This window comes from Meriones unguiculatus, chromosome 14 (assembly GCF_030254825.1).
Source record: "Meriones unguiculatus strain TT.TT164.6M chromosome 14, Bangor_MerUng_6.1, whole genome shotgun sequence".
In the NCBI taxonomy this organism is placed as follows: domain Eukaryota; kingdom Metazoa; phylum Chordata; class Mammalia; order Rodentia; family Muridae; genus Meriones; species Meriones unguiculatus.
The window spans coordinates 76,064,930-76,353,287 of NC_083361.1; the positions used below are offsets into that span (position 1 = coordinate 76,064,930).

Sequence of the window (288,358 nt, forward strand, 5' to 3'; positions counted from 1 at the left end):
CGATTTCTCTCTCTCTCTCAGTCACACAATGCTTTAGGCAAGGACACAACTATCCTTGGTTGCATGTGGCCCCTCGGCCCCTCAGGGCTCTGGGCAGGACCCCCTTCTGTGGTAAGCAGAACCCTGGGGAGATCCCTAAGGAACCATGGAGGACGGATACAGACGGCAGCTAGGCTGCCTTGTCCTTCTTCCCCTAACACTCCACACAGGGCCACTCCACACAGGGCCTGCTTACAAGGAACCGGGGAGCTCACCTCCCATCCTGTCGTTCATTGTTATGAATTCTCCAGAGGGCAAGAATAAGGCCGAATATCTGATGCTTTATCATAACCAGAAAAAAACTAGAAGTAGTTAAAATGCACCATAGACCGTTCTCCCCAACCGCGGCCTTGCTGGGGTTGTTACTCAGCAGAAACCTCTGCGACCAGAGGCTACTAACTGTACATCAGGAAAGTTCTGTATCCATTCTCCAGTCAGGGGGATACTTTTCCAGTGTCGTCATCTCTCAAAAATGGTCAGAAACCAGACTGCAGGCAGTTTGTAGACCTACGTGACTTTCAGTGACACCTGCTCCTTTTAATGTATCCTTCTCCTCCCTTCCCCCTTCCTCTCCTCCCTTCCTGTTGTCTCACATGCCCAATCTATAGTGTTATCTGTCCAGCAGCAGCTCCAGTTCGAGATAAAAGCAGACCCTCAACCTGAGCGCCATTCTGATCCCATTCATACCATGTCCTCCCGCGTTAGTGAAGTCCCAGAATGCCGTGTTCAGAGGCCACTGGAGCAATGACACTGTTACTTTTTTGTAGCTATATTGTGAGCAGCATGGACGTTAGCTCTCCAGTCACTGAGACTGTTTGCACGCATCCTCTCTTAGACAAACTGTAAATATGCTCTCAGCAGCACGATAGCACGTGGTTTCCTTTAGCTCAAAGTCAGAGCCCCCCTCAGGGTGTCCCGTCGTCCCTTTGCAAGTCCCAGAATCATTTGTTCACTCTGAATGATGCCAACGAATCTTCAATCTGACCAACCACGGCATCCACCAGCCAACAGGTAGGTCGGTTAGGGAGCATGCAGAGCTTATACACTCTGAAAACTTTGAGTGTTACTTGAGTCAGTGCCCTAAGACACAAGCAGAGTAAAATCCTCGATGTTTTGCATCAGTGTTTTCTTCTGGGGACTTCAAAGTCTAAGCTAGAAAACCCTGTCACTTTAACCTAAGAGACAACCCCACAAATGTCAGCAACTTACAGATTTTTTTTTTTTTTGTTGTTGTTGTTGCAAATTGTTTTTACCCCAGGGACAAACCAGAAAAGTAGGAAAACTAACACAAGAGCAACAATAATAATAAAAAAAAAAATTTAAAGAAGTAAAATAGAGGGGAAAAAGTAAGTATAATCTGTAGTTTTAAAGACCAAAGTGTTCTTTCATCCTGTCTCAAGTCTATACTATGTCTTAGCCAGGGAATTTCAGATTTTCCTAACGCAGAAGTTCTTAGAAGACCCGAGCTGACTTCCGCAACTTGACCTCTATTTTATGGTTGAATATCATCGTGTAACATGTTTGAAGCCCCGCTAGGACTCAACATACTTCCCAGACTTTAAAGTTACCACACTTCCCATTCATTAATTATTCATCCATTCTACTAATTTAATTGCTCGCCCACTCAACTAATAACATATACTTAGTATATAATGCATAATTACGTGTAGTATATCATTAGTAGAATAAGCGCACGTCAGAAATTTTTGTGGATGGCAAGGCCTTCAAACTATGACGCGGACAAGCCTTTCACCTCCATTCTAGTTTTAATGTTTGCAAACTGAGTGAGTAGTGTCCCAGGGGGTGGCAGCTGGGGTGGGTCAGGTGGCTGTAAGAGCAACTAGATTCCAAAATGAAGCCACAAGGAGGCCAGGCCTGTTCAGCAGTCTTGCCTAGCCTCTCTGCACTCTCAGGTCCTGCAACCTGGCACAATCTCCACATCAGGAAATCATTGCCGCCTCTACTTCCATCTCCTCTTGGCATTCTCTTGCTTCTTAATGTTTTCTCCCTTGCGGTGAGTTCCTCTTTCTGCCAGTTGGTTTGGGCCATCTTTGGCAGTCTTCATTCCTTCATCCCCAGACATTCTTCTTTGGGTCCCTCCCCCACTATTGGGTAGTTCTCTCTCAACTAAAACACATCCAGTGTCTGGATTGGTGCTTTGCTGTGGAAATCAAATGTGAGGGAAGCTGCAGCAGTTTCCAGACACTCAGATCCAGAGAGGCGAAAGGCCGATATTTATCTAGTTTGAATCAGGACCACAGTGAAGAGGGTGGCAAGACGAGGTCAAAGGTTCAGGGTTTCAGCTGAGGCCCTTTGTACTGAGTAACTAAAGTGTTGTTGGTTATTAATATTTATTACTGATTTATCTTTTAGTTAAATAGTAGTTATTCTGAAACCAGCTGTATACCCAAATCACTACACAGAGACTAGGATTTATCTAATTAACCTAGAGCACAATTCTGGGCAATAGTTACTCCATCCTAAATCTCCAAGCTGGCATGGTTTACTACCATTCATATTTCCCACATTATACTTGCTTTTAATCATATCTTAGGTCCGGTTCATCTCTTCTCATGGTTCCACGTCCTCTCCTGCCCATCTCTCCTCTCCGACTCCTCCCACTCACTTCTTTCTCCTCCCCTCCAGACCAGGATGTCCCACCCTATTCTCTCCATTGCTGAGCATTGGCTGGTTGTTTTATTGACAATACAGAGCACAAATGGTGGCATGTTTACACAAACTTGAGACAGGTGATGCTTAGAATAAGTATCACAATGCAATGTCCGGATTGAAACTAGATAGTGAGGTAGATAAATCTGCATTTGAATAAACAAGGGTAAATTATATACATTCCACAAGAACATTATACCAACACTAAAGGGAGAAAAAAGTTAGGAAAGACTCAGTATTATAGAAATGCAAGCCAGCCTAGTGGGGGTTGGCGAAAGGTGGACACATATCTAGACTCCAGACTACTCACACCACTCCTAATTGGTCTGGCTGTTGCTTAGCTCTAAGACTCACAGACACAGACACTTGAAAGTTGAGATTGTGGCTATGGAAGTAGGCCAGTGGCAGAACACTTAGCATGTGTAAGAGCTTGTGTTTGGGCTCTGGCATTGTAAGAAAAAGTACTGTCTTCCCCAAAGGTCAAAGTGCTGCTCCCAATTCTGCTACTTGCTAGTTCTGTGACCTCTTTGATTCATGTCTCTCATCTATAAATGGGTTAATGAATTTGCTATAACTGTGAGACCTCTTCGAACATGGCAGATAAATCCCTGAACATCTAGGACTCTTGTGAGCTCCAGCTGACGTGTGGTGAGTAAGCTAGCTCAACACTGATTACTAAACCTGGTGCCAACTGTAGTGTCTGGAGCAGTCGTTTGGGTACTCTAACCAGTGTTGAGGAAACAGAAAACTCCTGTCAAAATATATCCACACTTAGCAATAATTAAGCAGTCTTTAGCTTCCCCTGTATTCCTGTGTCAGCTGTGTTTCCTCGCTCAATGGCTCTCAAGTTCCAGTGTGCCTCAGAATCACCTGGAAGGCTGCAGAAACCCAGACTGCATGTCTTCATCTTAGACCTGGGCTCTGGAATGCCGGTGGCAGAGCCTGGACTTGCCTTTTTTAACAAGTTCCCACTGCTGCTCCAGTGTGGTCAGGAACAGTGAATAATGCTTAGCGGGTTTTGAAAAAACACAAAGACAGGTCTGACTGTACACATTTCAGTGCCTTGGTTGATTTTTCCCCAACACTCTTGGGGACACCCCAAATCTAGAACATCCAATGCAACAGGGACACAACCTGGGGAGACTCTGGAGGGAGGAGAACCTGCCCCGCTCAGAGCCTGCAAAGCTCAGGAAGCAAGTGAAGGCATTTACATGATGAAGGGAGCCATGGTGGACAGCAGGCACCTGTCCAGAACAGGCACAGGACCAGCACCCATAGAAAGCAAAACAAGCCTTAACTTCACCTGACCCCACCCCAATACCTGGCAGGCTTTTGTTTTCTTTTCATTTTAGCTTATTGGTTTTTTATTAATTAGTTTAATTTACATCGTGGTCATAGGCCTCTCTCTCTACCCTCCCAGTCTCACCTCCCTCCTGCATCCCCTCTTCCCTATTCCTCAGAATAGGGGACTCCCCCAGTTAGACAACCTATCATTTATTCACATGAGAACTGAGTTCATCTTCCTCCCCTGTGGCCTTGTAGGGAAAGTCCCATCAGTGGAAAGTGACCAGAAAGCAGGCAACACAGTCCATGTCAGATTCATCCCTCACTCTCCTAACTAGTGCGCCAACATGAAGCCTAAGATGCCCACCAGACTTATCTTCTTGCGGTCTGTGCATTGTAGTATGTTTATCCTATACTATATGACTAAAATATGCTTATAAGTGAGTATATACCATGTGTGTCTTTCTGGGTCTGGGTTAACTCACTTAGGACGATCTTTTCAAGTTCCATTTCTTTAGCTGCCAATTTCATGATTTCTTTGTTTTTAGTAGCCAAGTAGTATTCCATTGTGTAAATGTACCACAGTTTCTGTATACATTCTTTGGTTGAGGGACATGTAGGTTGTTTCCAGTTTCTGGCTATTATGAATAAAGCTGCTATGAACATTGTTGAGCAAATGTCCTTGTTGTATGGTGGAGCATCTTTTGGGTTATAGCTGTGTCTTGAGGTAGCACTATTTCCAGTTTTCTGAGAAAGCGCCAGATTGATTTCCAAAGTGGTTATATAAGTTTGCACTCCCACCAACAATGGAGTAGTGTTCCCTTTTCTCCATATCCTCTCCGGCATGTGCTGTTACTTAAGTTTTTGATCTTGGCCATTTTGACAGGTATAAGATGAAATCTCAGAGTAATTTTGCTTACTTCTCCACCATTCGAGATTTCTCTGTTGAGAATTCCCTAATTCTCTGTTTAGCTCTGTGTCCCATTTTTAAAATTGTATTATTTGGTTTGTTGGTGTTTAATTTCTTGAGTTCTTTATATATTCTGGATATTAGCTCTCTGTCAGATATAGGATTGGTGAAGATCTTTTCCCACTCAGTAGACTGCTGTTTCATTCTATTGATAGTGACCTTTGCTTTACAGAAGCTTTTCAGCTTCAAGAGGTCCCATTTATTAATTGTAGATCTTAGAGCCTGAGCTGTTGGTGTTCTGTTCAGGAAGTTGTCTCCTGTGCCAGTGTGTTCAAGGCCCTTACTCACTTTCTCCTCTAGCAGATTTAGTATATCTGGTTTTATGTTGAGGGCTTTGACCTACTTGGACTTGAGTTTTGTGCAAGGTGATAAATATGGATCTACTTGCATTTTTCTACATGTATACATCTAGTTAGACCAGCACCATTTGTTGAAGATGCTGTCCTTTTTTCCAATGTATGATTTTGGCTTCTTTGCAAAAGATCAGGTGTGCATAGTTGTGTGGGTTTATTTCTGGGTCTTTGATTTGATTCCATTGATCAAGCAGCCTATTTTCTATGCCAGTACCATGCAGTTTTATTACAATTGCTCTGTAGTATAGCTTGAGGTCAGGTATGGTAATACCTCCAGAAGTTCTATTATTGTATAGGATTGTGTTCACTACCTTGGGCTTTTTGCATTTTTTATATGAGGTTGAGAATTGTTCTTTCAAGGTCTGTGAAAAATTGTGTTGGTATTTTGATAGGGATTGCATTGAATCTGTAGACTGCCTTTGATAAGATGGTCATTTTTACTATATTAATCCTACCAATCCATGAGCATGGGCGATCTTTCCATCTTGTGGTATCTTTTTAAATTTCTGTCTTCAGAGACTTGAAGTTCTTGTTGTACAGTTTTTTGACTTCCTTGGTTAGAGTTACCCCTAGATACTTTATACTATTTGTGGCTATCGTGAAGATGTGGTTTCCCTAATTTCTTTCTTAGCCCAGTTGTCATGTGTATACAGGAGTTCTACTTATTTTTTAAATTAATCTTGTATCCATCCACTTTGCTGATTTGAAGGAGTTTATCTTCAGAATAAACTGCAGGAGTTCTCTAGTGAAATTTTTGGGGTCATTTATATATATACTATCATATCATCTGTTAATAGTGATACTTTAACTTCTTCCTTTCTGATTTGAATCCCTTTGATCTCCTTTAGTTGTTTTGTTGCTCTAGCTAGAACTTCTGGTACTATAATGAGAAGATACGGAGAGAGTAGGCTTTCATTTTCAAAGGCCCACAAAGAAGTTGATTCAATGTTTCACCTCTTTTTTTTTCTTCTTCTTTGCTCATTGGTTTCTTTGTATTGTGCTTAAATAGTACTTTTTACTTTATTAAATATTAAAAAATTCAAAAAATTCTGCATATTTATCAAATTTTATTTTTGTTTTTTTCATCATTAGGCATTTATTTTTGTTCCCCCCCTTTTTCTATACTTTTAGTAGTATTTTGACTTGATGTTATTAGTTTTTAAAAGCTTTTATATTTAATTTATTTCCTTTCTTAAGTTTCTACTTGGTTATGAAATATCTTATTGGGAAATTTTTTCACCTTTTCTTTATTTTTTCTAATCTGTTCCTTTCATTTCCCTTTTATAATGTTTTTATATACATCCCTTCTTTTCTCCTTTATTGACTTTATCATGTTTCTGTCCTATTTCTGCCTCTCCCCACCTTCTTTTTACCTTATCTACTTACTAGCTCCATTTAGAGCATTCTGCACTGTTTTTCCATTTTCTGTTTTATGTTGTTTGTGATGTTAGTGTGCATTAGTTGATTTAAATATATTTTTATATATTGTATGTTTTAAATATATATATATACAAAATAAATAAAACCACATCACCATATTGTATGGTTTGGTAATGTTAATCATAAATAAACGGTCATGATTAACAATCATCAGGATAAATTAATAATCATAATGAACAGTCATCAAGACAAAAAGTACTAAAGATTCTCCCCACAGAAAAACCTCATGACCGGAAATACTTGTTGCAAGTGTGAGCAGAAACATCAGTGCCAGAAGCATCCAATACCTGACCTCAAATTAAACCGCAGAGCTGTAGTAACAAAGGCAGCGTGTTACTGGCAGGAGAACAGACAGGTGTGCCGATTGAATAGTGAACTCAGTGATGTACACACACAGCTACAGTCCCCCAATCTTTGGCAAAGGAGTCAAAAACATATATCAGAAAAAAAGAGACACTCTCTTCATCAAGTAATGCTGGGAAAACTAAATTTCAAGTTCCATTTCTTTGACTGCAAATTTCATGATTTCCTTGTTTCTAGTAGCCGAGTAGTATTCCATTGTACAAATGTACCACAGTTTCTGTAACACTCCTGGGCACATACCTGCAGGACTGTAAGTCAGCACATCAGAGAGCTACTTGTGTGTCCATGTTTACAGCTGAAGTGTTCAAGGCAGATGGGTCCGGTGAGGAACCTATACCCAATGGAATCTTCTCCAGCTGTAAAGAAAAACGAAATCGGGACGTTTGCGGGAAAACAGATGGAGCTCAAGATCATCACGTTAAATGAAAGAAGCCACGCCCCGGGGGACAGGTATGGCCTGTTGGGATTGTGTTCATTCGTATGCACGGTGCAGTATGCGCATACGCGTGTCCTGACCTTTACGTGGTATCTCCCAAGGCCTACTCTGGACATGGCACAGTGGCGGGAAGGAGGCAAGCCGAGGATTTGCCAGTGAGATAATGGGAAGTAAAAGTTAATGACCCTTCTCCAAAACTAGAAAATGTAGGGGAGGAACTTGGCCCAGCCATCCTTGAGTGGGCTTATCCAACAGAAATATAACATAAGCCACATATTTAACCTACAGCATTTGAATAGATGTGCTAAGAAGTAAACAGAGAGAGATGAAATTCATCTTGAGAGCATATTTAATTTATTATGTTCCAAATGTAATGTCTACATGGATGGATCCAATGGAAATATCATCAACTTGCTATTGTATATTTATATGTACATCTTAACCTAGGCTAATTATATTTTTTATGCATAGCGGCCACCCATTTTTGGACAGCGTAGGTTGTGTAGCATTGGCAAGTAACTCCTCGGATCTTGCTAGTCTAAGCCCCAGTTTGTTTTACTTGATGAAGGTTGGGCCAGCTCCATGAAGCTCACTCTCTTCCAGCCTAGAGGACCACGTAAGTGAAATGAGCTTCAAAAATTAATAAAAATGCTGTGAATTATGATATAATTAATATACTAGAAGAACGTTAAAGCAAGATGGCCTTCCATTTTTTTTTTGTTATTAGAGTGAAATATATAAAACATAAACTTTCCCAGTTAAACCACTTTTTTGTGTACCATTCTGTGGCACCAGCATTTATCTTGTTCTACAACTGTTGCCACCAGCCATTTCCAGAGACTTTTCATTGTTCCACTCTGAGGCTCTGAGCCTATTCACAGCCCCTTTCCATGCCCCACCCCCACTATAACCATAAGTCATTTTCTATCCAGATCTGGCCATTTTAGCTGACTCACAAGTACAGAGGTCTTCTGATTTTTTTTTCCCTGAGTAACATTTTTTTTTTCTTTACCCACAAAAACAAGAAAAATGTTGTTTTAAAACACTCACAGAGGAGCTTGAGTAATGGCCGTTCAGGTAAAAGCATTTGCTGCTCTTGCAGAGGAGGCCAGTGTGATTCCCAGCACCCACAGGCTCACACCTGCCTGTAAGTCCAGCTCCAGGGGACCCGACATTCTCTTCTGGCCTCCACGAACACCATGTATGTTTATGTGTAACACACACCATTAATAAAACCACAGATACAGTAAATCTAGAGACTTAACAATATGTAATTAATGTCCAAAGAATGTTGACACACGCAGATGAAGATCACTGGGGTCAGAGATAATGGTTGTTGTATCTTGGAGAGACAATAATTATGAAGGTATGAATAAATATATATATGTGAATATAAACTGATGCACATCTGCATGTGCTCATCGCTCACAAAGATGATGAAGAATGATGCCACAATCTTCATGGATGTCAGAAGCATCTGTTGGATAGTAAGTCCCTGGGAGTCGGTGCCTTCTTTGCGTTTGTCTCAGGACAAAAGGCCTGGTCCTTCCAAGTCCCTCCTATCTTCATCTGCAGAATGCAGAGTAATATCTGACCTTAGCACATTTCAGGGTTGATGTGAAGACCAAACAGCATAATGAAAGTGAAAGGCCTTTGAAAAATAGAAAGGCCCGTGGCGACGGATGCCAGACATTATTAGAAGCCGTGGAGAGATTTCTAACGCAATGAGATTCGAGGACAAAATTTTGTATTTCGAAAAGTTTAAAAAAAAAGTGCAGCGTTTACAAATAACTTAGAAAACCAAATTCTTGCTTTGGTGACCCGGAACCATGACTAAACTGTCTTCTAAATGCTGTACATTCGATATCCCCTGCTACGAGCAATCATGCCACATTCCACACCAGACATAATTATGCAGCATTCCGGCAGCATCGATAGCTTTCAGTGTTACTGAGAAAGTTATAAATCTACGTAGCGCCAAGCACGTCTCTCCTAGGATGGCTCTTTTACTTTTCCATTGTAGCAAAACTGCTGCCCTCTGTAACACACCGTCTACGAGGGAGTCCTGTCTGCTAGTGCAATTTAACAAGCGTTTATTGGGTGCTTATGCTGTACCAGTTAGTTTTGGTAGAGATGGGATAACAGAAAGGATAGTAGTAGTGGGAGAAAAGGTAAGAGAAAATGGTCCCTAAGGTGGACGACGGCCTTTAAAGGAAGTATTTTTGTGTGTTTGTGTACAATGTGTGTGTGTGCACACATGTGCAAGTGCTCATGTGTGTAGGCACAAGGGTGCCACAGCATGTGTGTGAAGCCAGAGGCCGGTTCCGGAGCTCGGTCTTCATCTTCCACCTTGTTTGAGGCAGGGTCTTTTGTTGTTTTCTTCCGCTGCATAGGGTAGATTAGCTGGCCTTGAGGTTCTAGGGAGTCTCTGCGTCTCTGACCGTCACCTCACTAGAGTACTGGGACTACAGACATGTGCTCTGCTGTGCCTGCCTTCACCAGGGTCTTGGGGATTTGAACTCGGGTACTCACTCTTGTATAGCAAGTGTTTTACCCACTGAGCCACCTACCTTCAGAGCCCGGAAGTGAGTAAGCTTTAAAACTGAAGAGAAGTGGCAGAGCCTAGGACAAATGTTCAAAACAAAAGGAAACCAATAAGGAAATGATTGGGGACTATGCCCTGGAGTTGGAGATGTTGGAAGAACTCATTTTATGTAGGAGAGAAACATCTGGCAGTATTTTCCCAGACTCTGGTGGTTCCCTGTGCTAGAATCAGAGGGAAGGCTGTTTCCCTAGTCCGTCCCACCAATAAGTATTTACCTACTGTAGCTAATAAAACTCAGCGGTTCAGCAGTGTGCCCACAGATCCACAAACTCACAGCTGAGTGACCTTACAGGTAGGCTAAATTTCAGATTCTCACTGCAAGCGGCACCCTCCGAGGAAGGCAGCTGCTGAGACCCTGTAATCACTGCTTCGTTCTGCCTCAGCCCCACAGAGACGCCCCATTTCACCGTTGTTCAGGTAACCCACACTGCAGTGGAGAAATCCTCCGGACTCAGGCTCTGCCCGCAGTTTCTAAGTTCGCTTGTGCTAAGCTCCTCCCACTTTCGCAGAACACCACCAACCTCTACACTTAGTTTTGGTTAGTTTTTGTTTCTTTCTGGGATCACTTTCTTCTCCCTATGTATTGCTGTTAAATTAGACTTCAGGTTCCAGGAAGCGCAGGAGCTCCCTCCTGGTCACTACCATGCTGTTGACCAGTGTCGGCCGAGAGTGCTAAGAGGGTTAGAGCACTCTCTTTTGCACAGTGAAGGGAATATAATTTTCATTAACTAGAAGGGAAGATCAACAGAGGTTTAATGACTGGTCCAAAGTCATCTAACCAGTTCAGTTGAGGAACCTGGACCAAAGTCTGGACATTTATTCCTACTTTATGCTATGATTGCAGGCCTGTTTTTTTTTTTTTGAGACAGTTTCTTGGTGTAGCCTTGGCTGTCCTAGACTTGCTTTGTACACCAGGCTGGCTTCAAACTCACGGAGATCCACCTGCCTCTCCCTGCCTGAGTGCTGGGATTAAAGGCGTGGGCCACCACACCTAGTTGCAGGCCCATTTTATTATTATATTAACAAGTGAACAAACTATGGCACAGAGGGCTGAAGGATTGGTTTCAGGTTTTATTAGAAACCGATAAAATGAGTATTTGGACTTCAGCCATTTGGCACCGGATCTCTGGCTTTTATTTTCTGAACCATATACAATTTGGGTAAGTTGGGAACACCGAGAAGATGCTACGTCGATATTTCTCCTGTATCTCCCTGCCCCCGCTCCTGAAACGGGGATCCCGATCCTTCTCTAGCTGCTAGGCATCCCTTGTGTTTCCAGGGTAGACAGGACACTAGACAGGACACTGGGAATAGTAGGGGCTGAGCTTCCGCAAGATGCTGCAAGGTTTCTGCACATGCCATCCACCCTAAGCCTGCCCTCCAGGGATGGAGACTGGAAGGACATCGCTAATCGACCTCGGAAGAAAGATCCTGAAAACATCCTGCCACACCCTCCATCAGATCATTCAGAGCAGCTATCACCAACAGGACACAGCCTGCTTCCCTCAAAGGGGCAGGCACGGAGACTCTTTCAGTCTCCTCAGTTTCATGTCGGCCTTGCTGTCCCTGTCCCGGTGGTAATAGAACAAGCATCACCACATTTTCATCCAGTTGACCTAACTGTGGGCCAATTTTTAAAAACAACGGCCTTGGTCGCCTTTGTTTTTAAGCATTTATTATCACAATCCTCCAAGCGTGGGTGGTACTTTTGCACCCTCAGTATACCACTTATCCAAAATTAAAATTATTTATGAAGTAGCCTCTTTAAAGGCAAAGTGAGTAGTTTAGCCAGTCCTCTTTTGCAACCCAAATGCCCTCTCACAGGACCCATGAAACTCTTAAAAAAAAAAAAAAAAAGCCAGAATATGCTCTTTAAAAACCTACAGTTCAAGGATTCCCAGGCCTGTTCGTGGCCCACAGTGGAACCGAAGCATGATAGAAATACAGCAAAAATTATGGGAACCCTAGGTTGTGGTTGAGGATTCTTTCCAGCTGAGACTCAAGGATCGCTCCAGGCCATTCTTCTTTCCCAACGGTGAACCTGCAATTTTCTAGGCCTCTTTCCGGAAACCTCTTGCAAAACCCTAGTGGCTCCTGGTTTTATCAGATAGCAATGCCGTCCGTGGCACTTCCAGAGTCACGCTGTAATCTCACATATGGAAGGAGAATAGAGATAGAGCAGGGCAGGGTCCCTTGGAAACCTGTTAGACAGTGAAATTCCAAAGGCTTCCATGATCCTATATAGTTGTCAAGACTTAACCAGGACTGTCCTCTGAGAAGCCCCGAGGTCAGGTGTGATTTCTTCTCTCCTTTTGTATGTTTCTATTTTTAATATACTCCTACTAGGCTTCATCCGGGCTCATCCTGAAACTCTTTTCTGCACCTAAGCCAGGGATCAGTTTTATCTGAGCTCAGGTCTCTAGATGGTCAAGGGAACTTCACAGTTCCCTTGGTGCTGTGCCTTGCTGGCACAATGAGGCCGTTGGCTGCCAACATTTTTTTAAGTTTGGGAGAAGAATTTTAGAAGAAGCAGAGGCAGACCTGATTCAACCTCAGCTGGATGGACAACACCAATCCTGGACATGAAGAGGGAGGAGAAGGCATTAAAATACAGAAGTCTGCTTGGGCTGGCCCTATTCTCCCACACTTAAAAACGAAACCTGATACACTTTTGCCCTTAAAGGTGTACCTGCTTTGGCCAGAGCCTTCAGGAGCTCTGACCCTTCAGAGGTTCAAGACCCGTGTCCTCTTTTCACTTGGGTGGCCTGGGAACTATTCATCACAATCACTCTTTATCCAGGTGTGACACTATTAGATTATATATATAGTCAGAAAGAGAGAGAGAGAGAGAGAGAGACAGACAGACAGACAGACAGACAGAGACTATCAGTTTTCTCCTTCCATGGTGGAACGAGGAATCACACTCAGGTTTTTCAGATTGTGCGGAAAATGTTTTACCCCTGAACCATTTCACTGGCCATGTTTTAGTAGAGACTTTTCATTAGTAGATGCTTTTTTCCCCCTTTTCTTTCCCTCTCCCTTCCCCCCTCTTGCTCTTTCTCTGTTTCATTCTCTAGTAGAGGCTAGCTTCAAACTCAAGGTAATTCCCCTGCTCCACCCCTCAACTCCGGTCCCCTAACTGCTACTTTTAAAGTATAACGTTATTTAATCCTAACTATCCACATCAAGAAACGGATGTTCGGGGTTAGAACTTTTTGCCCGATTGTGAGGCACCTCTTCTCCCCGCACGGTGGTGACTGTCCCTAGGTTTCAGATGGAAGGTCTCCGCGCCCCTCATGCATTGGGATCATCATCATCATTATTTTTAAAGTACTGCTTCCTTTATTTGGATTTAAAAAAAAAAAAAAAAAAAAAAGCTCGGTCGCTTCACGGACTAGTAGAGAAGGAGGCGGGGAAGGGAGCGCGAGGGAAGCGCCGGGACCCGCGCGCCGGAGGCGGTGCGCCAGGCGAGGGCGGGCGGGGCGAGCCCTGCGCTCCGAGGAGGGTCCCGCGCTGCCCTCCCCTCGGCCCTCCCCGGACAGCGGCGGGCGACACCTGGGCGGCGCAATCCGCTGCCAGCGCCTGACCACCGGGAGGCTCGCCGCGGAGGTACGGCCAGCCGGGGCGCGGGCTCCAAGCGGCGGCCAGGGAGGCTGGGGTGGAGGCGCGGCGCGCGCTCTGGGTGGGACTTTTCTGCCTGCCCGCCGTGTCACCTGGAGAGCCGTGTCGCTGCTCTCCGGTCCCGCTCTGCCTCTCGGTGTAGCTGGAGGGAGTTGGTGTCGAGGGGGATATTTGGCTGTCCTTGCTGGCGGTCGACGAGCCTCGTTTCTCAGTTTCCCCTCGAGGCTCACCGCTGGTGCCCTGGCCGCCGTGCGTCCGCGAAGCTGGGGACCCCAGGTAGGCGGGGCTATGCTGGGCGGTCGCGGTGGGAGGTGCTCTGAAGGACAGACCCCAGACCTGGGGCTGGAGGCCAGCAGGACCTGGCTGCGGAGCAATCGCCGGCAGGGCGCTCAGGTGAAGACCGGCAGAGGCTGGGTCTTTTCCGCAGGTGCTTCGCAGGGAGGGGCAGCCAGGGGACCCGCGAACTCTATTTCGAAAATCATCAGGTTCGTTGCGGGATAGTTTTCTCTCCACCCAAGCAGACCGCCCGCTTCTCGGAGCGGGCTAAGCCACAGGGGTGGGATTTGCCAGCTTCACACTGCAAAGACGGCTGTTTTCTGGGTGTGAGGACTCCAGCTGCCAGTAGGAAGTGGGGTAGGAAGTGGGTCTCTCTGCCCTCATCACGCCTCCTCCCTTTTCCCTTTCCTCCCTCTAGAAGTGATCTTTGGCTGCGAGGGGCTCCGTTTCCTGCATCATTGAAAAGTTCTTGTTTTCAGCAAGGGCTAGCATGTGACTCTAGGCTGTGGGCTCCGGGTTCAGAGGGAAGCCCAGACACAGCCTTTGAACCATAGTTTTCTGACCCCACAGCCTAGTAACGGCGCGCAGAGGAAGCCCGGCGGGATTCTGACAGACACTGGGGGGGAGGGGGGGATGGGAAGATGGGGGGCAGGATGGGTCCAAACTGCGGTCCAGCTCTCTCTCCTTTTGACGGGTCCTTCCGGGCTAGAATGCTAGTCCCTGCAGGCTGCAGGATGGAGCGGCCAGGCAGAGCGAGCTAGCCGAAAGCAGCTGCGGTCTTGAATGAGTTTCGGTAGCTCTCTAGCACCCGCCTCCCCCACCCCAACTACTTCCTGCGCCTGTGCCGCCCTGCCGCTCATCATTCCTGGAGTGGCACCCTTTTGAAATCGGATGCTGGGACCCACTACGTGTCCGGGAAGGAGAAGAGAGGGTCAGGAGAGGAGGGAGGAGCGACGCTGACTGCTCTTTACTGGACATTTGTGATGGGCCAGACACTGTTCTCTGTGTAATGCGCCCCCAGCTTCTCCCCAAGCCTCATAAGGTTGGTACACAGTACCTCGTTTTACAACAGAGATGCCGAGGCTCAGAAAGATTGGTTTTTCTCATAGCTAACCATTGGCGCAGCTGGGATTCAAATCTACTTTTTAATTCTAAAACTGCTTCGTGCTTTTCTGTAAAGACAAACTGGGTCAGGTAAAAACCGAGCGAGCGAGCGAGCACGCATTACTGAACTCTCAGTAAGTGCCAGGCACCCTCACAGCATCTCAGAGGGCCTGTTGGCATCTCTGGGCAGCAATGTCCATCCTTCTGGGGGAACCGAGGACTGACAGTGCCGCTCTCCCAGCGGCCCTGCTGCAGAAGGCCTGCCTGAACCGCTCAGCTGCTACTGCTTGGGCAGGGCAGGAGCTCTGTTTGCCTTACGCTAGAAATGGTTCGGGGTCTAATGAAAGATTGATTGTCCGCATCTGATCCGTTAGCCCTGACGGTTGGCTTGTGAATGATCCCTCTGTCCCCTAAGAGGCTCATTCCAGGCTTTACTCAGTAAACACTTGTGGAATGAATGAATGAATTAGCACCTTGTAACAGAGTGATCTGCTGCCCAGAGGTCAGCAAGGCAGTAGTGGGCGGGGCAGCCTGAGCCCTCACCCCCAGTCCCGCGATGCCAGTCTCAGGGTGCTCTTTCTTGGGCAAGGGAGGTCCTGTGGCTTGTGCCCTGTGCCCTGTGACTTCCAAAGTTCCTTAGCCAGAATTTACACCTGTTTTACAGAGTTTTAAAAGAAACAGGACACAAAGAAAATTTTGACTTAAAAAAAAAAACTTACCTGAAAAGTGATTTAATATTAATAAGGTTGACCATGCTCTCAGAAGAGGAGGGGGCCTATAAGATGGTGCTGTTTGCTTTAGAGCGCCCCAAATTTCCTTATCGAAGAATCCCTAATGGGAAAGGAGACCAAGTGCTCCTGGGAGATGGGCACAGGTCAGCCCCAGCAAGTCTGATCATTGCTTTCACGACGCAGGAGGTTTTCATCCTAACCTAACTGTCCGTTAAAAGTGTTGCTGAGCCAGTGAGATGACACAGGGGTATGCGTGCTCGCCAACATGTCCCGCTACCTGAGTGCAAGTCCCGGGACCCACACGGTGGCAAGGGAGAACTGACTCCTGCCAGCTCTCTTCTGATCTTCACATGCATGCCATAGCGTGCGCATGCGCCTTTGTGCGAGTGCGCGCACACACATGCACACACAATTACACAAGGGCAATAAGACAAATGAATTTCAAAAGTTTCCCCCAAAGGATATTTGGGTTAAATTAAGATTTAGGCAGAATAGTGGTTAGGGGAGCCCAGATGGAGAAGCAGGGCGAAGCCGCTGGTCGGGAGGCTTAGAGAACAATGTATGTTTTCCAGTCTCTACTTCACAGTCATCCAGCTTCTTAAATCCCTGGGAGAGGCAAGCCCTTAACCCGCTTTGCATAATGAAAAATATGTTTTAAAAATAAAAATGTTGTTTTTTTAATTTTTTTGTTTCTTTTTTATTACCTAAACTGTACATACTGATTGTAGAAAAAGATAAACACAGAATACTACTAGAAATGTTAAAGAAAATTAATACATCTATGCTTAGAAATAGCAAATACAAAACTTGGAATATAGTTTTCCAAGTCTTTTCTCTACACACACACACACACACGCACACACAGAGAGATTAGTTTGGGCTGAATTCCCAGCAGAGTTAAGAGCCATCTGACTGATTTTGTTTGTTTGCTTTTATTTTTTTTTCCAGACAGTTTCTCCAAGTAGTCCTCCATGTTCTGGAATTTGCTCTGTAGACCAGGCTGGCCTTGAACTCACAGAGACACAGAGATCCACCTGCCTTTGCCTCTTGAGTTCTGTGAATGTGACACTACTGCCCAGCCGCCATCTGGCTGTTTTTAAGGAATAGAGAGAATGAATGATAAATTCTTAAAGAATTATAAAGGTTAATGGCACCATGGGCCCCAGTGCATCTCATTGCCCTCTAATTCCCCTTAATCACTCAGTTTCTAGCAGAGAGAAGTTTCAGGCTGTGGGGCTGCTGCTGAGGTTACAGGGCCCAGCTGTGCTCCTCCTTGCTAAAAGTCTCAAGTGCAACGGGAAAGCTTGCTCTTGCCTCTGTTGAGGTTCTTACCATGTGACCTCAGACAAAATGGGAAGCTTCCCTGAGCCAGTTTCCCCTGTTGTAAATTGGAGAGGACGAACCACCCTATGTTAGCCAGTTTCCATCACAGTGACAAAACACCCAGGACCGTCAGCTAGTGAAGGGGACAAGGTTTGCTTGGCTTGTGGTTTCTGCTTATGCTCAGTGGGCTCTGTTGCTTCCAAGTCCGTGGTAAGGTCGAGCAGGATGGTGGGAATGTGTGGCAGAGGAGAGGGATCTCGGGCCTCAGTTTCCTCTGCAGGTGAATAATGCCTTCAGGGTCTTAAGGTCCATCTACCATTGTCTACTTTTTCAAATGAAAATTATGTGTGGGTGTTTTGGCTGTGTGGATGTCTGCGCACCACATTCAGGCAGTGCTTATGGAAGCTAGAAGAGGGGGTTGGGGCCACTGCAACTGGAGTTACAGAAGGCTGTGAGCCACCGTGTGGTGCTGGGAGCCAAACCCGGTGCCCTTGGAGTTCAGAGTAGGATGTTGCATCCCCTGGAGCTGGAGTTAGAGATGGTTGTGAACTGTCTGACGAGTTCTGGGAATCAAACCTGGATCCTGCAGGAGAGCAGCTGGTGCTCTTGACCACGGAGCCATCTCTCCAGCCCCTCTTAGTGCTCTCATCCACAGATCCATCTTTTTAGTCCTTATCCCTCTTTTTTAAAGTTCTAGTATGTTTCAGGGGTGTCAACAAACACGCAGTACCTTCAGGGGACATTTCAGAACCAAACTATATCACTACTTTGTCACTCATCATGAGAACCAAGTGTTAGATGTTAGTTATTATTTATTCCTTGAGTTACACACAAGTGTGCATACTAGTAACATGTCTAAATATAGAAAGTTCAAGAGCTTTGTCAGATTGAGTTGGTGGGATCCAACTTTTGACTCAATAGGACTTAATTATAATATAAATGTTTTATGGAATTTAAGCTTAAATTTCTTTCCTTTTCTCCTTCCTTCCTTTCTTCCTTCCTTCCTTCCTTCCTTCCTTCCTTCCTTCCTTCCTTCCTTCCTTCCTTCCTTCCCTTTTTGTTTTAAAATTAAGAATCCAGGAGTGTTTTGGTGGCTAACGGTTCTTAATCTTAATCACAGTCCTGAACAGAGAGGTGAGAAGACACTTCGTCTTATGGAGTGAAGGCAGACTTGGCCTTCAAGGGAGCTATGCATTTGTGCAGGGGTTTTTGAGAGCTCTCTAAGCCAGGCAAAGGCATGCTAGGCAGTTAACAGTAAGAGCGGCTTGGAAGGCAGCGGCACATTGGTGAGGACTGGGAGCTATGAGTGTGACCTCAGGGGGGGCTGTCTCAGGCATGCGCTATACTCTTTGCAGGACTGGGGAACAGACAAATGGGACCTACTGTGAGAAGCATGTGGCCTGGCTATCCTTCTCCTTCTTCCTGAACCTGTTTCTTTAGTTAAACAGTTCGGGAGTTGGATTGAATGAGAGTCCTTGCAGTCTTAAAAATTTGATTCTGGGTTATTTTCTATGTGTGTCTCAAATGACTCAGTTATTCGGAAAATACTCCCACTCTCTGTTGCCTGGAGCTTTCGGTGAGTCTTTGGTGATAGTCTTCACCTGGCCCCTCCTCACACGTTGTTTAGAGGGCCGTTGTTTTTAGTTATTTAATCTTTAGCTGTTTAGCCTAGAATGTCTCAGAATGTTGGCAGGAAAAAACATTTCGGGGCATAATTTTTGGAATGGTAGGTCTATAGAAATATAACAAAAGCAGGGTTTAAAAAAATCATAATGAAGTCATGCGGTTCGGTAAGCACTGGCTGCTTAAGTCACTAAGCATGGAGTTTTCCCTGTAGTGCCCCGGGCACTTGGCCATGTGCAAGAACTTCTGCAGAACATGGAAGAGGCACATGACCCCTCTTGACCAGGCCAGCACTGGAGGAGTGAAAAGAGGCTACAGAAGACAGCTGAGAAGCGCAGCTGTGGTCAGAACAGGAATGCAGGGATGTAGGAAAAGTCCGAGGCTCTGAGGGTTCAGGCTGGGCTCTTCAGTGCTGCACCCTGAGGCTGGCACTCCATAGAAACTCAGTGGAGGATTTTAAATTAAACTGTAAGTGAACAAGTGAAAGAATGAATGAATCACTCTGCTGAAACATGGTGCTGTGCCTCTCACGTGACTCCTTTATGAATGCAAACCTCCAAATCTACAGTAGGCATCATCCCTCATCAATGATTGAGAGAAAATATGGCTAAAATGAAAGCATTTTCTTACTACCCCCATTTTGTGTGTGTGTGTGTGTGATACACATATATGAGGGTGTACATGCATGTGTATGCCTGAGGTTGGTGTCAGAAAACATGCTCAATCACTCTTTCACTGTATTGAAAGAGGCAGGCTCTCTAAATCAAACTTAGAGCTTGCAGACATGACTAGTCTCACTAACCAACTGGAGATCCCCTCTCTCCTGCTTCTGGGGCTGGTGTCTGCCCAGCATTTATGTGGGTTCTGAGCCTTCTAACTCCTCATGCCTGTTAGATGAGCTTGTAACCACTGACCATCTCTCTGGCCTCTAACACCACACTTTATACTTGGTAACTACTGAGTGATTCGGTTTCCTATTCCTGAGTTGTCTTTCTATAGATTCACTAAGAAGTAGTTGCAGGAATGGGGACCGATCTCGGAGGCGAAGTGCTTGGGTGGTGTGCACAAGGACCTGGGGTGGATACCCAGCATGTATGGAAGCACAGGAATGTGGGCCCACATGCATGCATAGAAGGACCTTGTAAGCAATTCCATACACTTCTGAGCTAGAGAAGATAGAAAAGCATCAATTTGGTTTCTGGGCAAACAGGCTCTTCTTTTTTTTTCCCCCCTTATGGAAGCATTGTTTTACTGTGAGGTTTGCACAGCACTGAACTGACACCATCAGCCCCAGATCAGACAGATGTGTTTTATGCTGCCATTACTCATGGCCACAGGCGCCTGGGTTTTCCTGCCACTGGCTGAGTCACTTGGTTAAAACACAGGCCTGTGAGGCTGAGGGCATGAGCTGGAGCCCGGACCAGAAGAAGCTGTTCAGTCAGATCTGTGCTCTGACCACTCCAGCCCCCTCTGCCAGTGAACTAACTGCGTGGGGAAGAAGGTAGATGTGGCAGGCCGGATTCTTTAAGGCACATTCATTACCGCTGTCGGTTTTACACTGGTTATTTGAATTTTATAAGTACAGTTTGATGCTTTCCAAATGTATGCTAAGCTTGGTTCAGTTTTGTCATTGTGGGGATTTTCAGGGAATGCATCCCCAAATCCTAACTTGTTACCATATCCTATAATCTTCGTGTGTCCCTGGAGTGACTATGGCACTATCTGCCTCACTAGGTTGCAGAGAGACTTGGATAAGTTTGTGTATGTAATGGAAACCAACCAAAACAGATGCTGTTGCCGAGTGGTTGGCCAAGAGTCATCCCTTAAACCCTCTTTGCTTCAGACTGATCTGGGGCCATTTCTGATTTAACTAGTTTCAGTATGATGTGTTCAAGGTAACTCATGAGCAATTAAAACCACAGACATTCAATCAGCAAATGCGATAAGTCTTTGCGTCGATGTTTTCAAGGTGTTGTCATTGGTTATGTAGAATTCATCTTCCTCAGTTTCTGTGAAAGCATTTCAGCTGAGCTGGGGTGTGTTGGGTTGCTAATGCAGCAAGGCACATTATCTCCTTGAGGCCCAGTAAGTTGTACAGGGTCACATAGCTAACACGTGAAGGAAAAGAGATTTGAACGCAGGCCTTCTGACCCCAGAATCCGTGGTTTGGACCATCAGAAGAAAATTTAAAGTACCTGGTACCTATCTGCATCCTACCGGCATCCTGTCCTCTCACTTGTGGATGAAGGAGGTCACAGGCTGAGCTCTAGATGCAGAAGGAGAACTCATAGCTTGTATAGTGCTGAGGCTACATAAGGGAATACTTGAAAATGGGCGTGTTGCAAAAATTTGGGAAAACTTTCTATAGAGAGATGATAATAATTGGGATTAAAACGTTCAGGGAATATCTAGGGTGACAATAAACTACAAAGCGATGAGTCAGCAACTTGGCAGCCTACTTGAGAATCTATACTGGGCCCACTGAGATGACTCAGCAGGTGAAGTTTGCTACCACGCCTCACAGGGTGGAAGGAGGGACCTGACTGCTGATAGTTGTCTCCTGACTTCCACGTGTGTGCACATGCCCCCGCCTCATATTAAAAAAGGATCAATACTGCTCCAGAATAAGGTAATTAATACGATGTGCTTAGAGGTTAAGAATAGCACTGTTTACATTAAGTGGATTGTGTCATCTATGGTTTTTAGAAGAGAAAACATTGTTTCTTTTTCCTCCCCATTCATTTTGGTGATGCTACAGATAATAACCAGAACATGGTGATAAGCAGAATATCAATTTAAGATTTATTAATTTTTATTTATGTGTATAAGTGTCTTGTCGGCATGCATGTATGACTGTACCATGTGTGTGCCTGGTATCCATGGTGTCAGAAGATGGCCTCAGATCCCCTGGAACTGGAGTTACAGATGGCTGTAAGCCACCATATGGGTGCTCGGAATAAAACCCAGATCCTTTGCAAGAGCACAGGTACTCTTAACTGCTTAGTCATACTCTAGTCCCCAGAATAGCTATCGTTTGCCAAGTACACACTCTGTGTCAGTCTCTTGCTTATCTTGGAAGGAGAGTTCTCAGAAATAACACACATCACATTCATAACCATTGTGGTCTTACTAGAATCCTGGGACACTTTGCCAGCAGACATTTTTGAGGTATACCCATAGATAGAGAGAAGCTGGGATTCTGATGCGTGATATATATAGCAACATGATAGGAGAAGAGGCTATAGTAAAGAAAGTTTCTCTGCTTGGTGTTCATGGTCAAATATGAGTCTGGAAGCCCATGTATCCCACAAAACCAATTGGCAGGAGAACAGAACTTGGCTTTGGAGTCAGGTATCCTTTTGGATCCATTTACTAGTTGCTCAGTTGAGCAGTGACTATCTCTCCAAGTTTGTTTCCTTTCCTGAAAAACTGCTTTATACTTTCTTAGTGTAAGATAAAAATATATTAAGGTAATGCTGTACCTTGCACATATCAGACCATGAGTAGTACTTTCCCGTCGTCATTCCCAACAGCCAAAGGAAGCCAAGAGAAAGGGAGGAAGATAGGACAGAGAAAAGGAAGGATCAGGAGATGGGTAGGGAGGTAGCAGTGTCAACCAGTGTCGGTTTCCTTCTGTTTTCTTGTGTGTGTGGATGTTTGCATGTGTCTGTGCACATGGGTGCGCACGCAGATGTGAAGCCGGAGGTCGACATCTGGTGCCTTCCTCTATCACTTTCCACCTTGTTTTTTGAGGCAGGCTGTCTCCCAGAACCTGCAGCTCATGGATTGGTGAGGCCGGCTGTTTAGCAAGCACTGGGGTTCTTCTGTCTTTACATCCTGGAGGCTGGGATTAGGGCTGCGTGCAGCTACACTGAGCTTTTTCCTGAGGGTGCCTGGAATCTGAATTCAGGCGGGCTGTGCTTTACTGACTGCTATTCCCTTGTCCTCCTTCCTCTCCTTTATTCTCTGTTGTCCTCTTTCATTTCTCTTGTTCTTTTTGGATGACAGCAGGAAAGGGATAGTCATGGTACAAGGTGGTGAGTGCTTTGGGAAAAAAAATAAATATAGTTTATGGCGAGATTGCAGAGGAAGCAACTACCTAGAAAAGCTGGGATGTACAGGTGAGCTAGGTCTGGCTGAGTGGCATTTTGCTAGGCTGGGAAGGGGACAAAGTAGAGAAAACAGATACCCAGACATGCAACCTTCAAAAGCACGGAGACAAGGAAGCATCTGAGATGGGAACATGGAGAGACCTCCGAGTTGACACAGAAGGCAGTTATGGCTGGAGGTGCTTCTAATGTGGTAAAATGACAGCCAAAAGTAAAACTCAGGCTGAAAACCCCTTTATCACCAAGGCTGCAAGGCCTTAACGAAAGTTTCACTATATCGTGAATGAAATGACTAAGTGTCTCTTTGGGACAGTTCACACCCCAAAGGATGGAGGACGCCCTTGAGGTTGACCAGTGTACTTGTTTGAACTTGTAGGTACAGATGAGGCATCATGTTTTAAAGATTTTTTTTTTTGATGTTAATATTATGTGTAGACATGATAGTGCTATTTAATTCAAGATTGCCCCTAAAAGGTGCATGGCATATTGAAAACTGATGGTCCCTATATTTCAATTTATATGAATCATATTCAAGCATTTTATTTGAAAAAAGGTAGATATATGCTAAGTTTATTTTTTATTTCATTTAGTCATCAATTGATGTGCATGGTGTGTATGCATGTATGTGAAAATAACTTTTTTATTTTTATTTTTTGAATGGACGTTGAACTCAGGGCCACTCACATGCTAAATCATCAGGCTATCATTGAACTGCATCTCCAACCCTTACTTGCTATTTTTTTAATTTTTAAAATTTTTATATTAATTTCAGTTTATTTATGCAGCATCTGCTTTGATACACTGCTGGATAGAGTCTTTCAGAGGCCCTCTGTGGTAGGCTCCTGTCCTGTTTCCTGTTTTCTTCTTCTTCTTCCAATGTCCATCCCATTTGTCTTTCTGAGTGAGGATTGATCATCTTACCCAGGGTCCTCCTTCTTGCTTAGCTTCATTAGGTGAACAAATATTAGTATGTTTATCCTATATTGTATGTCTAAAACCTGCTTATAAGTGAGTATATACCATGTGTGTCTTTCTGCTTCTGGGATACTTCACTCAGGATGATCTTTTCTAGTTCCCACCATTAGCCTGCAAATTTCATGATTTCCTTGTTTTTAATTGCTGAGTAGGATTCCATTGTGTAAATGTACCACAATTTACTATTTTAAATAAGGAGCACAGGTGTTCTTTTGGCAATATGATCGAGGCTTAAGCTCAGAAAGAGTCTCTAAAGCCCCTCTTCATATCTCTAGAATTAAGTTGAAGATTCTATGATTAGACCCCCAATGCGTGCTGAGTTTGGTCAGTGCCCTGGACAGTTTCTTACGCTTAGTGGGCATTGTTGTGGCTGGCTGCTTCTGGGTTCCTTGGCAGGAGGAACAGGGAGACTCAGGTGGTCAGACCCTCACTAGTGGGCATCTGCATGAACCTGTGTGGCTTTTCTCCACAGGCAGTAACGAGAAGACACAAGCATATTACGAGTGTGTGTTTGTGTGTTTCTAGGACCATGTTTATGTTTTCCCGAGTGTTGCTTGCTTTACTCAGGCCACAGGGAGAACCTGACCTATACCTGGAGTTCCTTAGGGAAAGCCACTGGGGAGTTAGCCTTGGTTACTTGAGCCTCCCTGAAGGAACCAAAGTGTGGGCAGGAGCCAAGGGTGTGGAGGAAATGTGCACTCCACCTGTCACATCCTGCCAGGGACAGATGCCCCGCCGTGGAACTGAGCGCAGCTGTTTGCTTGTGGTGTGAGGAAGTAAGGAGTGTGGGTGGATCTGTTTGTTTGTACCTTTCCTTTTCAGACTTTCCCCACGATCACTCCCTGAGAAGCCAGAGACTGAAAGCAAGCTTTGGGCTGATGTTCGGGGCACAGGGTACAAGGCAGGCACTTTAAGCTTCTAGAGGCGCCCATGTGGAACCGCTGGACTACTAAACCGCTGGGCCTGACCTCTTAATTGGGCCAAAGCCCATGTCCTAAGGGTGTTAATCAAGCATAGACCTGGTCCTGTGATAGATTCTGCATTGGTCTCTTTCCTTAGGGACCAAGGCATTAATGACTGATAAAATGTGAGTGGGAATGCTCAGGTCCTTGAATCATGCATACAATTCTAGATTAACACACAACTGCAGTATGACTGGTTGTTCTTCATTGATAATAAAACGGCAGTTCATTGAAACTGTTATTAAACTCTGACTATTTGTTGATAAAATGGACAACAGCCCTAGTGGGGTAAATATCAGATGAAGGGTTGCATTAACTCATTCAACAAATACTGTTTTCTGCATACCAGAAATTGTTTGCGGCTCAGAGCTCAGTGGGAGAAGGCAGATGTCTGTCATTGTGCAGTATGATGTTAGCAGCCAGGATGGAGCGGAGGTCGGGCAGCCAGGTGGGAGAGAGAACCACTTCCTGGAAAGGAAGACGCTTGAGGAAAAGCCTTGGATGGATAGCACTTGGAGTGTTCAAAGCAGTAAGGAAATAACAGGGTGGCCAGTGGAGTACAGTCAAAGCAAGGCTGTCGGGAGCTGAGGCCAGGGAGGTTGGAAAAGACCATGGAGAGGTTTACACCATTGAGATGGCATTTTTTTTTTCCCAGTGGATTTTTACCTCCTTGTGCCAAGCTCTTTCTGGCCAGTCTCTCTCTTACTCTGTTGTCTTAAAATCCCCAGGGCCTGGTGATTCTTCCCAGGCCTTCCTGGCCCCTGCCTTGGGTGGTCTTGTCCTCTGGCTGGCTCACGCTTCAGCCTCATACCTCTTTTCTGGCGTCATCACCCAGCGCTGTGTCATCATTTTATGCACTTCCTTTATCTTCCTTCTTGGTCTGATTGCTTCTAGAGGCAAGGCCTCAGGGAGCTTATTAGTTCCTCAATTTCCAGCACTGAAGACCAGCAGTGGGAAAGTACACAGCATAGAGATATTTGGAAGCACTGAGTTATGCTTCTTATAAGACTTTCTATGTTTTAAAACAGTTTATTTTGTTTTCATTTTGTGTGTGTATGGGAGACATTGTGCCTACAGAGGATAGAGGTATTAGGTCCCCCGAAGCTGAAGTTACAGGTGGTTCTGAGCCACCTGATAACGGATACGGGGAACAGAAGTTGGGTCCAGTACTGCATTTTCTGTAAGAGCAGTATGCTTTACTCAGGCCACAGGGAGAACCTGGGCCATCTCTCCAGCCCACCAACAAACAGTTCCTAACTGCAAATGTAAGGTTTTGGTCCCATAGAAGTTGAAAAGAATTGATCTAGCAGTCCCGAGATTGCTCATCCATATAGGGGCCTTACTTGTAATGTTGGCCCTGGGCTGGCATCTGGATGCCAGGAGGATTCCCTTTACCCTAAATGACAAGCACAGCTCACTGAATCTAGACCAGAGGTTCTTAACCTGTGGTTCTCAACCCCCACGTGGGTCACATATCAGATTTCCTGCATATCAGATATTTATAATTCCTAACAGTAGCAAAATCAGTTATGAAGTAGCAACAAAATAATTTTATGGTTGGGGGGGGGGTTACCGCAACGTGAGGAACTGTGTTAAAAGGTCATGGTGTTAGGAAGGTTGAGAAACCCTGATCTACTCTGTACAAATAGTTCATGCTTGGAAACCCGACTTTCCTTCTGGAAATTCTGAAAGCAGGCACATCCCTATGTGACCATCTCCCCAAATACTCCTGCTCCAAATCTCTAAAGAACTCTCAGTTGGCAACATTTCACATATGTTGTTACCATTTGTTTGGCCTCCTGTGTGACTCCCCTGGTGAGGACCTTGGAAGCTCAGACCCACTTATCCCCTTAACTTTACCGAATGTGTTTCATCCTTTGCTCACTCGGCTCTGCATGTGTTCACTGTGATAGACTATCAGCAGTGAGTTGACTTGATGTTGAAACCTGAGACCGCGTGTGCCCGTTCCTTCAACATAACATGAATTGCCACAAAGCGCAGAGCCAAACTATTTGTTTTCTCCTCCTCCTCCTCTTCATCTTAATTTTCCAGCTAGGCTTTGTGTATGCAAAGATTCAGAGAGACTTCTGGTCCTTCCATGGTGACGTGCTGTTTTTTGACCAGCATGTATATGGGCACAGGAAACATTACCTTCAAAGCTTCATTGGGTTTTGTCATTTCATAAGCCAAATCAGGTTTCATCCTGTGAAAATAAACATTAGGCTTTAAAATCCCAAATTTTGAGAAAGTTGGAGTCTTTGATTCTTCCTTCCTTCCTTCCTTCCTTCCTTCCTTCCTTCCTTCCTTCCTTCCTTCCTCTCTCTCTTTCTTTATTTATTTTGGAAGCAAAGTGAAAATGGGAGGGTTCACAAACATGACACCCACCACCAAATCTATTGAGTTGCGAAGATTATACCCAACAAAGGGGGAAACAATGAAAAGACTAACACAGTGTTTGCATGGAGATGTACAGCTTTCACAAAAATCTATCATTTGATGCAAAATATCTTTATAGGGTAGGTGGCATTATCAGTTCAAAGATGAGAAAACTATGATTCAGAAAAAAAAATGAGTGTCTTGTCTAGACGGACTTGGTTAATTTCAGCTACTACCACCCAACTTTTACAAAGTAAGTCCAAGATGGTCAAGGCTACACAGAGAAACCCTGTCTTGAAAAACCAAAACAAACAAAAAAATTAGATCCAGAGAAGCTTAAGCTCCACAAAGTTTAATAGAATGCTATTGGATTCCAGCTTTAATGTGGGTATCCATCACGCTTCAGAAATTAAGGGTATCACAGAATACCACGTGAAAGCTTTAAGGCTAGTTTTTTTTTCTCTTGCTGGGTGCCATCTTGGATACAATTTACTTATAGGGAGAAAATGTAAGTGGCCTTTCTGTTTTAGTACCTGGGCTGGGAATTGGACAGAAAGAGAAAGGAGCAGAGGATCTGTGAGGATGTGACATACAGTTCTGTGTTCGTGATAATTTGCTGGACAAGGTGAAAGCCTTACCCCTGGCCCTTTACAGGATCCAGGTGAAAAGGAAGTGGGAGAAGGTGCCCATCTCATAGCATCTTAGATACTATCAGAGTTTAAAAAAAAAATAGCAGAATTAAATTACCAGACAAACTGGGGTCAGTAATTGCTTTCACCTTCTTCTTATCATTTTTATATACCCACAGTGAACCCCTTGGGGGCAGTTATCAATCATATTGAGTTTCTACTATGTGTCACGTGTCTAACATAAAACATTTCTTTAATTCTCGCAAAGATTCTCTCCCTCTCTCCCTTCCTCCTTTCCCCCTTCTCTCCCTCCCTTCCTGGGTATGCATGTATGTGTCTGTGCAGCTGCGCTCATCTGTGTGTGAAAGTCCAGGAGTCAATGTGGGCTGTCTCTGTTGTTCTCCACCTCTGTTGTTCTCTGACTGAATTTGACCTCACTGTTTTGGCTAGGTGGGCTGGCCAGTGAGCTCTGGGGAATCCTCTGCCTCTGCCTCACTCCCAACCTTCTTGTAGTTACATGCAGGTACCACCACGTCTAGGTTTTTGTGCGTTCTGGAGACCCAGACTCAGGTTCCCATGCTTCTACAATATACATTCTACCCACCGAGCCATCTCTCCAACTTCCTGAGTACTGGGATTACAGGCTCAGGCCACCGTGCTTAGCTCCAGAAGTGGTTGAATCTTTCCTGGGCATCAGCAAGTGGTGTCGTTTTTCTATTGAGAAGGTTAAACCTAACTGAACTTACAGAGGAGGCCACTCTTCCTGAAGACAGCACATGCTTTGTACTTGTACATGTTTCCATTCCTGGGTCCCATGGGACTCAAGAGTGGCAAGCTTTCTTATTCTTCTTGGATAGGAGGGGCAGTAGTGGTCTCTTCTGTCTGTTGGCTTCAGAACCAGCCGTATCTAAAGTCACCCCTTCTTGGTAAAAGTTCATCACCTGGAAAAAACCTGCCTCCTTAGTTACTGACCTACAAGAAAGAAGAAAGCAGATCATTTGAAACAATCAGCACATTGCGCTTAGGAGACATTGCAACTTAGGGTGCAGTGGAAGAGCTGAGCACGGGCCTATAAATTCTAGGCTGATGCACTGCTGTGCACAGACTAGGGACACAATATTAAATGCCTGCGACCAAGACTCCTGGGCATGAGCTGTGCTCCAAGAGCAGGGAGGCTCTCCCTGCTAGTGTGCTCCGGCTGCAGGTGGCAAGGTTCAGCTTTTCTAGATTAGATGGTGAAGCAGGGACCAGGTCTCCGCCACTGCAGGGAAGAGAAATGCAAACATTCTTCCGGAGGGTGGGGCTTGATTTTATTTGGGCTACTGAGAACATAGCAGTGTGAGCAGTCATATCAGCTAATAATTACTCAGTGAACCTGTGTCTGACTAAGCTCTTTGTACATATAAGCTCATCTAATTTTCACATCGTGATTTAGGTAGCTATTTTACCAAGGAAGATGCTATCTTAGGGTTTCTGTGGGTGTGATTAAAAAAAAAATGACCAAAACCAGCTTGGAGATGAAAACGTTTATTGTAACTTACAGTTCCACATCAGGATCTATTACTGAGGGAGGTGAGGGCAGGAACTCAAACATGGCAGGAACCTGGTGGCAGGAGCTGATGCAAATGCCAGAAAGGAGTGAGCTTATTGGCTTGCTCCTCATGGCTGGTTCAACCTGTTTTCTTATAGAACTCGGCAGCATTCCTGGGCTGCTCCCCTCCTGCACAAAATGGCCTAGACCCTCCCACATCAATTATCAACCAAGAAAACGCACTGTAGCCTTGCTCACAGGCCAGCCTGAGGTGGGGCATTCCCTCAAGTGATTTTCCCGTTTCCGAAATGAGTCTAGCTGGTGCCGAGCTGAAATAAAGCGAATCGTCACAGATGCTAAGCAATTCCCTGAGAGTCACCCAGAAAACGGCAGTTCCGAGATGTAGCTGTCAAGCCCTCGGGGCAGCCTGTCAATATTTTAGTGACCCTGCTAAGAATCAGGACCTAGGCGTTCAACAAGCACGGCCATTTCTTGTGTCATTACTGTTGGAAGAAGCAGTGTGAAATGGCTCCACAGACATAGATGAGGAGGCCAGAGGACAGCATCAAGTTTTAGTCCTGGCCTCCTACTTTGTTTGAGACAGGGCTCTTCAGTTGTTTTATGGCTTCCTACACCAGGTAACTAGCCGCTGAACTTCTCGGGATTCTCTTAGCTCTGCCTCTTGTCTCCTCCTGAATTGCTGAAATTACAGGTGCTTGCTTTGTGTGTCTGGCTTTTGTATGGGTTCTGAGGATTCAGACCCAGGTCTTCAGGCTTTTACAGGATACACTTTTACCCAGTGAGCCATCTCCAGAGTCCTCTTTGGTCCTTTAGAATTTGCATTTGCTCTTTTGACTCTTTGGGAGATGGGGATGAAAAAATTGATTGTTTTTTTTTCCTCTAATGAATTGCAAAATTAACTAATGATAGAAAGCATTAGCTTCTGGTTTTGACAGATGTGCAGTTACGTTGGACTTCTTTCTCAAATCACAGTTATTTCAAACAAAATGGTTTTGCATGGAAGGAGGATACTGAGGCTAACAGCATAGCAATACATGCATGCCAGATCCTGGTCACGGATGTGCTAACCTTCCATTCAGTAATAGTGGTTTTCACTTGTGCAGAACTAAGTTATGTGGCATCTGGGAGACCTTCGTGGTGGAAATGCCAATTTCTTTGCCTGTTGGAGCAGTTTCCATGACAGGAAGTGTTGGGACCATGGCCTTGATTTCTAAAGACAGATGTATAAAAAAATTGGTATGAGATGTATCAGCTTAAATTTCATGGATGTGATGAAAGTCCGAGATGGCTGAAATTTTTCTCTATGCATGTCTCTGAGAAATTTTGTGACTCAAAGTCCCCAAGGAAGAAAAAGAAAATTCCCTGACTTTAGAATGCAAAAATTGGCAGGAAGAGCACCCAGTTCTTTTCCTTGTGGGTGTTTGTGTTTTGTAATGAAGGAGCCAAAATAAAATACAAAACTAGGATTCTTGGGTCAGAGAAATCATTAGTAGGTAATTTGCTTCTGTGATTTCTCATATGAAATTATTTTTAGCTTTTGGTTTATTGTTTCTAGAACACTGAAGAAGACAAAAATAATCTTTCTTAGACTGCAAGGCCCTTAACACGACACATTCCACAGGGGCCCCATTCAGAGATATTTTGCATTAAACAGGCTAAAAAGGCCACAGAGAGACAAACGATTGGCCCTGACATGAAATAAAGCACAGAAGGGTGCGGGGCATTTGGCTGTCATTGCCTCCACCTTGCTGTCAGGTGGTCTGCATTGGACTGCTCCTAACAGCTAGGTTTGAGGACGCTGTATTGTTTGAGCCCAGGTTAACCCCTAACTTGAAGATTGATTACTCCTGACTAGAGGCTACACCAGTGTCCTGGCTTCCCTGGTAAGTTGCGCTATGTTGAATAATTGAGTCTGACCTTCCAGAGAACAGCAGGGTTCCCTGGACCAGACTACTCCTTATCTAACCTTTCCATCTGATTTCCTGTGACTCATGCTGGGCACACACTATAAATTTAACTCACAGCAGTAATATGTCCTACAGAATTCAACTATATACTGTGTTTAGGTTTAATTTTTTTCACTGTATTGTCCATGTATCAAGGTTATTGATTCTCCTGTCTCGCAGCTTTTGTATCCTCAGAACAGCGTGTTGAATTTCCAGAGAATGGGGCCAGGGGCCATGGGTATTTTGTAGTTACAAGGAGTTGAGAGGTTTGATGCTGGCTTAGTGACAAAATACTTTCCTTGTTTGTGGCCCGTTGTTGGATCCCCAGTCCTTCTCCCACCCCATTTTTATTTTCTCAAATAAAAGAATTTGAGAAAGCTTCTTGCTACGTGCATTCACTTACTCGTGAGCTCCAAGTTTAGACACGAGTCCACATGAATTAGTTTTGGCATCTCGCTAAACACGGCACTCCATTCAAGGTGTAGATTAAGGCCGGAGCAGAGACAGTGAGGTGGGCATGTGGAAGGCCCTCCCAGTGTATATCTGAAGAGCTGTTGTTGATATGTTGAAAAGCAGCTGTTAGCTGCGTCCACAGTGCAGCAGGGAACCACAGTAGAAGTGTAGACATCAGAGGACTGGTCTCCCTTTTGATCAGGAAAGGCACTTAGAGATCATCGTTCCCAGCAGGGTAAGTCCAGGCTCATAAAGCTAGCGTTTGCATGCCTGCATGTTGACCTGGTGTCTTGGGGCTTGAACTTTGGTGTTTTCTGGTATTCCTTGGCCTCAAGCCCCAGTCATCAGCCCCAGTAAATGGGAAAGTGCTCCATCAAGGAAAGTTTGAGGGCTCTTCCTTTCTGGAATTTGTTTTTCAAGTCTAGGTAATTTTCCTACTGTGGAAGTATAAGTAAAGAAGATTATTTTGGAACTCACCACAAGAATAATATTTACAGAGTTGTCTTTTGTTGGGAGACACACGTTTGTTCCCTTGAGCGTTTCCTCTGCCCAATGTTGTCATCTCATACTGAAGTGATTTCTATGTCCTTGGTCCTTTCCAGATGTAGGATTATGATCTGGTAAGAACTGCCAGCACCCTAGAGTGCGTCTCAGATTCCCTAAACATGAGGAGACTCTTTAAAACTTGTTCTTTGTCTCAGCATATGAGCATGCAGAGAACACAGGAGGCTCCTGGAAGCAGAGGGAGATGAATGCAGATGAACTTAGCGTGGCAGAGATGGCCCAGGTTTTGGCCATCTTCAAATGGTTGAAGAAACAAGTGTTGCACAGTTATAGAGCTGGAAGGGAGCCTAAAGACAAATTCCACTCAACTTTTTCACTTGATGGAGTGAAGTAAGCGAGAGAGAAATGCCAAGTGACCTGCTGGAGTGATACAGTTCTTCAGAAGTGCTGGTGGGGCCAGGGTCGTGCTAGTTTGTCCTGTGACATAGAAGACCAAACCAAGGAGAATAGAAAATTTAGTGGATCAAAACCATTTATACCAACAGCTTCTACAATGGGCCAGCCTAAATCAACATAGCATGCTTTTTTTTTTTTAATCTAAACTATATGTATTTTATTTCTAGGAGTGTCAATAGTAACAGTCTTTCTTCCATAACCAAGTAAGTGGATAGTAATGTTGGAATGATTTTGGAACACTAATTCTGATTCAGTAGCTCTTACATCCTTGGTTTTTCTAAGCTGACATAGTACTGAGTGTAAAATAGAATCAGTAATATGTGCGCCACTCTTAATTTTTCCAATTTCATTACTACGCATATACGCATGTATGTATGACATGTGCGTACATATGTGTTGGTCTGCAAATACATGAGACACATGAGAATGTCAGAGGACAACCTTGTGGACTCAGTTCTCTCCCTCCACCTTCATGTGGGTCCCTGGTATTGAACTTAGGTTGTCAGGCCTGAAGAGCAAGTCCTGTTTCCTGCTGAGACAACTTGTTGGCCCTATAAATCTCTTCAAGAGTTCTTTTTTTTTTCTTTTAATGAAGTGATTCTTTGAAGGGCTTAATATATAAAATATATTTAATCATATATATATATAGTACCTGGCATATAGTAAGTGTTAAAAAGATTATTCAATTCCAAGATGTACTAATGAGAAAGAGATCAAACTCATCAGGCACTACAAATTTATGATGCTTCTGAAGCCATATTTTATTGTTCCTGATATTTGGGGATATATCACACCTGTATGGATAGCATGGACACATCCTTATGTTCTGTTTCCTTGTGTTCTAATCCTACATGTAGGGGATATGCTTGTAATGATATTCTGAAATTTGAGTCTTCTGCTTTTATGCACATCTGCGTGCCACACAAGAGCATGAGGCAGAGGCAGAGCAAACAAATGTGAACGTGAAGAAAAAAGCCACAAGCCCTTCAAGGGAGGGGCCCATGTGTGTCACAGTCATGGATGGTTCCGTTTCTATTCTGAGCAAAGGCCAGGTGCATAATCAAGGCCCAAATGTCATTGCTTGGCCACATGATTTAATATAGTTCTTAAAAACTGGATCCGGGACCATGCCTCATGTTTTTCTATTCCTGCCTTGTGGATCAGGCAGTATCTCCACTGCTTGGGCTCAGAGATAGCCATGTGTAAAGTGTTTGTGAGAGAATTCCTCATGATCCATGACACATCAAGAGCAAATATATTGTCAGACAGCTGTACACTTTGGGGGAGGGTTACCACCCTGGGGTAAGGATAGGTTAAGACACTCCCAGTCCTGAGAGCAAACACCTCCGAGCAGGGACCATAAACAGCTTCCCTCTCCTCCCTTTCAGTACCACCATCCAGTCCACCATCCTTTCAATCTAGTAGGTGTTTTTAATTTTTTCATTCTTTGCTGCCCATGGCCACTGCAAGGAACCATGGAAGAGATGAGTAAGCCCCAGACAAGGCCTCTTGTGACATGGCTTGTGGAGAGAAGGGCTTTCATAGTAGTGTCCTTATTATCTTTGTGTTGAGCCAGCCCCTCCCATTTATTTCATCATCTTTCTTGCTGTTTTAGTTGTGAGCCTAGACTTCAATGGCCGAGCCACCTCTCTAGTCCTTTTTCATTTCTATACCTTTAATTCATCCACATGACTTTGGATGTGATGGCAGGAGAGGTTTTGTGTGTGCTAAATGCTGCTTCCTCCCCGCCCCCTGGTGACACAGAATTGCTTGAGGAGGTTTTAACGATGATCTCTCTAGTTTGGGTTAACTATAGATTTGCATGAGGTTAAAGAAAGCAGTGCAGAGAAATCTGTGTACTCTTTGCTTAGCTGTCCTCTAAGCAGCTGGGGATTCCCAGGGCTAATTGAAACTAGTCTATAAACCTGGATAATGGGGATATGTTTTCTTTACCAGCTCTGTAGATCTGTGGAATTATGGAAAGTAAAATAAAATTCAAGATGATATATAAATGTTACTGCTTCTCCTCCTCCTCTTCCTCAGGTCTCCCTCTTCTCCCTCCATTTTTCTGTCTCTCATGACTTTCTGAGCCAGTTAGCAATTATTCAACCTAATCTATCTTTCTTCTGTCTTTTTGCTCATTTTTAAAGTGAGCAAAGTGATAGGTTTCACCATGGTATTTCTACAAATGTGTGTCACACTTTGTTCTAACTCATCCCTCTTTCTTTCATTGTCCTTTCCTGCTAACCTCCTTTTCCTGGTCCTTCCACCTCCCCAAATTTCTACTTCTGGCTTTCATGTCACATGTATTCTATTGTCCTCTCTTTTCCCTCTCCTGTAAGGTATCTTCCTTCCTCTCCTGGACCTCTTTCCATGTTAGAATAGTACACACATACACATACACACATACACAGACACAGGAGGAGGTTATCACAGAATCAAATAACTCTATTTTCAGTTTGTTGAGAAATCTCCATACTGGTTTCCATAGCTTACAGTCCTGCCAGCAGTGGATAAAAATTCCTCTTTCCTTATAACCTTTTGATCATTTTGTCTTCCCAGAAACTTTTCCATAAAATCATTTCCAAGGTTGGTGTTCGTTCTCTCTCTTTCTCTAATATACACATATATACATATATATGTATATATATATATTAGTTTTTACAATTTATTCACTTTATGTCCTGATTGTGGCCTCCTCCTCCATCTCCTCCTTGTCCCACCCTCCTTCCCTCTTTTCCCCTATCCATCTTCCATAGTCCACGGAAAGGGAGAGTCCTCTTCCCCTACTATCTGACTCTGGTCTATCAAGTCCCATCAGAACTGCCTGTATCCTCTTCCTCTGTGGCCTGGGAAGGTTGCCCTACCACAGGGAAGTGATCAAAGAGCTGGCAACTGAGATCATGTCAGAGAGAGCACCTTACTAGGAAGGGAATCCATTTGAATACTGAGCTGCCCATGGTCTACATCTGGGGTCTAGGTCCTCTCCGTGCATGGTCCTTGGCTCAACTATGTTCGTAGCAGCTTTATTTGTAATAGCCAGAATCTGGAAACAACCTAGATGTCCATCAACGGAGGAATGGGTACCGAAATTTACACAATGGAATACCACTCAGCAATTAAAAATAAGGAAATCATGAAATTTGCAGGCAAATGGTGGGAACTAGAAAAGATCATCCTAAGGGAGATATTCCAGAAGCAGAAAGACACACACGGTATATACTCGCTTATGAGTGGATATTAAACATATAATATAGGATAAACATACTGAAATCTGTACACCTAAACAAGCTAAACAGCAAGGAGGACCCTAGGGAGGATGCTTCATTCTTATTCAGAAGGTAAACAGGATATACGTTGGAAGAGGAAGAAAACAGTTAACAGGACAGGAGCCTACCACAGGGGGCCTCTGAAAGACTCCACCCAGCAGTGGATCAAAGCAGATGATGAGACTCATAGCTAAACTTTGGGCAGAGCCCAGGGAGTCTTATGGAAGAAGCGAGGAGGTTTAGAAGGACCTGGAGGGAACAGGAGCTCCACAAAGAGACCAACAAAACCAACAAATCTGGGCCCAGGGGGTCCTGCAGAGACTAAAGCAGCCGCATTTTATGGAGGCATTTTCTCAACTGACATTCCCTGCTTTAGATAACTCTAGTTTGTGTCAAGGTGCCATAAAACTAGCCAGTACAATCACTGTGTAGCTCTGGAAAATAGTTTGAGACCAGGCATTGTGATTGCCCCAGCACTGCCTTTTCTGCTTGGTGTTGCTTTGGCTATTTGTGGTTTTTGTGTGTGTCTTTTCCACGTGAACTTTAGAATTTTTTTTTCTAGTTCTGCAAATAATGTTATTGGAATTTAGATGGAGATTGCATTAAATTGGAAGATTGATTTTAGCAATACAGCACTTTTACAGTATTAATTTTGGCAATCTATGATCATGGGGATTCTTTCCATTTCCTAGTCTATGTTCCAGTTTCTTTTCTCAGTGTGTTAAAGTTTTGATCATAGAGGTCTCTTGTCTCAGATATTTTGACTTATTTTTTCTATGTTTATATACCTTTAATCTCCCTTCCTGTTTTATTGCTTTAAGACTTGGAGTGCCATATTGACATATATAATAAGATTTCAAAGGAAACATATAGGTGTGTCATGTTAAGGTATGTCCCTTTTGTCCCTATTTTTTTCATGTTTTTTTTTTTTTTTTTAATCATGAAGGTATTTGTGATCTTTGTCAAAGGTCTTTTCTGCATTATCGAGATGACTACATGTGACTTCTCTCCTTAGGCCATTTTCGTGCTGAATTAGATTTATTGAGGTATATTTCTATGCTTCTAATGTGTATGCATTTAAAAATAACATGCAATAAAACTTATCCTATGATGATATATTTCCCTCGTATTAATAGTCAGCTAATATTTAAAGATGGTTATAATTCTGGTTTCTAAATTGAGGTGAAAAAGCATTATTGTCTCAATAATTCTTGATTTCTCTTGGTCATCTACTATATATATTTATATCTCTATATATCATGTGTATGTATCTGATAACAGTCAGTGGAACAGAGAGAATTTATGTCTTTAGACAAGATTTCCCCCCTCACGTGTCTTTTCCTTTCTTATTTTTTTGTGCAACATGGTCCTAAGGCTTTCTTTCCTCTTGGGGACTCTGGCTCCCTCACGGGAGAATCAGGCAGGAGGAATCTCAGGCATTCCGTGGTTCAGCAGCCCTGAACACTCGAGCTTTATTTTCATACCGCTGTGTTGCACCATCTCCACTATTAAACTTTTGCAAACTGCAGTCTCAATTTATGAGTTCATCAGGAACTTTTACTGGGGAAATGTCTCTTTTCCCCTGCAGAGCTGGTCTCTGGATAAAGGCAGGAATTCTCCTTGGGTTTATGAGGGGAAATTTCCAAGCTGGAGTTGTGCTGTGCCCCTAGAATCCCAGCACTGTCCTAGAGTCCGGAAGGTTTTGAATTCAGTTAGCCTTGGCTACATAGTAACACTCTGTCTCAAAAACAAACAAACAAACAAACAAATGTTCTGTTGTTGTGTGAAGGTATCTGCTGTGTAACACCTAGATTTTGTGGCTAAGCAGTGTCTGTCTTGTTGTTTAGGGAAGGCTCTTAGTCACGCCTTTCCTTGGGATTTTTGACAATTTCAGTCAAACTTAGGAGAAGATTCTGTGCTAGGCATTGGAAAAAGAACCATGGTAGGGAGTCGTAAAGGTCAATAGTAAAAGGTGAAGAGCCAAGGGCTAACAAAAGGTCCAGGCAGCCTGCCTGCACGTGGGGACACTTCTCCTAAAGAAGGCAGTGTGGTTTGGAAGTCAAGAGTGTGCACACCGCAGCTGGACTGACAATCAACACGAAGCACTTGAAACAATGTCTGGCATATTCTAAGTGCTATAAAAGCCTTTGATAGGCTTATTGTTATTAATTAATGTTAATAACTATGCCCAGTTTCCTGTTTATCATCAAGAACAGTGTTGTAAGGATATGGGGGAAAAAAAACAATGTGTTTTCCTAATCCTTTCTCACCACAACACGGAACACTTTTGTGACCCCAGATTGTGTGTTTCCCACAGCGAATCTGAGCAATCAGTTCCCGCAGACTGATTGTTGAGTGCGCTCATTTCATGCTTTGTCTACATGCAGACAATGTCAGACCCCACAGCTGGAGGGGCTCAGTTCCACAAGACTGCCCTCGCTTTAGATGACGCTTGTGAATAATACTTCTGTTTGAGTATGAAATGGGGTTCCTGCTGCTTTTTGCTTGGTCTCGACTGAGTGTTAGAGAACTTTACAGAACTCCAAAAGGCCCATGTGTTAAGGGAAGCGTGATCCCATTGGGTCATTTATTTTAGCCATTTAATTTTGGACGACTCTAAGCACTATCGAAAGAATGACTGTTAAACTCACACTTTCGGGTGACTTTCTTCTGGCATTGGAGATGAAATGAGTGTTAAGCTTATGAGTTGTTACTGCATGATTGGTTGTAGCCCGTTCTGCCGTGACTTGAATTGTGTTCTTTCTCCAGTCCGAGTCAGAGTGCCTATTGCTGGAAGGTTGCTATGAGACACACCATCTTTTCCAATGGCTTCATTTGTGAATGAGGAGATAGGAACTTCAGAAGGTTAAGATTGGCTTTGGCTTTGTATTACACGCCCGTGTTCTGCAATCGTACCCCTCTACGGCAAAATGCACCCAGTGAGTCTCGCACGTCCTTAGGGTAGACTTGTCCATTGTCCCCATTGATAGGAAAACAGCAAAATGAGTGCTTGCTAGCTTTTCTGAAATGAGAATTTCAGATGACATGGTTTTATCAGAAGATTTTGTTTGGTGTTAATGCTTGGACTTTCTCTACTGGGGTAAAAATACAGACTTTCTAAGTATTACTTGAGTCACATGTTTGAAATTTTTCAAATGAAAACTTGAAATTGTATTGTGGAGCTTTGTGAATAGCATATAAATATAATATACATACATACATGCATGCATCCATCCATACGTGTATACACACACATACACATATATGCCTACACATACTGGAATGGCCATAAGCGTTATCCTCTTTAGTAAAGGAGTAGGCAGTGACACCCTCCTTATGGTATTGAGCGTGGCCTGGATGAACTATCTGGAAAAGTATGGCAGATCTTCATCAAAACAATAGTGACCTCACATATAGTTTTGCTACCACCCTCCCAATATTCATCTTCATCTGAATATAAACAAGCCTTGTTTAGAACATCCTTTCGTCGGGGAGGGTACCACTTAGCAACCACCCTGACCAGCTTACTTTGTATTGCAGGATGAGTTTTTAAAATTATATGTAAATGACTGGGGACTAAGCAGAGACCAGGGGTTGGGGTTGCGGTGGGGACAGAGGACAGGACAAGGACTGGGAGGGGGAAGAGAGATAGGCAGGAAAGAATTACCACGTTCTTTAGAGGAGCCTAAGCACTAATGAAATAACACACATACACACTACACACACATACCACACACACTATGCACATATCACACACACACTACATACAAACTACACACACACACACACTCACACACACACACACACTACAGAGTATAGTTAATACAGTATAGTAGCATGCGTACATCTTTCTTCTTACTGTGTGGTGGTTTGAATGTAATGTTCCCCATCGACTCACAGGGAGTGGTATTATTGGAAGTGTGGTCTTGTTGGGATAGGTGTGGACTTGTTGGAGAAAGTGTGTCATTGTGGGTGGGCTTTGAAGTTTCAGAAACTCAAGCCAGACCCAGTGTCACTCTCTTTTCCTGCTGCCTGAGAGATGTAGAACTCTCAGCTCCTTCTCCAGCACCATGTCTGCCTGTGTGCTGCCATGCTTCCTGATAGACAATAAGGGAATAAACTTCTGAACCTGTAAGCCATCCCCAATTAAATGTTTTTCTTTATAAGAGTTGCCATGGTCATGGCGTCACTTCACAGTAATAGTTAAGACACTGAGTAACATTGTTAGGTTTTGGCCAAGACAACTCTTAATGTCTCCATTGACGAGTGTCTATACAAAATTTGATACCTTCAAATGAATGAGTTCAAGATGCCAAAAAACAAAACAAAACAAAACAAAACAAAAAACAAACCCTGAAAAATGTGTAGAAGTGGCTCTGCTTTCTAGCTCTGGAGCTCCAATTCCCTTTGTATTTGCTTCACTCTTAGCTTTAAAGCTGATGTGGTGGAGGAAACATTTTCTTTGTTAAAGTTGCTTTCCAAGATTATTTTTTGAATAACATGCTCACAGATCCTGTCCTCACATTAGCTACATTGCTTGCTAACTGCTTAGAAATGGGAATGGAGCAGGTTTTTTGTTTTATTTTTAATTTCATCATGCCTTCCCTACATTATATGAGTTACACCTGTGGATTTTGACTAATGATCCCTGACGAATTAGATATTATTTGAAGGTTTCCATATGAAATAAATTCTGATAATTCCGGAGGGTTGACTCAACACTTACTAGAAAGAAGTAAGGCCTGTAATTCTTCTAAGTGTAACTATTAGAATTGTTATCTAAGTTCCTTCCAAACACAGGCTGCAGTTAGCTTAGGTCTTGCTCTCCTTTGTGTATGAGGCCTTTTCCCTAAGCATCCCGGGCTATTTTGTAGCCTCCCTACTGGCGTTTCAGCTGATATGCAGAACACTGGCTGCAAATAGGGAAACAGGCCTGCTTGATTAAGCCACTCTGTGACTTTGAGGCCCAATCACCATCTTGAAACCTTTCCAGCCATTCTCCTCCCCTTCCAGCCTCAGGAACAGGTCCAGGTTGCTCATTAATTACATTCTTGAAGCTTGGTACACCGCAGCAAATGCGGTCTGGGGAGGCAGGCACATGACTAGCCACATCCACAGACGGGAACACCTTGATGGCAGGGTCAGCTGCCTCACGGCCAACAATGCCAAGGTCAGGTGATCTCACTCCCTTCGCCCTGTGTGCGTGCTCTCACAGTACCCACTGTGAGTTCCATGGGAAAATCGAGGCTCAAGGTCGCCCACTTCTAATCCTGGGAATAATACACATGCTAATTACTCATGGTGGCCAAGGAAGGCTCACTTCTTATGTGGAGACACAGACAGCTTTTTTTTTTCTCTACTCTGCCCTCTCCAATAGTTCCAGGGTCTTGTCGTCTGCATTAAATCTCATGAGTTGAGTCGTGCTTTGTCTAAAGCCTATTCCTGCTCAAAGCTCACGTCAACCCTCACCTCTTTCTAGTTTTTGTCCTCACCCCCCATCCTCCTCAGATCACACAACTGACACTTAAACACACCCTGGTGTCTTCAGTTATTTCGCTCCTTTCCAAACGCATTGCCTTCTCCCTCTCGTCAAGTTAACACCTGCATAACCCCGGATGAGCCATCTGACCTCCGGTAAGCCCAGATTTCACGTCATGACCTTTACTCTTCCACACGCTCCCTCCGCACGCTGCTCTCAGCGCAGCGCCTCAGCGTTGTGCCTGTGGGAGTGGTTGGTACTGCTCAGGGTCAGTCTTCTTGACGACAGGAACGGGGTCTTCCTGTTTAGTACTTGTATCAGCTGTGCTTCGCCTAACCACAAAGAGAAGACCAACAGGGGCTCTAGGTCCTCTCCATGCATGGTCCTTGGTTGGTGCATCAGTCTCTGCAGCCCCCTTGGGCCCAGATTTATTGTCTCTGTTGGTCTTCTTCTGTAAGAAAGGGAGGAGATAAGGGAGGCATAGGAAAAAGAAAAGGGGTCTGGGGCTCTAGTTCAGTGAAAAACACTTTTGCAGTATGCTTGAGGTCCTGGCTTCAAACACCCACACTCCTAATACACCCACACTCACACACACACACACCCACACTCACACATACACACCCTACCCCTCCACATCCACACAGAAATACACTGAAAATTTTTTGTTCAGTTTTATATCCTGTTTTCCTAATTATTCTTCTCTCTGTCACTATCACTGTATCATGTGAAAGGTGCTTAGACTTTTGCACAATACAGCAGGGTGACACTTTTCCTTGAATAGTTTAAATAGCCAGGCACAGTGTCACACACCAATAATCCCAGCACTCAGGGAGGCAGAGGCAGGCAGATCTCTGTGAGTTTGAGGCCAACCTGGACTACAAAGTGAATCCGAGACAGCCAAGGCTACACGGAGAAACCCTGTCTCAAAAAAACCAAAGGAAAAGGGGGGGGGGGGGTTAAATAGTCTGTCTCTGAATTTCTTTGTCTGGTGGGGTTGTTGGCATTTACTTTGTCATTTTGATTTTATGCCCATGAGGAATAAAAAAAAAAATTAGGGTAGGTATACCTCATTTCACAAGAGTGATCAGCCAGCCAGGTGAGTAAAAGCAGGGTCATTGGTAGCAAGGTTGAGATCCCAGGCCTTTCTTCCTTTAGATACAGCATGGCTGACCTGAAGACAGTGTAAACATCACTTACTTGTACCTGCCTTTGGAGAGGTTTTAAGGTTTGACTAATACCATCAAATTCTTTCCTAGATCAGTGCAAAGGGATTTTTTCTCTCTTTTTATTTTTTTCATTATTTATTTGCTTTACATCCTGATTATAGCCCCCTCCCTCATCTTCTTCCAGTCCCACCCTCCTCCCCTCTTCCCCCCATCCCCCTCCTCTAGTCCTCATAAATGAGGAGCCCTCCTCCCCTACCATCTGACCCTACCTATCAGGTCTTATCAGGATTGGCTGCATCCTCTTCCTTTGTGGCCTGGCAAGGCCTCCCCCTACCCCCTCACCAGGGGTTGGTGATCAAAGAGCTGGCAACAGAGTCCATGTCAGAGAAAGCACCTGCTCCTCTTAGTAGGGAACCCACATGGAGACTGAGCTGCCTATGGTCTGCATCTAAGCAGGGAGGGGTTCTAGGTCCTCTACATGCATGGTCCTTGGTTGGTGCATTAGTCTCTGAAGCCCCCTTGGGCCCAGATTTATTGACTCTGTTGGTCTTCTTATATGGCTAATATCTACTTATAGGTGAGTATATACCATGCGTGTCTTTCTGGTTCTGGGTTACCTCACTCAGGATGATCTTTTCTTGTTCCATCTAATTTCCTGCAAATTTCATGATTTCCTTGTTTTTCATAGCTGAGTAGTATTCCGTTGTGTAAATGGACCACAATTTCTGTATTCATTCTTTGGTTGAGGGATATCTAGGCTGTTTCCAAATTCTGGATGTTATGAATAAAGCTGCTATGAGTGTAGTTGAGCAAATGTCCTTATTGAATGGTGGGGCATCTTTTGGGGATATGCCCAGGAGTGGTATAGCTGAGTCTTGAGATAGCACTATTCCCAATTTTCTGAGAAAGCACTAGATTGATTTCCAATGGGATTTTTGTTTTTTATAAAGATTCAGGAAAAATAAATTTGTTGACATGGCAACACTGTCCTTCCTACTTAGACCCAGACTTGGACTTTCTTTACAGACATTGCTAAATCGGAGCCATGTGCAGAATGAAATTGTGTGCATCATGTGACTAGTTTAACAAACGGGTATTTTAGGCATTCAGAGGGGCTAGGTATGAAAGTCCAGTCTAATCTGCACCCTGCAGGGGTCTGCGGGAGTTCCCGTGTAGAGCACTGCACACCTGGCTCTTTCTTCTGTCTTATCTCTTCTCTCCCTGATGAGTCATATGGAAATGTGGAGCTCCACTCAGCAAGTTCTGACTCTATTGCTTAGAAGTGTATGGATGTAAGTTAAGTTCCTTAGTCTCCATGAACGTGAGTGATTTCTCCAGAATGTAGGTGATGGCAACTCTGGTTTTTTATTTTTGTTTTTATTTTTCTTACAATATATAACTCATATATAGCAATATTATGAAAAGGGATTGGAAGGAGATAAAACGTCTGTTTCTTTTCTAACTCTTCCACCAAATGCGCATCCAACTAATGGACTGTGTTAATTAACAGTTTCTTTTTATCTTCTATAGCAATACACATGCCTTAGTGGTATTAGTGGTTAATAAGGCACTTTGATTTTCCTGTAGAAGATTGCATTCTTCTTGCTACTTGTCATTTGAGTTTCCAGTATTTGGTTGAGGATCTTTAGAAAAAAGAAGTATATAATTATTCCTTTGGGCTCAGCAAAAGAAAAAGAAACCCACCAAGCTGGGCATCATTTTTAGCTTTGAGTTGCTTTTTTTAAAGAACTGTGGCTCAGTTGGTTTGAAACCAATGGAAGCTTCTTGGGGATAGATGTAATATATATTTCCAACCTCAGCAAAGATTATGTCACAGTTCTGAGCAGCTATATATGTTTTTTCCTAATATGGCAAAAGCTTAGAGAAAAGCCACTTTCTTGCTGTTTGAGTACAGAAAACATTTCTTGAAAAACTAAAAAAAGGAAAGTTCTAGCCTTTTGGAACTACATGAAATGCACATGGTTCTTTGGTGCAATTTGATACAAGGTCATAGAGTGGCAGACACAGGTCCAGCACTGGGGAATTCTGGGGAGTCAGACAGGATACCTCTTGCGTTCAGGAGAGGTTAGGAGTGTGGAGACTAAGTGAACAGACAGCTGCTCTGTAACACAAAGCCCAGGGAACCATCATGGAAGCAATGCTAAGGTGATTTGTGAGATGGTCTAGTCTCATCTTCCCAAGGAAGGCAGATGTGTGGAAAGGTGGGTAAGCCTTTCAGAAGTTCTGCGTGGACTTGCAGTAGAGGGAGCTGAATATCGGAAAGGAACAGAGGTGTGAGAGGTAGGTGAAAGCCATTGCGTAAGAAAAATGAAGAGGAAGGCTCAGGGGCAGACATGGGGTCCCAGTGTAACACTGGAGGTTTGACTGCTATTTAATGTACATCAGAGGCAGGAGCCTTAAACTGAGAGAGGACCTTAGGTCAGAGAACACCGCTTTACTAGATAAATGTAGAAACTCTGCCAGTGGAAGAGAGGTTTCTCATGGTCACATGGGTCATGAGGGGGTTGATGGTATCCACATGCCTTTATATAATTGAGTGTCATGGCTGGGGAGGGTGGCCGTCACAATGAAATGCAGCATTGATCTTTTGGAGGCAGATTCTCATAGGAACATTTGGTTTGAGATTTATCTCGGGGACTGTACTGTTTGGGCTAATGACCCCAGCATGCCTTTTTGCATACTATTGCCTTTAAAGGAAAGGCCATCTCTCCCTAGAATGCTCTTTGGTTATTTTTAAACTGTGTGGTAGGGGGAATTGGTGGAATTCCTAAGGTCATCTCCAGCTGTTTTTCTCAAAAAGACCAGCTGAATATTTCATGAGATTTGCTCATTAGGACTTTTATTTATCCTTCTGTGAGGCATTGTACTGGTCTGAGTCAGGGAGATCTGGGGAATAAGCGGAGGGATGGAGTTTGAGGGAAACTGGGCCTGCTCCGAGAGAGCTGCCCCTGCTCCCTTTGACATTTAATATCAGCCTTCAGTGCAGTTCCGCATAAAGGTGGCCATTTCCCCTACCTTCTCATACACACAAGGAGGGTGTCTTTATGGCAAAGGCCCACTCCCTCAGAGGATGGCTGGAATCTGAAGTTTTAGGGAATCAGTTTAGTACGATGTCTGAGCACAAGAATTCCTGACCCACTTACCTGCTGGTTAACATCCTGTAACAGCTACCATAATGCAATAGCACTTCTGACTCAAGAATGTTACTCAAAGAACTTTATAGCTATCAACCCAGATATTTCTCAGGACTTCAAGGAGGGGTTCAAACGGTATTTGATGTCTATAGCCACAACACTACCCCTTTTGTATCTTAGGGGCTAATTGAAGGCAGATGAAGAAGGCGTCCTTCATTTCCTCCTCAGGGCTCTTTAACCCTTCTGTTAGCCAAAGTCAAGGGTGTCTGCTTAAAGCTCGTGCTGCGCTAGAAAGCGAATAGGGACACATAATTGTGCAGCATTTTATTTACAGAATGCCTTTGGCTATGTGGTCTTATTGGCTCCCTGTGCTGTTTCACCAAGGGAGGTTGGCAATGGTGTGTCTCAACTTTAGAACAGAACAAATGGAACCCCTGAGTAAGCGGTCGGTAAGCTAGTAACGGGGTGACCACATTTCAAACAATGTTTGGGGATTTGAACCTCATGATTTTCTCTTGTGACACTGCCAAGCAGACTGAGAAAAGAGGGACAGTTTTATTTCCCTCTCACCATAGAAGTGGTTTAAGGGATACATTTATTTATTTATTTATTTATTTATTGTTTTATTAATTACAATTTATTCACTTTATATCCCAGCTGTAGCTCCCTCCCTCATCTCCTCCCAATCCTACCTTTCCTCCCTCTTCTCTTCCCATGCCCCTCCCCCAGTCCACTGATAGGGGAGGTCCTCCTCCACTTCTATCTGAGCCTAGTCTATCAGGTCTCATCAGGACTAGCTGCATTGTCTTCCTCTGTGACCTGGTAAGCTGTACTCCCCCACCCCTCAGGAGAAGGTACTGAAAGAACAGGCCACTGAGTTCATGTCAGAGACATTACTAGGGAACCCACTTGGACACTGAGCTGCCATGGGCTATATCTGTGCAGAGGTTCTAGGTTATTTCCATGCATGGTGCTTGGTTGGGGAATCAGTCTCAGAAAAGACCCCTGTGTCCAGATGTTTTTCTCCACAAGCTTCTGTCCCTTCCAGGTCTTTCTATCGTTCCCTTCTTTCATATGATTCCCTACACTCTGCCCAGAGTTTGGCTCTGAGTCTCAGCTTCTGCTTTGATACCCTTCAGGGTAGAGTCTTTCAGAGGCCCTCTGCAGGAGCCTACCACAGAAATTTGTTGATAAGCTAGGGTCAGATGGAAGGGGAGGAGGTCCTCCCTTATCAGTGGACTTGGAAAGGGGCAGGGAGGAGATGAAGGACGGAGGGTGGGATTGGGACGGAATGAGGGAGGGGGCTACAGCTGGGATACAAAGTAAGTAACCTGTGATTAATATTAAAAAAATAAAAATTAATTAAAAAAACTAATTAGGGGTACCTTTTAAAGGAAGGAAATTCTGCTACACATACAGCTAAGCATTGAATCTATGGAATGGCTTTTAAAAGGTGACAGGTCAAAACAATTTTGTCTCACCAGCTCTGGAACAGTGGCTGTTGTTCTATGACGTCACAATAACATTGTACAATTATGCTACTCATAATAAGCAATACTCATTACCCAGCTGGAATAAATAGTGGGCTAGTAGCATTAACCAAGGATGGATTCTGAAAATTTCTTTTGGAGGGGCATAGGGTGAGAAGAGGGAGGGAGGTTGGGATTGGGAGGAGACAAGGGAGGGGCCCACAGCTGGGACACAAAGTGAATGAATTGTAATAAATAATAATAATTGATATAAAAATGCTGCACACAGAAATTTCTATTGGGAAATGGCTCAGTGGTAGTGTGCCTGCCACCCAAAGGTGAGGATACGAGTGTGAATCCTTAGCACTACATTAAAACAAAACAAAACACCAGGTGCACCTGCCCACACCTGAAGTTCCAGGTTGGGGAGCAGGAGACAGGCAGATACCTGGAGCTCACTGGCCAGCCGGTCCAGCTGGAGCAGTAATGTCAGGATCAGTGAGCAACCCTGTCTCAAAAAAGTAAAGAGAACAACTGAGGAAGATATTTGATACTGATGTCTGGCTCTTACACACCCCACTACACATATGTGTATGCCATACATGCATGAGTGTGCACAGCCACACGGATGCAAAAGAATTCTAACACTGAGGTTGAAAATAGATCCAGTGTTCTTCTCCTCTGCTCTGAAACATCTGGAGTCACGTCATTCTTGTCTAGGTGGGCAGAAAACTTAGAGGAATGCTTCCAACTTTTTAGTACCTTATTTATTACTTAAAAGATTTTTTTTCACTGTTATGGGCAAGAAGTCATTAAAAAAAAAAAAAAACGAAGTGGAGAAAAGCCTTCCTTTGAAGAGCGTGTAAGCCAGAATTGCATTTAAAAGTTACAATAATGCTGGTACATTCACTAATGAATAAGTTGTTTTGTTTTTGAGACAGGGTTTCTTCTCGTAGCCTTGGCTGTCCTGGACTGACTTTGTAGACCAGGCTGGCCTCGAAATCACAGAGATCCTCCTGCCTCTGCCTACTAGAGTGATGGGATTACAGGTGTGCACCACCATGCCCGGCAAAGACTAGTCTTTCGGACCCTGTATTTGCTTTATTCTTCTCAGCAACTAAGTAAGATCAGTATGATGCCTATTTTACAGACAAGTCTGAAGCTCAGGGAAATGAGTGCTGTGGGAGTCTATTCAACTCCAAATACTACCTTCTTTCTTACTCCCTAGGAGAAAGGCAGAAACATTGCAAGGGCTCAGTGAGAGTGACTATAGCCAGACTGTGGTAGGAGCATTTGTGAAAGGACATGGGCTGTAGGAACAGTTTCATGGGGGAGGCATCATCAAGCTGGAACTTGAGAGAGTAGAATGTTTGACTGTGTAACACACGGGAAAGGTGTTCTAGATGATGAAAGTGGTATGATCAACCACTAGGCAATGATGTGGAGGGAATGAATGAGGAGTGGGTTGGCTGGGATTCAAGGGATAGGAAGAGGTCTGGGGAAAGAAGAGGAAAGGTGTTATCTCCAGGATAAAGAGTCTTGCATCTGGGAAGCTCCAGGAGAAGTAATTTCAGTGGTGGGATAGCTCACTCAGAGTGAGGGCTTCTGGGTCTGGATTTATTGGCTTATTTAATAATCCATGACTGATGGAGAAGGAGGCTGGAAGTAGGAGCAGAAGGAGACTGCAGAGGTTCAGTCCACTGCACCAGGACAAGGAGAAGAAAAGTGCCCAGGTTGGTTCTCACAGTTGCTTTGGAGGATGTATTTCGTTAGCAAGGGGTCTGGGGAGGTGGAAGATTGCTTGCCTACAGTATGTGAGGTGCTGCAAAACAAAACAGAGCAACAACAGAACTCTAAACACTAAACCAAACCGCAGAGGCCTATCCAGGAAACCTGGGATTTAGAGGCGCTCACATATAGCTGCTCTGCTAAATTTAGTCACACATACCTGCTCTGCTAAATTTAGTGGCACGAAACACTGCCAGACTGTGAATGAAGTGAGTCGTAAGATCTAAACTCAAAGGGTCAACAGGGTTGAGTTTCTCCTGGGGGTTTTCCTAGTTTTTCCAGCTTCCAGAAACCTCAAAACACACCGTTACCACTGGGTTCTTTGGGGCATCGCGCCCGCACCCCAGCTTCTCTGGTTGTCCTCCCCACTTCACATAATGACCCCACGGTTGTGTTGGCTCTACCTAGATAATCTAGCATAGATAATCTCCCTTTCGCAAGATAATCAAATTTAGAAGATTAAAAAAAAGTCTCCTCAAAGACTTTTTGGTGGGGTCTACATGAGTATGCCCATAGAAACCTGTAATTTACTCCCTAAAATGGGGTGGAAGGGTTGGGGAGGAGAGAGTCTCTTGGGTAAGAGGAAAACCAGTGGCAGTCATGCTTCAATCAATATGGAAAGGGGGTGGGGAGCTAGTGAAATGTCAGGCCTTCTTGTGGAGGGGTATTCACAGGCCACTCACTATGCCCATACTGTTTTACTTAGAGCCAGACGCTCTCCTCATAACCCTGTCTAGTAGGTTTTGCCATCGACATAATGGAGACCAGGACGCTAAACCAGAGTCCTTAGGAGTGTCCCCAAAGACTCACAAAAGACCAATCTTCTCTCAAGAGTCTTTTGACTCAAAAGCCAGTATGTTCACCAGCAGCCCACATCGAGGGCAAAGGGAATGATCCTGGCAGACACTGGATTCCAAAAGCATCTGTTTAGAGGATAAATAGAAGGAAGGAAGACCTTGTCCATGGTAGCAACTGACAGAGCTCTGAAGGGATGATCCATGGACAGAGCAGAGAGATGAGTGGGGACAGAACAAGGGTGAGGAGCCTGAGGTGCCCTGGGGCAGTGTAGCTTTTGAGACAAGGATGCTAGTTGTCGCTGTTGGCCTGGCAATATCTTTAGTATCTCCTTAAAATTTGTGTTCCGGATACATCACACTTGGGGAGACATTGCTTCTCAGGGTGCACTGAACTCGGTGGCACTGCTCCGTGTTCTGTGCCTGGGTAGCCTGCTTACTCCATTCTGATATACTAGATTGGAGCAGGGTTTAGATAGAGAAGACAACCAATTAGTTCAGTGGTCTCCTCTCTCGCCCTACATCATAGTCCCCTGGAACCTTCGACAAAAATCTCCCAGATAGGGGTCCTACTTTGGCCTGTTCCATTAAATTCACTCGGGGTGGGTAGGGGCAGGGAAAGAGAATGTTAGTATACAGAGCGAAGATGGGTCTGTTAATGTTTTATGTGTCTTACTGTACTTTATTCTGACTTATCCCGCTCTCTATTGCCTCCTCCCATTTCCTCTGAGCATTCTGATAGAGCCCTGCCTTCCCCCCAAATGGGAGAGCTAGAATTTCTGAAGTTTCTCAGGTGATGCAGTAGCTAGCTTTTGGGAACTCCACGTTAATTCCTCCGGAGAGAGTTCCTCACCCCCAGCCTGGCTGGGAATGTACATAACTCTACCCAAATGAGGCTTTTTAAGTCTGAGCGAATGGCAGCTCCAGTTGAGTTAACTTCGTGTTTCTGGGTTTAATTCCAGCCTAGTTAATGAATCAGCTGGCTCCTCCGCTCCCTTCCTTTAACCATGAAGCCTGAAAAATAATTGAATCTAGTTTGTCTGTAATTCCCCGCTTGCTATCAGTGTGCGGGGGTTCAGGAATGCTGTGAACTCCTGCCCATCTCATTGACTAATCTGTTTTTCCACTGAAATGGGATATGCCCTGTAAGAAAAAGAAGTTTTTTTCTGAGTGTCCTGGCTCTAATGTTAGGCAGCTGTGCGACCTGATACACTCTCTAACTCGTTTTCTTGTCTCAGTTTTCTTGTCTGCACAGAGAACCAGTCAGGGTTCTACCATGCAGCTGTTACTGGGTGTGGGTGTGGGGTTGTGAGCTCACTCTTGCCACAGCTGAAAAACAATTGGTAGGTAAAGGAATGTGTTCAACTTTTAATCATTGCCGAACTCTTTAGCCAGCTGTCAGCCATTTCTGACCTACTGCGAATCTTTCATAGTGGTCCCAGAGCTGGTCAGACAGACACAGTATTGTGGAGACATTTTAGAAAATGCACATTTCTGGGCATTAGCACCTGCTGTCAAGCTTGATGATCTGAGTTTGATCCCTAGGATGCACGTGGTGGAAGGAGAAAAATGACTCCCACAGGTTGTCTTTTGACTTCCACATTTGTGCTTTGGCATGCTCATATCATCTACACACACACACACACACACACACACACACACACACACACACAGAGAGAGAGAGAGAGAGAGAGAGAGAGAGAGATATTAAAATATAGACTCTGCCAATTGCACAACTGAGCCAGAAGAGCTGGAGGTGTAGCAGAGCCTAATCCAAAGGCAGTGCTGAGGCTTGGGCTCCCCAGTATAAACTGCTCTCTGAAAAGATCTCCAAGTATTAACCCAAACAAGTGCCCAAACTAACTGATGCACAAGTCTCAACATAGAAACAGAAGCAGCATGACGAGACAAGCCGTGTGGCTGCTCTAAAAGATAAGCACTCCTTCACCAGGGCTTTAAAAATACAAAAGTGGGTAAAATGCCAGATAAAGAATCTAGAAGTGCACATATAAAAACAGCCCAGAGGTTACAAAATGGGCAGATAAATGAGCTTAAGGAAATCAGTCCAGGACCCTCAGAAGGGACAGAGAGGTAAGCGCGGTCCCGGAGGGCAGGGTAAAATGGAGCCACCGTGAGGAGCTGGCTCCTTCCACCCTAGTGAAATAGTGTTAGTCTTCACAACGTGGATATTCAGCAGAGGCCTTTCTGCTTCGAGGGAGACAGCAGAGTTTTGATTTGCTCATCCGGCCTCCGCTTTTCTTGCACACCTGTGGGTTAATCACTCACCCTTCAATGCCACTGTGCGTTAGGAAGCAGCAGCTTTAGGCACGATAGGGCACGAAAGTGTTACTACTGGGGATGAGAGATCACTGACCAGAACTTGTTTTTATTTTTATTGTATTTCTAGAAAAGCACCATTCCCGCCAACTCAGACATATTTGATTTTGTTCTTCTTCTATTGCCCAGTGGGCTTCCCCCTCCTTCTTTATAGCTTTCATCCTTGATGTCATGGGACTGTCAGAACAATTTGCTTTTCTTCTGAAAACCTCATCATGTGAGAGTCACTGCTAACATGAGTTTCCCTCCCCTTTCTTGGGGCTCAAGGCCTTATCTGATACACCAACAGCTTTGCAGGAAAACAGAAGGTGGGGTCTGGCTCTCTTTGTGTGACACAGCACGATGGGAAAGAGAGTCTATAATTACCCGGGTTTTAACTTGAGTTTTTGTCAGCAAGGTGACTGAGGTCGGGGCTGCAAATCCAGCCTTCCTCTTTGCAGTTAGCAAAAGCAAGTGCTGTAATGGTTTCTCTCCCCAACTTAATTTTTGGACAACTGATAGGAGGAGCACTCACTTTCATGTATGAGCTATGGCAGGGATGACACATAGGAAATGTCAATCAAACAGTCTGCATTCAAAGATCTCCAGTTTCCCTTCTGTGTTGCTGTTCCTAGGACTTTGCATGTGCCCTAATTTGGTTTCTGCTGTGTGAACAAAAGCAACTCTGGGAAGAAAAGATTTATTTGGTTTACATCATGATCACAATTCATCATTGAGGGGAGTCAGAACAGGAGCATGGAGGCAGGAGCTGATGCAGAGAGCCTGGGGGAGTGCTACTTATTGGCCTGCAGTTCTTGCTCATCCTGCTTTCTTATAGAACCCAGGGCCACCTGTGTGTATGTGTGTGGGCGGTTCTGTGGCATGGTTCACAGTGGGATGGACCTTCCTTTATAAATAATTAATTAAGAAAATGCTCCCATAGCCATGTCCACAGGCCAATGGAAGCAAGTTCTCAATTAAAGCTCCTGCCTCCCGGGGGACTCTAGTTTGTATCAAGTTTGCAAAACAAACCATCATATTATGTATCATGTGTCATGACCTACATCCTTACCAGAGATTTTTAATAATCTCCCCCAAAGAAAGGAGTTGTGGGACTCGCTTGCCCTACACGAGATTCTTAGACAGGAGTCTTAGACAAGTCACGTGACGTTCGAACCACAGTATAACCCCAGAGCTAGAATCCAGGACAACACTGACTTCAGTTCTCACTCCTGGCTCCTAAAGCTACGTTCGCGTGAAGCAGAAGCTCCACCCCCTCCACCTGGATTTCTTTAATTTCTACAAATAGTTTCATCCCTATTGGAGTGCACAAATCTCTTAGAAACCCAGCCTTTACCTCATGGTAGCTGGGTGGCAAATGAGTAGAGCTGAGTTTGCGATGGACTGATGTTTGGTGTGAGAGTCTTGAGTCAGGTGCTAATAGGACATGCCAGAGAATGCCAACCTGCCTTAGAGCAGTTAGAGAAGGTATCTGGTACAGTAAGTAGCAGTTAAGTCAGGACCCAGAAGGACAGAATAGCTTATGCAAAGACCCAATGACAAGAGGAACTACAGGTGTTCAGCAAGGCTGTTATGAAGGGAAAGAGCTTGAGGAAGAAACAAGTGTGGGTTCCCAGGCCATGATAAGGACTTTTCACTTCAGCTATTGGGCCATGAAAAGAAGGCAAAGGGTTTTCAGCTTAGCATACATTTTGGTTGGGTCTGAGAATGGAACAATCACTTAGCATCATGCAAAACGTGGATGGGAGGCTGAACACAGGGCTATTTCTGCTCACCGCTGGGATACTTCTGTGAATCAGTGACCCCCCACGAATAGAGAAATATTCTTTTTTTACTTCCCCTCCCTACAGAGATCATTACCCTTCTCCTTACAGGGAGGGTGTGGGAAGAGTGCCAGGCACTTTAGAGGGCATAACGCCTTACAGCTGCGGGCTGCTGGTTCCTTTATGCTTCACAAGAGAATAACGGGGGCTGGAGAGATGGCTCCACAGTTGAGAGCACTGACAGCTCAGAGGACCCAGGTTCAAATCCTAGCATCCACATGGCAGATCACAACTGCCTGTAACGCCAAGATCCAAAACCCACACAGACATACATGCAGGCAAGACACCAACGCGTATGAAGTAAAATTTAAAAAGAGAGAAGAGAATGTGGTCCACTTCATCTTGCCACCTCATTTTGAGGAGTCTGTGCAGGAGTAGGCACTGAATGAGAGGCCAACAGCAGGGCGATCTATTCTGTCAAAGCAATTGGCAAATGCCAGTCTCCCTTGATGGCAAAAGCCTTCTTTCGGCTTGCTCACTTTGTTTGTAAAGGCAGAGGACCTACCTCAGCATCATTCTGTGTGGAAGCAGAATGATCAGCAGGCATGTTGGAGGCGCCAGGAAGCAACGATTCCCTTCTCCCTCTTCCTGCCCCTCTTAGCACTGTTCCATCTCGGACTGAGAACCAGACCTGCGACAGTCCTTACAACAACCAATGCAGTCTGGCCCACTTCCTCTTTGACTTGCTCTTCCTGTTATCCTGGTGGTGCCCTGGCCTTAGCCAGTGTGTGGTTGTCACTCCCACCTCAGGGTGCTCTGATATCTTTATGGTGTATCTCTTCATCTTTCTCAAATTTTTTTTTTTTCAAATGTCATGTCAGTGAGGCCTACCCTGAGCAATTCCCCTTTCTCTCACATGATAATTCGGCTTCCTTTTCATCTTTTTCTTCCACAGCACTTGTCACCTTCCTACATGATACGTAGTTTAATTATTTAGGCCTTAAATTATTTTTTTAAGAATGACTTGTATTATTTAATTTGATCAGAGTCTTGTCAGGAAGCGTTTTCTGCCTTGCTCTTTGCCGCCTTTGTAGTGTGCAGAAGAGTGCCAGGCTCCCAGTTGGCTGAGTGAAAGAATGAATGAAGCAGTCACCTAGATCCTAGGTAAATGCCACTTGAAATGGTGGGAGCAGGCAAGGGTGTGGTACTGAGGAGTCTCAATGGCCCTCTGGGCAGCCTCTTCCAATTGGACTGGATGGAGACTTCTTACTACCCATCTAGGTTCCAGCCCCATGCTGCATCAGAAGAATCAGAAAATTGCTCTGTCTTGCTTCCATAAGAGGTGCTTTTGTTTTAACCCTTAAATATCCTTACACACAAGCACTGGTTAGCTTGCACACCCATCTCCCCCCTACCCCCACCCCAGCTTGGATCTGGGGAAACATTTCTGCCTGCGGCAGCCCTTCCCATTCCTGCTGTGAGACCACTGAAACTGTTTTTCTCATCCTGTCCCAACTCCTTGAACTTGGAAGCAACTTCTTCCTGAACCAGATGTCAGCACAAGGAAGGCTTCTCCGCGGACACAGTTCGAAGTCTGTGGCCTAAGTCTCCATTTCCTTGCCAACCTTTGGGATGCAAGGAAGTTGCTGTGTGGGAAGAAAGGGAAGAACTGAGGTGGCCGTATCTTTGTGACAGTATGTGTAGAAACTGACTGACTGACTGCCTGATTCAAGCACCATAGTTATTCACATTTGGAGACCCACAGTGAAACAGGGGCCTGCGAGCAATTAAGCACATGGCCTTGAGTATCTGTTCCACACATGCAGCTCCAGACTTGTTTAAAGACCCATCTATCTCTAAAGTCTTGCCTTGTGACTTCAGGTTTCACCCATCTTTGGGATACTTACCTCTCTTGTGACTCAGAAGTGCTGACTTGGGATGATGAGATGTTTTGAAACTTGCTTTCTTCCTTTCCCCGGTTTATATGTACATATCGGTAAGTGTTCAGAAATGAAGAAAGACAAGCTTCACTCCAGGCCCGGTGAAGGTCAGAGGGGCAGCTGAGCCATTTTAGTTCTGCCCACGGTGAGTTCTGCTGCATTGCAGAAGTCAGATCCACACCGGGGGAATGCTCCTCCCTGCACAGTGGCAAGCACTTAGGATCTCTATTTCCCAAATTTCCTTGACCCCCTCAGTTGCCTCACCCTGATCCTGCTGAATTCTAGCATCACTTTTTAGCCCGGAATTTCTCCACTGCTTAGGGTGGATTGTTAAGCAGTGACAGGCCTCTTTGTGTGACCCTCTGTCCGTGGTGTAGAATTGGGTAGAAGCATGTCTCTGACACTTTGACCGTGAGCTCAGGAAGCCAGCAGAACTGGTTTGATCAGCTCAAAAACCAACACCTATGGTCATTTTGTGATGCACCATTGAGCAGTGCTGACAGGAATTGCTTCTCATTGACTGGTGTTTGTTGTCTCATGGTCTTCCAGGTTAGGGATGCACCAACAGGGCTGTCTCTAAAGATGGTGATGAGCATGGCGAGACTGTGTCAAAGGCTGGTCCAGAGAGTATGCACCCAAGAAACGCTGCTGAAGACACAAGCAAGGAATGTGACTTCTTCCTGAGACCTGCTCATCATCCCATAGACCACGACTACCTCGAGGGACCTTCCTCTTAGGATTTTGATGTCATCTGCCTAAAACTTTTGCAGAGCCCAGGCAAAGACTTTTTCCACTAAATAAGATAATATTTCATTTTGGCATCCTATAATCATCCTGGTTGCAGTCTTTGCTGTTTTCCCCTGGGGATCCCAAGCTACATTTGTTACCATTGTTATTTTTGTGTACTCCTCACTCCAAAATGATTGACTTAAGCTTCTTGACAGAGGAGGAACAAGATGCCATTTTAAAGGTTCTGCAGCGGGATGCTGCCCTGAAGAGGGCTGAAGAGGAGAGGGTCAGGTAAGAGGCCAGAAGAGTGCTTGGGTGCGAGGGAAAGAGGTGATCCACAGAAAATAAGGCTCTTTTCTTTTTGGGCATAACTGGGGGTTTGTCTTGCAGCCTAAACTTATCCATTCCAATTTTAGGTTAACTTCCTGGACAGGACCTTTCCTCCTGATGTTTCTTAATTTATCTCTTATATGCCGGCCAGAAATAGGGTCTCAGTTAGAAACTTTAGACGGGCATGTTGCATGAACCTGTAGTTCGAGCTACTCAGGAGTTAGCTCACAGTTTGAGATCAGTGTGGGTAATACAGTAAGATCCTGCCCCTCAAAATGGAAACGCACCTCCATATGCCTTTGATTCAGTTTTTAAATGAGGCATAGAACTAGGCATGATGGCTCATGTCCGTCTGTAGTGCCAGAGTTTGAGAGGTTGTGTCAGGAGGATTGTCTGGCATCCAAGGCCAGCCTGGATGATCATAGAAAACCCCATCTCTTAAACAAACAAACAAAAACAGCAAACGGACTAACAGAAAAGGTACTGGAGAGGTAGTTCAGTCAGTCAAGTGCTTGCCACCTAAGCACAATGACCTGCCAGGCATGGCCACATGTGCCTCGAATCCCCTTGCTGGGAAGGCTGACACTGAGCATCTCTGAGGCTTCCTGGCTAGCCAGCCCAGCTGAATAGGTGGGTGCCAGGTTCAGTGAGAAAACAAGATGGAGAGCAATTGAGGATGAATACCTGCTGTCAACCTTTGTTCTTCACATGTCCCTGCACGTACATGCCCTGGCCACTCCCGCCCCCAATGCCACATATAAAATTTAAAAACAAAAAAAGAAGAACTGTAACTGGTAGTTGAGTGGTGTGTGTGTGTGTGTGTGTGTGTGTGTGTGTATGTGCGCGCACACATAGGAAAGGGTGAGGGAGGAGGAGAAGAAAGATTGAGATTAAGACAGTGTTGCTGTAAATTCTAGTCTGGCCTCAGGCTCAGGATCTTCCTGTTTCAGACTCATGAATAGGGAGGGGGTCTTACAGGCATGCATTACTATGACTATCTAACTCTGTATGTATTTTTATATTCGCTTCGCTCTCTTGTGTTTTATTTTTTTTTTGTAAAGAATCATGACCTAAGTTAAATTTTAATTCCTGACGTTTAAAAAATAAGAGAAGTAGTTCACAGTGGTGAATACTTTCAGAGCTTCTAGCGTTAGTTATAAGAGAAAATTAAAAGAGCCCTCCAAACAGGTCAAGTTTGCATTTGACTTGGGTCCTTGAAAGAAAAGTGTCAACTTGACCTACTGTCCTTTTTGAATGGAAGCCAAATATTCCCTGTCCACATTCCTACCACTTTCACCCATCTCCATGGGAGAAAGTACATTTAGAGCATGATGCTGGATGACAGGACTTAATTAGTCACTGTCCCTTCTAGGCCTGGGCCCTGCCACCTACTGTCTCTGTGATCATGGGTTTTGAAAGCAGTGAAAGAGTTCCTGAATGTAAGTTAGCAGTATTAGCTTACTGGTTTCCATTCCAGTTTTCCGGAAGGAATAATACTTCCTGGAACACCAGGACTACAAATAATAGATTTATTCGACTAAACATGAATGCTTTCTAAAACAACTCAATTCAATGTTATAGCATGCCTGGTTATTGCTACTGAGGACAGTAAATAAACAGTGTTCATCAAGGTAAAGGGGCTTAATATGCTCATTATTTCTCACGAATGTCCACTCCTTCATGCAGCCCAGCAATGGCATGTGAGTGATGACCCCAGTTCACTGCATGTGGGAATTTACTTTGTGAGAGGTGGGTGACTCTGCAGTAGTGCCCTGGGTCCTTTGGCAGACTCTCCTTGGGTCTACTGTTCCGGAGGGACCTCGTGTGTTTCTCAGGGTTCCTGGCACTGCTGTTTTATTGCTGTTGTAAACACACGATAGGAAGAAGCCTGGAGGTGGCAAAAGATGAAAAAAAATCTTGTGTCATCCCTAGATACTAACACTTCCTGGACATTGTTCTAAGTAGGCACCAAAAATTTCTCATGGACTTGACCACAGAGGGGGCCAGGACCTTAGGACTAGTGACAAGTGAGCACTAGAAAGGGCAGATGGTCACAGGAGTGTGGGCACTACTGAAAAAGCCTCATTCGATGTGCTCCACACAAGAAGATTCTTGCTCTGCAAGGCATTTGCTCCAAGGCAACGGGATTTGTAGGGATGACTGTGACTCTGTCCTGTTTCTGGCCCAGGTTCGTTCTCTAGCTTCTAAAAATGATCCCTTCTGGGCTTTGGCTTAACAGCTCCTTCGTAATCCTTCACAGTTTACCTTTCCTCTTCAGTCAGTCATGGCTTGATAGCTCTGGCAAGACTTGTTGATCTGCCTCAGTCATTTTACAGACAGGTAGGATGGCAAAGAAGGGAGAGAGAAAATGAGTTACCCAGTATCACACACCTGGTCAGTAAGAAAGCCATAATCTCAATCTACCTCTGTAGGTCTGTCGTACGCTGCTCTTTGAAAACGTCCCTCCGGAACTGAGCAATGTCAGTTTAGAAATGACACGTGGACCTTGGAGTCAAATCCCATCACCAGTAGTTAATCATCTGTGGTTCATGAGGGCAAGTCACTTAACTTTCTTTCTGAGGCTCAACACGGAGACCTAGAATGACAAGGTCCTGAGGAGGCCAGGGTTGAAAAAGTGCTTCTGAATCTTCCTGGCATGAAAAGGTGATGGGTACATCTGAATCCTTTTTCCCACCACGCAGAGTGGGAAAAAGAGTACAGAGGATGTTGGTTAATAGCTTGATTCCTTCCCCAAGCCTCAACTATTTTTAATACAGCAAAATTTAATTGCATATTTTATAAATGAAGAAACTACCCTGGAGAGTGATGTGAATGGTATCCGAAGGATGTTGAAAACATGGTCCTCGCCCTTCAGGAATTTACCATCCTATGGCTGCCTATGTCAATTTAAAGAATTATCAATTGGAAATTTGAAAAAAGTTTAAATTTTGTTCACTGTGTTTTTTTTTTCTTCATCATGTTCAAAACATGGTTTTACGGCTTCATTTGTCTTTCAGTGATGTATTAATTATAGTTAGCATCATTAGAAAAGTAATCTTGCCACTACTATCTATTCTGTAGGTATGTGGTGTGTGTGTGTGTGTGTGTGTGTGTGTGTGTGTTTGTGTGTTTGTGTGAATGAAGGCATGTGTATGTCATGGTATACAGACATAGGTCAGAGGAAAACCTTGAGTATTGCCTCTCCATTTCCGTTTGTTTTGAGACACAGTCTCTTTTGTGGTTCACCACTGCAGCTATCGGGCTAGGTGTCCTATGAGTGATTCTCCTGTCTTTGCCTCCCATCTTGCAGTAGAAATACAGAGCATGTAGATACATGCTTCTGTACCCAGTTTTGTGTTGGTTCTGAGGGTTGAAGTCAGATCCCCATGCTTGTATGGAAAGTGCTTTTCTCACCGAGCCATCTCTCCAGCCCTTTCCCATTCCTCTTTTGTAGCCCTGGCTAGCTTCAAATGGTGGTGATCCTTCTGCCTCAGCTTCTCCTGAGCTGGGATTCCAGTTGTGAATGACTTTCATATGTTAACCCTTTATGGCATTGGACATGCAACCCATCCCATCCCACAGCCATGGGTACGTCAGTGTAGAACTTTCACATTGTCACCTACAAGGCCAGGCACTGATTCAGAATCCTGGCCGGTGGGGCTATGTAGACAGGTTTACATTCTTACTGAAACAGGTTTGTCACTTTTCATGCATCTAATGCTTTGAGTTGCTCATGTCCAAATTTGTGCAAGACACTTTGGAAATGATGCAGGTGGCATGCCGCCTCCACACTGACTTAATGGGTAATAACAATGAGCATCATGCAGGAGACCCACCCAGGTCCTGAACTGCCCAAGCTATTAGTGTTAGAAAATGGACTTGGACCCAAGGCAATATCCTCGCAGGGTTGCATGTGGGAAGGTAGCCGCTCCAGGCTATTCTTCATGCCACATCTGTCTTCTGTGCTATTTCTACCCCAGTCATAAGCATTGGGCTCAAGTTACTGCCATCTTGTGTTCCTAACTCCCGAGTGGAGATAGTTGATAGGTTGGCAGAGAGGCAGACATCAAGATGGATGTTTTTCTCTTTCACCCGGCCCTCTGTCTGACTCTTCCGCTCTTGAGGGGAGCATTACTATACATACACATGTGTAATTTTAGACTTTGATGGTTTGAAAATGACACACTGCTGAAGTGGCGTTTCCTGTGCTTTGCGTCACCCTGCCAGCAGGAAATTGCTGCATATGTCTGTCTGTACACCACGCCAGCACCATGTCCCGACCCCCACAGGCACACAACCACATCTACAGCGATGGGCGTTTTTTTGCAGTAGATACCATCTCAACCGCCACCACATCTTAGGAGTCTCAGCTGCCTCTTTAGGATCCCGCTTTGTTTTAAATGAAGGCAGTTCTCATCGAAAAACAGGCTTCTGGGACTTCTGGTGGCGTTTTCCATGAAAGCAAAGCGGAGGGGAACCCGTGTTTGTCCTGGCCTGCGGCATCCAGGAGCGCTTCTCACGTGTTTTCTTTTGTTCTCAGAACAGTGTAGTCTAAGCCACTTCACCAGATGGGGAGACAGAGTGGAAGAGAGCAAGCAGCCTGCAAGATGACAGTTTTGCTGATCCAACAGCAAAGCTCATGTGCTTTTCCACTCTGTGCTGAATCTCAGCAGATTGTGGGGCTCTGTGATGTGCCTGCATCCACTCAAAATGAATTTCTTTTTTAAGGGCCATTTCAATTCACTTTTCTTTTTAGGTCTGTTGGTTTCCAAATTCTTCATCAATGCTTGAGTCCCTTGCTAGAAAGAATGAACCTTAGAATCCAAAGTCTTGCTAGGCTTTCTCGGACAGGAAGGGAGAGCTGAGAGTCAAGCTAACTTTTGGACCTGGCTCTGTGTTACCCTGGCCAACTCTCTTCACTTCTCTGGGCCTGAATTATCTTATTTAGAAAATCTTATTTAAGCCACACAATCTTGTTATCATCTTTCTCAGAATATATTGTGAAGTAGGAAAGGGAGAGGGAGGGAGAGAGGGAAGGAAAAAGGAGGGAGAGGGGGAGGGAAGAGACAGACAGACAGACAGACATGGAGAATGAATCCGAGCATCTCAGCTTCTGACCAGTCTACGGAGCTTTCCCACTCACATCTGAGTAGGTAGTGTTGATCACATCCGTGATGTCAGGCCTTTGTGGATCATGTTGAGGAGCTGGAAGTTGTAGGGCAGGTATGCACACAGTGAAAAGGAGGTGGGCTGAGGACAACTTTGAATCCAGTTTGCAAAACACCACTGTTCTTGTTTTTCTCTGTAAGTCTGTATACTCCCCATGTACTGAAAAAAAAAAAAAAAAAGAACACGGGCTATCAGGCCCAATCACTGTAGACTGGGTTCTATGTGTAACTCCAAGAATATTCCTGGTATATATGTTAGGAAATTACTGGACGACTAAGTAAACAAATGATCAGAAAAGGCTTAGACATGGCATTTAGCATACAGAGCAGGCACAATGGCCAACTTTTGCTGTTGATTAAGTTTTTTTTTTTGTGGTAGCAAAATCACAAGGATGAAATGACGTGCTGAGGTTAAAAGCCAAGCATGCCCTCGCCCGAGCAGAGACTGTGCAGAAGTCAGTGGGTAGAGGGGAGGACTGCTCGTGAGCACGACTCTCGTAGCCTGTGCTGTTTGTACACTCATCAGGCCTTGCAGCCCGTTATTAAGCTGAGAGGAGACCAGGGTCACAGAGACCTCCAAAGGCTCTGCTGCAAAGAACTTTGCAGTTAACTAAACAACTGGATGCTGGGTCTGAAGGGCAGACAGCACAGTGGCCTTTCTGGGCTGAGTGGTGTTCTCCTGCCCACCCGTCCACTGGCATTTACCTAGGCATCTCCTTTCTGCTAGTGTGCATGTGCAGAGAGTGTGGTGAAATGCTAACAGTGTCAGTGCCAAGAAAATTACTCTTTCCCCCTGTAAGTAGATGTCAGAAGAAAGGAAAAATAATAGAGCTATATAAATAGAAGAGAATATTTTAGCACCATCTCAGTGAGGTTTTTCAAATGATTGACATCTTTATGATCTTGATCTTTGATGTCACGCATATGGAGTCATCTACAGAATATTATAAGTGACCAAGATAGAAAAACAAAAAACAGTGGTTATCAAAGCCAGCAGCAATAATCATGTTAGGAAATACGAAAGTGGCCCTCACTAAATGTGAAATATTTCTTATCCTTTTTTCACTTTCAAACAAAAGAGCCAGAAATCCTGTCCTTACCATAATGCTTACCCAACTCTTATGGGACCCTGTGTCTTTGTGGGCATGACTCAGCCTCTGGGCTATTTGTGCACTCATCAGGGCCTTGCAGGCAGTTATGAAGTTGAGAGAAGACCAAGGTTGCAAAGACCTTCAGAGCCTCCACTGTAAGGTACTTTTCAGTTAACAAACAACAATCTCATGAAGAGAAACCCGAGCCCCTATGCTGGGAGGGTTTGTGGTGTGCTGACAGGTGACCGAATTTCATGTGTTTTTTCCTGTTCTGATGAGAGATGAACAGTCCTACCTCATCAGAAAACCCGGCCACTGTGGTGGGATCTGGTCCACTGAAACTTGGCAGCGATGGGATCTTCATTATCTCTTCTCTTACTCAGACTGTAGTGGCTGTTGGGAACTTTCAGTTGCTCAGTGGCATACTCACTCAACCAACAGTTGCTGGGTATCAATCCCGAGCCAGTCCCCGTGATTCATAGTGGGGCTATCAATGTGATAATGATGTAATCCTTGTCTTGAAGGGGTTTGTAGCCTCCACAGATGACTGAGTGAAACAAATGTGTAAACAGAGCCTTGGGATACTGTGTGAATGCTGGAGGTATTGTGGGAATAAGAAAAAGTGTGTCTTTGTGATGCTCAGACTGCAGAAGCAGCAGGAGGAGGAATACCCTGGACAGAGAAAGACATCCAGAGGTCACTGTCAAATTTACAAAAGCTGGGCTGAGTACTTCCAGGCAAGCATGTCAATGAATTATCTCAGAAGTCTTCAAGAGTAGGGCTTATTCCCCCAATCCATGCAGAGCGGTGTCCACCTGTCCACTGTCCTGTTTAGGCAGAGTTCAGGCTAAGCTCTGGTTCTATTTGGGAGAGCCTCAGCCCATCGTCTTTCAGTCATCCCTTTCTGCCCCTAACACCTACAGGTCACAGGAGAGTAGCGTCGAGAACAACAAGAAGTTGAGTGTGGTTTTGGGAGTGTCTTCTGGGAAATGAACCCAAAACGTCATTCTGAAGCCAGGTGGTCATATGGCATTCCTTTCCTCTGCCAGCACACTGTTTCAAAGTCACTAAGCAAATATATGTGGAATGAAGGCCCTCCTTACAGGAGCCCAGTCTGACCATGGAGAGGTGGAATTTTTTTTTTTTTTCCCCTTCTGGAATTGGACAGAAGGCCTTGTTCCTATTGGAAGGACAAAAATTAAGAACAAGAGCTAGCAGCTCAGCAGGGACTTCCTGCTTGGTCAAAAGCCTCTGGCAACGAGCGGCTATCAGAAGCATTTAATAAGGACCATAATCCTTGGGTGACTCAGGGCTGTGAACCGATGATGCTGTGCCTGTCAGGATTTGTAGATAGGCTGTCATGAAAATGTGTGGCTAAGGACTGTGATAAGCACTGCAGGGCAGAATCGCCTTTTTGCGGGTGATCGGGAGAGGGGAGGGGATTCTGGTGGAGTTTCTACGTGACAGACAAAGACCCACTTTTCTCAAGCATACTTAGGAAAGAAGGGTTATCCTTGCTAGTCCCCCCAGCTCCATCCCCATTTCCCAATGTAGCTGCACTGTCCTCATCCCAGCCCAGCCACCACGATGGCCCGTTCACGTTCTCTGACTAATGCAGACTTGCACGTAGATAAGGGGCATCTAAGCTTGAAGGAAAACCGTAAACCCGCTTGAATTTGTGCAACACATTATCTTTCGGAGTTCGAAGTTTCTCAAGGACTTTTATTGAATTTTACTCCGAGTGTATCTCTATGAGGAAGAAAAGCTTGGTTTGGAAACCTCATTTGATTGACTGGAAGGACATAGAGGTTAAAAGGGTCGTTGATTAGAACATTTTTCCAACCAGTATAAAAATAGGGATGTTTTAGGAGGGCCTCAGTTAGTTTGCTCTTTAGGTTTTAGTTATCCGGTGAGTATGAATGATTACAGAAGCTTTAAGCAATCTCTGAACCTTCTCATTTTAGCCTGTCTCAGCCCATGGAATTTCATGGCCCCTCTATTCCCAGCCTTCCTGGAAAATCTCCGAAAAGCTTGTTTCACTGAAAGGGAAGAACAAAGAGACTGCCTGTCACACACGAGCTGTCTAGTGAACGCTTAGACACCATCCAGCGGGTGCAAGCATGGTTTATTCGGTTTAATTTAATTCTCAGAGAAACCCTGTGAGGTGGGGTAGCTACCCCATTTTGTAGATAAGGAAAATAGCCAGGGATGCTTTCTCCATTTTTTTTCTCTCTGGTATGCCTGTTTGAAGAAGTGAATCTGCTCTTGAGAGGTGTCAGGCAGAGTGGTTAAAAGCTCCTGATGCTCTTGCAGAGGACCTGGGTTCAAATCCCAGCACCTATAACTCACAAGTGTCTGTAAGTCCAGTTCTAGAGAGATCTGATATTCTCTTCTAGCATCTGTGGACAACGCACGCCTATTGCACATTTACCTTACACTCAAAACATTCACACATATAAAATAAAAATAAATAAAATCTTAAAGAAACATGGTTGGCCTATCTGATTAGGTTTTTTTTTTTTTTTTTTTTTTTTAAGCCAAAGCAGAACGTTTGTAAGTCATCTGGGAGGAATGTAGCACATAAATTAGTAAGAGTTTCATTTTGCCTGGGTATTTACAAATTTCTTCACAGTGCCACACAGTGATTCCCATCAAAGTCAAGTTCTTTTTCTTTTGTAGACACTTGCCTGAAAAAATTAAGGATGACAAACAACTAAAGAATATGAGTGGCCAGTGGTTTTATGAAGCCAAGGCGAAAAGACACCGGGACCAGATCCATGGCGCTGACATCATCAGAGCCTCCATGCGAAGGAAGAGGCTCCCCGTGGCAGGTGAGGTCACAGCCAACGTTTGTTTGGGAAGGGGGGAGGGGAAGCGGGTGACCCCTCACTGAAATCTGCTGAAGGGAGTCAGCCACGGGAAGGCTTCGTTGCTGTACTGCCTTCTCCCTCAACGTCCTCTCCTCTTGAATTCAGATGGATGATGATGGGACTAAGATGGCTGGCTATAGAGGAAGACAATTCTTTGGGCATCACATTTAAATGTGATGATGAGGACTGTGCACGCCTTTCTTTGGCTTTGTGTGTGTGTGTGTCTGTGTGTGTGTGTGAGTGAGTGCACGTGCACACGTGCACATGGGTTTGCATAGATACACCTGCGGGTATACACATGTGTGCCAAGGCCAGAAGTCATCCCCTGGTAGCTCTTTAAACGTTGGTGCTGGGCATCAGACCCAGGTCCTGATGTCTGCATGGAAAACACTTTAGCAGCTGAATCACCTCCCCAGCTCCTTCTTTGGCTTTGAATTCCAGAAATTCAAAATTCTCTGAGTAGCACAAAAGATTCGGACAGAAATCAGGTTTCATATTCAACAGTCTTGACATGTGGTTCTTTAATCTGCCAAACACATTACTTAAAGGACTATAAGAGTTCACTTAGAATTCTTTTTATTTCACCACTTCATTTTGCCTGCATGTTTATAAATTTCTATCCAACTAATATCTATTCAACTCAAGATCAGCCATTGTAAACATCTAGGTATAGCTGATACACACACAAAAACATTATCTTTAAAGCGTTTAATGTATAACAAATGTTAATGATTTGTTTTTTAACTCTAGCAGCAATTTTATAAGGTCTACTTTTCCTGTAAACTTTATCGGGCACCTTGGGTTGACTTTCCCAAGGTTATGATGACATATAATTGCTAAATGGAGGAGCTGGGATTTCAGATTTTTTGACTGTGTCACACTGCAGTTAAGGGCTGACCTCTAAGTGTGGAAAGTGAACTGTCTGCCTGCAGTTCTCTTGGTTTTCAAGCATACTCAGGCTGTAAGACATCTTGTGTGGTGCTGGTTATTACTGTGGGCTCCATTTGCAATCAGAGATGCTAGACGGACATATGGTAAGACCAGCAGCATATAAATTCCACCATGGAAAGCATTTAGAAGTTGGAGCCCCGGTGTGGCTCCATCTTAACACTGATGGAAGTATCCTAGACATACAATGCGGCCGGAGGTAATATTCTTGAGTTTTTTGATTTTCAGTTTACAAATTTACAGACTTGGAAAATACCTCTCGCCATAAAGCATAATGTTCACAAAGAACTCAGTGTAGTTCTTGGTCATTAATCACCAGTCAGTTGATGCTAGTTGTTACAGAGGTTCAGAGAATGCTGAGTGTCAAGAGGGAGAAAAGGTTCCTGAAGACACAGCATAGAGGTTTTATGGGGACCATGACACCTGGGTTGTGTGTTGTGGAGAATTTAAAATTTGGATTTATAGAGAGACTATGGGGTAGGAAGGGCACCAGAGTGGAGTGGGATATCCTGAATTAGGATCATTCATCTATCTTTGTACTCAGAGTCATGTGTTATGTTTGTCCCATTATAGGCATTTAGTAAATAGGGATCTCAATGATTACTTTCACTCTGATGTCACTTGGCTAAGTATATCCAGTCCTGGCTCTAATTCAGGTCAGTTAGAACTTGGCTTCAGTGGTCTCTAATGTACCTGTACATTTAAAGGCATTCCTATCCTTTCACAGTAGACTGGGAAGAAGGCACCTGAAGTCAGGGACCATACTGACTTCTTTCATAGCTATATTTTTGGTTCTGAGACCCAGTGGGTCATCTTGGTACTTGGAAGGCCGAGGTTCGGGTTTGAGCCCTTACTGATAGGAGCCAATAAGAAGGGTGGAGAATGTAGAAGTGAGAGATAACTTTTCTGTCTTTATTGTTTCCTGTTTCAGCTGAGCAGAATAAGGACACAGCAATGAGGGCAAAGGAGAGCTGGGTAAATAATGTCAACAAAGATGCTTTCCTTCCCCCAGATCTAGCTGTTTTGGAAGACCCAGAAGACGACACAGCTCCAGCAGGACTAAGGTGAGACACAACTTGTGAGTTTTGTGGTTTGCTGTGCTATGCAGGCAAACGTGGGCTTGGGGTTCAAATGCAGGAGCAGAGTCACGGGTGTGAGGATGGGTAACATTTTGGGGGGGGGAATTCTTGGCTCCAATGGGAATGGAATCTGTACAAGAATCTTTCCTACCTGCCAGGATTTCCACTAAATCTCAACCCTGGAGTCAAAATATTAACTGGTTGTTTCTTCCAGGTTCAGGAGTGGAAGGTTTCTATTTGTACTGAAGATTGTCTTAGGGTAGGGTAAAGAGGTCCGGGGGTGCTACAGTTTATTTCAGGGGACAGATAGATCGTAATCAGGATGTTATATCTGGTGCATCCAGAGAGACAGGAAGGATAAAGACTGGCCAGAAGTGGTTCTAATGTCTGCAGGACAGTGGGCATGTAGCAGACAGCAAGTATTTCTTTAAAATGCAGCCTCCTCTGTATTCCGGTTTTGACATTTGGATGTTTTTACCTGGCATTTGTATGCCTTTTCCAGGAAGCCAACTGTGGGGCTGTGTTGCTCTCAGACTTTTGGGGCTTTATCAGTTGATTTAGGTACTGGAAGATAACTCTCGTTAGCATCTTTCTCTTGGGGTTACAGTCACTGCCTTTTGGTGGCCTCGGTGGAGACAGCTCACTTCAGAACCTCATACTGGAATGAAGTCAATGTTTTTGATGCTGGGACACATGGAAGTCCAAGACCGAGGCCCTGTGGAAACAGAGATATTTCCAGCAGTTTAAAGGCAAAGAAGGATGTGTGTATAATACAGCTAGCAATAGGCATTTCAGAATCAACTATGAGTAGCTATGCCACATGAGAAATGGAATACTGACTCTAATAAGGAGTCTACTAATTACCTACTTCCCATGAGTGGTGGGCCTCACTGTTGTTCTCTGGAACCATTGTTAATATTCTGTTTCATCTATGTTGGTCTGCCATGTTGGCTCAAGGTTAAGGTGCTTCGATAATAGCTGATGATTGATATGTGACCTTAAAGTAATACTGACTTAATTTCTTAAGCTTTTACTTCTACAGATAAATACCGAGACTAATAATCTTCTAGTAGGGTTTTTAGGAAACCAAATATATAGTAACTATAAAATTCCTTTTTAAAATTAATTAATTAATTATTTTAACATTTGACCACAGTTTCCTCTCCCTCCTCTCCTCCCATCTCCTCCACATACTTCTGCTCCCCACTCATCCACTCCTCTTTTGTTTCTCTTCAGAAAAGGGCAGGCCTCACATGGATAGCAACCAAACGTGGCATACCAGGTTGTAGTAAGACTAGGAACAGTCTCTCCTATTAAGGTTATTAAGGGAACCCGGTAGGAGAAAAGGGACCCAAAAGCAGGCAACAGAGTCAGAGATAGCTTCTGCTACCACTGTTAGGGGTCCCACCGAGCTACACAATGGTAACAAATATGCAGAAAGGTCTAGGTCAGTTCTGTGTAGACTCCCTGGTTGATGGTTCAGTCACTGTGAGGCCCTATGGACCCAGGTTCGTTGATTCTCTGGATTTTCTTGTGGTTGTCCTTGACCCCTCTGGCTCCCACAATTCTTCTTCCTCCTCTTCTGCAGCATTCCCTGAGCTCCGCCTAATGTTTGACTGTGTTTCCATCAGTGCCTGGATGAAGCCCTTCTGAGGACAGTAAATGTAGACTTCTTAACAAGCTCATAGCATGTAATAGGTGCCAGGAAAGTAGGGATGTAGGCTCTTGAATGTAGCATTTTGTGAAACCCAGGAACTTGGGAAAGACTCTACGCAGACTCCTTGCTGTCCCTCCCCCACCCTCACTGCCTGCTCATGTCCCTGATGAAAGCAAGTCCTTGCTTTCTTTTTTAATTTATTCTTCTTTTGTGTATTACATCCTGACTGCAGTTTCCCAGTCCTTCTTCTCTCTCCCCTTCCCCCCAGATCCACTCCTCCCCAGCCTCCCTTCGGAAAAGAGCAGGCCTCCCAGGAGTATCAACCAAACATAGCATATCAAGTTATAATAAGACTTCTATAAAACAGCAACAACAACAACGAAAGATGAGGCCAAACTATTAGAAACCCTGGTAGAAAAGACAGTCATTTAGGCACATGACCAAGGATCTGGGAGCAGACATGTTCACTGTCAGCAGAGAGAACAAACACCGCTACAGAAGAGGCAAGAAGACAACCTGGGGCACCAGAGGCAAACGGCTCATCCCGCTGTTTGGTCAAGCCCCATCTTCCCACCCTTCCTCCAGACTCTCATTCCATCTCAAAGGACTTAAGAGGCAAATATGCTCACCTCAGTTTTCTCATGCCCCCCTCAGGATGGTGGGCATTCCTCAGTCTTCCTTACTCCCAGGCTATTATAAGGCATGTGATTTGAATATGCATTGCCTTCTGTGGCCTCAGACAGGTGTTTTAGATCTTACTTGTAAACAGATTGCCTTATGAGGACGTTGTCAGACCAACTGAAGTTAAAGTATGGGAACGAGGCAGCATTTCTTAGGAAGAAGAGAAATTGGCAACTTCCAGGTGGCGTTACAGTTATACTATCATATAATGTGGATTGTGTGTGGTTGAGAAGGGTAGTGCGCAGAGGCCAGGAACATCAAGGCTGCTTTGCTCAGTAAAGGCCAGTTCTGTGAGACTTGGCATGGGCAGTAATCAGTCAACCGTACACAGAGCTACCTTTGACTTCCTCCTTTCCATGTCAGAGGCCACCGTTTTCCTTGCTATCAAGCTTCTGCAATGCTTCTCACTCGTGCTTTTTTAACCTTTGTGAGCTGGGAGATGGGTATGTTCAGTGTGCTTTGAGCCCTGTATTTCTAGACTAAGTGATTTCCAGTAGAATGACTCAATGCCTGTCAATATTTTCTTAGCTAGGAGTGAAGAGTTGGGGCATGTAAGACTGGATAGCACAGTTTCTTTATTAGGCATGGTGGCAAGATCCTTTGTTGCACTGTAGCCATGAGACTGCGGGGGCCACTCATCAAGTTAAAGTGCTGTGGGTGGTCAGCAAGCAATAAGGCATGGGCAGCCACCCTCGTTTTTTATGGACTCACCGCTGTGCACGGCTATAGCATGAGGAAGCTCGGAGAGGTTTATAAACAGAGCACTGTCCCCTGCAGGGAAGCAGATGGAAGTCTGGAACCCAGGAGCTATAGTCCTGGTCACTAACTTAGCTGGATGGTGTTTTCTGAACTTCATAAGCTATGGTGGAGGACCTGCTTCATTTTGTTTTTTAAACGTTGATTTATAAATGTCACAGGCTGATGCTTTCTGTAAAACACAGAAATGAGATACAGAAGAAAAAAAGCATCCAGTAGACCGTCTACTGGGCCTTTTGACAAATTGCTATAAATGGTCCCTAGCACGTACTCTCAGTGCCTTTACTTACGCCACCATGAATCAATGCTAAGCAGCTTATGGATTGCCAGTTGCCCATGGACTCCATATTGAAAGCATATCATATTCCTTCCTAAAATTATCACTGAGCATGTGCACAACAGGCCACAGGATACAGCTTAGTCAACATGAGGCCTACAGAATGAAGACAAGAGAGGCTCTTTCCTCTGTGGGTCAGAACCTGGCCTGTAAATGAAGTGTAACGTATTCAGTTATCTGAGATAATGATGTATTCCATGAAACAAGTATGGGGCCCCAGGTCTGAGAGTCTAATAGGTGTCTGCTGATCAGGGCCTTTAATGTCTTTGCTGCAGGGACTTCTTTGGGTTGAATTACAAAGAATACTTGACCTTGGAAGCTCCAATCTTCTTTTCTTTACTAAGCAATCACCTTCCTGAAATGTGAATCCGAATGTATTTGTGCCATCCAGGCAGAGAGGCCAGGTGGTCCTCAGCTGCTGTGTAGCACAAAGAAAGTCTAGCCAGGCAGTAATCAGATGTCTGAGAGGTCCCTGCCCTGGTACTGTGAAAGCTTTATTAGAAAAATTATCAGGACTGATGGTTTCTAAGAGTTAAGAGTTGTTTTGTTACAAGCATCTTCATAAATCTCAGAGTCCCAGACAAGGCAAATCCCTAGGAGGGCCATTGAGGGTAGTGGTTACCCCAGTGTTTTCATATTATGTAAGAAAAAAGCCCAACAATTAAATCTCATTAACAGAGGTCAGTGATGACGTTCATTATAGCCAGGGAAACACTTTGACAAATATGAGCCACAGGGAAAAAAGTTAGGAGATATAAGTGTGTATGTTAAAAAAATAAAATAAAATAAAAAGAGCAAAGAGAATGTAAATGGTATGTGTGGTAAAGTATAATCACTAATTCTTTTTTTATGATTTAAATATTTTTAAATTTTATTTTATTTTATTATACTTTTTTATTTTATTACACTTTATTCACTTTGTATCCCCCCATAAGCTCCTCCCTCCTCCCCTCCCGATCCCACCCTCCCTTCCCCCTTCTTCACGCATGCCCCTCCCCAAGTCCACTGATAGGGGAGGTCCCCCTCTCCTTCCTTCTGATCTTAGCCTATCAGATCACATCAAGAGTGGCTGCATTGTCATCTTCTGTGGCCTGATGAGGCTGCTCCCCCCTCAAGGGGAGGTGATGAAAGAGCAGGCCAATCAGATTATGTCAGAGGCAGTCCCTCTTCCCATTACTATGTAACCCACTTGGACACTAAACTGCCATGGGCTACATCAGTGCAGGGGTTCTAGGTTATCTCCATGCATGGTACTTGGTTGGAATATGAGTCTCTGGGAAGACCCCTGTGTTACAATCACTAATTCTTAAGTTGCCTACATCTACTTTTAGGATGTGTTTGGAAATGGCATAGTTAAATGTCCATCTTTGTGAGTAATTCAGAGCACCTGTTTAACATCTTGCTAATCCCTGATAGAGTCAGTAGTTCTCTAGAGGCACGAGTTCATTCTTCATTCAGTAGTTACTCATTCAGCCAGCACTTTCAGTATTTGTCACATGGTAGCAAGGAGTTCAAAGATGAATAAGGTCCCCACTCTCCCCTTTTAGGAAGCTACTCTCTGCATAAGGGGCTGGTAGCAGTATTTACTTTTTACATTCATTAATTCCACGCTGGATATTGAACGCAGGCATCATTCATGTTAAGCAAGCTCCTTTATCACTGAACTACAGTCCCCGTGAAGTTTTATTTCATTTTATGTTATTTTTATTTGAAACAAAGTCTTGCCAAATTGCCCAAGTTAGCCCTGAACACACTCTGTGGCTTAGACAGATCTCAAATCAGTGATTCCCCTGCCTCAATTGTTTGAGTAGTTGGAGTTGCAGCCCTCAGTTTCCAGGCCCAGCTGGAAGCAGTATTGAAAAGGCTGAGGACATAGCTGGCATCACCAATTCTGTTCACCTTGGGGCTGGAGTGGAGGGACCGCAGGGGCTTTCTGGACATGGTCTCATCTAGGGTGATTCTTGAAGGATGGTGAGACTACATTAGACGTAACAGTTGGATAAGATAGGGGATTCTGATAGGTCCTGGCTTGTTGGAGAGTGGAAGTGGTCTCATGGTCAGATGTGAATGGTGGACAAATGTATGGGTGAAAGAAGCTAGAAGAACGAGAATGCATCCAAGAAGCTAGACTTTTTTTTTCTTTTTCTTTTTTCTGTCAAGCCACAAGGAAATACCAAATGATTTTCTTTTCTTTATTTCTTAGAGCAATCCTATGGCAACTGTGTACAGAACTGGGATAGATAATTCGATGGAGTTGTTGTAGCTGTTTGGGTGAGAGATGTGGAGAAACGAATGAGGCAAAAGATAAAGGACAGAGCATGACAGATCTGTAGATCATTAGAAAGACACTGTAGTATTGATTAGGGACACAGAAATCCCCAATGATGCATACAGAGCATATGGGTGACCTGATTAAAGATTCTCAGTGTGGTCCTCATGTGTATGCTTATTGTCTTTTCCTTCCAGGATCCTCAGGAAAAGGGACTTTTAGTACACTAAATTACTCTTAGTTCTCACATAGTGCCTAGCAAACAACCTCTAAAATGAACAAATAAAGAAAAGTGAGTGAATGAGTTAACAAAATATGAATTGTTAAATAAAGACTAAATAATGAGGGAGGAGTGGATGAAAAAAAAAACAAATCAGTAAATAAATTAATGAATAAGTGAAGTGGTTAGAACTCCAGGTGCTAAGCAGAAAGAAAGAGAGTAAAAGGAAGGAAGGAACGAAGGAAGGAAGGAACGAAGGAAGAAAGGAAAGAAAGAAGGAAGAGTAAGAAAAACCTAAAACTATGGGTAATAATGAAACCAACAGCCTCCAGCCTGCATCGCTTTGTTTTTAAGACTTTCTTACTTGGAAAGTAGAATAGAGAGAGGATCAAACGTGAGCCCACTGTAGGTCAACTTAGACACTGTGCTGTTTGTGAGGACGTGGATGTATCCAGTAACACCAAGTGTGTGTGTTGGGAGCACTGATGATCAGAGAAAGATGGAAGAAGGAGGTTTGCCCTCTTAAATCTACGTAATCCCGAGACTGGAACACTGAAGATGGAAAACTGGAAGGCATGGAATCAGGAGGGAAGTTGGCTGTGGTCAAGATGTACTTGTCCATTAGCTGAAATTTCTCTGGAAAATGTTTCCAAAATGAGTTGAGGTTGACTAGGGTTCACTATGGTATTTCATTCCCCTACACTGAAACATTTTCATCTGAGGTGGTGAGGAAATGACGTGGTTAACTTCCCAGCATTCCATTCACCTTTGGTTTGGGAAGAATTAGATGTTCTTTTGTGTATCAGCATAGAGAACCAAAGTGTCAGCCTCAGTGTTTGTGTTTCACTAATGCTCACTCTGTCACCAACCTCCCCTTTACCCTCTGTGGAAAAAGAGCCAATAAATCCCAACTTCATCTTCAGCTCTGAAATACTATTGTCTTTTTACATGAATCATTTCTTTCCAGGAAGGCTTTTGTATATATCTCCTTCTACCAGAAGAATTAGATATTTGCTAAAACCCCCAGTAATAGGATCAGTGTAAGATAGAAACTTGTTCTTGAATTAAAAAGGGATGAGCCAATCAATGAGACAGTGCATTTGAGAATTCCCTCAGCCCCTCATAGGATATCTGGTTATAATAAATTTCATTTCTAAGATGCCTGGCCCACAAAACTGTTTATATTGAGCTCTCAAGAGAATACTTAATCTTATCAGATCTTAGATTTACTCCACTCAGTTATGGTTGTAAAAGTTCTATAAGCACATCAAACTGACTCAGGCTTAGATGGGAATATTTGTGCTCAGCAAGACTATCATGTGTGGAAAGCAGTGTGTGTGCTCACAGAAACACTGCTGACTTGAAAGGCTTGAAGTATAATTTCTAATCCACTCCCTTTGTTTGCCTCTGGGTTATTGCTCCATGTTTGTTTGTTTGTTGAAGCTTCACTGAGTATCACTGAGTACCTCCACATGCCAACCCAAGTACTAGATTATGGGGGAGACACACAACAGTAGCCTCCAAGAAACTTAACACCCCAAATGACATTGAAATAACTTTTAAAATAAAAAATAATCATTTGTAGTTCTTTTTGGTTCTAGAACTAAGATTGACATTTAGTAGTTGGGTTTTTTTTTTTTTTTTGGTTTTTTTTTTTTTTTTTTTTTTTTTTGTTGTTGTTTGGTTGGTTGGTTGGTTTTGGTTTTTTGAGACAGGGTTTCTCTGTGGAGCCCTGCCTGTCTTGAAACTTGCTCTGTAGACCAGGCTGGCCTCAGACTCACAGAGATCTGCTTGCCTCTGCCTCCAGAATACTGGGATTAAAGGTGTCTGCCACCATGCCCAGCAACATCTAATATTTTAATCATCTTAATAAGCCAGTTTTGTCTAAGTGTGATTTCAGATATCACAGGCCCTTTTTTATGTGGAAAAAGAAAGCTGCAGAGCACAGGCTGTGGAACTTGGCTTTCTTTCCAGTTTAAAAATCTCATCATGCTGCTGGACATGGTGGCTGGCATCTTTAATTCCAGCACTGAGGAGGGAGAGGCAGGTGTACCTCTGTGAGTACAAGGCCAGCTGGTCTACATTGAGAGTTCCAGGACAGCCAGAGATACACAGTGATACCCTGTCTCAAAAAAATAAAAATCTCATCTGGAATATAGTGACTATATTCATAACACAGTTTGCCTTTCTCTAGGAGGAGTGGAGTTCTAAGGGAAAATACACAGTATCTGGCCATAAAGAGGTTATAACCTTAGGAAAGATATTGTTTCTGTATAAAGATCTGATCTCATGATAGCAAGCAGTACCAAGCAGGGAGCAACTTCTTAATCCAAAGTCCCAATAAAATGTGTCATAATGAGACAAATTATGCTACAGGAGGTGAGGTTTGGATTTTGCTTGAAAATGATAGGGCTGATTTTGGCAGATGATGAGGTGGGGAGTTGAATGGAAAGAGCCAAGAGTCACGTGACTAGGACAACTGCTTTGTTTGACAAGAGAACTCCAGAACAGACTTCAGTGAGGGAGAGACTGGCTTTATCTCTAGTGAGGAGAGTCATCTGGATGTACAACCTAGGCCTCCAGAGCCTGGGGACACAGGAGCTGAATTCCCAGGATGCAGGGAAAATAGTAGAGAGGTCCTAATTATCCTTTTGGGGAATGGGAAGGACCCAACCTCTGTTTGGCTCAGGCCCTCTGATTATCCAGCTGCTTTACTCTCTGAGGAGATCATTTATACTGAACCAGGCATCTACTGTACATTGTTCATCATATTTTGTACTGGTACTTTTTATAAGTAATTTATTACATTTACTTCCCCTTTCCTCCCTTAAACCCCTCCAATGTATTCTCCTGTTCTCCTTCAAATTGGTGAGGCATTTTAAATGTGTGTGTGTGTGTTCCTAAATACATAAATGTAACCTGTTTACTGTTGTTTGTATGTATATGTTTTCAGGGTCAACCATTCAGTATTGGATAACTAATTGGTATACTCTTCCCTGGGGCAAGATTCTCTCTTGCTCTCAGCATTCCTTAGTTGCTTTGTGTAGGGTGGCATTGTGTAGATGGGCATTGTGTAGGGTGGGCACTGTGTGGGGTGGGCACTGTGTGGGGTGGGCTTTGTATGGATGGGCTTTCTCTTGTCTGTGTTAATATGTCTACTGGTGATGTTCTTGTTCAGCTCACGGTTAGTCAGACACATGGGTAAAACTTTATTGGTATAGCCTCTGGCATTTCTAAGAGACAATCTTATAGCAAACTTCCTTTCTGTCTCTTACAGTCTTTCTCTCTTCCACAATGATCCTTGAGTCTATGGTGCAGGAGTTGTGTTGTGTATATATCATTTGGGACTCGGCTCCACAATTCTGTTATGTTATGATTTTCTTTAATGGTCGCAGTCTGTTGCAAAGGACCTCACTTGAAGATGAATGAAGAATAAATACACTTATCTATGGGTATAAGGACAAATATTTAGAATGTAGTCAGGAATTATGCTAGTTTTATATAGTGACAGTTGTAGGTTTTCCTCTGAGATCCATGACTTCACAAGCACTGGGAAGTTGGCTGGGTTTCCACTACTTGCCTCCTCTTAAAATGGCACTGGAGAGAAACTGCTTCCTAATTCTAAGCTGTTGGCCTTTCATTGTGTGAATACCAAGTTCCATTGGTGGCCATGCTTCTTGTTTGACACGTTGCAGTTACACAACTTAATTTGACTTTGTGTCCACCTCGTGAAGGAATAGATTTCCTGTAAGGTCTCTTTCTGTCCAAATTCTTGTTCCATTTTAAGTTCTTCCTGTGATTTTGATCTTATACATCCCACCTTTGCATTGCTTTCCTTTGTGTGATGGGGCTGTAAATGACACCTCATGTGCTATACTTTACTTTTTGGATCAATAAGGAATGCTATGGAAGGAAGAGTGGCTTTTTGAAGAGCTTAATGGGCTCCGGGGACTTAATGGGCTGTGGAAAAGAATAGCAGTTCGAGTACAGAAATAGGGAAAGGAAACCATGAAATAGCCAGCTCTGGGGCTTAGTGGCAGTGGCTACATTCCATGGCCCTAGGGTGAATTGTTTCCTTGCCTGTGCTTTCTGCTCCTCTGCCATGTGGGGAAAAGCCATCACCTTCAGAGGATTTTTCCAAGCTCTTGACTCTGATGTCACTACAAGTTGGTGGAGATTAATAGGGAACACTGGCTCCAGCCAATAATGACTTCATTTTTTTTTTTTTAATGTCTAAGGCAAGGCTAGTGGAGCGGGCTTTCTCAGCAAGCTGGTTTTCCTCCTCCCCTGGGACTCTGTGACCCACTTTCCTTTTTACTCATAGTCAAGGGAGTGACCTGCTCAACCATTCTCTGTGAACACTTGTCTTACTTTCACCCTGGGGCTGCCCTGCCTCTCATGGATTAGAGTCCTCTGCACGTCTTTAAACCAGCTACAGGCATCTACCCCCTACCTTCTCAGTGCCCTTTGGTCCTTGGCTCTTTGGGTTTGAGTAAGAACTCGTCTATTAACTTACTGAGTTGAAAGGTCGTAGGAAATTGCCCCAACCCATTAGCGTTGGTGTCCAGCTACCTGACTTAGTCATTCTATCTCTTTGCCAGGTCGCATACTTTACTGCGTCTCTGCTCAGTTATGCCCTATCTGCACTAGGGGAAACACTGCCAAGGAATTGAGATTTTGTGACTTAATTTCAGCCATAAAACCTGTTGCTCGCTCTCTGATCATCGGTTATTTTTTATGTGATCTTAGATTTCAGTTTGAAGTGAGTTAATTTCTGCAAGTTTAGGTTGTGAACCTCTTGTGTGCCTGTGCCCTGGATAACTTTAAGAGTCTTCGTAGGTGCTTGTGTCCTTCCTCATGCTGCCCTTACATTCTTCACTTCACCATTACCTTTGTTTTGGTACCTAATCCTGGCTGAACCTCAGTGTCCTCTCTCTTCCTTCCAGGTTGATCTTATAAACTTCCTTTCCTCTCCTGTCTTAAAAACTCTTGGCTGTGGAGCCGTGATTTATGGTTCTTACAGGGTAAGGTTTTAGTTTCCGAATGATTGTTTCTTTTGCAGTTCCAGTGTGGCAGATCCAGCTTCCAGCATGATTGATATGTCCCAGGAAAATACAAGGAATCCAGCTGTCTCTCTGCCCAAGGTAGATTGAGCCCATAATTTAAAATCTTGTTTTTGGCAGGAATGCCATTTTTCTCACCATATCCCAGCAAAATGAAATACAGAGAATTTTGTAATTGATTGTGTGTACCATATGTAGCTAAACTGGGTATTTACTTAAGAAGTCACTCCTGTGGTGGATAAAGTTGAAAATTATTATTAATGTTTGCATTGCTAACCACCCAGATTTCTTTTTGTCCTCAAGGGTTAAAAAGTCTAAGGACTGGAGGGGTGGCCTCAGCGCTGAAGGGCATTCACTGTTCTAATAGAGGGCATAAGTTTCTTCACTGCCTGAACTCCAGCTCCAGAGATCCAATGCCTCTGCCTCTGTGGGGACCTACTGGCTCACATACCCACCCCCAGCAATATATATAATTAAACCTTAATTTTTTTTTTAAAGAGCCAAGGGGTGGCCCATCATGTAATTCCAGGCTTTGGGTTGGGTGAAGGGCAGAGACAGTAGGATCTCTGTGAGTTCCAGACCAGCTTTATCTAGATATATAGTTCCCGGATAGCTGGGGCTGCATAATGAGACCCTGTCTCAAAAAGCTAAAGACTCTTTGCAGTGCTGCTGCGCTTAGGCTATTGGATGTGGCTTGTTAGTCCTACCACAGTCCTTATTTTTAGGCATAGCTTCTCGAATCTCTATCACAGGGCTGTTTCCAGGAGAACTGGCAATTTATAAAACTACAAGCGGTAGTCATTTGTAGTCAGTATTGTATTAATATGAACAATCAGAGGCAGGAATATTGTGAACCCTAAGCCGTTCTACAGACTGTACGGGAAGGCCCTGTCTCAAAACAACAACAAAGCCTGTCTGTATGTACTTGCACCTTTGCTGTCATTAGAGTTGGCCATAGCAATGACTGTGAGGCACTTCGAGATGACGGAGGTCGTCTTGCAAGAAAACTTCGAAGAGCTGTAGTCTAGTGTAGTAACTAATATGGTAGGAAGAGCTTTGATGGGAATCTGACCTGATTAGAAACCTAGGATTGCTTTGCCCTTGACAAGGCATTTGCTAGCATTCAGGGTTATTCTTACCAATAAAATGTATTCCTGATCTAATTTTAAAGGACTTCTGCAATTGTATCTATGTTTTTATGTATGATCTATACTGATTTCATGATAGCCAAATTAAACAGTTTCCCTAGCCCCAAACATGGCAGATAATAGATTGGACTGGTTAAAGCTATCAAATATGTGAGATCATAAGCATTTGCTAATGCTGGGTTGCTGTTATGACATTTAAACCAAGTTTAATAAATATTTTTCCCCCAGCAGAGGAAGAATCCATTTAACAGCTCCACACTGCCAGAAGATCACTCATCGCAACAGACCAAAAACGAGCAGTCAAAAACTGGAAAAGCTGGTTTATTTCAGATTTCAAAAGAGGGTAAATATTATTTTCTTGGACTAGCTATTTTTATCTTTGTTATCTGTGGACTGGGGGAAATGCTCAGAGTTCCTTTCACTAAAATAACTCCCTGGAGAAAGTGAGAAGCCCTGACGGCTTTCTCCTGTCGCTGTGTCCATTGTCTAGATGCTAGGAACTGAACCGTCTTGCACATTCCAGCCCCAGAGCTGCCACTTGCTCTGTGACCTCCACGCTTTGAGCTCTCTCATCAGTGACATGGGAAATTTTTGTATTTCTTGCGTGTCTATCATGCGCTGACACAGTTGTTTAAAAGAGGGTAAAAAAAAAAAAAAAAAACAAATTTAAAGTTGCCCCAGGAAGAGGTGATAAGGCTTCCTGCTCAGGAGCACTTGATCAAGTGTGAGGTTTGATGGAGTTTGTCACTCTCAGAATTTTACATGCCAGGAAGGGGAAATGCTAGGTAATTCTGTCCCTTCAAAAGCAACTGTAAGAAGATGTCCCTCACTGAAAATGAGTCAAGGATGAGAAACAGCTTCAGTTAGCCTGTCTCAATATGTTTCCTATTGGGTATACTTGATAATACACAAATATCATGCAGGGAAAAAGTCGTTGGGACATGTCAGCTGTTTACTTTCTAAACTTTTTTGACAAGACATTTGATCTAGGTATTGAAATTTTTATTTGTTTGGTTGTTTGTTATTTTGGTTTCTCAAGACAGGATTTCTCTGTGTAGCCTTGGCTGTCCTGGCCTCACTTTGTAGCCCAGGCTGGCCTCAAGCTCACAGAGACCTGCCTGCTTGGGAAACACTGCACCCGGCTGTGAAATTTATTTTGAACATTGATTTATGATTTTAATATATGATTTTTTGAAAGGATCTACATTTTATTACTGGAAAAACTCCATCCCCAATTTAGACAGGACCAAGTCTCCAGGTTAAAAATGTAAAAACTCCCTCTGGTAGGATGTATCCACGGTCATGATTTGGCATTTCTGTGAAGTCCGTCTCGCCATTGTGTGATTCCTCACAGACACAGCTTCGTTCTCCTGCAGTGTCTTCTCATGAACTCATACCCGATTTTGTTACCAGTTTTCATCCAAATCCATTGAGGAAGAGGACGATTTTGCTTTTGTTTCTTGGCCGGGAATTGCCTGATTCCTTGATTCGGAAAGTCTTGTGAGAAGACATGGCGAGAAGCTGAGTTAAGCATAAGGCGCACAGTGGCGGAGGAAAGGAGAAGAGCTTAACATACGATTTTTAAAGATGGCATTTGTGTTTTCTTTCAGACTTCATTCGAGAAAATTTTTAAAAAGTTTTAAAAAGAGTATTTTATGCATGCTTGGTGCCCTCAGAGTTGAGAAGAAGGTATCAGATTCCCTGGGACCTCACATTACAGATGGTTGTGAGCCATGTGGGTTCTAGGGATTGAACCAAGGTCCTCTGCAAGAGCAACAGCTCTCTTAGTCACAGAGACATCTTTCTAGTCCCTAAAAACTCTATCTAAAAAGTTATAAAATATCACAAAGCAAATAAAGCATAGCAATATATTCAACAATTTCTTTACATACAAAACAACACAAAACAAATAATCTTGTTGTGCCATTTTACACATATATTTCATTGTATCTTGCTTATGTTCATCCCCACTCCTTCCCCCATCAACCCCACTCCTGTTAGTCCTCCCACTTCCCTGAAATAAACTCTCTTCAGCTTTTATGTCACTTACACACACACACACACACACACACACACACACACACACACACGGGTCAGATGACATCTTTGTGGACTTGTTCTCCGTCTACCTTTCCATGGATTCCATGCAATTGAACTCAGTTGCCGAACTTGAGTGGAAAATGCTTTCACCCTCCGAACTTTCCATGCATCAATTTGAAAAGAAAAGTTTGTTTATCACACTACTGAACAGAAGGCATAGACAATACCTATACATGCCCTCCTCCCTCACAGGCTGTTCCTCCTTCATGGTTAGGATCTACCACCAGGGCGGTATGGTTTTTATAACTACGAAAGCATGGTTATTTTTTCTATTGCTGTGAAGAGATGGCATGACTGGGGTAACATAAAAGAAACCGTTTAATTTGGGGGCTTGCTTACAGTTTCAAAGGCTGAGATCATGATCATCATGGAGAGAGAATACCAGCAGGCACGGTGCTGGGACAGAAGCAGGAGCTTGTATCTTACTGGAATTATAGAGCAGGGAGAGAGAAAGCTGGGAATGGGTGGGCTTTTGAAACCTCAAAGCCTGCTTCCAGTGACATCTCCTCCAGCAAGGCCACACCTCCTACCCCTTCCCAAACAGTTCCACCAATTGGGGACCAAACATTGAAATAAATGAGCATGTACGGGCCACTCTCTTTCCAACCACCGCACCACACAGATGGGCTAATTTGAAACATCTTTGTCATTCACAATCAATAGTTTATAACAAGGGTTTACCCTTGGAATTCTCCATTCCATGACTTTGGACAAATATATAATACCGTGTCTTACCATTATAGTATCACAGAATAACTCATCGGTGTTTTACATGCATCTGTAAGCTCTTTCCCCACTATCTTTAATATTGCTTAATAAATGCAGACTTAAACTTAGAGCTGTTTAAAACTGTAGAGTCGCTCTCCACTTACTATACCGCTTAATATGTTTTCATCTTCAGGTGGACTGTCAGAATCAAAAGAAAAGCCATCTACCCCGTATATCTCAAGTCAAAAGGTAGAGAAACTAAAGCAACCTGCATCCCTAGAGCCTGAAAATGGGTCTCAAGTCAAAGCTCCAATCCCTAAGGCCAGAAGACTGATCTGCAAATCAAATGACTTAAAGAAAGAAGATAACCAGTCTTTCCCTAGACAGAGCAGGGACTCCCTGAATGCCAAAGCAGCTCCAAGAGGGATCCTGAAGCGCAACTCCAGTTCCAGCAGTACCGACTTGGAAACTCTCCGTCTAAATCACAGCTTTGATCCGAAAAACAAAATCATATCACCTGGCCTAACCATCCATGAAAGAATTTCTGAGAAGGACCATTCTTTAGAAGATGACTCTTCCCCAAGCTCGCTGGAGCCATTGAAGCATGTGAGATTCTCTGCTGTGAAGGACGAACTCCCACAGAGCCCTAGACCTGCCCTTGGCCAGGAAGTCGGAGAATTTACTGTTTTAGAATCTGGCAGGCTGCAGAATGGAACAGAAGATGTGGGGGATACAGATGAGTGTCAGGATCACCCAAAGCCCCCCCACAGAATACCTATATCTCTTTGTCAGTCAGTGTCAAGCCCAAGTGTTCCAGAAAGGGAAATATGCCAGCCGGTGCCTCCTGGGTCTGTTCCGAGTGATGGGATCCCTTGCCAGTCAGACACTGGACCCACAAGACCACAGTCTGTTGAGAGTTCATCCATCATCAATGAATACCAAGATAAATCATCACGTTTAACAAAGCCTGAATCAGAATTGTCCAAGAGCCCTGCGGGTAAGAGTTACCATTGCAGGTTACAAAGCTGACCTCACTGGCTTGAGATGACCAGGCCAGTCATCCCTGCAGAAGAACAAGGTTCCCTTTATGCCCGCTGGCTAGAAGTCAAACAGCTGCCATTGGTGACTTTCCTAAACTGTCTTCATTGCCAAAAGAACCAGGATAGCACAGTGTCTAGCTTATGCTTAAGAGGAGTTCCCTTACATTTGATCCTAAAGATAAAAATTAAAAACAAATGAGCTCAGCCAGAAGTGGTGATGTAGGCACTTAGTCCCAGTACTTCCGAGGCTGAGGCAGGAGGATCTCTGTGAGTCCAAGGCCAGCCTGGTCTACAGAGAGTTCCAAGATATCCAGACCTATATAGTAGAGAGATTATGTTTCAAAAAGACAAAAAATAGGAAAAGAAATAAATCACTAGTACAAATGACAATGCAGTGTTTTGAGTTCAATAAAAATTGTATAGAGAGTAAGAATTAAGTAAACCCTAATGTGTTTGTATAGAGTAAATACATCATTATCTACCTAACATCAGACTGAGAAACCAGACTTAGGAGGGTGTAACCCTGAAACCACCTTTCCACATCCCTTCTAGGTGATCATTCTTGGACCTTGAAAAACACAAATTGGAAATATAATGTTTTGTACTTTCTCCCATCTTAAATAGTCTTTATCTAATCTTATGATTTCTTTAAAGCCATAGGATTTTAAAATGGCCATAATCAAGTTTCTGATTTTGTTACCTCTTCTCCTGTTCATGTTAGGTTGGCTCTGAAGGACTGCAGCTTAACCCTGCAGTTCCATACATGATTGAGTCAATCCCCTTGTTAGGAGACTAGGTCCCTTTGCTCTTAGCACATTTAAATGATTTGGCTATATTGAAACTTCTTTTTAAAAATAACAAGTGCTTCTTCAAGTGATGAGAGAATTCATATGAAAAGAAATGGCTAATGGTTGACCAAACGTTAGCAAATAAACATGCGGCATTTACTTAAATCAGTGGTTCTGAACCTTACCAATGCTGTGACCTTGTATACAGTTCCTCCTGCTGTGGTGACTCCCCCCAGCCATAAAATTATTTCATTGTAACTAATTTTGCTACTGTTATGAACTGTAATGCAAACATCTGATATTCAGGGTATGGGTCATGACCCCCCAGTGGAGAACCACTGTCTTAAATGTTTATCTTTAGGATGAAAAAAAATCAGGGATAGTATTTCCCTTTGTTTTTAATTTATAAAGAGAAAGCAATAAGGCTCTGCTTGTTGTGAAACTACATCTGCTTCCTTACAGACTCTCTTTGTGATTTTTGTATTTAGGTATTTGCCCTGTCAGATTTTAAAATCGTGACTGACTGTTTTCACTTTTGGAAGAAAATTCTGTCAACAAAATCTTAGTCTCAGAGATTGCCTACATATAAAGAAAAGCCTGCCCATTCACTAAGACCTTTTTCATTGTTTGGTTCTTTAAATAATCAAATGTCCCAAGCTACAAGGGACATTCAGAGAGCCACCTCTACACATGTGGCTCCCAAGGCTTGGCCTTAGTTATGAGCTTCAGTGCAGTCAACATTCAGCTCATTTTCACAATAGAAAACAACACAAAGGAATTCTTCAGAGGGAAGAAAGTATTACTGTAGATTTTTTAAAGAACTATTTTTATTCTTAATGTAACAACTTCAGGTATAAAATACTTAGGAAAAATCATGCAGACAATTTAAAAAAAAATCTCACCTGTGATATTGCTGGTCAACATTAATTTTTGCTAACCTGTAGTTTTAAAGCCTGCCAAAAGTTTTAGGCACACAGACACACACACACACACACACACACACATATATAATTCATAAATTATATTTACAGTACCCTGACCTTTTAAAGAATTTACTTTTAATTATGTATATGAGTGTTTTGCCTGTTTATATGCCTGTTCACCATGCTTTACAGGCCAGAAGAGGGTATCAAATCCCTGAATTGGAGTTACAGATGGTTTTTGAGGCAGCATGTGGATGCTGGGAATTGAACCCAGGTTCTCTGGAAGAGCAGCCAGTGCTCTTAATCACGGAGGCATCTCTAACCCCTATCCCCCAAGACCTTTTTTTTTTTATTTTTAACTAAGATTTATCACAAACATTTTCCACATTATTTAATGGTCTGTAAACAGACACATAATTCTTTAAGACTTTCACAATTATTGACCAATATTTAATGATACAATGCGTACTTAGGTAAGGAAGATTATATCTGCTGTGTATCGGTATTACGCAGATCACTTATGTTTTCACATTTAGTCAGAGCTGATTAAAATTAAAGGTTGAATTTTATGAACATGACATGTTTTTGTTGGGCCTGGAAATGTGGCTGACTTCATAATAATTCAGCTCATCTTATCTTAGGAACATACCTCCCCAAATACTGTGTAGCTTAGCTTTTCAACCAAAAGTACTAAAGCCTCCAAGATAGCTTAAGTAAATGCCTTCTGAATTCTCATGAAATGCCATGAACGTACTGTGTATGTTGTGTTTAAGGCTCACAGAGCACGTAAACACTCTCCTTTAGACTCCTGGCCATTGCTTAGCTGACAGCCAACAGCCAGTGACTTGGCTTACAGAAGTAACTTCTGACTCACCAACAGCAGAAAGAAAATGGGAAATCTGGGAGGAGGCTGTTCTGATTAGAGTTCTGAGACTCTAGCGTACAAGTCAATCACCAGGACAGTTGTTAGTCAAGATTCTTGGGCCCTGGCTTCAGACTCTGATTTAATACGTCGGGATTCAGACCCAGGAATGCAAATATTCTCATTTTCTTATCCAAATGTTCTGGAAAGAATTCGTTGTTTAGTCTTACTTGAAAGTTGTTTTTTCTAACCCCTGAAATTGCTTCAATTTGTGCTTCTCAAAGCTTCCTCTATGGTTTATGACAATCTCCCACTGGATGAATAAAGCCATAAAACCAGTGGGACATACCTTTCTGGATTTTCAGTTCCTTCCAAATATTTGGAAGTTGGAGAAGATTAATGCTTAAAATAGAATGGGGAGCAGAATGTAAAACTCATGTGATTTTTCAAACTTATCCAAAAAAATTTTCTCCAGTGCCTCTCCATGCTACTTTAAAGGGGTCTGCATTTGCACCCTCACTTGTTACAAGGCACTTTTGACAGAATGGTTAATTAGGATATCTTATTCTAATTAAATAGAATATTTCTAATCAAATACCTCATTCTACTAAACTCCCTGAAAGATGTGAGTACGAGCAGCTGATATGGTCGAAAGTGGCCTTTTTAGAAGATAGTATGAACGGTTGGATAACGGTCCCGTAAACATTTTCTTATTTAGAAAAGCATTTCTGTGTTGCAGATGAACTGACTCCGTGTGTTGAGCCTGAGCTGTCTCAGATGTCAGATCACAGTTTTAGAGACCATCAGCAAGGTAAGCCCTTTCTCGTGGCTCTCGGTGCTCAGACATCCTCACACATGGGCCCATGTGCTGCTGAGATAAGAAAGACAACTGACGATTCCATATCTAAAGTCCTAGACTGGTTTAACCGAAGTTCTCAGACAGAGGACAATGTATCAGCTCTCCAACACCTCCAAGAAATAGATCTCGGGCAGCAAACAGACTCAAAATCACAGATGACTGTTGCCTTGATGACAGACAACGCCTGCCTAAAAGAAAACGACTCAGATGTCCCACTGTCCACTAAAATTAAGTGGAGGCCTGTGAGGGCTGATTCTACAGTCCAAGAAGAGGGAGATATGCTGGTTTCTGAAACTTGCCACGACAGTGATACACTTCTCAAATCTAACTTAGGGGAAGAGGAACCCAAAGTTCATGTGCTTCAGAAAAGTCAGGGGAACACACATCTGAATGTCGACTCCTCAGCGACTGCTCTAGGATCTGATTTGAAAGACGATATGGAGAGTAAGAGCAAAACCAGAAATACTTCCCTTGCAAAACCTCACCTAGCAACAGAGAATAGTCAGTTCCCACTTGGGGCTGCGGACAGTGGATCATTTTGGAAGAAGCCCAAGGGCCCAGAAGAAGCCACTGAGGATCCCCAACACCAAGTGCTGAGGGAGAAATACAAGCCAGTGAGTGACAGAATATCCTTTTGGGAAGGAGGAGAAGCTGGCACTAAGTTAAAGGTGCGTGAACTCACATCTTCTCGTAGCCAGGAGCCATCTTCTGCTACAGCACAGCAGCCCATGGAGTCTCAGGTCATGTCTCCAGGTGGTTTGTCTTCAGGCCAGAGTGACTACAGTCGAGTCACTGCTAAACTAGTGGTCCTTGATGAGGATGACCAAATGCCCCATCTCTTCAGTCTCTATTCCTCAAATAAACCCGCAACAACCAAACATTCAGCATCAGGTCCATCCAAAAACCATCCTTCAGCTAACCAATCGGATAAAGTGTCTCTGCTCCTTCAAACTACTGGGAATGAAGCACCCCCTCCTTTGGAGAAAGATAGATCTGTAATTGATAAATCAAATGTCAACTTTAAAGTTCTGTCCCTAAGAGAAAGGATGGATGGACCCAGTACAGAGCAAGTCTATAATCACTCTCAGTTTGAGAATTTGAGAAAGTTTTGGGGCCTGGGAGCTAATGTAAACAGAAAAGATAATGATGACAATATCACTGCAGCAAACAAACAAAACTCTGTGCTATATAATAGCCAGAAACCCAAGGAGTTTAACAGCATGAAATCATCAAGAGAAAGTACCCACAAAGTAGAGGAAGGAAGACATTTAAGACAGGGAAATGTTACGGCAGTGGAAGAGATGGAGAAATTAAACTCAAAGTGCGCACCCCAAGTGCCGCCAGATGAAACCACATCTCCACGAAAACCACCCAGGAAGTTCACTTATCAGCTGGGAGGAAATGAGCCTTCAAAGGAAAATGTAGGAAAAAATACGGAATGTTTTGTTACTCCAGTGATTAAAAAGCCTTGTTCAGATCAAGAGATTCAAGAATCCATAGTGAAAACAAGCATTTTGCCCGTAGTCTCCAAAGACACCTTCAATGACAGGTTACAGAGGTTGCTGGCAGAAGCTGTGTCACCAGCAAGCCAGACTTCTGGCAAGAAAGCTCATGGACAGCAAGCACTCAGGGGAGGTGTTTCTGAAAACAGGACGTGGTCTCAAAAGAAAAGCTTTGCTGAGGAAGAGGAAGGTGTTACAGGGCCCAAGAAGAGCCCCAGTGAACCCCGAAGAAGAGTTCAACAGGACTCTAGTGTGGACAGATTCCTGCAGGAAGCGGCTAGAACTCCATTGCAGTCCACTCTGGAACCTGTTAATACTAGACCCACCTCCCCGTTTAAAGATGACAGATTGTTTGAAAAGTGGGTAAAAGAGAATCACCATCCTTCAGCAGACCAGAGAGTGACAACAGCTTCTTTTCCCCAGGGTGCTGAAACTTGTACAGCCCTCACCCACAAGGATGAACACGGGAACACAGAAGGTACGCCTCAGTCGGCTGCAGAAGGGTCTCCTTCCCTGGCTCAGCCTTGCCATTCTTTGGAGGGAGTTTCCAGTTCTCCAGTAGATGTGTCTTTATCTTGGGATGCTCCTCTTGGATCCCAGGATGCCTCATTGCCTTCTCAGCGTGAAATTTCAGAGGCTGTAGAGAAAGTTGTTCTTGCCTCCAAACCGGCAATGATGGATGTAAATGCTGTGTTACAGAGGCTACTTAGAGAAGCCGGAGACACGAAAGCCCAACTTCCTGAAAGAGTGCAAACACCATATGGACCTTCGTGTCCTCAGGGAATGAGCCGCATGTGGGCTGCTGCAGATGCTGTTGTTCCTAATACGGACTTCCATTCCTTTTGCACAGTTCCTGATACAACTCATGAAGACAGATCTTGCGTGTCCTCTGGAATGTCACCATCAGCACACGTCATTAGTTCACCTGCTTCTACTGTCACTCCTTGTGCCCAAGAGCTACTTCAGGAAGTGGCAGAGAGTGTGAGGGAAACGGTTATTCAGCCCAAGTTAGAGTGCCCTGAATTTAGGGCTGGCTTAGAAAAACTATTGAAGGAAACACTAGAAACTTCCCTGTCAAAAGATGAAAAGGATACAGTGAGTATTTCTCCATCAGCTATAACAGGTAGTGGTGAGATGTCCCAGCAACTTGCTTCTGAATTCCATCCCACAGAAATACAAGAAACCGTAGAGCGGGCCAAGGCTCCATTAGCAACGGAGAGTACTTTTGATGTTGGCTTTGAGAGACTTCTTAAAGAGATATCTGAAGGGCTTTGTCAGCTGCCGCTCTCAGTGGAAGGAGACACTTTGGAGAAATGGCCTTCACAGTCAGAGCAAGCCGAGCGCCTGGGAGAAATACCCCATCTTTCTTGCGATGCCTCAGGAGCCTCTAGAATGAAGGTTAAGTGTGCTGGCTTGAAATCTCAAGTCAACGAGTGTGATCAACTATTAGGAGGTCATGAAGCTGTGGCTGGTCCATCAGTAGATGCTCAGGGTCACACAAGTGGCTTTGGGGTCCCTGAACATTCCCAACTTTATGAAGACCGGGAAATAGAGACCATTGAAACTGCATTTGTAGAGGGCAGGGATGGAGAAGGAGTTATTGTAGAGGGAACACGGGCCCCCCAGGAACCGGGTTTTGAAGAAGCTTCAAAAGAAATGAGTGTGTCCAGAAATAAACAATCCACTGTGCTCCTGGGAACAAAAGGAAACCATACAAAAATGAGTAAAGTTAAACTGATGCTATCATTACCGCATAAGAGACAAGAGGAAGAGCAAGGACTAGAGGCATGCCCTGAATCTGAGTTTTCAGATGGGAACACCAGTTCTAACGGGGAGAGCTGGAGAAATACCTCCAGTGAGTGGCCTGGAATTTTTACTCCATAATGAGTCTGCTTTATGGGATACGTGTGTGAAGGATTACTTTTTTAAAGATTGGGATCAATTTGATATTCCCCCATGATGATTCCCCCATCTTTCTGTCTGTTTGAATTTTTTAGTTTTCCTAAACCTTTCTTAATCAGAAAAGGTCACTTCATCAATATTCTTTTTTATTAGGATCATTTGTACAAAACCAGCTTCCTCACAAGGCTGTGTTTCAGAATCATCTCATCAAATCTATAATTTTTTTTTTCCAGAATCCAACAGTATTTTAAAATAACTTGTTTGGGGGGCGGGGGGGAAGGAATAGCAAGAGTCTTTCAGATATGTAAACGAGTTGTTTTCTTGGCAATTGATTAGGAATTCTCCACTGGCAGTCCTCACAGATGTCTCTAGTAAGAGTCATGCTGAGAAACTGCCACAAATGGACACAAAACTCAGCCCTTAGGATCAGAGCTTCAGCACAGTTGCAGCTAACATCGATGGCCAAATACAAGGCTGCAACCTCTCTTCCCTCTTGGTGCTGTGGGTCACCCCACCCTATACGTCTCCCTCTCTCTTCCCATTTACCTGCAGAACCACTGTCTCAATTATGCTTTCAGGCAGACGAGGTCACCTGATCCCACTTGATGGCATTGCCTGGCCTTGCCGCCTTGGCTAAATTTTGAAGGCTTTTCCTCGATGGCCACATTTATCAGAGTGCACTGAGGGGTCTGCTTTCAACCAAACATACTTGGTTTGATGTTCATCAGCTCTTGGGCATTTTGGCAGAAAGACCCCAGAGCAAATTGGGGTCTGATTAGAGCAATGAGGCAGCAGAGGGTGCTCTCAGACTGGAGCATTTGAACCAAAGCTGCTTCACTGCAGTTGACCGTCTTCCTTGTGGTTTGGCAGTGTCAACGGAACGAGATGAGCTTTACTAGGTGGCTGGCTTGTGAGCTGTGAGTTCTTTAGCAAGCAGCTATAGCATCCTTTCTTGGCCACTGACCAAAGGTTCTACATGGGATCACAATCAATCAAGGTTAAGCTCTTTTTACAAATGTTGCTTATTTAAAAAAAAATAAGCAGAAACACGAACCATTTTCTAAAACCGAATGTACACATAAATAAAACAATCGCACTAACTCTGTTGAGGTATATTCTTACTAAAATGCCCTTTGAGTTGGGAGGAAAAACTGGCCGTAGGGGATTTGTGAATCTGCATTTAATATAGAAACTTTAATGTAATGTGTGTAGTCATCCTTGTAGCATACCAGTATCTTACTGTTGGACAATGACCACCTGTCTAAGTAAGGAACAGTATTAGTCAAAGACAGAACTCAAAAGGATATTTTAAAATGATGAGTCTCTCCTGCTTTTTATAGCCTTTAACACCAATGGACAGGAAGTGGTGGGCTGCACTGGGGAAGAAACTTATTACAGGGTACCTGCTTTGATGAGCAGTGCCATGCTGGACTTGTGACTAAGTTCTTAAACAACTACTGCTTTAATATCTTCCTAGGGGTGGCAGGGACAGTATTCCATGGCCAAATGCTTCTGGAAGTCCTCTGAACAAAAGGCACCCTGAATTTAATTTTTCTTAGAACCCATTTGCTGTAGGGTGCGTATTGGGCACACTGAGCAGATCTGGAATGCATTCCAGGAAATTAGTTCCTGGAAAAGTGGTTCTCAAGTAAACTGATTGATCGATTGTAGATTGATCAACTGAATCATTTGATGATTCAGCTCATATTTTTGAAGTCTGTACACTGGTGACTCTTCTAGTCATAAATGTTAATACTCAGGACTTATCCATGATGAACTTTTCAGTGTTTGAATGAAAGCATTAGGGACAGTTTAAACATTTTGTGAAGTCAGATGCATTTGAGGACTGCTCTTATTACATGATGCCCCTTTTTTATTTTAGTTATAAGTGTATGTAATAGTACATAAATATAATATATAATGCATTATATATACATATTATATAAAACATCTTTCTATATAATGAAAATATAATATTTACATATCTAAAGGCATCCTTAAATAATGAAGTCCTCTCTCCCCTTTAAAATACTTTAGTTAGATAAAAAGTTGGTTCCTTTTTTTATTTAAAAATTAGAAAGCCTACATCTATTGATCTGGAGAACTTACCCATCAGAGTGCCCAGCTGTTCCCAGATGTTAAACATCTGAATCCTGACTTCTGTGGTTTTCTGCTAACTTTTTTTTTTTCATGGCTGTCTTCAAAAACTGGCATGTTAAGTGGGAAGATTCAGAGTGTAGCTCAATAAACCATGTGCCTAAAATAGAAGTGTGAATAACTCAGAGAGGACTTTTGTATTAATTTGGCCACCTCAGTTCTATTGGTTTGTGCTTGTAAATAACCCAGAGAAGTATTTTTGAAGGGCCTGTTGGTAGAAGAGATATTTTCACTTCTTTCGTGAAGTGCTTAGAGGGAAGCGGGGTGGGGGGCTTGGTGTGAAATTTCTCTTTTCAACCAGCAGTCCAGGGCCCTCTGCTCACTGAGGAGCTTTGGCTTTGGTGGTGTGCAGCCCTCATCGGTTCTGTCTTGTGACAGGTTCAGAAGAAGAACACAGTCCAGTTCTGAAAACTCTGGAAAGGAGTGCTGCTAGGAAAATGCCTTGCAAAAGTCTACAAGACATTTCATCAGACCCGTCAAGTGAGATTTCAGTTTGCCCCGCCGCCGTGCCTCCCCCTAAGCTTACACACGCTTGTGTTCTCTGTGGCCCCACTGCATGCTGGCACTCACGGAAGCCTCCAGTGCGGCTGCTACCAGAGGCGACTGTTCTTTCCCACGTGTGCTCAAGTGGCTTGCCCTTCACTGTCTGGAACGTTGCTTTTAAGATGACTCGTGATGTCTAATTATGAGAAAGCTAGATTTCCTTGACCTGTTATATCCCAGCTTTAGTGTTTAAAAATACACCAGGTAGGGAGATGGCCCAGTGGATAAAGTACTTCAGGTGCGAGCATGGGGACTATAGTTTGTATCCCCAGGACCTACGTGAAAGCAGGGGGAGTGGCAACACGTCTGTAATCCCAGCAGTGGACAGGCAGAGACCGGGGAGCCGCAGGGCAGGCTCACTAGCCAGACTAGCTGAGTCAGTGAGCTCCAGGTTTGGTGAAAGGCCATGCCTCAATAAACAAAGGAGAGGGTGACCAAAGAAAACAACCCACATCAACCTTAGACCTCCACAAGCAAATGTACACCCTATGTATGCACACCTACATGTATGTGAATATTCATACACACACACACACACACACAAAATCCAATAAGAAATACACATAGAGTGAGTTTGAAAGAATCGTACTAGCTAGTGGATAGTAATGCTAGTGGAATCTGTACTAATAGTGCCTATTAAATATTACGTTCAACAAATCGTCTAAGGATTTTCTACAAGCTCCTGTCCATGAGAGAGGAATTGTTATCTTCATTTCATAACAGGAAAATGGAATTTAAGAGGCCAAATGCCTTGTTTCATATTAGATAGCAGACTTGAAGCTCAAAATAGACTACTATCAATAGTATTCACAAAGTGACCATATCACATATGACAGTGTTGGGTGCCTAATAAATTCCTCATGATAGGAATTTAGTTAGTCCCTTTACTACAAGAACTTTTATTTCTCTTTGATCACTTCTTTTCTACTCACATGGTTGTTTTCTTTGATCACTGTCCCCTTTTTTATTGGGGCATGATCTTTCACCAAACCTGGAGTTCACTTCTTTTGATACTGGCCCAAGACTAACATGAAGTGATGTTTCAGGTCCTGTTTCACCCAGGCTGCTGATTTAACTGGTGAAGGAGGGAGGTCCTTAGAAGTGGAAGAATGTACATTGGGACTCATGTGCCAGACCAGCAGACTTAGAAGGCATGGCCGCTGGAGTTTTCTTCCTACTATTTTGAAGTGATGATCTGTCCTGGGGTCACAGACGGCCATGAAAAAAATTTGTTAAATAAAAATTAACCACTGCCAGACTCAAATGATTGCTGACATTGTCGGGCTTAGAGTAAGTTTTAAGTATTTGCAATTTGAGATTTTAAACAAAAGTCAGGCTTTAAATAGAAAGAAGAAAATAATCCCCCCGCCAAAAAAAAATTCATAAAATTCAGAGATTTCCAGGGTGTGGAAGACAGTATTCCCAATTCAGAATGGAGCTCTCAAGTATCTTGGAATTTGAGGTTAGAAGGGACCCTGAAGGTCACTCATTTAGACCTCTCAGCATCAGAATTCCCCTTAAAGCCTCCTCAGCAGGTGGCCAACCCCCATATCTGCCTGAATGCTTCCAGAACAGGCTAGTCCAATCCTTTGTTGGACAGCTCTGATGGTCCTTCCTTAGGTCAGTGATGGGCACCGAAGGAAGAAGAAGAAGAAAAAAGACAACAATTGTCCTATTTAGTAAAACAAAACAAAGAGAAAAGAAAACAAAACCCTTTTGTCTGAGAGGTATAGGGATATTTCCATGGTGCAGCTTTAAAGTACTCAGGAATGTGTAGGGTTAAAGGAAAAAAAAAAAATCAAAACAAAACAGCCACAGTCAGCTGACGGGTATTCCTGAACTCTCTCTTCCAAATACCGATACCCACTCTCACACTAGCCTGCCAAGATTCCACTCGGCAGCTGGTCCCCAGTCGCATCTCTTCAGCTGGCTTCCCAAGCCAGCCTCCCAGGGGCATCTGCTAACGATGATGCACGTACACAAATATTTGTTAACGACCATAGGTTTGGGAAGGTGTTAGTCACGGGCAGAGTCTTACCCTCCGCGGGAGAATAGAGAGGCCGCTTCAGCCCTGTGCTTTCCCCTGCTGTCAGCGGATTGCTTGCTCTGAGTCTAACCCTCTAACCCTTGGGAGTCAGTGCAGAGCCTTGGCTGATGTGAGCTGCGCATCATGCCGAAATGGAAGCGCCTGCTAAGGCACTGGCTCAAGTGGCTAATCTAAAGAGAAAGTATTTGGGGGGAAGACATCTTGGTTGCACCCCTTACCGCACCTTGATTAATTGCTTCCAACTCCGGGTTGCTTCCAGGGACCGGCACATTGTTCTCTTCTCATTTGTTAAATTTTTTCCTGCACAGATCAAGCAAAAGTAGATAATCTGCCTGAAGACTTAGTACGTAGTGCTGAAGATGGTAAATATCTTTATGTGTCTGCATGTCTGTTTGTGTACTAAGTTTCTGGGATGGTTCGGGCAGTCACTGGGATGCAGCTGTTGGATAAATAGAAGAACGTCATTTGCCAGTACGCAGCCGATAGCGCCTAAGTTATGAAAGCATTCTGACTTGCTGCATTTAATACTGCCTACGTTCTTAGAGCTCCTGCTGGTGTGGCGTGAGGATCTCGGGAGAGACAATCGGCAAGCTAGGGTTTCTATAAATAGGAAATCATATTTCTGTGGGTACGAGCTAATCTTTGTTACTTTGACTTGCAGAACTCTCTGAAGGTGGAAGAAGTTGAGTGGGATCCTGGGTTAAATTATTCTTGTATTTGATTCTGTCATCGCAGCATTTAGATTGCTCTGGGCACAACTGATAGTTCTTAACTTCAAAGGAAAGGGCCCCAGGATGAGGGTAGGGAAACCTGCCTCTGATTATCAATGAGTATGGAATGAGGGTGAGATTAATTGGTTTCAAATATTAAGGGGCCGGAAGCTCTTGGAGCATGTCATCAGGTCATGTATTACTTTTGTTATAAATTAACTGTATAATGGAGGCCTGGTGGGGGAAGGGTAGAAGTGAGTCTCATTCTTACAGTTCAGGACTTAAGCAAATGCATGATTTTTATTTGCCAACAGTTGTTAATTTCTGTAAGCTGCTCTTGGTATAATCATTAAAATATGTACTTACTATGCAAAATACAGAACAAGAGCTTGGAGGTAATTTTTTTTCTCTTAACTTTTGTGTTAGGTTTCCTCGTTTTATATTTACAACCACCTTGTTGAAACAAACGAGAAAATAATTTTAGTTTTTATTCTGAAGGTCAGAGAAATAAGCTGACCTTTTCACGATTGTGCAGCTTTTCAGTCAGTGAAGGAGCAGGGCATGGCAAGTTGCGTGCTCCTGGCCCCGGTGTTGCTTCTGTGTCCAGGCTGTGCTTGAGCAGCTGACAGGAAAGCAAGCTCGGGTCTTCTGGGCTGCGTCTTAGATTTTTTTTAATCGAACAGAAGATTGTAAAGAAGCTAACGAAGGGTTGAACTGAGACTCGACCAGGTGAAAACCTGTCAGATAATTCTGCAGCTTCAGTTGTGAAACGAGAGCATTTGAGTTTTGCTTTCATGTCTGTTTAACCCTTAATTGAAATGGTATTTCTTCTCAATGTTACTCTTCTGGGTAGATCAGAAAGCGGACCAGGAGCCAGATACAAATGAGTGTGTACCAGGAAGTGAGTAGCAGGACATTTCTCATAAATGACTAAATGTTTCATTCTGCATAACATTAAATATACTAATGAGCTAATCTATTAACACCACAGCACCTATTATCACTATATTTCTGAAGCTTGCCAAAAAAACTATTTCATTCTGATAAGGGCATATTAAAAACTGTTTACTGCTGCCTATGCCAAAGGAATGTGCTTTCACTAAAGGAGAGTTGTATATCTTAAGTTTACGTATATTGTTATTGATTTTATTAACTTCTCCTACTCTGTTCTTTGAATCTTTGCTCAAAATCGAATGGGTACATTTTTAGAGTTCCCTTTTATGTTGCATTATAGTTGTGCATTTCAGGCCTCTTTAACTTTTACACAGCAGGAGTCATAAAGCAATTTATTGCTTATCTGGATCCCCTAAACGAAACATGCTTTGACAGTTCATGACCAGTATGGTTGGCTACATCTCCCTGAATGTCTATAAAAGTAAATTTTGTTGTGTTAAGGGTTTAAATTCTGAGGTTCTAAAGTGGTTCTGAACAGTAAATTCTCAATCTTTTTTTTAAAAAAGTGAACATTTGAATCTAAACAAAATAAATATATACCTTTACTGCTAATGTCCATCAACTAATTTATATCCACCAGAGGACAGTTTTTCAGTATTAAGATTATTCTGCATAGGTATGACCACTGCCTTAAGGGCAAATTATATCTTTAAAGTGGTTCTCTGGGGGCTGACACAGCATACAGACAGGCTTGCATGACTGTTACCTCCCCTCTTTCATAAATGTAGACACTGGACAATGTCTACATTCGTCTACAATGTAGACAATGAAGCAAATGCTACCCAGGCCTGCCCCTGGGCCCACAGTATTTTGTATAATAGCCCCCGCCCCCAACAGCCTTTGGAGAAGCTAATGGGCCTCCAGAGGAGAGCCTCTCAGCGGAGGAGCCAGCTGATGGAGCAACAAAGTGCTGATACTGGGAATCACTAAGGCTAGCTTGAAATCTGAGATGTGAGGTCTTCCTGAAGGCCCTGAGCTCTGGCACATGACTTGACAAATTCTCAGGAGCTGCCTAGGAAGGAAGGCAATACAGGCCTGGCTCTGAGCTGCGGCTCTGTCTGGCGGCTGCAGACAAGGCGAGTTTCTGCCTGAAGATGTTCATGGAGAAAGAGACCTTTCCTGTTTCCTTTGAACTGGGATGCGCCTAGGTTTGGGCATCTGATTTTAGGTTGCTGTTTGTTTAATGTTTTGTCTGAGGCATGGATATATGCATCTATATCTCTTGTCTTCATTCATGGCTTAATAGATCAATTGTGTGCTGTAATGTAGGTAAATTCATTTCTTATCCATTTTAAAAAATTAATTATTAGTGACTTTTCATTAGTAAATAACATATTTTTACCATAAGACAAAATGAATGTATGATTAAAAATAAATAACTGAAGCTCATAAATATGAATTTTTTTTTTATATTTGAGTAGTGGGTGTAACCGAATCTGACCTATTTATATTATCCAGCAACAAAATGATGCAACAAAATGGCTTTTATAATCTTATTGTACCATACACAGGACATGACCTAATCTTGAGTTGTTTCCACTGTAACTTACTTAAAAGTACACACATACACACACATGTACACACACACACACTGACGTGTACACAGATACACAAATGCAAATGCGCCCACACATACATGTACATGTACACACACATTAACTTCACGTGAAATGGCACAGTGAATATTCTAACGAGACACTGTGAATGGATTTGGTGTATGTATTTACCTTTGTGAGCCTCAACCCAGGAGAGAACTGATGGGAATAAGCATAAATTCAACATATGTAGCTCAGTTTTGTTTTTCCTTCATTATATTTCTTTCAACAAAGATGAGATTAGCTCATGTTTAAGGTTAAACTTGTACCTTTTGAGTTGTGAAGAGAAATGCGATTTGATTCATATCTATTTCCTGATGGCAATTTAAAGGATAAAGCCAAATTAACATATTTGTATTTGTGTTCAAGACATAATTTGAAGATGAGGTATCAGAAATATTAGTATTTTAAAAATACTTATACAGCATACTAGCATACACCAGGTACTGTAGAATTCCTTGAAATAGAAACTCTTTCATTGTAAGAGCTATTACCAACCATAACAAAAGCTTATATATTGTGCTTCATGTACAAAAGAAGATAATAGCTTTCTGGAGATATGCAAATTAGGATTCAAGCTCACCCTTTAATTAGGCCTTCTTTTCATATACCATTGTATATAAAAGAAGTCATGGGCTATCTTTTCTTAGTCAATTAGCAGAGTATATTAACTTGGACTGTTTAAACCTGGCCCTGTTATACTGGAAACTCTTTGCTATCTAAATATATTTTTAAATGAGTGTGTGTGTGTGTGTGTGTATGTGTGTGTATGTGTGTGTATGTGTGTGTGTGATACAGGGTCTCTCTGTGAAGCCCTAGCTGACCTGGAAGCTAACATGTAGACCAGACTGTCCTCAGCTCACAAAAATTCTCCAGAGCCTGGGTCTCAAGAGTAGGGATTAAGGGCATGCACCACCACACTTGACTAAAACAATTTATTTTAACATTATAGTCTTTCACAGTTCTGGCTCAGTACCACCATCAGATCCAGGTGTGATGTGGGTGTCACACATAGACACATAAACACACACACAGAGAATAGGAATTTTCATAATCACTAAGTGAACAAACCCAGTCTTAGGCATTCCATAGCCAAGGATCCTTACAGTTAAGTTGTGAACAATTTTTTTTTTTTTTTTACTGTGCAAATGAAATAGTTTTTCAGCTTGCAGCATGTTAGAAATGTAATGGATCTTGGTGGGGCAGGGAGATGAACCAGTACGTGACAGCACTTGAGGTTCAAAGCTATGATTTGGAAAAAAAAATGAGTAAAATCAGTTTATATTGACAGGCAGGGGTCCCTTTGACACTGTGGTCAGTCTCATTTTGAATCCCAGACTGGCCCAGGATGGCTTCAAACCTACAGTGATTCTCTTGCCTCAGCCACTCCCGTTTCAGGGATTATAGGCCCGAGCCATCATGCTTGGTAAATAATAGAATTCAAGACCAACATGAGTTGAAAGGAACTAGTAGTTTTGTTGTTTGTTTGTTTGTTTGTTTGTTTTCATTTGGTATTTGGTTCAACTCCCTTTGAATTCTCTCTGTGTGTATAACTTACACAAATTGCATGTCTCTTACCTTATGATCCTTTGCATGCAAACTACTACATGTTTAATCTTCATGTCAAACACCATTCATACATGAAAGCTAAGTGTGTTTTCAGCTCGTGCCTACGGTCTGGTGGTTGTGAGTAATTCTGAAATCGAAATGCTACTCTCTAGTTTCCACAGTGCCTTCACTGCCTGATAATCAGTTTTCCCACCCTGAAAAACTCAAAAGGATGAGCAAGTCCGTTCCAGCATTTCTTCAAGATGAGGCAAGTTCATGTTTTGAACCTTTGGGGAAATGGAGCCTGATGCATGTTTTTTTTTATCTCCCACCATTGGGCTGTCTGTACTTGACTGTGGCTTAGACCAGAGAGGTCTGTGGGGCTGGCTCTTGCCTCCCAAGTCAATGGAAGCAGTGTTGCTGATCCAGGGACAGGGCAAGGCATGTCTCATTTCACTCAAACAGTAGCTATCTGGCCAATGAAGTCAGACTTCATAGATTTGGAAATGTGAAACTTTTGTTTCAAAGTAGATACAAAATAGAACATCTGGGGAGAAATACGCTGCATAAATTAACTGTGGATCTGGTTTGTAAAAGCTTGGTCTAGGAGGTGTGGCTACTCCCAAAGCACTTGTTAAAATAACAAAGTAATTACGATACAAACTTCCAAGAGAATCTACCAGGTTCCATGGACTTTACATTTATTATTTCATCTAGTTCTCCAGTGAGCATGGGCCATTATCCCCAAATATTACAGGTGAGAAAACAAAATCTTTTTTGTTTTTGTGGAGTTAAGGTAGCCTGGCACAGTCAGACTGGAGACTGGAGACCAGATCTGACTGCCAGGCTGCTGAGCGCTATGCCCGTACCCTGTAAGAACGCAGCTAGGCTCTACAGTTCATCACATACAGAACATGTACTGGGACTCAATGCTTGTTAATTTCCAAACACCCAGCAACTAAAACAAGTAGATCTAAGACTTTGCCCTGAGATCTTTTGACTTAGAAAGATCCCAGTTTGTTGCTGTCACACAGTTAGAAGCCTGTGGTCTGTGCTCAGACATCTCCAGTTCTGGCTATAAAGCTAAATTGCTGTATTACCAGGAACAGAGAAATTCTTTAGTTTCAGTGTGTCTGGTTTTGAGTATCTGTTCTATGAGGTTGTTGGGACTGAGTGAGCTAATGCAGAGAAGACACACAAAATGGAACGTAGTGAACACTCAGTAAAGGTTAGCGTCTGTGATTCTAGGTTTTGCCCTGGTTTCTGAAGGGGAAATGAAAGGCTTTATACTCAAGCCAATTTTCTTAGAAGACAGGATATGAGCAACGTTCTAAGTAAGATCTAAGTAACACCCCACTCCCACCGTGTGTACCCTTCTGTCCACTAGGAACTTTGGGTGAATTGCACCTGCAAATATTTAGTCCTTATAGATGTTTAAGAGACCCTTACCACAGTTTGGGGAAAAAGATCACTCATTTTTGTGGGGAGAACCAACTCTTTAGCTGGATGCCAGCCAGTATAAACTCCACACAATTTCTGTGTGTGGTTTTCGACCTTCGGAGATCTGCTCTGGCTTGGGTGGTCATAGGAGTGAAACATATGATTTAAGAGGTGAATTATACCAGTAATTTTTTTTGAAGTTTCTCCTTCAGTTTAACCTGCTGCCTCAGCCCCTAGCCGGACATTTGGTTTTGTATATCAGAGACACTGGAATGAAACTGTATCACTTTACCTTTCAAAGGATGTAGCTTGAACTGGATATTAAAGGGTTCAGTGATGAAATCAGTTCTTGCTCCTTTGTCAGCTGTCCCTTTGAAACGTAGTCACATTTGTTGAGTGCTAGCTATGTGAAAAATGCTGTTCCAAGTCATCAAGACAGGACTCCGTCCTCCCAATAACTTATTAATGATCTGCTATGCTAGGTAGAAGATAGAATGTGTTTCTGATAGAGGGGGATGTATTGTTTAGTATGTGGAAAGAAAATATAACATCAGAGATATTTAAAAGGTATGGATTTAAAAAAAATCTTCGAGACAAGATTACTTTCTTTCCCATGTAAGTCATTAATTTATTTTCCTTTAACTCCTTCTTCATTAATCTGCATTATAATCGGTATCCAGATATTGATGTGTAATTGCATGGTCCTGGAATACGCTGGCATGAACTAACTATTCTTCCATAACCTAGGAGCCACTGCACTGCTCCATATGTCCTGTAATCCCCAAAAGAAATTCGTGCTGAATAATAAACTTTATAAGAAAACATTCAACAAACTTTTAGGATGAATCCAATTGAATTTGTCATTGCTGTTTTTCTTTCTGGTTCCAGGGAGATGTTCTTTGGGACATATTTAAAATAAGTATTCTCTCTCTTTTTAATTTTCAAAGAAATATGCTGAAATCTAGTGAATGGATAATTTAATATACTTTTCTAAAGCAACAAAAGGATAGGTACAACAGCACTGTAGGGTTACATAAGGGATGCTTTACATTACAAAACACAAACTTTAGTTAAAACAGGTCAGACCAGTTTTTGTTATTCCTAGTTCAATAGTATCTTAAGTAAAAATTCTGATTTTTAAGAAAGCCAAAGCTAAAATAAGAATGGAAATAACTAAACAGAGTAGTTTATGATTTGATAGTATTTCATGGTGTTTTATTTTATGATATATATTTATTATATGTGATATATATATATTCGCTAGGAATCACGGCTATATTAAAAACGTGACAAGAAAGCTCATAGCAGTGCTGTCTTCCACAGCATCTGCAGGCCACACCGTGGTGAAAAGATCACTACGTTCTTCTCTCAAGACACTCACCCCTTAGGTGAGGCCCACTGCAGACCAGGACCACTCTGTCCCGAATGCCCAGCAATTAGCACCAGCAGCCATTGCCCTCGGGGAACGTCACAGATCAGTGTGTAACAAGATATCATCCTCTCCTGAACATAGACTCTAGCTCATTCCAAACTTAAAATATATTCTGACCTTGCCTCGTTCCAAATTTAAACATTGTGGATGTGATGTGATGTTTTGTAGAGTGATGACAGAGAAACAGATACAGCATCAGAGAGCAGCTACCAGCTCAGGCGATACAAGAAGAGCCCCAGCTCGTTAACCAATCTTAGCAGCTCCTCTGGCATGACGTCCTTGTCCTCTGTATGTAAACAAAAGCTCCATGTTAATCTCTCTCTGCTGCTCTAAACCCTGCCGTTCTGTGCCACTGCTCACTGTAAAGTGCCCTTTTGTCTTAGCTCTAAAACTCAGTCATTTTCTTTAATTTGCAATTAGCTTCTGGCTAGCTATATCTTCCAGTTCTCATAGAAAGTGGGGATTCGTGTACATTATAAATTATATATTAAAAAAAAAACCTTTTGGATGTGCTTTAAAGTTTTAAATTGGCAACAAGATGACCCACTCAGTTTTTCTGTGCACAAACAGGGTAGCTATTACAGAGCCTGCTTATCTCAGCCTTGCCTTTACATACCACTTGCAGGCACAGAGATGAACCTATCTTTTAAACGAGCCTCTTGGAACTTGGGTTGAGGATGGGACAGTAATTCCTTGCCTTCTGGAAGGACCCAGAGAGGTCTTTTAAATGGAAAGCTCCTGAAGTACAGCTGTTCAGATTTGATGAAAGTGAACATGGTTATATGGAATTTCTCTCACAACTCAACGTAGCTCTGTGTGCATGTAGTGTTAGTATTGAAATATACATATGGAATCTCATTGTCATAGATTTATTTAAACATTTTTCAACCATCCATACACATTCATAGAGCTCACCAGCTATGCTAGACAAATGACACCATGCTTCAATTCTTACTAGCCTTGTATTTCTGAAGCCCTTTAAAAAATCTATTTAGATTGATTTCTACCCCTCCCCCGATAATCTATGCTTTGGGAAGACTTTAAGTTCCCTTCATCAATCATCTATAGTCTACCCTTCCTGAACTCTGAAAGTGCATGGCTCAGCAAGCATTCTCCCAGATTCGGAGGATGAGAAACAAGGTAAAATGCCTTTTCAGTGTCATGGAATTTTAAGCCATGAGTCACTATTGTGTGCCTGGAGTCTCTCACAGTCTTTTTTTTTTTTTTTTTTAACTTTTTAAACACTAAGCATGGCTAACAATGAATGCCACCGAGCATAAAAGCACCCTGTTTTGAAAAACACTAGCATCTAAGTAACTTTTAATTGCACCACTGCCTGTCATTTAGGAACAGCTTAGAATAAATCTTAGTCATACGCATCATGCCAAATGGCCTGGGTTGGTCTTACCTTCTGTCGTATTAAATTAGCTGCTTCTGTACCCGTGCTGGGAAAGTCATGCCAAGCAGGGACTACGGCCGAGATGCTTGCCCTGGGGTGTCAGAAATGAGACGCAGACAAAACCCTGCCTGTTTCTGATGCCTCCAGGTGAGTGGCAGTGTGATGAGCGTTTACAGTGGAGACTTTGGCAACCTAGAGGTAAAAGGAAGCGTTCAGTTTGCACTCGACTACATGGAGTCCCTGCAGGAGCTGCACGTTTTCGTGGCCCAGTGTAAGGACTTAGCAGCCGCGGATGTGAAAAAGCAGCGCTCAGACCCGTGAGTACAGACCTGGGGGGGTGGGGGGGCTCACCTGTTTTTTTTTTTCCACCCTTAGTTTTCAGATAATCTGGTCGGAATCAAAGTGCTCTAAGAGAGGGTTTATGCATGATTGTGTTTAAAGGGGTCTTTGAAAAGTTGGTTACTTTATAAATCCATACGCCACACAGTCAGTTATAAAAAAATACAAAGAAGAACCAAATATTTCAGTTTAGGGGGCTTTGGAGGGCCATCTTGTCCTGGTTTGTTTGTTTGTTTGTTTGTTTTGTTTTGTTTTGTTTTTTCATTTTCCAGATGAGAGACAAGGATTAGAGACAAGCAGGCCATAAGCGTGCAGTCAGAGAGCAGCAAAATCCAGAATAAAGCCAAAACTCTGCTCCTTCTGGAAGCCTTTCAACACTTCTAAAGTTAGAGGCACAAAGAACAGACTTCCTAATGCTCATTGTTGTGAAAATATTCACTTCTTAATAATAGGGTAGTTGCCTTATCGAAATTATGTCCTACAAAGCCAGGTGCAGTGGTGCACATCTGTAACCCCAGCCTTCAGGAGGCTGAGGCTGGAGGATGGTGAGTTGGAAGCCAGCTTCCGCTCTACAGGGAGACCCCTGTCTCAAAGCAAATGAACAATCAATGAGGTTAAGTCTTCCCTCGCATGCATGATTGCATGTAAGTTCATTTGAAGGTTGTTATATTTTTCACTTGACCTTTGAAGAAGTCTGATTTGTGACCATTTTTTTTTTTCTGGATCAGTTCCAGTTCTTTTTTCTTTATTCTTATTTTTTTTTATTTTACTTTTTTTTTTTTTTTTTAAAGCAACGTATGGTTTTATTACAGAGTAGCGTGGATAATCGCATTCATTCCGAATATAACTCACTAAAAGTTAGGAGGTATGCATATCTCTCAGATGGTGAAAAGTTCCCCTTTTCTTTCTTTTTGAACATTTATTTTTACTTTTACATTCATTTTACTTTTTGGGTGTTTTGCTTGCATGCGTGTGAATGAGCCAAGTGGGAGCCTGGTGCCTGCAGAGGCCAGAAGAGGGAATCCGATCCCTTAGAACTAATCTGAAAAATGGTTGTGAGCTGCCACATGGGTGCGGGGAGCCAAGCCAAATCCTCTGTGAGAGCCAAAGTGCTCCTAACCACTGAGCCATTTCCCTAGCCCTGTTTCTTATTTTTAAAAATAGTTTTTATTTATTCTTTGACAATTTCATATATGCATACAGTGTATTTTCAGCTTATTCTGTCCTCCCCATCCCCTTCTCTTGTCTCTTTCCCACTGCCGCTAGGATCTTTCCTTCTTTATCCCAACATGTCACCTTCCTACTTTCATGTGTTTCTTAAAAACAAAACAAAATGTGAGCTTAATTGGGGTTGTTTGCACGTTTATGAGCTTTTACCATATTTCATCGTGGGTTATTTACCAGTGGCTACGCCCCTGAAGAAAAATAACTTTTCCTTCCCCAACGTTATCAGCTGCCAATAGCTCCTCAGTTAGGGGTGAGGCCTCATATAGCCCTTTCTCATGCCTATTCTGGGATGTCAATGTTCTCCACAGCTGCTGTGAGTTCATGAGTGTAATTCCATGTCACATACAGGAAAGTGTTTCACAGCACTCTTCTTCATCCTCCAGCTCTTATATTCTTTCTACCCTTCTTCCCTCAATGTTCCCTGAGCTTGGGGTGGGGGTGGGGGCGAGGTGATTAATATAAATGACCTGTTTAGGCAGGCAGGAAACCTCAGAAGTCACTTGTTCCCAGCATCTTGATCACAAATAAGTCTCTGCAATAATTCCCACTGCGAAAAGAAGCTTCTCTGAACAAGACTAAGGGCAGCACTGGTCCGTGGACATAAACACAAGTATTTAGAAGGCAGTTTGATAACATGCTCATTTAGGGAAATGACTATAGTAAGTTCCCCTGTGACTGCCCCCACATGGGCTTTTGAACAAGTCTACAGCACCCGGTTCTGAATTACGTGCTGTGGAACAGACCTCCACTCCCATCAGAAAGTGGTTGGTTTTACCATTATAAAACTGATGGCACTATTGCATCAGTGGGCCAGTTTTGCCTGGTAGGTCAGTATTGTACCATGCAGGGTATGCTACTGGTAAGATAACTGATGACTTTTTCTCCTGGTGGCTTACATGGCACCTTCCGCCCCTGGGAAAGCTAGCCAGCAGAGTAAACTTCCAGGTCTCCTTCATGCCCTGCCACCAAAGTGTGGGGTGACTTTAGGCGGTTAGGTCTTCGTCTGTGGTTCTAGTGGCTATCCAAAAACAGTGGCAGGAGCCTGTATCATTCAGAGGTGTGGCTCTGGAACCTCTCTGTCCGATTTATATCATTCACATCTGGCAGAGGGATTTTTCACTTAATAACTTGTGGCTTCTAGGGGTTGGGGTATCGTTAACCCTTGTGGCATCGTCGAACTCCCTTTAAGTTTTCCTTTAAAATAATTTTACAAAGCAGTGGATATTCATAAGGCTTTCCATATCCACGAGACTTTTCATACACCCCTAATTTTGGTTAGCCCTCTCCCCACTCTGTCCTCTCTCTTTCTTTCTTTGTACATGCGTGTATTGTATATAGATGTGTGTGAGTGGCGTGTATGTGCACTAATGCCAGAGCATACATGTGGTGGTCGGAGGGTAAACCTGATGATTTTGAGGAATCTGTTTTCTCCTTCCACCTTGTTTTGAGGCAGGGTTTTTCTTGTTGATTCTGCTGCTTCACACATACTCCAGGGAAAGTGGCCTGTGAGTTCCTAGGGGATTCTCCTGTCTCTCCCTCCCAAATAATTTCGGAAGTGCTGGGATTATAGGCGGATGCTCACTGTCCAGTTCAGCTTTTATGTAACTTCTGGGGAGCCAAATTCAGGTCATCAGGTTCACAACGGAACAACTTCCTTGGACCTCCCTTTTCTGACTCCCTGACCCCTGCTCCCACACACACACAACAGAGCTTCATTGACCTCCTCTGTTGGTTTTATAACAAATCACAATCACCAAAGCTTTTTCTAAACAGAAAACAAAAGAATTAAGCATTATACTAGAAGTCAGTTGCCTACTTCCCCTCACACACCACACTAGGAAAGCCAATGGAAAATAATAAATTCTGGGCCGGAAAGATGGCTCAGAGATTAAGAGCACTGGCTGTTCTGCCAGAGGTCCTGAGTTCAATTCCCAGTGACCACATGGTGGCTCATAACCATCTAGAATGAGAACTGGTACCCTCTGCTGACATGCAGGCATACATGTAAGCAAAACATTGTATTCATAATAAAATAAATAAATAAATAAATTTTATTTTCTGGGTCGTGGTGGCACAGACCAGTATTCCCAGCACTCAGGGAGGCAGAGGCAGGTGAATCTCTGTGAATCTGAGACCAGCCTGGTCTACAAAGCAAGTCTAGGACACTCAAGGCTACATAGAGAAATCCTGTCTCAAAATCCAAACCAAACAAACAAAAGGGGAAAAAAAACCCAACTAAACAAAATTAATTGAAGACTGGGGTGGTGGCTCACACCTATAATCCAAGCACTTAAGAAATAGATACAAGAGTCTGAAGCCTCTTCAGTTTGAGGCCTGTTTGAGCTCTATTAAGCAGCCTAAATTTAAAGTTAAAAAATAAATTTCCACTGAAAAGTTTTAAAACAACGTTAAATGATCTATTCTACTAAAAATCTCTTAATCCGGTTGAACATTTAAAAATATAACTGTGTAGACAGGAACGTTTCTTTCTTACTGCTTTATCAGCACTACAAAATAGTTTTTGCTCCAGTTTTCGATGTATTTTAAAAGGTAGATATGAAAAACATCACGTTTATATTCTCTGATTTTCATGTCTACCTGCATTTCCTTTTTAGATATGTAAAGACCTATCTGTTACCAGACAAAGGCAAAATGGGCAAGAAGAAAACACTCGTGGTGAAGAAGACCCTGAATCCTGTGTACAACGAGATATTGCGGGTATTTCTAAATTCTGTCCGGGGATAAAGCTTTGGTGGCGACCTGAGCATTGAAATAGCCATGCCTGCTTGGATGGGGTCTGTTCTGAAAATATGAGCACCCACAGGCTCAACTCTCATCATCTTTGTTCCAGTCCCAGCGTGTTCCTTTCAGCAACTCAGCACAAGTTCATCTTCTCGTACTCCCACATTTCCTGTTCCTTCGGGCTGGAAGGGATTTCCTCCCGAGTCTTCCTTTACTGTGTCTAAAGCTTCTCTTAAATCCTTCTCCCTTGGCAAGTGGAATTTCTCTGGTGTCAGCTGCCTCCATAAGCTTGCTTATTGTCGTAGGCTAGACCAACACTCGGTCCTTGAGCCTCGACACGAAGTGTCAAGTTCCCCGAGAGCAAGGGCTAATCCTTGCTCTCGGGGAACTGTGAATCTTTGGGCAAATAACTGTAGCGCACCTTGGATCTGAGAAATGAGGATAATGGTAATTTTTTGAGTCTGTAGAGGGGAAATAATGATACTCACCTACCCCCTGTCACGAATCACAGACTAGACATTAAATGAGTTAATGCCTCCACACACTGATATGCAGCACTGCGTTTAGGGTAGGGGATGCTACAAAAAATTTGGAAAGATGGATGGCGCATGGGCTGAACATGGACAAGTTGGCTAGGTCACGTAACCTACATTCTTTTTCTGCCTGCACGCGAGGTCATGTGACAGCCGTCATGATTAACAAATCACATGAAGGTGAAAATAAAAGGTGTTTGCTCATCATCTGTTTCTGAAAACTATTTGACAATCCTCCAGGAAAAGTGGAAGAAGCAGTGAAGTAACCCGGTCAGGCAGCCATGGCTGAATTAGCCATTGTGGATTCATGACATGTCCCAGGACCCTAGCTATTTCTGGATCAGCTGCCTCAACACTGTACTCAGGAAAAGCCAGCTAATTTAAATTCAGGGAGTGGTAGGTCTGACATAACCAAATGGACCTTGAAGTAATAAGTCACAAAGCCAAATGGAGAGTATTTTTAGATTGGAAGTACTATTATTCCTTCCATGATTATATATAATCAAGGATTGACTTAATTTGAGATGAAAAACTGTTAGGGCACCAAGTCATTTCTACCTAACTGCATGAGGCTGGCAAAACAAATTTTCTTTTTTAAGAAAAAAAAATTTTTTTTTAACCTGATAATTCAGGTCTGTTTGCTGGGCCATTTAGTGTATGGAGACTGTACCTTGTGCTTGATTTTTCTGTGAACCTGAAACTGTTTTAAATAATGAAGTCTAGCTGGATATGGAGGTGCCCACCTATAATCTGAGTATGTGGAGAGGAGGTAAGAGGTATGCAATGCTATTTTCGCCTGCGTAGAAAGTTGTGTAAGCAAGGTCTTGAATGATATCTTAAAAAAAAAAAAAGGAAAAAATAAAGACCTTGAATTAGGTAGAAAAACAAGATTCGAGTTGTGTTTTTAGACTGAACCTGACTGTATGCTCTATCTAGTGTAAAAGCCTCCAGCACAGGTTGAATAATGGACTTTGGTTTTTAGAATGTTATTTCCAGCTGTGGTATCTGAGCCAAGGTTTGCCTTTTCCAGCAGAGGGGAAGGCATCGGCTTTCGTAAAAGATGAAGTTTTTAGCTCTTTGAAATCAGACACGTACAGTAATATGCCTTTGCAAGCCGTTTGAGACCCGAAACCAACCAGATGAGAAATTCGGATCCACACAGCTGACTTTTCATCTCTGTCAGAACGTTGGCATCAGGTAATGGTAGTCATCGTTTTAATTTTCTTTTCTTCTCCTCAGTATAAAATCGAAAGGCAGCTCTTAAGGACACAGAAGTTGAACCTGTCCGTTTGGCACCGAGATACGTTCAAGCGCAACAGCTTTCTGGGAGAGGTGGAACTTGACTTGGAATCATGGGATTGGGAGAGCAAACAGAACAAAGAGCTGAAATGGTACCCGCTGAAGAGGAAGGTGGGTTCAGATTTTTTCTTTGTGTGGTGGCTTGGTGCGGGATCTAGCACACAGGGAAGAGCCTGGCTGTGTTTATGACACGGTGCCAGTGTGGAACTTGGGATCATTTGAAGCTGCGATTGAATTTACGTTATACATTTGGTAAAAGAGAGTTTTTAAAAAATGTACAGAGAACTCAAATAATTCAATGCGAATAAACGCTTGACTTCAGTCTCAAGAAGGTCGTTCAAGTGTTGCAGTCCTTTGAAATCGGAGATAGACTTTTAGCCTACTTTATGGTCAGATTGTCCCTTAAGGAGCATGTGTCTTGTTCTGCTTAGAGACAGCATCTTATTACTTATCCAAGGCTTGCCTGGAACTTGCCCGTTAGCCTAAGAGAGCCTCAAATTCATGATCCTCCCAGCTTAGTCCCACTTGATACCATTATGAGCCTGCTCCGCCGTGTTCAACTTCCAATATTCGTTCTGACTGAATTAATCTATTTGTACTTAATATAATTATTGACATGTTTGGATAAAAATCTAATGTCTTGATATATGTATTATTTTTATTTCTATAATTGCTTCTTTGATACTTAAGCAATTATCTTATAAACCTCTTTTCTATTAACACAGAAGCCATAGTTTCTATTTATTTATTTATTTATTTATTTTCATTAGCAATATTTATCCTTGAATTAGAAGTGCCTACCGGGGTTGGAGCCCCGGCTCAGTGGTACAGCTCTTGCCTAGCATGCACAAGGCCCTGGTTTGATCCCCAGCACAGGAATGCAAATGTGTCTAATCCAGATTAGGGCTTCTCACATCCAGACCACAGGAAGAATCAAAAGCATTTTACTCCACTTAACTCACATCCTCATCTTTTCTGGTATCTACAGTCACATTGTAATCACCTGTGTATTTAAACTCCCACGTGGTAACACTTTAGCTCAGAAGCTTTCATTTGGGTTTGACCATGTTCACTTCCTGTTTCTCCTTACTGCTTCATCATGTCTTCCACCCAAGTCCTCACAAAGCCCAGTTCTAACTGGCTTCCAAGATCTGATGAGATTGGACACACTCCGGGTGGAATGGCCGTAGACCCCTTCCTGTATCTTTCCGGGGATACTTTTTGTTCCAGAGGCTTCCCTTGACTTTTGCTTCCCGTGGTTATCGACTGGCAAGCCAATAAGCCTTTCTGGCTTTCCTTGCTTCATGATATCCTTTTCACATTTATCTCTGGAGGATATTTTTGTTCAGTTGTGAGGTTGAAAATGATCCTGTAAACACTTTTAAAATGTCGTTCTGTTGTAGCTTGGCTTCTGTAATTTATATTGGAAAGCTGCCTATTCTTTTTTTTTTTAACCTTTAGAAAGTTTTGTCTTTGTTTTTTTCTTTCAGATTTGAGGCCGTTATGTCTCTTGACTTTTGGCAACTTTATTATAGTGAGCGTTAGTGTCGTTTTCAATCTTTTCTCCGTCTGGGGTTCACTGAGCTTCCTGAGGGAACTTGAACAGAACCAGACTTGAAGCAGAAACCAGGAAGAAATGCTGCTTAAGCCCTGGCTCACTCCTCCAGGGCCTTTACTAGCACACCTAGGCCCACCTGCCTGCAGATGGTACTCCCCACAAGAGCTGGGCCCTCCTATAACAATCATCGATCAAAAATAAACAGATAAACAATCCTCACAGATGTGGGCACAGGACAGTCCATTCAAGGCAATTCTTAGCTTGAGCCGCCCCTTTCCCAAGTGATTCTAGGTCTGTGTCCATCTGACAATAAAGGGCAAGCAGCATCCATCCTTGGCTTCTACTTCAAGTTCCCACTCTGCTGAAATCCCTGCCCTGCCTTGACTTTCCTCAGTGATGGATCACACCTGTAAAAGGAAATAAAACCTCTCACCACCAAGCTGCTTTTCAGAGAGTAGGAAAAAAACAAACAAACACACACACACACACATACACACATGAGCAGCGTCCACAGAATATTTTCTGAGTATGTTGCGAGGTCGTCAGAGGCAGGTAACCTTTTTTCTTAGTTATAAAAAATAATTGGGAAGCTTGGATGCAGAGGAATAGCTGAATTTGGAGCATATAAGTGATCCGTGTTCCCAGACATGGGACAGACATGTGCTGTGGCAGAGTATTCACTAACAGAACAGAGAAACATCTGTTTCTTACAGCTGGTAACATTCCTTTATTTTTCAGACAGCACCAGTTGCGCTTGAGACAGAAAACAGAGGTGAAATGAAGCTAGCCCTCCAGTACGTGCCAGAGCCAAGCCCTGGTATGAAATGACTGTGTCTTTAGATCCAAACCCTCTACTCATCTCTTCGCCTTCCAGAGATAACTGCGTTCTGTTACATTTTCAAAGACAAATAATTATATAGACCAAAGGAATCAATTCAGTTATAAACTAAAAAAAAAAAAAATCATTATTTTTCTTATGGTAGGAAATACACAATCCCTATGTCTCGATCATTTAGTTATATTTACACTGTGATAGAGCAGATTCCCAGAGCTTTGCTCATCTTGCCCCATTAAACAGCACTGTACCCGTTAAACAGCAGCTCCGGTTTCCCAACCCCAGAGCTTAAAAAATACCAATACTTCCCATTTCTATGAGGAAACTTTTTGTTTTTGTTTTTCGCAGCCCTTATATTGTCCTTTGTTTTGCCTTCCACTTGGTCCCTAAAAATGTTCGTGTTTGTACCGTGTAAATAGGCTTTGCTGTAGTGAGAATCTGGGCCTATTGACAATACTGTGATAAGGAAGAAACTTGAGTGTTTCTTTTCCAGGTGGGAATTAAAAGGATTCATAGAAAGTCCCCAAGACATAGGAGCTCCTTGATCCTCCCTTCTTAGTCTCATTAGGAGATAAAGCTTTCTTTCTGTTTTGATTCCTGATCACAGCCTGGACACTGGAGCCTTAGGTCTCCAGCCAGTTCAACAAGCCCGAAAAACTGGCAGGAAATGCTTGTCAGACCCTGCCAACATCTCATTTCCCAGGCAGATTGCCCTTGAGAAATATTGTACTTGAAGTCAGTAGCTGCAAAACTCACATGTTCAGTAACCAAGCTGTAAAGCTACCGAGGAAAAGAATGATGGCTGGGGAAGGCACAGGTTGAATGAGTAAAAGACATTCTACCCTAAAGAGGAGGAGGAGGAGAAGGAGGAGGAGGAGGAGGAGGAAGAGGAAGAGGAAGAAGAGGAAGAAGAGGAAGAGGAAGAGGAGGAACAGACAAACTATATCTTTAAGCCAAATTGCAGCCCAAGCCTTGTCCTATAACTTGTAGATCTTTTTGCATATAACTTTGTGTCCTGTCACTTGAGGTCAATATGCACAGAAGTGTCATTTCTGCTTTTCCCCCACTGTGACTCGGTGGTGAGGGCTGAGGGAATTATCTGTTGCTATGTTCCTTCCTCTTCTGAGTTTTTACTCCCATAGATACTTCTCCCTATATTTTTCTTCTCTTCTTCAACCTAAGTCTTAGATGGGAGACTCAGCTCCACAAAGCTTTTCCTGACTAAGTTAGCACTCACTGAGCACATCATTTTCTAGAGCACTGTGGTAATAGCTTGACATTTACACTATGTTTCATTTTTTGTGCTTTTATTTGAATTAATTATAGTTAATTCATTTCTCCTGTATAACCATATAAATTCCCAAGCATCATTGTTGTATTCCTTGTATGTGTACGTGTGTATCTACACACACACACACACACACTCTCCTAAGTATGAGGATTTTATAGATACAGCTATAGATCAGTGAGTGTGGTTTAGATGACTGGACTGAGCCACCCAGAAGACTCTGATAGTGTTCCTCTGCTTATGTGCAAGCAACTTCAGATTAAGCCAACTTCCTGGAAATTATCTATGGTACTAACGATCATGCATGTGTATCCAACAACCCTGTTACACGGGTAAGGAGATTGAACATGGGGGAGGGGGCTATAAAAAGAAGCCAGTATCTTAGTTTAGTTACTTTACATTCAAAGCTGCCTTTAAAATTTCTTACAGCTCACCAGTTCTCGCTGGCAATTGTATTTGAAGGGGTTATTCATTGTCTTGAGAAGTTTCGAATATAACTGTAAACAGATGAACCATCTCCTCCATGTCTGACCAAGTGAAATCACCAAAGAAGCGCAAACCCTCTGTACCTGGAAGCAGTATGAATGCTCCCACTCTCCAGAATTCTTTTTTTTTTTTTTTTTTTTTTTTTGGTTTTTAATTAGTTCTTTGAGAATTTTATGAAGTGTGACTGGATCACATTCACCTTTCCCCCAGCTCTCCCCAGAGCCATCCTCCACTTTCCTACCAAACTTCTTTGTGTCCTTACTTTTCTTTTTTCCCCCTCATGTACAATGTGTGCTGTCCACATACTCTTCCTGACTGCGTGGCCTTCTAACCTCCACAGTGTGGTCAATCCAGCAGAGCCCACATCCTTAAGAGTGACTCTCTCTCCATGAGCACCTTTCTGTTGCCACTAGCTCCTATATTTATAGAGCTAGCCAACTTTGGGACATTCGAGTAAGAAGCATACAGCTGGCCGTCCATAAGCTTAGTCAACTTAATGCCATCACACATTAGCTTGCTTCCTTGTGCTACTCTGTATGCAAGGTGTCGTTTTTTTCCAACACATTGATTTTCCTTGTTCAATTCCAGGCAAAAAGCTTCCTACAACCGGAGAAGTCCACATCTGGGTGAAGGAATGCCTTGACCTCCCACTGCTGAGGGGGAGCCACCTAAATTCTTTCGTTAAATGGTAACGTTCATGACTTGACTTTGTGTAGCTCTCCTGTGGCCTTGTCTTTGCTGGCTGGTGCCAATTCTCTGTATCAGTGATGCTGACACTCATCGGTTATAGAGTATTAGAGACATCAAACTGTAAGAGTCTATGGCATCAACTCCCAAAGCTTTATTTGGTTTTAAAATCAAACATAAAGAAATCATGTCTAATGAAGCTAGATATTTCAAACTTATATGTAGAATGTCTTATGGGGTACCTCTGTTGCTAAGGGAATTTCTAGTACAAAACAGCTGTTTTGGTTAGGGTTTCTATTGCTGAGACAAAACACTGTGACCAAAAAGCAAGTTGGGGACCAAAGGGGGTTTATTTGGCTTACATTTTCCTGTTCCTGTTCATCATCGAAGGAAGTGAGGACAGGAACAGAGGCAGGGCGGAAACCTGGAGGCATGAGCTGATGCTGAGGCCATGGTGGGGTGCTGCTTAATGCCTCGCTCCCCATGGCTTACTCAGCTTGCTTTCTGACAGAGCCCAGTGCCACAAACCCAGGGATGGCGCTATCTACAATGGGCAGGGCCTTCTCTCATCAGTCACTAACAAAGACAGTGCCTTACAGCTGGATCTCCTGGAGGCATTTTCTCAGCTGAGGTCCCCTCCTTTCAGATGACCCTAGCTTGTGTCAAGCTGACATAAGATTAGCCAACACCAAAATGTTAATGCTGGATGTCACACTATGTGGCTCCTTATTGAACCAGGGAGGGTTTCTGTTTGCCAAGTTTGTTTGTGGGTTATGTTTTTTGCCTATTTGCATCAGATTGCACTTAAATTTGAGAGTGATTTGGCAAAGAAAGTCCCAACCAGGAGTTAGCGCCTAAGACACTTTGAGCTTCCAGACAGCAAGCTTTCCTATCCGTTGTACATATATAAATGACTGACATCTAGTAAACAATGGCTAAGTGGATACTGGTGCAGCCTCCTAGCTCCAATTCTACCCATAGAGCTGCTACTAGAAGATAAGTCATACTATGTAGGACAATGTGACACAGATTTGAGTGTCTATCACATGGCATTGTTTCTTACATACACACACACGGAGTAGCTGTTATCTGATAAGGTGATTCAGTTCAGGCCAGCCTCTTACATTTTCAGACTTTCTTGTCACGCTAAGTTAGGGTTCACTTAATTGTTACCACGAATGAGACACCTGTGGTTGCAAAATTGTCAAATTATTTATTTTCAAAGTCAAATCTAGCCCAATGGAGGGATTTCTCTTTTTTCAATTTTGTCTGACAATAATTCCTTAGATTGACAATCAGGAATACACTGAAGTTCTGAATTTTTAAATCATTGGTTTCAGGAAACATTAACCAACAAGGCTCAAATCACAACAAAACTTCTAACATATAAAAATAATTTTGGGGGGCATATGAATTTTACCATTATGATCACGTGGCATATTTTCTATATTTTATCTATTTTCCTTACTGATATTTATTATACCTATGGGTTAATCTGCACAAGTTATCTTTTATATTTATAGGGTACACCGTTTTTTCTTTTTTTACGTTTCAGTTATCCCCTAACTGACACATATTCATTGCACACAGTGCTAGATTATATAAGGACATTTTCATACAAGTATACAGCGTACTTCCAGCTTTCCCTCCCTCTCAACTCTCCCTTTTTCTGTTTATTCCCTTTATTTTGTAGACATTTATGCTTTTATTTTTACCTCTCCCCCCACCACTGTATGTGATAGTTTGTGTTTTTCTGAGTCTGACAATTCATCATTCGGCATGACTATCTCCAGTTCATCTGTGCTAAATTCCAAGAGAGTTTGTTAAAGTTAATTTTATAAAACTGGGTTTCTCTCGTAATCCTGCTATCACACCAATAATTGAGACTCTCCTATATTAGTTTAATAAGTTTCACAACACAACAACTGAGCAGTTATTAATCTATTCTTAAACTTCTAAGCTAATTTGGCTTCCTCCCAGCCTACGTCCTCGAGATACTTGCACTTTGTAGCTCTCCCGCCCCAGCTCCCCTCTCTGACATCTCCTGGACCTCTCTCACAGCTGAATCCCCTACTTCCTCCTCTAACTCCTCCTCCCCTGGCTGGCAGGAAGTCCAGCCCTATTCTCTCCCCTGCTCTGTGACTGGCTGTAAACTGCATTTTTGGCATATCGGGGGACAGTTGGGGAGCAGTGTTTATACAACATTGAGACAGGAGAGTCTCAGAACAAGCATTGCACACAGATGTGGGGGTATAAAAATGAGCATTTGAATTTCACAGTAACCTATGTCTACAACAATCCCCTAGAAATTCCACCACATTAGTACTTACTATCAACTGAATCATGTGTGTTGCATGCTACTAAATTCTAATGCGAATCTTACACAGTCACCATCACCATTCCTGGAGCTGAGTGACTTTCCTGGAATTCGTAGTCAGTAAGTCTCAGAGTCGGGCTGCAAATCCAGTTTGGCTGTTTCTGTGCCCACTCTTTCCAGCACCACCACGCGTCTTTCCCTGACTTTTACTAAACTACCAGCTGGGTGTCTCCAACATGCTCTGTGGTGTGCACGTGTGTGTGTGTGAGTATATGTGTCTGTCTGTCTGTGTTACGTGATGCATGTCAAAGCCAGAGGACTGCAGTCCATTTCCCCTGAGACACGGTCTCTCACTGGCCTGGCGCTCAGCAATTAGGCTATTTTGTGTGGCTACGGAGACTCAGGAATTCTTCTGTTTCTCTCTAATCCCCAGTACTTGGATTAGATGAGCACACCACCCTGTTCAGCTTTTTGGTGTGGAGTCTGGTGCTAGAACTCAGGTCCTCATGCTTGCCAAAGCACTTCTCTGACAGAGCTGTCTTCCTAGAAGGGCTTTATTTGTTTTGTTTTTTTGTTTTTCTTTTAAAGACTCAATTCAACCTTCCTACCTCAGCCTGATAGGTGCTTGGATGATGGGTGTGAGACACCACACTCGGCTTCCATACTTTCCCCCTCCATTGCCTATCTGATAGCTGTGCTGAGGTGTGTCGACAGCGTAAATGTTCACTTTCTTAACTAAAACCCCCTCACATTACTTTCTCTTTTTATAGTACCATCCTTCCAGATACCAGTAGGAAAAGTCGCCAGAAGACTAGAGCTGTAGGGAAAACCACCAACCCCGTCTTCAACCATACCATGGTGTACGACGGGTTCAGGCCTGAAGATCTGACAGAAGCCTGTGTAGAACTCACAGTCTGGGACCATTACAAACTAACCAACCAGTTTCTGGGAGGGCTCCGGATCGGCTTTGGAACAGGTGACATTTTTACAAGTTTAATTCTCTATGAGCCAAACTCCCCAGGAGATGCTGAAGTCCCTGGGGGTAATGCAACCATTGAGAGAAAGGCCATTAGCGTTCCAAGGGTTCTGGGTTAGAAGGACCAGCACAGCTCAGGGTCTGTCCTTGCAGAACTTAAGCTTCCGCTGGAAGGTTCCAAAATCCAGACCTTGAAAGTTCTGACTTCATGGACCAATACTCTTACCTGGTGCCGCTAATGAGCTCTGTGCAGCAGGTCCAAGTCAGCCTGCGTGTGTCTCTTTGAGTGCCCGGCTCAAGAGAGTTAAACAGTGACAAGACGTGTGGTGCCAACCTTTCGAAGATGGTTGAGCAAGCTAGGAAGGTTCGTGTCTTCCCACATGTAACACTTATGGCCACGGGTCTCCCTTGAACAATTGTAGTGACTACCTTTTCATTACTGTGTTACATGCTTTATTTACATTAATACATTTAATTTTTAATAACAGTTCCATGAGGCAATTAGTAATAGTCCCAAGGGAACCAACACTGCATAATAATAACACCATAATAAATAAATAATGGTTAATGACAGAAGCAAACTCTAAAATTGACCCTTCCAGGCAAAAAAGCTTTAGTCGGTATTCCTAAGGGTTCCTCTAGTGTCATCTCTAACTCAATACATAATTCACCAAATTCCTCCATGCCCCTAAGAAATTATCGTCCAGCTTTCACATTCGTGTGAAGATCAGTCATGTGGGAGTCATGACGATTAAGAAAATGAAGCCACTTGGGTAGCAAACAGTTCTTCCTTAAGCCCTGGATGTGCTTTCCAGCCGTATGCGAACTCTCCCTTGTCTTCCATGCTGGTTATAATTAGGGGATGACTAACCCCCCTTTCCTCGCCTGCCTAGTGGAAACGTGAATGAAAATGTGAACCTTTCTTTCAGGCAAGAGCTATGGGACGGAAGTAGAGTGGATGGATTCTACCTCTGAGGAAGTTGCTCTCTGGGAGAAGATGGTCAATTCTCCCAACACTTGGGTTGAAGCAACACTGCCCCTCAGGATGCTTCTGATCGCCAAGATTTCCAAGTGAGCCTCGTCGGCCCGTTCCACCACCGGTCACTCCCGAGGTGGATCTGAGCTTGAGAGTCCTGACTGCGTGGACAAATGTCCTCCCCCACTGTCACTAGTGACTACTCAGCAAGCATGCCCAAGTTAATCTGCATGCATTTCTTCGACTGCACGGCTCAAGATAGTTAAACAGGGACAGGAGGTATGTGCGATGTAAGGCCCAGTAAGATGTGCGATGCCACCGTTCAAGAAGATTGTTGAACAAGCTAGGAAAACGGAGCCGTCGCTTCCACACCAAAGAAACATGTTTCACCCCACAGACTTGTGTTGCTGTTCAGGCCTGCCATTCAGTTGTTAAAATGCTCGCTGGGCCTCTAAATAGGAAGGTTGCCGGCCAAGTGACAACGGGATGGGTTGGAGAGAGAACAGCAGCAGTGATGACGGAGAACTACATAATAGGACAACTATTTACTTGGTAACCTTTAATAAAACATCGAATTCCATCCTAGGGCAGTAAGACTGACTTCACTGCCCATAAATCTGCCTTGGGAACACCCCGCCCCCTCGCCAGCACACCATCTCAGTCTCAAATGGACTTTGGTGCCACCTACTGGCTGCATGTGGAATTCAGCTCTTGGCTTATTTTTGCTTAATTTGTGCTAAAACGGATGATGGCAAGTCTGTATTTTATAAGAGTTTGCTAAAACATTGCACATAATTGATGTTTTTCTTATAATTTTAGTGTGTGGAAACAGCATAAAATTAGTCACCGATATGCTTTGCTGCAAAGATTTAATTAGCATATAAATTGTTCAATTTAATTGTATGTATGATTTTCATAAGGTATTTTGTAAAAACACTTCAAGATTTAATTAGCATATAAATTGTTCAATTTAATTGTATGTATGATTTTCATAAGGTATTTTGTAAAAACACTTATAATAAATTATCATGATTTAAATTGTACCGTGGGCTAGCCTGACTTCTTAGATTAAAAAATACATTGCATTAGGAATCCTAATATGTAAATTCTCTAATATTGCTGATTTCTTTAGGGTCTTCAGTGCAACTCTCAGCATTATTTCATCAAACTGAACATCTTTGCTTATTATAAAAAGCAAGACTTTTATTTTAAAAATACTTGTTGAGAAGCTTGAAAAATAAGTCAGCATTAGTTGTCGAAGGTAAAGTAATGTTTCTTCTTAACAATTTCCACGGAGACTTCTTTCAGTCAGTTTTGATACAGGAAACATTACTCTACCTTAAGACCCCAAACACCATTTTGATTTCTCAAAACAAGCTCTGATTTAATGTAGATTTCAGGAGGTCTGGATAATGGATGAACAGAAATCTTATAAAGTTGCATCATATGCGTCATCAAAACCAAGAAGGAAAACATGTGGTTCTTACCTATAACCCTTGATTTAGGAGACTGAGGCAGGAGAAATGTTGTAAGTTTGAGGCCAGCCGGTGCTACGTGGTGAGACTGGTGCAAAACAAAACACAAACAAATTAAATAAATAAAAATAAAAGCCTACCAGGTTTTTCACCTCTTTTCCCAAACAAATACTGTAGCCCTGAGTCCGCTAGTTAGTGAGCTAACAGAGCCACCGGTCGGATGGTGTGCTAGAATACAGTGTTACTGCAAGCCCTGCTCTGATTGGGCCACAGTCACAGTGTGGTCACTTCCCAGCATCCCTTCATCTCTGAAGCACTAAAGAAATCAGCTGTGCTCACCCAGCCCCAGCCAGGACTGCCTGCCTCCTCCTATCCCCACAACCCTTACCTTCAAGGTAGGAGTATGGGCAATAAAATCTCCCAGCCTCCACAAGGAGATGCAGAGTGATGGGATTTTGTTTTGTTTTACTGTTTGTGCCTATGCGAGTTTTACACAAAGACCTTCCTGAAGTTCAAAGCATATTTTTAATCTAGAGACATGCTGCAAAGGCTTTCTGAATATGTCAAGGATTTTTTTTTCTTTTGCAGTTTTCTCAAGTGTTGCACTAGCATTTTAAATATGTATCCTCACTGCTTATTTAGTCATGTGTCCAGTTAATTCATTTGTCATATTTCTTACAAAGCAAACACTAGTTATGCACAGAGTAGAAGTGATAGAGTTGATCACTGGTGTTTCCTGATTCAGTACCTACCTGAATCACAGTGTAGGTAGGTAAGCAAGTCTTCACCTGTGGTTAAAAAAAAAAAAAAAGAATCTCAGGCGAAAAGTTTGACTAGTGTCCTAGGTACTCCATTTATATCTTCACCTATTTTCTTTTGTGTTAGATTCGTTCTTTTTAATTGTATTTTATTTTTTATGAGGTCATTTCAATAAAATTCACCCTCTTCTATCCCTCCAGCTCTTTCCAGACATCCATGACTCACTCCATCTCCATTTGACCTTCTTGTTCTATTTAATTAATCACTTGGTCTAGTTAGTACTGCCAGTTTGTGAACAGAAGTAGGGCCATCAGCTGGAGAATGGGCAACCTAACCAAGGGTGGCATCTCTAAGTGAAACTGTTGCTCCCTCCCCGCCCCCAGTGGCCATCAGCTGCCAGTAACTCTTCATCTATGGGTGGAACTCCACTCCCACTCTTTTGTGTGATAAAACTAGCCCTGAGGAGATTCAACGCACACGCACACATACCTTCAAACCCCAGAAAGGGATCCCATGATAAACCAAAGTATGGATACCACCAAAGTCTAGTGTGGTGAACCAATGAGTTTTATTGGGGTTACTTACCAGAGTATGGATGAGGGGTTGCTTAACAGGAGCAGAAATGACTCAAAGATGGCTGCATCATCAAGGCCCACTCAAGCATGGGTGACAGAGCCCAAAAGCATGGATCCTGGAGCACACTGCACAGCCATGCAGGCAGCTCAGCAGGTTGGAGAGTACACTTTTCAGCTATCTCAGTTGGTCTAAATGTCTTCCAGGCAGCTGGAGTGGTTTCTGCTTCTTTAAGGTAGCTTGTTTGGTCTTGGTCTCCTTTGCAGCTCGACTGAGCTGAAAATCTTCTGTACAGTTTAGCTCTGTTAGTGTGAGAGTTGACTTTCAGCTTTTATCATTTACTCTGGTAGAGAGGGGCCTAGTAGGTCTGATCAGTTTCAGGGACTTCCTGAAGCTGTTCTGAGTTGTTTCCTTTCCTGGTTAAAACTTCCTTGTAGAATGGAATGTTTCAATCTCAGAGTAAACTGTTATACAACACATCCATGTGAAATTTTTGATGAACTTGATCTGCAGGAGTTTTGTCCATGACTGTGTAACATCATTTTCAGAAGGGGGCCCCTTAGTGTCCAGGAAATACTTTTGTAAACCTCTAGCTCTTATGCTCTTATTATCCTTCCACCCCTTCTTCTACAAATGGACCCTGAGCTCTGTGTGGAGAGGGGAACGGGGAACTGGTAATACAGATGCTCCATTTAAAGCCAAGAACCCTAGTCTTTTATTCTTTGCACTATGACCAGTTGTGACTCTCTGTTTTAAATCATCGTCTGTTGCTAAAATCAGCTTCTCTGCTGAGGGTTGAGAGCTGCACTAATGTATACGTAAAAAGGTAAGTGTTTAGATGAAGTTAGATCTATGTTCATTTAACGAGACAATGGTAATAGGTTCTTTCCTTGGGCCTGTTACCTACCAAGGTAAGAGTACCAGATATGAGTTCCACTTTGGGAAACATGTCTTAAATTGAATGAAAAACAAAACAAAACAAAACAAAAAAAAAGGTTGGTTACCTCTATAGCATTCACCTGTGAGTATATCTTGCTGAGCTGATTGTTATTGTAGCTTTCAGGATTCACAGCTGGGTAAGACTGTCGATAACTTTTTCTCCCAGTGAGCCTAGAGCACACCTTCCAGAGCTTCGAAAGCTAGCCAGTGAAAAGGCAATCTTCCAAGTCAATATCAGCTTGATTTTTCACATTCTGTGACAAAAGCATGTGGTGCCTTCAGCAATAGGGCTTTATTATCAAGTTCTGGTGGGCAACCAAGAAAAATGGAGATGTCCTGTTACTGTTTTAGGGGTGTTGGAATCCTTGCGGTCAACAACTTGAAGGCAAGCATCTTATTCCTGGCACTTGGCTTTTTGTTTGGTGATCTGTGGCTTCTGAGTTAATATTATCCCCTGTGCAGGGTTATCTACAATTAAACGCTCTAACACAGGAAGGTTATAAAACAGGTCTCCCCACACTTTCCCAAACACCCTACATGTCCGTTAGTCTTCCTCCCACTCCATCAATAAATCTTTTTAAGTTCTTAGCTTTGATTTAAAAAGATTTGTTGTTATAGAAGCTAATTTGTACTTAAAGGAATACATTTTTAAATGTGGAAAAACTTTTCACCAGACAAATAACGCTGAATATTCATTATGTGTGTGGACATTAGGAAGGTGGTGAGAGAGAGACCATCGCCCTACCTGGAGAAACAATTGCTGTTAATATTTTGAGAGTTTTTCTTGTTCTTGAGAAATGTATGTTGTGAGTTCAGTTTGTTGTGTCAAGATAATCAATAGCCGTAATGTTCACTGTATATAAAATTAAGAAGAGAGACATTCTAATTTTCTGGTTACTTGTCCTGACTGTAGAAGTTCTCGTTCATGCAATGTAGCTTGATATTTAAGGAAGTGGTAGTAAAAATGAGACAAAATGTTACAATAAATTCATTTACAGTTTTGGTATTTTCTTTTTCTTGGTTTCTTTTTTGATAAAATTTCTCTGACAAGTTCAGACAACTATATAATCCATTTTAATAACTCTCAACACCCCGCCTTTTCTTACTACCTTCCCATTAATGATTTCCCTTATAAGTCTTTTCCTCAGATTCCTCCCCTTCTGTTTTGCTTTCTTTTGTTTTGCTTTATGACCCCCTGATTTTTAGCAAGGGCAGTCTATGTGACCGCAGTTGGAATTATCCACAGTAGCCTGGTTAATTTACATTTTAAAGTCTTTGATAACCATTTTACAAATCTTCAATATTTGTTAAAATTTCAGTTTTGAAGACCAAACCAATACAGAGTTTAAGAATGTTAACTGAGTTGTGGCTGTTACATAACGAAGATCTGCAGCCAGTTAACTAAAGAAACTGTAACCACAGACATTAGCAGTGGCACACAGCTGTGGTCCCAGAACTCTGGGACACAGAGGCAGAGGCAGGCAGATTTCTGTGAGTTTGAGACCAGCCTGGTCTACAAATTGAGTTCAGGACAGCCAATACTGCACAGAGAAAACCTATCTCAAAAAAATAAATAAATAAAATAAAATAAAGAAGGAGGAGGAGAGAAGAAAGGAAGAAAGAAAGAGAGAGAGAGAGAGAGAGAGAGAAGGAAAGTGTAATCTGTAACCAGTTGACTGGTTTACTGGCAAGGCCAATGAAGTTGTTTTTTTGTTTCTTGCCAATGTTTATTATGTAAAATACAACAATAGTCTAGCCACCACGTTGCTGCTGGCTAGAGTTCCCAGAACCTGCTGTGGTGGGAAGGAAAAGAGAGAAGGTGATTGATAGGTTAGTTTCGGTCAGCTTAACACAAACTAGAGCCATCTTGGAAGGGAGAACCTTAGCTGAGGAATTGCCTCTATTAGATTGGCCTGTGGGCATGTCTGTGGCACATTTTCTTGGTGAATGCTTGATATGGGTGGGCCCTGCTCTCTGTGGAAGGTGCCACTTCTGGGCAGATGGGCCTGGGTGATATAAGAGAGCAGGCTGAGCAAGCCAGTAAGCAGGAGGCTTCCATTGTTTCTGCTTTGGTTCCTGTCTTGAGCTGTTGTCCTGGATTCCCCGGATGAGGAACTGTAACCTGAAACAAATCCTTCTCTCCACAAGCCTGGTATTGATGACAACAGCAAAGAAGTGAACTAGCAGAGGCACTAAGTTGCAGTGAGATGTGGATTACAGCAGGGGATTCTGCTATGCCATCAAACAGAGTGAATGCAGGTAATGCCAAGGTATGTATATTTCAAAAAGGTAGAAGAAAGGAATTGTAAATCTTTTCACCATTAAAAAAGCTTATAAATAGGCAGAGCGTGATGGCTCATGGCTATAACCCAACATTCCAGGGGCCTCTGGAGATAGGGGTAAGAATTTCAGAGTCATGCCTGTCTACATGGTAGGTCTGAGGCCAGCCTGGGCTAAATGAGACTTTTTCTCACAGAAAGAGGAAGGAAGGAAGGAAAGAAGGAAGGAAGGAAGGAAGGAAGGAAGGAAGGGAGGGAGGGAGGGAGGGAGGAAGGAAGGAAGGCAGGAAATGAAGAAAGGAAGGAAGGAAGTGATAAAGCAAAGGTTTGAGGAGACAGATATCTTAAATCTGATTGAAAAAAATATAAAATATTATATAGTGCCCTGTTAATATGTGTAATATTTATGCTTTTATCAATTAAATTTTTTAATTTTGTTTTTGAAAGACAGGGCTTCTCTGTGTAGCCTTGGCTATCCTGGACTCACTTTGTAGACTAGGCTGGCTTCAAACTCACAGAGATCCACCTGCCTCGGCCTCCCATAGTTCTGGGATTACAGGCATGTGCCACTGTGCCCAGCTCAATTAAAAAAATTTAGAAGTTTAAAACATCCAGTTTAGGAAAGTTCCTAGCCCTCAGCCTTGCCATCCATGTATAGACAAGAAATTCGTGATCTGGGGGAAAAAATATACTGAATATTTGAGACCAAAGGGAATATCTCAACCCCTTTGTCTTATTTTTTCCCCCAGTGAGAGTATTTAAACACCACTACAATGGAATGACACACAGACTTCTTTGTCACCATATGGATATATATGAAGTTTTGCTCCTCAACACAGTCATTACACAAAGAAACAACTACGTATCTGTCCCTAAGCTTCACAGCACTAAGTTTATTTTGAACATTGAGCTCCTTTTCTTCAGTCATCTTTCTAACATAAGTATCTCCTGTGCTATGAAATTTTTTTTCTTTAAACATGATAACGTTCAACAGCTGCTTCTTTTGGATATTTAGATTTCAAGCTTACTAATAATTACTATGAAGCAGCTGACAAAAACTTTGCACAAAATATCTTCTTTCAGATTATTTTCCAAATAACCAGCTCCCCACAAGAGCAATTACTAAAGCTCTTTAGCCTACTTTCACCCATAATATAAAGGACATCTTTCACCATCTCCACACAAATCCTGGGAGCCATAAATGATAAGGAGAATTTTTTTTTTTTACTAATTTTGGTGGATGAAATACTATCTATTTTTTTACTTGCATCTGTTGGAAAATTCTTGAGGCTCAGTGCTCAGCGGTTTCTGTCCCCTTATTTTTGAATATAGTTATTCATTTTTCTTTTAACATGATGTTCTATGCCTCTAAGCTTTATATTAAGATGTCAGTCCTATTTGACATGCTAATTAAACATATTTGATTTTTTACCTTTGGCGTCTGTTGTTGAACATACATTTAATTCTGTTTCTCCAGCGTGCTAGGCACAAGTGTAAGTAGTCATTATGGGTTTTTTGCTGATTCGATCACATCTGTGTAGTGTTTCCTTCTGTAAATTTATTTTCTCAGCAGATGAAAACGGAGTGCGGAGTGTCTAACTAAAGGCTTTCTTTTCCAGAGGTAAGGTGAATGCTGAGGGAAACGGAAAGAAATTTCGTTTCCAACAGCTGAGCTAGGAGTTGGGTCCAGACTTTACTTTGTAAGCACACGAGACAACTGCATTTCTATGGACGGTAGTTTCTTTTCAGGACACGAAGAGGAGAATAAGTCTCTGTAAACTTGCTTTGTCGACTGTTACCAAAAATCAGGATTTGGACGCCGCTGTGATTAGGAAGCTGACTTTGGCTTCTCGGTCCTGAGCGTGCTGGACAGTGGCGGTGAACTGAGAGCCGTGATTGGTTAAGAAGGCAGGAGAGGCCTGACCAGATTGGCTCTGGACTCCCCCTATTACCTCACTGCATTCTGAAGGTCTGTCTACCAATGACGGGGCCCCTTACTGGAAAAACCAACTGCTGGAGAGTGCCAAGAGTCCATAACAACGCCCTTTTGAAGTCAGACGGGGTGAGACAAAAGGCAGCTCTCTGGCGGAGCGTCTATGCCGCAGGACGAGAAGAAGATTAGGATGGATACCCCACCCCCCGACCGGGCCCTAGGAAAGCAAAACAAAACCCTGCAACACCAGGTGGACGATGACGAACTGGGGTTTAAGGAAATGGACGGTCTGAAAGAAGCTTTGGCCAACCTCAGGGGACTGTCCGAAGAGGAGAAGAGCGAGAAGGCAATGCTCCGCTCCCGCATCCAAGAGCAATCCCAACTCATCTGCATCCTGAAACGCAGATCGGATGAGGCACTCGAACGCTGCCAAATCCTCGAGATGCTCAATGCGGAGCTGGAGGAAAAGAGGATGGAAGAGATGGAGAAGTTGAAGATCCAGAGTGAGCACACCCAGAAGCTGGAAGACCGCTTTATGACTCTGGCAGCCAACCACGAGCTGATGATCCGCTTCAAGGACGAACACAAGAATGAAAACGTGAAGCTAAAGGAGGAGAACGAGAAGCTGAGGCGGGAGAATAGCAGCCTCTTCAGCCAGGCTCTGAAAGACCAGGAGGCTAGGGTGCTGCAGCTCACAGCACATAACAAGGCCCTGGCAGAGGAATTGGAAGTCTTGAAACAGAGATGTGATCATGATGCCAGCGAGGCAGAGGCCCGAGAGAAAAAGCTGCTGGGTCTGCAGAACCAGCAGGCTTGTGCCCATGCCAAGGAGACAGAGCAGCTGCGCAGCCAGCTGCAGAGCCTCAAGCAGAGACACCAGCAGACCGTGGAACAGATGGCGAAGGAACAGGAGGCGCATAGCAGCCTGAGCGAGGAGCTGCAGGCCAGGCTGCAGACTGTCTCGAGGGAGAAAGAAGAGCTGCTGCAGCTGTCCATGGAGAGGGGCAAGGTACTCCAAAACAAACAGGCTGAGATCCGCCAGCTTGAGGAGAAGTTGGAGACAGCAGCCATGGCCAAGAAGCATGCGCTAGAACGCTTTGAGCAGGAGGCAGTGGCCGTCGATAGCAACTTGAGAGTTCGCGAGCTTCAGCGCAAGGTCGATGGGATCCAAAAAGCTTATGATGAGCTGCGTCTCCAGTCAGAAGCCTTCAAAAAGCACAGCCTGGATCTTTTAAGCAAGGAGAGGGAACTTAATGCCAAACTCCGCCATCTCTTTCCATAAGGAAACTCTGCTTCCCGTTGTCTCCAGTTACTAACTTCAAATATTTGTGCCTTACCATTATGGCAAAAGCAAAGATAATTCACTTACTATACTTTTAAGTACAAAAATCACTTTACTATGAGTTGTTGTTACTGTTGTTGTAAATGTTAATGTTAAGTTCTACCACCTAGAATACATTTAAGATTAACCAGAGTCCCCTCTGTGCCTTTGAAGTTTTCTTAAGGTTATCCGTAACTTCTACCTCATAACGTACTCATTCTCAACCCCAGACACCTTCCTATAGTGTGAAGATTTATGATTTAAAGGATCCTAAAATGAAAGTGCTATCATGAAAAACAGGAAAACGTAGCCCATTAGCCACTGCAGAATGATAGGTTTGTCGGAGCTCTGTAGTTGAGATTAACAAAATAAAATAAAAACAAAAACAAAACAAACAAACAAACAGCTATCAGCATGGTAGAACAAATACTCTGCAGCAAAAAAGTCTGATTGAATCTAATGTCGTATTAGCTTGGTTAAATCATACACTTGTTTACCAAAGCATGAAAGCCAGCTCTGTTACACTCATTGTGTTGAGCCTAAAGATTCAAGTTGGTTAAGTCAACCAATTTTAATATTTTCTGCAAGTTTAGCTGAGTTCCACTTTCCTGGTTTTCTCCTTAATAACCGATAGGATTTAGAGGTGCTCTATTGAGACCCAGTGGCTTCATTTTCCATTTTGCAATATTCTAGTAGGTAAAAAAAAAACTCAGTTTGGGGTAACTGGTCATAGTAGATTGAGTTTGATTTTTATGGTAGCTTATATATTGCCTTCTGTTTCTGTCAATACATTTTCTTGCAATTAACTTGTGTGTGTTTAAAGTCTAAGCTGAATGTGTATATGTTTACTTATGGCATTTTTGTGGGAATAATTAAGTTCTGTAGAAATAGTGTTTTAATACAGTTAAATGTAGATGAATATAAAGTTTTTAAGGAAGTAAAGTCTTCAAGTTAATTTCCAGAATATAAATTATTTTCTTTCCCTCATATTTAGTCATTACGTACACAATTATGAATATCTATAAGATGGATTATAGTATAGTCATTTTCCTCATTCATTTGGTGCAAGTACACCAAAAATTACATAGCAAGTTTGATTTACTGAAAAACTTTTACTTGTGGGTTTTTGTTTGTTTTTTTTTTTTTTTGCCTGTTGTTGTTAGTTTGTTTTTTTTTTTCTTGAGAGAGAGAGAGAGGCAGGCTTATATAGCCCAGGTTACCCTTGAACTCATTATGTAGACATCACAATATAGATGAAGAAAGAAGAATGGTTATATGTGATTGTTGTATATCAAATATTTAAAAAAAATTAAGACTTTTGATGTGTGAGTGCTTTGTCTGAATGTATGTATGACCATGTATATTCCTGTGTCCAAGGAGGTTAGAAGGCCTCATCAGATTCTCTGGAATTGGTGTCATGGATGGTTATAAGCTACCATGTGTGTACTGGGAACTGAACTAGGGTCCTTAGCAAGAGCAACAAATGTCCTTAACCACTGAGTCCTTTCTCCATCCCTCACTGTGTAAACACTTTTCGTTTCACCCTCAGACAACTCAAGAGAGGATGTGTTGTCACTATTTTATAGATGAAACAGTGAGACTCTAAGAGGGTGGCTTATCTAAAGCTGCAAAGCTTTAGGCAGACAGAAGTGAGATTGAAACTGAAGGCTATTAGGCAGGGTGCCATGAGACTCCCTGACTTATTTTAAATCTTTATTGTCACTGTCATGAAATTACTGTTTTAACACAGGGCCTCATAATTTTATTATTGTGCATGGCATTGCCAGTTGAGTAAGCAAGTCTGCTCTCTGCCTCTAAAATCCATGTTTTCTCCCAGTATATGTTACCTTCAAAACACACACACACACACACACACACAGAGACAGACAGACACACATACATACATATGATACAGGGAAGGAGAGGGAAGGGGGAGGGAGGAGATGAAGAGAGAGAGGGGGAGAGGGAGAGAGAAAGACAGAGAGGAGGTTTTATTCCTTGTGTCCACATCACTTTGTATTTAATCTATGACCATTCAAGAATGGGCAATCAGGGTAACTGCTAGGGTACTTTCCCTCAAACAAAAGACAGCAGAATAGACTCTAAACTCAAGCGCTGTATCTGCTGTACAGCAGAACTAAGCATCATTTCTTGGCAGAGTACAAAACTGTAAATCATTGATGTGCCCTGAAGAAATGAGTCTAGTTCTAAAGATGTGTGAGAACTTGCAAATAGAAGCACTGATGGACAGGTAAACTACTTTTTTTTTTTTTTTTTTGAGCACTGTTCCTGTTTCAGAGAGTGAAAATGAATGCAGGCTAGTTCTAGTACAGGAAGGATGGAAAATCTAGGTCTCCACAGTTCCCTTCTATTAAAGTTTTTAAAACATTATTTAAAGTCTCCGAAGGAGCCCTTGGCACTAGTGCCTGTTATCCTACCAAGCCTTTTTACCAAGATACCTATGGAGTAGCTGTGGCCGGGTCAGATGAATCTACCTTCCCCTACTATGAGACTGAGCACAGCTTTGAGATCTTACCTATTAGGCTACAAGGAAAAAAAGATTGTAACTCAGACTTCTCTCCCTAAAACTTATCCTACCCAATCAGATGTGTCTTCCAGCATCCATTTTCCCAAACTAGGCCACCTGGAAATACTTCAGCCACTCATTTTTAGAGGACATGTCGCCATGATTAATTCAGATGAATCGGGTTCCACTACTGTGATGGGAGCGAGGCTAAGCTATAATGGAGCTAGAATGGAGAGGGATGAATGTTTGATGGACCACTCACAGTGCCTGCTGTACTATAGCCACTTAAGTCCCCATGTCATGTCAGGCAGAGGGTGCCTCATAAGACGTTCAATGGTGAGTCTTGAAAACATTAATCAGAATGTGGAACACTGGCTAAAAGTAGACTTTCGCAATTATTTTTCCGTCTTCCTAAGAACAAACTGGTATCTTGTAAATGCTAAAAACTTCTTACCCCTAATAGCCTTGGCTATGCAGTTGAACCTCAGTATTTGATGACCATCTCACTCAGAAAAAAAAAAAATCAAGAACAAAGAGTTTTCCACGTGAAAAATCTGCCTGACCCTTCACTGCAAATCTAAGTGACTGCAGGAATCCACCAGCCACAAGGCCCCAGGCCCACAGGGGGACTCTGGCCTTTGCTAGTTGCCAGATTGTTCTCATCCACACTCTGAGCCACTCTTGTGCGAGCCCATCTAAAATAATTTTCTCTTTCGTATTGAAGGCTTGATAAAGTTTGGATCTTAAATATCAACATGCCCATGCGCTGAAGACTAAGCCCCCAGCAGGGTTACCAATGGGAAGTGGTAAGACTTTAAGAGTTGGAGATTCATGGAAAGTCTTTAGGTCACTTGCTGCTAGAGGGGGTCGGTGAGACCCTGATCCTTTCCTTTCTGTTTGCGCACTGACCATGAGGTGGGTCATCTTGTCCTGCTGTGTGCTCCAGACATGATACCCTGTCAATACCCCCAAACAAGGGGCTAATTAATTCTGGACTAAAACTATAAAACTATAAGGAAAAATGCCCCACCTTATTGGTTAACTATCTCAGAACCTGTTATAGTAATAGAAAGCTAGTACAAGGTTATATATCTATTACATCATAGCAAAAGATTAGAAATAGCTTATACAGCCTTAAAGATCAATCAATTAACTCTACTCTTTGTAAGTCAACACAACTGTGGAAAAATAAAGAAAAAGCTCTTTTTCTATTATATAGATATCTTCAGGATATATTTAAACAAGTGAAGTAATTTAATATACACTCTCTTATGTCCTGGGGAGAAGATAGGAGCCAATGAATATAATTTATTTCTACATATACAAATAAATGTTGATGATATACCAGTGAAAGTGGTTTTTAGTGGTGTAGTAGACCATAGGGAATGCAGTTGTCAGAAATAAGATTTGGAAAGAAACGTCTCAAGATGGACAATTTTTATGTCATCCAGTTTTGGGACCATACACCACCTTACCTAGTCAAAAGATGGTAACATTTAAAATGGATGAATTTAAATTGAATTTAAAATTAATGTTTCACGCGTCTGCTTAATTTCCAGTGGACTTTATTTCTATGTAAATTATTGAAAGCCTGTAGAATTTCTTTCCCCAACTAGGCAGGCAAGATCTATTTTGGAGCAAGCCACGCAATTGCCTGACAGATCTAGGTCAGGTCATTCAGCTGGAAGCTGTAGCTCTCACAAATGCTCAGTAGCGTATGGAAAGCCACAATATCTTTTTCGTACATCAAAGAGTGCCTTCTACCATGTAGCATTTCACTCTCAGATTTGGAGACTTGAGTGTTACTACCTTTTCTCATGATTTCCACATTTTGTTAAATCTTAGATTTTATATATTTATTTCCATTGGTGTAGATCCATTATACATGATAATGTGTTAGACTTTCATACAGGTATATTGTGTTCTTTGAACATATTTCCCATCTCCCCACTCCTACTCCTGATGGTCCCCTTTGTTCTCTTAGACAGTTTCACTTCTACTTTTATGTCACATGTATGTATGTCATGTATGTATGTATATGATTTTATGTATGTATACATTCTATAAATGAAAAGTGAGAGAAATATGCAACATTTGTCTTTCTGTGACTAACATACTTGGTTTACTATGATTATCCTCAGTCATTTCTATGTTCCTGTATGACATAACTCTGTTGTCCTTTATGGCTAAAAAAATTTCATTCTGTCTATATGCATTACTTTTTATCCATTCCTATACTGATGGGTACCCAGACTGGATCTATAACTAATCTATTGTGAATTGTGCTTCAAAAAGAGTAGTTATGAAAACATTTCTGTGATACGCTGACTTGGATTCCTTTGGTAAAGACACAGGAACAGCTGGATTATAGAGTAGATCTACTTTAAGTTTTGGGAAGAACTCCTTATGGGTGTCCATCATGGATGGACCAGGGTACACCCTCACCAGCAGCGCATGCAGGTTCTCCTTTGCCCATGTTCTTACCAGCATTTGATGTTATTTTATTGCCTTCCTTGCTGACTAGAATGAGATGAAATTTCAGTGTTTAATTTGAATTTTTCTGATGGCTACTGAGACTGAATATAGTTGCATATGTTTATTGGCCATTTTACTTCGCCTTTTGAGAACCCACCGTCTATTTCATTAGCCCATTTATTGATTGAGTTTGGTTTCTTACTTAGTTTTATGAGTTCTTCATATAGTCTATAGTTAATCCTGTGTCAGATGGACAACTAACAAAGATTTCCTGCCAATTCTGTACTGTCTCTTCACGTGATTGTTTCCTTTGTTGAGAAGAAAAAAATTTAACTTCATGTGACTCCATTTATCAGTTGTTAGCATCATTTCCTTGACAACTGGAGTCCTATTGAGAAAGGCCTTGCCTATATCTTGGAATGTTCCTCCTGCTTTTCTTTCTAATGGTTTCAGAGTTTGAGGTTTTACTTTAAGACTTTTGGTCTATTTCAAGTTGATTTTTTTTTGTATACAGTGAGATATAAAGATTTAGTTTCATTCTTTTGCATATAGCTATCCAGTTTTCTCAGCACCATTTTTTCCCCAGAAGGAGTTGCCTGTTTTCTAATATATATTTTTGATATCTTTGTCAAAATTCAGGTTGCTACAGCTGCATGGGTTGTATGTACGTCTTCTATCCTGTTATAAGCTTAGATTTTAGGTATGCACTTTCTTATATGCTCAGTCTGTTGGAGTTTGCATAGTTGTTTCTGCTTTTGCACTAGTAGGGGGATGATAGTGAAGGCAGGGCAAGCCAAAACCATTATATTTACTATTATATTTACTTATTTACTATATTTAATATATTGCATTCATTTAATAGATTGTTTTTTGTGATCTATTATAGGCCAGACACTATGTTAAATACTAAGATACAATGCAAATAAGGCCTTATTGTCACTGAATTTGTTTCCAGTGGATGAGAAAAGAATGTCTCAAGAATGGGATGAATAGGAACACACACACAGTCTCCAAACCTAGTCTAGGAGAAATTAGAAAGAGCTTTTCCTGAAAGTGGATTGTGTGATAACATCCAAGAAGTAGAATGTACAGTAATTGCCTAAGACAAAGGTTGAGTAGTTCTCAATCTTCCTGATGCTGTGGCCCTTAAATACAGTTCCTCATGTCGTGAGGACCCCAACCATAAAGTTATTTTGGCTGCTACTTCATAACTGTAATTTTGCTACTGTTACTAATAATGATGTAAATATCTGATATGCAGGATATCTGATACGGGACCCCTGTGAAAGTGTCATTTGGCACGCCACCCCACCCCCCGCAAAGGCTCATGACCCACAGGTTGAGAACTGCTAGTCTAAGAGAAGAATAAAACATGCAAGTGTTAGAAGCCTTCCCAGGACCTTCTGTTCCTGGCTAAGAAAACCATCTACATTCAACCCTGTTTTTTGTTTTGTTTTGTTTTGTTTTCCAAATGATCTTAAAGAAAATATATATGGGTAGAGAGAAAATAAGAAAACTAAAATCTTGAGTAATAGAGATACTGAAAGGGTTGAACTAACTTTGTAACCTGTATGTCTTCTAAAGCCTATAGTTTTGAGTTTTAGGTTCAGGTTAAGCTAAAGCCTCTTAGTACCTTTCCAGAAAATGGAGAAATGTGACCCTATCTGTGAGGACAGATTAAAAAAAAAAAAAAAAAAAGCAAGCAAGCAATGACCTTCACTCAGCAAAAAGAATGACCAGACCCTTGCCTTCAAGATAGTGTTTCTTAGCAACAAACCCAGAGTTCTTCTGAATAGCTTTTGACCTCCAGCCAAAAGTCCACAGCCTCTAATCTCCAAGGATGAGCTAACCACCCCCACCTTAAATTGCAACTGCATCCACACTTGGCAGGACTGGCCAAGCTTGAGCACCTAAGACTAACCAATTACCTTACTTTATAGCTTCCTCATCCAATCCTAAATTGCCAAGACTGCAACTTCAAATCTCCCACAATTTTTCTTTTAAAAACCTAAAGGCCTTTGTCTCCTGGTGTCTCCAGGTGCCACTCTTCGCTGACCGGCAGGGGTGACCCCATTGCGCAATGGTTAATAAACCTCTTGCTTTTGCAAGGAGTCGTGGTCTGGGGGAGTTTGTGGGAAGGGCGCGATCTTGAACTCCTGAGCTGTGAGACCCCAGGTCTTACAATACAAACAGTATCTGGCATGAATTTTACATAAGTGTAACTATATAAACAGATGAAGTCTAATAACTTTAGAAATACCATTTTAAATGGATGTTCTTAATGCATATTCTAATAGAATTAGAACTGCAAAGAAATATTTGTAAATTGTGTTCATTAATACTAATTGTTAATTGTAATGTCATTATACTAAACCATATATATTTCAGTTAAAGCAAATACTATGTTAATGTTGCTAAGGAACAAATTTTTAGTGTTTGAAGGCATATGTTTAAGAAGTTAAAAATCTTTTAGTCTTAAATTCAAATAGGTGAATATTCTAAATTTACAATATCTTTCTCTTTTTGTTGGTTTTTGTTTGTTTGTTTGTTTGTTTGTTTTGTCTTGTCTTTTCTAGACAGGACTTCTCTGTGTGGCCCTGGTTGTCCTGGACTCACTTTGTAGACAAGGCTGACCATCAATCCACCTGCCTCTGCCTCCTTAGTACTGGAATTAAAGGCATGCACCACCACAACTGGCCAAAGATCTCTTTCTTTTACCAAAACTTATTTGTAGAGCTATTTTAATACAGCAACATGGCTACTCTGATTGAAATACAGACATTCCCTTAGCACATACCTTTAATCCCTCTGGCAGAATACAGACACACCTTTAATCACAAACAATGAAGGCAGAATTAGTTTGAAGAAGGAAGAACCCATGTTTGAAAGTGATGTCTTTCCAGGTCAACCTGGTCTACAAAGTGAGTCCATGGCAGCCAAGGCTACACAGAGAAACCCTGTCTTCAAAAAAATAAAAAAATAAATGTAAAAATAAAAACATAAGTAAAAAAGAAAGTGATGTCTATTTGATAATTGAGAGGCAGACAAAGTGACAAATCACAGAAAGATTTGACAGAATAGGATATGCTGAAATATGAGTAGAGACAGGAAGAAGGAGGCATCTTGGGGCAGGGAGAAGAAGGAGAGATAAAGGAGGAGAGGGAGGGGGAGAGAAACAGAGACAGAGAGGGGGGAGAGAGAGAGAGAGAGAGAGAGGAGGAGGAGGAGGAGGAGGAGGCATCTTTACTGGGAGAGTTTTACAGAAATAGGTTGAAGTGAAAACTAACTAGACACAAGTGAAGACAAAGTGAGCCAGAGAATGAGGAAAAAAAGCCGGAAGATTAAAACTGATCGCTAGAGTTAGTTTGAGGCAAAGCAGAGAAATTTGGTCAGAAGCTGAGAGAGAAGCCAGATTGAATCAGACATCTTGGAGAGGAGTTTGAGCCAGAATAGCTGAGTTGAACCAGTCAGCCAGAGTTCAGAAAGATCTAAAAAGGGTGAGCTTATTTAGTGAGTAAGTCTTAAAGACTGAAAATATTCTAGGCCTAGATTAGATTGTGTGGAAGCTAGAAGCTTCCAGGACTAGGCCTAGGTGAGCAGATGGAGGCAGTGAGCCTCCAAGATGACAGCCGCAGCAGGCAAATAAAAGTTCCTCTTATTTCTTAGCTTTGTCAATTGAATGACTGAATGCAAAGGCTACCCAGTGCTATGAACACCCTGAAGGCCATGTTCATGACCCCTAAAAACTATTTCTACTTAATACCTTATTTTGGAAGAGAGGCTGATACTGCAGGTAGACAAGGAAATGAATAGGATGACCCTAACCCATCTAGTTATAGTAAAAACAAACTACTAAAGAGTGTTTTCTGTGAAAAAGTGAAGACCTAAGTTGGAGGCCAAAGAGTAAGTTGAGCCTCAAAATAAGTACTGAGTTAATATACAGAATATTTAAAAGTATTAATTCATTACTGTAGACCAAAAAAAAGGAGAAAAAAAAACAGTCAAACAATAACAAAAGCAAAATAAATGAAACACTCATTGATATATTGACTCATTACTCTGAAAATTAGCTGTTAAAAGTAATTTGAGTGGACATTTAGACTATTTTTTTCTGGTTCCTGTGATGAGACAAAGCAGTGTTCAATAGAATTCCACATAGGGAATGTAAGGACAGATTAACCAAAACATTACCTTACAGTTTCTAGTGAAGAAATCTAGCACTGGATAGGATTAATAAACCAGACATGATGACAGGTGCTTATGCTCAGCCCCAAGACTCGGATTTGGGATGTGAAGGCAAGAGGATCACAAGTTTGAGTTCATTCTGGGCTGTGTCTTGAATTTCAAACCAGCTTGGGCTACCTAGCAAAATCCAATGAGGAGAAATGAGAAGAGGGAGAGGATGAGGAAAAGGGAGAGAAAAGAGTTAGGTTCGTGGAGAATTTTATAACACAGCCATTCACTATCATCATCAGAAAATATCGACCAATGGAAGCATGGTGTTACGAAATCCCAAAGTCTGCAGCCCACATAGCAAAGCAACACTTCCTAAGAAAATGTTCCAAGGATGCTGAATCTTCAGAATGTCATTCCCGCCCAGGCAACTAACTTCTTGTTTCCTGAAAAGAAGGAAGAAGAGGGGAATGGATAGTGGTAAAATTGTGATTCCACAAGCAAATAGACACATCTAAATTATGTATTATTGAACAGAACAATGGACCTTGTTCTAAAAAGCTAACATTGGGAAAAATGATAAGTACTGCTATGGGTTAGAAGAAACATAAGACATATAACCAAAAGGAACGTGTGGAATTGTTTGGGTCTTGATTCAGGCAAGTTATCTGCAACACGGTTGAAGAGAACGGAGTTTAAATAGCAAGCAAGCAAACAGGTCAGGGTATAGCTCAGTGGTGGAGCATTTGCTTAGTCTGCTTTCCCTAAGCAGCAGACTAAGGTCCATAATGATTTTATTTGTTGTGATCATTGTGCTGTGGTTACAAAACTAAAATAATAAAATGTACACTTTATCATAAAAATGTACACTGACACATGTAGGGGTGAAATAGTTTGATGCCTATTGCTTATTCTAAAATATCTCAACAAAATGAGCAAGGGAGTGAAGCAAGTGAGGCCATATATTGTTAAATATGGATGATGGGTTCATAGAAACCCACTATGTCATTCTTTTCACTGTGTGTCTAAGTCAAAATTTTCAGCATACAAAAAGGTGCAAAGTTCTGGAGATCTTTTTTCTTCCTTCCTTCTTTCTTTCTTTCCTTCCTTCCTTCCTTCCTTCCTTCCTTCCTTCCTTCCTTCCTTCCTTTTTTCTTTTTTCTTTTTTCTTCCTTCCTTCCTTTTATTTTTCTTGGGTTTTGTTGTTTTGTTTTGTTTTGAGACAGGCTCTCATTATGTAGCTCAGGCTATTCCAGAGCTCACTATGTAGATGACGGTGAACTCAGAGTTCTGCCTGCCTCTGCCTCCCAGACACTGGGACTAAAGACATGTGCCATCACGTCTAGGTTGGAGTTTCTGAAGAAAACATGATTTAGAATGGATGAAAAAGGAGGACTACCACCGAAGTGTGGTCTGAGGAGTCTGTGAGGGGACTGTGAGTTAGCTATGAAGGAACTAGCTTCCTTGCTATGAGGCCTAGAAGAGCACTGTTTCTACCTTCCGACCATCTGTGCTGAACTTCTGCACTGTTTATCCTCTTGCCATAAGCAGCAACAGTGGGTTTTCATTAAAAGACAACACAAAAAGGGTTCATGAGTGGAAAAGATTTCAGAAACCCTGCTCTCTAGGTATTGTTACCAACCTGGTTCTTCATTGAGAACCAGTCATGGCCCCTTCTAGTCTTTTTGCTACTTACAAATTATGGTCCATGGGCAAGTGGGCAAACAAAACTGAAATGAGCACTTTGGTCTTTGTATTATACTTACATTTTTTTCTGTGTCTAGTCAAAACTCTTAGTAACCATGACTCGGCTGCATTCTCCGCTATCTATGATCTGATTGTCCACCTTAGAAAAGCCAACAAATGGATCAATGCTGCCACCATGGTCATTAGGAAAGCTCTAGCATACTGGCACTCATCTTTGTCAATCCCCTTTTAATGTGATGTCCTTCATTGTAAATGTGAACAGGAAAACAAACAAAAAAACCCCACAGAAGCAAAGTACATTTGTCAGTCCTCTCTAGGTAAAGAAATTTGGAGGGCTCAGTGACGTAAGGGCCTTAATAGAACACTTTTCAAGGGTCTTACTGTTGGTCTACAAAATGGCTTTGCTGTGTCTTTTATGTCTCTTGGAGCTTTTGCTCTGGGCAGTGAAAGACCCCGGCAGTGCAGATACTTTTGCAGTTCTTCGGACAATTCCACAACAAGGAAGAAAAAGTCTCTTCTGATGCCCAGCTTATGAGCCCACCTGCAGGTGGATCGTCAAGCCCTGGTCAAGGCTTTTGACCTTTGCCCAGATCTGACTAAATCCCATGAGAATACTTGAGTCACATTGCCACCACTCCCCACACACACTGAGAGAAACAGCAAATGTTTTGAACTACATATATATATATATATATATATATATATATGAGGTTTATTAGGTGGATATGGAGAGAGAGAGAAGGGAGAGCAGGACATGATGGGGAAAGAAAGAGAGAGGGAGGAAAGAGAGAGAAAGGAAAAGAGAGAAAAGGAGAGAGAGGGGGCACCCCGATAGAGAGTAAGGACCAAGAGAGAGAGGACCAAGAGTGCAAGAGCTGTTGCTGTTTTGAACTCTTATAATGCACAAAGTAAACAAATGTGGGTTTGTTTTTTTTTTTTTTTTTTTTTGTCAATTTTGATCACAGAGTTTGGGCGGCGGCATGATTTTTTTTTTTTTTTTTTCCCTGATTCCTGGGTCACAGCATAAGACAGGGTTTTTCTGTGTAACCCTGGCTGTAGACCAGGTTGGTAGCAAACTAAGAGAGATCTGCCTGTATCCTCTCCCACTGAGGCCTGATAAGGCAGTTGAGTTAGGGGAAAGTGATCCAGAGGCAGGCAACAGGGTCAGAGACAGCCACTACTCCCATTGTTAGGGGACCACGTGATGACCAAGTTGCAAATTTGCTACATATGTGTAGGGGGCCTAGCTCCAGCCCATACATGCTCTTTAGTTGCTGGGTCAGTCTCTGTGAGGCACCATGGGCCCAGGTTCGTTGACTCTGCAGGTCTCCTCGTGGTGTTGATCTCTCCCTCTATCCTTCCTCCTACTCTTCCTCAAAACTCTCCAGCTCTGACTATTGCTTGGCTGGGTCACAGCATTTCTTTTTCGTTTTTTGGAGACAGGGTTTCTCTGAGTAGCCCTGGCTGTCCTAGACTGGCTTTGTAGACCAGGTTGGCCTCAGACTCACAGAGATCCACCTGCTCTGCCTCCTCAGTGCTGGGATTAAAGGCGTGTGCCACTGGGTTCTTAAGCAGTGTTGAATCCAACATTCCAGCTTTCTGTTTTATGGCTTCTCTAGTTGGGACAGAAAGACCAACTCCCTCCATGTTGTGTTTCTCTGGCCTTGTGTTTATTCTCCCAACCCTACAGTGAATGAGGTCAAAACCAGGACCTCCTGCTTGGTAGTAAGCATTCTACCACTGACCTATATCCCCAGAACTCTGACAGGCAACGCTGGCCACCACTCTGAGGTTCACGCCTACAGTTTTTCCAGTGACTTTTTAAGCATACAGTTTAGGCATTACATTTCATTTTACTTAGAACAGCTGGATTCGATTCTGTTTCAACTGACTGACATAGATCCACAGCATATTTGGGCTGCTTCTCATATCCCACAATTGTCCCCCATGGCTACTATAGCCAATACAAAAACATGGTGTAAAGCAACAAATTAACTGCTTCAGGCTTGTAAGGTAAAATCAGAAATCAAGTTGTTGGCAAGGGTGTGCTTTCTTTCTCTCTCATGGCTGCAGGGTGGACTCCTCTCTTTGCTTCTGTCAGTCTCTGGTGTTTGCTGGCAACTTTCAGCACTTTTGACTTACTGAAACAGGGGCCTTGTTGTCTAGTCAGCTTCTTGTCATTGTATTTACACAGTGTCTCCCATGTATGATCCTTTTCAGTGTGTCTCTGTCTCTTTCTCTTCTTCCTCCTCCTCCTCCTTTCCTGTCTCCTCCTTTTCTTCCTTGTTTCCTTTCTTCCTTCCTCCTCTTCCCCCTCTCCTTTTCTCCTTCTCTCCTCTTCCCTTTCTCCCCTCTTATTCTTCCTCTTGTTCTTCCTCCTCCTTTCCTTCTTTCTCTTCTTCATCTCCTCCTCTTCTTGTCTTCCTCTTTATTCTCCTCCTCCTGTTCCTTCTTTCCTTTCTTCTTTTTCCTGCCCCTCCTTCTCTTTCTCTTCTCTACTCACCCTCCTCTCTTCTTTGACAGTCTCATGTAACCTCGGCCTGCTTCAAATTTGCTCTATAGCCAAGTATGGCCTTGAACTTTTGGTCCTTCTGCCTATGCTCCTTCCATGCAGGATTTCAGGCGTGCACTACCCTGTCCCATTTATATGGTTCTAAAGAGCAAACAAAAAAAAGGCTTTGCAGATGCTAGACAAGACTTTACCAAAATGAGCTACATACCCAGATCTCAAAATAGTTTTCATTTTTATTTATTAAAATTATAGATTGTTTATTTGCATGTACATGTGTGCATTATATGAGGGGTAAGTTGGGTGTGCAGGTGGCGGTCAAAGAATAACTTTAGACAGTTGGTTCTCTACTTTTACCTTTATGTGGTTTCTGGGGATTGGACACAGTCACCAGAACTGTACAGCAAGAATCTTTACCTGCTGAGCGATGTTTCCAGCCTCACTTCTGCAACTTTTTAAATTTTATAAGGACTCTAGTCACACTAGTTCACCATAGCAACCATATCTCAAATGTATTAGTTTTGTAAAACTGTTGCTTTTTCATGTAGGACGGGTTGCCCTCCTTATAATCAGCTCTTAGAGTCCATCAAGGTTTGATACCATCAGGCATCATCTTTTAGTTTCCCAAATGAAAAATTTACATATAAATGTCTCAGGGATGCGTTTACAGTCCTCTCCTACCTGCAAAGCCTACTGTCGAAGAACTAAAGATCTCATGGTGGGGAAAAATGATTGCGTTATAGAAAAACAAAGAATGCTAATAAATATCGATCTTGTTCCTGCCACCCATTTGTTCTTATATTGCCTGCTTTCTGCAAAATTACAAGGCTTTCTTTTTTCAGGGTGCCAATGACAGTCTTGGGTATTTGTAATCATGTTCTTAGTTCATTTGCTGATATCATGGATGCTGAGATGGTGCACACGATTTCTCTTCTTGCTGCTCCTTTGCCTTCCTTTCACAGTGTACACTTTGGGTTTCGGCTTAAACATCTTCCTAGGAAACATTTCCTTGACCATCCAAAACTAAAACAACCATGGGTTCATTTTCAATCTCATGACTTAGATGACTCAGCTTGCCTTTCTGCTAATACTTTATCTGTGAATCGTCTCCTTGTAGTCTAGCATTTGCTTGTGGAAACCTCACCAACGTGCTAATCATTATCCTTGACACATGTACGATGTCTATGTGGAGGTTTCAATGAGAGTGGCCCTCACAGGCTCTCATGTTTGAATGCTTGGATCCCAGCTGGTGAACTGTTTAGGAAGAATTATGTGGCCTTATTGGAGGAGGCGTATAACGGGGGGGTGGGCTTTGGGTTTCAAAAGCAATGCCAGGGTCAGTCTCTCCTTCTGTCTGCCTCCAACATGCAGATCATTATATAAGCTCTTAGCTACTGCCCTGGCACAATGCCTGCTTTTCTGTGGCTATGGTTTTTGTCATGATGGTCATGAACTCACCCTCAAATCAGTAAACAAGCTCTCCACTAAATGCTTTCCTCTATAAGTTGCTTTGGTCATACTGTCTCTTTACAGCAAGAGAACAGTAACTAACGTCCTTGGAGGAGATCTTCCTGTTCTCCCTGCCCATTAGGGAACCCTAGATTATTGACTTTTTCCTGGGTACATCCCTAAAGGATGGGGTTCTAGAGATCTGCCAGTGTAGAAGCAGACACCAGCTGGGAAGTTCAAGGCCGTCGCTATTTGGGACTACAGTGGTTATGTTGGCCTGGGTGTAAAGCATTCCAAGGAAGTAGCCACTGACATCCTAGGGGTCCTAATCTTGGCCAAGCTTTCTATCGTCCTTGTACAGAGGCTACGTGGGGAACAGGATTGGCAAGCCCAACACGGTTCTGTGCAAGGTGACAGGCCGCTGTGGTTCTGTTTTGGTATGTCTCATTCCTGCCCCCAGAGGCACTGGCATCCTTTCTGCTCCTGTGCCCAAGAAGCTGCTGCTGATGGCCAGTACTGATGATTGTTCCATATCAGTGGGGTCTGACTGCCAGCCTGGGCAACTTTGCCAACACCACCTTTGATGCCATCTCCAAGACCTGCTGCTACCTGACCCCTGACCTCTGGAGAGAGACTGTGTTCACCAAGTCTCCTTATCAAGAATTCACTGATCATCTTGTGAAAACCCACACCAGCGTCTCTGTTCAGAGGACCGAGGCTCCAGCTGCAGCTACCACATAAGGGTGTTTTTACACAAGAAAAACAAACTGAATTAAGTTCGTTCAAACAAAAGAATTTAAAAGTTGTTGATGTTCAATTAGTACAGCCCTTGCCTAACACACAAGAAGTCGTGGGTCCGTTCCTGAGCAAGACATTGATCCTTTCTTTAAGAAAGCAACAAGAAATTGTTCTCTCAAATTTCATGCTTACCTTAGAAGAGATAGAGTAAAAGTAATTAAGATGTGTAGGAGGAACGGAAGTCCTTGTGATCACAGTTAAGTACTCAGAGAACCATAAATATTAAACATAAACAGTTGTCTCTTCAAAGAGACATAGCCCGTTTTCCATCCAGAAAGCTAGGAGCAGATGTGGTTAATAGCCTGGCGACCTTTACTATCTGTGTGGCAGAGACCACTTATCTTGTACTTGTTTTTTTTGTTGTTGTTGTTTTTCCTGTAGTTGTTTTTTTCAGTCAATCATAGAACCTGTATTTATGAGAGATGTCACTTGTACTTTAGAGTTTCAAGATCATCATGTCTTATTGTTTTGCACATTCAATTGAGTTAGTTATCACCAGAAATTTTTTTCACCAAATTCAGTTGTGCTTAAATATGCCTAAAATAAACCACTCAAGGATTTCACTCTTGGAAGTTTGAATCAACATAGACTGCTGAGTCATGTTAAACTGAATTACCCCCCCCCCTTTTTTTTTAAAATCTTTTCAAAATTATCTATTTTTATTTTATGTACACTGGTGTTTTGCCTGCATCTATGTCTGTGTGATGGTGTCAGATCCTGGATTTACAGATAGTTGTGAGCTGCCGTGTGGGTGCTGGGAGTCGAACTCCAGGTCCTCTGGAAGAGCAGTCAGTGCTCTTAACTGCTATCTCTCCAGGCCCCTGAACTCCCATTGGTAATTACTCTGCTTCCTGTAGTGGATGCAGAAACTCCCACCACACCCCCACTCTAGCAATATTGGACCAAAATATAGTGAGGTTTACAATAAGCAGAATTCATTACAGTATCAGTGCTATGAGCAAAGAACTCATTGAATAAAATGATATGGAAAGTCTAGGAAATGAAATTTTATTCACCTGTGAGTCCACATTAATGTGAATGAAAGTTGTCCATAGATGTTCAGATCAAAAGGGAAGAGAGGCTATGTGCTGCCTGTCTGAGCATAGAAAAATCTAATTGTACAGACTCAATTTTTAATGACAGTTATTTTGGTATCGATTGTATATCTCTGATTATTAACTCATTTCTACATTAGCTAACTATTTTGCAACAATCACTATGGCCAGAAAAGCAAGACAGCTGTGAGGAAGGTGAGCATGACAAGGAGGAGGAGAAAATCAGAGGAGAGGTGAGGGAGACGGAGAAGCACGTGTGAGGAGGCTTTTCTTGCATCAAGAGCTTTCTCTCTAAGGAGGTTATTTAAGAAACTTCCTTGTGCTTTAATTTTTCTGCTTTTCCTCAATCTATTGTGGAAGCTTTTAAATCATATATACCAAATTTCATAATACAGTAAAAAGATAATAAATCAATCAATGACGTTGAGTTTTGAGTCAGGCAGAAGTATACAGTTAGATGAGGATGGCCCTTCCATTCGGTCCCTGGTTCCTTCCATTCATGACACCTGTGATGAAGGCAAGCCAGAGCGTATGCCACCTTGGTCTGTGTGTGATGCTTTAGCAAACCAAGACTGCTCACATCTGTGCTAGGTTGGAGTTCAGTTCCTAAGGCCTGGGTTCTGGCCTTTACTTGTAAAGTTTTCAGGGCAGGAGACTAACTCTGTCTTTTTAAGGTCAGGCTCAAAGCATGCCTGGAGTGTTGCTCATCTCTATTGTCTTTCCTTAAATTGATCAATCTGAAGTAGGAGGAGGGGTACAGATCCCAGGCCACCAAGAATACAGCCTCCCATCCCTGTGTGTGTGTTTCTTAAAATTAAAAATTGCTGTTGCTATCCTTTTTTCCCTGCTTTTAATTCTTTATTTAGCAGAGATGAGCCTGACCAAAACATCTAGAAGGTAAATTTTTTTTGGGGGGGGTTGTGTGTGTGTGTGTGTGTGTGTGTGTATCTACTGCCTAGAAGCCTAATTTACTTTGAGCTTAATTAGAATAATAAACGATTCCGTGCAGTTAGCAACTAACCTTCCCCTTCTCTCTCTAGTTAATCTGTGCATTCATTGGCCTTTCTTGGGAAAACATGAGCTACAGTATGATGTTTCATTGTATTGTAGGACATCTGTAAACGTTTCAAATCTCAGCTCCCTAGAGATGTTCAGCACGAGCGATTCAGAACCACAGATAACAGAATTTGACACTGTCTTCAGAATTGGTCTTTTCAAAAGCTGATATTAAAAAAAAAACACAAAAAACCAAAAACAAGCACTGAAAAAGCATAAGAAATTGCTATGGCTTGACAAATGAAAAATGAAAGAACAATACAAACGGCAAAACAAGAGACCGATAAACAAACAAACCGCCCCATGCTGTCAAATCAGCAAAAGCTGTAAGCAACCTGTGTTGCAAAGACCAATTATGTTGAGAATGGTAACAGCGGTGGTAGTCGTATGAGAGATTATTTTCCGAGACTGAGGACCTCTGAATGTCGCCCGGGTAGTTAGATAACGTTAGTACGCGACTACGTTTCTCAGAAGCTGTTAACGCTGTTTGGATGATGAAGGGTGGTCTTTTGTTTAAGCGGCGACTACTCCCTCGTGTGTGTTGCTTCACTTGCAATTTAGGGAGAAACAGCAAAGCTGTTCACACAGAGTAGGTAAAACATGTCTAGACGTCACGTATCGGACCGTCGAGTTTAGTCCTGGGTGGCATCGATGAATTAAGGGGTGCCAACCGCGGTTGCATTGTTTTTGCCCCGGTTCCTATGACATCACCACAAAACCAGACTCAACCGCGCCTTGGAGGCAGCCGAAGTCTCGCGATACTGCGGCTGGAGGAGCGCGTTGTTGTGGGCGGGGCGAAGAGGGCGAGCAACTTCCGGCCGGGCTGCTGTCCGGGTGGCGCGGCCGAGTCCTCACGGGCCCCGCCGCTTCGCGCTCGCCCTGCCTTTCCTTCCCCCCCGCCTCGTGCGGGGGGCTGGGCGGCCGCGGGAGGCCACTCGGACCCTCCCCGCGCCCGCGGCCGGGCCCGCGCCGTGGCTGTGCGCGCGGGGGCCCGGGGCCTGCGGGGCCGCGGCCTACCCGGGCCCGCCGCTCGGCCCTATGCGGCACAGCCTGACCAAGCTGCTGGCAGCCTCGGGCCGCGACCTCCCGAGCCACCGCGACAGCCGGGGGCCGCCCGCCGCGTGCGCGACGCCCCGGGACCCGAGCCGGGCGGCCGCGGGGGCCGAGACGCCGGGGCCCGGGTCGCCTGACCGCGAGCGGCCTCCCGCCGGCGGGGTCGAGCCCGAGGCCCGGAGGGGGAGCTGCGGCGGCGTGGCCGTGCGCGCGCCCGCGCCCTCGCCCGCGAAGATGGAGGAGGAGGAGGAGGACGCCACCGGCACGGTCCCCAAAGAGGAGCCGGAGGACATGGACTTCCTGTCTGGGCTGGAGCTGGCCGACCTGCTGGACCCTCGGCAGCCGGACTGGCACCTGGAGCCCGGGCTCAGCTCGCCGGGGCCGCTGTCCTCGTCCGGCGGAGGCTCGGAGAGCGGCGGCCTGTTGCGGGGGGACGAGGACGACGACGAGAGCGCGGCCGCCGAGATGCAGCGCTTCTCCGACCTGCTGCAGAGGCTGCTGAACGGCATCGGAGGCTGCAGCGGCGGCGGTGACCGCGGCGGCGGGGAAAAGAGGCGGAGAAAGTCGCCGGGAGGAGGAGGAGGAGGAGGCCCAGGAGGCCCTGGAGGAGGCGGCGGTGGCGGCGGCGGCGCCAACGACACCAACCAGACGGCGACCAAGAGTCCCCGGAAGGCGGCGGCGGCCGCTGCCCGTCTTAATCGGCTCAAGAAGAAGGAGTACGTGATGGGGCTGGAGAGTCGAGTCCGGGGACTGGCAGCCGAGAACCAGGAGCTGCGGGCCGAGAATCGGGAGCTGGGCAAGCGCGTGCAAGCACTGCAGGAGGAGAGTCGCTACCTACGGGCCGTCCTAGCCAACGAGACCGGACTGGCTCGCCTGCTGAGCCGGCTGAGCGGCGTGGGACTGCGGCTGACCACCTCGCTCTTCAGAGACTCGCCCGCCGGCGACCACGACTACGCCCTGCCGGTGGGGAAGCAGCCGCAGGAGCTGCTGGAAGAGGACGACGCGGCGGGAGGAGTGTGTCTCCATGTGGACAAGGATAAGGTGTCGGTGGAGTTCTGCTCGGCGTGCGCTCGGAAGGCGTCGTCTTCTCTTAAAATGTAGGGTCAAGTAATCTGCTCTTTATCCGCGTTTACCCCTTTCTGCACCCTTACACCATGTAAAACACCTTAGTGGGACATCTTCACCGGACACATTTCAGAGGCGGAAAAAAAAGTAATATTAAGTCTTTTAACTGTTTAAAAGCATGAATGTGACACTGTAACCAACTCCTAATGATAACTTGTGACTATTAAATCTCTCTGACAGTTTCTTTTTTAGGTGATTTCCTTCCTGCCAGGCTCCCGTTGTAGGGGTTACAGAACAGTCGTTCCCGCCTCACAACCTGGTAAGGACCCATCTCTTCACGTAACGCTCATGCTCTGCTGCTTAGGCTAATGGGCAACATCTCAATTTGTGTGTGTGGTTTTTTTGTTTGTTTGTTTCTTTTTTTATTGTTGTTTGGAAGGCGGGAGGGGAATCTTGATTTGGGCCCTGTCCACCCTGGAAACAGACTTGTGCTGGTCATTAATGTACTTAAGTTGCTTCTGGTTGAAATAGCTGTTAAATGTGTCCCCTTGTTCAGAGTTGCGTGTACCTAGCTCTTCTGTCCCCAGTGTGGACATGGCCTTGGATGACATCGGTTCCAACTGTACACTGAAACCTGCTAATAGAGATACAGTTTGGAGACAGTGAAACAGGTGAAGTTGAATGGAAGTTCCGAGTTGTACAAGGTGCAAATTGGAATTCCAATTGTAGAGCAACTTTTCAGAGGTTGACAATAAGTATTTGAGGCATGCACAAATGTATTTTTTTTTCTGGAGATGGCAAATCTCTTAAAATACTTAAGAATGCCTTACAGTTTTCAGTAGAAAATACAGAAATACGTTCTATTTAAGATCTTAATATTTCACCACTTGAGAAGGTGGAAGTTAACATGCCCATCAGATTTCTGTGTTTTAATTAAAGGATGATAAACGAAATGTTTCTTTGAGGACCAGCACAGTAATTACCTATCAACGAGTATGAAGAAATTGTTGAATTTATTTTTGTTGTATTAAAATTTAGGCTAAAGTTTTGTATGATTATTAGATATTGAAGGTTGTGAAATGTGAATGAAAACATGTAAAGTGAGGCTTCACAAAGAATATTTTCTCCATTTCTAAAACCTTTGTCTTATTTAAAAACACTTTTTAAAATTAAATGGTTCTGGCCACTTAATGATAGATTGCTGCTGTTTTTCCAAAGATGGGAAATATTTCTTCTTTTGAAATCCCTTCTATTGTCCACTTGTCTAAATCTGTGTTGTGATGCTCTGAAATAAAGAGACATTAAATTCTTTGTGAAACATCACTGTTTGATAAAGGATATACGTATTTAGCATCCTTGTTTTTCTTTGTGCTAAAGTGGATACAGCTGTTGGGGCAGAAGAGACGGGACCAGCTGCTGGCCACATTTCCTGCTTTATTTTAAAAGGTAGTATAAGAAATAAGGAAACAGAGGTAATATCAGGGCTTCTGCTGTCTTTTATTTTTAAAATGTTCGTAACTAAGTATTTTCCAGCAGTCCAAAGATGTAAGTTATCTTACACGTAAGATGTTTTATTTTGTTATTTGGTTATGGAAATGGAATCTTGTTCTTGCACAACTAACTGTAAATGTTTTGTTGCTAGATAATATGATTTGAGACCTAAGTTCGTCTCTGGTTTTCAGTATATCACATTTTGTAGAATTACCTACTGCACTTGAGCATGACTGGGTCGTAGCCAACCTCACAAAACGGAGTGATGGACCTGCTTCTACAAGGGCAGGAACAAGCCCCACAGTGCAGCTGCATGGATTTTAGTGCCTACTGAATTATATATATATACATATATATATAAACCAAAAGTAGTTGGGAAATTTGAAATGACTAATTTGTGCTCTTTCTGAAGTATGTTAAATGTAGCTTTTGAAACAGAAGCCTTGAATTGAAATTTAATACTTGAACATTTTTGTATATATTTCTTTGTATATAATTTTGTGCAGTACTGATGACAAAAATATGGTGTCATAATAAAATCAGGTTTGTTGATCTTTCAGTTATGGGCTCAAAGAATTTATTCATTACTAACATGATATTGGAAATAATGGATGAAAATAGGAAAAATGATTGTTGTTAATTCAGGTCTTATTCAAAAGGTTCTGGAAGCAGTAAGTTCTTTTCCTAAAAATTATACCATTTCTGTGGAATGTTTCTTAACATTAGTGCTTTTCCTGCATTCGAAGTACGGGCTTGGGGAGAATCACTTTCTGCATTGGGATGTTTTGAAATTCCAAGTACAGATTTTTAGAATGTCATTTTATAAATGGCAGTTTGGACAATTAAGAGCTCTTGACAGTGGCAAGATTAGAGTGTCCTGTTTTTAAAGCTGCTTTCTTAGGTTCCTTATGTTTTATTAACTGTCATTTATGTTTCCATTTCATTGTTTCTTTTCTAGTTTTGGTGACAGTGATTTTTTTGTCTTTTTTTTTTGGCATCAACTCATGGTCTTGTTTTTACATGGTAACTGCATGTATTTAGACCTATCAGGGGGTTTAAATAATTTGATCATATTTATGTGTAAGCACATTTTACTGTAAAAGTTTGGGTTTCTCAATTTACAACAGTTGTTTATTTAAGTATGTAGTAAACAGTATCTTATAGTGTCCTGTTCACTACTTGTTAATTAAAAAAGTTATGATTAATATAAAACTGTTGTCTTACTATTTTTAGAAAATTGTGTTGTTAATAATTAGCCCTTTGATAGAGTTCTGGAATATAAAATAGATTGCTTTGAAATTTTCAGGTTTGGCAGTATTTACTGTGATGGTTGAGAACAATTTAGTATTTGGGGAACTATTTCAGGTTTTATTTCTGACTTGTACCTGAGGTAAAAGTGATAGTAAACCTAAAAATGAAGCTTTTAAATACCTGTCTTCCTATGTAATTCATACATTAATTGACTAACACATATTGGCATAGTATTTCTATCATAGTGACTTAAGTTTTTGACCTTTTTTTTTTTTACCAGACTTAACTAAAAAGTACAATTGTTAAAAATGTAGTCACACCTCTGATATATTCCAACAAAGTATTCAGAATATTTTAAATATCTGTTCATTTTATACTCGCTAAATTAATCTCTTTCTCTTCTCTTTAAACAGCTTAGCAGTATCTGCAAAAACGAATCTTTTCCTACAACCTGTTAACTGACTGGACTGATGGTAACAGTAATTGTGGGAGCCATGTCGGTCAAAAATTGGCATCTGCTGAAAAACGTGAATGCCATTTCCAAGGTCCCAAATTACTTCTATACTGATTACACTTTCCAGAAATGGAGATATGAAAAGATTCTCTGGAATGCTTGAAAGACTTAATAGAAATCCATGAGACTAAGATAATTTTGGAACAAAATTACACTTATTTACTTTTTTTCTTTCATGGCAGTAATATTAAATTTATTTCATTTTTTAAAAAAATGTAACCATTGGAGAAGAGAATTATAGTGTTTCATCAAGAAACATTAGATTTTTTACACAATCAAGGACATTCTTTGGAATTAGAATGACATAAATAGGCTAGCAGTGATCACAAAACTTACGAGTTTGTATTTCTGGAATGTAAAGAGCCACTTTGGAAGACAGACACTTTGCTGAGTAGAATAAAGTCCTTAACTTAAAGAGCAGTACTTTTAAATAGATGCATTGATTGTATATTTTGAAAAAGTTATTCTGACAATATGTCTGGGTCATATTGCAATTTAGGGTAACATGAGCATGTGTGCAATCCCAGGGTTTGTTATCTTGGTCATTCTGAGTACTTGATGCTGTTGAATGTGTTGGGGTTTCTGATGCGTGATACAGTTTCTAGCATTCTCTGTTAACATTTCTGTAGTGTTCTGTAAGGACCTTCATATTCTGGATGATAATGACTTATTTCATCAAGTAAAGCACTCAGAGCCCAATCATTTATTATTGTTGGAATATGCTAATACATTTTTCATCCGGCCTAGACTGAGTCATTTTATTTTTGGTTCATTTGGGAAATAGGCAGATAGAAGAGGGAGATGGTAGGAAGTAGTGTTATTATACTCTTAACAGTATGATACTCAAAATTCATTCAGGTTGCTCTGTTTGTTGTGTTCATCTGTATGTTCAGTGCTCATAAAGCCAAAAAGTAAAGGGAATTCCCACAGGCTGTCATTTAAAGTGGCCAGTGCACCTATAGTACAGCTGATCATAGCCAAAGGTGTCCATTTGTTGACCTTGAATATGACTGATAGAACACAGCATAGATGATTCACTAAGAATGTATATCTTAATGTGCAGTTATCTGGTTGAGGTATTTTGAAGGTAGAGATTAAGAGCTCACAGATGCAGTCAGATTTTAAACTAAATGGTTCTTGAAAGTTGAATAGGTAATACTCACTTGTGTTCTCCCCTTTTTATGTTGATTCTAAGTTTTGAGCCCCATGTTTATATTTTTATTGTGTTCCTGCGTTAGTTCTTCCACACTTCCTCTATTAGGAATTAAACACTACACTATAGAATTTTTATCTAATCACTATGTTTAGAACCCTGTAATACTGTCAGTGTAACAATTTGAATTTTACTGTAGTCCAAGTGTTTCCAAATTTTGTATCATCCTACACCTTTCTGACTTACTGTCTAGAATTTGCATTTTATTATGTGCACACACATACACGTATCACAGATATAATGAATATGAATACTTTTTAAAGCCATGTACCTGGTCAGAGCAGGTGGTAAACTTCTGAATAGTTTGTCTACTTTAGACAGTAACTATTTTCCTCAGTGAGGCATTCTTAGATCTGAGCTATAAAGGGCTGAGTTTCCTCAGGTTTTGATGTTATTCACAGTTGATGTCATGTACCTGCCTTTTGAAAAGTTTGGTAGGCTTGTAGCAGTAGACTAAGCATTTACTGCTTAGTTGCCCATTTCTGCTGGTTAAAAAAAAAAAAAAAAGGATTTGACTATGTGGCAGAGGGATGAGGTTTAGGAATCCTTCCATGATAGCTAGCAGGTTAGGAGTAATGTCCTTGGACCATTTTGAGCATAGTAAACAGTTTGTACTTACCAAACAGCTTATCATTGTATTTTGAATTACTAAGTTGATTACATACCATCTGTATACCTAAGGAATCTAATTTAGTAATGTTATTTTTAATTTTGATCAATTGAATTATGCAGTGAGAATGTAGATGGACAGCTTTGTATCAGAAAGCCTTTACTTTTGCTATCATTCCTTGTGAAATTGGCAATCATGTACAAAATACATTTTCTCATTGTAGTTCTAAAGATATGTATATTAAATTTGGGGAACTCTAGAAAGGAAGCAAAAGAAATACAACCCAGGGGAAGATATAGTAAACATCTTTTCTTGGAAACTTCTCCTTCCCTCATAATTATTCTACTTAAAAAAAAAAGATTGAATAGAAAAATAGAATCCATGTGCTTTTGAAAGAACAAATCATGGCATTCTGCTAAATCTCACTTAAATTTTAATGGCAGCCTTGTTTTGTTGATGGAGACAAGTATCCTACTGTGGACTAGAAATCACTAGGTAGATGAAGCTAGCCTTAAACTTGGGAGTATGGCTCTGCCCCCCCCCCCCAGTCGCTAGGCATGCCTGGGTATTTTTTCTTTAGCTTGTTTCACATGCAAAGCCTTTCCTAAACAAGTCATAGTATTTAGAAGGAATAGTTAAGGTGTACTTATGAATGAAACCATACTTAGTATGGTTTTAGACTTTAGTATACTCTTTCGTGATTAGCTTGTTGCATGGAGAATTGATCTAATGTGCATTACAAAAACTATCCACATTTCATGATCTTAAGCTATGTATAACTAGTGGCTAATATTGACAATGTAGGTATTTGTGACCATAGAAATTGTTTGACAGTGTTTAGATTCCACAAAAGACTAGGCACAGTGGCATATGCTTGTGGCACAGGCACAGCACGCAGGGAGGCAGAGGCAGCAGGATCTCTGAGTTCAAGGCCAGCTTGGTCTAACAAAGTTAGTCTAGGACAGCCAAGGTACAGAGAAAACCCTGTCTTGGGTGGGGGCGGGGAGTGTCACTGAACAGATTCCACAAAAGGAGTAGTTTAAAGAAGAGGGGTCTGAAACACTTGGGAAGAATGCAGTAGATCAAAATGATCTAAGGAATGACTCTACAAACATACTTCAGAAAACAAAATAGGAAGGTAAGCTGCTGCTGTGCTAGGGATATTAATTACTCATGAAGGTACTGAGTTTGTGGCTAACTTGCTCAGCATCATACATGGGGAAGGGGTAGCTCAAGTCTTGAGAACCTAAAGAACTACCCCCTAATTGGTAGAAGCTTCAGAAGATAACTTGCTAAGTCCTGTAGCTTTGCAGGGATATGGGCTGGGATTATGAGTGATAATCACGGAAACACCCTCAAGTGAGAAAAATATTTTCCCTTCCTGTTTGGCTTTGTGTAGATGCAATGTAGTTAATTGCATCGTATAATTGCAATGTAGTTATTTAGTTCTTTTACACCAAACTAAATGCCCTGGTGTAAAGGCAGTGTATTGGCAATGTGTAAGAAAGAGTATTGAACTCAATTTTTTTTGTTGAGGTAGGCATTAAATGTAGGGCCTCATGCCTGTTAAGACAATCACTCTGCCATTAATTTATACTCTCAGCCTCAAAACTATCCCCCTTAGGTAGTTTTATTGGAGGTCTTCCTTTTGTTGCTCTGTAGTGTTTCATTGCAAGTCGGAGTTGCACCTTGTGAAAAACAACATCTGTATTTTTTAATATTACAGATTATTTTCACTTTTATTTTGCTTTAAATCAATCCATTTCAAAGCCAGGTTCAGGTAACTGAAGGGCTTTTATAAGGAGTTTATATTGTCTAGACGCAAGGTATGCTGCAAACACAGTCTGAAGTAAAGTGGGAAATAACATCTTTCTAAAGACAGGCTTAGAAACTGTAATCCAGTAATTTAAGATATTTCCTTTCTGTGGTAGAGGGCTTGATTCATACCTGTAAGAAAGCATATTGATAATGAAACACATAAACCCATTTAAGTGTTACTGTAAACGTATCTAGAAGATAATGTCAGTCTTCCTTACTGGCATATGGTAAATGGGTTTCATAGACACTCTTTAATGCCATTATCTTCTGTACTTGGTCTTAAAAATGATTCTGGTTTCTTGTCCCTGTTTAGTTCACCTCTGGGTACACAGAATAAATTGCTATGAGTTCAGAGAATAACTGGAATTACTTTGGAGTGGAAGGCCTACAGGAAGCAGTTTTCTGAATTCCGAATATATGACATGGCTGTGGTGCTAGCACACAGCACTCACATGGGCTTGTTCTGTAGCAAGCTTTTAATACAAAGATGGGCTGGAGAGATGGCTCAGAGGTTAAAGGCACTGGCTGTTCTACCAAAGGTTCTGAGTTCAACTCCCAGCAACTACGTGGTGGCTCACAACCATCTATGGTGAGATCTGATACCCTCTTCTGGCAAGCAGGATTATATGTAAGCAAACACTGTATACATAATAAATAAAAATCTTAAAAAAAAACCCCACACAAATGCACAAATGTAGGCCTGAACTACACAGCATATACCAGGAGGCACAGCATGACAGAGAACTCTCTTAAAACTACTGAGAAGGGAAACATTGTTTGGTCTAAATCAATTCAATCTGAGAATGTATTCTTTTTAAGTTCTGGGTTCCTTTTTTTTTTTTGGCTGTAGCAAGGCCTGGGCTTTATTGTGGATGATCTGAAGGAACACAGTTGGCCAACAGGAGCTGGGCCTTGCTCTTGGTCCTGGCCACACAGCCCTCAACCACCATAGGCAAATAGGGACAGAATCTGCACAAGCAGCCCCTCCAGCTGCAGAACAGAAGCCCACTGGTAAGGGGCTCTGTGCCCAACCTGGCACTGACTCCATCCCAGCAGTTAGGTAGTCATACAATTAAAGGTTTTTAATTGAGAAAATAGTCCTACCTGGCAGCAAGGCCCCCATTCACAGGTATAGCCAAAACGATGGGGTATAGACCACCCAGAACTAAACCAACTAGTGCACCCCGTGTCATGGTACAGGTTTCACAGTTCAGATCACCTAGGAAATAAACTGTGTAAGTGTTGGTCATGATATTTAAGCAAACGTCTTAAAGAATAGAAGGCTAAAAATTATGTAAGTCATGCTGTAAGAAATAATAAAGGATGGAATGTGGCTCATCGGGAATACACGCGTAGCACTTAAGGCCTTGACTAGGAAATCATCATAAAAAAATAATTCTTGATTCTGTATTCTCAGAATTTAGATCAATATTTAAGAAAATAAAACAGAATGGCCCTCTTTGGCCCCTGTGGTCCTATCTTTGTTTCCAGTCAGTAGGACACACATAATAGGACCACTCATTCAGTTCACATGGTGCAATAACAGCTAAAATTTCTCTTTGCTAAATATGCATGCACATAGTACTTCAGAGGTTACAGAGTAGTATTCCTACAACACACTTTCCCTTTAAGAACTTCAAAACAGCTGGAGAGATGGCTCAGCAGTACTGGATGTTCTCCCAAGGGTGCCGAGTTCAATTCCCAGCACCCATGTTGGTAGCTCACTATTGTCTATAACTGTCATCCCATGGGATCCAGTACCTTCTGGTGTGCAAATGTACATGCAGACAAAACACCCATATACATAATTTTTTTAAAGATTTTTTTTAAAAAAAAAGCCTTCCATACAACGTGGAAATAAGCGAGAAACAAAGGCAGCACTGTAGGAATACTTGAGGGAAGTGAGAAGTGTGTATATACACACACTCATTGTGCTGGTTGATATGTCTAATGTAATTCAGTTGTAAAACATAGCAAGATTCAGTGTTCCCTAAGTACTGCACTATAGCTTGCAGCTACTTGCTATTAGGTAAAGCTGTGGATAGTATGTACTAAAGCAAACATGGGTGATAATGAAATTAAACATACCTGTACTCAAAGGTAAACTTACAGAACTCTCGTAAAACAGGTTTGCTGTCAGAAATGGGATTACGGCCATTGGTAAGCTAGAAGCTATTCGAGCTTGTGTGACATTTAAGATGCGCCGAAACAGACTGTTTGCTATTAGGCCACTGAAAGCAGCATTAAGTCCAATATATGCTGATCCATGTTCAAGCATATTCCTGAGTGTGAGGAAAAAAACCAGCTTGTATATTCTCCAAATCTGGTATGTTACAGAACTTAACAGCACCCTGGGAAGAATTAGACACATTGACCCCGTGCAGGACCATAAAAGCAAAATCAAATCATAGCTCACGTTTCTATTAGAAAAAGGCTATTGAGGTTGGGCAGCACTTAAGGAGAGCGGTACTAGCTACATGCGGTTTGCGGGTTTACTTGAGAACTGTTTAGAATTTCGCTCTAAACTACATTAACAGCAAACACGGAAGAGGGAGATGCTGGCTCTTTTTTACTTAAAAAGTAAAACATATTCTAAGGTTGTACTATTTATTACTGACTTATACCTATTTTGTCTATGAACTTACCTATAGACAGATGCATATTCAACTTAGTTTCAGTAGTATGGAGTTAATGTGTTTACTTTTGCTCTTCCCTCGAGTATTAATATTCAGATTAGGAATTTGAGGTACCAGCATTATAGTGAGACTATGCTATAGTATCCCATGTAGTTTACAGTAACTCACTGATGAAAATTTAATTCATAATTTAACCTGAAAATGAATTTTAAGCCAAAACATATGCTCTATTATGTTTAACTTTGGGAAATAGCTAAAACTATACAGTACGAACTGAGTAAGATCTTCAGCTTACAAATCTGGTTTTGTGAGCTGCAGTATGGCTCACTGTTGCATGTTTCTCACCTCTCAACCCACTGGAGTAACCCTGAAACCTCCACTAAGTTCCATGGTTTTTGCTTATTTTAAAAGCTCTCCTAGGACATCATTATTGAAGCACCCTGCATTTTATAAGATCACGCTTCCCTGACCTATCACTCTGCACTCACCATGCCTGTCATTTCATTCACTGAGAACCGTTATGTAAAGGTGACTTGCTGCTAACGCCACAAGAAAAGCTGCATTCTGCCTTGGAGGTTCTCACTGTTGGCTGCATGAGACGAAATTGAAGTTGAGGTTTTCAGAACTCTTAACAGCTCAGGAAATTAGAGAACTATTAAACAGCAGTAGCCCCAATGTGAGAAGCCTGTTTTTTGTAGGGGTTATACTGAGAACTTGAACACTTTTACAAATATTTAATATAAAAGGCATGAAATGGGACTCGCCCCTATTAACCACGCTCAGAAATAGTGACGCTGAAACTTTAACATTTTGTTGTCTCCCAACTAAATAGTAATTTGCTCTGGTTGTACAATTAATCGTTTTGTTTGCAAGCTAAATCCTAATCTTGCTCAGCAGAGTTTAGCTCAATTCCCAGTGCTCTTTTCTAATTTGGTGAAGATCCCACTGGTAGCCCATTCTCTTCCTTTGTTCCTATCATCTTCTCAATGTTTTACGTAAGTCATTAGGCTTCCCCTACCTGTGTAAGTGTTCTGTTGTTTATCTCAGGAAACAACTAAATGGGTAGTGTCTATGCAGGGATACACAGCTAAACCTCAACTTCAGTTTCTACTCGTGCAGCCAACTATGAAAACCACCAAGGCAGAATGCAGCTTTTCTTGTGGCTTTAGCAACCATGTAAGGGATACACACTCCTGAGGTTTATCAAGTTCTTAACTACTGTTCAGAATACAGGTAACATTCTGTCTTGTAAGATCTTGAGTGCCAACAAAAAGTAGGGTTGGTGTGGTTTCCATACCTGAAGATGCAGCAGTCTCTAGAGTAATGTTTTAGATCTTCCACCTCAGCGCTCTGTATGTCCCAGGGTAACTTACTATGTGCGTTCTTTTCACGGGTGCCTCTCGCTTAACTTTAATAACTGGCTGGGATAGGCAGTAAAGTTAGTTGGATCATTTTGTTCCTGCTTGAACCCCTGTTGTGTCCACCTCTCTTATGTGTCACTGTTTCCTCAAATAGGACAGACCCTGGCTTTGTAAATTCTGTGATCCTGCTCTTCCTAGACTAACTCCCTTTCCTCCTTTTAGAGGTCCCATGACTAGGAAAGTCAATCAGAGGGTGTAAGGCACCTACCTCAAGCCTGACAACCTGAATTTCCTAGCTAGGACCCACACGGAAGGAGAGAACGGACTCCTGGAAGTTGTCCTCTGACCTCAGTACAAGTGTACACACAGCTCAGCCTCTCCTTGTCACTGCCAGATGGACAAGGAGGTGTGAGCATTCTGTAAGTCCACTGTAGCTGCTTGCACTGCAATTACGTCAGCATGCTATTTTTTTTTTCTCTCGTTTTTTTTGAGACAGGGTTTCTCTGCATAATAGCCCTGGCTGTCCTCGACTTGCTTTGTAGACCAGGCTGGCTTCAAACTCACAGAAAGCCACCTGCCTCTGACTCCCGAGCACTGAGGTCATAGGCGTGCACCACTGTGCCCAGCTAGCATCATGCTTTTTAAATTTTAATCTTTTTCATATTAAAAATCTTTAAACATCCATTTTTCAGTCATTCCATTTAGAAACATATTCCATTGGTACTCTTACTAAAGGTAAGCATATAGAAATAGAGAAGTTAAGAAAAAAAAAGATAAATTCAAGTTCTTTTAAGTTATTTATAAATGGGTCCATACAGTTTTATATCACCCTAAATGTTGAATGGAAAGGTGGATTCATCAATTATGTATTTCCAAAGACGAGTTCTAGTTTTAATTTCCACAGTGAGTTATATGATGCAGAAAACGGTTAGTGTCTCTGGGCTTTAGTTTTTTTCATCAAAGCAAAAATAAAGCTTAGTTTCCTTTGGTATCCTTTGTTATTTACATGTAATCCAATGAATTTCAGATAATCTGAACAAAATTCTTCTGGTAAAGACATTTTAATACTAAGGAATCTTACCTTTCTGGTTCTGGAAGTTGTTTAATTTTTCTTGATATGACATTAAGTATTAAATCTTCTTTGCTATTACTTGGTTTATGATTTTCCATCTTGGACCTAAAAAACATGACTTCCATTTAAAAAATAAGTATGTAAAAAGTCTTGTGAGATGCATGTTTATGAAAGTTGTAGATTAACTTTATAATCTGAAAAATCAGTGTATACATAGCATATAACAAAAAACATTCCCCCTCCCCTAATACAGCACAACGGGAACATGAAAAGCAGCACAGAAGTGTGTAAGACTTCCCACTCCTGATCTCCTAAATAGTTACTACAGGCCTGAGACAAAAAGTATTGAAATGTTTCATTCAGACGTGCTGACATGCCTGTAGGTTCAGCACTTGGGAGGTGAACCCAGGAGATCAGCTCAGGGCTATTGGAGTTTGAGGCCAGCATGAGATACATGAAAACTTACCCACAGGTTAAAAAAAAAAATCCGGAAGAACTTATGTTCAGTAGACAAGTAGAGGAAAATGCAACAGAGCTTCAAATCATGAGAAAATGAAAAAACCAACAAGCAGTAAACCTTGACAAGCCATTCGGTGGAAAACCAAGATCACCTAGATGTGTCATTAGGTACCCAGGTTAGTTAAAATTAGAAAATTTCACTTGGAAGCCTTCAGGAAAGCTGTGACATGCTGCTGAGGGAACTATAAAATGTACTTAAAGTGAGTGTAACCACTTTGTAAAACACAACTCGGTGGCAAAGGCTAAAGAATAGTTGAGAGTGCAAAGAACTTCACTCAGTTCTTCAGCTCGCACAATAGGTCTGCACACAACTCCAGGGAATCAGATGTCCTCTGACAGCAGCAGGTGTGTGCACTAGTGCACTTGAACACACGTGATTGAAAAAACAATCTGGGGCTGGAGAGATGGCTCAGGAGTCGATTAACTTCGTAAGATCATTTGTTCCTGTTCCAGAGGACCCACGTTCAACTCCCGGTACCCACATAATAGCTCACAGCAGTGAGTAAAGGTCCAGAATGATCTGATGCCTCTTCCGGCCTCTGCAGACAAAGCGCAAACGCGCACAAACACTTTGGAACTACTGGCATGACCTATGGTGATTCTGTATCCGGGTCAATGTCAGAAGAATGGCAGATTAGTTTGCATGGACTCAGCTCTTAAACAAACTTGGTGACACGTGAAATACCGGGAAGCTGAGGCAGGAGGGTTGTGAGTTCTGGGCTATAAGCCAAGACTTGTCTCGAAACAGCAGTAGCAACAAAACCCAGAAATAACCTGATACACACCAGATTGTCTTGGGTCACCGTCCAGACTTAACCTGCTACAAGTCCTGGGTACCTGTTTTGCATACGGAAATGACTTGAAAAATGCTGCCTTGCACAGAGCTGCATAAATCTCGACTCAAAATTAACCTCAAAAATACAATGCGGGCTTAGACATTAGGTCAAGTTCCAGGACTCAAATCTTGTTTCTTCCTCCTGGTTCTTCTCAGTTAATAAATCCCTATCAAAGACGACACCTTTAAATACCACAAATCTTTCCTCTCCCGACCCTGGCATTACCCACTCACCACTCGGGAGGAAGGACGGTCCCTTCCGGCCGCCTCTCGGCCTCCGCTGCTCGCCCAGGCCCTCCCGCGCCCGACTTTAGCACACCCTTCGCTCGGCTCCCCACGGCTCCATCTTTGGCTGACACGTGACTGCGGCCACCTCTGCTTCCTGTGGAGGGCTTCCGGCGGCGGAGAGGCGGCGGTCCCCGAGCCGGGGGACGGCCCACGGAAGCGGCCGTCCGCCGCGGGCCGGCGTCCCGACGCCTCCGGGGCGCGCAGCCCGACTTCCGGGTCTCTGCGCTCGCTGCGGGCCCGGGGCGGCGGCGCCCGCGACCGAGCTAGCCCGAGGCCGGTAGCGTGCCCGCCTCGTGGCTCTTCAGCTCCCTGTGCCATGTTGTGCTGTGGGTGACCTCCAGCAGAACGTGAGCAGTTCCGGAGCGAGTGCTTGTTTTCCTCAGCATTCCCCGTGCCTTCCGGAACCCTGCTCTTGTGAAGCGGGGTTAGGGGAAGGTGGTGAGGAGGTAACCTGAGAGATAAGGGGGCCAGGCCTGACAGTGCACGGCTTAAACCCACAATTCAGGAGCCTGAGGCAGGGGCTTTCTGTGAAGTCCAGGCCAGCCTGCACTACGTACGGGTTCCAAACAAAACAGCCAAGAGTGCTAGGATCTCTGTAAGTCAGTTAGGAGCCAAATTTCTCAGGGCTTCCGTCTCAGTGCTCATCTGCTCCTTTCTACATCTGCAAAAATAGGAGGGGACAAGATTCTTTCACTGGTTATTTTTGTAAAGTTGTGAATAGACTATAAAGATACCTACCAAATTGAGAGTCCTGGAATCTTATCAGAGAACAATGAATAGAGCCTCGGAAAACTGACCTGAGAGGCAGCAAGTCAGTCCTAATAAAAACCAAACGTTACTCAGTCCTGTGGAACCACACACACACCTGGGTCGTCTGCAGGAGCAGCAATTGCTCTTAATCACTGAGCGTTTCTCCAATCCTGCTTATATTTTCGTTGTTGGGTGCTCAGATTAGGACAGTGCTGGTTTATAAGTGTAATTTAGCAACGGGGATCGTTTGTATCATTTTGACTTTATTTGCTGAATGTTTGGTGGAATCACCAAGACTCCTGAGCCTGGGGTTTTCCTGGTGAGGATTGTATCCGTGAGTTCAGCATCTGTATTAGATACTTGGGTGTTCGACTTACAGATATCTCTTAGACTGAACTTCGTAACTTTGCACAGGACAAAATGAAATGTCCTTTTGGTCTAAATTTTCAAACTTATAAGATTAAATTGTTCACAGGTATTTTCTTATGCTTTTAATATCTTTGGACTCATTTGTTTTCCCTTGACGGAGGTTTTTAAAATCTTTGGTACCTGATCAGTCTGGCTTATTATAATTATTTTGACCTTCTTGGTTGGTTTTGTTTGTTTGTTTCATTGATTTCCTTTTAATGTTGGGTTTTCAACATGGATTTTTCTTCTCTGCTATTATTTCCTATATAAGTTTTCTTATTTTCTGGTTTCTTAAGAGTGTACATAGGTGAGGTCATTGCTTTGAGATAATTTTACTCTTTGGTATGTGTGTTTGATGTCAGAAGTTTCCCTCTAAGTACCTATTTGCTCCCACAGATTTTGAAATTTAATGCAAAATTATATTTATTTAATTAAAAGGTCTTGTAATTTCTTTTAGGTTTCTTGACCTATGGGTTATGTAGAAGTTTCTTGGTTTTGTAATCTATTTTTAATTTTCAGTTGAGTTCTATATTGCTTGGAGAACATACTTGGTAGGATTTGAATCCTCTAAAAATGTATTGATATTTATAAGCAGAATCTGCTTGATTTTACATGTGTACCTGATTAGAATGTGTAACTTCTATTGTGTCAAGAGTTCCTGAAAGCAACAATGAAGACACATTGGGTGGTTATGCTCCTTTGCCGTCTTTCAACTTGTAGAGGTGGGGGTCTGTTGCTCTAGTGGTCTGAGACTCCTGTGAATAGAAATGATTTTCCTCTCTCATCTCCCTGAACATCTAGGAATGTAGGCATATGCCTCAACGCCCAGGGGACAGTATTGTGTGAGTGACCGTCTAATTTATAATTCTTCCTAATTTATACCAAGTTTTCTTTTAAGTAACAAGTTACTGAACTCTCCAACTGTTATAGGAAAATTCCCCCCCCCCTTTTTTTTCAGTTCTTTTGTACATTTTCCAGCTCTGTTATTTGTTCAACAAAGGACAAATGTTCCTTGTGTCATTGTGAAATGGCCTTCTTAACCCTTGGTAGTACTTATTACAAAACCTGCTTTAATACTAAACACACCTACTCCAAAAACTTGATTCATTTCAGTACAAGAGAGGCCTGCCTTTGTATGTGCACACGCGTTTACCCGGGAGAATGGTGCTGATAAATGAGGCAGACTAGAGTCTCATTCAATAACCCACTTTATTCTGAGCACCAGACAGTTTATATTTGGAGGGTTAAGAGGAATCACATGTGTAAACTGTACCCTCACATGGGCAAGGCGCATGTAAAGAACATTTCCATAGAGGCACATAAATAAATAACACTAGCCAGCTGTAATGAATAATTTAAGTAAACTTACTCCTATCTCCTACATTTGGGAGGGGCAAGAAAGCATAATCCAAGAACAATTACGTATTTTTTGAGGAAACTGAGGGCACAAAACTCTTGTCATGATTTCTTGGAGTTTTTTCACAATCACCCAGGACCCTCACATGACTGCATTCGTGGACTATGTTCTGACACATTATGGGTATATGCACACCTGTGTGCAGATGGATAACGGAGGTCAGCATGAGTGTCTTCCTCTATTACTCTCTGATTATTGCTTGAGATCGGGTCTCCGTGGAACCTGGAGTATACCGACTCAGCAAGAATAGCTGCCAGCAACCCCAGGATCCTCGTGTTTCCCAGTCCTGGGATCACAGCTGTACCCACCATACTTAATGTCTTACTTGGGTGCTAGCGATCCAAATCCCTGATCCTTGGGATACATAAGCTATCATTTTTCCTTTCACTGGACTTAAAAAAAAAACAAAAAACTTTAAAATCAGGAAATATACATTTATCCTTTTATTTGTCAGTTTCAGGATTCTTTGTTCATTTTCTAAGTCTAGAACCCAAAATACTTCCTTTCACATTTCCAGGATGTGGATTTGTTCACATTTTATGAGTCTAAGGAAATCTTAGCCTACAAAGTTAAGTATTGGTTTGTAGAAAAACTACTGATTTTTGTATGTTGATTTCATACCCTTCAACTTTATTAAACTTATTAGTATGGATAATTTTGGAGTGGATTCTAGGTATTCTGGGTTCATAATTGTATTACCTACAAATAAGGACATTCTTTTTCTCCTTTCCCATTTGGATGGTCTTTATACTTTTTTGTGTGTGATTGCTCTGGATAGTACTTTTTTGGTTCTGTGTTGCATAAGCGTGGCAATGTGGGTGTTCTTGTAGGAAAAGATTACCTTACCCCTATGAGAATAAGGTTAATTATAGGTTTGCCACATATGGCATTTATTATGTTGAGATGTATTTCTTCGATATTAAATTTGCTCAGTTTTTATCATGAAGGGATGTTGAATTGTTTCAAATGGTTTTGATGCAACTATTGAGACAATAATATATAGGTTTGTCCTAAACTAAGTTAATGGGCTGTAGTTCACTTACTGGTTTGTGTATGTATTTCACTTAATGGTTTGTGAATCATTTTTGCATTCTCAAAACAAATCCCACTGGATGGTGTACCATCTTTTTGATGTATTGTTGGTTTGCTATGTACAGTAATCTTTAAATAAAAATATTTTACCTTTATTTATTAGCGTTTGTCTGTGTTTGCTTGTAAAAGAACCTTTATTTGCCAGGCTCACTGCGGGAGTAAGCTCACCCTTTCTAGCTTTTTCTGGACTCTAGCTGGCTGTTTCAGCTCAGCTGTTCTGGTTCAAACTCCTCTCCAAGCTGACAGATTCAGTCTGGATTCCCTTGGCTTCTTCTGAATTGCTCTGTTTCTGAACTCCATGAGCTGAACTTCACAGAACTGCAGAAACTCAAGTGAACTCAACTGCACTCCACTGAACTGCACCAAACTGCCTGTACTGTCCTCTACTGTTTTCTCTACTTTCTTTCTACTGTACCCTACTATACTCTCTCAACTCTACTGCTTTTAAGTAGCTTCTCTTTCCTGTCTGTTGGGCATATCCCATCTCTGACTCATTCTTTCAAATCTTTCATTAGTCACTTTGTCTTCCCTTCAACTAGCCATCACTTCCAAACTGCTTCCTTCTACAAACTAACTTTACCTTCATTGTTTGGGATTAATGGTGTACTAAGGGTGTGTCTGTTTTCCAGCCGGAGGGATTAAAGGTGTGCCATTCCAGCCAGATCACGCAGATTTAGAAGGTCTTTGGATGTGATCCCTTGCCAGAGCAGCCATGTTGCTGGATTAAAATTCCTCTACATTTGCTGGTCAAGGTTCATATATATAGGTCACAGAACAATGTGTGAAAGTCATTTCAACCCTTTTACTTTGTGGGTCTTAGGGATTGAACTCAGGTTGTCAGGTTTGGCGGCAAGTGCCATTACCAGGTGTCTTAGTTACTGCACTATTGCAGTGAAGAGACACCGTGACCAAGGAAACTTTGAAAATAAAGCATTTTCAAAAACAAGTTGGGGACTTGTTTAAAGTTTCAGATCGCTAGTCAGTGATACAGCTCCTCCAATTAGGCCACACCTCCTAAATCCTTCCTCAACACCCCTCCAACTAGGAACTAAGCATTCAGATATATGAGCCTATGATAACATTTTTATTCAAACTGCTACAACCACTGAGCCATCTTGCTGGTGTTAGCAGCTCTCATGGTAGCTGTTACAGTCTGTTTTTGTTTCCACAGTGTCATTGGCCAAAGTCTAACTTCTGTGGTGGATTGAGTAAGATGTCCTCAATAGTCTCAGGAATTTGAATACTTGGGCCTTGGTGGTGCTGTTGGTGCGGTTTGGGAGGCATAGGGTGTGTGGCCTTGTTGGAAGAAGTATGTCATGGGAACAGGCGTTGAGGTTTCAAAAGCTTCATGACATCCCAACTGGTGTTCTCTACTGTCTGTTTGCATCCAAGATATGAGCCCTCAGCTTCCTATTCTTGCCACCATGGCTTTGTTCTTCTAATCTTCTAGAGCCCAAACTCTTCTACAAGCTGCCTTAATCCTGGTGTTTGTTATATATTGTATATAAGCACACAATATAACATTGTGTCCCACAGTGTGCTCTTTTGTCTACATTTTCCTTAGTTGCAAAAGTCATTGCAATGAGTCATTTTCCTGGTTCAAGGCCTCTGGCTTCTGCTACACTATCAATACTGGATCCTCATCAGGACTCCTCTCGGATATCCTGTTGTTGATCTGTGTTGTGGAGATCCTTTAGCTTTGGATCTGTAGGACTGGCTCCCTTCACACAGTCCACTAGTTCATAGCTGGGCTAGATGTTGGGGTTAGCAAATTCAAAGCCCTGAATCTGGGCCTGGGTGGTACCTGAGCTGGTCAGCCTGCACTCACATACTGCCAAGTCTAGCTCACGGAGTGCTGCAAGCTGTCAAGGGGCAGAGCCAGCTCTTCTCTCAAGTCCTCAGGGCTGGCTTACCCACGAGCCCTGCACCCAGGGCCAGCTTTACTATGCTGTCCAGGAGAGCTGGCCCTGCAATTCACCTGGATGCTGCTGAGGGACAAGGCCAGCTCTCTCATGATGCCAGGCTGAGGGGTGAGGACATCTCTGCACAGCCCTCAGACATCAACATGGCTGTAGGTGGTCCAGACTAGGGAAGTCCAGCTAGCCTTTGATGGTAACAGACCCAGGCATGGCAGTTGGTGGCAGCACAGGGCAGGACCTCATGATGGCCTTAGGTGGTACTGCTGGCAACTCAAATCAGGCCATTCCTCATTACCTTTGAGCCTCCCGTTCTACCTCTCTTCATTGTGCACACATCCTTCTGCTGCTGCTTCTCATTCATCACTCCACTACTTACCTGCTCATTTTCATGTCACCCAAGGCCTCCGGGTGTCTGGGATCATCTCAGGAGTGCTATGCCCTGCCTGTGCTATGTGGTACCAGGCAGGGTTGTCTTGGGTGTGATCTGCCCACCTGGGCCCTGTGGAGCCAGGCCAGGAGTGGTCTCAGGCTTGATCTTGCCTTCTATGATTTCCCACATTTTCCTTTCTCATGAACTTCCAATTCCTCCTTCAACATTCAGCTAATTTCACTTTCCGCCACATTATCATCTGCCTAAATAGTTAACAGTTACAGTCTCTTACAGTATGTGTTCATATGTGTTTTTCTCTTCTGATAAATCTTTAAGGATCACTTATCACACGCACAGTGCATGATGCATCGCAGGTACTCAAGTGTATCTGCACAGGTCAGACCTGAGGCTCCAAACCCACTTCTATACACAGTGAAGAAAGAGGAAACTTGTATTTATTTCACATTTATATTTACTGAGATCTAATAAATACTAGGCAAAAGGAGCAGAGTTACTTTTCACTCTTTGACCAGTGCCCAAGTCCTTATTATAAAATGATCCATTCTGCTGAGTTGGCCTCCACTGATTCTTTGATTAATCTTCAAGAACACTGTTTGCATGTCTTTCATATATAGCATAGTGGCGTAAGCCATGAAACACTCCAAATAATATCTGAAAGAGTAGAGGAACGGCCATTGCTTTCATCCCAGTCTGACAAAGGAGTAACCAATGGAGCACAACTCTTCCTCTTGGTGGCAGTGGAACAGTGTGATACCTGAAAACGAAAAACAGTTAGCCATGTCTCCTGGATGCTACCAAAAGCCACTCATTTCCTCTAGTCATTCCAGGGTAGGTCTACCTTGTAGTTAAATGTTAGCAGGCTATTTTGTTTTCATTAGCCTGTAGCTAAAGAAAAAGAAGTTTATTAGCAGACCCTGCCCATCCCCTACCAAAAGGCAGATAGGAATGAAAAAAAAAATGAGAAAGGGCTGGGAAGATAGTTCAGTCAGTAAATGTCTTGCCATGCAACTCTGAGGACCAAAATCTGACCCCAGAACCCAATTAAAAAAATAAAAACAAAAAGCGAAGCATGGTAATGTGTGCTTATAACCCAGTGCTACTGAGGCAGAGACAGGAGGATCTCTGGGGCTCGTTGTCCAGTCAGCCTAAGGCAAGCTTGAGGCCCGTGGTTCTCAACCTTGCTGCAACCCTTTAATAGTTCCTTATGTTGGGATAAGCCCACCCATAAATTTATTTTTGTTGCTACTTTATAACTGTAATTTTGCTACTCTTATGAATCATAATATAAATATCTGAGTTTTCCAATGGTCTTAGATGACCTCTGTGAAAGGATCAATTGACCCCAAAGGGGTCACGTCCCACAAGTTGAGAACTATTGCTCTAGAGCAAAGAAAGACCGTATCTAAAGTAAGGCATAGTGGCATATGTTGAATCCCAGCGCCTACAAAGGCAAGCAGATCTCTGAGCTCAAAGCCTGGCTGGTATACATAGCGAGCTCCAGGCCATCATGGCTGCAGTGAGATCTTGTCTCAAAAACATAAAATCAGGTGGACGGCTTTTGTTGACTTTGGGCTGCATGTGCATGGCACACACATGCTCGCATGCACAGAAAGTGGGACAGGAACAAAAATAAAAGGGGAAAAGAAGGAATGGGCACACTTACTTAACTGCCAAACGTCCATTTTTATAAAAAGCCAAAGCACTGGGATATGAAAAACCACATGCCACGGCAATCAGCGAACTTCTCAAAACACAGCTTTCCTTGCTTATGTTACCTAGAAAGTGAAAGAAAAGTTGGTTTCCCTTTGAGACTTGGGATAACAACAATTAAAATGAAACTGTCTCTCAAAGTGCAGTTATTTTGTTGTTTGTAACCACAGTAAAAGAGTAGAAAGGATATCAGGAATTCAAAGTCTGGCACTTTGCAGGCTCAGCCACATCTTGTTTTAAAACTATTTATTTCACTTTAGTATATGGAGAATTACCATTTATGTGTGTTTTCCTTTTGTTGTTGTTGTTTTGTTTTATCTTAAGTTTTTTGAGACAAGGTTTCTCTGTGTAGTATCCCTGGCTGTTTTGGAACTTGTAGTCCAGGCTGGCTTTGAACTCAGATGTGCCTGCCTCTGCTTCTCTGGTGCTGGGATTACACTTATGTGTGCTTTTTATTTTCTATGTGTCAAGTATATGCTAGGGACCAGGAAAGTAACAATCCTTAAAAGATACCTTTTGGTAGATAGTGGTGTCACAGGCTTTTAATCCCAGCACTCAGGAGGCAGAGGCATGTGGCTTGAGATTGAGGACAGCCAGGTCTACAGAGCAAGTTCCAGGACAGCCAGGGCTACAAAGAAAAATCCTGTCCTAAAAGCCAAAGAGAGAAAGAGAGGGAGAGCAAGTTTCTGGTTGGTACGTCAGAAAGGGAAGTCATTCGAAACATTAAATGGGGCTGGAGAGATGGATCAGCACTTGGGTGCACTCGCTGTACTTGCATAGGACCCAGGTTCTGCTCCCACATGGTGGTTTGTGCCCACTCCTAACTCCAGTTCTGTAGAGAGCATCACTTGCCTGCTTCATTAGGACTGTTGCACAGATCAAACCAAGAAATATACATATGTGATGAAACTATATACAAAATGTCCGTGAGTACTAGAAACATTTGTTAATGAGTAACTTTAATTCTCCATAGCCGTGCTAGGTCCTGATGAGTTTGAGTTTACCTGAATGCAAAGGGTAAGTTACAAAGAGATTGTAGGTAACGATGGTAGCCAAAAATGGAAGTGTGGTCAAGGATGCATAGGTCTTCAAAGCTTCATACTGAACCTTGAAGCTGTTTCTGAAAATTAAGTTTGCAAGTATTCCAGACAAACTCCCACTTGCTCCAAGGACTAAAGTTCCATCTATGTTTAAAGTCCTAATAGAAACAAAGAGAAAAGTTTAAAATGACACTCTTGAGATGGAGCATATAGTTAGCTAGCATCAGATATCTATTATTAACAGAATGGTCTCAAAGAGAACCAGCTACGTTCATACGGTTAGCCTGTCTAGAAAAGAACTACTTATGAACTGGTCCGGATACACTTGTCTGTGGTTTATGAAACTTCATTTGATGAGATCTGACATATTTGGTTTTGCTGAATCCTGGCTCATACCTGAAATCAGGATGGCTCTAGTGTTTAACTGTTGTTTGACTTGAGTTCTTTTAATAAAAGTCAAGATAGTAGCATGAGACCATCCTGTGCCATAGTCCTTTCCGCAGCCCTGGCCCTTTCTGCCTGCAGTACTTTGCTTGAGATCATTAGCGCCAAACAGAATCTCTTCTTTTTCCATTTTGTGTGTGTGTGTGTGTGTGGTGGGGGAATGACATAACACTGCACAAATGGGTTGTGAGGCTGATACTGGGGACTGTCCATGATTGTTCTACATTCATTAAGGTAGGCTTTCTCCAAGTCAGCACTCACATTAGTGCTGCGTGCCAGCTTGCTCTGGGGATCACCTTTCTCTGCGTCTAGGGCTGGAACTACCACACCAACCTCGAATTTCTATGGGTTTCTGGGGGATCCAAACTGTAGTCCTCAAACAGAGTAACTCATCTCTCAGCCTTGCTAAACTGTTCTTAACCATAAATGTTCATTGGTAAAATTCAAGTAGCCTTCAAAATGGCTTCCTAGTAATCACTTTTAATTTAAAAAATATTTGTACAAGAATATTACAGCATTTTTTTTTATTAGAAGAAGGAGGAGGAGGAGGAGGAAGAGGAGGAAGAGGAGGAAGAGGAGGAAGAGGAGGAAGAAGAGGAAGAGGGAGAGGGAGAGGGAGAGGGAGAGGGAGAGGGAGAAGGAGAAGGAGAAGGAGAAGGAGAAGGAGAAGAAGAAGGAGAAGGAGAAGAAGAAGAAGAAGAAGAAGAAGAAGAAGAAGAAGAAGAAGAAGAAGAAGAAGAAAAGGGGCATGGTTTCCAGGACCCTTATCTGAAGGCTTACAACAGCCTCTAGCTCCAGTTCCAGGGTACCCAAAGTCCCTTTCTAGCTTCCCCTTGCACACATAAATAGCATACAGTTACACATGCACACATATAAATAATAAAAAATCTTTTAAAAAGAAAAAGAAATTATTCACAGTCTAACAAACTAATATTTAAATTCACTGCTATTTCTCAGTAAGTAGTTTTTCTTCTTCTCTATGAATTATTTATTACATGTGTTTTCAAAATTTTTGTAAAGGCATCTTTTGGAACTTCAATGTTGACAATTCTCCTCAAACTTTCCCTCCCTATATGTAAATATCTAGACCATGGTTCTCAACCTTCCTAATGCTATACCTTTTAATACAGTTCCTCAGGTTGTGGTGACACCCAACCATAAAACCATTACTACTTCATAACTGCAATTTTGCTACTGTTAGGAACCGTAATACAAACATCTGATATGCTGGATATCTGACATGCAACCTCCAAAGGGGTTATGCTCCACAAGTTGAGAACCACTGATCTAGCAGATTCTCTTCTTAGCTGTTTGAGACAGCAATTCAAGCTGCCACTAGAAGCAAACTAATTGTAAGAGAAACTAAAAGTCTATAGGAAAAACATTTTGGCAAAATGTGCTGGTGGTGACACTACCCAGAAAATGAAACTTTTGAAGAGACAAACAGAAGGAGCAAAAAGTAAATAGTTTTTTAATCCTCAGAGACTACTGTAATAGGAAGGATGTGTAAGTAAAGTTGTTGACTTGGTTATCAATCTCTTACTCTTTTCTAAAGTATTCAAACTTCTTTTCTATGATTTCGGTTATCACTGGACTTCTGAGCTTTATATCTTCTAGAGAAGGAATCAGCTGACCATGTTTATAAACTGCCATCTTGATGTCCTGGAAAACACAAATTCCAGAGTCATAACAGCCAACTATACTAGTAGTAAATAAAACTTTATACAGACTAAAAACATTTATTAGCGTCTAGGAATGTTCTAGGTACTGTGTTATTTGCTTTTACATATTTTAAGAAAATGGTTCAATCACTATTTATTGGGCTCTTAACTGTTAAGACAATGGGTTTTTCTGAGTTACATAAAAATTGAGAAAATGATTATTTCTGTGTTTACATATGTGGTTGTTTGAGTAATGGCCTCACAGGCTCATATATTTGAATGCTTAGTCATCAGGGAATAGCATTAAATGAGGATTTAGAAGGATTAGTAGTTGTGGCTTTGTTTGAGGAAGTGTGTCATTGGGGATGGGCTTTGAGGTTTCAAAAACCCATGCAAGGCTAGGTGCTTCTCTGTCTGTCTGCCTGCCTGTCTCTGTCTCTGCTGCCTGTGGATTAGTATGTAAGTTCTCAGCTAAGGCTCCTAAAATAATAATGGACTAACCCTATAAGCAAGCCCCCAACTAAATGTTTTGTTTTGTAAGAGTTACTGTGGTCAAGGTGTCTCTTCACAGCAATAGAACACTGACTGAGACAGTAGATTAGAAAACTGGGTTTCAGAAAGCTTGTCTTGCCACTGAGATGGTGATTTTTTTTCCAGTATATTTTCCTCTGTTCATCCAAAAAAGTAGAAGTGTCTATGTTTTTAACCCTCTTCAGAAATATTACCTGCTTCAGAAACAGCTTATTGACAACAATCTCGTCTTAGTTTGAGTTTCTATTGCTGTGAGGAGACACTATGACCACTGCAACTCCTATAAAGAAAATGTTTAATTGGGACTGGCTTATACTTTTCAGGGGTTTAGTCCATTAGCATCATGGTGATAAACATGGTGGCATGCAGGCAGACATGGTGCTGGAGGAGCTAAGAGTTCCACATCTCAATCCTCAGTCAGCAGGAGACTGTGCCACACTGGTCATACCTTGAGCATAGGAGACCTCAAAGCCTATCCCACAGAAACACACCTCCTAATAGTGCCACTCCCCATGGGCCAAGCATTCACATTTATGGGGGCCTTTCTCATTCAAGCCATCACACTTGTCTTCTCTCATGAAAGCTTGAGCTTGTTTTGGAGATTATTTTGGGGGTATGGGTGGGTAGGAGAGAACAGGGAGTGCTTTGGAAAATAGAGAAGAAAAAAAAAATCAGAAATGGGTACCATTCCAGCCTGGTAAGAGGGAGTGCATCATTATCTTGGACTTTATGTTGCAATTCAGTTTTCTAGTAGGTCCTAGCGTAGAAAGGAGGGCTTTTGACAGAAATAGCTACATGCTATACTGTGAAGCTTAGGCTCTTGGCAGTGGACTCAGGGACAGACTATAAGGTCCCTTTGTCCCATGTGATAAGCAGATAGTTGCCAACATTGAGAGAACACAAGGGCTTCGCCAAGGTGAAGAAAATAAAAATAAATTTCAAAAGGATCCTTTCTGAGTGTCTGGCTATGGGTAAGACTTTTCGGTCTTTGTAGAAACATTTGTTAAATCCTTTGGTACTATGGCATTATATAGCATAAGTGTTTTAAATTTCATCCAAACAAAGATATATGGATACTTCCTGCAAATTCAAGTTTTTGGTTGCAAATATTTACTTTTTTCATCCGTGAGAAGTCTACTGATTCAGAGTTCAGTGCTTTTTCTTTTCTACATTTTCTGGATTAGTCCATGAAAAGTTACAAAGCCAAAGCATTACTGAAGATTAAATGTTAACACTTATGAGTTGTGAACATATAATAGATCTCAAATTAATGAGAAACCAAAAGATCCAGACTCTAGGTAATCAACACAAACAAAGTTCCTTGATCTTCTTCAGGTGGTATATGACTGAACAAAAGAGCAGTTCCTCTGCCTCAATACAAAATAGTATCCAACTCAGTTCTTTTTCTTTAAGATAGGTAAGGAAGATGAGTGGGGCGGGGAGCATAAAATGCTTTACACATTATAATTTTTTATTTTAGGGACTAGACTTAAATCTCTTGCCTTTTCCCCCCTCTGCTACCCAAATGGAAAATGGAAGAAGAAACAGTATTTTCTAAGTGTGATTCTCGACCCAGTCCATCTAGTGTACTTTGAAGGCAGATATCAATAATGTCACAGCTAATCAAAAAACCTTACAGAAATTTTTGTTCTGCTCTCACCCAATTCACACAACAGCCCTCCTCACCACTGACAGAAAATTTACAGGCCCTTGAAAGAGCTGGGGATAGGAGCACCCACAATTATGGTTGCAGGATAGTAAATACTGAACTGAAAAACGACAGCAAATACTTTTGGCGTCTGGTGTTTGCAAAGTTTTCACTACACTCTCCTTAATTAAAGCAGATACAAATTTTTAACTTTCTCAGAGGTTTTTATTTCTTTTTCTGGTGTTGGGATAGACGTTGGGCTTCAGGCCCCATAAGCGCTCTGGTCTTTCAACAAGCACTGAAAATGAAGTTTTTTTTTTTTTTTTTTTTTTTTTTTTTTTGCCACAACCAACTTTTAACCTAAAAGTTAAGGAAGTTCAAAGTCACTCAATCGATCGCCATCCTTCTAACAAGTAAGTTCATTTGTGTGGGTGCCTGCTTTGAGAAGCGTTTTTCTGTGTGTTGTATATTTAAGTGTATTATTTGAGTTGACCTTCACAATTTTATTCAACATTCTCACATGATTCATCCAGCACTGGTGTATATCAGGTTCTCAGGTAATCAAGAGTGAGTGTCTGCAAGAATCCATCCCAAACTGGCGCTAAAGTCAGGACGCACAAAATCAATAAAAGGCAGGAGACTTAAACGGAATGAGAAAAATAGAGGCCGTGCCGGGTGGGGGAAAGCGAGAAAGTATGTCTAGTTGAAGAAAGGCTTGCAAAAGGTCCTCACAAGCTACGTTTAATCTGGAGTAGACTTCAGGTCTACGTTGTTAGGACCTGGAGCTGTGATCGCGCTCTGTGCATAAAGCCGGAACCGGTTCTCTCTCTTTGCTCAAATCCTTCCCGTGCACCATCTCCTCCAACCCCGGTTTCCGCCTACCTGGGGTGCTTCTCTACCTCCTTCCTGCAGCACATTGGTAGCCCTCGACTCAGACCAGGTCTGTCGCTCGGACGCCACCATCTTCGCGCCTCACGTGACTGGCGGGAGGGTGTGGCCGGAGCGCCAGGGGCGGGACTTGCAGCTGGCTGACAGCTCGTCTCTCAGGTCGGATCCGCCCCGCCCCAGTCAGAAGCCGCGCCCTCCAGCCGGGCGGAGACTGGGTGTGGCGTCCCCAAAAGGCGATCGCTCATTGGCTCCGAGAAAGGCTCCTGCCCCCTCCCCCAAGGGCCCGCCCCCGGCCAGCCCGTCTTGTCCTCTGCCTGCAATTTGTCAGCCTGGCCGCCTCTTGGCTAACCAGAAGGGAACCTGGGGCGGTCCGGGCGCGGGCCTGTTGCTGCGCGCCTTCTTCTCGGGGCGGCTGGGGTAGCCGAGCCCTCGCAGCTCGCTCCTACGGCCTGGTCGGTGTGTTAAAGCTGTGGCTTCTCGGGCTCCTCCTCAGAGCCTCCAGCCCGCCCCCTCGGCGCGGCCAGAGCAGCACGGACTAGCCCGTTCTCCCCAGTCATCAGTCCCTTCACAGTCCACCCTCCAGCCCCGCTCGGAAAGGGTCCAGTTAGCACCCACCCTCTGCTCCCCAGAAGAGCCCTGGCGGCCCGTGTTTCAGGGGTGGAGGGTGCTGCGAGGAGGCCAGGCGCGCTTCCGTGCACGTGAAATGCCCGGCAGCGTCTGCCAGACCTGCAACCCCCGACCCTCCAGTCTCCATGTCTTAGGCAAGCCAAATTCGAGAGTTATATAATTTCTAGTGCTGCTGTTTCTCTTGCCCGAGGAAACACTTCATCGCGTGGAGGGTGCAGGACATTTCGGTGCTCTCCTGTATAAGATCGGGGTGTGGGCAGGGGTGGCCAGCGGTGGCAGAGAAATGTCTTTTCTGCAAAAGGAAGGTGGGTAGCTTGGAGAGAGACTGAGAAAGGGTGCGTGTGGAAGCCAAACAGCTGCACTCCCATTTAGGAAATCGCGGACTATTTGCATAGTGTGTGATTGCATGCCTAATACTACTACAGCGTCTCTGAAAACACCTTTGGGGGAAGGTTTGGTTTCTCCTTTCCAGCAGCCTCAGTGTTTTTTCCCCCGCCTGAGAGAGAGCTGCTTGGATGCGAAGAGATGGCATGATGTGCATGACTCCAGTGTGAAGAAGTCGGCTTCGCCAAATCATCCTGCATCAAGTGCCCATTGAATGGCACTGTCACTTTAATGTCTCCATGCCAAGAGATTGCTTTCCTTCTTTTCAATCCTCTCAGTTAATACACGGGAGGATCAAATCAGAAGGGCATTAAGGATCAAGCCTTGGGGGCTTGGAGAGCACAGAAGAAAAATATGAAAGTGGCAAGCTGGATCCTGTTTTACTGAGGGGGTGAGATACAGAAACCATTAAACAGAAGGGGGACTTTGCGTCTCTCTTCTGCCCCAGAAAACTGTTCAAACTCACACACCCTCTAAAAGACTAGAGTCATATGTTTTAAAAAGTATTTTTGAAAGGGAAATTTAAACTTTTTTTTTTAATTGATGCTCTTCATTACCAGCAATTTCGATCATGTATAACTTAATGAGACAACGGTCCTAAAATTGGTTTGTACATTAATTGAGTTAGTCATTGAACATCTAAAAGTGTTGCTGCCTGAAGAGGAGTTTTAGTAACATTTTCTATGCGTATAATAACTTTCTCAGCTTCTAAAACAAGAACACATATTTTACGAAAGTTGAAAAACTTGTTTTTTTTTTTTTTTTCTTTGAACACCGTGGGCAGTGTAAAATGTTTGGTTGTGGAAAAATGCATCATTATTTTCTTTATTTGAAATAGAAGACTCAGCCTGGATATCAAGCTTTGCAAACCGTGACGTGGTTTGCAACAGTTAACCTGGTTCCTTCTCAACTCAGCTGGATCAAGCAGAGACTTGGAAAGAGGTCTGAGTCCAGTGACAGTGGAGAATCCCAAGAATGCCAGTCCAGAAGAAAGGTGGGCTTTGAGGTTCCTACATAACATACACTTTCCCCTTTTCTTGGCTATGGTATTTGTAACTTAAATTGTATTCCATTGGAGAGCAAAATTTTGCCTGGGTTTTGAGTAAATACTTAACGCAATTCTAGCATCTCAGTAATACTTTTCCAGTAATATTTTGTTATAGTAAAATTAAGATGCTATTATGGACTTGTGTGAATTAATCAACCAGGCAGTTGATGGCACCATTTACAATCAGAATAGATTCAATGCTGTAGATGTGGGGGTTTTCCTTAGCTTATTAAAACTCAGTTTAAATAATCCTTAACAAAGAAATTTGTAAAATGGAACTCTTCTTGATGAGCTTAATATTTATTGAATGGCTGTGTAGTTGTAACAGATGGCAATATTTGTGTTTACCCCGAGCAAGAGTATAGCTTTATTATTTATACTTAAAAATAGACTTCATGTCTGAGTTTACTCCAGTGTGAATCTTCACTTTTGTGGTAATTCACGTCCTTGATACTTTATTCTGCATCATTCAGCACCATGTTTGGGAAGTTCCTGTGAATCAGGCATGCACTTTTTCCTTTCTTCCTTTCCATAGCTTTAGCCTGAGATGAGCTTTATTCCATAGGAGCTTAGTGAAATCAGGACTTTCTTCTGTTTTTAAAGAAGATATCAGTAGTAAAGGTTATGGAGAGCTTTGAATCAAAATTTAAACTTTTGAAGTTTAGTGTTCTGGGCTAGTATGATCCAAATGCTGTCCAGTTATATTAACTGCTACAATATTGAACTTGAGGTTGAACATTGTAGGTTAGATTCTAAGACATATTTTTGAATAAAATCTAGGGAATTTATCAAGCTTTTTATGTTGTTTAATCTATCTACTTATGGGTTTGGAAGATGTATTGAGAAATATCACAGTCAATGTGATGTTCTTTTTGGAAAAAGTTTATATAAAGGGGGACAGAACTAACAAAAACTGTTGAAATATCTAGAATTGTGTTTTTGCACCCTGGGGTTGAAAAATAGAATTGTTTCTTCCACTATTATTCCCCATAAGACCACTAAAAGGGGTGAGCTGTCTTTTATATTTTGGAGCTGTACCTGGCTATGTCAGACATGATCTATATGGAACAAGAAAGAAGGATTTGGGAAATGAGGCCAATAAACAATGTCTTTGCTTTCTTTAACTCAGTGTGTGTATATTTTACTTTCCATTTCTGTAGATGAATATTTTTGGAGTACTTTATTTCATTGTGCTAATAATTAAAAATGACAGAGAAGGATAGGAAGGGGGATGGAGGAAGAGAGAGGAAAAAATTAAAATTGATGGTCTAAGTGTAACTTATGTATCTATGTAGCTAATAGACTCATTTTTTTAAAGTTACTATGTTTTAAAAACATCTAGAAATTGTCCATATATTATTGAAAACTAATAATTCAAGAAAAATGTTATAGTTGTTCGCTTGTTTTCTTCTTTAAAAAGTGAGTTAATACAATGGGATAAAATTTTAAAGGTGATGAACAAGTTCTAAAAAGGAATATATTTGAATAACACTAATGTAACTGCATTATAGAAATCATTTAATGAATGATCTAGAAAATTTTTAATTTTTTAAAATTGTTAATATAGTTTTAAATAGAGGTAACTAGTCAAATCATTCTGTGTGTTCTGTATTTTAATTGCTGAGCTTGCTATGTCTACTGCTGCTGCAATGTAAGAAAAGTGAGATTTTGAATTAGATTGTATCAGTAAGACCGTCCTTCCTTCTTTTGAATGCTTTTTCAATTTATTGTTGCATGGTGTAGAAATGCTAGAAGGAGCGAGGCTTACTGTGATTTAAGATAACTATCCCCACTGAGCCACATGGCTACTCATTGTCAAGTATGTCGTTATCAGAATATGAAGTTTTCCTAAGACGCATTTTCATTTGGTGCTTATTTTGCATATATTGTCACGACAGAGAGGAGACTTCCTCACTGATAACCTACAACCACAATGTACGTGGGATGGCTGTGAAATCTCACCAAGCCCATGTGAGGGACCTATTCTCGGCCGCCCTTGGGCAAGCCAACCCTCCCTCATGCTTGCTCTTCTACGCTGTGGCCATTATGCCGTTACTTCCCACCTCTTCTACCCTTGTCTCCACATTTTTACAGACTGTTTTTATCAACTGAATACTCTTCTGCCTGGTTGTTACAAATTTTTGAGGTTTTTTTTTTTTTTTTTTTTTTTTTTTTTTTTTTTTTTTTTGTAATTCAGGATTCTATCATCTGTAGTAGTAACTTGATTTGCCCACAATTGAACCTATAGGAGAATCTTTGACAAACTTTTGTTTTTAAAAATGTAAAATTAATCCAAGGTAAAATAGGATATAAGATCATAAATGGCTGAATAAACTTCTTAAGTGAAAAGAATTTCATGAAAGGAATGAAAAGAATTGAACGAAAGAATTTCATATTGAATTATAATGTTGGAAAAAAGCTAGTAACTTTCACTAGAAAGTTGTTATTTTAAGTCATTCCAATGGAACTTTTTTTCTGTGCAATGCAGTTTTGTTTTTATTTTAATTGTAATTATTACATATGGGGAGGAAATAATTTCTTTTACCAGTTTGTGATACATGCCCCTTTCATTTCTGCGGTTTTGTAAAAATGTGAGTTGTCTTCTGGGTGTCTCTTTTGCTTCAGTACTACTCCTGATATTAGTCATTTGCAGGACAGTTTTACCCTTTGAACTCTTTTTTTTTTTTTTTTTTTTTTTTGCAGTTGTTCTCAATGTATAATCAGGTGCATATGCAGAGATGTTTACTATGTACTGAAACATTATTTTCATATTCGTGCTTTGACAATGTATCTTTAGAAAGAAAGCTGGATATTATGTATTTTGTTGTATATAACTTAGAATTCTAAAACATAATGACGTCCTTTATCTTATGGGCACCCTTAAGTTTAAGATTGGCATTTCCTGGGCACAATCTTTTATGGCCTCTCTTTTGGATGACTACATTTGTAAAAGTGTCATTTCTGATTTTATCTGGGGAAGGGACCTTATAACAATTATTTTTATTCTTTCTTAATTTAAAGTTTTCTTCCTTCATTATTTTGTCTAGTACTTTAAGGCTTACCCTAGTTGTGTGTGTCACTGACTTACATTTGCCTCTCAGCCTCTATCTACTCTTTTTTATCTCTGTCGTTTCTTTCTGTTGCTTTCTGAGGTCTTGACCCATCTGCTTTTGTCTCCGGTGTGGTGGTCTTACAGAAGTGTGCTATCACATTTGGCTTCTAGCTTGTCTTAAACTAAAGAAATCTTTTGGAAGTTATAAATAGGAACACATATGCATGAATTTATTGATAGTTCCTGAATGGCTGCTGTTTTTCTTTCTCATTCATGTTTCTAAATTTCTCATTGATCTTTGATGTTTGCCATGGCAAAACTCTAGATACTTTTTATAGCCCACAAAACTTCATTTTAATCTTTATGTTTTCCTTCAAAACTAACAAAACTCAAAAGATTTATGCCTTGGAAGTGCCCAGGAAAGACTGAAGAAAATTATGAAAGGTTTGAGAGTTCTCTAATAATTTACTATGGATGTCTCTTCACACTTTAAATTCTCTGATGTAGTCATCTCAGTGTTGGTAGAGAAGGTTTGGAAATTATGAACTCATAGAATCCTGATGTTGGAAAATAACCACTAATCCAGGAGGCATGAAGAGAGAGAGTATTCTGGACAGAGAAATAAAAATATTTTTGTGTTCATGTATTTAGGTGTGTGTTAGGAACCAAACAATAGTCATAAAATAAATTGATCTATTAATTGTTTTTATTTTATACATGTTATATATTTGGAAAGTTGCAAATAATATAGGTATGACTTCATAGATAAGATGTGTGACATGCTCAGTTTTGTGGAAACTTCTCTGTGCTCCATTCAAAACTGAACATTTAATTTTCATTTTATTCTTGCTACTACTTACTTTTTTGGGTAGCAGAGTCTAGTCAGTGAGAAGATATTTATAAAACAGTGGATTTAATAAAATGTTGAATTAAAGCATTCAGTCCATTCATGTCTGATCCCTCATTATTATATAACTATATTCACTGAACTATAAGAACACCATTCTTCTGCATTAATATGTTTTCTTTATACCCTCTTATTTTTTAATATTTGTAGCTATCATGTCAATGATTCCCAAGTATCTTATCATAAATCTTTGATGCACAACACCTTTTATATTGAGAGCACAGAATCTGTTTTCCTAGCCACAGTTCCTGCTCAGGAATTTGTACAAGATACAAAGACTCTGCATCCTCAATGTAGGTTGCTTTGTCAGCAAAGGATCATGAGTTTCGCCTAGCCTCTTCTGTCCAGTCAGTCATTTCAAATTCCAGCTAGTAAGCTTTCTGCATAGGTTCAATTTTTAGTATGTTTCACAAGCTATTGCAAGAATTATGGCCAAGTCACCTCTATTATGAAACAGTTGTTCTGACCTCATTTATTTTAGGCCTTTTTGATCAAGAGCTGCCCATGGTGTCTCCTATCTGTTATCCAATTTCTTAGGAGGCCGAGGCAGGAGAATTGACACAGCTTTGAGGCTACCCAGGGCTACACAGTAAGCTTCAGACCAGCTTTGGCTTCAGAGTCCAGACTCTGTCTAAAAAACAAATCAACAAACCAAAAAGATCAAGAAGAATAATGCAAAGTAGAAACTCCTGTGAGAATGAATTATTTAATTTAAACTTCTGAAAGGCGATGGAGATTTTGCAGCCTCTCTCTTCTGAAAACGCTATCTTGTTAGTCCTTGATGCTCTACCTAACCCTGTTGGGGTAAGATTCTGAGGTTTTATTGGAGTGGGGACTATGATTCTGAAGCTCTATGACAGTCTTGTCATTGAAGTTTGACAGTACTGTTTGGAAGAAATTTACTACATTCTATTTTATTAGCCTTCATAGGCAATGATTTAAATTATTTTAAAAGGTTGACATGTATGTATGAATTTAGGGAGAATGTATTTAATCCTTTATCCACCCAGTAAGGGTTCTTTGAGTTCTTTCCACTCACCAGATGTCTTTTAGGGAGGCAAATGATCTTCTATCTATGCATCTATGACTTTTTAAAAACTTAAGAATTATTCTGTATGCATGAATGTTTGTTTATGTGTATGCACCATATGCATGCCTGGCTGTGGGGGCCAGAAGAGGGTATCTTGTCCTCTGGAGCTACAGGTGTTTGTGAGCCTCCGTGTGGGTGCTAGGGACTGAACATAGGTCCTCTGCTAGAATGGCAAATCCTCTTAACCACGTTCTGTCTGTACGATACTTAAAATCTGTTAGGACATACCTGTGGAAGTATGCAACTGTAATATTACATAGTTAACTATGTTAACATAGTCTGCCATGGAAAGAGATAGAGTGCTCAAACTCTCTAGGGAAAATGTGATATTTAGCACAAAATATAGAAAATAACAGACCTTTACCAGGCAATGTAGAAAAGGCAAGATGCTGTTTTAAATCATTGTTTTCTTTACCACAAATTATGTCATCATATTCTCTATTGCCACCATCACTGTCTTCCTCCTCCTCTCTCTACCTCCTACTTTTCTTCCACAGCACCAACAGTATACAGTGGGGGGGAAAAACAGAACATTCTCAGAATATCAGGCTAGGATAATGTATAATAACATAATCAGTGAAATTTGACTATTTTTAAATTTAAAATTATATTTTTTGATTGTGCACGTGTGCACACAGATTCGAATGCCCTGTGATGAATGTATGAAGGTTAGAGGGCAGCTTGCAGGAGCTAGTTCTGCCCTTACCATGTGGGTCTCAGGGATTGAACTCAGGTCGTCAAGTTTAGTGGCAATGTGTTTACCAGCAGGTCATCTTGTCAGCCTCAACTTGGACTCTTGATACAGGATATGCATTTAGATATAGGAAATACCAATTTCTGTATTTCAAATTTAATTTTTAAGCCTAATCACTGAGTAGTGAACAAAATAATTCTATTGTTTTGAGATTTCTCCTCCTTCACTAGGGTTATATCGGGTTACATCTGGACTGTGTGGTACTCTGCGTGGTATCTACGCCCCTGTGTGTATGTGTGTGTAAGCTAGCGTAATATTTTTATATGTTATATGTAAATTTTACCCTTGAGATAGGACTTTCTGTGTCTAGATGGTTCTTTCTGGTCTGAAAGAGATTCTACTTCCAAGTCATGGACTTTTATTTTATTTTATAGAATTTCTGTATTTCTGTTTGTCTAGATACACTATGTGACATTTCCTTTCTGAGTCTTGCTGCCTTCTAGCAATGCTAATAGGAAGAAGAGCCTATCAAACCTATTCTTGCTGGTGCAGGAGCTAAAGGTGTGTGTGTGTGTGTGTGTGTGTGTGTGTCAGTTGTTTTTCTTTAGAGAAATCCCTCTCTTGAACTTGTTAGTCTCTCCTCTCTGTGACAAACTTTTTATTTTGAGGGTTTAGTTTTTTTGAAAGCAAAACTGGAATAACTTAAAAATCATTTGTGTGTGTTTGTGTGCTTGCTGGCACATGCCTCCTCTTGATGCAATAAAGCACCAAGAAAAGAAATGAGGCAGTTTAAGGAGAGAAACAGTTCGCTTTTTCTAAGTGTTAATCTCCCAAATATAAAATACTCGACATGCCTTTTTATCTTGATACTACCAACTGGCCTGTGAAAACCATTCTTTTAAGCCCTTTTCTCCCTTTCTGTTTGTAAGTTTTTCCTTATCAAGTAATGTGTATAATTTAACTTTTACAAAATGGATGGCAAAATCAGTATGAGAAGCTGTCCAACACTTCTCTCTTCCTTGCAAGGCATGATGCTCTGGAGTGGTGTGTGGGATAGCAGAGAAACAGAGGCTGCCTTGTGCTGAAGGCCAATCTTGTGACATAATCTGGCTCAAGTTACATGGAGAAAGTTAAGAGCTGAATTTTAAATTCTCCATCTTAAAACACAACTGTGCTAGTATTACTTCTGAGATTTTTATGAGAGCCAAGTACCTCGTTCATGTAAAAAGTGCTGTATAGCCAGGGAAGTGCAATCAAGTGCTTACCGTCAGAACACATTTTAAGTGGTAGGTTACATCCGAAGTGAAGGTCCCCTCTTGTGGGTGCTGGGGTCCAGCTTTGGGAGCAACCTTGCTTGGATCTGGTGCGGACACAGGTGATGATCATAAATAAAAAATGCCACAATGTGCATTTTAAAAATAGACCAGGATAAATATAGTCCTTCTGGGTGTTATTTATCATTGACAAATTCTAAAGTGTTTTATAAACCATAATATGTACAAAATAATCATAATTTTTATTTAAGATCTACCTCTCTCTGACCAGATATTATCTCTACTATTTAAGTTCTACATCAGTTTGTTTTCTTCTTTTTGTTGTTGTTGTTAAAAGTGAATCTTTTTGTTGCTGTTGTTAAAAGTGAAACAACACATAGTTCAGTAACTAGCTGAATAGAAATTTTATTTAGCAATTTGCTATCTTCATCTTTTCTGTTGATTATTATTTAACCGTCAAGTGTGCCATTCTTCTCTTCAACAATTCTATTTATTATTTGAAAACATGGCTTATATCAAAGGAGCAGCCCATCATTTTATGTTAGTGTAATTTTTTTAAATAGAATATTGTAGCCGCTAGATCGTTGTTAGAAATATTTTTTTTAATCTTATTTTAGTGTTTGGAGTGTGAGAGTAACCTGTAATTTCTAAGGGTGATACAAAGAGAGGGAACACTGTGATCCTTCCCTGGTAGGCCAAGTGGTAGTATGGTATAACATGAAAGTATGGGCTTTGTTACCAGATAGACCCAAGTTTCATTGCTAGGTCTAGCATCTTTTTAATGGCCACAGAGCCCCAGGCAATGTGATGGTTTGGTCTTAAATGTCTCTCAAAGGCCCATCCACTAATAGTTTGGTTGCCTTGCCTGGAAGGTAGGGTCTGGTGGAAGGACCACAGATCATTGTGGATTAACCCTTGAGGAGCATTAGGACCTCCTACCCTTCCCCTCTCTCTTTCTTCTGCTACTTGTCAGCTATGAGGTAAATGGGCTTTCTTCCTCATATGATCGACTACCTTGATATAGGTCTAAAGAAACTAAGTGAACATGGACCAAAAGCTTCAAAACCATGAGCCAAAAAACCCTACAAAAAACAAAACAAAACAAAAAATCTTTCTCCCTTTACACTAATTTTCTCAGTGTTTTGCTTTATAGATTGAAAGCTAATGGGAAACTTACTTTATTTATTTTGGTCTAAAGTTTTCTCACTTGCAAAATATATCTAGTAGTATTTCTTGGCATGCTTGTGCAGATTAGTTAAGATGATACATATATATATATATATACACACATATAATATATATAATGTTATATATGTTATAATATAAGGTTATATTGTTAATAATAAAATGAGAAATTTTATTATATCATTTAAAAACATTTTTATTTACTGTGTGCATGCAGTCATATGGACATGCGGGAGGACAAGGGACTGGCTGTTGGAAGACACTTCTCTTTGTTCACCATGGGGGTCCATGGGGGATCAGATTGAACTCTGATCTCCAATCTAAGCTTGGCAGGAGGTGCATGCTGGCCTGAAAGTCACACTTTAAAAGAATTGCATATATGTATGATGTGTTTGTATAGGTGAACATGTGCTGTGCTGCTCAGGTATAGGTCAGGGGTCAACCTGGGGAGTCTACTCTCTTCTGCTCCCTGTATGCAGGCTTCTGAGACTGAACTCAGGTGTCAGGTTTGAAGACAAGCACTGTATCCCCTGAGCTATGTCACCAAACCTGTTCTATCATCTTGAAGTGTAAATTTTAATATCTGTATTTTTTATAAACCACATTTTTATAGAATACATTCTGACCTTCCCAACTACTCCTGGGATCCTCCCCACTCACTTAACTTCATGCACTTTCTTTTTCTCTTTAGAAAACAAACCAGGCAAACAAAATAAACTAACAAACCAGAACGACAAAACAAAAACAAAGAAAAAAAAAAAAAACACAAGAAACACACACACAACATAAAAAACCTGATGAAAGTAACTTTTCTATTGTTATTCTTTACTTGCTCATTTTCATATTCATATTCTTGATTTTCAGTAAAATAAAACAACTTCATCAATAATAATCATTTACAAATATTCCATCTCTTCATCTTTTATCTTCCTTTCCCTTTTTCTTCCCCTACTTCCCCTCTCTTCCCCTTCCCATTCCTCTTCTTGCCTTTCCCTCCCCCTCCTTTTTTTTTTCCCATGGGAGGCATGGCCTAGAGCTATATGGCTGGCCTCAAATGTGTGGTTCTCTTGCATCAGCCTCCTGAGTTTGGAATTATAGTTGTGTTCCACCATAACCAGCTTTAAACATTTCATAATAAGATCTTGATTTTCTAGTCATGTCTAATAAGTAATGACAAAGAGTTTGTGTTTTGGCCCTCCTTCTTGGGTGTTAGCCCAAGCTTGATATGCGTAGAAAGGTCTTTGCTTCCCTGGCATCTGGTATCTTACAGCATTATTATATGCTAGTTAAATCCTTCACATTGGTGCATTATTAGTTTTCACTTTCAGAATAAAATATCTGTCATGTTAGACCATTGTCTCTCTTGTTCAATATTGAGTTCCCAGTGTCTGATAAATGACAAAATATTAAACAAGTATATGATCAATGAATAAAAATATTTTTATTAACCTTATAAAACAATAGGGCTACTTTCACTTATGTTATTAATGTAATTCTTAATTTAGTAAACAGACACGAAAGTTAGAGATTTAGCGTTTAATTCAATATTCTAAAGTTCGTGAGTGTAATTAATGTCTGAATGATCGTTGTGCCAGGGAGTCTTAGCCAACTTGACACAAGCTGGTAACACAAGCAGTGGTTATCAACTTGTGGGTCATGACCTCTTTGGGCTCAAATGACCCTTTCACAGGGGTCTAATATCAGATATCCTGCATATCAGATATTTGCAATTCACAAGTGTAGCAAAATTACAGTTATGAAGTAGCAACAAAATAAATTTGTGGTTGGGGGTCACCATGACATGAAGAACTATATTAAAGGGCTGCTGCATTAGGAAGGTAGAGTACCACTGAGCTAGAGTTACCTGAAAGAAAGAAACCACAATTCGGAAAATGGCTCAACAAACTTGGACCGTAGGCTAGCCAATAGGGCATTGTCTTAATTAGTGATTAATGGGGGAGGGCCCAGCCCATTGTTGGTGAGGACATCCCTGGGCTGGTGGTCCTGGGTTCTATAAGAAAGCAGGCTGAGCAAGCCATGCAGAGCAAGCCAGTAAGCAGCAGTCTTCCGCGGCTTCTGCATCAGCTCCAATCTCCAGGTTCCTGTCCTGTTTGAGTTTCAGTCTTGACTTCCTTTGATAATGAAGAGTGAGATGGACCTGTAAGCCAAACTAAACCTTTCCTTTGGGAACAGTGTTTCATCGCAGCAATAGTAACCCTAACTAAGACAATCAAGTTTGTTTTTCATAGGAATGGGACTTCTCGGAGGGTCAAGAAGGGTTTTGTGGAATGAACACTATGTTTGGAACTAAAAGCATTAGGATTAAGTGACAAATCTGTTATTTAGTAGCTCTGTGACCTTGGATTTTTGAATTTCAATTTCATGTGAAATAGGCACAGTATAACTTGTCAGCAGTGAGACTCAGTGCATGTGAAAGCTCTTCTAAATTGTAAAAATGTTGAATAAACTTGTATAAACGAGATTCCATTATTTTAAAAGATTTATCCTGACTTTTTCACTTTATTTTCTATTATACTCTGAAAGCAATTTGTTAATGATATCACTCCTGTTGTCTACAATTCATTAGTTTTTCATCTGTGGAAAATGCTTTTTTTTTCCTTTTCTAAAAAATTACTCCTTAGCACTATTGCCAGTTTTAACTTTTTAAATAGTTTTAAACCATTCACAGTTTTAATTTTAAATTACCCACCCAAATTATTAATAACTTTTGGCAATGCTATTCTTGCGCCACATACAATAGAATCGGGCTAGTGAACTGCCTCGTGATTACCTACAATGCCAGTTATGTAACATTCAGTCTGTCCTTGGGTTGCATAGTTTATGTAGACATTTCTCTTATGGAATAATGGCACTTTTTCGCCATTTCCTCTTGTAAGTACCCTAAGTAATCAAAATTTTATTTTAGTTTTTTGGAGTATACTAAGATTCATATGAAGGTACATTTTCCTTAGTGAAGAAAATACAAAACTCGAAACCATCATATCAACGCCTGAAGTAACAACTGAAATGGGCATCGATTAAAATGTTCTAGTTTTCACGATTATCGAAACTTTCTACATTAATTCAACTTCTAAAGATCTGTAAACAGTTTTGATGTGTGTGACAAGATCCTTCTTATTAAGTCATTTTGTTTAATTTAGAATAATACATAGCTATGTAGTTTTAGATTACCCTCAAGATCCAGCTTCTGTAAACCAGGAAAGACTTTCAAGGCAGAACAAGGCTGACAGTGAGCGATGGTCATTGACACTAATCAAAAGAAACACCAACAGCGATACTTTCGGCCTTGGCTACTGAGCCTAAGGTGTTCAAGAGACCAGTTTACCTGACAGTGTGTTTTTCTTCCATTCTAGCATTTTCAATGTCAGGTTTTTCTCATACTGAGATGAGCAGCATGAGTTTTGTTTGTTTGGAAAACATTCACCTGTTTTGAATCAGTCTAATGTTTTTCTTGAGTAGCTAACCCATAAAAGTTAAGTAGATGACACCCACTCAGAAATCAAATTACATTGCAGATGTGTTTCTAGAAATGTCATCAGTGTGGTTTTGAAAACTGCCCTTTGCAGGAATAAAAGAATAAAATTAATGCCTGCAAAAGCACCACGAGGTGAATAGAGGGGTCAACAACAACAACTAGAGGAGCTAGCTTCAGCATTGTAATTCAAGGAGAAGAAAGAGTGCCTGGCAGTAAGTGTTAAAGCGAAGTTATAGCTGCCTAACAAGGGAAAGAGGAAGCTTAGAGCTTCAGGTATTAGTGACAGTGGATGACTAGGGGATCATGGTCCCTAGTCCAGAGACAGCAAGCATTTTAAAAGTTCCAAGGCCAGGTATGGTGGTTCCAAAGCCAGGTAAAGCCAGGTATGGTGGTGTGCTCTTATAATCTCAGCACTTTGGGGGCTGAGACAGAAGCATACTAACTTTGAGGGCAGCCTGAGCTACATGGTCAGACATTCACCGTCCTTTAAAGAGTTAGAGTTCTGCACAAATGTGTTAGTATATACTAACATGTCATCATCCTTTGTTAATGTATTATTTCAAAAGCAGAGGGAAATTTCTATCCATCCATACATTAAAAACAAAAAATATATAGAAATTAAGTGGGTACCAGGTTATGTTTCAGTGTATGTGTACATCACGTAACATTTAAATTTGCCTGGGTATAGATTTTTATGTAGGCACTCAGTAAGCACTCTTTATGGAAACCTTGTCTTCCAGCCTCTGAAATGTACAATACAGTATTCTTATCTCTAGTCATCCTTCAGGGCAACAACAAGTTTCTTGTTTCTATGTAATTACACCTCAACACTCACCCTCAATATTTATCCATCCATCTTTACCCCTACTCACCTGTTCTCTGGAATCCAGCATTCTGATCTGAATTTTTATGACATCATCTTTAAAGACCCAAGGGTAAGTTCATGTAGCACTTCCTTGTCTTTCTGTCTGACCTTTTGGCTTAATGACTTCCGGTCCTGCCAGGAGGTCACAAACGAAAGATTTCATTCTTTTCATGGCTGAACAGTATCCACTGGGTAGAAATACTATGCTTCCTTCTTTCCTTTGTCCATCAGCTGATGAATACTTGTTTCCTTCCACTGGCTATTGCGAGTAGTGCTATATTGATACACGGGAGTATCAGTGTCTTTGACACAGTGACTTCATTTCCTATGGAAGTATGCCATGTAGTGAGATGGTTAGATCATAAGATGGTTTCAGCTTCAATTTTTTTTAAGGAAATTGCATTTCGTTTCTATCACCGTAATGATTTGCATTCATACTAACAGTGCGTGAACTGCTTTTTTTTCCCGGGTATTTAGCAATACTTGCTATTTTTAGTCTTTCTGATAATAGCTTTTCTTATTGCTACAGTGGAATCTCAATCATTGCGATGTTGATGTGTGTTTTCCAGAGGACTAGTGGTACTGGACATTGTCCTATGTACTGTTGGTCTTTTGTGTAACTCCTTTTGAGAAATATAGATATATTGCACATTTAAAAATGTATTATTTCTGTTTTTGTAAGATAAATTTGTTCAAATAATTACATGATACAAAATTTAAAACTGTTCTGTAGCCTTCAAAAATTCTACAATGATTAAATATTATTGCTATTTTTATATTAGGCTTTTAGAGTTAATCACACATTCTTGGTACCAACTTCTTTTCAGGTGTATACTTTGCAATATTTTCTTTTCAATCTGTTGACTGTTTCCTTTGCAATGCGGTTTTTTAGTGAGGTGATCTTATTTGTATATTTTTGCTTTTATTTGCTATGCTTTTGAAGTCTTAAAAGTCCTTTTGAAGTTCTTTTTTCATGTCCTGAAGTATTTTCTATGTTTTGTTCCAGTAATTTTATGGTTCTGGTTTTATAAAGTATATAGTTCATTTTGAGTTTTTTATTTCATGTTTTCAGAGATAAGGGCCTACAAAGGGATCCCATAGACCACATCCCACCCCAAAATATCACAGGCTATTTGTAGTTCGATACAACCTGATAGTAAGGCCTGATTGATGAAGACAACACTCATGTCATTGAAAATGGAGATGTTCAGTGTGGTGCCCAACTAGAAGTTTCACTCCTCCTGACTAGCAAACTAGCATTCATGGTGCTGGAATATACTCTGTGTGCTACCAGAGGAGAAAGGTAATCATCAGTATCATCCAGATACTAACCTTGACACCTACGACAGAGACCTGTTTTTTGATATACTAGTGCAATAGTGGCACAAATGTTATGGGAGTAACCAGCCACTTTATGATTGTATTAAAATTCTACCCAGTGAGATATTCATATCTGGTACTACTAAGTCGCCAAGAACCTGATATTAGACAGGTCATGGGCCTAGGGAAAAGCCTACTACTATTATTCTGCTAAAGGAACATAGAAATAAAGTGATTCCTAATGACATATTGCCATACGTTGGCCAACCCTCATCAGAGAAGCTCCTTGAAGCAGATAGAAATGAGCACAGATCCTCAACGGCACAATGTACAGAGATGGAGAGACTTTGGAATACTCAGTTCTAAATGGATATCTTCATCATCATCCTTCCATCTTGGCTCAAGGATCTATGCAGAAGAGGGCATGGAAATATTGTAAGAGCCGGGGGTGATTGATGACTCCAAGGGAATAGTGTCTTCTGTTCAAAATAGGACTGATGTACATATGAACTCACAAGAGACTGTGGCAGAACCCTTGAGACCTGAACAGGTCTAATACAGAAAGGGTTCCAGAACTGAGAGGGGCAAGTAGACCCAGGGCCCTATCCCTAACCATGAAGCTATTTGCAGCGATACCTGCTGGCAAAGGCAAAGGCAGTTTTCTTTAATGGGTATCAATCACACTCCAGGGCAGGCTCCATGCTGAGGAGTAGTTGGTCAACACAAAACAAACTCCATGTTTTTATTTTATTTATTTTTTTAGGGGGGTTGTTTTGACATTTTTTACTTATTTTTTTTCCTTTTTCTTTTTGTAGATTTTTTTTTCAGAGAGAGAGAATATGTAGGGAGATGGGAAGAATATAGGAATGATCAAAATATAGAAATTAATCAGCACAGACTCTTCCCCCTCATACACAAAGAAAATAGGGTCCTAGTTTTCTGATTCGTGTGAGTACCCAATTTCTTATCAACATTTATTGAAAAGATTGCCTTTTCATTGGTGTGTATTCTTAACTTTTTCTCAAATCAGATGGCTGTAGATTAATGAGTTTTCTTTCTTCTGTCTTTCTTTCTTCCTTCCTTTCTTCCTTCCTTCCTTTTTCCTCTCTCTCTTGAGACAGGGCTTTCTGTGTAGCTCAGCCATCTTGGAACTCACTGTAGACCAAGGAGACCTCAAACTCAGATATCCACCTGCCTCTGCCTCCAAACTGCTGGGATTAAAGGCGTGTACTACCACACCTGTATCCATGGTTTTAATTTCAGAATTGCCTTCTTATTCTCTAATATTGGTCCATGTGACTGTGTTCCTGATGCCATGCTGTTTTGGTCAGTATAGCGATGCAACTATGTTTTGAAGTCAGGTAGTTCTGCTTCTTCACTCCCACCCTCATTTTTTCCCCCTAGCTTCGGTTGCTTTATAAATTTTGTGACTTTTATATAATTTGAGAACTGCATTTTTAGCTATGTCAAAAATGTTACCAGCTTTTTGATAAATATTATTTTGAATCTGTATGTCTCAGTGGGTTATAGGGACAATTGTACAATGTTGATTCTTCCAATCCATGAGCATTGGATATCTGTAAAGTTTTTCATATTCTCTTTCATATTTTTATCTGTTTTCTAATTTTCATTGTAAAAATCTTTCATATCTTTGTGTAATAGCTAATCTTTGTTGTCAAGTTGACATACTCAGGCAGAAGGAACCTCAATGGAAGACTTACCTCCATCAGTGGCCATGTCTGTGGGGGCATTTTCTTGAATGCTAATTGATGTGGAAGGGCCCAGCCCACTGTGGGCGGTACCATCCCTAGGCAAGTGGGTCTGGACTGTATAAGGAAGGCAGCTGAACTAAGAGCATGCCAGTAAGCAATATGACATTCCTTCTTTCGTTTTTGCTTTAAGCTCCTCCTTTGAATTCCTGTGTTTGCTTTTCCCCATGACAGTCTGTAAATAGCCAAATAAGCCCTTTCCTACACTAAATAAACCCTTTACTACACTAAATTTTTGGTTATGGTGTTTATCACACCAACAGAAACCAAACTAGAATACTTTGGTTAGGTTTATTCCTAGATATTTTAGTTTTTACATATATGTTTTGGTATCCTGTGTCTCCATTTTCATTAGTTTCAAGAAACTTTGTTTCCTAATTGATTTAATTCTTAATTTATTTGTTGTTCAAAATTAAACTGCTAAACTTTTGTGCATTGGTACAGTTTCCAAAGATTTTTCTCTCTAATTACTGTTTAATTGGCTGTTTAATGTTCAAAGGAGAACTTAGTATAATTTCAATTAAAGAAATCATTGAGCCTTATTTTGTGGCTTATTATGTGGTCTATCCTGGGAAATAGATATGGTCTATCCTGGGTTCTCTGTGATGATGAGAAAAATGTCAGGTAACAGCTATTGAAAGTCGTGTCCTATAGATACCTACTAGGTCTATTTGGTCTTGGATCTAATTCAGCTCAGACATTTCTTTGTTGACTTTTCTTTCTGGATGATCTGTTCACTGCTGAAGTAGGTTGTTAGGTCCCAGCTATTATAATATTAGAGTTGAGTGTTTCTTTTGGCTCTGTTAATATTTGCTTTTAGTATCTCTATGCTCTGATGCTAGGTAAACATTAAGTGTTTTGAACTATTTCCTCCTGTTGAATCTATGTAGGCCTGTCTGGCTTGGGAATTGCTGTGTAGACCATGGTTGGTCTTAACCTCACAGGATTCCACCTGCTTCTGCCTCCAGAGATATGGGATTAACAGTGTATACCATCATTCTTGGCCTGACTTTTGATGTTCTTATGTTGAGAATTTGTGTCCTCTAGGATTGAGAAGTTTCCTGCTACTGTTGTTCTGAATATTCTTTCTAACCTCCTGGCATCCCGAAGTCCTTCTTGAGCCCCAGTAATCTGATAGGCACTTACGGTGCTTGTCTCCCACTGCTTCAGGGTTTTTTCTTTCATTCTTCTTCAGTCCATTTTTATCCTTCATTTGTGCATTTTCAAATAGCTTTTCTTCAAACTCTCTGTTTTTTAAAATTTAAAACATTTCCCTTCTCCACATTCACTTCCTTCTTTCCTTTCTTTTTTTCCTTCTTTCTGTATTACTTTCCTTCCTTCTCATGTGTATGTTTTCATGCATATTTGTGGTGGCTAAAGGATACCTTTAAGGAGTTGTTTTTCTCCTTCCACCCCGAAGGTCCTAGAGACTGAACTCAGGTTGGAAGGCTTGGTGGCAGACGTCATTTTCCACTGGGTGTCTCACTGGCCCTGGTTATTTGTCCATCTATCCTGTCGACGATGTCTTCTAGCACATTAAAAAATTCTTTAGCGTATGTTTCATCTTAATAATTTGTGTTTGATTTACATTTATGTTGCTTTTATCTTTAAACTTCTCTGTTAGATTATTGAAACATTTCTCCTTGTCTTCAATTTCATTGAATTTTCTTTAAGTTCCTGTCTCAGAATTCTCCCATAGTGAATACTACCTGGTCAGTTTCTGGCACCTTATTTTGAGTGTTTGATGAGGTGATATATTCCAAAAAGTTCCTGAAGCTTGTTGGCATTCATATTATCTTAGCATATGAGGATTAACTGTTTGTTTCAATCCTCCTACTGCATATTTCCTGAAATTCTAAGTAAGAGTTGCTTATTTTCTCTGAGCCTATAATCACCTCCACTATTGCAGCACTGGATGGTGTCCAATTTGAGATTTGTTGGGTGTTGCCATGGCAATGTCACCATTTCAGTCTAGAGGTCAGTCAACCCCAAGTTTGTCTCTAAGGCACCATTGTCATATTCTTACTTTTTGCACTGCTGTGGAGAATCAAGCCTTGAGCATTACACCTGCTAGGCAAGTATTCTTCTATGACATTATATTCCCAACCCTTGCTTTTTTGAGGCAGTCTCTCACTGGGCAGGACAGGTTAGCTTACAGTTTTCATCCTCAGTCCTCCTCTCTGCCTCCTGTATGCTGAGATTATAGGGGTGTGCCACCACACCAGCTGGTGTATTATTCGGAGAATATCAGGGACACCCCCTTAAAGAGTACTCTGTCTCCACAAGCATCCCTCTGGAGCCAGTGCTAGAACAGTTATCTCATTTGCAGTTACCATCCTGCAGCCTTGCGCTGCTAATTCTATCTGCCTTTAAGCAGACTCACCATAGATGGATCAGTCTCTCAGGCCAGTGTCACATCTGCAGCCACCACTGTCAGTTAGCCACATTATACTCCACTCCCACAGCCCACCAAGAACAATCTAAAAGTGTGCATAGCTCAGGCACACACTGTTGTCAGCTTTCACTTGGTAGCTCAGTGGCCCAAGACATTACAAGTGATGGTAGCCGAGATGGAAGTTTAGTAGGCTTTCTTTCAGAATAGATTTATTTCAGAGGTCCTGTTCACAAGCATGCCTCAGGATGAGGGCTCTTAGGATATGCCCCGTGCTAGGTTTCACCAACTCAAACTGAGTTCCAGGGCAAAGCTTTATGCCTACTACTTTGTTCTGTCTTTCAGCAACTGCCCTCCCATCAAATACGTAGGCTACTAGATTGATGCTAAGCTGGGTCATGCTTGAGATTCACATCTGAACAAGTTCTAGGTATACCAAGGCTTACACTCTATAGCTAGTTGTTCAGGTTGTAACATGAGTCCTTTCCCATTGGGAAGAGGTCTCTGTCTGGTGCTGGAGCCCCATATGCAAGCATTTGTGTAATAACAGCTGTGCTGTCCTAAGTTGGTGGACAGGTGAGAAAGACAGAATGTTGGCTACCAAGGCTGAAGCTAATATGAGTTGCATCTGAGAGTCACAAACCCACAGGGATCTTTTTGTATTTAAAAGGGTGTGGGTGTACACCTAGACTCGTCCAGAGCTGGGAGTGCTGCAGGTCGAAATTCTCATTTGTTCTGCTGGTGTACAGGAGAACAAACATCATTTCTGTAGATGTTGAGTGTTATAGTGGTGAGGCTGGCGCCGGGCTCTCATCAAAGCTCTGAATTAGCTTTCTCTCCCTGGTATATGTCCTAACAGATTGGGGAGAAGGGGCAAAGGCAGACAGCCACCTGATCTATTACAGTCTGTGGGTGTTATCCTGGCAGTGGGGGGGGGGTGTCATAGAGCCTTGCTCAAAACTGTGTACACTGAAGTAGATTACACGAATCAAAACAGGCCTTGCTTTCAAATCAAGTCTAAGACCTGGACTTGATTTTCTTTCCAGCCTCCAAATAAGATGTGTTTCCCTCCACATGGAGCTTCTTGGAGCTGGGGAAGGCATGGCACTGGCAACTCCTCCTTCTTGCCTTCTTCAAAGTATACATTCATTTTGCACTATTGAAAGCGCTCTGTTTCCTCAGCCCTTGTGACGGTATTTGTTGTGTGGATAACTTTCCAAATAGTATCTGCAGGAAGATAAGCACAGGAGGGTCTGATTCTTTTTCCCCACCCACAAGGATAGTTTGAATTTCTAACTTTGTCTTTTGAGACAGGGTCTTACTACATAGCTTAGACGGACTCTAACTTTATAGATCTCCTGCGTTTGTCTCCGGAGAGCTGGAGATACTACTGTAGGTGTGCGTTACTCTTTCTAGGCTTTTACTTTTAAGGAAAAGGGAACAAACTATGTTATGCTTTTCTTCATCTATTATGGCTTCGTTGAGATTCTTGTTTTTTTTTTTTAAGATAAAGTCCCATTTAGCACAAGCTGTTCTTGAACTTACTGTCTTGCTGAAGGTGATCTTAAACTTTTTGAACTTACTTTCTGTATCTTCTGACTACTGGGATTATGAGCATGAGCTACCATGCCTGCTTAAAAACATGTTTTATTTATTCTTTGAGACTTTCATACATGGCTTTTTGATCTTCCCAAACCTGCTACCTAACAAATGTGATCAACATTCTTAGACATCAAGGAAATAAAAATTAAAACCATACCTGGTGTGGTACTGGGCATTAAACCCAGGGCTTAATGTCTGCTAGACAAATGCTCTGCTAACTGCACTTTATATCTCCAGGCCAGATTCATACTTCTTTTAAGGAAGTGATCTTGAAATAAGAAGAAAGTAGAGGAATGAGCTCTGGCTATCGAAAGAAAGACTGTTAGGCAGAGCAGCAAGGTCTTGAGATAGGAGCATTCTTAGTGCATTTGAAAGAGAATGAAAGCCACTGTGGTTCATCCAGAGGAGAGGTGTAGGAGTTAGCGCAGGCCTGGTGAGCCACACATTTCATCATGTATGATGACTGGAGGTTCGTGGATTCCAGGCCTGGGGCAGTGATTTTGTGTTGTGAGCTTGGCACAACACAGGAATGAAAGACCAGCCTGGCTTATGTAGTGAGTGGAAGTGACCAAGAAACATTTTTCATCATGCTATCGGAGAAAAACAGAAGTGCGGCCCTAGAAGCTATAATGAGTTGAAGTTGCCACATTGCAGCTTGTAAGAGCCGATGGAAAATGGGCCTGTAGTGGTGCAGTGCATTGTGAGGGAATCACATGGCAAAGAAGGACCTGGGCCGTGAAGGACGCAGTGATAGAAAGTGGCACACCCCCATGAGGTGGTTTATTCCAACAAGGTTCTACCTCTTTAAGCCTCTGTCACAACCCAGTCGTGCCACGGGCGGATGACCAAGCCTTCAACACAGGGTTGTTAGGTAGCATCTCTGAATAAAACTCTAGGACCTACTACTCATTCATCAACTCTAACTCCGAGTTGGGTATAGTTATTAAAATTTGGCAAAAACTAAAGAAAAAATTCTTGTGAGTCAACAAATAAAATTTATAATAAAACAACATGTCTTATTCTTACGTTAGTAAAATTTACAGTAAACTAATATAAATGTCTTCAGTACTGCAACAGCATGAATGGATACTGTTGGTTTATGTGAGATGACTCAGAAGTGACCGTTGGATTTGAGATAAGAGGTGACAGTGACTGTGATAGAGTGTACTGTGAACTGTGTAGAGAAATTACTGTGATTAAAGTAGTGTACAAAATACTAAAAAAAGGGAAAAAGACAGTAAATATTTGGGGGAGTTTTGTTATAAAGTCGAACAGAGAAATTGGCACTGTAGTTAACCGGAGAGAACGGATACTTTATTCTTAAATATTCTTAAAGTCACTAGCTTGGGCTAGAGAGATGGCTCAGGGGTTAATAACACTGCTTTTTCAGAAGACCCCAGTTCTGTTCCCAGCACCCACATCAGTTGGCTCACAACTCTCTGTATCTCCAGTTTTAGGAGATCCAATTCTTCTGGCCTCATGGGCACCTGTCCTCATGTACACACGCTCACATGCGGACTTACACCTATATGTAATTTAAAGCAGTAAAAACACATCTTTAAAAAGGTCAACTGGTATTTCAGGCTATTTGTATGCTGATGGGAATGATTGAAAGAATAAGAAACTAAGATGGAACAGCACTTGGAGTAGGTAAGAGCTTAAAAAATATCTATAGGAGAGAATTTTACATTTGAAAGAAGTGCAAGTATTTCATCCATAGTAACAGATGACCAAAGTGTAGGAAAGTTTCACTAACTCAGCACAGATGAAGAGTTTGTAGAAGGTGTTCTATTACAGTGAACTAGGAAGTACCATCAGCTGAGAAAGGTAGGGAAGAACTGAAGAGTTCAGAAGAAAGGAAGTTGGGTGCAGAAATAAAGCACTCAGAAAATGTAAATTGTTGTGATTACATTTCAAGTATATTTCTTGTGATGGTAGGTTAGAAGGGAAACAGCTTTGAAACTCAAGGACAGTTTTCACCGATATGCAAAATGTGTCAATCTGGGGACTTTCAAGAATTTGTTTTTGTGGGGGTGAAGATACTAATTGTGATGTTTCACTATACTTTATGGGGTACATGCTCTGAATGGCTACAGGATTTGTATGCACAAACTGGTTTTGAAAGAAGGGGATTTGGGGTTTAATTTTAACCACCAGAGATGCTGTATAGGAGAGCGAGCCAATTTGAATGAGGTCTAAATTGAAGGAAGGCAGGTTTTCAGTTTGCTTATCAGTTGCTTGGCATGTAATAGACAATGGGACAAGGACTACTGTTTTACTTATTGCTGATACCCGTGGGGACACGGAAGCTCAGAGAGATTAAGTGACATGCTGTAGGTCATACACAGTGGCTGAGTGGGTTTCATGTCCAGATCTAGTTGTCAAGGAACCCTTTCAATAGAATACTCATTCTGAGATCGTGGTAGAAGGTGGAATATCTTAGTACAGGGAGTAGGGAGATCAAAGAAGAGCACAGAGGGGGGAAAAAGGGAGTGTGCGCATGTGTGTGTGCGCATGTGTGTGTACTTTGTATGTGCATGCATGTGTGGGTGTTCTTTGAGAGCGTTTGGTTTGTGTACTTTGTACGTGCAGGTGTGAATGGTGGTGGTGGTGATGGTGGTGGTGGTGGTGGTGGTGGTGTGTGTGTGTGTGTGTGTGTGTGTATAGGGAAGTGGGAAATGGTTTGGGCACTGTGTACTTTTAAAAAGCACGAAGCAAATATTGGAAAATAAGGCAGAAAATGTGGGTTGTAAATTCACCATGGGGAGGAGTCCTTAAAAGGCCATAATGGACTATTGATGTTATTTTTAGGCAGTCATCAATTAAATATGGTTGTTTTTCTTTTTTTCACAAATGTAATCACACTTACTGTGTGACCACCTGGCCAGCAGTGGATTTTTGTTTTGTGTTGTTTCACAGTTGCAGAATCTGTTGGAAGACAAGACTATAAGGGAACCAAAGTGGGCTTTGAAGTTAGCATTGCACATAATTATCAATTTCGTTTGGCATTAATGGAGTGTATGGTCACTTTGCTGAATTATTTGCATCATGTAATTAGAAAGAGCTATAGATTAGGCGAGTTTGGTCAATGGTTTCTCTGGGACCACATGGTAGATTTAAAAATTGTGTTTTTCAGATACTGACCGAGCTTTATCGTTACTGGAAGAATACTGCAAAAAATTAAGAAAACCCGAGGAGCAGCTGTTGAAAAATGCTGTGAGAAAGGTGATGAGTATTTTCAAGAGCAGCTTATTTCAAGCCTTGCTGGGTATGTATTACAAAAATTACTTATAGACTTAATGGCAAGAATCAGGCTAAATAATTTTAATAATGTCATAGGTAAATAAGTTTCAAACACACACAGTCTGTGATAATTTCCTTGTCATTCAAAGGGAAGATATTTTTCCTGTTATTCTTACTTAAAAAACAATTGCTGTAAAGTAGAAATGAGGGGTAGAATACTGATAACATAATATCAATATCAAAAGAATATTTTGTGTGGGAAGAACAGCGTATCTATGTCTGAACCTGAATTTGCTGCAGAGTTGGGGATGTTTACCTATCCAACAGCTTCAACATCAACTGGGTAAACCTGAGCCGGGGCATAGATCCCACTGCAGACTTTCTCCAAGGGTAACTTTTCAGGCTGGAATTGACAGTTACTGGCCATGGCTTCCCCTGCTGGTGGCAGCTGAGGGGCCAGAATTAATTTGCTGGCATCAAGCCAGTGCTGGTAGCTTCCTGGAGATGGCTTACACCTATGTGGTAAACATGGACTAGGGCTGTTGGCTGTAGACTGAGCTTCCACTTGGTGACAAGTATTTAGAAGTGAAAGGAAAGAAGGAGAGAAGGAACACACACACACACACACACACACACACACACACACACACACACTTATATTTAATGAAGACAGACTCCAGCAGGTAGGCTCCAACAAGCTTCTTCTTTCAAACTTCTTTTGCTTTACCCATACATACATGCAAACATACATACATACATACACACACATTCACACACTGGGTGGATAGAAATAGATTCCAAAGAGAGAGTTCCAATCCAACCTTACACACATTCATATACACATACATACATCTTGGCGGATGGAACAAACTCCCAAAAGTTAGTTCCACCTAACCTATTATTATATATGTATATATATGTATATGCATGTATATATATGTATATGTGTATATGTATATAAACATCCACACACATATATACATATATACATTTGGTAGATGAAACAAACTCCAAAAAGCGAGTTCCAACAACTTCATTATTTCTCCCGTAATTTATATATCCCAGGAAGATCTTTCAAGCAGTACAAAAATCACAATGTGGTTATGTTTATTTTTCTTTAAGTGAATAATTACAGTGAGTACACAGAAGAAAGACATGTTCCCCAGTACCCTCATGTGATCAAATGTTTTATGTATCATTGGTGAAAAACAAATATGAAAAACAAATTATTCCCAAGAACCCATATCCATGTGTAAGTAAGCAATCTGTTACAGATTAACCATGTGTGAGCAAACAAGGTAACTTCTTAGACAGCTTTTCTTTCCTGGCAGGCGGAAATTGGTGGTTACAAAGAAAGAAGCAATTATCGTAAGAAGTAATCTTATAAACATCTTAAAAGAATCACAAATCTAAACTTTTATATTAAAACAATTAGCCATTTTTTATTTTAAATATTTAAGGTGTGCATCTACTCACTAATCATTTTTTATTAAGTCATATCAGGAAGCTGAGGGCAAAAGCGACTATGAGGAAATTAATTGTCTCAGTCACTAGCCCAGCTTGAGAGTGTCACATGAGCCAGTGCTGCTCTGGGCTATTGTACTTGCTCACCAACCTCAAACAGTCCCTGGCTTTACTGTTAAGAGTGTATTTTCCTTGTGGAGCTCCTGTCCCCTCCAGGTCTTCCTATCTCTTCTTTCATAAAATTCCATGCACTCTGCCCAAAGTTTGGCTATGAGTCTCAGTCTCTGCTTTGATATATCGATCAGTAGAGCCTTTCAGAGGCCCTCTGTGGAAGACTCCTGTCCTGTTCCCTGTTTTCTTCTGCTTCTGATGTCTATCGTGTTTGCCCTTTTGAATGAGGATTGAGCATCTTCCCTAGGGTCTTCATGTTGTTTAGCATCTTTAGGACTATAGATTTTAGTATGTTTATCCTATAGGAGACCAACAAAGAGAAAACAAACAAACAAACAAACAAACAAACTGGGTCCTGGGAGCTCTGCAGAGACTGATACCCCATCAAAGGACCATGCAATGCATAGAGAGGACCTAAAACCTCTGCTCAGTTGTAACCCATAGACTCACTCTCCAAGTGGGTTCCTTGGTAAGGGGGGCAGGGCTTTCTCTGGCATGAACTCAGTGATGGGCTCTTTAATGACCTCCCCCTGAGGAGGCAGCAGCCTTACTAGGCCAAAGAGGAAGACAATGCAGCTAGTACTGATGAAACCTGATAGGCTAGGGTCAGAGAGAAAGGGAGGAGCTCCTCCCCTATCAGTGATTTTGGGAGAGTATAGGGGGTGAAGAGAGAGGGAGGGTGGAGTTGGGAGAAGACTAGGGAGGGGGCCACAGCCGGGATACAAAGCGAATAAATTGTAATAAATAATAATTTAAAAGGGTGTATTTTCCTGAACTTCAAACTGTTTCCTAAGATTTTCTACAGCACAGCCGCTAGCAAAAATATTTTTACCTGATCTTGCTAAACCATCTATTTTTCCAAATTCTTTGTAGGGGTAGTGGTCATTGCTAACAATCTACAATCTCTAACTTTCTTTTCAAGAGTGGTGGTTAAATTATTATTCTGCTCCAGCCGCCATTCCTGAAAGAGACCCAGGGTTGTTATTGTGAGAGGCAGTGATACTGCCCAGTGAGGAGCTGGTAGGCCTCTTGGAGTTTCCATATGACTCATGTCATGAGGGATGTCGTGGCCACAAGGGCAACGAACAGAGCTATGTTCCATTACAGCGTGCAGTCCCGAGGACACGCAGCGCTCGGAGTTACGCCTCTCTGAGACACCCACTGTGGTTGTGCTAACCTGTGGGCTGCCTTCCGTGAGTTCTAGAGCTGTTGTGGTGCTCCTCCTGCAAGGCCCCCCAACAGGTACCCCACAGAAAGAACCTGGGAGTGTCAACACCCACTGTCATTCTCAGAACAAAGTAAAAGGGAAACCCATCGTCCCTTTTGATCCTTTTAGGAAAATTTAGATTCAGAATTGAAAAGTTTATTGATGAAAACTCAATGTTTTTTTTTTTTAATCTGTCATGAATGTAATTAGATAATCTTTCTTAGCCTTCTGTTTAAAGATCATGAAAAAGAATTTAAAGCTGTGGTTGGTTGATGGGTCAGTTCATACAAAGATCTTTTACACTTATTACATAGCCTTAAATTAATTTCTTCAAGATAGTTTAAGAAAAAAAGCAACAAGGAAAATTAATCAATCAATTAATCTTTCCTTAAAAAAAAAAAACCCAACAAACTGAATGTTAACACAACTCCATTTGACACAGGATATTTATTACTTTTCTGCTTATTTTTAGAACCAAGCACCAAGCTCAGCACTGTGTATGTGATAAGAAAAAAGACAAATACATTTGAAAAGAAATCAATAAGTCTACTAGGCATTTTCATCACATTTTAATGCTAGCAAGTATTAAAAGAAAATCTAACCACAGGAATCTGTGAAGCTTAGAGTTAACATTTTTTCTTTTCTTCTTTATTGATGTTATTTATGTTCAACTCTGAATATATCAATTGATAAAACTTGTGCGATTATAATTTCAGTGTAATTTTCAAAATTATTAAGTTTTGAAGACTTGAATATCAATTTATTAAATGTAAATAGCAGTTAAAAAGCTTTACAAAATTATTTTACCTGTGGGAAATATAATTCCTTTCATCCATTGTGGCTGGCAAGGATTAATGACACAAGCAAATATAATCGTCTCAGACAGCATTAAATAAAAGCAACTCTAAATGGAGTCTTACAGAATTTAAATAAACATGGTCATTAGAGAACAGTATTTATAGGACATTTTAAACCGCAGATTTCTGAATTAAGTATTAATAGTGTCATTTAGTTGATGATTCATAAAGGCCATTAACTAAATGGCAGTGCATCTAAATTGACTCACGTCATGTGTTCAGTTGAGACTGGCTGTCTTTGGGAAGCTTGAGCTTTCGAGAACTGGTTTAGGGAGAATATTGTCAGATGATTTTAGGTTAAGTCTACATGTTTTGAAATGTGATCATTCGATAACACCATTACCTAGAGGACAGTGACTAGCAGCTGCATTTTGCCATTATTATAAGTGAGCGATAAATATCTTGGCTGAGAGCCTACAGTTTGGCTTGAATTTTTCCAATAAATCTGTAAAATGCTGTTATGTAACCATTTGCTTGGTTTAAAACCAAGCATAAAGAATGGAGCACCATATAGCAAAGTACAGTTTTCTGTTGAACTCCATGTGGGAAGCAAAGTATTTGTTACTAACTAATTATCATGGCTCATTTCATTGTACATTTTCCTTAAGGTGATTATATGTGTCCTGAGGAAGATTCACATCTTTATAAAAGCATATCTGGTCGGCCATTGATAAATGAGATATTGTTTATCTTTAACTTGATTCTTACTTCAACCCTATGCCCCTTTTTATTACAAACAATGAAAGATTATGGCTTTACCCACTGGTCCAATATTCATGTTGCTGCTGCACTGACATAATAGCTTGAATGAGTCCGAGCTAACTTTATAAACAGGGCTCATAATATAAAAAGCCAACACAAATGGATAATGGAGTAAAACACTGTTCTCGAGGACCATGCTGCAGAATTTACATGTGACCAGAAAACCAAACCTTTTCTAAACACATGAAAAACATCAGCTTAGAAATAAATATTTTTTTGTGTTTTTTTTTCCATTATTTTCTTCAAAATATCTCCCTAAAGCAACAGTAATGCTTTTTAAATTTTTAAACCATAATTTTATCTGATTATACAAGTAATGTACATTTTAAAAAAATTTTTGAATGCAGAAAGTAAAATAGTATGAAATCCCATGGTAAGATAGACTATTTTTGTGGTAAACAGCAGGACAGAGCTGGAGCACAATGAACTGTTTTGATGACCTTTCTTCCTTACTTCTCCAGTTTCGTTGTTATTTGCTTTGATTTACTGGTAGCACTCAATGGGATAAACTACTCTGAGAGTTAAGAATAATTTTTCATTAACACACAAAGAACACGACTTATTTATACATAATACATACACCTTTTGCATGCTATTTTCTTAATATTTTGAAAGAAAGTAGCGAAAGATAAGCAGCTGTTTTTCTCGACACAGCTCCATTCAGTGCAGCACGTCTTCTTCTATTTGCTCACCTGCTTGTTTGTTTGCTGAGAAGAAGCGCAGCAGCCTCCACCGTGCATTCACAAGCACAGTGAATTTGCAAAGACTTCATTCGCTTGAGCACACCGGCAACTTCTGCTAAAACCTCTACAAAGGGGATTTATAGAACTCAATCTTGACAATGTTTTCATGGATGTTTAAATTATAAATATACTTACTCATGTTATCGCTTCAGTATAATAAAAAAAACCATACATTTTGAGAAACTGACAATCAGTTTATTGTCAATATGCTAGAAGCTACAATTTTAGATGTTAGGGCTTAGGGTGACATCTTGTGGTCTGCTCAAAAAAAAAAAAAAGTTATCCAATGGATAATCACAGTTTATAGTTGTTACACTGTCAGCACTTTCCAGAGTTTGCAAGTTCATGGTGTGGACCTTTGATATTGCTAAATGTTTAGTAATTTGTATTTATAATATTAAAAAATCTTTAAAAATACTTGTTATATGATAGATATTGTCTAGGTAAAATGATACAATAGTGAAATATATAAGACAGTGTTTACTTTCCTGGGCAAATGAAGTAGGAAACAGAAACATTATAGACAATTATTTAATTATTAAGTCATAAAGGTGTTATCAGTAGAAATAAAAATGTAAGAAAGTTTTTATCATGCTTTTGTTTGAGCTTAAAATCTCTATAATTTTGTATTAAATCAGTTTTTTTTTTTTTTTTTTTTGGTTTATTGAGACAGAATTTCTCTGTGTAACAGCTCTGGCTGTCTTGGAACTTGCTCTGTAGACCAGGCTGGCCTTGGACTCACAAAGATCCATTTGTCTCTGCCTTCCAAGTGCTGAAATTAAAGGCAGGAGCCACCACCACCCAGTTTATATCCGTTCTTTTAATTGAACATTTTTATTTGTATGTGTGTACATGTGTGTGTGCGATGTGTGTTCATATCGGGAGGACAGAGGAAGATATGGGATGTTCTGCTGTGCAATTCTGCTTATTTTCTGGAGGTAGGGTCTCAGTGAATTTGGAACTATGCTGGCAGCTGGCAAACCCAGCAATTCTCCTGCCTCTGCCCTTTGGAGCTGCATTCCCATGCAACTGTGCCTCAAATGGGGATTTGGAAGTTGAACTCAGTACTTGAGTAACATGTTCTGTTGTCTGCTGAGCCATCTTTCAGTACCGTATTATACTAATTCTCATGAAATATTATTTCAAAGTAAGACCTACCTAAACACATTTTCACTATAACTTTTAATGATTATGTGTATTTTTGTCACCTGGTCATAAGGGAACCAGGACATTTTAGTGGATTACAGTGAACATGAAAGATTGTATGAGTATGTGGATTTAGAATAGCTTGGCTCTAAACTTTCAAAGCAGGTTCTCACATTATGGCTTTTGTGTCAGCAGCACCAATCACCCATTGACTTGGGTAGCTTTGTGTCCCTCCCCTCTCCAGAATTAGGGCTCAGCAAATAGTGCCTTTTTTTTTCTTTTAGAATTTATCAGGTAGTTTTATTTGGCCTCAGTCTTTTAGTTAAATTTTTATTTTTTTATAATTATTACAGTTTATTCACTTTGTATCCCAGCTGTAGCCCCCTCCCTCATTTCCTCCTAATCCTACCCTCCCTCCCTCATCTCCTCTCATGCCCCTCTCCAAGTCCACTGATAGGAGAGGTCTTCCTCCCCTTCCATGTAACCCTAGCCTATCAGGTCTCAATAGGACTGGCTACATTGTCCTTCTCTGTGGCTTGGCAAGGCTACTCCCCCCTCAGGGAGGGGGAGGTCAAAGAACCAGCCACTGAGTTCATGTCAGAGACAGTCTCTGTTCACATTACTAGGGAACCCACTTGGAGGTTGAGCTGCCATGGACTACATGGAAGCAGGGGTGCTAGGTTATATCTGTGCATGTTCCTTGGTTGGAGAAACAGTCTCAGAAAAGACCCCTGTGCCCAGATATTTTGGTTTTGTTGCTCTCCTTGTGGAGCTCCTGTCCCCTCCAAGTCTTACTATCTTCCCCTTCTTTCATAAGGCAAATAGTGTCTTAATAATTCTTTTGGGTGATTTTGAGGCATGCCAAATGTGTATTTTTGATGCTTCGAAATTGTCCTTTTAGGGAAACTAACTAACATAATGTTTGAATATTACTCTTGGACTTGGAAGAAAATGACATTTCTTCATTCTTACATTTTGTAATCATTTAATTTAGTCTTTAACAAGACGAATGAACTTTTAACATTCTTAAGTTCTTTGAGAAGCCATAAATTTACAAATATTAAGGAATCAAACTCCCCTTTAAAATAAACATTGTATCTAAAATGTTTAAATGACTCTCCCATTTGAATACTAAATGATAGTTTTCACCTGTGTTGCTGTGAGTCAAGAAAAGCAAAGTTTCATGGAGACAGATATGTGCAATGGGGGCACCCATGAGGCAATGCTTGCATATGCTCTAGTGAAGCAAACCAGTGCATATTATGGATCTTCAAATGAGCTTTAAATTTTTCAATACACTTATTTGTGTGTGTGTGTGTGTGTGTGTGTGTGTGTGCGTGTGTGTGTGTGTGCGTGCGTGCGCACTGGCATATGTGCCACAACAAGCATGTGCAGGTCAGTGGACAACTGTGAGAGTTTGCTCTCTCACAGATCCTGGGAATCAAACTGAGGTTGTGAGGCTTCATGGCAAGGGCTCAGTCACCTCGGTTGCCTCTCAAGCATTCATTGGCTAACACACTGAAAGTTAAATCCTTGGACACTACAGTCTATTGTGACTCTTTACAATACTCATTTAAGGAAATGGATTAGGGATATTCCAGTTATTACAACTTGAGTAATCATAGTTCACAATGTATTTGTGAAGTTTTCCCTAGTTACATAGATATGTGGAGATGGGTGCCTTAGGGAGAATTGGCCCTTAAATCAAAGTAATATTAATACATACACACAAATGACAAGTATGTATTTGATAACTAGACTTTAGGGACTGGACCAAAGTTCTGTAGAAGTTGAGAGAAGCCTGGGTAATTGTAGAGTGATGCTGGGAAGGGATGCTTTTACATATATTCAAATCTTGTCCCCGATAGGATACAAGAGAGGCTAGAGAAGAGTATTTTTCTCATCTATTCACTAATCCACTTACAAGACATTATGGGAACACTGTGTAAAGTTCTACTACACATACTTGGGAGACATGAATTAAACGAAACTGTATAAACAGTTGCATGTTTACAAGTGTACACTGTACAATTGTAATTGTATATTTACAATTCCAGTAAGTGATACAGAGGGGCAGGGTCTCTGAATGAGAAGCTTTAATGTGCAAGTTTCCTTGTAGGTGGCCCCTGAAATGCTAAAAATTACACAAATTCTATGAGACTTGCAGGCATTTGATTAAGTGGGTCTGACTGGAAGATGGTTTGATATTTATACCTTTAAAGTGTTTTTTATAAGTTGGGTAAGGAGCCTCACTGGATCCAAGTCTTTAAATTAAAGAACACAGAAGGTGAAGCACAAAACAGGACTCAGACAATTGTTTTAATTCCCTGTGTTAAACAGTCACAGTCTGGGTGAGATTAATCGAGTGTCTCATGCCTAGAACAATAAAGCATTTCCTTTTTGACACTGTGGGTCAAATACTATCAGGAGGTTTCAGTGCTATTGTAGGCCCAGGACTTTGTGTATTACTGCAAGATTTATGTCACCAGATGGCACCATTTAACTAAAGTTGTGTGCTTGGGCTGCTTCTAAAGCATCTGATGCTAAATGGAGGATGTTTGGATTTGTGCTATAGCTGAAATAGGAAAAAAAATGTACTCTGATGGTACATGAGACTTATCTACAAAGATAGACAGTCTGAGCCAATGTCTTTTTGGAAACATGACAGAATCTGATGGTTTGTTTTCGGTATGTAGTGGAAGAAAATTTGGAGCTGATCCTCACCGTCAGTACATCGCAGCTGGCAGAAAGAACACTATAGGTTTCTCTATATCCACAATGCTCCTTTTATTAATTTATACCCATGAATCATTTGGTTGCTGAAATATTTTCAGAAAGTTTATGTATGAAATAGATAGAAAGACAATTTTCAGTGATTATTTTTAGAAATAAGTCCTTTAGGATGACCTGTTAGCATGGCAACCACAGCTAAAGGCAATCAACTGAATATATATTCTATTGACTTACATAATAAATAAGTGTAATATAGACAGTGTCTTTTTTTAGGGTTTTTTTTTGAATTTTATTTTTTTCTTATCAGTTACATTTTATTAACTCTGTATCCCAGCCGTGTCCCACTCCCTCATTCCCTCCCAGTCCCTCCCTCCCTCCCTCATCTCCACCGTGCCCCTTTCCAAGTCCACTGATGGGGGGGACCTCCTCCCCATTCATCTGATCCTGTTTTATCAGGTATCTTCAGGACTGGCTGCAAAGCCCTCCTCTGTGGCCTAACAGGACTGCTCCTCCCTTGGGGGGTGGGGAGGCCAAAGAGCCAGTCATCGAGTTCCTGTTAGAAATAGTCCTTGTTCCCCTCACTTTGGGAAACCAATTGGTTACTGAGCTACCACAGGCTACATCTGAGCAGAGGTTCTAGGTTATATCCATACATATAACCTAGTCCTTGGTTGAATGTCAGTCTCAGAAAAGATCCTGTGCCCAGATATATTTGGTCCTTGTGGAGCTCCTATCCTTTCCCCATCAGACTAACTCCCCTTCTTTCTTCTGATTCCCTGTACTCTGCCAAAGGTTTGGTCATGAGTCTTTGCTTTGAAAACACTGCTAGTTACAGTCTTTCAGATGCGCTCAGTAGACTCCTGTCATATGTTCAATGCACATCCCATCTGTCTTTCTAAACGAGGATTGATCATCTTACCCCATGTCTGCTCTCTTGATTATCTTTTTTAGGTGTATAGATTTCATTATGTTTATCATATCTTATAGGTCTATATAAGTGAGTATATACCGTGTTTGTCTTTCTCCTTCTGGGATATTTCACTCAGAATGATCTTTTCTAGATCCCACCATTTGCCTGCAAATTTCATGATTTCCTCCTTTTTGATTGCTGAGTAGTATTCCATTGTGTAGAAATACCACAATTTCTGTACCCATTCTTCCGTTGATGGACATCTGGGTTGTTTCCAGGTTCTGGCTATTACAAATAAAGCTGCTATAAACATGGTTGAGCAAGTATCCCTTTTGTGTACTTGAACGAACTTTGGGTATATACCTAGGAGTGGTATAGCTGGCTCTGGAGGAAGCACTATTCCTAATTGTCTTAGAAAGCGCCAGATAGATTTCCAGAGTGGTTGTACCAGTTTACATTCCCACCAGCAGTGGAGGAGGGTTCCCCTTTCTCCACAACCTCTCCAGCATGTGTTGCCACTTGAGTTTTTCATCTTGGCCATTCTGATGGGTATAAGGTGATATCTCAGGGTCGTTTTGATTTGCATTTCCCTGATGGCTAATGAGGATGAGCATTTCTTTAAGTGTTTCTCTGCCATTCGATATTCCTCTGTCGAGAATTCTCTGTTTAGCTCTGTTCCCCATTTTTTAATTGGATTACTTGGTTTGCTGCTTTTCAGCTTCTTTAGTTCTTTGTATATACTGGACATTAGCCCTCTGTCAGATAAAGGGTTGGTGAAGATTCTTTCCCAATCTGTAGGCAGTCGTTTTGTTTTGATGACGGTGTCCTTTGCTTTACAGAAGCTTTTCAGTTTCATGAGGTCCCATTTATTGATTGTTGCTCTTAGAGCCTGTGCTGTTGGTGTTCTGTTCAGGAAGTTGTCTCCTTAGACAGTGTCTTAGTATGAACAGTTTTCCTAAGGAAAGGAATGTTTGTCACTTGGCTCAGTGCTTCTTTAGTACGATTCCACTCTTAAGCAGATGGAATCACTCTTTCCTCAAGTTCCTGTAGAACGTGCTCAGAGTTCTGGTGTGGCCCTTACTGTTCATCGCTGTTGTTCACTGAAATGTGCTGGTTTCGGAGCTTCTAGGAGGCAGGGACTGGGCTGGTGTGTGATATGGATGAGCACATTAAACTTCTTTAACTTGAATAAATATGTTTCAACCTCTGCTCTCTAAGACATACTGTGTTAGGCTCTAGGACTTGTTGACCAGGATATGGTTTTCCTGTTTTCATGGTGCTCATGGTGTATCAAATGGGACACGCACTGAAGCAATGACTGTTCTGCTGAGAACTCTTTGGAGGAAACGGAAAAAATCACGAGGAGTTCCTTCAACTGATCAAGTTCATATTATACTGTATTCAGAGACATTCAAAATTAGGGCTGGTGAGATGGGTCAGAGGGTAAGAGCACTTCTTGCTTCCAGGGGACCTGAGTTCTATTCCCAGCAGCCATGTCATGTGGTTCATAATTGCCTGTAACTCTTAACTCCAGGGGAATTAACTCCTGATACCTCTGGTCTCCCTATGTTCGAGCACATATATTCTCACACACACATGCTTAATGATAATAGAAATAAGTCTTTAAAAAGTGTTTAGAGTCAGAAGCTTAAGTAAATAGAGTTTTATGTTTATTACATAAGAAATCACAGCAAATGTTCTAGTCAATGTTTCTGCAGTTATTTTAGTGTTTCTGTCTTTTTTTTGTGGTTAAAAATGCCTCTTTTGCCATTTCAAACTCCACATTTGAGGCAAGAAAGGGATAAGAAGAGGGAAAAAAAAGAACACCCACAATTATTGTTCTTCCCTTACTAAGAACAATACCACCTACATCATGTCACTTTGTCAACACAAATTTTGAAAGGATATTAGATTCATCTGGTCACCTCTCTCAGAGCATTCTAAAGATGTAGGCGAATATTGTCATCTTTTATTTAAAACATGCATCTTATATAAGTTGTATATGTTAGCTGGGGAAAACTATTTACATTATTTGACAAACTTATAAATTGTATTAACAGTTACCCTTTCAATCAATATGGTATTGAAGGCTTCTGAAGTATGTGGCTTAGCCACAGACACAATAAATAATTTCAAAGTTTTTGCTCAGTATATAATATAAGTTACAATTGTGTCACCACTCAGTACAACATGAAGACCACAGCACTGGTTCCCACTTCTTTACATTCTTTTCACCCTTTGTACTGAGTGTTGAAAAGATTTAAGTATAAGAAGGAGCAATAGAGACAGAAGTATCCCACAAGTGTCTCTTAGAAAAGGCTTCCACTTATCACCTTAGCTCTGGTTTCCAGCAACAGCTAGAAGAGATGGGGAATTAATACTGCTCTATGTTCATTTGTTAACATGAGTTAAGCTTAAGAGTTACCCAAGGAAACATTTCTCCTCTGCAGTTCTCAAGTCAGAAGCCACAAAATATATTGGATATGTTAGGAATTCTGTATTAGAACGACCTAGTGCAGATATACCTATGGATATTTCAAGATAATGTATCTTACCTGGAACTAAAAACTTCTTGCAGGAGACTTTCATTGCCTCAGTTTGCAAATTTCTGTTTGTAACATGAAAGAGAACAGACTGATAATATTTAGGAATATATATGTTATACATATATCCATGCAATAAAAATTAGAAAAAAAGAGGTGCCAAGAATTTGAAGGGTCACGGGAAGGAATAGAGAGTTTGGAGGACAGAAAGGGAAGGGAGAAATGTGTTTACATATTTTTTTCTATGTAAACATGAATGATTATGGAGAGGAGCAGTGACTGTGTGTCTAATGAAGGCCGTAGGAAAGTGGATGCTAATATTCTACATTATAATTTTGTGCATTTATATTTGAGCAGTTGTCATTATTTTGACTTTGTTCCTTGGATCAGTTCCTTGATTTTCTTTCTAGCAATAATTTCTCCATTGCATCTCAGTTATCAGATTTTTATGTTTTCTTCTGTATTTATTATATAATTCATTTCTAAAACATCAATTTTAAACTTCTCACTCTTTTAGTCAACTTTCCCCATCTCTTATTTTCCAGTTCATTTCTATAAACCCATGTTAATCATTCTTTAATCTTGTGGGATTCATTGGCCCTAGATATTTTCATAATCTATTGGGTCCATCAGTCTTCATGCTCCTGCCAACTGAATTTAAATAGTGATTCATGCATGCATTTATTCATTTCCACCTTCAAATTCATTGTTGTTCTCTCTCTTGGCTGGCAAACCCCAACTACTGCATAAGCTTATGTTTGTTTCTTCTGTCTCTATATACAAAAGAATCAGGAGAATTATATACAATCTTTTAACTGGTTTCACAGTTAAGTTTATGACCAAAAATTTTTGTTTTCTTGGATTTATCCTCAGAATATTTTTATACCTCCTTTCTCCTCAGAGAATATACCTTGTCTTCTTTAATTTTAGCTGATGACTTTTCTATTTTTCTTTTTCTACTTAATCTACTGACCTACCCTTATGTGCATCTGCAACCACCACAGAGAAGGGCTTATGGGCATGCCTGTGGTAATTGTCTTGATTAGGTAAACTGTGGGTACCACAGCGGGTGACACCATTGCCTAGGCTCTGATCCTAGCATCTATAAGATAGAGAAAATGAGAACAAGGGTTCTCTGTCTTTTTTTCCTCACTGCAGATACAGTATGATTAGCTACCTTGACTGCATCATTCATACTGTATACAACATATTTTGTTCATGTTTTTTCCTTCTGCCAACTCCTCTCAGATGTTTCCCACCTTCCTACCTACCAGTTTCATGTTCCTCTCCTTCAAAAACAAAAACAAAGAACAGAAATCAAAACAAATGAAAAAACATTAATACAAAAATACCTGTCTTAGTTACTGTTCTATGTTTGTGAAAAGACATCATGACCATGGCCACTCTTATAAAAGGAAGATTTAACTGAATGCTGCCTTACAGTTACAGAGGGTTAGTCCATTATCATCATGGCAGGAAGGAGACAGGCATGGTACTGGAGCAGGAGCTGATAAGTTTTGCATCCAGATACACAGGCAACATGCAGGAGAGAAACTGGGCCTGGCATGGGCTTTTGAGACCCCAAAGCCCACCCTCAGATACACACTTCAGCAAGGCCAAACTTATTCCAACAAGGTCATACTTTCCAGTCTTCCCCAAACAGTTCACCAACTGGGGACCAACTGTTTAAACTTGTGAGTTTATTTTGGTTGGTCTAACCAATGGCATGTCACTGGAGAAAACTAATTTTCCTTTTCTCACCTATATCAATTACAAATAGCTTTTTGGTAGGGGTGTAATATATTTTTTTTTCCTCCTGGTCCCAAGCCCCAGAATGACTCATGAGACCCAAAATAAAATGATAAATATCAAGGTCATATAGCTAGGCTCTTAACAGAGTAGCCCATAACTTAAAATGGCCTATTATGCTCATCTACATTCTGCTACATGTATGGTTACCCGTGTTAAGGTACTATGCATCTGCCTTCTTCACATCTTCCTCAATGAATCTCATATGCCTGGCACTATCTCAGAATCCATTCTGCTGCTGGATAGTCCGGCTTCTATCCTACCCTTTCCTATAGGCCATAGATTTTAGATTTTTATTGACAGGTGATGCATCCATATAATACACAAAGTATTCTCTCTACAGTGGGATTTTGCATGTACTTCTCAGTGCTGGGATTTTGCCCTTTAACCTGTGTAGGTCTTGTGTGTGCTGTCACAGTCCCTGCTATACTCCCTACTTGCATAAACTCATCTAATCCCATGGTTTTACATTATACGCTTGGCCTGATGACTCCTTATTTATTTTACATGTTTGGCTTGACATCCTGTATATAAATTACTTGCTTAGTGTTTCTCAATTAGAGGTCTATTTCAAAATGTAACATGTCCAAAACATGACACTTGACATCTACCTTTATTGACCTCTAATTTGCTTGTCTCCTAGTCTTTCTCTCAGCAAGTGCCTTCCTCATTTACCCAGTTTACTTCCACCAGGAACCTAGAAGTAATTACTGAATCTTCTCCTTTGCACTCCCCTCTCAGTCATACACAGAAGGAATTCTACCATTTCTCCTGATTCCCATTGTGCATCACATACTCGTCTGTAATCCATTATTTTTTCTCCCACAGCAGCTTAGATGATTTTCCTTTGCTTCCACTTTTGCCTAAACATATTTCACTGTGTTATTCTGTATAATATTTTGGAATAAAATTAAATTTTGACTTTCAAGTCCCTCTTTGGCTTTCTATCATCTTCAGGACAAAATACAAAATCCTGTCCTGTTTATCAGGCCTTGTATGATCTGGCTCCTGGCTTCTCCTCAACCTCTTTTGACAACATTTTTCTCCAATCATATTGGCCATGAATGTATCCTTTAACAATTTCTGCTTCAGAGAATGTGTGCTTCCTGCTTTTATTTATCACTAGTCAAGTCCTTGCTCATTTGCCACGTCCCACGCCTTTCCTGACCATTTTTTATATAATAGCCCCCTTTCCCCATTGCTCTTCTTTCTCTTACTTTGCTTAGTTTTTCTTTATTGCACAAACACTATATATGCAATATATATTGCTACTTGTATTGTATACCTTTCAAAGTATAATGTTATATTAAATTGTCTCACCCCATTTAATCCTTAGAGAAGTTCGTGGAGAGTAAATGCAAAATGATATAATTTGTTGAATAAGGGAAATACTAACTGAATCTCAGTTGTTGGCTTTCACATTTTGACTTTTTTCTTCAATTTTGATTTTTTTAAAAAGATGAAACCATTAGGTTTGTATATAAAAAGTACTGGTTTGTATATAAAAGATACCCATTTAAGAAGAAACTTGTATTGCCCTAATTTGCTGTTATTAAAAAGGAAACTACATTCCTTTCGTGGTCTTTGTACCAAGAACTCAGTACATGAGAGAGAATGTGATTTATGAGCGTGGGAAGTATCTTAGGTTAATTATGCCCCTGTACTGCCAGGCAATCTCTTGGAGTTTGCTTGATGCAAGAATCGAACAGCATCATTTAAAGTTGGTAGCCCTATTGAAGCATACACAGTTTATGTGTTTCCATGGCTTGCTCCTTTTACAGGTTTACTGCTGGTAATTTGGAAAAAATTTACAAAACAGTGAAAATGTGACAAAGTAAAAATATGTTTCTCTGTTAATAACTTGGCTTCCAGCAGTGAATGCAGACAATTTTCCATAAATCTTTCTTTATATACCTCAACCCTTTTCATTTTCACAGTATGTAAAATATAAAACTATCATTAAAACCAACATATTCTTATTAATAAAATCATTAGTTATTATGTGTATCCTTGAGTTTTTGTTAATTTGTTAACTGAAGATTCATGAGAAGTCTACAATGGGTAAAACATTGTTTTAGATGCTGGTATAGTGATCAATAGAAAACTAGACATATCTTCTTTCTATCATAGAATTTAAAATTAAATGGTAGAGGACAGCAAAATAAATCACTTACTGTAGAAAAATGAGGCACAGCAGAAGAGTAGGGGCTAACGTAGACAGGCTCTCATTTTAAACAAGGCTTGAATTTTCACCTAAAACGATAGTTTCATGAAGGCTTGAGGAAGTTGAAGGAGTAAGTCATAGAGTGCAGAGAAAAGAACAAGTGCAAAGGCCCCGAGGCAGGAGTGTGAGGAGATTATCCCCGAAATCACAAGATTATGTCGTGTGGACTCAGTGACTTTGGGGAGACAGGAGTAAAAAATGACACAGATGTGGTGAGAGAATACACTATGTAGAGGTTTATTGACCGTTATAAAAAACTTTGACTTTCATCGTGAATGAGGTAGGAATACATTGCAGGGTTGTGAGAAGAATTGCATAGCCCAACTTACTTTTTATAATGAGCAGCTCTTAGTTGAATATTGAGAACTGACTGATGCTTAGGAGTTTATTGTACTATTACTCTAATATTCCACACAGAGATGGTTGTTGTTTAGATGAGGGTGTGGCAGCAGTGAGAAGGTTGAAGGTGGCTAAGTCATAGACTCTGAAGGTATGGCCACTGTAATTTGCTAGTGGATTGGGTGCCAGTGTGAAAAAAAAAACAAGCGGTGTCAAGCAGAATTCCCCCTCCCCCAACCCCTGCACTTAGCTGGAATTTCGGCATTCTCAATTTTAGAGGTGGAGAATTTCAGGAAAGAAGTATATTGGGATGGGACAGGATAAGGATAAAAGTTAGGATAATTAAGCAGTTTCATATAGAAATTTTGGGTACCAGGAAAATATCAAAGATAGAAAATTTAAATTCAGAAGAACTAACAATGCCAGTTCTTCTGAAAGAAGAAAGGTCTTTCTGAGAAGCAAGAGGTTATTAAACATATGAGAATATGAATATTTTAATTAAATTATCTGAAGTAGGTAGTATTCACAATTGAAGTAATTAAACTTGCTTTTTTACCAAATTTTATGCAAAATAGTTTCATTAAAATTTCACCCAGCAGTTAGTTGAATAGAGAGCAGCATTTTTTATTAGAACTTACTTTTTCTAAATTAAAAATTAATATCTTAATTTCTTGAATATAAATTACTAGATAAAAATATTAGCCTAAATGGCTTGAGTTCCAGCTTCCATAAATAGTAGTAATATGGAATCTAGCTTCAAATTTAAAAGAGGTCATAGTTATTCAAGCATGCTAGGGACCCACCTAACTTATTAGTGCAAATGATTTTAACTTTCAAGCTTTGTGGAACTGATTTAATCAAGATCTTTTTTAATGTGACAAAATACTAGATGTAGATTTTTTACTTGCCAGATAAGTTGTCTGCAAATATCAGGCCAACAGTATGTAAGCTAAGGATGAAAGGGATTTTTTGAAAGGAGTTGAGGTTTCTTAGAAAGCCTACAGGATAACTGGGTAATTCAGAAAGCAGGCAGGAAACAAGGAACACAAAACAAAGATTTCACACAAAATGGAGGGAGACTGGCATGCTAGCACCAGTGGCTCCTAGTCCAACCGACACTGATGTATACTGGTTTTTTTCAAGAGTCACCGTTTCAATCTTTTCAATCACTCTACATAAGATTGAAAATCCTTTCCTGGTTAAGAACTATGCAAACACAGCTACCATCTTGAAAAACAGCTCATATTTTCTTATGGATATGGGTGTTGTGAGGGGTGCAGCTTGTGAATTATTGTAAGGAATTATTGAGGGTGATTTGAAGTCAGAAGGTGTAACATTAAATGAAGATGTGTGAGTTGTAAAACATTCAGTGCACAGATGTATGGAGTAGGGTGTGTGTGTGTTTGTGTGTGTGTGTGTGTGCACATGTGTGTGGCTTTGGGCATTTGTAAGAGATTTGGCTCAGTTGAGTATAGTTCCCTCATTTACCTCTTTTACCTGCACATACCATGAAGTTATCTCAAATAGAAAAGAGGGCTATAACTTCATACTTATGTGAAGAGGGCTATAGAGGGACAGGAAGAAAATTACAGGTACTTAGGTAAAGGAAGAATAGAAATCAAACAAACTAAAATTGCAAAAACCAATGGACTGTTTTGAAGATGTAAGAATCCAGCATATTTTGAATCTCCAAAGGACAATTTTTATTCCCTTTCTTCTAAGATGTCTGGCACAGATTCAATAGTAATTTTCATTGCACTATGAGGGAAGTGTTGTTCTTTAAATTATTGTTAAATGCTACAAAACAATGTAATTATTGTAATTTTCCAAATTTTGTGAAAACTATAAATCCATACATCTTAGAAGCTAACTGAATCTTAAATATAAGAACATCTGTAGAAATCTGGGGCTGGAAACACTTGTAACTGTGTATTTTTAAAAATTCTATATATTTCAGACTGTATATTATGGTTTCAATGTTTATTTCTCTAACGGTGCAAGGTGATGGGTATCTTCTATGTTGACTAATTACCCATGTTTGTTCTTTGGTGAAATATTCCTCCAAATCTCTTAGTTAGGGTTTCTATTGCTGTGAAGAGACGTTACGACCACAGCAACTCTTACAAGGGAAGACATTTAATCGGGGGCTGGTTTGCATTTCAGAGGTTTAGTCTGTTATTGTCATGGCAGGAAGCATGGTGGCATGCAGGCAGACATAGTGCTGTGAAGTAGCTGAGCCTTCTATATCTAGATCTGAAGGGAGCGGGAAGAGAGAGTGACACTGGGCCTGGCTTGAATATTTGAAAGCGTCAAAACCCATCCTCCAGTGACATACTTCATCCAACAAGGCCACACTTCCTAAAAGTGCCATTCCCTATGGGCCTATGGGAGTCATTTTCATTGCAACCACCATACCTACTTATAAATAGGTTTGTTTACCTTCATATTTAACACTTTTTAGTAAAACAAAATTTTATTTAAATATATTTAAAGTACTATAACTTCTTTTTTAAATTTATTTTTATTTTTATTAATTACAGTTTATCCACTTTGTATCCCAGCTGTAGCCCCCTCCTCCATCCCCTCCAATCCCACCTTCCCTCCCTCTTCTTCTCTTATGCCCCTCCCCCAGTCCAATGATAGGGGAGGTCCTCCTCCCCTTCCATCTGACCCTAGTCTATCAGGTCACAACAGGACTGGCTTCTTTGTCTTCCTCTGTGGATTTGTAAGGCTGCTCCCCCCTCAGATGGAGGTGACATGTGTTCATGTCAGAGACGGTTCATGTTCCTATTGGGGAACCCTCTTGGACACTGATCTGCCATGGCCTACTTCTGCGCAGGGGTTCTAAGTTATCTCCATGAATGGTCCTTGTTTGGAGTATCAGTCTCCGAAAAGATTCCTGTGCCCAGATTTTCTTTGGCTCTGTTGCTCTCCTTGTAGAGCTCATATTCCCTCCAGATCTTTCTATTTCCTCCTGCTTTCAAAAGATTCCCTGCACTCTGCAAAACAAGTTTGGCTATGAATCTCAGCATATGTTTTGATACCTTGTTGGGTAGAGTCTTTCAGAGGTCTTCTATGATATGCTCCTGTCCTGTTCCCCATTTTCTCCCTCTTCTGATGTCCATCTCATTTGCCTTTCTGAATGAAGATTGAGCATTTACCCAGGATCCTCCTTCTTGCTCAGTTTCCTTAGGTATACAGATTTTAGTATGTTTATCCTATATTATATGTCTAATATCCACTTATAAGTGAGTATATACCATGTGTGTCTTTCTGCTTCTGGGATACCTCACTCAGGATGATCATTTCTAGATCCTACCATTTGTCTGTAAATTTCATGATTTCTTTGTTTTTAATTGCTGAGTAGTATTCTATTGTGTAAATGTACCACAATTTCTGTATTCATTCTTCAACTGAGGGACATCTGGGTTGTTTCCAGCTTCTGGCTATTACAAATAAAGCTGCTACGAACATGGTTGAGCAAATGTCCTTGTAGCAGGTGTCTCTCTGAGTTCAAGACCAATCTGGTCTACAGAGTTAGTTCCAAGACAATCAGTGCTACATAGAGAAACCCTGGCTTGAAAAACAAAAACAAAAAATTAATTTTTGAGAATTTCATACATGAACACTCTACGTACATAATAAGTTCTTTATACATACATTAATTTTGGCTTTATACCAGCCACATTTTCTAATATAAAAATGAAAATAAAGCAGAACATATTTTAAAGATTTGTTTTTTTCCACTCAGAAGTCTGGAGTAGGCTGGTTTTGAACTTAGAGAGACACCTGCCTTTGACTCCTGAGTGCTAGAATTAAGGGTGTGTACCAACAGTTCCTGGTTGAAAGGTTAAAAAATGTTTTAGTTAATACAATGAAAAAAATAAAGTAATATAAAAAGAGAAGTTATGTTTTTGCATTTATACAGAAATATGTATAGTAAACTCATATTTAGATTCTGAAACTTGAGATATCTTGCTTTTTTGATGATGTGGGTTTTTGATTTGGATGGTGATTTTGGGGCTTATTTGTTCACCTTAAATATTTAAAATTTTTGTTTCCAGCATATCAAATGAACCTTCCAGAAGGCAAGTTCCACATCAGTGTATTATCTAATGAAATCCTTTTCCTCGTCTCTCCTTTGAGATTACTAGCAGAGCAAAGGAAAGTTGTGGGGAGGCTTGTACTGAAGTGAGTAATTTGTGCTCTCACTCCAGAGGCTGTGCCGTGTGGCTGGGAGGGGCTTTCCTCTTGTCTTGCTGTCACTCCAATTGCTTTGAGAAAACGATGGGTTTATAATATTTCCTGGGTTGTTAAATCAGATCAGCTGTCCAACTTGTCACATCTGCTGCCACATCTGTGCTGTAGGTTCCCATAGGCTTTGGGATTTTAGAGGCATTTATATCCTAACAAGAAAAGTTAGGTATATAAAAACAATCTACTACTATTAATCTGAAGACATGCTTTACAGTCATAGCTTTTGTGATGTTTGTGTAAAATACCTAGAAGACTTTATGTGAAATAACAAATTGGTTTTGTAACGGATAGTTTCAAGATATACCTTTCAGGGATTTTGCTCATGTCAAAATGAAGTCATAAGTGATGAAAAAACCAGCATCTAATCCTGCCTAGAAGTAATTTTGTTCAATTACAGTGGCTTTCAAAATGAGATTTGTAGGGTTCTAAGATGAGTGAGTAATCGAGGGCAGAGGTAGAAAGGACACTAAACTATCCCCTTCACCCCAGTTTGGACAGAATGGACCTCCTAAGTGTCATGATAGTCCACGTAATTATACTAATAACTAACTTTTTATGTTTGGGTCTGCAATTTTGGAATGTAAACTTTATGTTTTCAGAGATTTAGTTTATTTTTAAAAATGTGTGTGTGTGTGTGTGTGTGTGTGTGTGTGTGTGTGAGTCTGTGAATACCTGTGTATGAGTGCAGGGGTTTGAAGAGATCAAGAGAAAACAAAGCATTGGGTACCTTGAAATGGGAGTTGTAAGTGGTTGTGAGCTGCTTGAGGTAGGTGCTGGGAACTGAACTTGGGTCCACAAGTAAGATCCACAAGTACTCTTAACTACTGAGCCATCTCTCCATTCCATCTACCTAAATTTCATGTGAGTATCAAAGTATTACAACATTATTGTATGGCAACTCATTGTTATTTGATTAAGAAATTGCTTGCTGCATGTTTGTATCGTTTTTTGTTGGTTTGTTCAACCAATTATCTAAGCATGGTAACAGAAAAGCTAGAAAGTACTACTACTTTTTTATGAAGGGCTTATGAATTTTTTGTTTATTCATCCATCCTTGTCTAAGTTTTGTGAAGGTAAGATTTTATCTATAAAAACATTAATATCACAACACCTAGAATAGTGCTGGCATATAAATAGCACACATTATTTGTTCATTGTTTAAAAAAATGAATTCAGAATTCTGGTTTTACATTTGCTTCTTATTTTTATTTTGTAGATTTTGTTTCTATCTCCCATGATAGGCTCCACAAAGGCGATAGTTTAAAACTTGTTTTATTCACTTTTATATCTACAAAGACTAAACTAAGACTCAAGAATCATAAATACTCATATGGATATGTGAACTAATGGTGAGTCTACAATCCACAATAAGGTTTATTTTTTATATTTAACTTGCCATTTTCCTGATTGTTTCCTGATTATTTTCCTATTGCTTTTGCTCTTCTGAAGCTTCTTTATGCTCTATCTAGGCTAGATTTCTTTTTAACAATCTACATGGAATTCACATGACTTCTAAATCTCATCATAGTTTTCAACAATTCTGACAAATTTGTAGCTATTTAGTATCCTTCAATACTTTTGAAATGTTGAATATTTTGATGTAAGGAGGTTCTTCATATTTTCTCTTTCCTTAGATTTTCTTGTAACTTTTATTTAAATAGACTGACAATGATATTGCCTATTCTATTCTCAGTAAATTTCTCTTTGATTTTATCTGATCTACTGGGAAATATATAAAATAACACAAAAAAGCTTAATGAATACACTTTTACAAGTTCTATTTTTAAAATTACTTATAATTTCCTTTCAGTTTTTCTGTATCTCTCTTTTTTCTTGTTTTTCTGTTCTTGGGTGGTACTTGCTGGCAATCAAATCCAATGCTCCAAGCATCACTTATGCTAGCCAGGAACTCTAACACTGGTATGAGTCTATTTTCTCCTAATTCCTGGGTTTGGTGTTAATATAATCTGAAGTAAATATTAACATAAAACATATTTCTGTTGTGGGATCCAGACATATAGGAAAGTTTAAAGAAGAGAATTAATGACTTACTATTATTATACCTAGCCATAATACCCATAAAATAGTAATATTTTGTGTAAATTATTCTAAATATTTAAATTCATATATATAAAGATATGACCATCTATCTCTTACATATATATTTGGTTGATATTTGACTATTTTTTAATGTCCTTGGGCTAGGACTGACTTTTGCTTTTCTAAACATTCATTTGGTGTTGGAATTATTTACTGTGACATTTTTGGCTATGAAATGTCATGTCAAATGATTATGCTAGTGCACAGAAACAGAGAATGAAGAACCACAGACTCACAGGATCTAAGATTTAAAAGAGACTTTGAGAACATTAAATCTACCTCAAAAAGAGCTCATGGACAGGCTGACATCCTCTCCACTGTCCATGTCATAAAATATGCAACCCTACAAAGAAAAAAACAATATGATTTTGAGGAGATGAATGCTGACTTCAAAAGTTAGAGCCTGTGTGGTGATATGATTTGGTGTTTCTGATTTAGGAATAACCACTGGCTAACTAAAACATAAATCAATAATAAATATTAATATTCAACAATTCCTATACATTCTTTTGCAAAATGGTCAACTTTTTAAACTGAAGATATATGTATGATGGAAAAATTAAAATAAAATACATTAATAGGTAAAGCTCAAAAAAAAAAGTTAGAGCCTCATACATACAGTTATATTAATTTTCTGTTGCTATGGCAAAATACCGGAGGCCATCAGTTTTTAAGGAAGAAAGACATCGTTTAGTTTATGTTTGAATACATGCGTTCTATGGTTTATTAGTCCTGTTACTTTGGGTCAACGATGAGGCAGAAATCATAATGAAAAGCACATGGTGGGACGAAGCTTTTCATTTCCTGGTGGCCAGGAAGGATTAATGAATGGACCAGTGGGTGTAGCTAATACAGTCCCATTAAGCCTCTCAAGAGCATGTCTTTCCTTTCTCTTCAAGTTGCTCTCCCCTCCCAGTGTCTCAATCAGGGGGACACCAATCATTTAACAAGACATTAGCTTTTTGGGGGGACGCCGAAGGTACAATCTACAGCGATCTACTTTCTTCATAAACTAATTATTGTTTCATTTTGTCCTATTTTATTTTCAAAGGAACTTGCAGACTTCGCACTAAGTAAACACACAGGTACCATCCATTTGTTCTTAATGCACTCAGTATCTGCCACTCTGTGCCAGCCCGTGGGTGTTTTCTTCCTCATAAAGTATTTCAGTGAGGTGGCTTAACAATGGGTGGTGGCCTGCTTCCTTGGGTGTAATTCCTACTTAGGTTGAACCCAGAAGTAAATTTAGAATTGCAACTATAATCCTGTTGAGGTTATGTAAAATAAGGAGGAAAGAAAAGAAAAAAGGAACCAAGGAAAAAGTAGCAGCAGGACAAAAACAGGCTGCTGATGTCTTGAAAAGACTTGTTTCTCTTTCTCTGTGGGCACAGAAGTGTGGGTGGGTTCTCTTAATTCTGCAGTCACAGATCCACCGCCCCCCACTGCCCTCTAAATTAATCAAGTGTCAAGCTGAGAAATCTGTGCGGCTTTGAGCATTAGCACACTGTGTCATATTATAATTTTTTAAAAGCAGAGACAGAAACAACCCAAATAATTCCATTTACATCTGAATTACATTTCTCAGGCATTTCCTGGATTCTGTTAACAATTTGACAAGAAGCCTAGTTTTAGGAAACAGGGAATAATTACAAAAGAAAGGGAAGGATAGGAGTAAAGGACCACTGAAAACATAATGCAGAATTTGGCTGAAATGATTATTTTTGTTTTAATTAGGAGGTGGTGAGTAAAATTTTAGTCCTTCGAAATAATTTAATATCATTGTAAAATTTATTTATTTATTTATTTACTTGTACTGTACTAATTGTTCTGTTGCAAAAATCAGATAATAATAATACTTGCAAATCATCTCTGATGGTTAATTTTGGTTGTCAGCTTGATGGGACCTTTAGTCACCAAGACACAAATTCCTAGGCATGTCTGTGAAGGATTTTCTAGATTAGGTTAATTGGGTGAGAAAACCCCTCCTAGCCATGGAAGACACTATTCTCTGTGCCGGGACTGCTCCTAATAAAAAGGAGGAAGTGCTGTGAGCATCAGCATTAATTTCTTTCTCCTTCCTGACTGTGGATGTAACGTGGCCAGCTGCCTCAACCTCCTGCTTCCCTGTGCTGAGGGACCATCCCTTGAACTAGGAGTCAAAACAAATCATTTTTCCTTTAATTCACTTCTTGTTAAGTATTTGATCACAACAACAAAAACTGTAACTGAGAAACCATCTCAGAGAGTGTGGGAACAACTTCTAATTTATCCAGCTTTCACCTAGCTTCCTAGTCCTCTTTGTAACAATGGCGTTTTATCAGCCCTTGGGGGACAGCTCCTACAATGATACAGCAAAATGAAAATAGCAATAAAATGACTTCTAGTGACTTATTGCCATATCCATAGAACAGAGCATCACTCAACCCTCATCAGAGAAGCTTCTTTTGGGGGCTCCTGCAAGCTCTGCTGCTGATGGAGAAATGAACTGTGAGAGATAAGAAAGAAACTTGGCTCAGTATGACTTAGCTAGCTGGTTCAAATATCTGGAGTCTGACACCAGCTAGTTTATTTTAGACATATTTAGATCTAGTACAATTTTGGAAAAAGTCTTCTGGTAACAAGTATTTCAATCCTGTGTGCACAATAACGCTTAAGATGCGACTACATTGAAGCTCTTTTGCAAAGTACATGTGACCTCTACCATGAAGACGGGTTCTGGAGTTTAAGGGCCTAGGATCTTGTGTGGTCTCTGACTGAGTTAGTGTAAAGGTCATCAGGCTTAAAGCATGATCGGCATTTCCTGTAAGGGTAGGTTCTATTGACTGAGAAAACTAAGAATAAAGGTCTAGGAATAAATCTTCTATGGGATGAGGGGATGCCTGACTCCCCAGACAGGAAAGGTCACCAGGTCACTAACAACATCCACTCGAAGCCTTCTGCTGGAACACGGGTATACATTTCCTCCATCCAGGAGACAACCCTGCATGATTAACAGTCCTGATTTTTCCAGAGCTTATCTGTGAGCACTGAGCCCTCTACAGTTCTTACAGTAGATGTCACAGAGATCCACAACTGACAATGTGGAGAGAGAGACAGAGGAGACAGGAAGACAGAGAGACAGAGAGAGAAACAAAGACTCTAGAGCACTCAGCCATAAATGGGATGTCTTTATTATGCTCCTCCCCTCAAGGTTCAGAAATCTACATGGAAGAGGAATCAGAAAGATTGTAAGAGCCACAGGTGGTGGATGGCTTCAAGAAGACAGTATTTTAAGACACATCAGGGCCAATACACGTATGAATTCATGGAGACTGAAGGGACACAGAAGACCTGCCCAGGTTCAAGTTAGACAAAATTTCTGCCATTGATAGCTTCTGGGAGAGTAAACCAGTTTTCTTCAACGAGTGACTGAGTATATCAGCCACACTCCAGGGTAGAGTGCATACTACGCCAAGTAGTTAGTCAAAAAGATGGACTCCGTGTGTGTGTGTGTGTGTGTGTGTGTGTGTGTGTGTGTTTTAAGTGTGAGAAATGGATAGAGGAGGGCAAGATATTGGAGAAATCTGGGAGTTTTGGGGTACAAATCTGAAAGACCTTTCTAAAAGGCCCCAATTGTCAGAGGGAGGGAGGAAAGAAAATTCTTGACTGTTGTCTGGAAAAGATTTTAAAGTGTTCAAATCAGAGTCCATTAGAATCCCTTGATGGGTTCACAAGAACCTCCATCTATTGAGCGCCTTATTTTACTTAGGTCTTTGAGACTGGTCCTCAGAGGGATGAACCATCAATCCACTTTCATATCCTTTGATAGCTGTTGGATTAAGAGTCAGTGAGATGCCCTTCACATATGGCTTCTAGATAAGGAAAGAAGATATATTTAGCCATTTAATTCTTAGTTTAAAACAATATTGGACCTGTCTCCCTTGGTTGTGGGCCAGAATTGAAGTGAGCCAAAGTCTGAAGTCCTATATCTTGGCAACATCTTTGAATCAAGAAGAAAATATTAGTGAGATATAATTGCCTATATTACCTTTCATGTATTATGTCTAATATTTGGCGAGTGAAATCCCTTGTATAGTTACCAATTCTCCTAGCCTTTGGTTGTACCTTTCTACTTACTGTTTAAGATCGCATTGGTAGCCAAAACTGATTTTTCTTTTTGGACTGTCAAGGTTGGTTGAGAATCTCATCCCCAGGGTTACATGTGCTAGGGAGGCTCTGCTAGCCTTTCTTTTATGAGTTTTCCGTCTAAGTGAGAATAAGCTGAAGGTCTTGCTTGACATGACTATGGCTTCCATGGGAAAAATTAAGGATATCCTCTGTGTCGACCCTCCTCATTGTAGTCTGGATGCTGGTTAAGAGTCATGGATGGGGTCTTCGTAGCTTTCCTGAACAAGAGAACAGGCGATTTTCCATAGTTACAGAACATTTAAAAACATATCCCACAGTCCTGTGAGACCTAATTAATATTGAAAGACAAGGGAAAAACATCCTTAGTCTAAATTTCCCTGACCTTGTTAATATAGCTGCCAGTATGGCTTTTGAACATTCAGATCAGTTACACCACTGTGGGACTTTTAACAACTACATAGTATTAAAAAAATAAAAAATAAAAGAAAACAGACATTTCTAAATAAACTTTGATTAAGTATACATTTTAGTCAGTCCCCTTCCCCCCCCCCCCCCACTTTGTTTGTTTGTTTGTGTTTGGAGACAGGGTTTCTCTCTATAGCCTTGGCTGTCCTGGACTCACTTTGTAGACCAGGATGGCCTTGAAAACTCACAGAGATCCTCTTACCTCTACCTCCCTAGGGCTGGGATTACAGGCATGCACCACCAAGCCTGGCTTTAGTCAGTCCTTGTAATTGTTGATCTTTGACCTTAATTACTTTAAGGTCAAACCATATACATTATCTCTAAGTCTCATACTTTATGTACCTTAAATAACTTACTCAGACCTTCATAATCTGCACTGGGGTTCTAGTCTTTTCTATTCAGGGGACATCCAGCCATCTTAACTACTCAATGCAGAAGTAGAATATTTTCTTATACCTTTTTGAATTAATTAATTATTTTTATAAATTACAATTTATTTATTTTGTATCCCAGTTGTAGCCCCTGCCCTCATTCCCTCCCAATCCCACTCTCTCTCCCTCATCTCCTCCCATCCCTCTCCCCAAGTCCACTGGTAGGGGAGGTCCTCCTCCCCTTCCTTCTGACCCTAGCCTATCAGGTCTCATCAGGACTGGCTGCATTGTCCTCTGTGGCCTGGTAAGGCTGCTCCCCCATCAAGGGGAGGTGATCAAAGAACCAGCCACTGAATTCATGTCAGAGACAGTTCTTGTTCTCCTTACTAGGGTATTTCACTTGGATACTGAGCTGTCATGGGCTACATCTGAGCAGGGGTTCTAGGTTATATCCATGAATGGTCCTTGGTTGTAGTATCAGTTTCTGAAAAGACCCCTGTGCCCAGGTTTTTTAAGTTCTGTTGCTCTCCTTGTGGAGTTCCTGTCCCTTCCAGGTCTTTCTATCTCCCCCTTCTGTCCTAAGAGTCCCTGCACTCTGCCCAAATTTTGACTTTGAGTCTCAGCATCTGCTTTGATACCCTGCTGGGTAGAGTCTTTCAGAAGCCTCTGTGGTAGGCTCCTGTCCTATTCCCTGTTTTCTCCCTTTTCTGATGTTCATCCCGTTTGCCTTTCTGAAAGAGGATTAATTATCTTATTCATCTTATTCCTTCTCGCTCAGCTTCTTTAGGTGTACAGATTTTAGTATGTTTATCCTATATTATATATCTAATGTCCACTTACAAGTGAGTATATACCATGTGTGTCTTACATCTTATATATTTTCTTATATCTTATCACATCATAGAAAGAATAAAACCGGTTATCAATCATAAGAAAAGGTGCCCAGGTCATTAGCTATTGGAGAAATGCCATCAACGTTTCTTTGAGAGTCTGTCTCGCTTGAGTCAGAATGGCTCTGATCAAGGAAGCAAAAATAGTAGTAATGCAAGGATGTGGGGAAAGAGAAGTTTTTGTATGAAGTATTGATATAGGTCAGGCCTGAGAGTTCACGCCTGGAATTCTCACACTTTGGAGGCTGAGGCGGGACAGTCATGAGGTGTAGTTCAGACTGGGCAACTTAGTGAGGCCCTGCCTCAGAACAAAAAGTAAAAGAAGGCTGGAGAGGACCCTGAATGATGGAGTGCTCACAGAGAAGGTGTGAAAATTTAGGTTTGCCACTAAATTTTCATACTGTGGCCCTATCAAGAATCGATGTAACTGTGAAAAGCCATTACACTATGATATAAATAGTATGTGGTTTCGGAACAATCTTTTTATTCATAACACTGAATACACATTCAAATCTATTTTGTAATTTCAATGTCAAAACAATTTTAGACTTTTGAAATATATAAACTTGTCCAGTGAGGCATTTCTCATTAGCGTAAATCTGAGGTAGTCTGTGTAGAACCTAAGTTAGTGTCCATCGCTAAATAGCTATAAGGGATAAGCAGCAGAGTGGATTTGCAAACATATTAGTCTTTCAGAGTTTAACCTTTTGTATACATTGAATATAATTATTGCTACTTTATATTTATTCCAGTACAAATATTAATTTGTTGAAAAGTTTAGCATCATCTTTATTTTCTTTCCCCCACTCTGAAGATTCTCTGCACCTATTGAACTTACTTTTAAACAAGAATGTCGCAACTTATTCACTAAAATCTTTGAGTGCCTCTTCTGTTTTTCTGAAATAAAGTGCAGAACTTTGGGTGTCTGTGATCTCATTCTCTGTCTCTACAGCTTGAGTCCACCTGCGTTTGTCTTTCATAGGCTGTGAACCTTGTCTTTCCCCAAGAGCTCATTTACACTTCCCTTACCCTGGCACACACTGTTTAGCTCCTCAGATGCGCTTTCCTCCTCTGAATGCCTACAGTCCCTTTGCAGGCATTGTGCTTCATTTTACTGCAAGATATTGTATTCTACACATACTGTGTTTGTTTGTTTGTTTGTTTGTTTGTTTTTAACACGCTGAAGGGCTTTGGTAATCATCAATTGAAGAAATCTATTAGCACTGTTTCTTACTGCTCAGATGATTCTTCATACTCTCTTAGCAATACATATTTTTCAATCCAACTATTTACTTTCTTTGAGGTTATAATTACATCATTTCCCCCTTCCTTTTCTTCCCTTCAAACTCTCCCATATTTTCTTGCTCTCTTTAAAATGCATGGCCTCTGTTTTTAATTAATTGTTGTTACATGCATATATCTGTGTAAATACCTACATCTATATTCCTATATATAACCCTGTAAGTCTGAATAATAATCAAATAATAATAAGTTTACTTGTATGTGTTTTTAAGGCTGACCCTTTGCTATCTGATAACTAACTCCTGTGTTATGTCTTAGAGAAGACCACTTTTCCCATTCTGAGCATTTCTTAGTTGCCTGTAGTTCTTTGTGTAGAATTGAGGCAGACATAGTGCTACTGTGCACTTAACAGACTGCGGTATAGAATGCATATATATTTTACATACACTAGTAAAGTAAAAAAAAAAGTGGCTCACTTTATTGTGATACTTGTTTTACTTCTGTAGTCCGAAGCCAAACCTGTAGTAAGGATAAATGCTTCTGCTACTCAAGATAATTCTGTTTTCCTATTTGGAAGACTGCACTAAGCTGAGGTGGAAGGTACTTTCATCTCTAGGCATGGGGCTTTTGTCTTTCCATAACACTTTCATAATAATGGCTGATGTATGGTTACCATCACTCTCATAGTTTTTGAGACAGTATGTTACTGTACAGTTCAGGCTGTCCTTGACTCGTAGTTTTCTGGCTTCAGCTTCCCAGTTGCTGGTATTTCAGGAATAATGCGCCACACTCAAACTCTTTCCACCTCTTAAACTCCTTTTCTTTCTATTTACTAACAGCGTTGCTTAATTGATATTTAAAGGCTGGGGTAGTTTCTCTTTGCTAACTCTTCTGTTTCCTGTGTTGGTTTCAGTGGTCTGACTTTTATATAAGAATATCTCCCTTTTCTGCCTGGAGGGTTCGTAGGAACTGTCTTCTTGGACTATCTGTCAGAGAAGCTCGGTCGGTTTACCTGCTGGTAACATTGTTTTAGAGGACACACAGCATGTCTTTATGTTGTATGTCTTCCATCTTCATGTATTCTTTGGTTGAGGTAGAACTGAGAGTTCAGGGCTCTAGAGACATCTATACTATGAGTGATTGAAGGTAATATTAGGAATATTTGGTAAGTATCTTACATTCAGGGGACCAGAGTTGGTGAAATATAACTTATAATTTGATCTTGGGGATGCAAAAGACAAAAAAGTGAAGTCATACTTGCCATTTAGTTATGGGTTTTGATTTGGTCCCTTTCACTGTTCAGTGAAAATCCAGATTATTCTAATTTTAAAACATGATCTTCCCTAAAAAAAAAAAAAAAAAAGTGAGTTATAGTGTTTAAACTCACTAATGGGCAGATCCTATGGACTTAGATGTCCTATGGAGGCCAGAAAAAATTAGCATCTGGAATCAGACCTGACTGACTGCTTATTCCAGCTGCTCGCTAACTGTATAAATTACAGGAAGCCTAAACTATCACTTCTTAATCTCTAACACTTGGTTTCTTTATCTGCAGTTGGAAGATAACAACAGTGTTTATCTTAGTGCTCAATCAATACGCTCCACCCACAGCACATAGCAAGTGCTTCAACTGATAAAGGTGGTTGTTATCAGTGTGCTGAACAGATCAGCTGTTCAAGCCTTGACAATCAGGTGAAACAGAGGACACATTAGACTTGGGGCAAAGGACCCTTATAAATGTCTACAGTATAGGAGACTACCTGAAGGGGAAAGGGCGGGGTGGGGAGAAGGGCACAGAGCATTTCAATTTGCTGTTTGTGGTGGTTTGGGTAAGAATGGTCCCCATAAGTTCTTATATTTGAATGCTTAGTCATAGGGAGTGAAACTGTTTGAAAGGATTAGGAGCTGTGTCCTTATTGGAGGGAGTGGGTCATTCGGGTGTGCTTTAGGATTTTAGAAACCCATACCACAGCCAGAGTCTCTTTCTGCTGCTTATGGAACCATTGGTAGAACTCTCAGCTCTTTCTCCAGTGCCATGTCTGTCTGTGTATTGCCATTCTCCTGGACATGATGATAATGGACTAAAACTCTGAAACTGTAAGCAAGCCCCAATTAAATGCTTTCTTTTATAAGAGTTGCCTTGGTCATGGTGTCTCTTCACAGCAATAGAACACAAGACGCTTTTCCTGTCTTATAATATTGTTGCTTTTTGTGTGAGTTGATAATATAACTATTTTGTTCTCTATTCTCTCATTTATATAGAAATTTGTGCATATGTGGGAGGTGTTGGCATTGAGAATACAGGTTTGCTGGGTTTTGAGAGAAAACTTATCTTTTCTTGATAATAACTCTCATCACCACACTCTATGTCTAACATATCATAAGAAATAGAATCAACGCTGCTTGATTGCAAAGTAGGTTACATAATTTGTTTTAAAATAGCACCAAGAATTTCTGTAATCTGTAGGGTGAAATCCCAATAAATTTTCTGATTAAATTCTATTTCCATTTATATTTCCTAATCAAACACATTGACTCCCTTTGCTAAATCTTAATGTAATTGGGCCTCTTAGAGAACACTGAAAAAGAAGTCAATGAAAAGTTAATCAAGAAAGAAAGTCTAAGATTTGCCTTCCTTTCCATTCTGGCATGAGAAGAGAATTAATGGATATACTCACAGAATTTTTTTTCCCCCGACCCTTTGCCAAGTATAGTATTCCCTTTTAGAATCCTGTGAAGCTAGATCTGTTTTCATTGTTTGTTTATTCTAGATTTAAAATAGAGTTTCAGTGGGAAAATTTAACACTTAGCATCTAGGTACTTTTAAGACTAAGTTGTAGATTGTTTTCATTGTTGATTAGGATCCAAACTACTGAAAGCACAATTGCTGGTGGCTGAATGCCATTTTGGCAAGTGTGTAGATGGCTGTGGAGAGTGAAGAGTACACGAACTAATGAAATTCCACTTCTTTTGAGTGGTTACAGAAGTTTAATTGGTATCTTCAGTTGCTTTTCTTGAAATACATTAAAAATATATGATAAAAAATAACCATCAGGGTCTGGAGAGATGGGTCAGAGGTTAGGGGCACCAGTTGCTGTTCCAGAGGTTCTGAGTTCAATTCCCAGCAACCACATGGTGGTTCATAACCACCTATAATGAGATCTGGTGCATTCTTCTGGCCTGCAGGCAGAACACTGTATACATAAAAAATAAATATTAAAAAATAACCATCAGCATTTATTAGAATATTATCATTGAGCAATGAAAATACCCAAAGTTAGATGAATGTGGACATGTACATAGAACTGACATTTGTGATCCAATGTCTTTTATTTTCAACTTATTTTTAGATAACAGATGTCTTAGTGTTTGTATTGCTGTGAAAAATCACCATGACCACAGAAACTATTGTTGTTGTTGTTTTCTCTTTCTTTTCTTTTCTTTTTTTTAACTTGTTTTTTATTATTAAGTTTTATTTCTTCACTTTACATCACAAATGCAGTTTCCTCCCTCCTCTTCTCCTGGTCCCATTCTCCCACCGTTTTCCTCCTCCCTACCTCCCCTTCTTCTCAGGAAAGGGGAGGACCCCTCCCCTCATATCAGTCCTCCCCAACTCATTAAGTCACATCAGGACTGAGCACATCCTCATCCACTGAGGCCAGGCAAGGCACCAGCTGGGGGGAAAGTGATCCAAAAGCAGGCAACAGAGTCAGTATCAGAGATAGCCCATGTTCCGTTTGTGTGGGGCTCATATGAAGACCAAGATGCCCATCGGTTATGTATGTGTAGGGGGCCTGGGTATAGACCATTAGGGAACTTGGTATGAGACGGGAGTGGGGAGGGAAATCAGTCGGGAAGATCAGATGAGTGTAAATCGGGGAGGGGGGATGGGAAGCAGGCTGGGAGGTGAGGGGGGGAGCGGGTGGGGGGTCATCTATTTGACAAGCTTGAGACTCCTGGGCAGGAAGGATATGAGTGTGACTCTAACTGAGGCCCTTTGCAGAGGGTAACATGGAGACTTGGGTGACCACCTTCTAGCCCGGTAGGACTCTTGGTAGAGGGAGGGGAACAACCACCCACAAACCTTTGACCCCCAAATTACCTTGTTTACAAAAAAAAAAAAATCCAGAGATAAAGAGGGAACAGGGATTGAGGAAATGTCCAACTAGTAACTGGCCCAACCTGAGACCCACCCCACAGTAGAGAGCCCACCCCTGACACTATTAATGATACTCTCCTATGCTTGCAGACAGGAGCCTAGCATAACTGTCTTCTGAGAAGCTCCCCCGAGCAGCAGATTGAAACAGATGCTGAGGCTCAGCAGCCAAACATGAGGCAGAGCTCAGGGAGTCTTGTGGAAATATGTGGGGAAGGATTGAAGGATCCTGAGAACCCCGCGAAAAGACCAACAGAAACAACTAACCCAGACCCACATGGGCTTACAGAGACTGAAGCACCAACTAAAGATTATGCACAACTACTATAAAGAAAAACATTTAATTGGGGCTGGCTTACAGGTTCAGAGTCTTAGTCCATTGTCATCACGGAGGGAAACATGGTAGACAGACATGGTGCTGGAGAAAAGAGCTGAGAGTTCTACATCTGGATTGGCAGGCAGCGGGATGACACCGGCCTGGCTTGAGCATTTGAAACCTCAAAGCCCCCCTTCCCCACTCAGTGAGACATTTCCTCCAACAAAGCCACACCTACTTTAACAAGGCTACACCTTCTAATAGTGCCACTCCTTATGAGCCCATGGGAACCATTGTCATTCAAATCATCACAACAGATAGTGGCTAATTTTCATTGTGTGAACTTTTACTTTACAGAAGAAACAGAAATATATTTCAGCAGAATATTCCAATGCTGTTTCAAATGAATTGACTTGATTATCATATATGCTCAATAACTGAACGAAAAGGTATGTTTTGCTGATGGTATGCTGTTTTTACAATACTCTGCCATGTTTGCTTTAATTGTAGAAATAAGTGTGCATGACTTCTCCAAAGTCTCTCCAAAGTTCTCTCCAAAGTCCAATCTCCACAATCGAGTCAGAGATACTGTTTTAAGGCAAATCTGACTTTCATTCCCTTCAGAAGCCATACATTAGGCCCTGATGATGCATTTTAAAAAATTATAAACAAAACAAACGTTAAATACTGCAATTGTTGGGGTAGTCCAGTTGCACTTTGGAAAAAGACCACACAATTTCTCTTCCCAGTAAGCCATCCATGATGTTGGACCTTGTCAAGATGTGTCTGTCTTCTATCACTCTTCTTTACCCTGGATCTGCATGAAGAGGAGATAACTTTTAACCTGTTACAGTTTTAATGTTCCCAGTAATTATTTTCATGATTCTAAATAATATCATCAGTTCACATTTTTTTTTTCATTTTTAGACCCTCACTTTTCTTTATTGTATGTAAAAATTTAGATCTTATGTCTTTATTTTTCATCCAACTTAAAAAAATTTATCAATGTGTATCTATGTGTGTATAATGCTTGTGTGTGTGTGTGTGTGTGTGTGTGTGTGTGTTCTTGTGTGTGTAGTATTTGTATGTCTATGTGCTGGTGGCTCGTTAGGCCAGAAGAAGGCATAAAATCCTCTGGAACTGGAGTTACAAGTGGTCATGATTGTCCAGAGTGGATTGCTGGAACTGAACTTGGGTCCTCTGGGAGAACAGCAAGTATTCCTAACCACTGAACCATCTCTCCAGCAGCCTGCCTCCTAACATTTATTATTATTATTATTATTATTGTTGTTATTGTTGCTGTTGTTGGTTTTTCAAAACAGGGTTTCTCTGTGTAGCCCTGGCTGTCCTGGATTTGCTTTGTAGACCAGGCTGGCCTCGAACTCACAGAGATCCTCTTGTCTCTGCCTCCCAAGTGCTGGGATTATAGGCATTCGACACCTCGCCCAGCTTCAAGATTTAATTATTATGTTACTTAAAAAGTTTCTTTTTTCCTGGGGCTGGAGAGCTGGCTCAGCCGTGAAGAGCACTGCCTGTTTTTCCAAAGGACCAAAGTTCAATTCCCAGTACCTACATGGCAGCTTACAGTCTTTTCTGCGTCCACCTTCAAAGTGCCGAGATTATAAGCCTAAAGCACTGTACTTGGCTCAACTTTAAGTTTCTTGACTGGTGATAACTCCATGGTAGAGCGTTTGCCTCCCACATTCAAATTTCCCCTCTAAACTTTGATGCAGAGAAACCTGTTATTGTGAGTGAAAACTGGTGCAGCTACTACAGCTACTATGAAAATCAGTGTAAGCATTCTCAAAGAATAAGCTCCCAGATACACCTCTCCAGGTACTCACCCAAAAGATTATAAGTCTTACCCCAAAGATACTTGTTCATCCAGTTTATTGCTCTGATAGTCACCACAACTGTGAATTAAACTAGCCTAGATATTCACCAACATTATAAATGGACATAGAAAATGTGGTACATGAGCCTAGCAGAATTTTATTTAGCCACAAAAATGATGACATCATGACATTGGCAGGAAAATGATGGAAGTAAAAATTATCATAAGCAAAATATCCTAGACTAGGAAAGAGATATACTATCCATTTTCCTTCATACATGGAATGCACATATATACATACATATACAAATATATATTTATATTGTATGTGTATATAGTTCATTAAACTAGAAATGATATTATGGGGGAGGGGAAGGAATCTTAAAGGAGGTTTGAAGAATGGAAAAACAGAGAGAGTAAGAAAATATAATGGGACATGAGGGCAGGGAAAATAATTCAAGGAAATAATGGGAGGAACAGAAAGGAAGCAGAAAGGAGTGGGAGAAGATGAACAATATCAATGAAGTGTATGAAAATACCATACTGAAATCCATTACTGTTTTTTTATGTTCTATTTCTTAATTTTAATTTTTTCTTCATAATTTATTCATTATATATCCTGACTTAAAACCCTCCAATCCCACCCTCCTTCCCTCTTCTCCCATCCTCTTCCCCTAGTCCACTGAAAGGTGTAGTTCTCCACTATTGCCATCTGCCCATAGCTTGTTAAGTTTCATCAGGATGGCTTGCATCCTCTTTCTCCGTGGCCTGGCAAGGCTGCATCATCAGGGATGAGTGACCAAAGAGCAGTCAACCAATTTCATGATAGAGGCAGTCCTTGATCCCCTCACTCAGAGACTGAACTGTCAATAGGCCACATCTGAGCAGGGGTCTAGGTCTTCTCCATGCAGAATCCTCCTTTGGTGCATCAGTCTCTGCAGGACCCCTTGGCTCACATCTTTTAGTTTCGTTGGTCTCCTTGTGGGGCTCCTGTCCCCTCTATGTCCTTCTAATCCCACCCCTCTCTTCTTCCATAAGACTCCCTGCACTCTGCCCAAGTTTGGCTGTGAGTCTCAGCATCTGCTTCCATCCCCTGTTGAGTGGAACCTCTCAGAGGTCTGTTTGTGGTAAGCTCCCATCCTGTTTCCTCTCTTCCACCTCTTCTGCTGTCTATCCTGTTTGCCATTTGGAATGAGATTTAAGCATCCTCTCTAGGGTTCTTAGGGTTTAGCTTCTTTAGGTCTGTAGATGGCTGTCCTACTCAGCTATTAAAAACAAGGAAATCTTGAAATTTTCAGGCAAATGGATGGAATGAGAAGAGATCACCCTGAATCAGGTAACCTAGAAACAGAAAGACAGGCATGGTATACATTTGCTAATAAGTGGATATTAGCTGTATAATATATGAAAGCCATTTTTTTTAAAAAGAATAAAAACATATAACCACATTGCCCAAATACAACCACGTCTTAACTTCCTTTTTTGCAAAGTGAAAATATCTTTCTTGAAGTCTTTTTTCTCTTCACTTTCTCATCTATCATTCACTTCTGTTACCTGTATCTTTATTTTATAACATTTTTTGCATCTTATTTTGTAAGCATCATTAAACTACGCTTTGTTTGTGGGTTGTTTCTTGAAGGGGAAAATTTTTTACCTATCCATAACTTCACAGTTCATTTTAGTGAAGTATGATCATATTTCTGTTCCTGCGTCTTCAGCATTACATTCAAAGGAGAATAAGCACACACATCAAACAAGTGAAGATTGCTTTTTTTAATATAAAATTTTTACTTGCATATATTCATTGTGCATTGTGATGGGTTTTATAAACAAACTTGTATACGAGAATAATGTGTGCTTTGATTGTTTCAGTCATTTTCCGCTTTTTGTTTTTTCTGTATGAAAATTTTAATTGCATATATTCACTGTACATTGTGATGGGTTTTATAAAGACATTTGTATACAAGTATCTCATGTGCTTTACTTGTATTCACTCCTCCACTCATATTTTCTCCGCTTACCCTTCCTAGCCAGTCTTATTTCCATTATCATGTACACACACACACATCATATATATATATGTGATATATATACATGTATTCATATGTATATATGAAAAGGAGATTTTTAAAAGAGGCTTGTTTTCATGTGTCTATATAATATCTAGGATACAGAAATAAGAGAAACATCTCATAGTTGTCTTTCTGATTCTGACTTAATTCCCTTAATATGAGAATCTCCAGTAGCATCTATTTTTCTAGAATAATATACTCTTTTTTTATGGGTGATTAAACTCCATTGTATACACACAGCATCTTTCATCTGTTTATCTTGTAACAAACACTGAAGCTGCTTCTGTAACTCATTAAAGAGTTGACTGGAATGTGGTAAAATGAGCTACAGTGGGATGAGTAGACAGAGCCATGGTGGTGGCTTACAGCAGTTGTTTTTCTTATTGCTGTGATCAAATACCCAGTAAGAAGTGACTTGAGGGAGGGAAGGTTCATTTTGGCTATAGATTTAGGGGTTATACTGCCTCATGATGGGGAAAACATGATGGCAGGTGGCTTCCTGCTTACCTCTTAGTGAACTGTGAAGCAAAGAAAGGAATGCGGGTGCTCAGTAAGGCTGCCTTTCTTCTTTCATTCAGCCCAGGACCCCATCTGATGGGAGGTGCCTCTCAAAGTTAGAGTCGATCTGACTCCCTCAGTTAATTCTCCCTGGAAGCTCCATCATATACACATACAATGTAATTCCTCGCTTGTGCCCTATGATTTCACTTAGTCCAATGAAGTTGACAATGGAAGTGTTCTGCCATACTAGTTTTGAAGCTCAGAAATGGTAAAGCTTCTAGATGATGGCTGTGCAGAAAAGTGAGCAGATGCATGACATTTTGTTGACATCAGCACAGTCAATATAAGACATTTAATTTGAGGATGCATGAGGAACTTGAGGGAGACCCTTTTTTTTTTTTTAAAGCATAGTGCTGGGTGTATCAGAATTTTGACAGAAGGACAAGCCTTGGTGGGTGGTTGGCTTTTTACTGGCTTAGCCTACTATAGTTGCTTCAGATTAATTTTCCTTCCTTGCTTTACTCTTAGACTCCTATTCCTTTTATAGGATGTTTTCCTCTGAGATGAACAAAAGAAGAAACAAATGAGGATGAGACAGGGAAATAGGAGACAACTACACAATTGTCATCTCTTACTGAATATGGGTTTGGGGGTTTTGTGTTAGTAGTAGAAGAAAACAGTAATTTTCATTATTACCCACAGCAATTTTTAAGCTTCGTATAATGAATTATTTTCTGTAAATGTCCGAGAAATTAACCCACTGGTCTGTAGAGACGGTAAGTCTTAAGGCAGTAGGTCCACTCTAGTAGTGTGTGGATGTGTTAGAACAAAAGCAATTCCAACATTTTCCAGATGAGCATACAATAACAAAAGCGAGCTTATTTTTAAACAAAGCCTGTATTTGAGCTGGTGAGAACTTGTTTCCTGTTATAGTTCTGTCTTTTCTGCCTGTGTGGAGAAAAGATCTCTGACCCATACAAGCTGTGTGTTTTGTGACAATGGCATTTTACCTGATACACTGTCTTAAAAAGGAATCAGTCTTAAAAGCTTAATGGCTTTCTGACAGGAATCAGCTGTCTTCTTTGTAATTTTCCTCAGTGACTTAGGTGGAACACAGACATCAATATCAAAGGTATAGATAAATGACATGTAGCCATAGTAAAAGCACCCGATTAGAATTACAAGTGATTGCAGCCAAATGGAAAAGAGAGTTAAAATGGAATGATTTCAAGTGTCAATAGAATCTACCAGATGCTCTGTGATTGCAAATAATTAGACACTGAAGTGAGAAGAGGCTGGGGACAGAGGGACTGTGGACAACAGATACAGGAGCTCTGTCAAACACCGGTAGGCTGATGTCTTATAATGCCTTCTAGACAACAATGGTTGTTATGTACCTGCTCTAATGGGAGAAGGCTGTGTGTTACAGCATACATCACAGTCAGTGGCAATGCTGTGGTTACCCAAGTGATAATTGTGCTTTTGACTGCAGCAATAATGTAGCTATTATATAGTGTTCCGAGGTGTGATAGGCAGACTGTGGTGATGTTCTCTGTGGATAACCCATCAAGCTGTATCACAAACATCCAGATGAATCCACAGTTACACAAGACACTCAAATATAAATGTAAATGTTTCCATGCATGCTCTAAAATTAGAACTTTATTCTCTTTACAGTCAACATCAGCATATATGGTTTTTTTATTCATTCATTCATTCATTCATTCATTCATTTATTTACTTTACATCCCAATCAGAGCTTCCCCTTGCTCCTCTCTTCCCAGTCCCTCCCTCTCACCTCCCCTACTCTGAGGGCCTCCCCTTTTTCCTCAGAGAAGGAAGACCTCCCATGGATATCAACCTTCCTTGGCATATCAAACTGTATTAGGAATGGGTGCATCTTCTATTGTGGCTATAAAAGGCTGTCCAGTTAGGGGAAAGGGATCCAAAGGCAGGCAACAGAGTCAGAGACAGCCCCTGCTCCTGCTGTTAGAGGTCCCACATGAGGACCAAGGTGTACATCTGTTACACATGTGTAGGGGGCCTAGATCCATCCCATGCATGCTCTCTGGTTGGTGGTTCAGTCTCTGTGAGCCCCTATGAGCCCAGGTTAGTTGACTCTATAGGTTTACTTGTGAAGTCCTTGACCTCTCCAGCTCTTTCAATCCTTCTTCCCCCTCTTCCACAAGATTCCCCAAGCTCCACCTAATGTTTGGCAGTGGGTCTCTGCATCTATTTCCATCAGCTGCTGGGCGAAGCCCATCTGATAATGGTTATGATAACCTCCTGCATGCAAGTATAGCAGAATGTTATTAATGGTGTTAGGGGTGGGCTCTCATATGGCATGGGACTCAGGTTTGGCCAGTCATTGGTTGGTCATTCCCTCACTTTCTGCTTGATCTTTATCCCAGCACCTCTTATAGGTAGGAAAAATTAGCATACGTGTTTTAATGTCAACTATAATGACGGTCTATTGATTTGATTTCTGTTCCACATAATTCTTTGCTGAAGGAGAATCAAGAACTTAACCATGTAGTTAAAAAGTATTCCCTGTACAAGCATAGGACCCGTTTTGGAAAGTTCTTGCCTCTACCTGCACCAGAAGTGTCCTGTGTATTTTCCTTTGGCAGATTCAGAATTTCAGGTCTTGCAATAGGTTCTTACTCCATTTTGAATTTTTTTTTTAATAGGAAACCATATGGATTTAGCTTTCTTCCTTACATGGTGTTTCCCAACACCATTTGTTGCAATTGGCTCCTCCCGTCCCTGAATGTAGATCTTTGACATCATTATCAGAAATTATATAGCTGTAGCTGTGTGATTTTTTTTTTTCTGGATCATCTTTTTATTCCCTTGGCCTAAATTCTTGTTTCTGTTTCTGCACCATGCTGCCTTTGCTGCTGTGGCTCTTCAGTATGCACACTGCACAGCTGCCGGAGCCGCTCTAGTCCTGCTCTTCCTATTTAGGGTTGTTAAGGTTATAGCGGTCTTTTGTGCTTCTATATTAATTTTGGGATTTTTTTCTTTTCTAGTTTCGTGAAAGCTGCCCTTGGAATTTGGATGAGGGTTGCATTAACTCTGAGGATTGTTTTGGTAACACAAATAGTTTTCAATAATAACGTTCCAATCCATGAGAGTAAGGGGTCTTTTCAACTTCTAGTGTCTCCTTAATTATTGTTTTCAGTGTAGATTGACTTCCATTCCTTGATTCTTTGTGCGTGAGTCTTTGTTAGTGAGGTGATCGTGTAAACATGCTTTCCAGTTCAGGCGGTCTGCATTTTTTAAAGGGACGTCTTGAAGCCATTTATGCTTAAGGTTGTTACTGAGATATGTTTATTAATTCCTATGATTTTGTCGATTTTTGGTTAGCTGGATTTCTGTGAATAGTTTTCTTCCTTCGGCATTAGTATTAGGTGTTTGCATGTTTACTGTGTTGGACATGATGCACTAATTCTCAGTTCTCTTGTGGATCTGGGTCCCTCATCAGACACATTTTTCTCTGTGGCCGCATGGTTGAGGTCGTTTTCTTTCCTCTCTGTCCTCTATGTATAATAGTTTTCTAAAATCTTTGGACGGGTTGTCTGGGTGATCATGAACGCCTTAGCTTGTTCTTGTTTTGAGATGTCCTTATTTCACCAGCAAATTATAGATAAAAATTTGCAGGGCCTAGCATTTGTGGTAGACAGGGCTTAAAACATACTAACCCTCGCTTTCTGGATTTTACGAACACAGATGACTCACTTAATAGTCTTCTGACGTGTTTGCCCCTCTAGATGGGTTGGCGTTTTCCCTGTAATTTTAATTCTTTAAGTTTATAAATACATTGATTAATTTGTGTGTGCCGCGGTGTGTGCGTGTGCCACAGTGTCGGAGGGAAGTTTGCAGGGGTTCGTTTTCTCCTTCGATCGTGGTGTCCCAGGGATTGAACTCACTGCAGTAATTGCCGTTACCTTCCGACTGGCTGAGCCTTCTTGCTGCTGGTGTTCCTTGAAGCAGTTCATGACCCGTCCCGTGGGTCAGTCACCGGAGATCCTGAATGAGGAAGTGGGAATGAAAAACGAAGCAAGAGCGTGAGACATGAAGACCAAGACAGTTTCTCCAATCAAGGTCTCAGTTTATTCGAATTTTTCATACAACTATATAGGCAGGGCGGAAGGAATGTAACTGCCTTTGGCAGGGTTACTAAAAAGTGACTAGAAATCACAGGATGGCCCACCAAGATGTGCTAATAATGGTTGTTTGGAAAGGTCCTCAGAAGAGGTACTTAGGAAGCCCTGAGGGAGGGGAGGGCTTAAGGTATTTCAGGAAGATGATCTTTTGGAAAGCCCCAGGTCAGTCAGCCAGGAATGTACCATTGTATCCGAGCAGTAGACCATCAAGCCAGATGCCAAAATTCAGGGGGCAGCAAGGTGCCAGAAGCCCCCCACCCCCACAAGTTCATCCTGTTAGTTTCTTTTACCTCTGTCATCTTGACTAGAACGTGTTCTTTCATATTGGTTTTGGGTACAACATTCTTCTTATATTTGGGTGCTGCCCCTCTCTGTATTTGGGAAACTTTCTTTTTTTTCATTTCAGTGAGTAGATTCTCTATTTCTTTAGTTTTAATTTTAGTTCCTTCTTCTGTGGATTCTTGAGTTTGGCTCGAGAGTTTGGCCTCAGAGTTCTTACCTTTGGGGTCATATTACTCCCTCCCGTTTACTGATGTCTGAATGCAAAGACCCTAACTGGATTTGAGGTTTGTGTGGGCGATGCCTGGGCTTGCTCTGGCTATAGGACTGACTGCCTCTCACCAGGATGGCAGTCCTTATCTTTGGATGAGGTTTCTCCTCCTCAAGCCCACTTTTCTTCTGGATAGCTCCTTGTATTTTTCCCTTGGGTGTATTTCTAAGAGATGAGCTTCTGGGCTTTAGATAATGTCATCCTTCTGCTTAGGCACTGCTAAAATGCTTGCTTGTAAAGCATTCATGTCAGCTTAAACTCTTGGCAGCCACGATTCCGCATAGCTTCACATCTTTGTCAAAATCCTTATTGTTTGCATTTTGTGATGCTAGTAGGTGAATATTATTTTAATCTTAATTTGAATTATTTCAATAATTAACTAGGCTAAGAATCTTTGTATGTTTATTGCTTATTTGTATAATGACAATAATGATAATGACCGCGAAGTATATGTTTGGATTTTTTCTCTCTTATTCTATCAGGCTTCAAAAAATTTATTTGTAAGAATTTGTTACAAATTCATGAATAAATTCTTATCTGTTTATTTAATGTGATTATGAATGTATTATTCAGAAGTATATATTATTGTACCATTCTTACTTGGTAGTTGCTATTTTGTTAAGAAATTTGTTCTACAACTTTGGGGTACAAGTATATCCTTACATATTTCTTTATAGAGCTTCATAATTTTGTCTGTTCATATTTAGCCTTAACTTTTTCTAAAACCAAACCCTTTAATGGTTTATTTTGCAAATGTGCCTAAGAAATAATTTATCATTTTTATGAGGTTCATTAATCTTTTGGCTGTCTGAAGATAAAACACACTGGAAACATTTTTCAGAAATGATAAAATTATGTAATATAACATATATGTCAGTAGCTTATCCAAAACATTGTTATCATTTTTAAGATTAAATTATCCTTAATTCTAACACTGCTTATTTTCATGTTTAAACATACGCATTTGCATATGTTTTCCTTACTTAAAGTAATGGAGTAGATGAAATAATCATGCTGATTTAAACTCTTAGGCTGTAAGTATAAGTATTTTCAACAGTGAATTCAGGATATTTCAAGAAAAATTACTCTTAAGTATTTAATTTTTTTAAAAAGGAAAATAAGTGTTATAAAGGCAAACCAATCAGGGCAACTAACATAAAAGACAATCTTGGGTCTTGACATCAGTGCATTGATCTCAGACTCCCATGAGAAATCAATTTCTATCATTTGTAAATTACTCAAGCTGTGATATTCTGTCCAGGCAGCACTGTTAGAGTAAGACAGAGTTGTTTTGGATGAGATCCGAGAGGTGACATCAAAGGAGACAAAATGTGAAATAGGGCTTCTGAAGATCTGGGAGAAAAGGATCTAAGCAGAGAGAAACTCTGGAAAAGCTCTATAAAAATGGATATGAGCAGAGGTAGCCTAACAGTCTGTTTTAGCTCTTACTTTGACACAATCTAGCATCACCAGAAAGAGAATCTTATGAGAAATTATCTAGATCAGGTTTTCCAGAGGGGGACTGTCTTCACTGTTACTTGATGTATGAAGACCCAGACCACTGTGGGCAGCACAGTTCTCTAAGTAGGGTGTCCTGAAGAGTTGAGAAATGAAATTAAACAAGTAAGCACGTATATGTGTGTACACACACACACACACATACACGTATTCATTTTTCTTTGCTCTTGATGGCAAATGTGATATGATCAAGCTCCCCCAGGTTCTCGCTTTCTTTACTTCTCCAAAGTGATGGATTCTGACCTGGGGCTGTGAGACAAGAGAAACCCCTAAGGCATTTTATCACAGCACCACCAATGGAGCTAGGATAGACAGTGGAGCAGGAGTGCAGTGGCTGTCTGTTAGTGCATTTCTAAATTACACTTGAAAGTATTTTCAGGCGGTTTTAAAATCTTTCAGTTTTAGTTTGAGATATATTTAATATTCTGTACTGTCACATAACGTTTTTCAGCTACTCTACTCAAACCTCCTGGCTATCAGTTAGTTAGTTATTCTTGGTTATTTATTTTCTTAGAATAGCCAGGATTGTGACTTTTAAACTTATGGTAACTATTCTGAACCATAACTTGATTTTGGTTTTTATGTATTAAAGATAAAACTCACTTTTTCATGTCATTTGACTTTGAGCTGCTTATGATTCCTTAGGTCCAGCTGTTGGAAAAGGCGAGTGTTTATCCTTCTGGTGTGACATTTTAGGGAAATTAGCATATTTTAATTTTCCCTTAGACTTTATGTCACGTCAAAGCATCTCCAACTTACCCTTCAAATATGGTGAAATACACCTGATTCCACTTATTTCACACAAAAACTATAAAAATCTTATTTATGTTTATTTCTTTTCCAAACCTATCTAAAAGAAATATGAAACATTAGAAAGTAAAATATATAATTTAAATATAAATAACATTTCGATATAAGAAGCAAACCGGACTAGATATGGGTGAGTATTACCCTAGGCAGGACGATCTAATTTGAACGTGAAAGTTTGTATTATAGTGTATTTTGCACCACACATCTTATGCCTACACAACTTTATCAATTTAAGTGACCTACCTTCAGTGTGAAAATGTCACTCTTATTTTATTTCAAGGAGGCAATGCATAGCCTCATACAACAGATTGGGAATTAGAGGCAGCAAATCGCCAGTGGTTTGGAGAAGAGCCTCATGCTGTGTCTGCAAGCTCCTGCCTGCCTGCTCACGTGAAGGCTGGGACAGTGTGCCACAGTTTGCTGGGACTGTAGCAGTGGACAGATGACCAAATTCAGCATCCTACTGACTATGAGAGGGCCGGTGCCTCCGCAGCAGAAGCAGCACCAGGACCCAGTGCGGTGGCAGAGCTTGCCCTACCTCCCAAGGCTAACTGTCCCACTGCTGCCAGCGTACTTAGCTTTTGCTTCTGTTTTAGTGAGTCTGGAGTGAGCAGGACGATTAAATCCTGAGTTGTTCGTTAAGGTGAAAGCCTCGTACTCTGGATGAGGAAAGACAATGCTGTCTTGGGCCGTGGGGTGGTTGGGGAGAGAGAAGGAAACAGGATCCTGGGCTTCAGGTCTGCTTGAGGAGGGCCTCTCCCTCCTGTACAGGCGAGAGAGGTGGGGACTGGGCACCGGGAGACGCTGCTTCCTCTGGCACAGAGTTGAGCTGGGGTTGGTTTTCCACTCCTCATTGGTTACCTGGGTCTAAGTCATCATGCCTAGCACAAAACCAACCTTGCTTGCAGCAGGTATGGCCTGAAAGGTGTGTGGTTCAGTTCCTCCATGTCAGGGGGAGGGGCAGCCTTTCTCCTCCATTCCCAGCCTCTGCCCTTTGCAGATAACTGAGGTGAAGGAGACAACCTGAAGCATGCCCTGCCATAGCCCAGTGCTCTTTTCCAGGGAGCTCACGTTGGCGGGACCCACAGCCCTACCCTGGCTGGCATAGAGCTGACATTTAGGCCCCTGAGAGGGTGTCTGACTGAATGGTGGTGTGCAGGTGGGAATCCCAGGAGGGGTAGTCACAGATACCCTCCATTTCTGCATAGTGGACCCTACTGCCAGGTGCCCAGGAGAAGCTGTTTCTTCCCAGCATGCACTGCTCTCTGACCCCACCGCATAAGTGCCAAGTTTTTATTTGACAGGTTTGAGAATAATTTTAAAAATCATGCCGTTGGGTATGCAGAACCCAGAGCTGATGGCTATGTTCTCTCTCTCTTGAGTAGAACAGTGAGGTCCTTTAGTTGGTGGCAGGATCTGAGGATACCTCATCTTCAAACTCCTCAGAGCCTGGGACTGGCTTCTGCAGAAAGTGTGGGGTGGCCTGGATTACCCAGTCTGGTCCGTGTTGTACACGGGGCGAGTGGCTTGTAGAGCGTTTCCAGGCACACCCATGACCTTGTATCATGCACTGCTGATGGATAAGCCACTCAGGCAGTAGCAAGTCTGGCAGAAGTTACGTGATGTGCCGTGTTTGTCCAGCAGACCCCCGGCTGTGTACTGGCAGCATGCTCATCAGGATGCGCTGCAGAGCCTGGTGAGGGTACATCCCACGGCTCGTGCTGAGGACAGAGTCCGCTTGAGCGTGCAGCTTGGTGCGGCAGGGGCAGGAGCCCTGTCTGTCAGGAGTTGTAGCAACTGTCCACCATCTTGTTGCAGTGGCCCTGAAATCCCCCCTTCAAATCTCATATGATGGCTTGTCACCCATTGTAACAAGCTCTTCAGGTTCAAAGGGCATTTCTTCTTGAGGATTACTAGCTAAACCAAACCACAGAAGGTGCAGCTACCAAGGGCTTCCATTCCTGGCATCCTGCCGATGCTGCCTCCCCAGTTATGGTGCCTTGCTATCCATTCATCAGTGCCTGCAGAGAGGACTGGATTGACGGTGTTGGTCAGAGATTATTGAGGTGACACAGTATGTCCTTCTCACATCCACCTCACCTCCAAAGCTCATGAGCAAAGAGCCATCTGGACTTACAAAGACTGAAGATGCTTCTTCAAAATTACTTTTTTATTCTTTCTTCTCTCATATATTACTTCCTGACCACAGTTTCTCCACTCCCCCCTTCCCTCCAATCACCCCTCCCATTCCACTCCTCTTCCATTCCTGTTCAGAAAAGGAAAAAACAAAACTGGCATAGCTAAATACCTTTATCACCGCCAGCACTTTCTGAAATTATTGTTTATGGTGAGGGCACTTAAAATCTATTTTCAAGAATCCTCCTCATTGCTATTAGCTATAATCATCATGTTGAACAAAAGATCTTCTGAACTGATTTCTACTAACTAAATTTTTGTACCTTCTTTAATCCAGTCTTGCTAGACAGTCTGATTCACATGACTGTTCCTGGCTGGGACGGGAAGGGGGCTTGGAGGGGCAGTTGCCAGCTACTAACCTGGAGGCTAAAGCTTTGGGTATCTGCTGATCAATGTTTTTCTTCCTGGAGCCCAAGGTAGGATGCCATAGGAGTGGGTTGGGGAGGGGTAGGGGTAGGGTAGTGGTAGGGAGGTTGTGGGTGCCCTCAGACTAGGCTTCCTGTCCTCCTCAGGTGTCTTTGCTTATTTCTGTGTTACACCTGGGTACCACAACCCACCATCTTGTTTCCTTAGCTGTTGTGAAATAGTGTTTTGTTTGTGGAAGGGATTTAGAAACTGATATTTCTGTGTCATTTATCTGTGCACTGGAGAGGTCTACCATTTTGCCCCAGAGGTACTTTTCAGCTTTTCTTTATTGATGGGGGTTTACTCATAGAAACACCATTTTTGGAGCAACATATTATCTGTAGATGCCAAATACCAGTAACAACCTTCTCAGAATATAATTAAGAACCTGACAAGCGAGAAAGCTGAAGTGTGTGAGACCTCCCAGATGAACAAAGCAAGCTGGAAATAGCCTGAATAAGTAACTTGCTGAAGCTGGTCATTACAATCTGAGTGAAACGGAAGCACTTTCTGCTGTGCAGTTCTGTTTTGCCCATTTCAGAGTGAGTGTTTGTGTGTGATTTAAAAATATATGAAGGCTAGTTTAAGTAGCATTTAAACTTGACATTTGGTTTTTATTCTTATGTACAGTGAGAAAAAAAAAACTTTAAAGACTCTGGAATAACTTCTTTGTATTAAGCTATCACGGCCATTTATAGTTGTGTCCTAATTAACTTGTGTGTGATCTGGAGAACAGCGCCTATTCCCTTGCGCCTAATTAAAAATTTCTGTTGGTAAATGGTTTAGTGACAAAACTGTTAATATTCAGGAATTACATGTTTATTGATTTAAAAGTAGCTAAGTGTGTATTATGCAGTCATTACACATGAAAATCCATAAACGAGATATGCTTTATTTAACATATTTTAAGCTACATTTAAATGTTTATTATACTGCATTTATTCTTTTGTAATTTGCTTTTTATGGTTCACTATTATGAGATCCCTACTTCTGGACCCATGTAGCTTCTGTTCACAGAGTTGCACCTTACTTTCATAGTATTAAACCTTGTTCTACAGTTTATTTCTTCACCCCCATGTTGATAGATTTTTAGGATGTTTCCACATTGTTTTTGTTTTGTTTTGTTTTTATTTTATTTTTTCTGTGAGTTGGCCTCAAACTCAACTTTTTCCTTACTCAGCCTCCTGAGTGCTAAGATACCTTACTGAGAAACCTTTGGCAGTTTCCCTAGATTAAACGCAAAATTGTAGAGGAACTGGGTTGTGGCATCTGTCTTCAGGTTTACTAGGCTTGGTGTACTTTATAAGCAAGCCACTTTCTATTCCCAGGGCAATAGATGAGAGATCATTTAGTTCCTTCTTCTTGATACATGGGATTGGCATTATCAGACTTAAAATACTTGCCCATTTGATGGGTGCTATGTGATGAATTGTTCTTCTCCCGTCCTCAAATGCTAAGTATCTTAGAAAGGGATGGGGTTTTGGAGTCATTACTCCTCCTGTCCCCGACCACAAAGGAGGTTGGACCCAGGGCTTTGTGCATGCCTGGTAAGTGAAGCACCACTCCACTGCATGCCCAGTCTCTACAAGATTTTTATTTAAATCTTTATTTTTATTTTTTCAAAGTGTGTGTTCGCATGCGTGTGTATGCGTTTGTGCGTGTGTGTGTCTGTGTGTGTCTTACTGTTAGTTTGTGCACGTGAGTGCAGGTGTCTGTGGGGTCCAGGAGGTGATACCTATTCACTGGAGCTAGCGTTATAGGTCACCGTGAGCTGCCCGATGTGGGTGCTGGGAACTAAACCTAGGTTCTTTACAAGAGTAGCATAACCTCCGATCATGTCCGAATCACCTTACAGCCCCAATTTCATTTCTGTTATTATATCTACATTGCAAGAAAAGGGAGTTTTCCTAAGACATTTTCAGACCTGCATGCCATTCACTTTGGTCACACTCACTTCCTCTCTTATCTTGTGTCATCTCCTTCTACAGACTGCTCACCGCCTTCCTCTTTCTCATCTCCTTTTACTTTCCTATTTTAGTTTTAAAAACCAAGACTGCATAGGTGGGAGAAAACAGTATTTGTCTCCCCTGAGACTGGCTTATTTCCTGTAACATGCTGGTCTCCAATTCCATGTACTTTCCTGAAAATGATATAATTTTGTTCTTTTTCTAACTTTTGTTTTATGTTGATTCATAGGAATTATGTATTGTCTTTAAATACTTTGTTATGGACACTGCATAGACTGAAAATTTATTTCTCCAAATCCATATGTTGAATCATTATCCCCAGTGTGATGCTATGTGGAGGCCCTTAGGTAATTGGCTAATAGGGTAAAGCTCAAGTGCATGAGATTAGGGACCTCATAAAAAAGATACCAAGAGCTTTCTCTGACATTAGAACATTAGAACAGTGAAAAGATGGCTGCCAATGAACCAGGACGTAGTCTTCATCAAACAGCAAATCTGTTGGTCTTTTATGTCACAGCCTCCCCAAACTGTAGAAAATAAATCTTGAGCATCTGTCAGCCACTCAGTCTATGGGGGCTTGTTAGAGCAGCTCCAAAGTCTAAGATGAATGTGTGACTTAAGCAGTCTTTACGCTATGTGTTCTATCGGAAACTCGAAGCAGAAAACTAAGCCTCCTGTAGCCAGATTAATCATTCTTTCTCTTAATTATATATGATGCCTGTATGTTGTTTACAGAATCTTTTTCTATTAAAATGATAATGCATTTGTTAAAACCTTAAGATTTTGCTTTCAAATTTGAAATTTGTACATGTGTATTAAAGAACTGGTTCTGGAGACAGGAGGCATGGAGGTAAAATCTTTAAAGAGGTAATTCAGAAGTCATGAGGATTGTTTGCAATGTAATACGGTAGGGGCCTTTATATGTTGACTTGTTCATTGGTCGAGTAGACAGTTATTTATCACTTATTATGTATATCATACTTCAGACAATATGTAAAGTGTTGTCAGGGACAGAACAAACGTTATGCCAGGACTGCCCCACTTACACAACCATCCTGGGAAGTATTTATTATTTATATTCATTTTACCCATGCACAAACTCCAGCTTAGGGAAGTGGAATACTTGGAGAATACACCTTGTAAATTCTGGAACTTAGATTTGACATTAGGTCTTTAAGTATACATCAAAGACTGAGTGGCTGGGATAGATTGGTAGGGGGAAACCCCCCTTTTCTGAGCAGTAGGGAAGGGGGATGGGCGAGAGAGGAAGGGAGGGTGGGACCAGGAGAAGAGGAGAGAGGGGGCTATAATCAGGATGTAAAGTGAATAAATAAAGTCTGAAAAATTAAAAAAAATGTACACATTAAAGATATGATGAAGCTATCAAGGCATTTAATAATTAAGGATGATACTATGGCCTAGGTTTACAAATAGCTATTGTACGAATGGATAGACTGTGTGATGGCATGGACACCACCATGAGGATTGACAGGTGAGAGCTTGCAGCAGAGGTAAGGAAGATGCCACTGAATTGTCTTTAGAACAGTCTTTTAGTCTTTTTCCTAGCTAGTCCATCCAATGTCTCCAAATCAGAGAAACTCTTTGAATAATTCTCAAGGCAGGATAGCAGCCTTGTGTACAAAAGAAATGATGTAAGTAAGTTGGTTAGTTCTGGGTAGGTTTAGACAAACTTTTTGTTGTTATAACTTGCTAAGGCTTATTGAGATGGCTTGAAATACCCACCACATTACTCCCATTTGGCACTTAGTGCCATAGAAACTGTGACTCTGAGCTTTTCTCCTGACATAGAAGTCTCTTTGTGAAAATGATGATTTAGGTAGAGGCTGTTAGCTCTAGTTATCTAAGAAGAAAGGATATTGCTAAATGGATACAATTACAGAATGGCCTACTTCTGTAGTCCTCTCTAGAAAGTGTGTGTGTGTGTGTGTGTGTGTGTGTGTGTGTGTATCTCAGCAAATCAAAGCAGTTGCCTCCCAAGATTATATATGATTTTACATGTAGCTTGAACACTGACCAATAAAATATGTTGGGGGCAAAGATTAGGTTAATGAAGTAGAAAAATAAATGTTTCTGGTACTTGTCCAATATCTGTTTTTTTCTCCTACATTAGTGGTATTTGTTATTTTATGATGTCATTTTTTTTAAACAGCTGAGATTTTCTAGATGTTTTTGTGCTTTGTTTTTAAATGTACCACATTTTTTAAAATGCATTCTTTATTTGAGGAACATCCAGGTTATTTTCAGTCTCTTTCTATTGTGAGTAAAGCTTCTGTGAACACGGTTGAGCAAGTGTCCTTGTGGTCGGGTGGAACATCATCTGGGTATATAGTAGGATAGCTGGATCTTGAGGTAGACAGAGTCCCAGTTTTCTGCGGAAACTCCATATTGATTTCCATATGGTTGTACAGTTTGCACTCCCCCCAGCAATGGAGGAGGGCTCCCCTTGCTCCATATCCTCACCAGCATGTTTTGTCACTTGTGTTTTTGATCTTAGCCATTCTGACAGGTGTAAGATGGAATCTCAAAGTAGTGTTGGTTTGCATTTTTTCTCATGGCTAAGGATGTCGAACAGTTTTTAAAACTGTTTCTTAGCCATTTGAGATTTCTCCATTGAGAATTCTCTGTTTAGACCTGTACCTCATTTTTAGTTGGATTATTTGATTTGTTGATGCTTAGTTTTTTTGAGTTCTTTATGCATTTAAGATACTGACCCTCTATTGGATGGGATTTGGTGAAAATCTTTTCTTATTCTGTAGGCTGCTGTTTTGTCCTATTGGTGGCTTCATTTGCTATTCAGTTTCATGAAGTCCCATTTATTAGTTGCTGATAGCACTAGTACTTGTGCTATTGGTGTTCTATTTAGGAGGTTGTCTCCTGTGTCAATGCATTAAAGGTTATTTCCTACTTTCTCATCTCTAAGGTTCAGTATAACTGGTTTTATGTTAAGGTCCTTGATCTTCGTGGAATTGAATTTTGTGCAGGGTGATAAATATTAATCTATTTGCATTTTTCTACATGCAGACATTCAATTAGACCAGCACTATTTGTTGAAGATGCTTTCTTTTTTACATTGTGCATTTCTGGCTTTTTTTTTAATAGGAAAAAAAAAACCCAAATTGTTCATAGGTGTGTAGATTTATGTCTGGGTCTTTGTTTGGATTCCATTGATCATCATGACTGTTTCTATGCCAATGTCATGTGGTTGGTTTTTTTATGGTGTTCTTCTCCCCTCTGAGTCCTTCTATCTTTCCCCTCCACTCTTCTGTAGGACTCCCTGAGAGTTCTGCCTAATGCTTGGCTGTTAGTCTCAGCATCTGATCTGATCAGCTGCTAGGTGGGCCCTCTCAGAGGACAGGTATGCTAGGCTGTCTGTAAACATAGCAGAATATCATTAATGGTTTCAGGGGTTGGCTCTCTCCCATGAGGTGTGTCCCAGGTTGGGCCAGACATTGGTTGGATATCCCTTCAATATCCACTTCATCCTTATCTCTGTACATCCTGCAGGCAGGGCAAACCTTGGGTCAAAGTTTTCATAGGAAGATTGGTGTTCCCTTCCTACCACTGTAAGTTCTGCCTGGCTAGAAGGTGGCCTCCCCAGTTCCCCAATGCTAGGAGGCATAGCCAGAGACATCTTCATATCCTCCCTGTAGCCTACCCTGTCACAGGTCTCCAGCTTGTCTCAGTGATGCCCCACCCTCAGTTTCCCTTTTCTCTCCAAGGCCCTCCCCCAATCTCCCCACACTTAATCTCTTCCTGCCCTGTTTTCGCCCCTACATTCTCCTACCCAGTTCCCTTTCTACATCCATTTTCACTGTCTATTCTATTTCCCCACCTGAGTGAGATTCAGGGGAGGCCGCCCTTAGGCCCCCTTGTTACTCACTTGGCTTTTTTGGGTCTGTGAATTGTCCTCTGGGTATCCTGTACAATATGGCTAAAAATCCTCTTATAAGTGAGTACATGCCATGTGTGTCTTTCTGAGTCTGGGTTACCTCATTCAGGATGAACTCTGTGTTCTTGTTGACATCTAACTTTAATGTGTGGTGGTCTGACAGAATGTAGGGTGTTATTTTAATTTTCTTCTACCTGTTGAGACTGGCTTTTCTGTCAAATATGTGGTCAGTTTTAGGGCAAGTTCAATGAGCTGCTGAGAAGTGGTCTGTAGGTTCCCAGGAAATGCCTGCTAGGGTTGGGGGCTGGGATAAAGCAGCGAGTGAAGGGAAGGAAGTGTGGGGGTGGGATGAAATCTGTGCGGTCCACCGGAAATGGGGACTGGAGGGGAAGAGAAGCTGCAGCAGGTGGTCTGCTACAGAGCTAGGGACAAAACTGGGGGACTGGATTTTGAAGAATGGAAAGATCTGCAGGTTGCCTCTCTGCTTTCCTGGCCTGAGTGGCCCGTGGGTTCCCAGGAGTTCCAGCTGGAGTTAGGGGCTGGAAGAAACCAGTGAGCTGGGGAAAGGATGTTAGGGGTGGGGGGGATCCCTGTGATCCACTGAAGGTGGGGGTTGGGGGAAGGGTGGTTTATTGGAGAGCTAGGGTGAGACTGGGGGATTGGATTTGGAGGAGAGGAGGGATAGGTCAAGATTTGCAACCCACTCCAACCAGCTAAGGAAAGCAGATAGGCTGCCTGTATTTAGATATTTAATGATAAAATTTATTTTGAAATACTATCTTGAATGTTAACATTTTGACATAAACAAATGCACTGTTTTTCTCTGTCCAAATCTTTTTTCTTTCTGGCATGGTGCAATGGAAGCTGTGCTTTGGGGAGGAACCTTGCAATTATGGATCTGGTTGTTTAAATAGAATTGCTCAAACAGCTGCTGATCCTTCCTCCTGGGAGGAAACAGAAACAGATTCCTTTAATGTAAACAAGAAGCAAAGAAGAATGAGACCCAAAGTGCCTGTGTCCTTATACAAGCAGGCATTTCTAGGGGGAAGATCACACAAATGTCTTTTGGTTTACAGTGCCTGTAAAGTTTCTTTTGTCCCACTGTGAAATGTCCCCTCATCTAGTGAAAGGGTTAGACTAACTTTGTAACCTATATGTCTTCTAAAGCCTATAGTTTTGAGTTTTAGGTCCAGGTTAAGCTAAAGCCTCTTAGTACCTTTCCAGAGAGTAAAGGAATGTGACCCTATCTGTGAGTACAGATATAAAAAAAGGGCAAGCAAGCAATGACCTTCACTCAGCAAAAGGAGGACCAGACCCTTGTCCTTGAGATAGCGTTTCTTAGCAACGAACCTAGACTTCTTCTGAGTAGCTTTTGACCTTCAGCCAAAAGTCTGTAGCCCCTAATCTTCAAGGATGAGCTAACCACCACCACCTTAAATTGCAGCTGCATCTACACTTGGCAGCACTGGCCAAGCTTGAGCACCTAAGACTAACCAATTATTTTACTTTATAGCTTCCTCATCCAATCCTAAATTGCCAAAACTAGAACTTCAAATCTCCCGCAATTTTTCTTTTAAAAACCTAAAGGCCTTTGTCTCCCGGTGCCACTCTTTGCTGACCGGCAGGGGTGACCCCGTTGTACAATGGTTAATAAACCTCTTGCTTTTGCAACGAGTCTTGGTCTGGGGGAGTTTCTGGGAAGGGCGCGATTGAACTCCTGAGCTGTGAGACCCCAGGTCTTACACTAGAAACATTAATTTCTCACTATTTTTAAAAAAACTCTCTTCACTAATTTACCTTCCAAGCCTTATCTTCTGACAGTTTCTAGTAAAATATTCTCAGAAAACTCTAACAAGGTAGAATGTGATCCTTAACTCTAACAAGGTAGAATGGATCCTTAATCCAGCAACATGGCTATTCTGGCAAGGGGGTTCACATTCAAAGACCTAGAATATAGGTACACCCTTAATACACCTTGAATCCCTCTGGCTGGCATACAGACACACCTTTAGTACACACCTTTAATTCTGAACAATGATATCTAATTGAGAGGCAAACAAAGTGACAGATATATGTGACTGAATGAGCCAGAGATAGAATACACTCAACTCTCATTGGAACAGAGGCTACTTAAGAGCAGTGCAGGGAGAGAGAGGAGCGTTGCATTTGGTGTAGTTCAGTTGAGCGTGGTTGAGTTCCTGCAGTCAGCGCATACAGTCCTGTCAATCCTGCAGTTCAGTTCGTGGAGTTCAGAGCAGTTTTTTTCCAAGCAGAGCAATTCAGTAAGAAGCTGAGAGAAGCCAGTTTGAATCCGTCAGCTTTGGAGCCAGAACAGCTGAGTTGAACTAGCCAGCCAGAGTTCAGAAAGAACTAGAAAGGGTGAGCTTATTCAGCAGTAAGTTTCAGAGGCTGAAAACATTCTAGGCTTACGTTAGCTGATAGAAGCTGGAAGCTGAAGCCTTCAAGGTCTGGCCTTGTAGAAGATTAAATTGTATGGAGGCTAGAAGCTTCCAGGCCTAGACCTAGTTAGATAGAAATGTTCTGGGCTCAGCACAAGCCATGCATTTGTATAGGTTGGGGACTGCTCTCATGTCATCCCCTCTTCTGAGGAAAGAGAAACAACATTTACCCTTAACACTTGGTAATATCTTCTGTGTGACTCTTTCTCTGTGCCATGGTGTGGCTCATAGGTAGCTGAGTATGAGTATAGAAGAGTTGTCTCCGATATAAGGCTGGAGAGATGGCTCAGCAGATTAAGGTCTGAAGCCTGATGACCTGATCCTTGGGGCTCATACGGTAGCAGGTGGCAACTGACTTTCTACAACCTCCACACATGCTGCATTGTGGATGTATTCAGACTAAAATAAAATGCAATACAATTTAAAAACAAACCAAGAATTTTCTCCTCTAACAGGTTTCCATTTACTTGTGTCAAGTTCCCCAAGACAGTAAGATTCACCCTCTCTCCTTTTGTTTTTTCATGTTAAATGATTGGATTGAAAGTTTTTTCTACATAAAAAAATATAAGCAAGTTAATTTATTTTCCAGACTAATTTCTTATCAAAACTACTTTTCTTACCTTGTATTCTTGGAATTTGGCTTGCTTTTGTTTTCCCACAGCTCTATGGTGTATCATTAGTTTTTTTTTTTTTTTTTTTTTTGAGATAATTTGCGACTTCTCAGTGTAGGCCTGTGAGTTTGAATCTTATGGTTGCTCTAATTGTAGGCCAGAGATTTTGGTAAATTGGTATAGTGTTTTAATTTTTGTTCAGTTTTAGGAATGTTTTTAATTCCTTCTTGGTTTCTTCAATGACCTAATTTATTATTTAATAATGAGGTTGTTTAATTTCCATGAGATTGTATATGTTCTGGGGTTTCTTTTATTGTTGATTTAAAATCTTATTTCATTGTGATCAGATAGAATGCAAGGGATTATTTACATTTTCTTGTATTGTGAAGACTTTGTGTCCTAAAACATCATTTTAGAGAAAGTTCCATGGGCTTTTGAGAAAAATGTGTACTGCATCGTTTGGATGGAATTTTCTGTAGTGGTCTGTTAAATGCATTTGATGTATGATATCATTTAATTAAGACGTACACACATATATTTAATATATATGTATATATAATTTTAGGATGACCTGTCAGTTGGTGAGGATAGGGTTTAGAAGTTATCCACCACTCTTGTATCAAGAGGTTAATCTTTGATTTTACCTGTAGTGGTACTTGTTTTATGAACTTGGATATACTTATGTTTACAACGTACACTTTTATTTATTTTTTAAAATTTTATTTTATTTTTACACATACGGATGCTTTTGCTGCATGTATATGTACCATGTGCGTGCAGTGCCCACAGAGGCTAGAAGAGGGTGTTGATGCCATGGAACTGGCGTTACAGATGGTTGTGAGCTGCTCTGTGGGTCCTAGGATTTAACCCTGGTCCTCTGGAAGAGTGATCATTGCTCTTAACTGCTGAGCCATCTCATGAGCCCCTGGGGCATATAATGTCTTCTCTAAATCATTATGAAGTGATCTTCTTTATCTTTTCTCATTAATTTTGGTTTGAAGTCTATTTTGTCCATTATTAGAATAATGACACATGCTTGTCTATTTCCTTGGAGTAACTTTTTTTTGCCTTTCACCCTAAGATGGTGTCTGTCTTTTATGGTGAGGTGCAAATTTTATGGTGAGGTGCATATCTTAGTAGCAACAAAAAGATGGCTCGTGGTTTTTCATCCAATTTGCTAGTCTGTGTCTTTTAATTGGAAAATTGAGTCCATTAAAATTCAGAGTTATTTTTGAAAATGGTTTATTTAATTAGTTTATCCTGCCATTTTGTTGATTTTATAGTGTGAAGTTCCCCCCCTTCTCTTGCTTAGAGTCATTCTAGAATGGTTTACTCTTCCTTGTGGCCTGCTTCATGATGGATGTATATTCTGTAGAAATGGCTTAGTGGTCATAGTTTCCTTTAGTCTATTTTTATTGTGGAAAATTCTTATTTTATCCTTCAATTATGATAGATATATTTGCTGGGCATAGTACTTTTGATTGGCAATTGTTATCTTTCAGAAATTAAAATAAATAATTTCTAAGCCCTTCTGGCTTTTAAAGTTTCAGTCAAGTAACCTAATGGCCAAAAATATATTATATAATTGTATATAAAATATATAATTAAAACACTTACTTAGTGTTTTGATAATATGACCAGACTGAGGTTTTTTTAAAAAGTTTTTTAAAAATAAATTTTATTTTTTATATTAATTACAGTTTATTCACTTTTTATCCCAGCTGTAGTCCCCTCCCTCATTCCCTCCTTTTTTTTTATTTTTTTATAATTTTATTTTTCTCATTAGTTACATTTTGTAAATTCAGTATCCCAGCTATATCCCTCATTCCCTCCTAATCACACCCTCCCTCCCTCATCTCCTCCCATACCCCTCCCCAAGTCTACTGTTAGGGGAGGTCCTCCTCCCCTTCCATCTGACCCTAGCCTATCAGGTCTCATCAGGATTGGCTTCATTGTCTTCCTCTGTGGCCTGGTAAGGCTGCTACCCCCTTAGGGAGAGGTGATCAAAGAGACAGCCACTGAGGTCATCAGACTGAGGTTCTTTTCTGGTCTTGTATGCTTGATATCCTGTCTCTTGTATCAGGATTGACATCTTTTTCCCTAACTCTAATTTTTTTTGTTATTATTCTTCTGAAATTGTTTTTTTTGCTTTCATAATAAGAATATTTTCTATTACTATAACCACTAAAATTGATCTTTGCAGAGGGTCCTGTATATTTTAGAATTCTTCTTACTGGTATCAGCTTATTATTTTTATTTTTGTTTTTGAAACTGTTGGATTGGATTGTGCTAAGTTCTCCACAAGGTCTTCAAGCTCAGGTATTCTGTCCTCTCCTCATCCAATCTACTACTGAGTGTTTCAACATAATTTTTAAAAATTTCCAACATTGCAGTTTTGTTTTTCTGCAATAATTGTATTTAAAATTTCTCTTTCACATTATCCATAGTCTTCCTTATTTCATTCAATGTTTGTATCTTTGAACATATTTAAAATCACTATTTTTTTTATTTCTTTTTTCATTTGTAAAAAAATTATCTATCTACCATCTATTTATTTATTTATTTATTTATTTATTTATTTCAGTTTATTCATGTTGTATCCTGGCTGCAGCCCCTCCATCTCCTCCCATTCCCATCCACCCTCCCTCTTCTCCCCCTATGCCCCTTCTCTAGTCCACTGATAGGGGAGGACCTTCTCCCCTATCTGACCCTAGCCTATCAGGTCTCATCAGGACTGGCTGCATCATCTTCCTCTGTGGCCTCGCAAGGCTGCAGCTGCAAGGGGGAGCTGATCAAAGAGCCAGCCACTGAGTTCATGTCAGAGACAGCCCTGGCCTCCTGGAACCTACTTGGAAACTGAGCAGGAGATCTGGGTCCTCTTGGTACATGGTCTTTGGTTGGAGTATCAATCACTGCAGGCTTCCCTGGGCCCAGGTATTTTGGCTCTGTTGGTCTTCTTGTGGAGTTCCTGTACCCTCCAGGTCTTTCTTCCTCTTCTTTCTTAAGGTTTCCTGCACTCTGCCCAAAGTTTGGCTGAGTCTCAGTATCTCCTTTGATATTCTGGTGGGTAGAGTCTTTCAGAGGCCCCCTGTGGAAGGCTCCTGTCCTGTTCCTTGTCTTCTCCTACTTCCAATGTCTATCCTGTTTGCCCTTCTGAGTGAGGTTTCAGCCTCTTCCCTAGGGTAGTCCTTGCTTAGCTTCTTTAGGACTATAGATTTTTAGTATGTTTATCTTATATGTGTAATATCCGCTTATAAGTGAATATATACCATATTTGTCTTTCTTCTTCTGGGTTACCTCTAAAATCCCTATTTTGTGTTCTCTGACTGGGATTTTATCTAATTCACATCAGCAGATGCCATTGTTATGGCAGTAATACTTTTTGAAAGAGTCATGTTTTCTTGGTTGTTCATGTTTCTTAGGATGCTGCATTGGGATTTATGTAATTAGTGTTTCTCTGCTTGGCTTAATTTTTATGAGACATGTTTTTCAATTGAAGTACTTTCTTTTCTTTTTTTAGGGAACAAGAAAAAACTTTTTTCATAACATAATTAAATATTATTAACTGATCAAATTAATTACTATGGGGTGCCAAGAGCCTTCCTTTGCTCATACTCATACTCAGTGAGACTGCATCAAACACTCACCTAGAGATATACAAAGAACTACTCATGATTTCTGTCTTCTTTTGGTTTACAGCTTCTTGAATTAGAAAGCCACAGAAAACAAATTAAATGGTGTAATTAGCACTCAGATAATCATGAATGCCTGGAAATATTTTTTCTATTTTTCATGTGGTGATGAAATTTGGTGGAGACAGTGGATAAGTAGAAGTTTGCAATAAGAGAGAAACTGTACAGCAGAAAATCAAACACACGTAGAGAGTTTTTCAGTTGAGTGACATGGTAAAGTAAGTTATCTCACTTGTGATGTGGGGAAAAGCCATAAGAACCACAACCCCTTCACTAATGGCAAAGTTGCTATGTTGCTGACAATTAACATCATTGATTAATACAAATGGCAACATAACAGTCATGGCGTTATTTGTTTTTGGAAGCCGGAAGTTGTAAAATCTATACCAAGATCAGGGAACTAAAGTTTTCAGCAAGACAGTAGCAGTCACTCCATGCCCAGTGAGCTTAGACTCTGCAGCTATGGACTGTCTTTGGTAGAAATAATGCTTCATGTACACAGCAATGAAGTTTAAAATTTTTTAAATTTCTTAAACAATTTTTATTTTGTCCCACTTTTTATTTAAGAATTTAAAAAGTTTATGGTGTTTCTTTTATGTGTCTGCCTAGGTCTTCGCCTGTATGTATGTCTATGCACCATGTGTATGCAGTGCTTGTGGTGGCAGAAGAGGACATCAGATCCTCTGGAATTGAAGTTAAAGATGGTTATAGCTACCATGTAGGTTCTGGGGCCCAACTTGGTTCCTCTGACAAAGCAACAGTGTTCTTAACCATTGAACGATCTCTCCAGCTCATCATGTGTTCCACTTTAATATAACGCAAAGCACTATACTTGTATCTTAATTTTCAAACTAATAAGTCAGGGCACGACAGCTTATATGACAAAATGTGTTACTTTACATAAAGGGGAAGCCATCACTTATTTAAAATAAGTCACAAGTTATGTGTGAGGCATGAAATGAAAATGCTGTAGGTGTATCTGTGTGTGTGGCTTTGGGGAAAACTGTTTAATGTTTGTAGGCTTTAAGTTCCTCTTTTATGGAGTAGTGGTCATGAACTCACTTCAGAGTTGTAAATGGCTGTGCGTGAAAATCGTCTGTATATTTATGTCGATGGTTTTTGTCAGTTACAAAGTATGCACTGAATGCTGGCTATTTTAGGTGCTTAAGAAAAGAATTTTTAAAATTAAAAGAGAAACAATACGAAACAAAAGGTACATGTTTCTTAGAACGTGTGTTTTCTGGAAGCTCCATGCCTGCTCTGGTTAGATTTCTGCATCACGGGTGTCCTTGTCAATTTGCCCTTTAAAGCTGAAAACCACAACTGTCCAGGGCACTCTTATGAAGGAAATTATTTAATTGAGGGCTTTCTGACACTTTCAGAGGCTTAGTCCTTTATCATCATGTGGCGACAGTGACATGTGTGCAGGCATGGTGCTGGAGAAGTAACAGAGCTTTTCATCCTCACCCACAGGCAGCAGGCAGAGAACCACTAGATCTGGCAAGGGCCTCAGAGCCTACCCGCATGGACACTTTTCCTCCAGTAAAGCCACACCTCCTAATCCTTCTCAAACAGTTCATCAACTGTGAACGAAGTACCAGGAAATATATGAGCCTTCAGGGTCCATTCTCATTAAACCACTACAGCAACCTTACTTATTATCCTATAAGGCTGTATATGAGAAGCTTTAAAAAAATTACATACCATATAATATGATATGGATAGTCATGCAGTGTACTTGAAGATATTTCATCTTTGGCATTTTTGTTTTATAATTTTATTTTATTGATTTCTAATCCTTAAATCTACTTTAAGCTGAATATGATTTATTCTACCTCTTTATTTTTCTTTACCTCTTTACTTAAAAAATGTTGAATTCTTTTACTTGACTAAAACTCTTTCACCACAACTCTTAAGTCCTGATCCTTAAGCTGGTCACCCATAGCAATTCACATCAAAGTCCAGGGAACATCAAAGAAGAGGGTTGGGATGATTGTATGTGCTGGACATGACAGTGTCACTGCAATGGTGAATACACTGCAGGTGTGGAACTCTACAAGATATGTGCACATGCATAAACACACACACACATACACACACATACATGTGAGCGTGCAGAAGAGTGATTTGGAAGAATAATGTTTGCAGCAATGGAAAAGGGGAAAAGAGAGGGAATCAGGGGGTAAATATGATAAGAATATGTTTTATAGTACACCAAGCTGATAAACATAAAGAAAAAAAAACTAGTAAAAACACTACACAGAGAGATGATTTATTTACCTAGTATCTGCTCAAAATATGCCTTGGTATTTCTCATAGGAAATGTAATTTCAATTCCTTTGATTTTTGAGGTTTGTTTTATGGTTAAACAGCATTACTGAGATTGCTTGTATCCTTGCTGGTTTTCTATGTAGCTGTGTCATCTGCTGAAAGAAAGTTTTGTAGTCTCTACCTATACTCATGGTTTTGTTTACTTAAATTTCATATTTCATCAATTAATAAGTGTTTAATTAATTTTTGTTCATTATTAAAACATCTCATTTGTATTTCAACCTTAAAATATATTTTCACCTTATTCTAATTTATTGTTTTTTTCTGAATATCAAATCTAAACAACTTAGTTATTTTCTCTTTTATAACTCATTCTGTTCCTTGCTCATTTGTTAAAGACCATAAAGTGTGTATTTGTGATGGTGGAGGAATCACCCAGGGGACTGCTTCCTCTCCTGGCCTCTATTTGGGTCTCCTAGCTTCCTTAGCAGACAATCACTTTCAGGAAGGTCTTTTGAAAAAACACAACTCCAGGTAACTTGGCAGATTCCATGACATAAGAGCTACAAGGATTCACCTTCTACCCAGTGTGTGTGTGTGTGGGGAATTGTTTTCTGTGTAGAAAGCAGTTGGACTTCTTGTTACAGTCCTGCTTTCTATTGTCCTCTGCAGTATGGACTTTTCACTGACATCTAAACATTCCCAATACATATATGGCCATTAGGATTGAGTAAACTATTCAAAAGGCACATTTTCATCTAAAAGAACATGGCCATGACAGCTAGGAGAGCTAGGGAAATAGTTCTTTCATCTTTGTGAGGAAGTAAACGGCACAGGATGCGCTTGTGGCTCCGGCTGTACTTTTCACATAGTTCTCACCCACACACTGGAGCGGCATTTCTTTTCTCAGCAACGATGATCTCCCTGTGGTCCAACCTAGTGCATTCCTTTTAGTTGTTGGCTAACTTGAGCCTTAAGATATTTTCCTCATGTCCTCAGCTTTTTTCTCTTGATTTCCAGTGTACCACAGTTTCCCCAGTTCCTGCTCATCGGGCTTTCATTGATCTCTTGGGCATATTCTTATTCTTCTTCTCTGTTTATAATTATTGACAAGTGGTTCTCAGCCCTCGGTGCTGATAGCCCTTTGCTATCTGCCCTGCATAATTGCATACATTCTTATCAGTTATAGATTCCCAAATTTTAGATATAGTCAACTTTTTCTGATTAATTCATTCATTTAAGAAAAAAAAAACCTGTTGGCATCAGTATGTGATGATTAGGCACTATTCTAGGTACAATGAACAACATATGTCTTAGTGTTCTACCGCTGTGAGGACCATGGCCACGGCAACTTACTAAGGAGAGTATTTTGTTGAGGCTTGCTCACACTCTCAGAGGCTTAGTCCATTATCATCAGCATGTTGAGAAGTGTGGTGACACGCAGGCAGACATGGTGCAGGAGAAGGAGCTGAGAGTTCAACATCTGGATCTGCAGGCTGCAGTATGAGGCAACACTGGGCCTGGCTTGAATACTTGAAAGCCTATCCTCAGTGACACACTTCCTCTAACAGGGCCATGCCTATTTTGACAAGGCCATACTTCTTAATTTGTGCCAAGTAGCACTTCGTGTCAAGTAGCACTCCTTAACGACCAAATATTCAAATGTATGAGCCTATGGGGCCATTCTTATTCAAACCACCACAGCACATAAACCAAATGCCTAATAGAACTTGCATTTCAGTGTATAGAGAAGCAATATAAAAACCAGTACACACACGAATACACACACACACACACACACACACACACACACGTATCAGATGATGGCAAGTAATATAGACCATACATCAGGGAAGTTTAAGACAGTCCCAGGAGGAAGGAGCACCACACATGACAATTTTTAACAGGGTGGCTTAAGAATTGCTCACTGAAAAGGTACCCTTTAACAAAGAGCACAGAAATGGGAAGCCATCATGCAAATCAATACATGGGAGAAGAGGTGTGGAAGGAGGACACCGGGTAAGATGCTCAATCCCCATTCAGAAAGGCAAATGAGACAGACATCGGAAGAAGGTGAAAACAAGGAACAAGACAGGAGCCTACCACAGAGGGCCTCTGAAAGACTCTACCCAGCAGGGTATTAAAGCAGATGCTGAGACTCATAGCCAAACGTTGGGCAGAGTGCAAGGAATCATATGAAAGAAGGAGGAGCTAGAAAGACCTGGAGGAGACAGGAACTCCACAAGGAGAACAACAGAACCAAAACATCTAGGCCCAGGGGTCTTTTCTGAGACTGATACTCCAACCAAGGACCATGCATGGCGATAACCTAGAACCCCTGCACAGAGGTAGCCCATGGCAGCTCAGTATCCAAATGGGCTTCCTAGTAAGGGGAACAGGAGCTGTCTCTGACATGAACTCAGTGTCTGGCTCTTTGATCACCTCCCTCTGAGGGGGGAGCAGCCTTACCAGGCCACAGAGGAAGACAATGCAGCCAGTCCTGTTGAGACCTGATAGGCTAGGGTCAGATGGAAGGGGAGGAAGTCCTCATCTATCAGTGGACTGGGGAAGGGGCATGGGAGGGGATGAGGGTGGGGCTACAGCTGGGATACAAAGTGAATAAATTGTAATAAATAAAAATTACATTAAGAAATATATATGGAAGAAGAGAATTTCTGTCAGAAAGAGAGGCAAATACAAAGCCGAAGGCCATGTGCTATTCTGGGTCACTTCTTCAGGCTGTATGTTTGGTAAATTGGTTCACATTTGGGAAATGAGCAAGAGAATGTGACTTTTTTCCCCAGTGAAGACCACCACCTCAGTTTCCTCATCTCTTCTTGCTTTCTGGAATTACTAATATTAAGTAGCATATGTATTGGGTGCCCCTCTATTTTGTCCCCAGGAATATTACAGACTTTTAGGTATCCAGTTGATACCAGTGGACTTCTGGCTTCTGGCAGTAAATCATGGCAGTTCTGTACTTATCCCTTCATTCACTATATCTTGTTTACAAAGAGAGTCATTGTTGAGTTGACTAGTAATGCCTTTTGTATATTCTAGGTGAATGATGCAGCCCTGAGCCCTCGTTTAGGACATAATCTAGCTCCTCAGGCATGTTGAATTATTCCGGTGTACCCACTGCCCTCAGCCTCTTTATTTCCGCCTTTAGCATCTGCTGGAGAAGTGCAGACATAGTATACTCAGGTGTCCAAGTCCCAACCCAAGAAAGTGTTTGTCCCAGCACTAAAAGTCTTGGTTATTAACTTCCGTATCTGAAGTGTTTCTAAGTCACTGATTTCTCGCTTATGTATTCTGGAATTCCAGTCCTTGTTTCAAGTGCCAACCAAGTCTAGACTCAAATGTACTGTCTAGTTTCCTATGTACTGTCTTGCCAGCTGGTTCTCCTGTTCTCCAGATGTATCAGCTCTTCCAGCAAGTGACCATTAAGGTTATGCTAAGCTTTGGCCCACCTTGGTGTTCTGATAGCCAGTATGAAATGGTGGACTCACTCATTGTCTTGTTGGGTTGAAGCTCCATCATTAGTCCTCTGACCAGGTTTGATTCATCTAATGGCACCTATCCATGAAGAAAGCTCAGCGATGGAGTCTGTGTGTAAGGACCCAGAGCTGACTCACATGAGCAATTTCCACAAAAAATGTCTCTAGGTCTTAAAACAGTGTATCACTGTTGAAAGAAATGGATCTTTTTCAGCTTTTTAGTCACAAGTCAATTACACTGGGATTACATTTTTAGATTTAGCTGCAAATATTTGGTCCCGAAAACCTTCTACTTGTCTACCTTTGTTCACGTGCTTTCAGGGTGCTTTATATATTTATTTATTTTTGCAGTTTATAATTTTAGATTATTTTCACTATGTTTTATCTATTTTGTGGATTTGAAAGATTTATTGTGTCCTGATATCTTTTATGCTGGGGTAAAGTTCTTTTTCCGCTGCAAAACAAATTGAGGTAGTAGGTGAATAAAGTTAAAGCACTGTGCATAAGGGAACCATATATAATGGGATGTATGTTCATGAAAATTGGTTTCTTGTTAAATTGCACTTTTCCACTAGTAGGTATAAACATGAAAGAGTTGATAACAGTAGTGAAAATTGAGGACTTTGAAAAGAATTATAGCGCTATACCAAACTAAGATCAGAGATATAACTTGCGAGCATATTCTTAAAAATATGAAGACACATTTTGTTGTCCTTGTAATGATTCACATATAAGAAGAACAGCTTGATAAAAGATGAGTCAAAGAGAACCCATTAGTTATGGGCATATCTTTGCAAAATTCAGTAAGGCATAATTTAGCAGGCAACGAGCCTCATCTCTTATCACCAATCACTTTAGAAAAATGTTCCTTCACTTACAGAACTTACATTCTAATCATCTGAAATTTGAATATGGTTTGCATTGTTAATGAGTTTTTGTACAATGGGGATGTAACATTTTGATTTTCATTTTCCACAAAATGGAAACATGCAATAACTGTGGCCCCTGTAGGGGCCTCTCAGATCTTTATTGGAATTCAAATTGATTGCTACAGTTGACTTTTAGACTTAATGTTTCCATTACTCAGAGACAATCTAATCCTAAAATATAAAGGTCAGCAGTGCTGGTAGAGGGAATGAGAATCAGAGACCATTCGTCTACCCATTCAGTACCTGGATTTGTTTATATCTCACATAAATATGACACTATGTAGTTCACAGCTGCAAGTACTATTTTCCTAGATGTTGTGGTAAGATCTGACTGAATAATAACAACAGCTTTCACAGCCTAGTGTTCCAGACTACAGAGAAACAGGAAAAGGAAATAGCCAGCTGAGTTCCAGCATAATCTCTCTATGCTTGAGGACACAGAGTGACTAGTCAGCACACTCTCACATTCACACCTGACCTGCCATTATGGATGACTGTATCACCTCAAAATTCAAGCTAAGCAAACTTTTCTTTCAGTAAGTTCTTCTTCCTCCTGGTGGGAGAGTGTTTATATATTTTGTCAGAAAAGTGAGAAAATTAAATAATGTAACCTGTTTCAGAAGTTTCCTCTTGGATCTCTATTCTATCAGCCATGTTTTTATATCTACAGAGACAGAACACTTCCTTCACCCATACACAGACACGATGAGACTGTAGATGTGTTTACTTACAATATTTCACTATTGAAAAAAAGAACTAATCATCTGATGCAATTGAGGTAGCAACGCTTTTAGAACTCAGGTTTCAACAGCTGTTTGTAACCAGAAACTGAGCATGAAAATACAATGGGTAAAGCAGTTTGTATATCTCACTTTAGAAGTAAATGTTTCAAATGTGGTTGAAACTGGAAGAAATAAGAAGGAAGAAACTGGTTATTAGAGGGAAGGATAAGAATTGCATTAAGTACCCTCTGGTCTTAGTAAACTCTCCAAGTTCAGACCTTTATGAAGGGTGTGCACTTTAAACTTAATGTAGCAAGATATACTTCCTCCCAGGCACTTCCCAGGAAAGTGGCAGGTGACAAACTGACTCAGGGGAAAAATGAAATAAGGGCTTGTGCTACAAGACAGTGTGACTAGGAAAGGAGGGGAGTGAGCACATATCTCACCCTTGCTGTTTGCCAATTATCCTAAATAGGTTATCTCTTTTGAACAGTGTCATAGTCCTGTAAAGTTTTGTCTTCTTTGTACAGATGAGGAAACTGTAATGATTTGCAGTTATGATTTGCCTGAAGTCCTAAGACCTTTGAATCATGAATGATTCACCTTTGTAATAGCCTTGCAGTAATTAAAAAAGGAGACAAAAAGCAGAGGGGATAGAAAGGAGACACTACAAAATAATAATAACTAACAATTATCTTGTGGGAGGCTTGATCCTAAATTCGTTATGGTTTTTTGATAGTTTTAACTTTGCCAATGGCTTGATGAAGTTAGTATCAGTAGCATCACAATTTTACAAATATAGATACAGAAAGATAGTGAGTCACTTATCGAAGTCATACAATGAGGCTGGTGAAAGTTTAAATTCAGATGATCTGATCTTAGGGCCTTTTCCCCATTAACAAGACTTGCCTCTTCCCAGGATTTAGGAATTTATTAAGATCAGAGGGTCCTACAGGCAATTCTTATCCTTTTCTCCAATAATAGTTTTTCCTTCTTATTTCTTCCAGCTCCTACTACATTGGAGGCATTTATTTATAAAATGAGATGCTGCAGTATGCAGTTTGTCTTATGTTATATTTACTATTTAATTGTATGTGCATGGCTGTTGTGCCTGCATGCATGTCTATACACCATGTGTGTCCTTGGTGCCTACAGAAGTTAGAAGAAGGCGTCAGGTCTCCTGGCACTGGAGTTGTGGATGGTTGTGAGTGACCATATGGAATCTGGGGACTGAGCCTGGATCTTCTGCAAGAGCAACAAGTGCTCTCAACCACTGAACCATCTCCCCAGTCCATCAGTTCTTTTTCTTAAGCAGTACTGTACTTGCTCTTATTACTTGCTGATTTTTTCACTTTACACATATATCTCCTTTGATCTCAGAAACAATCCTAGTAATTTATTGTGGTCCTTAGTTTAAAAGCTGATGAAACAAAAGCTTAAAATCATGGAGCAACTTGGGTATGTTCATATGGTAAGCAAGTGGTAGCTGCAGAAATCAAAGCTAGATTTGAAACACTCTTACTCCTCCTGGGAGGACTGTGAAGTGGCATGGATACTGTGGGGTAAGGTTTGTTCTGTTCTCCCAAAATGAAACAGAAGTTATATGCCCACACGTATGACTGCTCACAGTAGGCTTTTTAAAAATATTCAATAAGCTCAGATTAGCTCAGGGTGTTTTATTAGGTGAACAGCTAAGCATTCTGTGGTAGTTTTATACCAAAGAATACTACAGCTATAAAATATCATAAATTCTTTTCATATATAATAACTTGAATATGTTTTCAGTCAATGATGATGAGTGAAAAAGGCCGGTACTCAAAGGTTGCATATTTAATGACTTATTTGTGTAATACTTTGAGTGATAGAATTTTATAAACAAGGTTAGAATAGTGATTGCCAGGGGTTAGGGATGGAGGGTAGGGATTGGGGGAGAAGAATATGAGAGGAAATTTGTAATCAGATGTGATGTAGAGGCTGGGTATTTTGTTTGTTTTGAGTAGTATATTTTTGTGTTCCATTCTAGATAAGTGAGTAAAATACCAACACCTTTTTTTTTTTATAACCATGCATTATTTTTTATTAAGATCATGTTTTTCCTTCCCCTAACTCCTCCCAGAATCTCCTCACATCTCTTATAGGTAAAATTTATTTTCTTTCTCTCCTCATATCTCCACTCAATCAACTTTATTCTCTCTTTCTGTCTCTCTGTCCCTCCCTCTTTCTGTTTTTCTGTCTGTCTCTCTCAAACCAAAAATGCAGAACAAAACATAAAACAAACAAATAATAAATTTCCCCAAGAAACAACCCCCCCCAAAAAAAACCACAAAATGAAAATCAAAATAAACGGTCAAAAGAACAGTAAGATGAGAGAGGGAGAAACACACACACACACACACACACACACACACACACACAGAGAGAGAGAGAGAGAGAGAGAGAGAGAGAGAGAGAGAGAGAGAAAAAGCCCCAAAAGGAAAACAAACAAACAAGTCCACAAAAATGCTATTGAGTTTGTTTTGTGTTGCTCACCTACTCCTGGGCATGCCCAGTACCACGAACAGTAATTAAAATACCCAGTGGCACTCGACTGGAGAAGACCGATTTTCCGTTTGTCATTGGCTATCAGATAGTTTCTTGGTTAGGTATGAGATCTGGTGTTCACTTTCCCCTCTCAGTGCTAGGACCCCATCGAACCTGTGCAGGCCCTGTGCATGCTTCCACAGTCTCTGTGACTTCATACGGGGCATCAGTACTGTTGTGTCTGGAAGGCAGAGTCTCCCTGGAGTCCTCTACCACCTCTGATTCTTACAGTATTTCCTCTGCTTCTCCCACATAACTCCCAGAACTCTGAGTGGAGGAGTTTGATGGAAACCGCTCGGTACTGAGTGCTGCAAACTCTTTCACTCTCTGCTCATTGTCCAGTTGAGGGTCTCTGTGTTAATTTTTACCTATTGCAAAAAGAAGCTTCTCTGATGAGGGCTGAGGGATGAACTGATCTATGAGTATAGCAATAAGTCATTAGGAATAATTTTATTACTATGTTCCTTTATCAAAATAATAAGTATCAAGTTTTTCCCTATGAAAAGGAAACCATTACTTGAGGTGAAGTGAATCCCTTAAAGCGTTATCCATAAGCAACTCACAATTCTAGTATAGTACCTGTCCCGATGAGATAGACTTTTATCAAAATGGCTGGTCTGGTATTTGCTATGCATCTTAGGCTGTCCTTTAACTCAGTCCTCCTGCTTCAGCCACCGGAATGCTGGTACTACAGGCATGCACTGCTATGACTGTCTCAGAGTATACTTTATTGTATAAAGTTTTCACTCTTCCCTACAGTGTTAGTATTGTGAGAGCGTCTTTGTAGCTCTGTAATCTAGTGTCCACCACGACGCTTTGAGTAATACCTATCGTAGTAAAATTGAGATTCAATGAATCATTGTAAGTGTTTGTACTGTGGAGATGCTCAAATATGAGGTTGTGAGTAAAAACGCCTATGTTAATTTGGTGTAGAAAAGTGATTTATCAGCAAGGATAGAAAGCTGTAGAGATAGCACCTAAAGGAAACATTTACAAAATTAAAGGCCAAACAAATAGGGTGTTTATACTTGACATCTATTTTTTTTAAATCAAGATTAAATCTAAGCTAAAATAATTTTCAGTTTCAAAATTATTTACTTTACTTCTTTTATTTATTTTTTATTTTTTTTTATAAGTTACATTTTATTAACTCTGTATCCCAGCCGTGTCCCCATCCCTCATTCCCTCCCAGGCCCTCCCTCCCTCCCTCATCTCCACCGTGCCCCTTTCCAAGTCCACTGATAGGGGGGACCTCCTCCCCATTCATCTGATCCTGTTTTATCAGGTATCTTCAGGACTGGCTGCAAAGCCCTCCTCTGTGGCCTAACAGGACTGCTTCTCCCTTTGGGGGTGGGGAGACCAAAGAGCCAGTCATTGAGTTCCTGTTAGAAATAGTCCCTGTTCCCCTCACTTTGGGAAACCAATTGGTTACTGAGCTACGACAGGCTACATCTGAGCAGAGGTTCTAGGTTATATCCATACATGGTCCTTGGTTGAATGTCAGTCTCAGAAAAGACCCTGTGCCCAGATATATTTGGTCCTTGTGGAGCTCCTATCCTTTCCCCATCAGACTAACTCCCCTTCTTTCTTATGATTCCCTGTACTCTGCCAAAGGTTTGGTCATGAGTCTTTGCTTTGAAAACACTGCTAGTTAGAGTCTTTCAGATGCGCTCAGTAGACTCCTGTCATACGTTCAATGCACATAGCTTTTCCATAATAAAAATGCTAGTAATTTTTGAAGGTTTTCCTGGTTAAGTGTTGGGCATTTCAGGGCAGTCTTTCTAAAGCTGGTAAATTATATGTATGAGATTTGCCAAGAAAATGGTGTTTAATCCAAGAAAGAGGACCAGGGGTAAGTTGATCAATACTCACCTAGAAAGACAGGGGGGATTGACATTGGAAGTAGGAGAAAACAAGTAACAGGACAGGAGCCTACCACAGAGGGTACCTGAAAGACTCTACCTAGCAGTGTATCAAAGCAGATGCTGAGACCCTTTGGCAGAGTGCACGGAATCATATGAAAGAAGGGGGAGTTAGTATGACCTAGAGGGGACAGGAGCTCCACAAGGCCCAAACATATCAGGCCACAAAGGTCTTCTATGAGACTGTTTTTTCAACCAAGGACCATGTATGGATATAACCTATAACCCCTGCTCAGACATAGCCCCTGGTAGCTCAGTATCCAAGTGAGCTCCCTAGTAAGGGGGACAAGAATTATTTCTGACATGAACTCAATGACTGGCTCATTGAGCTTCCCTCCCCCCCGAGGGAGGAGCAGCCTTATTAGGCCACAGATAAGGACATTGCAGCCAGTCCCGAATATACCTGATAAGCTAGGGTCAGATGGAAGGAGAGGAGGACCTCCCCTATCAGTGGACTCGGAAGGGGGCAGGGAGGAAATGGAGGGAGGGGAGGATTGGGAGGGAAAGAAGGGGGGGCTACAGCTGGGATACAAGTGACTATATAAAATTATTTTAAAAAATTGTGTTTAATCAAAAATTCTATATTCTGACAGAGCTGATCATCTGAGGTTAAATCTGTTATTTAACAAATATTTTAGTTTTGTGTAATAGAGTTGTTAAATTTTGTTTTTTACAATTTAGCTCATAGTACATCATGAACATCTCCCCATGTTGTTAAAGTTTTCAAAATTGCATTTTTAATAGATTCAGAATATTATGTGCTACATAATGGTTTTCGTAATTAGCCTGTTATTATAAGATAATTAGTTTTTTTCTTTTTATTTTATTAAAATGAAACCATAATCAACATTCTCAAACATTCCTTTTTAATTTTTTTAGTTACTTCCCTGATATATATATTATAGAAAGCAGGGTTGTTTAAGTAAAAGATATACATATTTTTATCACTCTTGCACTGTTTTCCAAGTTTACCTCAACCTCAAGAATTAGCAGCAATATATGTGCTAATTTTGTCAGAGCTTTGAAAACAGCACACGTGAATATTTAGAGATTACTTGTGTATTTCCTTTATGGCGCAATGCATTTCTATCTATAGCCTGTGTTTTAACTGTTGTAACCTCTGTGTTATCTAGAGATATTGAAATAGAGTTGTTGGAAAAAATAACTATTAGCATTTCGTAGCTTATAGAATATATAGCTTTTAGCTCTGTTGCTTTTCTTTTTCTTTTAGTATTATTTTAAATAACTGAGTTTCAAGTTTTAAATATATAACATTTTTTGTGTGTAAGATGCTGTGTCACATCTTCATAATATTCATATGTAGACCTAGAAATAGCCTATTTAGTTTTCTGTAACTTATATTCATATAAAAATTTAGATTTAAATATTTTTCGGCTTTGTGGCATGAGGTGTGGATTTGTGTTCTATTCTCTAGAAGAACCGACAGATGAAGGCAGCCACAGAAACATCCTGATCCCTTTGTGCTGCTTCCTTGTAATACCATAGCTTTGGTGCCTTACTCAACAGAAGTTATTGAACAAATTTCCACAGGCTGAACTGCTAAGATCAAGATGCCAGCAGACCCCATGTCTCATAAGGATACCTGTCTTGTTTTCTCTCTGTATCTTCATACTGTAGAGAGGAGAGGGATGAAACAAGCTTTCTTGCCTTTGTCCTTTTACTTTTCTGACTCTTTTCTTTTTTTTCCTTTTTATTACTTTTAAAAAATTTTTATTATTTGTTACAATTTATTTACTTTTTATCCTGTCTGTGGTCCCCTTCCTTGTCTCCTTCCAATCCTAAACTCCCTCTCTCTTCTCCCGCTCTACCCCCCCCTCCAGTCCACTGATAGGGGAGGACCTCCTCCCCTTCTATCTGACCCTAGCCTATCAGGTCTCATCAGGACTGGCTGCATTATCTTCCTCTGTGGCCTGGCAAGGCTGTGGTCTCCCCCCTCCCTGGGAGAGGTGATCAGAGAGCCTGCCACTGCATTCATGCCAAAGACAGCTCCTGCTCCCCTTACTAGGGAACCTGCTTGGAGACTGAGTCTATGGGTTACATCTGAGCAGGGGATTTAGGTCCTCTCCATGCATGGTCCTTGGTTGGGGTATTAGTCTCTGCAGGACCCCCAGAGCCAAGTTAATTTTTGGCTTTTGGTCTCCTTTTGGAGCTCCTGTCCCCTCCAGGTCTTTCTATCTCCCCTTTCTTTCATAAAATTCCATGCATTCTGCCCAAAGTTTGGCTATGAGTCTCAGCCTCTGCTTTGATACCTCGATCAGTAGAGTCAGAGGCCGTCCCTGTTAGGCTTCTGTCCTGTTCCTTGTCTTCTTCTACTTCTGATGTCTATCACATTTGCCCTGCTGAATGAGGATTGAGCATCTTTCCTAGGGTCCTTCTTGTTTAGTTTCATTAGGACAACAGATTTTTAGTATGTTTATCCTATATTATATATCTAATAACCACTTACGAGTGAGTATATACCATGTGTGTCTTTCTGCTTCTGGGATACCTCACTCAAGACGATCTTTTCTAGTTACCACCATTTGCCTACAAATTTCATGATTTCCTTGATTTTAATAGCTGAGTCGTATTCCACCGCTAATGAGGTGTGTGCCCTGGTGACTCAATTAGTTCCCAAAGGTTTTCTGAGACTGTTATATTGGTAGTAGGGCTTCACCGTCTGGAATCTGGAGGAACAAGAGTACTTAGTCTCTGAAAGAGATAAACAGGAACATAGTAGGGTGGAAGCAGTACAGTGGAGGAGATTTTAGGGGTTTGCAGTTGTATTTGTCCCTCTGTGCCATCCTGTCCTGCTCAGTCATGGATAAGCTTCTCATCTTCCATAAGTTCCTAATTCTTTGCTTGCAAACCGGACAGTGCCTATTGAAGTCTTAGGGTTATTGTGAGCATCACATGTTTTTAAAACACTAGATTCAGAACCTTGCATGTGGTGAACGCCCAGCAATTGCCTGCTGTTTGTATCATTACTGCCATTTCCACTGTTGTCATCAATGTTACACAGATCTACTGTTGTCTGAGGTTGCATCAGTCCAATAAGCAATGCTTAGAGCCTACGAGGGAAATGACAATGTGGGTACATTCTTGTGACAAAGTTAGAAAGTAATCCATATACTGTGGGCGATATAAAAGATTGTAACAAAACTAAAGGGAAGAAGGATTTATGTCCAGTTAGTGATGTATGCTTGCTTTGGAAGACAGTTCAGTTGATAGAATGGAGCTAAGGGAATTCTAGGCAGAATTAGTGGCACAAACATAACCAAAAATACCATGTGTATGATTCAATTTGATTGGAATTAGGTGACAAAGAAGGAGGATTTTGGAAAATAGCTTTGAGAGCGGAGGTTATGATCAGATTGGCTGAGGACTTGGATTTAGTTCACAGTGTTGGGATAGTTGTATAGAGAGGAGAGCAATACACTGACACTTGGCAGGGGAATTCTGTGCCAGGTGAGTCTAATCTGGACTCTATAAGCTCTTTCAGGAAGAGGCTTTATTTAGTTCTGGTTTTCCCTTCCTGATTCATTTCTGTTTTTTTTAATAGTTTTAAACATACCAAAAATTTACAAAAAAGTACATGAACTTATTCCTTTTCATTGTTATTCTCTCCAACTTTATACTTTACACACACACACACACACACACACACACACACTTTTCTGAACTGCTTGGTTATGCTTTTAGACCTACTGTGTTTTTTATTCCTGAAAATTTCAGTGCATGTTTCTTAAAAACAAGTCCATGTTACCTATCCACAGCGTGTCACAATTATAGAGTAAACACCGATGTCTAGTTAACAGACCTGATTGAAATGTGACGGTTATTCTACTAATATTCTTTATATCTAATAAGAAAAGTATTCATATAGGAAGTAACTAGGAATAGCCTATCCCACTCAGCTGTCCTCATGATGCTTCTTTAATGCAGAATAAAAACGCTTTTTTTTTAATGACCTTTACTTTGTCTTTGAAAAATATGGGTCACTTCTAAAATTCTTTTAATTTTTAAAGAATCTGATGTTCTTCCTGATTAGATATAGACTGTTCATTTTCCCAGGAATCAAAAAAAGAAAAAGGAAGTGTCCTCAGTGCATTGGATCTGGGGGTGCTTTGGTTACTGTTCTGTGAAGAGACACCATAAGAAATGCAACTCTTATAAAAGAAAGCATTACTTGGGGGCTGGCTTACAGTTTCAGAGTTTAGTTCATTATCACCCTGGTGGGAAGCCTGGCAGCAGGCAGACTTGGTGAAAGCTACATCCTCATCCACAGGCAGCAGAAAGAGTGAGCTACTGCACCTGGCATAGGCTTTTGAAACCCCAAACCCCAAAGCACACCCCTAATGACATGCTTCCTCCAATAAGGCCACACCTCCGAATCTTTACAATCTTTTTAAATGATTGCACTCCCTGGTGAGTGAACATTCAAAAACATCTGAGGCTGCGGAGGACATTCTGTTCAAATAACCAAAGGAAGCAGAAAGCATCTTTTCGTACCTTTACCAATGATGATGTTAATTGACATTGATCAGCTGGCTAAGATTGTATCATTCAAGTTCTCCCCTCAAAAGTTAGTATTTCCCTTTTTGTAGCTGATAGTATTTTCTGGAAGTTTCTTTGAGACTATCTGATGATCCCGTTGTCCTTAACTACTGTGTTATCTACTAGATTTTGCTTCCACTGGTAATTTTTTTTTAGTTTTCTATTTATTATTCTTAGCTTTGTTTTTTAAATTAATTAATTAATTAATTAATTAATTTATTCACTTTACATCCTGATTGTAGCCCCTCTCTCTTTTCCTCCCAGTTCCACCCTCCCTCCCTCTTCCCTTAGTCCCCCTCCCCATCTCAGAAAAGGGGATTCCCCCGTACCAACCCACCCTTGCACATCAGGCTGCATCAGGACTGAGCTCTTGTGACTTGACAAGTCAACCCTGCCAGGGGAAAGTGAGCAAAAAGCAAGTAACAGAGTTCATGTCAGAGTCAGTCCCCACTCCCCTTACTAGGGCTCCCACATGAAGACAGAGCTGCCCATCAGCTACATCTGCCTAAGGGGCCTAGGTCCAGTTTATAAGTGGGGGGAGGGATAGAAGGACCTGGAGGGGAGAGGAGCTCCACAAGAAGACCAACAGTCCAACACCTCTTGACAGTTACTTATGTATTTATTTCTGGGCTATTATTTTAACCTGTGGTACATAACAATTTACTATCAGTTTTTAATTTTTATGCTTAATTTGTTTCAGTTTTGGCTTCTAAAGTTCCTTCCAAATGATATAAGATGTCCTTTTTGATATATACTCATCTTTATTTGGGCACATGCTTTATTTTACAGCAGCATACCCAAGGAAGGCCTATATTAGAGGACAGCTAGGACAGGAGAGAAATATCTCTGATCTTTAAAGTTTTATACTGACTCAATGAATACTTTATAAAAGAATGATCTACATATGCTGTAGATAAACAAGAGACACATGATTTGTTTTTCTTTCATTGTATTTTTGTATATGAATCTAATCATTCTTTCCAGAAAGACTAGAAAGAAAAAGCTTCTGTGGACTTTTTCAGGAGGAGAAAAATCATTTTTTATTGTTTTTTATTTTTATTAATTACAGTTTATTCACTTTGTATCCCCCCTGTAGCTCCCTCCTCCTCCCCTCCCAATCCTACCCTCCCTTCCCCTTCACCCATGTCCTTCCCCAAGTCCACTGATGGGGGAGGTCCTCCTCCCCTTCCTACTGATCCTAGTCTATCAGGTCTCATCAGGAGTGGCTGCATTGTCTTCCTCTGTGGCCTGGTAAGGCTGCTCCTGCCTCAGGGAGAGGTGGTCCAGATTTTTGGTTCTATTGCTCTCCTTGTGGAGTTCCTGTCCTCTCCAGGTCTTACTATCTTCCCTTCTTTCATAAGATTCCCTGCACTCTGCCCAAAGTTTGGCTATAAGTCTCAGCATCTGCTCTGATACCCTGCAGGATAGAGCCTTTTAGAGGCCCTCTGTGGGTAGGCTCCTGTCCTGTTCCCTTTTTTCTCTCTCTTCTGATGTCCATCCTCTTTGCCTTTCGGGATGGGGATTGAGCATCTTAGCCAGTGGCCTCCTTCTTGATTAGTTTCTTTAGGTGTACAGATTTTGGTATGTTTAGTCTATATTATATATCTAATATCCAGTTATGTATGAGTATATACCCTGTGTGTCTTTCTGCTTCTGGGATACCTCACTTAGGATGATCTTTTCCAGTTCCCACCATTTACCTGCAAATTTCATGATTTCCTTGTTTTTTATTGCTGAGTAATATTACATTGTGTAGATGTGTCACAATTTCTGTATCCATTCCTCAACTGAGGGGCATCTGGGTTGTTTCCAGTTTATGGCTATTACAAAAAAAGCTGCTACAAACATGGTTGAGCAAATGTCCTTGTTGTGTACTTGAGCATCTTTTGGATATATGTCAAGGAGTGGTATAGCTGGATCTTGAGGAAGCGCTATTCCTAATTGTCAGAGAAAGTGCCAGATTGATTTCCAAAGTGGTTGTACAAATTTACATTTCCACCAGCAGTGGAATAGGGTTCCCCTTTCTCCACATGTGTTATCACTTGAGTTTTTCATCTTAGCCATTCTGATGGGTGTAAGGTGAAATCTCAGCGTCATTTTAATTTGCATTTCCCTGATGACTAAGGACATTAAGCATGAGAACAATCATTTTTATGAAGAAGTAAGAAACTAACTTGATTCATTTATTGGCACCTACTATATCTTAATATTTTGTTTGGCACTGATGGTAAAGCATTGGACAGAGCAGACACAGCTGCTGGTCTGGAGTCTATCGCATAATTAATAAGTATGTTCTTGCTATAATATTCATAATATCCAGTTTCAGTCTTTAGTTCCTACAGCTTTCCTTTGATGGCATCCTACCAAAGAAGACATGGGAAGTCAAGAAAAAAAAAACAACTTAACACTCTGTAAAGCATTGAGTTAGAGTCTGGTCTTTGGAACTTTAAAAATATAACAGAAATACCTTTCTGACACAGAATTACTAGCTTGTCAGGACAAATCCTGTAGTGAAACAGTAGAAATGATATCATCCTTAGATATGTTTAAATTAAAAAAAAAATTACCTCTCCCTAGAGCCAGGCCTTTAGTCCCAGCACCTGGGAAGCAGAGGCTGACAAGTCTCTGAATTCAAGGCCAGAGTGGTCTACAGAGTGAGTTCAAGACATCCCGGGACTACACAGAAAAACACTGCCCCCCAAAACAAACAAAGAAGCAAACAAATATTACCTCTGACCTAGCTCTGTTTTACTGTCTCTATGTCTGTCCTTCTGCCTCTTTTTCTGTCTGTCTCTGTCACTTTACCTCTCTATTTCCCCTTCTTTTCCATCATCTGCCCCTTCCCTCTTCTGTGTCTCACTCTGTCTGTCTCCCTTTGCCCTTCCCTCCTCCCCCTTCTCTGCCCCTGCTCTCTGTTTACTAAGACCACAGGAGTTATTTCTTTGGCTTCTACCTTGTTGATAGAATGCAGATTGTCAGTCATGGCAGCAAGCCTCTCTACCCACTTAAGCCATATCAATTTCCTGGTTAAAAAAATATTTTTAGTCTAGGTTTGAGGGGCTGGAGAGATGGCTCAGTCATGAAGGGCACATCTTCTTACAGAGGCCTTGGTTGCAGTTCCCAGCAGCCACATAGTGGCTCACAACCATTGTAACTCTCCAGTTCCAGTGCATCTAATGCCCTCGTGTGATCCCTGCAGCCACCAGGCATGTAAAGTTGCCCATACATATATGTAGGCGAAACACTCATTCATTAAAAGATTTAAAGAAATGAAAAACCTAGGTTTGAAGCATAGTTTTGCTTTTTGTAGCTCTTCACCAATCTTCAATTAGTTATTTAACATTTATGAAATAATACATATGTGTGAGAGAGAGAGAGTGAGAGAGCACACACGCACACACACATGCTCACACACACACACACACACACACACACACACAAATGCTTAATTCGTGGCATTGATCGTTGTTAAATCCTTTCATCTTAAGGCTGCCTTAAATAGCAAGAAAATGTTGTAACCCTCAAAATTCAGTATTGACAGGCTGGGTCATCAGATAGTTTTGTTCAGTGAATCAAATATACCACCAGGAGTCCGAGTTCCTGCTCCACGGCTTCCTGCAGCCCGTGTTTCACCCTGCAGCTTTTCTTCCTCAGGCTGGGCTCTGTTGTTGCTGTTGTTCTGTCCAGTGGGAGAGATGGCCTTATACCAGCTACCATGTGAGGATAATTTTTTTCAGTATTCCCAGAACAACTTAAACCATGCATATATTCCTAATTCAAAAATGTCACTGGGACCCAGGAGCTGATTTGGTCAGGCCTAGAGAAAAGGGGGATAGGACAATATTCACCATGATTGCTTTAGACAAATTTTAGGACTGAAATTAGACACAAGTTATATGACCTAAAACGTTGGTCCTTGTGTGGGAAAATATGGGGAGGATTTGATAGGAGCTTTCAGTTTTGTCTTCAACATATTTAAATTCAGGCACTTTGAAGAAGGAACAAGTACTCTCTTGACAGAGGTATAGAAAAGGATGATCTTTTCTGTCATCACAGCATGAAAAGGCAACTAGTTTCTACTTGTTTTTTTTTTTTTTTTGAGGTGGGGATAGCTAGGGTATGAGCTGTCTTTGGTTCTAGAATTCTCATGTTAATATTTAGATGTTTCTTTCATGAAGCTGAAACCACTCTGTTCTTTAACATCATTCCTTCATCCAGCCAACTGCACACCAAATTTATTGTATATTATTTTACGAGTCTGTCTGAGAGAGGAATTGTCAGTTTTACATGCTTAGATCAGGAAATGCGCAGACCATTAAAACTAGGTGCAATTTGTCTCACTCACGTTAAAGATTGTGAAATTACAGAGACTAGTGACTTTATCTGATTCAAAGAAGCTACAAAGCTAATGTTTAAACAAATACAGCACTTGAAATTTTAACATTTGTGAGTGTGGTGTCAAATTTCTTCCAAGCATTCTGTGTTCCACTGCTATGCAGTGATTGGGGACCAAGGCAAGCTAATCTTTGTGAGTTTGAGGTCAGCTTAGTCTACATAAGGGAGCCAGCCATGGACACAAAATGATGCTGGATCTTAAAAAATAAAATAAAATCAGTCTGTGTTCTCTATTGCAAGAGCCTCATAGATTACTCTATATTCTCAGTGTCTAGATAAATACTACATTTTTCTCTTCATTTCCAAGCATCCTTTTCTCTCTCTTGTATCCTCCTTGTGTTCTTTCATTTTTCTTTTTTTGGGGGGTGTGGGGGTGGCTATCGTATTTTCCTGTAGATGCTCACCACTGTGCATTTACTATGAAGACCCTGTCGCTCTCCAAGTACACTCTTCCTTCCCTCCTTGTACTGCCTCCGTTTTTTTCCTGCTGCATCTGCTTTGAAGACCTCCCCAGCTACCTCCGTCTCACTCTCCCGCATTTCCATCTTCTTCTCTCCTTCCAGGAGGATAAATCACCAGGCCTTCCTAGCAGGGCCACTCACTGTGAAGGACAGTTTGGCTCTGGAAGCAAACGTGCTGTGACTTCATTGTCTTCAGATTAAGTCTTCTCTCAGCTGAAGCAAAGAGACAGTAATGAGCATCAACCTGCTCCAGATGGTTAGGGCTTGCTGTCTTATTTTGTATAATCACAGCCATTTAAGTATGAGCAAACCTGTTAACACAGACTCCCTACTAGCCAGGGTAGGAGCCCATCCCCGGAGCACACTTGCTAGACCATAATGTAACTGTAAGTTTACTTGGCCGTGAGCTTCTGTGGGATAAGGGGGCTGGAGCCGTAGTTTCTTAAACTACATGTTCAGCGTTTATCACAGTTTCATTACAGTCCACTTTTATGACAAACACTTTATTTATTAAACAGAACTGCTGGTATATAGTTGTACATGTTCACCCTAGGGGACAGCATTAGTATCACATAAAAGTTTAAATCTGTATATTCATTACAGCTTTTGGCAGATGGTAGTAAAGGTTCTAGTTATGCGACAATTTTCCAGTAGATGAAAGTAAATTCCTTTGACTCACCCTTAGGTCCTAATTTATATTTAATTCATATTTGTTAATATTATATTTCATGAGAATTACACTTGGTCTGTCTTGCTCACTTTTTGGAAGGTAAAATGCAATGTATCTTTTATATATATAAATAAAAGTTCTTGTGCATATATCGGGAGAAAAATGCCTTTTCTGTGTTGCTACTTTTTGTATGCACTTCCTCTTGTTTTCATTAACTTTCCAATTTCTTATTCCTGTGTGAGGTGTCATTCAGTTTTGCAGTAGTCATTTATTTGAGCATATCTGTATTACTGCTGCTGGAGTAAAGGTTGTGAGTAGTCGGTCACATCCCCCACTCTTCTGAATAAACACCTGTACCTAGGATCAAAGTGAATCTTTTGACTCCAAGATGGAATGCTATTGTAGTCAGTCCAAAAATGTCCTCCAATTTAGTATATTTAATAAATAGTTCCACAATCTGGTAATAACAATGAATGACATTTGTTGATTACATGCTATGTTGTCAGGCTTGTCCATAGATGCTTTTGTTGCTTCTATTTTGGAGATAAGGAAACTTTAGAGTTTAAATAATTTGCAGAAAGTAACATACCTATGATGGAATGAGAGCTCAAGCCCATTGCTTAGTATTGCTTTTTAAGCTACACACTATCTCTTTTCAGTATGGACAACCTCAGCCAGAGTCTATAAATACAAAGAATCTATAAATGCTAAATGCTGTGTAGTGCAATAATGTAACTGCTGCTACCTCGAAGGTTTCTTAGCAGTATCCATTTATTTCTCCCTTCATTGCAACACACTGAACAAGAGTAGATACTTAACAAAACACTAATGGCTTAGTGTTCTGGATGTTCATTTAACCCTTACTATTGCTCTGATACAGATGTTTTCCTGTTTCCCATTTAGAATAGGAGAAAAAGCCCAAGTGGATCTAGACAGCCTTTCAACCCAGGTAGTTCCAGTTCAGTTCCTTTGCTTAAGTTAACAGCTGAATTTGTTGGAACCCAGAACTCAGGAGCTTTGAATCCCTGTGCTCTGTAGGTAGCTGTGAGGTTTGGGGCTAGTTACTCTTTACTCTGGTTTCCTTATTCTCAGATAACTAATGTAGCTTCACACATTCTGCAGACATTACTTTTTTTCTAAAGGTCCTGTTCAAGTTTTCTGTTTTACACGAACTAAGTTCTAATGGCCACACAGTCATGCATGGTTTCACCTCTACTTACTGCCTTTTAATTTTTTTCTTTTTTCTTTTTTTATATTAATTACAGTTTATTTACTTTGTATGCCAGCTGTAGCTCCTTTTCTCATTCCCTCCCAATCTGACCCTCCCTCCATCATCTCCTCCCATGCCCCTCTCCAGGTTCACTGATAGGGGAGGTCCTCCTCCCCTTCCATCTGACCCTAGCCTATCAGGTCTCATTAGGACTGGCTGCATTGTCTTCCTCTGTGGCCTGGTAGGGCTGCTCCCACTATGGGGGAGGTGGTCGAAGAGCTAGCCACTGAATTCACATCAGAGACAGTTCCTGTTCCCATTACTAAGCAACCCACTTGGATACTGAGATCCTGCCAAGGGCTACATCTGTGCAGGAGTTCTAGGTTATCTCCATGCATGGTCCATGGTTGGAGTATTAGTCTCAGAAAAGACCCCTGGGCCCAGAATTTTTTTGGTTCTGTTGCTCTCCTGTGGAGCTCCTGTCCCTTCCAGGTCTTTCTATCTCCCCCTTCTTTCATAAGATTTCCTGCACTCTGCCCAAAATTTGGCTACGAGTTTCAGCATCTGCTTTAATACCCTGCTGGGTAGAGTCTTTCAGAGGCCCTCTGTGGTAGGCTCCTGTACTGTTTCCTGTTTTCTCCCTTTTTCGATTTCCATCCTGTTTGCCTTTCTGAGTGAGGATTGTTCATATTACCAAGGGTCCTCCTTCTTGCTTAGCTTCTTTAGGTGTACAGATTTTAGTATGTTTATCCTATATTATATGTCTAATATCCACTTATAAGTGAGTATAAGTGAGTATATGCCATGTGTGTCTTTCTGCTTCTGGGATACCTCACTCAGGATGATCTATTTACTGCCATTTTGTGTGTGTGCTGTGTGTTCTGTGGTTGTTCCCTCTTTCTCTGTTACATGTATGGCCTCTTAAGTTCCCCCATATGCTGCTAGGAGTAGTGCACTTGGTTTGGGGCTTTGTGTGAACTTCTCTATATTTTTCACTGTGTCCATGTGACACACTCCCCATATGTTCTTCAGACTTCTTGGACGTTAAATGCTCATTGGAACCTCTTCTTTCAGTTTCGTTTAGAAGTACGTCTCCCCTGTGCCTGTCTCCCACTCTCCTCATTTTCACTTTGTAATTTATCTTCATAGAACTTAGCTCTTTAAAAATTTTTTTATTAGAGGGAATTTTACTCTATAAGGGCAGAAATTTTGTTTTATTTACTTGACTGTATTTCTAGTACCCAGAAGAGTGACCTCAATAAATATTTCTTGAAGAATGATTGAAAAAAAAATCATGCTGATCAATGCTATTCTACTTCCTGTAAAATAGTTTCCCTGATTCTCAGCATTTTTTTTTCCGGTCCTCACAAGTCATTGTACTTTTACAGTTGTCACTAAAATTATAATTGTGTCTTCTGTCTCAGCAACCTGATGACACATACAGCAGCTGTTTGGACTTGAGAGGATCCAGTTTTGATAGGTTGTCTGATGCTGTTGAGCGTGCTTTCAGTGTTCTAATTTGTTTTGGGATTCAATAATTCCTTTGAGAGTTTCTTTCATTTCCCTAGAATGCTGACTCTCAGGTTCTCTTATGCAGCTTGACTCCTTTTCTCAGTGATGTTATCTCAGCTTATCCACTGTTTTTCTCTTCTCATTCTCTGCCAGAGAGGATCCATTGTGTTTAGGTCTGCATTCTAATTGGGTAACAGGCCCTGTATCAGATATTGGGACATGATCTTCTAATATTACTAGGAATATCTTCCCTTTAGAATGTGAGATTGACATGGAAACTTAGTGTGTGATGTACGCAGTATAATTTACAGGGGTAACTAGCTGTTAAGTGTTGACTTAAACATACTCAGTTTTTTTCTTTATTTTTCTTTATTTTCTCCTTCATAATGAAATGCATTTTGTTGTTTAAATACCATGATAATACCT

At 41.2% G+C, this 288,358-nt stretch overlaps 6 protein-coding genes and 2 pseudogenes across 58 annotated transcripts in view; 5 read left to right on the forward strand and 3 right to left on the reverse strand.

Annotated features, from left to right (window-relative positions):
• Positions 1-13,658: 13,658 nt before the first annotated feature.
• On the forward strand, positions 13,659-121,121 carry Sytl2 (synaptotagmin like 2). Of its 39 annotated transcripts, none has more exons than XM_021644075.2 (20): positions 13,659-13,769; positions 56,510-56,980; positions 65,958-66,109; positions 68,028-68,160; positions 79,158-79,239; positions 80,535-80,649; positions 83,308-84,111; positions 87,467-90,943; positions 93,526-93,627; positions 96,046-96,099; positions 97,301-97,348; positions 100,718-100,812; positions 103,585-103,704; positions 104,963-105,132; positions 108,997-109,099; positions 110,896-111,066; positions 113,252-113,330; positions 115,711-115,810; positions 118,897-119,102; positions 120,032-121,121. In XM_021644075.2, exons 2-20 carry the CDS (start codon positions 56,880-56,882, stop codon positions 120,175-120,177), a joined length of 6,258 nt encoding a protein of 2,085 aa, XP_021499750.1. In that variant the 5' UTR covers positions 13,659-13,769; positions 56,510-56,879; the 3' UTR covers positions 120,178-121,121. The 39 variants fall into 39 exon arrangements, 37 of the variants coding, with proteins under 37 accessions (XP_021499750.1, XP_060223490.1, XP_060223500.1 ...); XM_060367507.1 differs by lacking the exon at positions 13,659-13,769 and adding an exon at positions 13,923-14,057; XM_060367517.1 differs by lacking the exon at positions 13,659-13,769 and adding an exon at positions 13,923-14,057 and having other exon boundaries at positions 87,467-87,538.
• A 6,678-nt stretch (positions 121,122-127,799) lies between these two features.
• On the forward strand, positions 127,800-131,239 carry Ccdc89 (coiled-coil domain containing 89). The gene has a single exon (XM_021644074.2). The coding sequence runs from the start codon at positions 128,200-128,202 to the stop codon at positions 129,316-129,318; it is 1,119 nt and encodes a 372-aa protein (XP_021499749.1). The 5' UTR covers positions 127,800-128,199; the 3' UTR covers positions 129,319-131,239.
• A 13,056-nt stretch (positions 131,240-144,295) lies between these two features.
• LOC132646990 (small ribosomal subunit protein uS5-like) lies at positions 144,296-144,938 on the forward strand (annotated as a pseudogene).
• Positions 144,939-147,626: 2,688 nt separating this feature from the next.
• Crebzf (CREB/ATF bZIP transcription factor) lies at positions 147,627-153,226 on the forward strand. 7 transcript variants are annotated; one of them, XM_060367545.1, is made up of 4 exons: positions 147,627-149,256; positions 149,465-149,895; positions 150,602-150,670; positions 152,380-153,226. In XM_060367545.1, exons 1-2 carry the CDS (start codon positions 148,145-148,147, stop codon positions 149,478-149,480), a joined length of 1,128 nt encoding a protein of 375 aa, XP_060223528.1. In that variant the 5' UTR covers positions 147,627-148,144; the 3' UTR covers positions 149,481-149,895; positions 150,602-150,670; positions 152,380-153,226. The 7 variants fall into 7 exon arrangements, with proteins under 7 accessions (XP_060223528.1, XP_060223526.1, XP_060223525.1 ...); XM_060367543.1 differs by having other exon boundaries at positions 149,465-149,543; XM_060367546.1 differs by having other exon boundaries at positions 147,629-149,371; positions 149,465-149,543.
• Positions 153,227-156,013: 2,787 nt separating this feature from the next.
• Tmem126a (transmembrane protein 126A) lies at positions 156,014-162,958 on the reverse strand. Of its 2 annotated transcripts, none has more exons than XM_060367547.1 (5): positions 162,779-162,958; positions 161,200-161,295; positions 158,210-158,403; positions 157,226-157,352; positions 156,014-156,250 (listed from the first exon to the last, which is right to left on the reverse strand). In XM_060367547.1, exons 2-5 carry the CDS (start codon positions 161,286-161,288, stop codon positions 156,058-156,060), a joined length of 603 nt encoding a protein of 200 aa, XP_060223530.1. In that variant the 5' UTR covers positions 161,289-161,295; positions 162,779-162,958; the 3' UTR covers positions 156,014-156,057. The 2 variants fall into 2 exon arrangements, with proteins under 2 accessions (XP_060223530.1, XP_021499747.1); XM_021644072.2 differs by having other exon boundaries at positions 157,226-157,340; positions 162,779-162,937.
• A 6,279-nt stretch (positions 162,959-169,237) lies between these two features.
• Tmem126b (transmembrane protein 126B) lies at positions 169,238-176,880 on the reverse strand. Its single transcript, XM_021644040.2, has 5 exons — positions 176,726-176,880; positions 173,547-173,665; positions 171,524-171,717; positions 170,473-170,584; positions 169,238-169,563 (listed from the first exon to the last, which is right to left on the reverse strand). The coding sequence occupies exons 1-5, from the start codon at positions 176,804-176,806 to the stop codon at positions 169,383-169,385; spliced, it is 687 nt and encodes a 228-aa protein (XP_021499715.1). The 5' UTR covers positions 176,807-176,880; the 3' UTR covers positions 169,238-169,382.
• A 675-nt stretch (positions 176,881-177,555) lies between these two features.
• The window catches only part of Dlg2 (discs large MAGUK scaffold protein 2), a 1,917,798-nt gene continuing 1,806,995 nt past the window's right edge, over positions 177,556-288,358 (forward strand). For 2 of the 8 annotated variants that reach the window (XM_060367550.1, XM_060367553.1), the window contains exons 1-2: positions 177,561-178,736; positions 201,573-201,704. In XM_060367550.1, coding sequence (XP_060223533.1) covers positions 178,718-178,736; positions 201,573-201,704 — 151 coding nt within the window. In that variant the 5' untranslated portion in view covers positions 177,561-178,717. Of the gene's footprint in view, positions 178,737-201,572; positions 201,705-288,358 lie in introns of all 8 variants that reach the window. The other 6 variants (XM_060367557.1, XM_060367554.1, XM_060367555.1 and 3 more) reach the window with 5 other exon arrangements.
• Positions 249,366-250,091, reverse strand: LOC110552597 (protein farnesyltransferase subunit beta-like; annotated as a pseudogene).

Excerpts from the sequence above, each read along its gene's own strand:
- Sytl2 (XM_021644075.2), top strand. The coding sequence starts at position 56,880 with ATGATTGACTTAAGCTTCTTGACAGAGGAGGAACAAGATGCCATTTTA. Across the intron at positions 80,650-83,307 it reads ATTTCAGATTTCAAAAGAGG|GTGGACTGTCAGAATCAAAA; the intron begins GTAAATATTATT and ends TTTCATCTTCAG. Across the intron at positions 111,067-113,251 it reads GGTACCCGCTGAAGAGGAAG|ACAGCACCAGTTGCGCTTGA; the intron begins GTGGGTTCAGAT and ends TTTATTTTTCAG.
- Ccdc89 (XM_021644074.2), top strand. The coding sequence starts at position 128,200 with ATGCCGCAGGACGAGAAGAAGATTAGGATGGATACCCCACCCCCCGAC.
- Crebzf (XM_060367542.1), top strand. The coding sequence starts at position 148,145 with ATGCGGCACAGCCTGACCAAGCTGCTGGCAGCCTCGGGCCGCGACCTC.
- Tmem126a (XM_060367547.1), bottom strand. The coding sequence starts at position 161,288 with ATGGAAAATCATAAACCAAGTAATAGCAAAGAAGATTTAATACTTAAT. Across the intron at positions 158,404-161,199 it reads CAACTTCCAGAACCAGAAAG|GAATATGCTTGAACATGGAT; the intron begins GTAAGATTCCTT and ends CCTCACACTCAG. Across the intron at positions 157,353-158,209 it reads AAGTTTACCTTTGAGTACAG|TTTATTTCCTAGGTGATCTG; the intron begins GTATGTTTAATT and ends ACACTTACACAG.
- Tmem126b (XM_021644040.2), bottom strand. The coding sequence starts at position 176,806 with ATGGTGGCGTCCGAGCGACAGACCTGGTCTGAGTCGAGGGCTACCAAT. Across the intron at positions 171,718-173,546 it reads TTTGAATACTTTAGAAAAGA|GACTTTAAACATAGATGGAA; the intron begins GTAAGAGATTGA and ends TGTTTCTATTAG. Across the intron at positions 170,585-171,523 it reads AACTTACCCTTTGCATTCAG|GTAACATAAGCAAGGAAAGC; the intron begins GTAAACTCAAAC and ends TTCACTTTCTAG.